This window comes from Sinohyriopsis cumingii, chromosome 6 (genome assembly GCF_028554795.1).
Source record: "Sinohyriopsis cumingii isolate HCF-2022 chromosome 6, ASM2855479v2, whole genome shotgun sequence".
Taxonomy (NCBI): domain Eukaryota; kingdom Metazoa; phylum Mollusca; class Bivalvia; order Unionida; family Unionidae; genus Sinohyriopsis; species Sinohyriopsis cumingii.
The window spans coordinates 52,372,419-52,660,776 of record NC_142966.1 but is presented as its reverse complement, the minus strand read 5'-3'; the positions used below and the strand labels follow the sequence as shown (position 1 = coordinate 52,660,776).

The following is a 288,358-nucleotide window of genomic DNA, read 5'->3' as shown; positions in this document are numbered from 1 at the left end:
GATACCAATTTAATGGAACATGCTAGGATGAAGGGACCTGACCGACGCTGCTAACTTTACGCCATTATGTAATTTTCGAACCTTGAGCACGCTCACACTCGACGTTGCATGGATATGAGAGTATTAATCGTTTTCAACTCCTTAGCAACAGTAAGGAATAAGGTTCACATTCCTTGCCGTTAATAGTTTTAACGATTCGTGTCTGGCATTGATCATTATTTTTAGATAGAATCTTTCCATCAGTTTCATGAGAGTTGTCAGTACGCGCTGGAAAAGGGCATTAATTGTAAGTGATATTTCTTTGCTGCAGGCTTCTCGTCACTATCATAGTTAGAACCGAACTGCCACATCCCTGCCACCTTTCATGGCTGAGGCATTGATGTGGATCCGACAAACGGATTGGCTGGTTATATCGCCCCTGTATAAATTTTGTTTACTGCCTTATATTGTCAGATTGTGTCATCTTAATACGTTCTATTGCAGACTTCACCTTTACTGGGTTTGCACTTCCACTAATCTTGGTATCATGCTATGGGTAAGGTGTGTGTGTGTGTGTGTGATAGCACCATCACTGCGTCCAGCACATGAATCTCTTTCATAGTCACATTTTGCACATAGAAACAAATAACCACGATAACATTTCTCCCCAATATTTGCTCTACGATCTTCACACCAAATTTTCACCAGTATTGCTAAGATGAAAATACTAAATAAAACCATGAAACCACTCAGAGCACAGAACGACATGTAGGCCTGCCGGCCATCTTGTATCAAAAAGTTTGTAAGTACTTATGTAGCGGTAGTATGTTGTTATTTGGATTGAATTATGCGCAAACATGTTAATGGATACATACCTATAAGGTATATTTGCGTTGCCTAATGAGAAGTAAAGACACGTGCCTGTATGAAAACGATTGAAACTCATTGGTAATTGCTACTTCCCAAATAAAGTTAAAAAAGAATATTTTTGCTTTCACATTTGCAAACAAAGTTATCAGATAAACTAAATAGAGATTAATTCAAAACAAAAACATGTAGTATACTATATGAATATTAAGATTGAGAGTGACTATTGATGGAATATTAATTGTGAAAGTGACTATTGATGGAATATTAAGTGTGAAAGTGACTATTGATAGAATATTAAGTGTGAGAGTGACTAGTGATGGAATATTATGTGTGAGAGTGAATTTTTATAGAACATTGTGTGAGAGTGACTATTGATGGAATATTAAGTGTGATAACGACTATTGATGGAATATTAAGTGTAAGAGTGACTATTGATGGAACATTAAGTGTGTGTGCGTGTGTGTGTGTGTGCTTAGGGTTTTTAACGTAGCTTTAACAATTGTTCAGTCATATTGCGATGATGTATGCAGTGTGACAGTTTATAGTGATGTCTAGCACTGGGACATCATGCCGCAGACATGTAGCATGATGTCTCACCCATTCACAGTATCCTGACACCAGGACGACCAGTCCTAACACTAACCTCTTAATGCTGAGAGCCAGGCGAGGCAGCTGTTAGTACCATTTTGGAAAGTCGTTGGTGTGACTCGGCCGGGGATCGCACCAACGACCTCCCGCATCCGAGGCGGAAGCTCTAACCACTAGGCAAACGGAGCGATTCATTAAGTTTGAGAGTAAAAATTGACGGAACATTAAGTGTGAGAGTGACTATTGATGAAATATTGATGAAATATTAAGTGTGAGAGCGACCAAATAATGGAATATTAAGTGTAAGAGTGATTATTTATAAAATATTAAGTGTGAGAGAGACTACTTATAGAGTGATAAGATAACCTGAAGGAACTGACATTTTACGTACGATTTCCGGCCAATTTAGCTTCTACTTATCACTTCATAAACTATTTACAGAGGCTGGAAAAATTTAGAAATGAATGGAAAATGTTCTTAAAGAAAGTACTATGCGTTTTGGAATTGAATAGTGACCGGTATCTTGTATTCTTTATGCCGGCATGAAAAAACATACCAAGCAAGATTCATGGAAATTTGTTTGGAGAATGTAGAATACTTTAATATGACGACAATGTTTATAAAAATCTATTCAAACTGATAATTCAGACAGTTCAGTTAAATCATATTTACATAGTTTTTTAAAATGCAGCACAAAATGTATTTCCGTAGAATACCAAGAGAACATTTAGAAAGAACTTACATTATTGTGAATTAAATTACAAATGGTTCTATGATTCAATCAAAAGTCCAAGTCAAGTTGCATTCCAGTGTTATTCCAAATCAATTCCTGTATTGAATGTGGTGATAAAGATGTAGTCTGGAATGTGCTCATGTGCCAAGGACCAGGCGTGTGCTAATTTGCTAACATTGTTTTCCTGAATCTCAATAATATAATCTAAAATGTGCTTGTCCGAATTCACTACAATTCTGAATTAATATTCCAGTCCACAAATATGACATAGACTTTGTAATTCCAGTGCAAGGGAATACTGGCTATGCATTATGTTGTTTACAAAATTACTGTTACTTGTCAGGTACACTATGACATTGATTTTGGACAAAATCATGTACAGATTACATAACATAATGCCATTAAGAAAAGGCAACAAATAATACAAATGAAATACGCATAATAATATATTACAGAGTTTCCGAAGTCATGAAGCTTGGAAATTTATTACACCACTACACGAACGGTATAAAGAAGAGAAGGTCGTTATTTATACCATGATTTGGGTCTTCAAGCTCCATAACAACAAAGCAAGCAAACGCAAACGCATAACAAAGCAAAACACAACAAAACTAACACCAAAAGAAACTGTACCGTTTATATACATTTTTGTTTGCTGTTTGAGTTCCATATTTGAATATATATTTTTGTTAGTCTTTTGATGTAACACATTTCTGTCAACCATAATAAAATGCTATGACACCGTTGCGCAGTTTTAGCTGGCGAGCGATAGGCAGGTCATGATTTTGCATACGGTTTTTCTAGCAAGAAAACGCTTTCTTTAAATATGATTCCGTTTGAGTGATATATTTTAGAAATCTTCCGCGTTTAATTAGAAAAATCTAAATTTAATTATATTAAAAAACATTTTCTAGCATGGAATCTTTAGATGTGAATTAAACGTTTCTTACAACCTTTACCAAACGTTAATACTTCTGGTTTGCTCACATTCACCATTAATTCAATCAACACACCATTACCAGCAATCAACAGCTTTAACAACCATTAAGTTTTAGACCATAAATCAGTGATCCTCTAGAGGAACGTCGGAAGAAAGAACCAAAAATGAAGGTTGTCTAATCGTTTTGACTCATGATCTATGAATATTCCAGTTTCATACTAATGTATGTGCTTTTTCACTGAAATAGTTCTCAGGATGGTCTTATATGCCAATTTCTTAAAGTAAATTCATTTGGTTTCACTCCACGCCATACTTGTACAGACTATCTGATATGGCCATTATTAATTTTTCATACCTGTTACTTGGTACAAATCTATATAATTACAAGACTTCATGCTTATTTAATGCGTCTGTCGGACGAAGGTGTAAGTCGAAAAAGACTGACGTGTTTTCGTGTTATTCTCAGCAGTGAATTGCAGCCTTGTAACAAGAGGCTCGCTGGAATGGGTAACATAATGCTGAAATGGCTACAAGGATGCTGAATGCTGGAACGAATAACAAAGAGTGTGATTTCAGTAGTTTCAACTCCTGATAAGATCAGACTTCAAAGTATGAACAGCAGTATGACACGCGTGTTAGAAAGATGCAAATCATAACCTTTCCTTGATTTCTCCCTTACAAGTCATTTTATGTCTTTTCTATGAGAACCCGGCAGAACAGTTTGGAATCTGGTTGTGGTTTAACCAACACAGCTCGCATCGTGCTCTGATTTAAAAAATAAGCCCAATGTCGATACCATGAACCTACACGTGAAACCATACGTTCCCGGTCTTTCATCGACTGGGTTTGAAGTGTTCCACATAATTTATTGGTCCAAAATGTGCTGAAGAAATAATATTCGCGTCTAATTAGGATTCTATTTTGTACTGTTCAAGCTACTTGCTATGTTGCCTATGAGAAGACAAACAGAGAAGATAAAGTAGTAATTTACATTCTTATCGGTAGAGCGAAAGACTTTATTCTTTAGTGACCATGGTGGTTTTCTGCCCGTCATGTTTTCAAAAGGAAACTTTAAAACTATAATTCTCTCTTTGCAAACATACATATATTCCGTCGCTTTCTCCTTTTTCACTATAAACTGAAGTTGTAGACTCTTGCCTACGTCCCTGTGGATCTGAATAATCTAAAAGGCAAATACCAACTGCACATGCAAAAATCTCTATTTCTCAATATATATATATATATATATATATATATATATATATATATATATATATATATATATATATATATATATATATATATATATATATATTGGTATTTGTTTCTGTGGCTGTTCATACCCATAGGGATGTACCCAGTCGTCACAGAGTCTTATATAATGGTGCTGAGAATTAAACAGAACACATCGAAGAAGTATCGATACATTGACAATGTCCGATTCGTATAAAGCGTGGTCAAATTTCCTATCTCTATCATATATTTTTGCAAATTTTCTTTGATCCGTTTTTAAAAAAAGTAAATAAAACTAACTACAACTGCAATTATATTCATAAAAACAACATAATGAACTGGCGGTAATATCCCAATGAGTTTACAACGTATTTGCCAAACGCCTCTTTCCTATAATTGCTTTACTACGGTGCGTTTAATGAACTTCGTATATGCTTAAACACTTGATATACCGCTGTAGGCTCACAGCCACTACGCCTTAATGGATTACGTGACAGAAACAATGAATAACAATAACAAAAATAATATTGGTATTTTAGAAAAAATGGTATAGGATGCATACAAGACTGCGAGAAAGAGGATTTTTACTGAATTCCTCATCTATGAACCAATCCCAAATTTAACATTTTCTCTTCTTTGTCGATTCTATCAATAAAGTTGAAGGTATCTGCCAGAGGAATCACCAAAAATTTAGTATAGCTTGCAAGAACAGTGGGTTATTGCAACCATTAATTGCATTTGAAGTAGGTGAGAAAGGTATCTTTACACGCCAGTTCCATTGTCATATATACATCAGTGACTTGGAAATGAAACAACTCAATGGTTCGTGATAATCACCAGTTTTCACTGACATTTCTCGCCCGATTTGAGATATTGCGTTTTTTATGTTGGTGTTGGAGGTCACAGCGTATTATATCGAAATTTGCACTTAACCGAAGTGAACAAGAGCAAAACGTATGCTAGCAAACGAAAAGTGCCATAACAGTGTATCTACATTTATTCAGTTTATTTCTTGGTGAATGAGAATATATATTCAAAATGCAAATGTAAAAAAATCCGATTGAAAACTTTTCAGCAATAACTGCATGAGAGCCTACCTAACATCGCGTTTGCACCAGTTTACGATAATAACCGAACGCAACCGCCAACCACTTCCGGTATATAGTGGAAAAAATCGTGACGTCACATTTGGAACACTTGTTGTAAACAAAGGCCGAGTTGGTATCGTCATATTATGGAAAAGTCTTCAGAAACTCAGCATGAGCACTTGTATTTAATCTTACCTGCCTGATATCTATAAGTAGATTATCTTCTCATTCAACAGACATAAACTAGTATTTTTTTCTCTTTAAAAACCAGCTTAAGAGCCAAATATGATTACCATCGAAATCATCTAACATAACTGAGTGGCAATGGTCATCGGATGTATTAAACTTGTACTTACGTGTGATTTATCCCTCTTTTGACTTGGAATATAAACACACCCATCCCATGTCTTGACTGTATATGCACAAGTATTTGCATTTGATCACTATGATCTACTGTGACCGATAGTTGGTAATACTATACAAGGACAATATACCATTTAGCGATAACTCGATAGGATTCCTTGGCATGCAAAAGTATACAGATGCAGTCCGATGTATCTGCGCACGTACGAGCTCCTGGTGTACTTCGCTCAAATAATTATAATCATTAGATAACATGTATTGCATATGTATATATCTGATAAATTTGAAAATACTAACTTCCAGATATAACTTTTTGACAGGACTCGGGACCCCTTTGTCCACTCAGACTTATAATGTGTCGAATGAATGTGCACATATACTAGAACATACATATCTACCATGAAACGGCTAAGGAATATAAAAAAGGAATGATTTTTAAGAAAATTTTTGTTCTTTTCTTTTCAACGTATGCTATTTGTATTGAATGGGGGCGTGCTATCAACAATAAGAGATTCATGTTGGATATACTCTATTTGGGGTGTACGTATTCTTACTATGGTCAACCTTTCTTCAAGCGTCTACCATTGACGTTTCCAATAGTGTCAGGAACCTTGTTCTATTTATACTAGTTAAGCTCGGTATGCTATTTTTCTGCTGAATAAGCATTTCTTGTATGAAGCTGAGAATGCATTCCAATCAGAAAACGCAGTTAGTCTTCAAGAGATGAGAGCCACACATACAATCTCGTATATGATGTTTGATAAAGAGTATATCTGAACATCCGTCAATACATTTCACAGTACAAATACATCATAATGGTCCTAGAAATTTTCTCGTCCGATTCACTAGTTTTGTGGTTCGCGAGTAAAAGATAATTTGGCCAAATTAGTCATCGCTAATTCGTATTAGTTTTGTCCCTTTTTAATGAATAAATATAATTTTCGGGCATGTGAATGACCCTAGTAAATGACCCTAGTATAACTGGCGTTATGCCTACGAACGTAGGTTTATTTGAGCAGAAGTAAAGTGTGTTTTGGATTTTAGTTTTTCAATTCTCTTGAAATGGTCGCTTTAAGCCGGCTCAAAACAAAGCAATACGTATCGTTCTAAATTGTATATTAGAAATGGTTTGTCTTTATCCACTTTATGTCTTAATAATGGTGATAATAAAGTTAAATGATTTTCTAATGTTAAACAAAACAAGTAAAGAGGGAAACCACCTTGCACAAAAAAGTACGAACCATATTTAAAATATCTTATATAATTGTATTCAGACATGATTATAATAAAATTATAATAAATAAACTGTACAGAAGTGCGATCTACATCTATACATCCTGGTCAATATATTACTTTACTATAGAAAATGTTGCTTCATAAAAGAAATAGTTTTAATGTTTCTAAAATACGATCCTATTTTTTCTAGTCTAAAACTTTTTAAAATACTTTAAATCGTCTGAATTTGTATTGAACATATACAAAAACTTGATACAACTGTATTGTGTATACTAACTCTCTTTAAATATTTGTATGTATGTGTACCGAAGTATCTTTTTCAAAACCAGAACAAAACTATTCTTTCAATAAAGCTAAGGACAAAATCATTGCAAAGGTTCTATAGGAGTATGAGTCATACAGAATACCACAAAACAGCAAAATAATAAAGTAGTATTAATTATTTAATTAAGTTTATTAATTCAAAGGATTGAAATGTCCTGCCAGCGAATTAAACTGCTAATATTGATTTCTCAGCTTATATATACTAGGGAATTAATTTGATGCAATCATTCACATGAAAAGATTGATTGAAGTTGTTCTCTGAGCAGCAATACCTAATTTAACATACTTTAATGAACGTCAATCCTGTTATTACATGGTAATATCGTGGTTCTATGTAAGGACGTCATAGAAAATCATTGACAAGCTTAATGTCAAGAAAGGAATCAATACCAAGCCTAGCTATTTGTATTTTGGGATCGAATCTAATATAAAGGTCACGCTTCTGCATATACACTCTTCATGCCTACCATTAATACGATATAACATTTAGTGTTTAAAAGGAGATGAGTTTTGTGAAAGCCTATCAGAAAGTTTACAATCATGCAAGGGACACTGAATAATAGGCATTGTACGATATATGCCATACAGTCGCAATGCTTTCTCTATGGAAGAATATATATGCATTTTTACACGACGTTAATGTTTTTTTTAAAATAAAAACGTTCACTAAATAAAAAATATATTGTGACGCTCTGCAAATTAAAATATTTTAATGCTGCCAATTTTTGTAGCAAGAAGGGGTTTGTTTAGAGAGAGTCAAAACTAGCAAAGGCATTATTTCTTAGGAAATAGCTAAACCGATGTCTTAATTTACATGCATCTTACTTTTTAGATTAACCTAGTCTGAAAAGGATTAATTGATCCTTGTCACCAATACGATGTTTTAAAAGACGGTAGTATTGAATACTAGAAATATAGTAATGAAAAATAACTTAATTTTGATGCCAATCTAAAAGTAATAAAAATAATCTAAAATTGTCTTCAAATAAATTACATAAAGAGCGAAAACCAACAAGGTTTTTAAAACTGAAAATATAATTTGTTCCCTAAAATACTAAGTAAAAGAAGTAAAACTAACTTACATTATGGTAAATTAAATCCTAAATAGTCCTAACTTATACATCAAGTTCAAAAGTACCGAGTAATCCAAATGACTTCCATTGGTATTCCGAATGATGTTCAGTAATGTAGTGATAAACCAGTAGTAATTAATTAATCATACTACATATTCTCAGAGAGTCTTTAAATGAATAATTTCTTAATAACTATAATAACTATAATTCCAAATGTTGTTAATCCATGGAATAATTGAATTAAATAACTGATTCTTCTCGATTAATTATTTCAGACATGTGGCACTACTAATTCTTCAGTAAACATCTAATATATACATATATAAGACGTAATACCGAACCTTTAAACCGTTGGATGGATTTACGTACTATACAACAATGACTCACCTCACAAAACCTCACAGTACAACTCATTAAAAAGAAAATGAGTATTTAAAATATTACTACCTATATAACCCATGCTAACTATAATCATGAAAGATAATACATGTCTTACAGATATACATACCACTATATAGAGCCCGTGTCTGAAATGATGTGTTCCTTTAATAAGTATAGTCCCAACGCTATGTCACAAAAAGCATCTTCAGTCTTCTTTAATGTCTCAGTCTATTGAATTTGGCTACACTTTATTTGGTGAAACCTTATTACAATTGTGGCTACCCTAGGCGAAACCGTGCACTATTTTGACTACACTTCTGCATGATTGCTGTGGTCTGCAATATGTCTAATAATTAGTGTTAGCTAATTGAATATTAAAGCAAAATACAACATAAGGTTGAGAAAATACAGATTCTTTACTGATGCAGAATGAAATATAATAATCATATATTGGTAGTGTACAATCTTGTTTTTTAATTCTTCCAAAATCTTATAGACCAATAGTATCGATTGCTATTTCACTTCGTCCTCCTATTCTTTAAGCTTATTAATGTTGATTGTACATCTAATGAACATTATGTAACTTCCCTTTTAGTTGTTCCTAATGCTACACAAATGTTGTCGTTCGGGATATTCTATAACGACAAGCAAAATGATACAATATATATAAACACAGTTTCTATATTTGTTCCAATTAATAGCTACATACATGTCACAAAACATTTTTTAAAAAAACAACACAAAACCTAGCACAAAAAACAAAAACAAACAACAACAACAAAGCAAATCGTGTGAAGTCTCAGTCAGCTGGTACACATCCACAATGGTAGATTGAATCAAAATATGCTTTAAAGGAGACTAGAAATCAAAATTTTCCTTTTGCGTATGTCATTCTCTACAGATTTTAATTCGATTGCAATGTTTATAAATTAAATATCGTAAGCGGGTAGTGATTATATTGCGTGGAAGATACCACGATTCCGTAAATTGCCGAGTTTTTCCGAGTTTTGATGAGACGACAGATCACGTGGTACCGTGACGCTATACTAGCCAGTCCTCGAATACAAACATAAACATTGGCGAGCGAGGCAGGCAGGAGACCACATTTGGGTTGCACATTCAAAAGTTGAATCTGCAGTCTGATATAATAGTTTATGTACTGTACTGGTAAGTGCTAAAAGAAATTTGTTAGGCACAGGCCCGGGCTGGTGACTTAAATAAACTAAAGTCCTGAATGAAATTCCACAAGCCCGGACAGTTCATACCTGTCAACTCTCAAGCCGGGAGAAAAACCTCCCGATTTTGGGGGTATTTCCTCATTTACATCCCGATCTCGTAATATCTCTCAATTTTGCGCAGCGAAGTCCCGATTATTACATTATGTCTGTCAATTTTCATTTGTCAGAAGAAAAAACCCCAACCCCAAACCATTTTTAAATATAACGTATGCAATCCACAGTCTAAACTGCCACACTGCTGACATCGTAGCGATATGACTGAAAAATTGTTAAAGCTACGTTAAAATTCAAATCACACGCACACACGTCTAAACCCGGCACTGGACGAAATAATTAATATCATACAACAGTTTTTTTTCTTCTTTTTTTCTTCTTCAGTAAATAGAACGTGAAGATTAAACATTATTCAAGTAAATTTCAGATTTTTTAAACAACTACAACAGTACTATATTAAAAAAATAATTAAAAGAATAAAATTGTCACCAATTAGCTTAAATGAATGATCACGTTGAAATTTTCTCTGCAAACAAAATCGCATCTCCATTTCCGACAAAGAAACTCGGCCAGTTAACACCTGACATTCCTCTACCGTATATGAAAAGTTTAATTACCATGATTAAATTACAAGGAATAAAACAAAATATACCATGCAGTATATGTGGCCCTAAAGAACTAATTCTGATTAAATATTTTATTCATCAAACAGTGTTACATGCATTAAGACTGAAACCTAAGGAAAAAAGGTGGGGCATAAAACTGAGAAAAACAGTTGCCACATGTACGGTAACTTGTGACTGCAAATTTGAACTGTTAAAATGAAGTCCATGTCATCGTAAGTAACAACAAAATAGGCATCGTTTATTTGGTATTGCTGATTGCTGATGCTTACACATACACACACTGTCGAACATGGTTTCTTTGAAGTATGTCCGATCACAAGATCAATGCAAGGATAAGGAGTATGTTCATTAGTCACACCGGCTGTATTGTTTGCGTACTTAAATCAAAACTTTAGCTATTTTGCAATTTAGCCAGAACTGACCAGAATATGCAAAAGGGGCTTGTCATGGGGGAATAATAAGGCGTATCACAGCGAGAAAAGGCACGTCAAATGGGCGGTCGCACATTGGGGCAAGGGGGGGGGGGTCAATAGCTCCCCCCCCCCCCGTTCTATTGTCAGACAGTTAATGTGAAACTTTGACCTTTTTTTTTTAATCGCTGCTTTTTAAACTGCCCAAGGAATAGTTTTATATCAGTTCCAATTAATACAGATTACCGTTTATGCAAACTACATGTATACAATGCATTTTTTAAAAAATTATTTTTTATAAGATTACTGAAAATTGTGTTTTCTCGAAACACGACAGGTTTAGAATCTTATTTTTAGCAAAGCTTCCATTTGATTAAAATCAAATCTAAATTTCTCCTAGGACAGTGGTGATTTGATTTAGATTGTGCCGTGTTAAGGCATGTATGTCAACATCTTGAAAATACATTTACTCATTTCACCAGCGCGATCAAAGTTTCCTCAGGCAAACAATTTTTGTTTCGACAAGCCTGACGGGCACCTCACTTTGAATACAGGATGGGCCGGAACTAAAACCAGAAGGGGCCCAGGGTGTCGGGCTATCAGATTTGTTTTTAGCACTGCTGTTTTAGATAAAAGATATGTGGATTGATTGTTGCATTTTGTGGTCACTTACTCGTCCTTCTACCTATTTTCGTAACTCACACGTTTAACTCTTTTCCCAGGATTTAAAGTGTCCAAAGGTATGTCTGGAACAGCGCCAACTTTTAGTCTAGGCCTAGCATTTACGTATCTTTGAGCTGCTATTTTTTCATGATCCCTCTCGTAACATTCCTTTGAGAAATGTAACGAGCACATAGTGCTGTATGGTGTTGCTTTGAAATCGACTCGTTTGTAATAATGCACCTATTCTTTCATGATGCCTTTATCTTTCGGAAAAGAAAAAAAAAATATGTCCACAGGCTTTTCTTAATGTTCCATTACACCCGTAAGCAACGCAAAACGGTATTGTCTTTTACTCGGGCAACTCCCACTTGGGCTGCTGGAGTCGCTACTATGACGTCACATCCCGAAAGTAACCGAACCGGCGCGGAAATTTTGCATACGAGGTCACGGAAATTCAGCTCCTAGAAGATAGGCCAATATTTAAATATTGGCATTACGGTCGCAGATGATACTTCAGAATAAGGTTTTCTGCTATAGTACTTTTATTATTATTCTATATTTCCATTGGTTTCTGGTCTCCTTTAAGAAATGTACAGAAAGACTAGAACACTAATGTCCATCAGTTGTGAAAAATGACAGATATGACAATTCATGTCGAGTTTATAAAAATTAGAGCATGTCATTGAGGGTACCTGGATATGACTCCATCATAGAAAGGACTGTGGATGGCAGAGTAAGATCAAACACTTAAGGTCAACATGGTAATGTGAATGTACACACGCAGGATTGCTCACTGTTATAGAGAATGCACAAGAGAAAAGACGAGGAGGTTAATCATTTAATCAGTTAGTGCAGTAATGTAACCCAGTGTCAGTGCCAAAACCGTAATTACAGTCTAGTCCAGTATGAATGCCATGACCGCCATAACAATCTAGCCCAGTGTGAACGCAAAACCTGGCATGACACTCTAACCTTCATGGTACACGGGCAACCTTTGGGGAACAAAGTGATACATATATAACAAACTTAAAGACCTAATAATGTTTCCTACCTTAAATATTCTCGGCATGTTTCTTGTGTTTTCTAATTTCATGGTGTTTGCTTTTGTAATCATATCATTATATATGTTTTGTATCTTATAGATGTTGTCTAATGTTGTAAAGCGCTTAGAGCTTCTAAAGATTAGGTGGTATACAAAGTCCTCATTATTATTATTATTATTATTATTATTATTATTATCATTATTATTATATGTGGTATGGTTATAAGCAGAGACATTAGTTAAAAGAGCATGACTCAAATTTTCTGGAATTCGACATTCAGACGAACATAAAACAGAAAATACATTGATAGAGACAGACAGACAGACAGACAGACAGAGAAGACATAAACGATCAATTTAAATTGCATAGAAGAGCATTCTTAAATCGGATGACAATAAAATATAGCTTAGCAAGTGCTCTGGCATGAGAACTTAGTAAGGTGAGGAATATATCATAATGATACACTTCCAACAAATCACAACTCAGAGACAGCCTGAGATTACTAGAATACAATAGAAGCAAGCCTCGCTACGCACGCAGCATTTGTATCTTATGAGCAGGATATGGTCGTAAGTGATCCTGCGCTGTCATAAACAGTTTGGTGTACTTAGCTACGATGTCGTAGCCTCAACTTGATTTGTTGTGGTTGAGGCTACGAACTGATCCCATATCATGTAATGGAGCAAACAAAATCATCACTTAAGTCAGAAAAAACAAACAGTGTATAAATCTACTACATAAGCATTGTCATGCTGCGAAAAAAGTTTGGCTTATTTTGAATTTATTAAGCCCTTACACGATAAAATAAATTGGCATGGTTACACTAACCTCATCCTGTCCGACATGACAGATAACGCGAGACTCTTGCCGTGACCCCTTTTTCTACGTAAGGCTTGCCAAGCCATATTTGTATAGTCTACGGGTATATTATTATCAATCAAGTGGCGAATAATCGCTTCCTGGTGAGGTTTCACAGTTGCCGATGAACCGTACTTACTTTTAATGCGTATAATTTCTGACTCAAATGGCGCCAAATTTTTACTACGATTTATTTACGTTTCTAAATGAGGCGTCAATTTCCTTATATGGCACACAAACAAACGAGGCTGAGAACGGAAGTAATCATTATTTGAACTAATATGGCGGACGATCTAAACGAAAATATCGGCTAAAAAAGGTAAACGAGATTTCTACAATGATTTTCGATAATTCTGGTATTAAATAAGAGGACTACTCAATTTATTGAATTATATGCAAGGAATGTATTTAAAGTGTTATTATTAGGCTATAAGAGCGCCGGGTGTGAATCACGCCTGGCTTGCTCCATTGACACGTATATGCTCATGTTAGTACCCTGTCCACGAGGTAGGAGTAAACGATTTTAATCGCGAAATGAAGGTAAAAATATATCATACATAAAAGGATAAAAAAAACCTTTTGCACAAGCTTTAAAAGACCAATCTGGGACTCATGACTAAAATTTTCCATCAGGCATGCTTAAAATAATTTTCAAATCTTTAAGATTTAGAAATTATGTGTTGCCATAGATTCAAAATCATTTAAAGCATTGCTGTCATTCTTGAAATGGAAAATCGATAAACATTTATCCCATCATTTCCATACAGTATCACCCTCTGTCTGCCTTCTTAGTAAAATACAGATGAAGACTATTGATTTTGGCTTTTAGTTATTTTCTGTTTGCTTTTTCTTCTGTGAAATGCATTTGAATCAGTAGCGCTTTAAGCAATTGTTGTAATCGGACTTGCAACTGAGCAGCGCCTTTTTCATATTTATGAAACCCCACCTTCTTACCAACCCCAATCAATGCGAAGGTCACTATATATATATATATATATATATATATATATATATATATATATATATATATATATATATATACGACATTTTTAATATTTTATTTTCAGTTTGAGAGAGAAATCACGCACTAAATAAAGACCTTAAATTATATGATGATATATTTTATTAGGTTTGAAGCATGTTTATATGTTGAAACCTCAGAATCGATACATTTATACAGTACATCTGTACACTGATCACTATCGTTAGCATCACGCAGGCAACCAGACCATGTATAACATTTCAGGAATTTCTTTTACTTCTGGAATCTTGCTGAAACCAGTGAGAAGTAATTTATTGAAATTCCCCATACACAGAAACATTAGAACAAATTTCATTTCAGATAGAGAAATAACATTTATCTCCTCGACATTATAAATCTCGTACGCTGGTTAGTTTTGGCGCAACATTTCTTCACGACAGGTTATTAGTTACTTAAGACATGAGTATTCTCATCGCATGAAGGTCTGTACAGTTATATTATTGTGCCTTGCACCGGTCGGGCAGTTAAATATGTCTGTATTTGCGTAAAGCACACAAGAGTTGACATTTGCATATATGGCTTTTGGTATCGTTAGCATTTTACTGCTAATGTTTTCATAAACTATTTTATGATAAGGTAAGGCCCTATCAATGCGGTTAAACGCTTCAAACAAAACGAGCATAATATCTACCTCTTTATTTACGTATCAGTACACTTAAGATATATATAGCATTTCAATGGGAGGTACACTTCTAAAGCTAACTTGTCCTTTGTTTAGAATTCCATTCTCTTTATTCGTTCTTTTAAAACTGAATTAAATATCTTTCTGAAGCTAAATGGATAATCATTCCATAATTGTCAGTCACACTTATGATCTTTTTCTGTCACACTGGGAAGTATTCGATATGAAGTAACTTCTAAAAATTAAAACTAAAATAGTATTTTTTTTCTATTTTCAGATGCTTTAAAAATTATGTACATGTACAATTTACAGCCAGGATAAAGATTGCAAAAATGAGATCAAATCATGTACTAGGAGTTAAAATATATAGATATACTTTACAATGCAATAGCTTTGTAAGTGGCGGGATATTAGAACAACCACAATGCATATATACTTTGGATTCAATTGATCATTTTGGCGCTTTTTATTGAGATGTTCAATAAAATTGCTGTCGAGATGTACCCACAATTTAATACGACATCCCACCTCATCCCGTGTGGTTCTCTTAAGGTTTGAGTTTGTTACAGTGTGTTGATGTATAATGAACGTATCGTGACATCATGTTAATGAAGCTATTCACATTGACCTTCAACACAGATGTTAGGGAAGAGATGGAATCACATCTAACCGTTAATAATGGGGAGCCTGAACATGGCCGTTATTTATTCAGCCGTTCCACTTCCACCAATAGAATTCATGTTTCGGTGTTCAGTTATTCCATAGAACAAAGATATCGAATGGGGACAAGCGGAAATGAAAATAATGCTACAGAATATGTTGGGGTATTTTTTTAAGTGTTTTCCTGTTTGAGTGCACCTAATACATGTGTCATCTCGGTGATTTCCGTAAACACAAACTATATTTAAAAATATTATGGATGAATCAGGTAGAAAAGGAGTTGTATTGAATCCGTTTACAACAGAGAATGTTTTATCAGTATACAAATTTACACGCAAACAAATCATGAAGTATTACAATATACCATGTGTGTGTGTGTGTGTGTGTGAACAAGTCCATGTGTCCGTATTGAAAGACAACCTCACACGACAAACAAAATTTATTCTAGCTTTGAAAGAACATAAATAATATATTTTTGATGTTTTCTCGGCTTTTAAGAGAAAATGGCAACCTAAATCTAACAGAACCGTAATAGTTTGAATTTAAACAGACAACACTATCCAGAAATATAATTAATTTGGTACTTTTTGTAAGAAAGAAACAGAGACGAGTTTGCCTCTGATAATCGCTTTGTTTTTTCACAATGGATTTTACTGGCGTACTTTTTATGATCTAAATCTTCATTTAGGACATGTACTGTGCGAACGGGGAGTTTATGCATTTTATTAACAACGGCGAAAGCTATACAGCTTGAATTATAACTTAACAAACTTAGCTTATTCTTTAAATATGTCTTGAATTAAAAGATCATGAACTGGGTAAATCTTTCGTATGATTCCATTCATATCGCTGGCAGCTTGTATGAAATCAGTTAAATTTATCTCAACAAACCAATAAAGCAAACAATGTTTAAATGTTTTTAGACGATTCGAGCTGATGTGAAGAGTGCAATTTTATTAAATCTGCTGAACTAAAAATTCAGAAAGCAAGTTTAGAATGAATATTAACAACAAAAGAAAAACCAGAAAAGCATTCATAAATAATTTGATTACTTTTGGATTAATAATGTACTCAACATCACGATGGTATACTGTTGCACTAAGTTGCACTGTTTGTCTCAGTATTTGGACAACATTTAGAAGCCCGGGGATTAAACGCTTCATTTTGTGAACGTGTCCAGTTGTGTATGATTCCTATACAATTACAAAGTTTTAGCAAACCTTCATAAAATGCATTTAGACTAGTCAAAATTGCAACATGTGCTCCCTCTTTAAAGCTAGCAAATAACATCACTGCCTGCACCGAGAATCTGACGCCTGGATCAGCTTCAACTTTAGTTTTAAATGAAGTCATTTAAGCGCTGAACTTTGACCAAAAGAAACTGATAACTTCAGTATTGCAGTACTAGTGATAAATGTTTTGCTTCCAGCGAGGCAGTGTCTGTAGAGTGCGCAATTTTCAGCAAATTTCGTCGCAAAATAGATACACACAACAGGTGTTCCTGCAAGTTTCTTGCAGACACCAGTTTGTGTGGTCACCAGCGATTCATCTGAGGGGAGAGTGCCACCTGTAAATTAAATTCATCAAGGATATTCGACAGAAAACGAACTTAGCAATACGTGTACCATAATTACAACATTGTTATACATTGATCGTGGTTATAGTTTGTTACTCAATACGATTTATGCCTATGTTTCCGAATGTGTCTTGCAATATTCGTGGATTCTTGTTATTAATTTCATGACTTCGTGCTCACTTTAAGATCCGTATTGTCTGGTTGTCTAATCCGGATTGACGTTGTACTTTGGAAACTTACGCTGTCTCCCAAGCTTCCTTTAATATTGTATTTGTGAAAGGAAAGTTTAATTACGAGCGAAGAAACGTGTCCACGACAAATAAGTAAACTTTGATTAAACAGAATTGTTCAGGCTGTTTCTTTCCACGCTACTCCCAGAGGATTTAAAATGTCGCATAAAATAAGTACGTTTTGGAGGTAACGTTGAGCTTCTTAAAAACAAAAAGTTTAAGCCGTGTGACTGAAGGACAAAATACAAGTACTGGATTATTTATTCTTCTTTGCTTTGTTAAATTCTTTTAGAGCTTCTCAGTCCATTTAGCGAATTGATTAATCTTGAAAACCAATTGTCTGTTAATAATTAATCAGACAATATCGAAATCATGCCAGAAAAGTATAATCAGATTTCACTGATCTGGAGTAACAGAGCAATTAATGGTACTAAGAAGTGGTAAGATACGTCGGATGAGTAGAGATAAGGAAATAATGAATGAGCATTGTTGTAGTATTTGTATTGATACTCACGGCTTTGATGCTTCTGACAGTACAAATATTTCCCCTTTTATCCTTATTTTCTGAATACAATTCGTAGTATTTGACCAACAAATATTTCTTTTTAAGCAGCTATTATTTTTTCTTCCTTTAGCATCCTCACACCACACCTAGCATACCTTACCCACTGTCACTACCCAAGGGTCATCGACTCTTATCAAGTATTATACGGCAGAACGTCAGAGCAGACCAAAGCATGTGATCTGAGAAACTCGGTGTGACTTTTTTAAAATAATTTTAACTCGCCTGTAGCTTTCTTCCAACAGTAAGTGTGCATCTGGCACCTGTTGTGCCAGATGGTCTTACTGGTTTGCTTTAATTACATACAGATGAAAGACGAACCGGGCTGTTTAACCTGCTACTTAAGGGTTCCGCGTTCCTCGGAGATCACACTCTTTTAGCAAATGCATAATGGGAACATGTATGGCGCTTTCCGCTTTGCCCCTTTGCATGGGCCCCATGCTTTCAGTATATAAGCTGCCAGAGCTATGTTTGCACAAATATGTCGCCTAACCTGTAAATTATTGCACTAGACAGTCACGTATTCTGGCTGCCCATTTTGTTCTTCATGCTTGCATTCGTATTCCCTCGCCATTGATGAGTAAAGGAACCAGACTCAGTGTGGCGGCTTTGACGCATTGTGAAGTCTGTTAGCACCAAAGGTACATGGGAGTAGAGGTCAGAGAAAAAACAGTCTAAAGTAACTGTCATACAGTTATCAAAGGGTATAGTTTTCTCCAGGAAGCATTTGACCTGGAAGTTACAACATTGGGACCCTGGAATTGTCCTGCTATGGAGAGGTATACTTGTTTAAGGCGTATGAAGGTATTTGTGTCTGTATATTCAGCTTTCGGAACAATAAACTTTGCTTGTTGCTCTCTTGATATGCAATTACCTTCCCAAAATGCCCTGGTCTCATCCCCTTCAGTAACTATTCTAAACAACCATTTAAACCCACCCAACGCACTTGCTGGTCGCTTCATGGTGTGAATGAGATTTCTAGAGTGATCCAGTGTTTACAAAAGACTTTATTTATTAAGCATCACATCGCCAAAAACGTTCAGAGTAAACAAAATATACCCGTAAGGAGGAATATGCAGTTTGCATGCAACTTGAAATCAAAGGATACTTAAGTTAGGGCAGCGCTATTAATATATAGCGGACATATTTTTTCTAACGTTAATACCGGACATATTTTTTTATCAAGTGATATTTTAACGAGTGGCGAAATATAACGTAGAAAAATAAAAATTTATTTGTATTATATGCCAAATCAGATCCAGAATCAAAGTTTAAAACATGAAATTCACTATTTGTTACAACACACTATTCCGCAAACCCACCCACCCACCCCCTTCGTAAATTAACCTCACTTTTATAGGTTGATCAAATAAATGTAAGTAACATATGAAAGTAGGATAGTAGGATTGGGTTGGCTTAATCTGTCGCAGTAAATTATATTCTTGTCATTTTGTAAACGATTTGACCCTCTCTGAGAAACATGCTCATCCGAATCAGCAACGCATTGCAGCGGGTCTATCGTTGTAGTCAAAGAAGGAAGAGCAGATAACTTCAGAGAGATGCTAACGGCGTATTGTCAATTTTTTTAAATCAAAGATTAATTTCCATGTATGTAATATAGGTCAGTTTCTATTTATTTGTTCTTGCTCATAAATTACTCTTTTTGTTGCTGCAGGTACAACTTTTGTGGGAACACACAATCAAGCGTTCATGGCATGATGGGAAATTTTATATTTTCACAAAAATAGGAATGAAAAGATATGAAAACTATTTCGTCAATAAATATCGATGCTTCACACAAGAGGGAGACAGACAGACGGATAGAGGGAGATCAATAGGCTAGCTATAAATAGTTATACTTTCATTTCTAATGGATATCACCACTGAATAGGTAAAAATATCATGTCACAATGCAAAAAAATCACAGCCTCTTTTTCGTGGCTTTTTCCTGGAATTAGTATTATTCTAATGAACTAGCAAATCTTTTCACGAAAGTGGGCTACCCGAAACCTGCAAAATCACGCACTTCAGTAATTTGTAACCTGTGAACACCGAGTGTCTATTATTGTCTCATTAAGCGTTGATGCTGCTCCCGTCAAGAACATAATTAACAATATGCGCTAATTAGCAGTCATGGATGGAGACAAGAAAAAAAACAAAGAAAATGAAAATCTTAGCAAAATGAATGTCGCTCAGTAAAGGTACAACTGTGTTATTGCTAGCTATAGGCCTAATACAGGATTTGTTTGATTCGCATCGAAAACGGCGTATTAGACTCGGCGTAATCACTTCATCCAATGTCAAACCAAAATAATTACTTTTCGCATCACTTACTAATGGAAATACATAACTTTATTCTTTTGCCTTAGTAAGTGCAATTACTGTCAAGGGTAAAGAGAGCAATTATGGGGAAGCTGAATTTACGTTTAATGCCATATATTTTCGCTGGGTTGAAAGAACACTTAATGGAAAAAATCTTCAGGTTTTGATGAAAGAAAAATTATTGCTAATTTAATGATTTCTTTAGTGATTCCATCATTTTCACTCTAGTCAAACCTCTTATACTAGCCATCTCAGTAAAATAGTTTAAAGTTTGGTTCCTTAAGTGTCCGGATTTGTGACGTATTGATGCAATTACCTTTCAGTATTTTCAAGATATTTTCTATCATCATTTGTTATGACTTGTAGACTTTTTGATAAACTAATTAAATTAGTTATTTGCTTTACTTTCATCCTGGAAGACAAGAAACCAACGACTCTTAAAGTTATTATTTTTCTTTTGTCTTGTTTAGATAAGGCATCATTCATTGTTAGAGTGTGTTTCGTTTTGAAGAGTCATTATAGAAAGGAATTCTCTCCCTTTTCTAAAGTGAAATTCCTCCTTCACAATTGAGGAAAATTTTACCGGTCGCTGGTTGCGTAACAGTTCTTACTCTGTAACTATCACGGTGCACTATTATTACCACGAATATCTGTTTTCGGAGAGAATCGAATATGTTTTTAATGGTCTCGACGTAAACCTCATTTGCAACTTTGATCTTTGAGATCATAACTGAAATATATGCCGCTAGCTGCCATTTGGACCACCTCGATTATCTAGGAATATAGATTGACCGAGAAGATACGAATGCATCAAAATACTTTTTTTTATCATTTTTTATTTCTCAGTTAATCCGATGATAGTAATAACCAAAGAGGTCAGACTAGACTGAGGTTTCATTTTTGCAGAGAAATGTCAGGCGAACAAAATGTATATCTAAAAAGTACTTAGCGGGCATCGAGTCGAGTCATAATTGTATAAAAAAATATCAGAAATATCAGAGATAGTCCAATTACGTATTTCAATATGAAACTTGTTCTTCCCACCGACCTGGAACTCAGCACGCAACTGCATCTTATGTTCCTATTATTTTCCACTGTCAAACAGAAAAGTTGATGTTGTTCGTAACGTATATAAAAATATAGTGAAATCTTTTCTTTTTAAAAACAAAATAGAAAATGTTGTAATTTGCGTAAAAATAACAAATCGGTAATTTTATGGATTGTGAAAGAGGTTGTATTGTTTCCACGTTAGAATCACTGCTCGTTCGGTGTTTTACTCGTGGTGTTGGCAGGTGGTGATGATGTGAGATTCCTCCTGGTGTTTTGGTTATCGTTATCTAGGAGATGATCGACTACGGTATTATTGCCCGGATCAGGTAAACAATCAAATAAATTACGAAATTAAGGGATGGAATAAGAGATATAACACAGAACAACACGAGCCCAGCATGTAAAATATAACAACTAAATCAATTACATAAACAAAGGAACTGAACATGGCACTTGAATGTTTCACGTGTGTCTCCTTTATCTCTTCGTGGAGCAAGCCTGGCCAGATGTGATATTTTTAACGTCTGAAAGACAATATTTTTTTCACATCAAAATTAAAACAGTACGCTTTTAAGAGGTCAGTTTGTTTCGGACGAGTAGTGCATTTTAGACTAAAATTAACTTTAATTTCGTTGATTGCATAACATAATTAAACGTGGTCATAATTCTTAAACGTTAATTGGCTCCGTTAATCCAGAAATCCATGTTCCGATCCGGAAATAAAAATCGGGAACCAAAGTGCAAAATTACTACAAATCTTTCCTCGAAAATAATCTGTCCGAAACTAAGAAAATTCGAAATTGGATGCAATATTTAGGATGTTTTAGGATTTAATTGACAATATAGTAAATGTTTCTTACATTTTCACTTTTTAACTGAGAAATAAATTATCTGTTATTTTATTAAACCTGGCTTCGCTACTTTCAGTAACATTGTTCAGGATCCTGAGTCGTTGCAATTAATATTTGATTGGCATGATGTGTTTGGCATGCTCTTATTTCTTTTAATCTGTGGATAACCGACCTCTTTTCCACTTCCAAGCCCCAAGATTAGCATTCATTCTATAAGAAACCATTAGAATGTGAGAAATCTGTGTTTCAGTATTTAGTATAGTTTAAGTTGATGATCTCGCTTTAGATCATATTGAGATGGTTAAATGTCATTATATTCTTTAAATTTAGTTAAGATACGAAGGGTGCAAAAGTTTTTCATATTCTTACACTAAACAGCAACTTTCTGTCTAGCAAATAATACATCTGTGCATCACTCCTAATACTCCCCATGTACCTCTTTATATTTTCTAATGCTGATTATCTAAATAGTGAACGCCATTTTGTATAAACTTTTTTGGTATCTTGTTCATGCACTGTAAAACTGATCCTCCAACCGGATGTCGTCTGCCCAGCAGAATTTATGACACCGATATTCGGCCACAAAAGCAATGGTAGCAAATCAAGGCTAATCAAGACTATGGGAATTCAGCCAAATATCACTTAGAGCTAATCAAAGACTATTTGGAAATCAGCCAAATAACACTTGGAGCTAATCAAGGTCATATGAAACGCAGCTAAATATCACTTGGAGTTAATCAGGATTATATGAAATGCAGCCATATATCACTTGGAGCTGATCGAAACTCTATGGAATTCAGACAAATATCACTTTGAGCTAATCGAGACTATATAGAGGAAGAGGGACTGGTCGCATGTTATAGTCCTTGAGGAAGTCTATCATGACGACGGAATCATACATCAGTGCCTTTTCACTGAGTTGATGTGTACCTCGTGTACGGTGGTTGGTTTGTTAGTGTTCCACAGCGTTTTGCAAAGTCTATTTGGTGAAAGTGATGGTTTCTGTGACGGTGGGAAGTACTTTATAAAATAATTTGCAGTTATATCTTCCATTTCATTACCTGCGTTTATGTTATTCTTGTTTGTAACTACTGGAGGGATGCTTCAATTCGACGGACTCAATACATACACTCCTAACACTCCGAATTGATTGGTTTTCACCTCAAACAATACGGTTAATGTTACTAAGCTATTATTAAAATGCAGTCTCGGTAATGTATGCCAAAAAGGCAGAAAGAAGCATAGTGCAGAAAGACTTCTAGAGAAATGAAATCAATTATATTTGCTCCTAATAATTAATACAATTATACAAATATATGCGTCCTGAAGGTATTTGAGTCTGGGTACTAAATATCCTTATGCTTAGTTTGTTTATTGATTATATGATATGGATAATGGTATTTGTTTACTTCACCTTGTCCAAATCAAGCATATTCAGTACCTGACATGAATCATTGATTTTGGTTTTGCAGACAAGATGATCATCTCAATCTGATTCCAGAAGATTGGAAAGTCCCTATGAAATGCCGGACCTTCCTGTTGTTTACCACATTTTATATTATAATTTTAGTAACTTAAGTTATAATTATAAGTAAGATTTTATCTTGTAAACATTTGAAACCTTCAAAAATAAAATTTTCAATTATGTAATATGCTCTTTTTAGAAACGCTGATGGTGACCTGAGGTCAAGTAGAGGACTATATAAAGAGATTTAGAGAGTATTCATTCATGCTGTAAGATCTGAGCAGAATCAGTTTTATTGATGTTGTGTCCAGTATTTCACTGGACTGGAATTTATTTATTCAAATTATTTACTTTAATTATTCTTTTCTCGTAATACAGAGTGCTCAAATATACTATTCTTGGAAATAGAGACTTAGATTTACAGTGCAATTCGTATACGGATATATGTTTGGATTGTATGTTTGTGATTCAGCAATAGACTGTTGGAACATCACTTAGACACAGACCTTCACAGGCACATCAACACAGCCAGATTTGGATTTATTTTGGCATACCACTAATGCCTATTCAGAACTTTAATCATTAGGACTTGTGGTAGAAATTCTAGGATTATTTGGAATTTAATTCGCAATAGGATAGGTTCTTTCTACATTTTTCACTTTGTATTATAGGGAAATAAATTATTTGTTCTCTTTTACAAAACTTGCTGGTTTGCGCTCTTTTCTGTTACTTTGTTTAAGACAAACGAGTCGTAGCAAAGATATGTTATACATCACATTAGCGAATAAAATAGTAACACAATGGATGTTGGTTGTTATTTTTCTCAAAATCAGACTTAAAATATAATTTAAATTATATATATATATATATATATATATATATATATATATATATATATATATATATATATATATCTGTGTGTGTGTGTGTGTGTGTACTTTTACGAAGGCTTTATAAAGAGATTGTAGTGGACATAATAGCAACATCACCATACATCATGGATACACCGTCTTAATAGACAGACATGCGCCATTATAGGTTTCTCCAATATGTCCTTAGTGACATCTTTCCGAAAGAAATCGTCAATTATTCGAGGCTGATATTTCAGTTATAAAGGGTTGAAGACGATACTTTTATAAAAACAGAAAACAAATGTTCCCAGCCTCTAGAGTGGAAGCATTGTTGTGTTCCAATAACGTTACATGAAGAGGTCTGCATTCTTTCATGACCAGGCCAATAAAGCAATGATATTTTGACGAAACAGGAGTATAATTGTAGGATATTTCCAGTAGCTAGTTTATTTTCTAAATTGTAACATCAGATTTTGTGCAGACCATATTAGTAATATGACAATAAAGTTTCTAATCCAGACCGTGCACATGAAAGAGCATATTTTCCATATTACTACAAAAATTGTTCGACATGAGTTACGGCCAATGTTTTGTTTTTGTTTGTTTTGTTTGTGGGGGTGCATAAGTTTAACGTTAATTAGTAAGAAAAATCTTTGAGCGTACTTGGTAGATATAAGTGCAGTTGAAAATACACTTAAACAGAAAATGATCTTATTAGAAACTTCATAGAAGAACTGGTTAAAGTTGATGTTATCAAGGCGAATTTCTATACTTCTGCCAATTTCATTTCATTGCACTATTGTGCACCTGCGTGACACTGAAATTCTTGACAGAATGCCTCGTCAATTTTTTGTTAATCATGTTAGGCCATCGTTCTCATCGCAGTGGGTCTCATGAGGATCAGAGATGCAGGATGCTGACCTTTTCATATAATTTAATCTTGGATTCTAACCTAGGCCACGATTTGATTACTTTTATTCAGTCTACTTTCAAATGCTTTTTTCCTGAAAGTTGTTACACGAAAGCATTATAGTACCATGTAATCAATACGCTGATTTACATAATAATATTCGAAATTTGTGTTCTTTGAAGAGAACTACTTCAAACGATTTTTTTTTATGTTATGGAGAACGGAGTCATACTATCTCTCTAATAGTGGGATGCAATAAAACTTGATATTTTCATCGGACTGCGTGACATAACTTTTATTAAAGATAATGAGTGTAACACATATACCATATTAAATAAAGTTCTGTTCCAATTAATAATCACCAACATCGTTGGTTTCTTTAATAGATTTTACTGATTAGTTTATCTCTCCATACTCCTTTCAAATCAGGCCCACTCATGAATGATTTTCAGTTTGGCTATAAATTTTAATAATTCACATAAAAGAAAACCCACTCAAACACACAAATCTCAAAACGCACGTTATATAAATGCAGAATTTATAACTTCAAGGATTCGGGGATCCGGAATAGTGTACAAGCAGTTCCATAAATGTTCCTGAAATTATATGCTTTTGCATATTGATGAACTTCGATTTAAATTACGATGTGTGAACTCGCTCCAAAACGCCCGCTTTACGTTTTCAAACAGCTCTCTTTCAATACTTACCGGATGCAGAAGGTCGCGGGTTCTTACCCCAGACGAGTAATACAAAAGGCGTATAAAAATTGTACTAGCAGCTACCTCGCTTGGCACTCAGCATTAAGAGGTTAGCGATAGGACTGGTCGGCCTGGTGTCAGGATGATGTGACTGGGTGGGACATCATACTACATGTATGCACCATAATGCCCCAATGCAGACATCACTGAAAACTGCCACACTGCAGGCATCGTAGCAATATGACTGAAACTTTTTAAGGCCACGTTACACATCCAAATGACACACACACAACACAACACTCTCAGCACACACACGCACGCAAACACATGACTTGCCATGACCTGCTTCTGCTGAGATCGTTTCTGCGACATCACATACATTCTTGAACGAAACAAATGGATTTTACAGAGTCATAGTTCTCCATACAATATATTTGGTTGCATTCGTAGAGATTTATTTGATGCTTTGTATATCGGACGCATTATGCTGGTGAAATAGTCGAATTTCAGCCATAATGAGGCTGTAATCCTAGGTCCGGCCTGTATATAAGGAAGCACGATCACTTTTTCAGCAATGCCAACTGTCAGAAGCAGGTCTGTTTTCTCTTCCAATGTGTTCTACAGATCGTAAGATAATTTGTTACAGAAATGTTTATATATTTATTTAATGGTTTTTATTAATAATTTGTCGCATACAATATAACCTGAATTAAATAAAGTATTTATGTTGTATCTTTGGACAACCAGGCAAGGTATCCATGACTGAGGACTAGTTTGAAAGATCTAAACAACGGTGTGTGCTGTTGGTGTAAATAAAATGTAAGGCAAATACATATTTCCAATAATTCAGTTATACTAAAGGACACGAGAACTATCAGAAAGTCTTAGCCAAATTGGATAGGATGGTTCACCGTCCTTTGCATTATTTTTCCAAACCAGTACATCATCAAATCTGAACTGATGCAAAGATTGCAGCAAATTTTCTTCAACGTGTCACTGGTTGTGATATTGATCTAAAACACAAAAATAAAGGTAGATGCAGTTTGTTCTACCGGCTGTTTCTAACTGAGAACGCAAAATACGATTTATGTTGAGTGACAGGGAGTCAAATTAGGTCCCATATCATTTGTATGCATTAATATCATATCTGACTTCAACCTGACAAATTAAAAATTTTACGGTGGATCATACAGAATATAGAAACTCTGTAGTATTATTGTGACATGTATCTTTCTCTTAGGATCTCATGCTTGATTTAATTGCATTTCTAGGACTGTGCATTTTCTACACGTATATCGGAATCTCTCTGTAACTTTAATTATAATCAATATCTGACTTTGTTTCTTAGAGCTAAAGGTGGAATTACTTTTTTTTTTCGTTTTTTTTTTTTTTTTTTTTTTGCTTTTTGTTTTCAAATCACTGTATTGTAATTCCCTTTAGATATATGTTTTAATTCTTACATTAATCAATGTCGTGGTCACTATTTTAATGCCTGAACCGTTGAACCTTGCAAATTTCTTCCAATCTTGCGGACTTTCTGTAATGCTGACTTTACAAGAAAGTAAAGGAGAAATCGATGTATATATATATATATATATATATATATATATATATATATATATATATATATATATATATATATATATATAGAGAGAGAGAGAGAGAGAGAGAGATAAATAGGTAGAATGAAATCAACTTAAAATCTTTCCGCCAGAGAAACTTTCTTAAGAGAAGGATTTAATTCAGCAGTCTTAAGCCTTTGTTCTTGTCCTCGTACAATGGGAGTCGGATAATCGACAAGGAGGATATCACGTCCAGGTTAGCTGTTAGTAATTACTGGACATGAGTAAACGCCTGCATGTCCCGGCTAGCTGTTAACAATAAATGGATACGAATGAAAGAAAAAGCAAAATGAAAGTGATATTTTAGAAGATGCCTATTTCAGGGTATTACAACTACCCACTGAATTTCAATTTTAACTTTTATGATATGAATCAAGAATTTAATAAGGTGGAGACAGTGGCCGGTTTTTTAATTTTTATTTTTATCGTATGTCAACATGATCACCACTTGCTTTGATATCATTAATTTGGTTGGCAGATTTCGTGTGAAGATTTGATAACTCGGTCTTGATTTTTTTATATATTTAAATGCATTTTGTTACAACACTGTCTCAAATGACTAACCCATGAATATCATAATATCAAAACAAACGTTTTGATATTGGCAATGAAAAATATTTTATATTATCTTTCCATGCTATCTACTTGCCAATCGTAAACATTTATGTTGTAATTAGTCAATGAATGACCCAAGAATTATACAGATATATGATGATGGAAGGTTAAAATAGAAATACATTTGTCTGGAGTAAATACCTATTCTGAATATTTTCAGGTTAAAATATCAGTGAAATAAAACTGTATGTTTATGCTATTTTAAAGAACAGAAGCGTATCATTTCGAAACCAAAAGTTTCTTTGTCTTTTTTCCAGGTCCCATTCCCATACGTTTCGTTACTACCTTTGTAAAATCTGCTCTAATTATGAAACGATTCTAGTACTATCTGCATCTTGATTCATATGTTTAGTCGAGTAGAAAATACTCATGAAAATTATCAACGAATGAATGAAGCCATGAGTTAAAGCCGACGTATGTTTCCAAATAAATCACGATCTAAATGTGCTTCATATAAAATATAGTAGCATTTCTGATAAGAACACATGTAATGTGTCTTTTTGTGTTGGTATGCACAAAACGTTCGCAATGTAAGCATGAACACTTATTTAAAAATATGCTGGATAGGTACCAATTGAAAAAGTAAAGTAATAAGACAAAATTCATGAGCAATTGGTAACGAAAACGATCTCTAATTTCAGACAGCAGAACGACTCTGCATTTGTCCAATTGTATATGGGATATATGGCTGAATATCAAGCAAACAAGGTACAAACAAAGTTAATAATTTAGTAATGGTGAGAATATTTTCATATATTTGATTTAGTGGATAATACAATCTAATATTAAAAAAGAATTTGGTTTGATAATGTGTTGGTTTAAAGAAATTACTGACAAAAGTATATTGGTACGAGGTATATAAAAAAGAATTTGGTTTGTTAATGTGTTGGTTAAAAGCAATTACTGATATAATGTATATAGGTACGATGTATATAATAATGAACTTGGTTTGACAATGTGTTGGTTTAAAACAATTATTGATATAATGTATATAGGTAAGAGGTATATAAAGAAGAATTTGCTTTCACAATGTGTTCGTTGAAAGCAATTACTGATATAAGGTACATAGGTATTTGGTATATAATAATGAACTTGTTTTATAGCAATTATTGATATAATGTATATAGGTACGAGGTATATAAAGAAGAATTTGGGTTGACAATGTGTTGGTTTAAAGCAATTATTGATATAAGGTATATAGGTACGAGGTATATAAAGAAGAATTTGGTTTGACAATGTGTTGGTTTAAAGCAACTACTGATATAAGGTATATAGGTACGAGGTATATAAAGAAGAATTTGGTTTGACAATGTGTTGGTTTAAAGCAACTACTGATATAAGGTATATAGGTACAAAGGTATATAAAGAAGAATTTGGTTTGACAATGTGTTGGTTTAAAGCAACTACTGATATAATGTATATAGGTACGAGGTATATAAAGAAGAATTTGGTTTGACAATGTGTTGGTTTAAAGCAACTACTGATATAATTTATATAGGTACGATGTATATAATAATCCAAGATTTGATACAAACAATATTATTATTAAAATTCAACGTCCTTTTTCATAATTGTATGGCCGAAAAGCATTTAAACTGGTAAAACTAACGACCATCAGCTTACTTAAACTTAAATAAAATGTGTACTACAGTAATAGAACCTGCAATCTAAATGGGGATTGATGCAAGTATGTTCTTTGAGTCTCTGCCTAAGTTCTACGCCAACCGTTCATTAACAAACCACTGCAATCATGCTTGGAGTAGAAACCATTTTGCAAGTGTTAGCCGGGAGCCAAACCGTCTAAAGCTTTTTGATGATTCCTAAATTGCTTGGAGTTAGTCCAAAAACGTAGACTTTTTCTGATTATTCTTTTAGTAACCTCTTCGCCAAATGTTCACTCTTTAGATATCTGAAACACGAACAATGTTGTAACTAAAGAATTTTCTTATCACCAAATATATATATATATATATATATATATATATATATATATATATATATATATATATATATATATATATATATATATATATATATATATATGTGTGTGTGTGTGTGTGTGTGTGTGTGTGTGTGTGTGTGTTAGGTCGCGTCCACTTGTTATTTGGCACCTTATTTGGTTATCGTTAACTAGGAGATAATCGACCAAGGTGTTATTGCCCGGATCGAGTAATTAATAAAATAAAATGTGAAATTACTAGATTGAATAACGGAGATCTGAACAGAAATATAGAATAGAAAAACACGACCCCCGTACGTAAAATATAACAAATTAAATCGAATATGAAGAATACACTTTCTCTGAGAAATAGAGTTACAAAATTTCAAAGTCAACGTTGATGACAGGTTAAAGTCGCCATATTATTTTGCCTCGTCTCTCTATCTCTTCAGCCTCTTCCGGCTCATCAAAAGTAATCCGGTTGTCATTTCTCCATTCTATTGCTTGGTGCACATATGGAATAATTTTCCCCTTTAAATAAATATCAGCTCAACCTAAATATTTGTCAGTGTTTTTTACTACTGGAATCGAACAATAATTCCTATTCTTATTGCAATATATATATATCGTCTTATCGTAATATAACCAACTAACGCTAATATGGGTGAGTTCGTAACCTGACACAATACACAATCCAATTAACTTGAAATGAATGTCTTCCCTAGCAGATAGCCGCATACCTAAATAGAAACATATCATAACAAGACATCTTAGTAAATAGTACTGCGTCCCTTGGGTTACAAAGGTCTAACTGGACAATCTCAGTCGCTATGCGCCGATTTCTCGCTGCAGAAGAATTCAAAGTTTAATTACGCGAATGAATTAATGAGCATCACTCCTTGTGAACTAAATCCTTGCTAACTAGCAATTCCTTGTCAGAACATTTCCAGATTAAGTAAAATCAATTCCTAGCATACATAATAAACATCATTTAAGACAGATAAATTCACATATTCAAACAATTTGTATCAGATGCAATGCATGAACTCCTTAGAATACACGAGTCATATAACATTTGAGACAAATGCATACAAACCATTAACCCCCAAACTCACGGAAAATTGATGCCTGAATTTAAAACATAAACTCAGCAAATAATTGCAAACTTATATCAATGATCATTTTGTAGCTGGTGGAGACCAAACCCTGTACTTTTCTAAGACTCACTACCTTTCTATCAAGCCGAATCTCTCTTTTAAGAGTCCTCAACTTTCCTGTTACCCCTATAGTGCACAATTTAACGAATAAACTAATTTTTACTGATGTCGGAGTTAGGCTTCCCCTTCCACAAAAAAAAAAAAACTTATACTGCGAACACTTTCGGGGAAAATTACTTAAAACATTGATTTTCGACCGGGAAGCCTACTCACCTTCTATTTTTCGTGTAACTTAGATAACTCAAGATTAACTTTATCTAACCACCAAAGATTTAACACGGCCATCGAAGCTAAAATAATTCTCTATAGTTCGCCTTTATTAATAATTATTTATGGGAAATTTTATTTTATGACACTTATTTTAAATGGCTCGTATTGTCTCTGGGTTATCTCTACAATGACACTTTCATATTCTTAAACCAAAGTTAGCGCATACATCAAACCGCTAACTTAGTATGCCTGAATTAAAAATTAATCGTGACCCCAAAGAAGTAAGGTTAACCATCACAGGCCGGCGAATCATTACGTCACTAGCCCATACAACAAAGCCAATTGTTACATTATATATATATATATATATATATATATATATATATATATATATATATATATATATATATATATATATATATATATATATATATATATATATATATATATATATATATATATATATATATATATATATGTGTGTGTGTGTGTGTATGTGTGTGTGTGTGTGTGTGTGTGTGTGTGTGTTTGTCTGTCTCTGTCGCTCTCTCTCTCTCTCTCTCTCTCTCTCTCTCTCTCTCTATATATATATATATATATATATATATATATATATATATATATATATATACAGAAAGTCAGACAGAGACAGAGACAGACAGATAAACAGACAGACAGAGCTCATCTCATGGTGTTCCAGTGGAAGAAAAATAATTTATTAAAGGGTTCTTACATAAAGGCATCAAGAAATATGCAATCTAGGAATCAACTGGCAAAAAATGTAAAATCTGATTCTGCTTGGCAAAGATCCAATTTCATTCAATCCATTTTTTAGGGACGACAGCATCAAACTTCTTTAATTATTTAAAGTGTTATCGTAAAATTTCGACATTGGAATAGGATTGCAGGGCAAGTCAAAGCAATAAATTCACCGTGTGATATAACATGCAGACGTTAGATCTGCAAGAATGCACGTTGAACGCCGATTATTTTTAGCATCATAATGGCCAAATAAATTGATCGATCCAAGCAGAATTTTTGCGTAGAACCAACCAGTTACAGAATCTCGCAATAAAGAAGTAGTAAATTCATGCTGTCAAAAATATTTGCAAATGATTCATTAAATCACTTATTGGGTATGTATGTATGTATGTATGTATGTATGTATGTATGTATGTATGTATGTATGTATGTGTGTATAAATGTATGTATGTATGTATCTATGTATGTATTTATGTATGTATATATGTATGTATGCATGCATTGTCTGTCTATATGCATGTACGTACGTATGTATGTATGTACGTGAGTAAGTACGTTCGTATGTTTGTATTATTATGTTACGTGTTTAGGCTCGAATAAACAGCAACATAAGAAAGAGTGAAAGCAAAAAGCTTTAAAAAATTTAACAAATTATTTATTTCCTTGGAAAAATACTGCAAAATGAAGGGAGAAAAACAATTTACGGTTTTAATAATTAAATTCAAAACTAATCCAGGAATATTCCACGAATGCAATTTAAGAAGTCCTAATATTGAAATATTCTAATGAATTCAAGTTCGAGTCCCGACGAAGAATCCAAGATGGAAGGCGATGACGTATGTGTATCCTGTACTGTGTTGAAGTCTATAGTTCCTTGTAGAAACAAGAAATATCACTCCGGTTTTGGACAAAATTTTAAGAAATGTCTTTGTTCAAGAATTCTGTAAGAGCAATCAAATTTTTTTCCAAAGAAACAAATTAATCCTTTTGAATCCAAATAATTTGAATAAATATTAAAATGTAATTCCCAAAATGACACAACAAAAGAAACGCTTTTATGTCTCAGTGTTTAGAAGCCCAACTGTGATTATTTGTCTAAACAATCGTTTAAAACTTGAATTTTGCGCAAAACATATGCCTGGATTAGTGTCACGTGATCATGTTTATATATAAAATATCACATAGCCCCTGTATGTCCTTGATAAGAACCAATAATTTTACTCCGAGAATAAAACTTGTTTACTTCACTAAAAACTTTTTACAAGTCAAGGGTCACGTATCCAACACAGCCTCGATCTCAACATTATTATGTTCACAATATATAAAAAAATAACTTTTTCACGTGGCAGTTACTAATCTTGAATAAAGGTCGGGAACCAGGTCAGCTTTATGTGTTTAAATTATTTTTTCCCTTAATGTGCCCGATGTCAAGATCATATTCATGTAACAACAAACTTTACCTTAGTATTCTTTTATTTTATTTTTCATCTTGCTATTCATTAATAGGGCAGGTTACGAATTGGGTGGATGTTACGTCATTTGTAATGACATCATGCCTAAAAATATTTGTACTTGGGCAGTGTCTTGATGACTCACGGTACTAATTTAGATCCCATACTAAGCCTGTATAAACACTATGATATTATAAATTTCAAAACTTTCAACTTATGAATGATCCTGATCAAACCTATATTTATCAGTATTGACACATCCTTGATGACAAGTTCTCTTTAGAGAAAACAATACGAAAATCTTAAGCATTTTCTGCATCTGCATGTGCTAGAAACATTTCCCTTACGCACCAAGGAGTTAAGTGATAATGTCTTTAACATGTTTTCCAAGTTCATGTCTGTAAAGGACCGAAATTCCATCAATAAAACAATGTCTTTTTTGGGGCGGGGGGGGGGGGGCAGTTAAAACTAGGATAAGCATTCAAAAGATTCTTTTTACTAAATTCTGACTTTCATTATCAACCAGTCTTGATCAGCCAACCTTTATGTACTCTGTTTTATGTTTACTCATTTCTCGACTGTCCCCATTCATCCATATCATTTGTACTTTGTGGCATTAAACTTTACGAATAACTTTGTAACATTGCCGCTAGGTTTCAATACGTACACTGAATAATATATTCCAGGTGCGAATTTACTTTACAGCCTAATCGAAAGTCACTCAGTTATATTATTGAAAGGGTGGTTATGATGTTATCTCCTTACATGTGGAAATTCAAGTAAATTTATATTCTTTATTTCAGCAATTTGGACTACCGTCTTTTAATACATGCAAGAAAGGTCGGTTTACTGGAGCGAAATGCACTTCAGATAGTATGAATGTCAGACGTTAAGTTCAGGGCTTTCTATAGGTAATACATTTTATTGTAACTATAGACTTTGAGTCAAAAGCAAGGTATGACTTTTATTAAGATGGAATGTCACACCTATGTTTGCTTAAAGAATTTTGTTCTCAAATATCTCGGTAAATTGTTTTAGAAATATATGCTATTCGTCAGGAATACATTATTTCCAGAACAAAAGTTTCCACAATACTCTGAAGCAATGTAATTTTCATATCTGCCTGTCTCAGTAGTGTGTTTGTGACTAAAACATCTCAATATAGAATAGGGCACCCTCTCACCAGCCACCTCCTCTAGACAAAATTAGAGCAATTTACCTGTGGGAGACAAAATAAAATACAGGCAATGTTCTATTTACATAAAAATGAGGAGTCTATACCGGCTTCATAGAAGGAACATTGGCATTTGAGAAATTTGCATGTGGAAAAGAATCATACGTTGAAAGATTCAAATGTCTGCGCAATTGTTACTAAGTTCAATGAAATTATCTCTGCAACGATGCATTATTAAGTACCATATTATTGGGCATTATATACAATAGGATGACTCATTGTCTGTATAATGCAAATGACATACAGTTATGTCCGTCTATGGCTGCATGTATATAAAATGTGGACGTTTCGTGATAGTCACGCAAGCAAGAATTTAATTTTAATCTGTACTAATATTAACAGTCAGATCAACTGTGTTCAGGCAAATACAACATTTGACATAATAATCTATGCATGTAAATCCCGTGTAACGTTTACAGGACCTAACGACTTACAAGCTACTGCACCAACATATATATATATATATATATATATATATATATATATATATATATATATATATATATATATATATATATATATATATATAACGAACTCCAATAGTGACTTGGACGAAACCTTAAAATTGCACTCCGATGAAAAGAGGATACAGAATATATTGGGGCATCTGTCTCAGTTACCCAGAAACTAACACGTCAAAAGCATTCCGTTTATTTAAATTACTCGAGAAAGAAGGTTTTTTGTTGCTCTTAAAAGCTTTTACTAGAATATTCGCAGATATCAGTGATCAGAACGGCGTCGGTTGAAATTTTTTTTAAAAGCACTGTGCCGCTGTAGATTGAATTATTGCATTTGCCCCAAGACACATTTGTCCATACTTTTGAGACGTAGCTACATTTCCAGAATCTCGCTACTTATTAAATGATTCTACACAAGAATCCATTTCAGCTATAATCGATATATAAAGCGCTGTTCAATTGTATTATGACATAGAAATTTGCGCAGAGATATGCCTAACTTTGACCATCATGTAAATTGCAGACGATTTAGTGTCCAAGCTAATCCTTCTACAAATGGACTTGATTGAATTACAGGCACATACGTCGATTTTATCGAGCGATGGAATAGCAAGGATGCACCATTATCATTACGCTACTAATCTTCTAGTCGCCAAAATAGATCGTGAATTTTAACAAAGTAGGTTTTTATTTTTCTATGGACTTCAAAGAATAGTGTTTACCTTTGATGTAACAGGGTAAAGTAATGATATAGATCTATTTAAAGTGAGCTCGTTCGCAAACGGTAATATCTAAAGGTGCCCACCGAGCTCAAAACATTATTTTGGCGTGCGGCGGTTTGATAGTGAGTGCTTAATGTTTTCAAAACCTAGTCCTTTGGGAACGAAAAGTATTGTTGTCCAAAATATGTGTGCATTAAAGTTGAACTATCTTTTTGTGTTTATTTTCTTTTTACGTTTTTTCTTTCCTGACAAGATTGCATATAGCTCTTTTATGCACAATTATATTATTTTGAAGCAAACTATATAGCTCATAAGTTTTAGTTGCCACTTAGAGACCCTGATAAGCAACGATTAAGCAGCTTTCTAGATGGTGTCTCTGCCGATAATTATGTATTTTTAATTTTAAACTGCAATATAATAGTGTGGAGAAATCGTGTAGGCAGTGGCCACTAACATGCTATTTGGTACGCCGAAACAATAACATTTCCATGCACAGAAAAGTAAAGGTTATTTTGAATGTGATACATTCTCAGTTTTTTTACCTAATCTGAACGTATCTGTTCTATTTTAATCTCGAAATCAAAAATAAATAAATACGTCTGGAGCAATTAGACTGTGATGCATTAAGAGTGTGCATAATATGATGTAACTCAACATTATTTCGAAATAAAAATAGTTGTCCTACTGTGTTATAATAGAACTATGTTTAATATCAGCCTTAGTTACGTAGCACATTTTCCTGGCCCTCTCCACTTTTCTGCCTTGTGTAATACGAGTGTACTTTTATATCTCATTATATGTCACGCAATGAATCCTTCTGGTTTTACTTATATGATGTCAACGTTTAGACCATACGATTTATCCTCATCTAGCTGCTGCATATTTCTCGTGAGATAAGTTTGATGTACGATATATGTCCATCAAGGAACCTGTTAGCAGCTAGGTTGAAAGATTATGCAATGCATGTAATATATACAAGTTTAATCAGATGGAAGAAGAACTGCGTTTTTATAAAGATCTCAAGCATAATATTATATCATTAGTCATTTTAAACTAATTAATTAGATAATTATTTTTAGGAATTTTTTGTTTCCTAATGTCAGAGGAAAAATACAAAATGGGTTTTACATCACCAAAATGTAAGATTAAAAATGTACTTTATTAGGTTTATATAGTAAACAATTTTAAGTTAGCTTATTTCATAAAAGAAGATGTTGCCTATATTCAACATGCTAAACGACATGAACATTGTTGACAGGTACTGCAATTATTTGGGAGGTTCTCTATCTCATACTTTTAATTTAAATGTGCAATTGTACAACTATAGTAAGAAAATCGGAGTAAATGAACAACCCATTTAAATCCCACCACAGGTAGTTTTCAAGTTCCACGACGTCCTGAAATGCAGTGTTATCAGTCATTGAAACATAAACGGCGGCAGCTTACACTCCACTATAATGTTAGTGTGAATGGAGATAAGCAATAATTACTGCGTTTTGTAAAGAAATGACAATGGTTTGGGCGATTTTTATGAAGTGTCAGCAATTCATTTGATAAGACTTCTTTTGTATCATTGTATAGGCTTCATTTTCATTAACATACCCTTCATTGTGACCTTTTAATTTTACTATATATATATATATATATATATATATATATATATATATATATATATATATATATATATATATATATATATATATATTGTTGTTGTTGTTCTAGGGTTTCACGCCATTTTTCAGCACATGATATGCTATACATGGCGGCCAGTATAACTGGTGGAGGAAAAACCCTGGAAAACCCAGGGAAGAACCACCGACCCATGGGAATATATATATATATATATATATATATATATATATATATATATATATATATATATATATATATATATATATATATATATGAGCGCTGTAACTTTGATGCAACAAGTGTTGTATTTCGTTATCACGAATTGGTCGCTTTAATGATTTATTGATACCGTGCATCAAGTTTGGTGTCCCTTTATACAAATCCATTCATATAGTATAAATTAATTGTACTTGTCATCGTAAAAAAGTATTTTAAACGGTGAAAGTCTCATATTGTCTGCTTATGTAAAAGCTTTTAGGCCACTGAAAGCTAACGTTAGGGTAAGAAAAACAGTAAATTTGAATTAAATTTTCTCTTCTCCTGATAGTATGTAGGATATATTTCTTGAAGAGGAGTTAGACTGGAGAACATTAGTGTGATGCCAGTGACGTTTGCCAGATGAGTTTACAATGGATTCACCATCAATCCTACAGGCGATCTATTATGTTGACAGCATTTTCTGTTAGAAACTTCTCTTAATAATTCCCATCCTCAAATTAAATCAATAATTAATATAAAGAAGACACTTTTCAATGACTGCATTGGGATATGAAAAACCCGTTGGTTTGAACATCTATCAAAGTACAACTGGCATCCATATTGAATGCCTTGGGTAGTTATCATCAAATTTCATCCAACTGGCCTGAAAAAAATTATGTATAATTATCTTGCTGTGGTCCCTCAACCGCTTAAACATGAAGCTGCAAACGACTGATTTAAAATATGAGAATATGAAAACCAATAATTTTGCTGTGGAAGAAATCATTCTTTCCTCCTAGTTTCCAAATCAGTGTATCAGCCTCAACTGAGTGACAGCCAGACTAAGAGATATGCAATATACAACAGTAGTATCGGTTGTTGTTTGTTTTGTTTGTTTGTTTGTTGTTTGTTTGTTTTTTGGGGGTTTTTTTGGGGGGGGGGTTCTGGGGTGTTGATCTTCAAATATCCTCCCGAACTTTCTAAAATAAAGATTCTATCTATCAGACTTTAAATATATCTAAATAGTAGCACGTTTAAGACCTCAATAATAATCGATGTTTACCTCCTTGTACTGAGAACATGCATGTAAATATTACAAAACCGTAAGATTGGTCAGGTAAGTATAACATAAAATTCTGCCCAGCCTTTTACGTTGCCCATATTATCCTCTTTCTATATAATTAAATATTCCTTAGTGAAATACCTGCTATTAGAAATATTAATAACTTACCTACAAAACCTCTTTAAGGAAATTTTTATTCATTGATGTGAGAAAAGACCTCATAAATCGTTCATGTGCCTCTTTTAGTTAAATAAAAGTTATTTAAGGAAGGCGGTTGATTTCTTTAATATATATATATATATATATATATATATATATATATATATATATATATATATATATATATATATATATATATATATATATATATATACATGTATAATTAGATTTTGCCTAATATTCTACTAGAGTATCATAGTGTAATGAATTCATCTTTTTATTTATTCAAACGTTCTGACAGAGTAATTGACTTGTCACACCAGCATGATCGTTCGACCGGTGCCTAACGACTCTGCAATTTATTTATCAACACTTTATACTGCGCAATAGTTGCTAAAATGCACCAAACAGGAAATGTTGAGCTGATGTATATTTCAAAGCAATTGTGAATACTCGATGAATGATAATAATTTTAAAAGCTTTATTTTTTTTAAAAATGATACAATACACTTAATCTTTCACAACATTTAACAAATTATACAACGTTTCAAATCCGTCATCCATGTATCTCCAATGTAACATATATGCATATATTTTTTCTGCGGGATTCGCCATATTTTAAGAGACTCCTTCGTACAATTATAAACTATATTGTAATACTTTTATAAACAATAAATTTGCTGCATGTGTGAGACCAAATAGGAATTAATGTGCTAAAAGAATGATAAAGTAAATTATCGCCACGATTACGGTTTGAAAGTGGATTAATATTAATTTATTACAAATTGTTTCACTCCTAGAGTTTACATTCCTCTTCATTACAACTGTTACTCCTTAGTTCGAAAGCAATGACATGTCTTTTGTATTGCAGAAATGAATTTAAAGATGTATACCTTTATTCTTAACGCATCCACCAACGTTTTGGATTTCTTTCGAACTAACATTTCCAGCCGATACGTTACCATATTAAGCGCTTTTCATTTCTATGTTGCTGTTTGTTTTTCGGGGTGGGGAATGTTTTGTATTTGTTTTCTTTTATATTTGCCTTCTTTGTTTAGTTCTATGTTGTTTGTTTTTCAGGGTTTACTTTGTTTTGGTTTTGTTTTCTATTTGTCTTTTTTTGTTCATCTGTTTTTCTCTGGTATTCTTTTCCAAGAAAACAACCGACAGTTCGGCATCCTTTGGAATGTTATTGTCAGCTTTATTTACATAGAATGTAAGTTTTACCACCCTACGTTTGCACATTTTCAATCAAATCAAAAGAAAACACATGCGAACGAAAATTTATGAAAATGTTTGAAGCAATTCTTCTGTGCAACTGGACCTCTCAGCGAAGTCATAAATAAATGTGCTAAGCAAACTTAGCAATTGGCACTTTTCTATCAATAATAAACATTTTGGACCCATAAAGTGTACAGATTTATTGGATAGAGTCTTGTACTAGATCATCCAAAAGTGCCAATTCATTTATACAGAGTGTTCACATCCTGGTATAATTTGGGTGGCGCTTGAATCTTATTGAGAATTTAGAGAAATATGATTATTATCAGATATATTTATAATTTTACTTGTTATTGTTTATGTCATTGAAACAGTTTCGGTTTCACGATAGCGTCCATTTTCCCTCAATCATTGGAAACGAGAGTTTATAAATTGACATTATCCAGTATCAAATGTGATCAATCAACGTGCTGAAATGTACTTAACTCGATTGCTTGACAGCAACTTAACAGCTGTTCGAATGCAATGCGTAGGCAGCTATTGTTTCGATAACGATACATAAATAATCCAGGCAATAAACCCTCTAGCGAAACTTCCGAGATATTACGAACAATGCATCTATTCATCATGTGATGCCGTTCTGTACTTTGGTGTATTTGTTTAAATAATGGTAACCATTAAGACAATATGTCTCCACCGATATAACCTAAACATGCCGGAAATCATTTCATATCATTAATACGACTTTCTAAATCGTATCCACTCGAGATAATGAGACTTTGGCCGTTGGGGAGCTGTTGGCAGAACAAAAAAAAAAAAACATTTAAAATAAGCAATTATTAGAGATAACAGGTTTACATGTTCTCACGGGTATAACTAATGTAGAAACTCTTGTTATTGATTAATATCACATGTAATTAAAATGGAATTATATTATTAATTCTGTCAAACTATGTAAATATAATGTCGTTAGACATGCCAGCAGCTATTGTTTTGAATATTTTATTTCCTTTCAATATTTATTTTTCCAGATGGTAAAATTCAGGTCTGGGGTCCGTTGACTTGTCAGATGAAGAAAATGATATTCTGATGCTGTTTTGTTATATTTATCCGAACATATGGATACTTTTTACTTCACATGTGTACTTTAGTTTTGATGAATTTTACATGTATGCGTGTATACAAACTTTCCCTTTTGACCTAAACATTGCAATAGTAAGAGTTATTTCCCTTACAAGCCGTGATGTTACACAAGGACGGAGCTGAACATGCACGAGTGAGCTAATGCAATAAAACCTTACATATATTGCCTTTACCAAAAGTATTTTCTCTTCATCAGTTGTTTAATATTTTTCAAATGTTTAGTCACTCTATTTTCATATAAAATATCATCTTTATATAGCAAAGCTAGGTAAGCGTATACTTGTTTGAAGCAAAGTATTAGTATTCGATTCAGTTAAGCCATTTTAAAATGATAAACATTTTTGTGGAACATAGATTTACGTCGCTGATTATTAACCCAATGATAAAAAGGAAAAAAGCATACACTGTAATATAGCGTATTTTCTACAATATATGGATATAATTTCTGCTGTTTTTAATGTGCGTACAGTTTTAGACTCCTCTGTTAAAGACGACTTTTTTAAAAAAACTGGAAAAATTCGATAACTACTTTCCATATTTTATAAAAGTAATGTGTTTTTTTAATTCATCATTTTATGCTTTGAAGATTTGTTCAGTCTTCTTGATTTCTTTTACATCAATTGCTTCATTTTATTTTAAATTTTGGTCGTAAAAGGGTCAGATAAAGGAACGATTTTGCCTCCTGCAATAGTTCAAATAACATAATCATTGGAAATTATGTACTGATGTCATATATTCTCCATACTTATACTACCTATTTTACTTTTCAATTTAACCATTTACTTTTATCAGCTTGGATAAGTATGATTGGTTTTGTTTTAATTTATCTAATAAAGAAATGAAATTTAACATAGGTACATTTTTTATTATTTGAAATTAATCCGGATTTTTAAGGTTACAGGAATTACTATTATCTCTTTATTTTTCTGAACAGTATTCTAATTTCAGACCACTTTGGTTTCTAACATCGAACTTTGGTATTGACCTAATAAAGGCAAAGGCGTTGGATACTTATATTTCTTAATAAAGTTCAGTTATTTTTTTAAAAGAAACCATTTTATATCTATGATATTAACCTGGATTTGTGACACAAATTCTCAAACAAAAAAAAAACGCCATTGTGGCTAGTTTATTAGTCAACCAAACTCGTTACAAAAATTATGACGCCTTGACACCTCGGATGAAATTGAGTCGGCTGTAAATTTGTATCCCTTGAAAAGGCGCAGTATTCCTAGTCACTAAAAATAACCTTCATGTTTTGTTATGCAGTAAAACATAACAATATGTACATACAATAATTCTTGCTATGTACAGAACATTCATCAGCGGACTTAGTGTTTTTTTTTTTTTTTAAATAGCAAGTTACACTTTCACAGAATGCAAAAATCATGTGCAAAAGGTTTTTTATTTCAAATATAATCTATTAAAAGGCAGGTTAAATATCTATCAATTTATCTCCGTTTTGAAAATCTCATAGTTTGGACTTACGGTTTACCTTGTCAAGACTGCATATGGCATGTTTAATTAATTGTAAACAACTAAAAGTATTATCTCACAAATGCGAAGAAATGTGTTATTTTGGACCCTTTTATTGATTACTAGTTGATCAGAACATTTTGGCTCCTTTCTGTAAATTTACGTCTCAACGTCACAGACTGCATACAACTGTAATGAAATGGAGATTTTAAAAAAAAGCTTTGTCTTCCACACTTTCTCAACGAAGCTGCTTTATGAAATGATTGGCATGACGTAATGTTTTTTTCATCCTGTCGTTGCTAGAGGTACAAAATGTCGATCTTGTTACGCTGGAGACTATGACTAGATGTAACTCCTTAACGAAGCAAATGCAAATATTCAAAGTTAGTCATACACAATCAAAGCAAGCCAATAAAAGCTGCAAAACTCTGCAGTTTCATAAAATAAAGATAACTGGAAATGAGGAGACAAGTATGTCTGCATGGGACTTAGCACAGTCATATATACGTATGGGGATTATTATCATAAGTGTGTATCTTTGTGTAAATCAAAATCGTTCATTTTAACAGTTCAACGTATTAGATCAGAGGAAGGAGAACCATACCTAGCTCAATATGTTTACATTCGATTTATAATATATAACTTGGAATTAAAGTACAACCTCGTGAAAGGAAGTTATAATTTTCGAAAGATATTAGAAATTTCAAATATCATCGTGCAGAATTTGTGAATATCTATCCACCGATCCCTCTCCAACCACCACCACCAGGAAATTGTATAGATTTATATTGCTGGTTTTGGTGCAGTATCATGATTTGTGTATCCAGGGCATACCCAGATGGAAATTTAATGACGTTATGACATCGTTTCGAAATGCGGCTACAGGTCAACGTATTCAATGGGTCAAACAGATACACCTAGCTCTATGTGACAGTCCTCTACGATAAAAAGAAAGGACTTGAATATTGAATTTATTTTCCGATCTCATGCAAACAGTGCACTTTGAATTATTTGAATATCTATTATCTAATTCGAATGTTTTGTTTTGAAGTAAATTAGCATTTAGTCAAAATATAAAGGGCCAGAACAGGGGTCCTGGGTTTCGTGATCCCCGGCAAAAGAAAACCACACACATACACATAGACACACACACACGAGCACGCACGCACGCACGCACACACACAACAATACAACGTGTGATTTTAAATTTGACTATAGTTTTATTCTTACTGACAAGTTTTGGGTACTATGCACACTTTGAGTAAATAGACACATAGGCTTTTGCTTTTGGTGCCCTCTCAATGAAAGTCAATACCCTTTTCAAATTTTGCACCCCCACCCAACACTTGTCCTGATCCAACCTGATATGAGACCCCAAATATCGAGTCAAAGTATATAGCGTGATAGTCAATGTCTACTTCTACTACTAGTACTACAACTACTAATAATGTTGATGCTACTATAATTTTGATGAGACTCTAATATATTACTGACTCCGTTTTGTATGCATTTCACCTTATTTACCGAATGTTATTTTGTTCTGTATGATGCATTTTTTTTTTATCAAAACCACAAAATAAATAGATTTTGTCTGGTGACGCTTTAATGGAAGAGGAAGTCATCTATTCTTGGTAGACTGGTCTCAAATTCTTCCATGGAAGACATCTTCAGAGATAAAATAAAACATCGATAAACCAGTCTGTCATTTTGGCGACATACTTCTAGATTTAACCGCAAGTTATATTAGGTAGATCAGTAATCTTCATTTTCTCTTTCATCAATTTGGCAGAGTAATCGGGCAGAAATCAGCTGAATTGCGTCTTGAGCGCCTGTCTGCCCCGCTTGGCAGTATACATGAATCATGTGCAGATTAACAGGATTGTATGATAAAGAAGTAAACGAGTATTTACTTTATTTTTCGGAGATCTGGCTACCAACACTACATTTGATCAAGCACAACGTGGCTGGATAGCAACCTATGATCAGTCGTTACATTCAGATGCTCAGGTTCAGTCAGCCTCAAATATTATTAAAATCCAAGTTCTTCCATCAACTGTGTTTGGATCTTGTTTCCTTGTGAATATTTGTTTAATTACGTTGTACGATCTTTTGAATATCAAATGTTCTTAAGTTTTTGGGAGGGTTAGGTGGTTTTTTTTTTTTTTTGAAAGGGGTAATGGGTTTGGGTGGTGTTTCGCTTTATCACTATAATAAAATTTGTCTTTGTAACACTTAAAGTAATATTTACTCTTCATTGATTCATAGTTAACTTTCATGATTTTACGAAGTTTTTAAAGTTATTTGGAGCGTATTTTGACCTTGTTTGTAAACTTATCTGCACGCCCCTTTTGATCAAAACTACAAAAGTGTGCTCTTAAAGTGTTCGTATAGCACATCAACTCGATCTCCATGATTTCGAAGATACGTAGATCTCGTGTGATTGAATGTTCATAAATCCCAGACAATGACGGAAATCAAAATGGTACAGTACAGTGTTACAAAAAGCACAATCACCTTTATTCACATTGTCACACATACTTGATCTACGGTAAAGAGGGATGGGATTTGGCCTCTGACATTTGTTTATAATATTCTGAATCGATGATGCTTTCAGAGTACAAATCAATTGTCTCGAACTCTGGGCTTTATTGGTATTCGGAGTTTGAACATGTTTTACTGTAAGGCCTATATTTTATAACTGGAGAGATGAAACATGAAACTGACATCTGCTTCGTCTCGCACCAAAAAACTACATTATTTGCTCACGTTTGATTGCCTAGCGCGGACGTTCACCTCACGTACTTTCCTTTGTGTATCTGAGATGTAGGTGGAGTGTGGCCAGTTGACCCCATCTTTTAATATACTATGTTATCTCTGTATCGGCTATCGCTTTTTATTCAATCGATAAAATTTACGAATTTTGTATTTCTTACCCTGGATTATATATTTTAAAATATTTGTCTCTCGCTGTCGTGTTCATAAATAAAAGGCTCTAAAAATAATATTATTAATAACCACGCTTGTTTAACGGAACGTGTAACAATATATTCGGTCAGTGGTACTACCAGCATGAATCTGATATAATGCACATGAGCCTGAGGTTTTGATTTTAGCATTTCACAACGTCATATATCACAAGCACGCAGCTGATATTTCTAAAGCCGATTATTTATTGTTGTAGGTTATTTTATTTTATATCGTTAATGTATAGTTGTAACAAGCTCATAAAAAAAAATTAAGTGAGGTGGACTTTTTAACATTTAGACAGTCTACATGAACCTATTCCTATTTTTTTCTTCAATAATTGGATTGAAGGTTTTAATTAATTAAGCTTGAGTAGACCGAACACCAACTGGAACATCAAATCAGCTATCGTGTATATTGATTTATGTTATTGCATTGCCTTCGTTTTATGTTTCTTAAGCATGTAAAGCAATTCCCATATGATCTATTTACCATTCCTGGCAAGATTGGTAAAAGTTCTAGTAGTCGTATGGGTTGGTCGTCGTTGGTGATTAATTTAGCACCGTTTGGGCAGATTTATCCAACAGTCTACGGAAAGGTGTAGACTTATTGTCCTTGGGCAGATTTATCCAACAGTCTACGGAAATTTGTAGACTTATTGTGTAGCTGTCCATGTCTTGCGCATGCTGCAGTCTGATAAAATTGCTAATTAGTTTCTGCAGGACTCTTTCAAATAAATCCTTCGTGTGATATGTAATAATTTCACCTTCACCAATATGATCTTGGTATAATCAATTTACAATGAACGGCAATTTTTATACCTATAATAACAAAATGTCTAAACCAATATCCCTAATGTCACCGTGTCTTATATATTCAAAGACTGGATGAGAATGCTAACTGGCAAATCAAATAGTCTACTCAGGTTATCAATCCTGGAGGCAGGGCTCCGTCCATCACACGTTGCAGGAAATAAACTTCGCCATTCATGATAGTAAAATAATCTATAATCAGTCTGTTTCAGAAGCATTCCATCTTTTCCCAAAGAATTATGATTCGAGACCCAGATCTTCTGCAATAGGCAGACATTTATGTTACGAATTTAAACGATGGGACCTTTCTTCCAATAGAGGTCTTTTTATTGTATAATTTCGCATTACCCTTTTCTGCTGCTATTTAATTTGTTAGGAACTTTCTGATCAGGAAATATGTTCTGTAGCATTAAGGACGCATTGTTAAGAACAAGATAAACCTTCTTATGTAGAATCATAACGTAAATTAAGTCCAGAGCCAAGGCAAATAATACTTACTGAAAGATACACACTTCTCATATAATTGCTAATTATATCTGCTTGGAACACCGTTATAAAACCTGATTCGAATTCAAATATCACTCGAAATTTTTCTGACTAATCACAAGGATACATTTCTACATTGCGAGTGTGTTTTGTATGCCTAAAGTACAACTGGTTACTCAAAATGCTAGGTAAATTTGTATGACAAGGGACCCAGCTATTTCCATACTAATATTAACGGAGAAGTTGGAAATTACCCCGGGATCACAACGAAAAACATTACCTACACTCCAACAAAGACTCAACTCAAATTTCTGAATTCTGAATTATACTGGAGTTTAAGATGTAAATCAGTTTGGACATTTTGGGCAATTTTCCCTCTGTTTGTCTACATGTCTCTCAAACTGAATGTTAGATCGTCCGTCAGTTTGTTAGAATGTGTCGCAGTGTGTTTGCATGTTTGTATGTATGTATGCATGTATGCATGTATGAATTTATGTGTGTGTATGTATGTATGTATGTATGTATGTATGTATGTATGTATATGTGTGTGTGTGTGTGTGTGCGTGCGTGCCTGCGAGCGTATGTATGTATGTATGTATGTATGTTTGGACAGATGGATGGATGGATGCATGGATAGATGGATGGATGGATGGATATAGTCGTGCTTGGATACATGGTTTGATGGACAGACGGACGGACGTACGGAGGTATCTATGTATGTCTTATCACCTTTTTATCAGACTAAAAAATTTGCCAGTGTGTCATACAATGAGTTTAACTGACGCAGTACATAGCACTATGTAAGTTAGAGTCTCATTGTCCGATTAAAGAATTGCAAAAACACTAATGAGATTAAGATTTTCAAAAAAGGAATTTCTCGCTAAGTATGCTTTTGGAATTATCAATTCTTTCTCATTTCATCTTTGAATATGTAAGATTGGTTTGAAATTCGTGCCAATTTAGTTACTGAAGAATTCGATACCAACATTCAATCTTTCCAGTCGGAAATTGAACCGCTGATGAAAACACCAATCATTTCTGGGTGAAATGGAATGTTTCAGATTAACGATTCGAACATTACTCTTAAAATGGATCCTAAATTTAATTTCCTGACAACGTAATTTGAACTGTTTTCTTTTATTGATCTTCTCTTATGGCGAAGGATTGAACTGCTTATAATTACAAGTAGTTGAATATTAGAATGGGCTTTTATAACTTATTGTCACTTTTTTCCCTTATTCCTTACAAGTATTTCCTGACAGATATAATTAAAACAATATCTGACACAAACCTAATAATTTATCATCACTAATGTTATGCACACACACACACACACACACACACACACACACACACACACATATATATATATATATATATATATATATATATATATATATATATATATATATATATATATATATATATATATATATATATATATATATATGAATGATTACATGTTATGTATATTTCAATTGTGTGATTGACTTTGGTCAGTAATTGAGTTTAGGACCTACCTGACTACACAAATCTTTTTATGTTGTAAACAACATATTACTTAGCTAATCGATCTCTATGGTTTTTGATTATATAATGAGATCAGTATTAATTGTAGGTAAACATGTTTATTTAGTAATTATTAATCTTCTAGAAGCATGTAATTTGATGGAAAAATGACCCTTATCATGTGTCTCTTACTGTGTCATAGCTTTATATAACAATGTTGTTTATTTCAGAATTATTCATTCCTACCTTAACGTCTGAAGTGGAATCGGTTTTATTGTTGTGTTCAGTTTTTATTTGAGAGGATTTATTTATTTAAATTATTCACTTGAATTGCTAAGTGCTCATTATTGCTTCTTGGACTGTATGATTAGTTTGGGATTACTGTGAATTCATTTAAGGACATTTTGGATTATAATTATGTTACTTCAAGACTGGAAAACACAGGGAGTTATTCCAGGCTATTGGTACATTAGCACATTTAGAACTGGAATTCATTCGTAACACAGCTGGAATTCATTCGGAATACTTTTACTTTCGGACTTGTGATGGAACTTTTAGGACTTGTGATGGAACTTTTAGGACTGTCTGGGATTTTGCTCACAATATTCTAAGTTCTTCTTAACTTTTCAGTTTGTAATGAAGGGAGCAAATCTATCTGTTGAATGAATTTTACAAAACTTGGTTGTTTTTTTGCTCCTTTCTGCAACTTATTTTAAGACCATAGCGAATAATGTATGTATGTATGTATGTATGTATGTATGTATGTATGTATGTATGTATGTATGTATGTATGTAGACGTGTTTGCGTAAAAAGTATCCATTGCCTATTCAGTGAAAGGAATCAGATTTGTTCCCCATAATTCTAAACATTTCACCATTTCCATGTCACTTTAGTATGATTACCGCCGTATGTGGTTCAGAATGTGTTTTGGGGACATGACATTAGATTCTTGCACCAAGGTATCTTGCTACCTTTCTTTATAGCAAGTTGTCATTATATAATCAATACTATTACATAAACCATATATAAAATGCGTACTGTCACATATGCCTATGAAAAATGTGTACTATCACATATACTATATATAAAAGGGTACTATAACATATACCATATATAAAAAGGGTACTGTGACATATACGGTATGTAAAATGGGTACTATCACATATACGGTATGTAAAATGGGTACTGTCACATATACCGAATGTAAAATGGGCACTGTCACATACCGTATATAAAATAGGTGCTGTAACATATACCGTCTATAAAATTGGTACTGTCACATAAATGCTGTTTATAAAATGGGTACTGTAACATATACTGTATGTAAAATGGGTACTGTCATATATACCGTACGTAAAATGCATAGACCATTAAGAGATCAATCCTACAGTTTTCATCAATTGATCTGAATGGTCAGTCGTGTGCCAATATTACACTATTCCGTAGATAATTAATGGTATTCTCAATATCAAGCTGTTACAAAATTTGTACAAAACTTTTCACTTTGTACAAAACATTGTACACAGACTCAAAACTTAAAATAATTAGGAATGATTCATTTAGACTTTTGACATGTGTGAATTGGTTATAGGCTGCACGTAAAATTTGATTGATGTCTAATATTTGCGGGTCCGAAACGATGATATTCTCTCTTTACTGTTTTTACGTCAACTATGATGATAATGCCAACCACGCAGTATGAATCATTTCGTTTTGCTGTCCAAATAACCCTAATATTAACAATAATTGTAAACAAGATGATTGACGGATTCAGTTCCTCCGAGAGATATGTGCAGAAACTAAAATGTTATTAAATGGCAAATCAGTTTTGATGCCAATCTCTACGTTATTAATGATATCGTGCGTCATTCTGATGAAACCGTAACAACTGCCTGAGCTTTATGAGATTCGAAATTATAAGACTGGAATGGAGCTTCAATGTGTATTGTGGTAATGTGATTAATTACAATCGCCTGCGTCAGACATTGGTTTACTAATGTTTGTCGTCGTCTTCATATACAGTACAGATCACTACCATGTTTATTTTCATACTGTACTCTGGCTAGTGTAGGAACAAATGGACGATTAAAAAAATATACATTTAAAGTCCCATTAAACATTGTGCCATAAAGATGCACCGTGAATAGCTCACTGCAAGTTTTGTGAATTCAACAAATAATTTAATTATCTAATTTATAAAATGAAAAAGCAAGAGATGCTTAAAATATTATGAATCGAATTCATATCATACGTCCAAAGTATTGCAAGTTGCTAATGAACTCCATGTGTTAAATGACCTGACGTACAGTCTTGAATGATCCGGTGTGCTAACTGTCTTGATGATTCACAATTATATTATCCAGATTGTTTTTGAATGAATTTACAATATTCCCCTAGTAATATTTAGTCCAAAGGCAATGAGTACTTTGGAATTGCAATAATTTAAATAAATAAATAAATAAATAAAATCTTCACCAATTATAACTGAAGACATATAAAAGACGAATGTTTAGAAATAAACAAGAATCAGAATTAGAAACTATGCCTTTGCCTATGTATATACATCATCATGATTCAATTTAGCAACACGTCTATACCTGACTTTATATCGCCACCTGAGATATTTCGCAATACTTCAACCATCCAATCAGAAAATTCATCCAAACTTACACAGGTTAATTTTCTAGAACCTTCTAAGGTCATAATCAATCCCGGGTACAAAACTCAAATTCAAGTTTCCTTATGGATAATACTTTATCATGATTCAACCATTTTGAAATTTTGTTTTAAAGGTATTTTAGATAAACCGAATATTTACAACGGTTTGATGCATTCTGATTAATCAATTGATTCGAAATGTGTGTACCCCATTTCTTTCTTTTTTTGTTGTTGAGATTTTATTACCGATGTGCCACGAAATTCGTTTTACATGCAGATGCTAGCCTATGAAACATGGAAACTATAAATTATGATCAGACTTGTGAATCTAATGTCATTTCCTTTCAACGCAATCAAGGTAAATATATTTTTAAAAAAAAGAAGCTGTCGTTACTTTCAAGACCTTGATTAATTTAGCGCCAGAGTATCTTAGTAATTTTTGAAAGTTTTTAAAGAACATTAGCACAAGGAGTGCACGGTCTAGTACAAACAATGATTTATATATAATAAAGGTTCTGATCGAGTATTTTAAGAAATCGTTTGCTTAGACTGATACATTTAATGCAATATTTTCAGCTTTCAAAATCCCCATGTATACATTCTAATGAGTAATCCAGATTTTATGTTTGCATAACAGTTCTAAATAGTAGCTGCAATATATCTCTGATGACAATATGTTAACCTTGTCCTCTGTTATAGTTGTTTTCTTTTGTGCATGAGATGTTAACTTCTTGACAAAGGTTTAAATTTTTCAAATATGTCCGATACGTTTTGCAGTGTGCCTGAGAGGTATTAAAGGGCAGAAAAATAAGTGGTAAAAGAGTACATATTGAAAGAATGATCTCCCTTCACTACGACGAAGTCCACATTGCCATCATAAATAACTTTCATTTACTTTATGTTGTGTAACTTTAGAACTGGAATGTTTCAAAACACGCATAAATGCTGTTTATTGAATATATATGTGTGTTATATTATTTGTTCGCAATCATGCTTTTAGAAAGAATGTGCCGGAAATAGTTATGATCAGCACATTGAGTCTTTTGCGGGTTTTTTTAAATTTTTTTATTCGAGTTCAAAATATATTGAGTATGCAATAATGATCGTTCATTTTAAATACTGCTCACAAAACTATTTATAAAGAAACTCCTATTTGAAATGCGACTCAAAATGAAAAAACTTGTCAACCAGCCAGAAACGAAAATGTTTTAAAAACTACAGGTCCACATGGATGTACTGAGTTCCCAAAGTCATCCCTGTACCTTTGTACAGCGACCGCCTCGTGTTTGCGCCTGTGTTTAATAGGTGTGGACTTTACATTTGTGACAACAGTAAATGATTTTGCCAACTGGCCTCTAACTATTCTGTCCGTTGCCTTGCTTATTTGTCTGTCAGCTTCTAAGACCGAATCGTGAGGTTAAACATTTTGATGTATGCCTAGTACGTGTTATAGTGTGCTTGGAGAAACTTAAATGACAGAAAAATAAGTAGTAAAAGGGTACATATTGAAATAATGATCTCCCTTCAGTACTACGGAGTCCAAATTGCCTTCATAAATAACATTCATTTACTTTAAATTGTGTAAGTTTAGAACTGGAATGTTTCAAAACACGCATAAATTATGTTTATTGAATATTTGTGTATATTATATTATTTATTTGCAATCGTTGTTTTAGAAAGGATGTGTCGGAAATAAATATGATTAGCACATTGAGTTTTTGTTTTTTAAATTTTATATTCGAGTTCAAAATACTGCAATAATGATCGTTTACTTTAAATACGGCTTATAAAATTATTTTCTAAAGAAGCTCCTATTTGTAATGCCACTCAAAATGATAAAGCTCGTCACCCAGCCAGAAACGGATTTTATTTCAAACTACAGGTTCGCAGGGATGTACTGAGTTCCCAAAGTCATCTATGTACCTCTGTACAGCGACTGCCTCTTCTTTGCGCCTGTGTTCAATAGGAGCGGTCTAGACAATTATGAAAACAGCAAACGATTTTGCTAACTTGGCGCCATCTGTTCTGTTCGTTGCCTTTCATATTCGTCGTTACGCTTCCAATAATGAATTGTGAGGTTAAACATTTTTTTATGCATGCCTAGTACGTGTTATCATGTGCCTGGGGAGACTTAAATGACAGAAAAATAAGTAGTAAAAGAGTACATATTAAAAGAATGACACATTTAGCCAACACACACACACACACCCACACCCACACCCACACACACACACACACACACACACACATATATATATATATATATATATATATATATATATATATATATATATATAGAGAGAGAGAGAGAGAGAGAGAGAGAGAGAGAGAGAGAGAATTATAAATATACACAGACAGAACGGAAAGTGCTATCCTTGGATAGGACTTTCCGTTCTGTCTGGTGTATATTTATAATTCTCTATAATTCATTCTATGTACCTTGATTTCTTTCATAGGAATCCTGAATGACTGTGAAGATACATGAGAATTAATTACTATGTCGTCATGCGAGTGTGAATGCTACACACGAGTGCATATAACACCGACTGAGTAACATTATATTTTGGTGATATGTACTTAGTCGTGAGGGAATATGGGCTCGTGTGTGCAGGCAAGGCAATTGATGCCGTTTACCCGCGGACCTGGATTCGAATCTCCGTAGAGTACGAATTAAAATATTTTTAACCTGTATGATAGTATTATTTGTATTTTATTATATATGCCTCATAATTCACACTAATAATATGAAAAAAATGAAACTTATTTCCATTGTACCCAGGGGCCTAATTTTTCAGTTCCTTCAAATGGTTCGAAGGCAATATTTAATATTCAATAACAATTGTGAGCATCAACAAAAAGAAACAAGAAAACAGAAATATGTCCACCGTGGATTACGATGTATCCGGTCATTTTGTTTAACTTACGCTATTCACAAAGACTGATAGAGTTCCGTTTTCCTACTAGAATAATCCATCTATTTATTATAGATTTCTTTGGAAAGAACCATCAAATATTGTCTCTGGAAAGAACTATCAAATATTGTTTTTTATTTCACGTCTATTCTCTAAGCAATTACTTTTACTCAGCAATTTATATTTGCTCTTTTCAAAATATTACATCTTTTATGAATGCAAATGTCCTTCGTTTTATGTATTTCTACATGTCAGAAATGTGGCTAATTGGTTAAAAAGTTTCATTAAATGAATTAGATCAAATACTAAATTAGAATGAACAAGGATCATTGGTGATGATTATAGAGTGTCGTGACCATTTCAATTTCTTGCGACCTAATTGCACAGCGACTCATTAAGTTGTTTGTCAGAAAATAGATATTTGAACTACATTCTCTTTGAGTCTGGTCGTTGTTCGAGATCAATTTGGCCAAAATGAACCAACTTTTTTCACACAGTACACATATGTAGTTATGTATTGTATGCATAAAGCTGTTCCTTTCTTCACATATTTCATTAAATAAAGAATAGTGGATTATGTATCATTATACATGTTCACATTTTAGCTAAACCTGTACAAGTATCTTCCAGTCATTGTTATTGTTATTGTTTAGTTTGGAACAAATTTATTTTCACAGAACCTGTATTGCGCTTGAGTCACAAAATAATTAATATTCCTCAACAAATGTACTGCTTTTTCTCTGAGACCATATGAATGATTTCCTCAAATTTTGAGTGATTTATTAGCTCTATTATTAACAACGAATTTAAAAATTCAAATGTGCTTTCGCATTGTTTCAGATACCCCTACATCTAGGCTCTCACAAAAATATATATAATGTTTGATTATCACATGTAAGCAAATGTGCAAACCTCTGTTTACGAAGACGTTATGGGATATTTAGTAAAACCAGTTTTGGATGACTGTAAACAAATGTAGATGTCTAACTGTACTACAGATCATAATTATTTCAAATGCAAATGCATAATGTAATCAGGCCAACTTTGCCCTTTCAGACTAGCCTACGCATCCAACGTACTAACAAAGACATGATAGTTCAATTTGTTTAAATAAACGCATTAGGTTTATGTAGACCATTGTGTTTCATTCAAAGTTTATGTCTTCAATGCATTTCTGACTTACACAGTTACGCAGTTACTGTCATGGAACAGGTAACTGTATAAAGGTTTGTGATTAGGAAAATTTGATGTAAAATGAGCTTAAAGTCAGTCTCCTTTTAAATATCGGATAAGACCGACAATGTTTCCCCATTTTATGTTCAGCAGGAATTGCCCATCACAAGGCGGTGATTAATTCAGTATATTTAATTTATATTAGTATTATAGAATCATTCATCCTCTCCCACAAACCAACCACCGTAATTGAAAGACATCACTCCACAACACTCTTTAGTAGAGTCAAGATATCATCTTTAATTTAACTCGTTTCAGTGGCACATCATAGAGTTTCCTCTTTCAAATTGTCATTCTCAACAGTGTTATTAATTTTTCACAGTGTAAATAATTCATCGTCTTCCTAGTCTTGATTTAAGACAATTGAAAAGCCCAGATTCAATCCAAAAACAAATTATTAAAGTAAGCCGTTATTTTTTTTTATAGAAAACTCCGTTAAGAACGCTTTGGTACATCAATTCGTAAACTGTCTCACCTACTGAAAGTAATTTATTTAGGTTTTAAACTCATACTGTACTGCTATTTTCCTTCTAGGTTCAGCCATGATGCTGCTTGGTTTTAAATGTGACACTTTGTTCTCAGTGGAAATTAGCATTCAGATGGCACTCTGTGCCTCCAACAGGAATGAAGCACTGAGGTGATAATTTTTGGTCTCATATATGGTACTTTTTCCTCGAATATGAATTTAATATGGAAATGATATTTTCGCCTCAATATGCCTCTAACAGGCGTGTTATTTTTCAAACATCCATAGGATTAATAAGATGAACTGTCTGTCTGCTTATGGGAAAGGTAATCTTACCATTATTGTCTTGTATGACAAGAAGTAAAAACCTAGTATTAAAACTACACTGACAACCCAAAATGCCATTGGGGTTACCAACACACCGTCATGTACTATTCAACGCACCATATTTATTATCCAGAACCCTACGCTTATCATCAAATACCGCCAAACTTACTATCCAACACTCCACACTTACTGCCCTTCACACCACACATGATAACCAACACGCTGTTTTGAGTGCCCAACAACCATTGTACTGCCATCATAAATCAGTCACTTACTCTTCAATAGGTTGTTGGGGTGATCAATTGCCAGTGATCTACTATCCCACTTCACACATTTACTATCCAAAACACCATTTTGACTCAGTCGTCTACTATAGAACACTCAACATTTATTATCGACCACCTCACAAGTAAGATCCAACACGCCGTTTGTGTGGCCAACACTCACCCATTCACAGATCACAGGGAAGGCTCTAAAACATGATGTATAAAATAGAAATTAAATCCCTCATCAACAAAGCTAACTTCATAACCCCATATCACTTCCCAATTAACCCCTTTTAAACAAAGTGAACCCTCTGTCGCCTTATAACTTCCTACCATCCTCATTTAAACAAATGTATCACCTTGTTCTTGATAGTCTTGACGACAAGGTTAGTGTAAATTACAGGACTCATCACACTTACGACATAAAAGAAACATACAGTTTCCATGACAATGATGAGGCAAAATATGATGGCATGCATTCTTTGGTTGAACAATTTGACACTTGGTACAGCCAAATAATAATTCACAAAGGCGAATATGTACCGTGTCGATGTGTTCTGTCTAACTTTCAGAATAACTGGTGGAGAATCGAACGCACCCTAGGATATAAGGAAATTACATGGATGTTTTAATTTGTTTTTTTATAGATTCGTCAACTCCGTAAAACAAGCATATAGCACTTGTTCGTGCTGCAAACAATATGTCGCTTGGATTCAAATACTTGATGCATTCCACATTGTACTCTTCTTCCACGATTGGTTCAGATTCTGTATTTGTTTTTACACCCGGATCTTAGTCGTGATCCCCTTTTATTGCCATTTGAGATCACTGACGTTTCAAACCTTCTCCCCCTTGGTATGTTTAGTCGTAAATCTCTTTCACTGTCAGCACAGAGGAAGACATTGAGAGGGTCCATTGAGCATAACAAGTCCATGAAATGAACATTCATACAATTCATATACGATATACAGGTTGTTTGTCACCGTTTCCAGCATCTTATTATTAATGTGATCTTATTATTAATGTATTCTGAGTCAGAGTCAAGTAACTATCCAACATCGACGAGTAACTAATTGATATGATTTGGGTGATATCATGGTGAATTTGGTCTAGGGCATGACGATTTGTTTCATACACTAATCCGCACCTTTTGACAAGGGTAGAATCTTCCTTTAAGGGATCGATACCTGCGTGATCCAGAAATAACTGTCGACAACTTCCCAATAACGTCATAAAATACCCACAACAGATCTAGAACATGTCAATATATTCTTATTGAAACTCAAAACGATCTGAAAAAGTAGGTTGGGTACCATGCATCAAAAGCTTCTCCTTGTCCTGTTCGCTTACGGTCCGGATTGTAGCCGTGAAAATTCAGGCAAATCCATGAGTACGATGTGCTGATCTGCTTCAGTAAAAACTATGGAAACTAGTCTTTAGCCATATTTTTTATTACAAACCTTTTAGTCATTCTACCCATAGGCATTGCCGAATAATTCATGCAATCTTTATAATGTAAATTATTTTGGTTCCCATTAAGGTAACTTTCTGAAATGTGTTTCCTTGCTTTTAATAATGTTTCAAAAGAAATCGCCTGTCACATCCCGAGAGATTATGAGAAATGACTAGAGTGATTATAACTGTTCCTATAAAAAGTCACTTCTCTTTTCTCCGAGTGTCATCGGTTGGGTGTAAAACCAACTCAGCAAAGTCAGAACGAGTATGAGAGTCATAGCCATACAATATCCTTTCATGTTAATTTCCGACAGTTATGAAACAAAGGTTTTTGACTGCAATGGCGACGCACTGCATAGAATATATATATATGTGAAATAAGGCTATTTGGAACATTCAAAGTAAAATAAAAGATCTGGAACACACCAACGACAATTTATATGCACGTTTTTGTTGTTGGAATTATTTCATATGATATTACATATAATAGGAAGAGCTCACCAAAGTTCGCTAGCAAGTAGAGCATCGCAGTCATTGTTGTCGTTCTGTAATGCACGACTTGGCGGCTAAACAGCCACAACTCTCTCCATTATGTGCCTGCTACTTCTTTGCTAAATACTTGGTCACATCTATCACTGTAGTAATTGAAATAAGAAAGAATGTGCTGTTGGTCATAGCGTGGAAGTGATTCTGTTGATAATAAAGATCAATGCAATTTCATTCTGGAAAATTAGTTCCGCCAAACAATAGATCTCACATGCCACTTAAAGGTACAATTTCAATGTCCAAGCAAGTCTAGGGTTAAGCGTATCTGGTCATGATGATTGTCAATCTGGAAATTACTTGTTTGGGTACTAAAATGTGGATGCAAATTTGCATCTTTTCATTCGAGGTTTGGATGACTTGAATTTAGTACAGAATTTTGGGAGAGGTAATGCTGCATTTGTACTGAATTTGATTCACTAACTAGATTTCAAGCTGCCTAAGTGATGGATTGTCACTAGTGATCTTTCGCTAGGCACTCCCACTTCAAAACCCCTGACACTAACTCCAAAGATCTGCAATGAAGACAACTACTTTCTACGCTTGGACTTGAGACTTGAACTCCTTAAGCGTTAGAAGTCATTCTAAACTTTCATATGGCATCGTTTCAGAAGCTGTAATGTGAAAGTAATTTGTACGGACTACCGAATCACTTTCATTCTTCGCCGCCTTTGACTCTTTCGGTATTTTGGAGGAGGTAAATGGAGTCTGATCGAGATCAAACACGCACTCCTCACAATAGCTAGATTGACTGTCTGACACTGATTTCAGGCTAAGCGCTGACAATAAACCTCATCGTCGCTTGGCTTCAGGTTTCTACTTAAATTTGTTGTATTTTTTCCTCTCCCCTCTCCCTCCATCTCTCTCTCTCTCTCTATCTATCTATCTATCTATCTATCTATCTATCTATCTATCTCTCACTCTCTCTCTTTCTCTCACGCGCGCGATCTCTCAGCTTTCAAAAAGACTTTTGACAACTCCTTTCGAGATACAGACCAAGATACTTTTTATGTCAACCAAGAGACAACGACATTGTGCCCCAGAATCACAGAATATCCACATCGCCAAAGAAATTGACAAAACAGGAGAATAAAGAGACAATGAAACAATACGCGCTATCAATGTTATGAAAAAACGCATTGGTCCTTAGAGACTCTCAAGAGAAGAGAGAGAAAGGACGAGTGTTCAGAAGAAGAAGATAAAAGGAGAAAAAAAAGAAGAAGAAGAAACAGCAAATACAACCGATGGATCCCCTGCTGTGAAGAAATTCAAAAAGAAAACAAAGTAAAAGGAAAACAAGAATTTTGTGATGTGCTTTGCAATTTCACTGAAATTCTCTATCGCGAGAAAAACAAAATAAATAACATTAGTATATCTATATGTGTACTTCAGTTAGTATGGATAAGATAACACAGCTCATTTTATACTGCATGGATTCGATTTTGCAAGGGTTGCTAGTACCTCTTTTCTAAGATATCTAGGTTGGCTGTTAAATGGACCTTTATATCTTGAAATGGAAGCTTCAATGACATGACAATATAATCCTCAACCGCCTAAAACCCTTTAAAGTCCCACTATGTATTGGTAGTGTTCTTTTCTACCCCTGCTGACATTGAGAGAGATATAACAGGCTTGACATTACGTGTCTATCCAATGTTGATATAAATGGAAAGCCTCATTTCTTGGGGACAGAAAGGTAGGCAATTTGTTGTAAAGAATGATTCAGCAAGAAAATATTTCAACAATATATTCCCAAGAAAGAAAAGAAATCTTTTAACTTTTTAATTTAAAGTATTGCAAAGGTAAGAAAATCTACAACCACTGCCGTACAAAAATAAATTGTTGCATGATAAGTGTGTGGTGTTGGATAGGGTATGCCTGGATGTTACTCACTGCAAATTCGTTTTCACTAGTTAGAAGAGATTTGGCATTATATTTCTCTTGAACCTACAGAGAATCATCATATTCTACCTATGGACATTGTCGAATTACATTAACTGTTAGAAACCAGATTAACATTTTTGAGGTGAGGGTGTCGTCTCCATGATAAATTCCCAACAAGTACAAAGGACCATCGGGGAGTTAAATTCCTACTGAGGCCAGATTGTCACCTCCGTGTTCAACTCCTATTCAGGCCAGAATACTATATTAAAACTAAACATTATAGCCCTAATTTTAACATCCCTTTTGAAACTAACGCGTCATCTTCATGATAAATTCACAATGAGGTCGGAGTGCCGTATTCTAAACCAAACGTAAAATTAATAATAAATTCCCGTTTGTGGCTAGATTTTCATTTCCTTGCTCAATTCTTGTAAGAGGCAGTGTGTCGCATTTGGGGCTGGAGTGACACATAGTACTACTAATTTTACTGAATACATTATTAGATACATTGGGCAGTTATGATAATGCATTGGGTAGTTATGATAATATCAAATTACAACAACTATTATTGTTTGTTATTCTTGCAGAATCGTTTTACTATCTGGTCAAAAGCAAATTGGATATTGTCAGGCTTTTTTCGTGGTTTATGTGATTAGTATTGACAATGTGATGGATAAATCTGCTCAACCAACAGAGCTTCATTTGAAATGTGCTTTCTTTAAAGTCTTCACGGTGTTCTGTGACTTCTCAACTTTGGTTGTTGCTGATTAGTTTTTGCTGGATACTATACATTTTCATAGTCTTGACATCACTCTAATTGATTTTACTGTGATTAGGCTGGTTATTTCTTGTAATAACGTTCAGATCAGTACAATCTAGATAAATCTGATTTATTTTGTGTGTCCATGATGAATAAGGCTTCGTAGCCATGGAGATGATTTTGTGAAACAGCTCTGCGAAGCAAAATCAAGACATATCACAACCGGTTAAAAATGTAGTTTTAAAAAAAATCCCCGTTGTGATAAAGAAAAGACAATTAATATTATCCAAAGTTACAATCAAATCTGAACATTGTAAGGACAAAATAAATAATGCAATATTTAATGAATATACTTGATCATATGTCCATTTCCAAAAAAGAAAAGAAAAAACCAGTAATTAAAATCAAAATTGATCTAAAATAGTGTGTTTGCTAGCAATGTTTTTAAAAAATTTTATTTTACAGACCTTTTTCGATTTTTCTAATTTCATTTCATGAAATATTGAAAAAAGAATATCTTTTCGACCGTTATTTTTGTACAACTCCTTGCTCAAAAACACAAGAGAACATGAAAAATCTTTGTACATTTCAAACTATATAGACATTTACAAGTGCAAATAATATCTATATATATAGAAACGTACATATGGCAGTTTCTTGACAGAATGAGTTTACCCTCTGCACTTTTTGTAACAAAAAATGTGTTACTTTTAATAATATCTTTATTACATAATTATTAGTTTTAAAATATCAGCGAAAGCGCAATGCACTGACCAAATCACACATGTGGACTCGTTTGTGATGGTCATTTTATCTTTCTATAAGTGTGATTCTCTACTGTCTTTTGGAAATCTCCGAACCCCAAAAGGCAGTTGAGAGCAGAGAAAGATGGAGAAAATTGGTTGTAAAGTCAATTGTGGTGCCTCAACGACCTCTTCCTTTACAGGATTGATGATGATGATGATGATGACGATGATATGTGAGATGGTGTCTTTATTTCTAGCAAGAAAAGACGCTTCATTATTTGCAGCCTTAATCAGCAGCAATCTTAAATTGTGCTTTAAAGGTCACTGTGACAAGAACTGAAGAATGATATGGCTAGTTCACGAATCTGTTCATCAGAACGATAACTTTAGCAACAAATATATTGTCCTCTATGAATGCGTAAATACAATGGATTACTGTAAATTACAAACAACAACCAGTAAGGAGGAAATTACACAACGGTTTCCAAAAGTTACGTTTCGGGCTAAGCAAGCTCTTCGTTAGAGGATAAAAACAAAATAACTTACTTAACATTATACGTTGGGTTCACTAGAAACAATTAACAACAACGATTGGGTTCTTGTGTCTATCACATAACGAACCAGTATGGTTTGACCTAATTCTGTCCCTGTAGAGTTATACAAGGAGATTCTCAAGAAAGATGTTAAAATAACCATGTCGAGTGTCACGGAATTTGTATAAATCCTTTTATTTATTAAATATATGTACTCGAGTGATTAATGTATATTGTACAAAGATTAAAAAATAGTGAGTTCGGTTCATCCGATCCGTACGTGCAAAGTGCTTTCGATGGGAATAATCAAATACTTCCACCGCACAGACATGTATTGCGGCATCATCTGTGTATAAATGCCTCAAAGTGAGCGGTCTACTTTAAAGACTTGCACATCTTCAGCTGTAGAGTTATGTGAGTTACATATTAATTTATAAATATTGTACTGCCACGTTTATTTTAGTTTCTTTTGTATGTAGCTTCGGCTTACAAAATTTTATGCAAATATGATATATTCTTGTTTGTGACTTAGCAAGAGATTTAAATTAACAATATAAATTGCATTTCTAAGACACGTTTACTACCGTAGGATTCTTGGTTCACTTCTGAACTTATAGATTGTTTTGTTATTGTTGTAGGGTTTAACGCTATTTTTCAGCACAAGATAGGATATACATGGCGTCCAGCATTAATGGTGGAGGAAGAATTTGGTAAAACCCGGGAAAGAACGACTGGCCCACGAGAAGCTACTGGAAAGCGTTCTCACATACCCACATTGGCTGAATCCGAGACTCGAACCTACGCTGATAGAGGTGAGATGGCAGTGATCCGTAACGGTGAGTGCACTCGGGACCCTATTGTTTTGTAATTATTATGACGATAATGTAATCTGTATAGCTTATCATATATAACGTCTTTGGGGTTTGTAATATCCAGTGTGTTTTTTGGGACTGTAAATATATTTTGTACATCTGTCACAATCTGAGTGAATAAATTTTTATTATATGAGTGAAATGCCAGTTTTCACTATCTGAGTAAAACACATCATTCTTTCGTTGCGAAATCACCGTGAATCTATTCAGCCCTTGTGTTTGTACTCTGTAAAGTCATTTATTTGTATTTTTATTATTTAGTTCATGCGGATTATGTTAATTGATCCAATATTTGGATATTATACGCACGTTTTAATCATAATTATTTGCTCATTCAAGTCATTTATCATTAAACATTGAATTTGTGTCACCATCAAAAGTGTTCTGCTGTAAATAGGAAATCCCACCCAGTTATCTTGTAACATCTAGATAGTGGACAAAAATATTAATAATAATAATCGGATCAGCCTCAATAAAATTGTATCCAAATAAAACCTATTTAAAAGATTCAAAACAGAGTCGACAAAATATCATTTGAAATCGTGTTATGTCCTCAGTCTCCTGGCATTCACGTACACATACGTTGCTGTCAAGGTTCAGTATATAATCAGCGGTTAAGAGTGGCAGTTCTATGCTTGAAAACATTTGAGTGAGTGATAGAATGCAGTTCGATTAAACATTTGATGCTACGATGGACTCTTTGGTCCCTATATTTATATATCCACCCATGCATCAAATATTCTAAACAAACGAAACTTTTTAATTTATTAAATAATGGTTTATTTTCTACTCTTTGTTATACATACCTTCTAATCAAAACTGAAGAAAAAAATAATTTATCTCAAATTTTCAGGAGCACAGTTGGTATTCAACTGAACCACTAATGAGCAAGTAGGCCGACGTTATCCACTTTGCTTGCAATCACATGATACTGAAACTGTCAGATCACCAGGAAAGAATCAATTCTGAAAAGATAGGATCAATATTCTACTCAATGTTGTTTACCAAAGTAGCTGAAACGATTCATGTTTACATACATCAACTTTGCTAAGAGTTTAGGAAATTCCAATAAATAAGTTTTGGCAATTAATTTAGAACACAATGATGTTAGTCCCATATAGCTTTTACAGGGTGTGGCAAGAAATACTAATCATAGACGGAACCTTTCGCAGATATCACTGTTATAATGAAATATTGTTATACTGAAAGAATACAGGAGAAACTAACAACGTTTCTTGAGGCCTTGGCCTTGTCCATAAATCTCTCTTCTGACAGGTAAGAAGACCAACATGCTAGACAGGAAAGAATACAGAAATGTACAGAAAAGAAAACTCGTCAGAATAAACACAAAGTTGCATTAAACCTAAGTGATACTCACATAGAGATCGGTGACACATACATGTAATGAAATGTTGTAATTGTATTTCAAGAACATTTTAACAAATCAAGATGTGAAAGCAGTTATAGACATTTATTTCATGGAAATTTAAGATAGTAGGAAATAATCTAAAAAGAGAGATAGGGTCGGTGTCTGTTTGTGACCTTTTGAACATTACAATGTTTAATGTGTGAAAATAGTTTAGTAACATGGAACCTTGCCACCATTGCGGTGTTTACTGCTTGAAACATATGTGTGCATGCATCATAATACGTACAAATTAATTAATATCTTCAATTGCATCCATTCAAGATTTGGGAATTTTGTGCTTTCATATGGACGCATCAAATATTGATGTCAATTTTTCCTCTTATGTTATTTAACAGAGTAATGCATTACCTGATAGAAATTATTTATTGGTTATTTGCAACTGATTTTACATATTTAAAAACAAACTTTAAAACCTTTATAATTTTTACGATAGCATAGTCTGTGCCAATAATTGTGTGAAATGTTGCTGTCAACTGCAACCCTTATTGAAGTTTTCAACAAAACACGATTTTATGTCCGTTAGTATTTTTTGAATATCTCGGACGTTAGCTCTGAAAGAGACTTTACTGCTGTAGTTGTTAAAACAGATTCAGGAATCAACTTCATTATTGAAATTATTGTCAGAAATGATGCGTTTCTGAAACAATGTCATCTTGACATCACCTTAATATGCTATGTTTGCACTATGATTAAAACATACACATGTTTGTAAAAGGTAACTTTTAAGAGGAAGCCGAAAGCATATATCCAAAATAATTTAAGATTCTTTGTAATGGACTGAATATAATTAGTTTCAGCAAAATATTTGGAACTGAGAGTTGTAATATGTGTTTCCATTTAGAGTTCCCCGACTTCATTAACCTTAACTATGTAAGCTTCAATCATATGTAACTTTACAAATATTAATCATTTTTATACTTCTCTGATACTGCCAATTTATTATAATTTTAAACTGACTGTAATTGCAATAAAATCGTCGGGTAAAAATAAACAGAATTTCCTCAGAGACGATACAATCAAATGATTACATTCAGCTGCGCATATTCTGTATAAACGGAGAGACAAAAACACATTTTCTAACATAATCAATTCCATAACTAAAATCAAGTGCACAACAAAATTTAAGTAATTAAAAATGAATTGTTACGATATTGAAACATTCACGTAAAATGTTTGACGAGCCCTTTGAAGTGCTTGAATATCAGAAGCCTTCAACAGTTGTAAATGAACAAGTTCATCAGCCAGGTGAACTGCAGGTTGCCCACGGCCCAAAACGATTTAAATGTCTTGAAAAGGAAATACTCTTGAATATCCCATATCCGCTGTGCTTTCACGTGTATATTTTTTCATTCATTAATTCATTCTTTCATTGAACACACAAATTAATTCAAAACCAAAGAAAAATTTCATTGGTTATTCATTAATCTTGCCTACAATAATATTGCTCTATATCTAATTGGCTCTTAACTGTAATTTTCATAAAGCATGACGCTTTATTATGAAGAAAGCCAATGTGCTGTTTATGGGTTGAATTCAAAGCAAGAAAGAAATTGTTTGCATTTTCACTCTTTAACACTGTTCATATAAATTTGAGACGTTTCTTGATTTCCAATTAATAGAGTTTATCGCACAAATAATGAAAAATTGATTGCTATGATTTTTTAAAATGCACTCCTTCTTTTCAAACCCTGCTTTATAAACAATGTTTAAAAATATTGAAAATGTCCATATTGAAAAGGAATATATTTCTCTCAATATACAAATAGATCACATTTTTATGATACACACATTTCGAGAAAGAAAATATTAACGAATAACGTTTTTACATAAATAAAAATATTTAACTCAAAGAACAAGATGAATAAAATACAGCGACTACTGAACTTACAACCATTTGAATTTCGTCATGGTACAAGGAGAAAAACCTAGAGGTAGATCTGAAGAACAACATCGATACTGCTGATTTCCCCTAGAAGCTTGCCACATTTTTTGCGGAAGCAGACGCATGGTCACCACGACTCATCTGACGCTAAAGCTGACGAATACTACAAAAACTCTTTAAAAAATGTCAGAGCTGCCATTCATTATTATATTCAAGTTCAACCAATATTGCTACTGAACCTGCGCCTAAAAAGCTACATGTGACATTAAAGCTTTATACCAAGAATAGTTTAGCAAATTAACTCAACACAAACCTATTATTCCTCAGACATGCGTGCAAACAGTCAGTACATGATGCAAGATTATCGTAACACACTCAATTACAGGGTCTGGTTAAGCCTTTCTATCCACTATGATACACGTAGATTAGAATTAGAGCCAACTAATACCTGCTAGCTTTGAATATTCAAGCTTGCTGAAATAGAGACTGAATATGTCATTTCAACTCATCAAACTATGCAGTAAAGATCATCAAAGGGACTTGAGAGAATGTTGTATGAATGTGATTGTCAAAACTATCAGGTCAATTCAGAAGAAACTTGAAAAAGAGTGTATTCAATTTATTAAGTACCGGTTCTGATGGATTTTGTAAATTTATTGAAAGGTTATAACTGTTTGAAACTGTAAGAGATTTTGTCACTGATATCTTTCCAATTGCCTAACGAACGTGCCTATTGCAAATATAAAGTTTTATTTGTCTACTTTTAGTCAGACAGGTACGAATCGAAATGTTCTCTAAGTTAGTTGAAAACTTAGCTCCCAAGAAAACAAATTTACTGCAGTCCCAATTAAGTTTATAGTTAGAGCAGAATTTCATTTCACTGCTTTATTCTGCTTAAAAGCCATATTACATTTTGGTGGTATTTCTCTATTAATTCTTAGAAATTAAAGTCCAAAGGGACAAATGCAACACAATAATCAAAGATGCTTAAAACGCGAATAAGTTCTACCATCTCGCCCAATACGGTAATGTTCAGTAGTCATATGAACTCGAGGAGCAAAATATATATATATATTTAAATATTGCATATTTATTCATATTCGAGTCGAAGAATTACCAAGCAAGCTTTTGGTTAGATAAACGAATAGACTTCATAACGTTTAATATATCAGATATTATCTTCAATTATTTTTTTATCTTTGTCTACTGGATGCTCATCATTTACTCAACGTACTATTAATCGTGCAATGAAAGAGAGCATCATTATTATAGTAAGTGGTTTCTGTGGTTTGTAATGGCCTTAAACTATGTAACAGAAAGAGATCTAAACCAAAATGTTTAGTAAAATCAACAAATAAGTTATTTCCCTAGAATACAAAGGGAAAGGTCAAAGACACTTGCAGTATTTGGAATTAAATTCCTTATAATAATAAATATGGTCTATTATAAGCCAAAATTATATAACGTTCTGAGTGAACGCCAGTAACCTTGAACGTGATGTTGTATCAAAGAAACGTTAATGTTTTATATACCAATGGTCATGATGTATCACAATTATATCTTTCAGAATCTCTCTGAATGAATTTATAATAATCCCAAAATAATGTTTCAGTCTGAAAAGTCAATCAGCACTTTTTAATTCCATTGGATAATTTAAATAACTTATTCTTCTCAAATTCTATCTGAACGCAAATAAAAGCTCTGATCATAGATTCAAACAATATCAAACATATAGTATGACTTTGTTTAACAAATATTTATATGTGTTGAATGGAAAACAAGTTTAAGTCCTGAACATAAATGTTAATCAAAATCTTGTTTACGATTTATCGATAATCATACCACAAATCAGGACAGCAAGACACGACACTAGTCAGATATGCCAAAACTCTAACGTCATATATGGACATAAGTAAAGCTCATAATATAAATGAAATATACATAACAGGTTAACTAAATCACATATTTACTTTTCATGTTAAAAGAGCAAAATCTTTAAACTCCCAAGGATTTTATCTCATTTATAGCGACCCTCCCCCTTTATATGCGCATTTGTTGGAAAGATGCTAGAGATATATTCAGACCATGCTAGTTTAATTGTCGGAATGAGATTAATTTGTGTAGAAAAATACAGAAATTTTCACAATTTGCTTAATTTAGCATCAACCGAACTCTGTACCCTTTTTGCTTCTTTTTCCAAGTACTATTTCCTTGACTGCATTTGTACTTCGCTTATCAGCTGGATGGCGACCATCTCCACAGGATCTCTCTCTGTCTCTCTGTTTCTTTCTCTCTCTCTCTCTCTCTCTCTCTCTCTCTCCATAAACATTCGTAGAGACTCGTTTTTGGGTTACAGACCCAAACGTGCCTAAGTCACCAATACGTTGAAGTTCTAAAATGCAGAGCCTACTGTTCAACTTGTTACTTTCAGTCTGAAAATCAAAGTGTTTACTTCTCAGGCTTTCAGCCTCAGCACAAATTTTCTGTAGCTTCTTCCAAATATCCTCTGTAGCCCACTTTGAGACTTTGTCAATATTACATTTAAGGGCAGCTTTGATGATGGGATTGTTTTTTCATTTGCTTGTCAATATAATCTCTTGATTTTTACCAGACAGTCAGCAAACGTATCTTGTTTTATGTATTGTCTGCATTTTATTTGCTCTGTGTCAAGCATTCCTCTCTCCAGGAGTAACCAGTAATTTACAAACTGAATCATATAACTTTGAACTGATGACAAGTGGCATAAGGGTACCATAATTTTTCCTTTAGACATCAGTGCTAACGTTTATTGCAATTAACATGCTTTCTATCATATTTCAGTGTGCGTGTCGCACAGCCATCAACACCAGTGTTCTATTATCAACTTGACAATTAAAGAAGAAGGTACTACCGAAACTAGACAGGGTAAAAGTTATCCAGTCACAACATATACATTAAGTGAGTGACGTATACAATTTTTTTAAATGATGAAAAATACAAAATATGAGGATTTATTTATTCCCATTATTCTTCGGCGGCATTACAAGGTACTCAATAATATTCTAGGACTAAAACATTAATTTGGACTTAGAGTGAATTCATACAAGGGCATTTTGGATAATATTATTGTGATACAACAAAACACTTTTCATACATCATCATCTTACAATCCTTTTGCCCATTAGCAGATTTAAAACTGCAAGCACGTCAGCACATTCAATATTGGAACTTATTTGGCACACGCCTAAAAATCAACTGGAACTTTATACATTTGTACTTGTGATAGAACGTTTAGGACTATTTGGGATTTAATTCACAAGTCACAATAGTGTACATTCTTTTAAATTTTCTTTTTGTGTTCAGGGAAAGAAGTTCTTTGTTGAATTTTACAGAACTTGTTGGTCTTCGCTCAACAATCAAGATTTCCTGCCAAAATCTAAAATTGCGTTTCGTTGTGACCTTTCAAGATATTTGAACAACTAAGTTTGTCAATTAGAGCAGAATGATGTTTAAATTGATAAACCTTTATATATGCATCAATCAGTTAATCAAAGCAGGAACTTATAGCACCATGAAACTTTTAAAGAATATATGTCTTGCCTTCCAACGCTTGATATAAAGTCGAATAGTATTTACATAAACTAAACTGAACATAATAAATACGATAGGCCTATCACAGGTAATACTTCTTATAACTTCAATACGGTATAGACTCCTGTCTATGGACTTTCAACATAACGACTGATACGTTTTGAAGGAAATAATCTTATCAAAGCTTCTTGACAGCATATGGGTGTATTATTTTGTCCGAAATTTTCATTTGAGGTTTTCTGTTTTTTTAGAAAAATTATTGTATCCTTTGATGACATGCTAGAGAGCCCACAACCACAGGTATATACCTTCCTTTTTTATTAAAAACTGCAAAGGGCAATGAGGCACATTAAAGAGTTTCATTATTTGTTTATATCATTATCAAAAGGTTAACACTTGTAGGGACCGAATAGATATGCAATATATCTTCATATCGTGTAAGATTGACACTTGCGCGAGGTAGATTGCTTCAATTGAAAACCTTTGGTTTTTATATGCATTGAACCTTTATGTAATATTTCTGATGCCAGTTGAAAGAACATGCATACTGGTTATGGTCTGTATGTATATAGCAAACTTGTATCACTTTCTCGACTTTTTGATAACCAAGACGAAATTAATGTGTTTTTTACAGTGTTAAGAGAGTATAGAGCTAATAAATGTTCTGGTAATAGCCAAAATATGACTTACTGTTAGTTTCGTCTGTTGGTACGTATTAGGTATTAGGATACGCATGCAAATATTTTCCAAATTGTCCAAGAAGATACGGGTTGTACCATCTAATATTCTTTAAGCCTCTAGAGACGTCTGTAAAATTTGGAAATTTGATGTTCTTGCGGGTGGATGGCAGAAAAACGTATTCTTATAGGTTTCATTGAAAATGTAAAACGTGTGTCAGTGGTTCTTGTAGGTTCATATATATTTGAATCATTTGTTTCTTGGAGGCATGTATACTTTTTCAACCGCAATCTATTCATAAAACACACACGCAAATAAGGAATAAATTTATTTGACATCTCAAGCTGTTGATAGCACATAACCTGGACAAAGATTTTGTCGTCGAATTAGTTCCATTTAACAGGGGAATATTTAACTGTGAAACCTTAAGAAAGAAGAATGGTGATGAACGAACATTTTATATCCCTGAACAATTAATTTAAAATACTCTCTTCTATTGTAACCAATACAATATTCCCTTGTGGCAGAAACATTTACTCCTCTCTCTGTCTTCCTGTTTTGTCTCACTCCCACCACTTCAAATTCTACGGTTCTTATATATTCTCAGATTTAGACCCTCTAGTGTTCATTTCTGCAGTCTATGAGATGCAATCAAGAAATGCCTAAAGAACGAACTCCAGAGATCAAAAGATAGACTTTGTAGGTATTATCTTTTTCCATTTAGCTTTCTGCAAACTGTCAGTGACTGCACTTACTTGACCTGATGCTATGAGTTGTTAATACATTGTAGTATTTTGTAATCCTCTACGACAAGCGGTACACATTTTTATGAAAAACGATAACACTGGACAACAAATTTTTACAAAAGTCATGTTACTGAAATAAAATTAGTCAATTCTTATCAATTTTTATGTGCTGAACACGAATATGACAGTCAAATTGCAAAATTGGCTCTAGTTTTTTTGTAATCTGCAAGAAATTAATGTTTACATAAAGAAATGCATTCCAATAGTAAAAGGTCAACTGTAATAGCCTACCTATAAAAAATCAAGTCATTGAGTACATCTTAGATTTCTTCGCCTGTCTCTTGTACAGCTGTTCGGGAGCATCTCTGAGGAGTGTCCAGCAGTAGTCAGCCAGCATTGTAGTGGACCATTTTCCCTGGTATCTTTGTTCCATTGTTGCGATATCTTGATGAAAACGTTCGCCGTGTTCATCACTAACAATACCACAGTTGCTAGGAAAGAAATCCAAATGGGAATGAAGGAAGTGAATCTTTAGAGACATATTGCAGCCAAGTTTCTTATACTTCATCAACATGTCTTCTACTAGTTCCTTATAGTTTTCTGCCCTAACATTTCCGAGGAAGTTTGTAGAAACTAGGCGAAAAGCATTCCATGCTTGTTTCGCGTCACCTTCCAGCAAGTTGTTGAACCGGTCATCTTTGAAAAGCTCTCGAATCTGAGGACCCACAAAAACTCCCTCTTTAATCTTTGCTTCGCTGAGTCGAGGGAATTTTTCATGCAGGTATCGGAATGCTGGCAAAGTCCGGTCAATGGCTTTCACGAAGTTCTTCATCAAACCTAGTTTGATGTGAAGGGGTGGTAGCAAGATTTTCTGAGCCTCAACCAGAGCTGGGTGTTGGATATTCTTCTCTCCAATGGCTACATTCTGCCTGTGAGTCCATTCCTTCCTCATGTAGTGCATTTCCCTTGCTCGGCTATCCCACTCGCATAAGAAACACATGTATTTTGTATATCCTTGCTGCAGTCCCATTAAAAGGGCAACTACCTTCAAATCACCACAGAGGTGCCAGCTGTACTTGTTATACTCAATGGAATTCAGTAGCTGCCTTAAGTTATCGTATGTCTCTTTCATGTGGACAGCATACGCTACTGGAATAGATGGAAGAATGTTTCCATTGTGCAAAAGCACAGCCTTGAGACTCAGTTTCGAAGAGTCCACAAATAGTCTCCATTCTTGTGGGTCATGAGTGATTTTTAAAGCATTCATGAGGCCCTCAATATCGGAACAGAATATCAGATTACTTTCCTTTCTGAAGAAAGGCTCCAATTGCTGGTGGCGCTTTCGATATGCAGTAATTGTGACATCTTCTTCTAGAAGATTCCATTGTTGGAGTCTTGATCCTAGCAATTCTGCCTTGTTCTTTGATAAGTCCAAATCACGAATCAGGTCATTTAGTTCTTCCTGTGTTATTCTGTGTGGGGTTGATGATGCACCACAGTGAAAATCGGGATCACTGCATGCTGATGGACCAGGAGAAGAATAGGTCGACTCACCTTTGTCTTCGTCAGATGAATCAAGAGAATATTCTGCTGGAGGTTCTGGAATAGGAAGTCCCTCACCATGTGGAACTGGTCTCAATGCAGACGGAATGTTTGGGTAGACTATTCTCGACTTCTTTTGCTTCGTTATTCTGCCGGAAAGAGGAGGAACCAAGCAGAAGTAACAGTCATTTAGGTGGTTGCTTGGCTCTCTCCACACCATTGGGACTGCAAACGGCATTGATGACCTTTTGCAATTCAACCACTGTGAAAGCTGTGTTGTACATGTAGCACAGCATATATGCGGAGCCCAAGGCTTGTCTTGGTCACCAACGTTGCATCCGAAGTAAAGATGATATGCCTTCTTCACTTGAGAATTGATACTTTTCTTCTGGTTGGCAAATGTCACTTCCCCACAAATATAGCAAAAATTGTCCGCGGTATTAACACACTTTCGAGGCATTACTGTTCTTTATTGTACGTAAATGGATAAAATAATAAGTTTTATGTAAAAGTAGCTTGAACTGTCTCGCACAACGTCTAAAATATTTTAAATGCTGAACCTATCTGATTGGGCTTTATATAGTACACTGCTTACGTCAGCTTCAGCAACCGCCTGGCATTAGTATAATAGGCCTACACATGTATAGTACACTGCTGACGTCAACTTACTTCAGCAGCCGCATGGCATTAGTATTGCATTGCATCAGAAAATGATGCAATCAACTGTGGATGATGTGAGCATGATGGTATTATGCAATGTTACATCATTATTCCGGATGTTGCTGCAGTCCTACTGGAGAAATTTACACAGTGAAACATAGAAAATGAGGTATATGAATATCTTCAAAACGAGAGCCAATACAAATTTTTCACGGTTATATTCGTGTTCGGCACACCAAAATACTACAGATTAGGGCCTTTTCAAGTCAGTAATGATTTCACTGTTGACCAGTGTAATCTACGTTTTTCGAATTGATAGAAGAAAATATTTCACTCATGCAGTTGAAACATCTTGTATTGTTACGAATAGCTTCGCTACTCGTGACATTAAAGTGTTTCAATTCACTCATGAAATATTTTCTTCCATGTACTCAAACGCGCAGGTATTCTCATCCAATTTATCATATATTGGCCATATCCACCTGTTCATTAAGAACTGAGAAAGAACGGAAACATTACAGACCTCTGACACCTCCATAGGGAAACGTCGAAGAAATCCCATTCTTCTTTTATAAATATGGCTAACATCACAATGCAGCGGTATTGCTGAGGTTGTTTGACATCATAATACAGTGGCGGTGTTTGAATTTGTCTGACATCATAATACAATGGTTTCTATATTTTTAAAGGTAACTATTGATGAAATTAGAATGCTGATTAAGGAGCATAATCCCCTAGCTAACTGCGTTCAGGAGACCTTTTAATCTAAACAACCAATGTAGTTAATGTAAACAATATTAAAAGACCTTTAAGAAATACGGATAAGGTCATTGGATAGGTGTCCCTCATCAGAAATAGCAAAGCCATATTCACCAACATTAATCCATGTACAATATTCAAGGCCGTAAACCTTTGCATATCCATGCAGAATATCGCGCATTTGCTTACATTTGGGGTCGGCCTACATATATTATGAACTTCTGAGAGAGAGAGACGGGTGTAAAGAGAAATTGTTCACATTTGCAACATGCACATGCAATTGAATTTTGATATATTTCATGTACTGTGGCTAACATTTCTTTGGATATTGTACTTGTGGAAATTGGACATGATCTAAGCACATACTAACCCAAATGACTATTCCCATGTCATCAAAAAGTGAGCTTGAATCAGTCTAATGTACAAACTCTTCAGCTGCTAATACGAAAACTAATTTTGCCACTAGACAATACCAGTAACTGAAATTGTTACGAATGAGACAACAAATATATCAAAATATAAAAACATTTTCGGCTCTTTTATTCAAAGTATCTCTGAAGTCCAGAGAGTGAAAATGGCCAGGAGGTTTTTTTGATAGGTGCACATCTGAAGTAAGAACAAACTTTAAGCTCTAAAATCCATATACTAATCAATTATGCACGAAAGTAAATGAAATTAAAATTTCTTTTAAAGTACGTAAGATACACATGTCTTGTATAAACAGCAAGTAAAACTGGGGAAATATTTTCACTGTACGCATCTAATCCTATGTAACATACTAAACTGTAGAGCGTCACCTTAAAACAAACATCAATCTTTGTACAATTGTTTTTTTCTTATTGTCATATCATCATTTATGATTTCCTCAGCACAACGGTACATTAACATTGACTTGTATGCCTGCAAATAAGTTAGGTATGCTTATTTTGTTCTTGCTTACATAATATACCTTGTGGCAATAATATGTGTGTAATGACTTTAATTGTGGAGAAGTTAAAAGTCTTAGTGCACAGAAGTGAAGTCAACTTAAATTTACAACTGTTCCATTATGTGAAAAATAAACGGTGAAAATAGTTTTCTTTTCGTTCATATATACTGAAATAAAGAAATAATGGATGACAAGCGAATTCGCTTTCTTCCATATTCTAGTTTTAGAATAATAACCAAACATTTTCAAATTTGACCTTTGTCCTCCATGACTCATCTGTTCCATCCCTTTCAAACTGTAAAATTTATTAGTGACATCTCGAAATAATTGTATGAAGTTTTATGTTCCAGTCATTCAGTATAAAGTATTTTGCTATGCTGAGAAAATGCAATGTGCAATTTTAAACAAGCTCATTTTGCATCATAAAAGGCAGGGATATATGGGCTGGCGTGGGACTTTGCTACTATTAGAAGCTTCTAATAAATGCACAAAATTAAATAATAAAATAATAATACATATGTGGTTCAAACGTTACTCAATCTTTGTGTCCGCTTGTGGACTTTAATAGCCATCATACACTTCAGATCTGCAAAACAGTCAATGGGAGAGGAAATAAATTAGAATACTTTGTTTCAAAACATAATCTCTGCGTTTTTAATGATAAGTCGAATATCTAGCCACGTACTGCCACAGCTTCCTGCTCTTTCTTAAATCGAACCATTTGCGTTCAATCATTTCTTCTTTATTGATATCGGGAAGTTAGTGACGACTACTGTGGCATTCATCTCTTTCCAATGTACTTAAGTAGTTTTAGGCAGGGATTTAAATCACTCTGACCAGATCGAGAAAGGTTTCTGTCATCTGCGAATCAAATTTGACAACTGAGCGTTTCTGAAAAGTAGTGGATCTAATACGCGTCTGTTTGCTAACATACGTTTGAGTGTTGCTATGGATACAATACTAGAAACAAAATCAAGAACCAACAAAGTTAAGTGGACATTTTAATATCAGTCATCCAAGAGCTGAAAATCTGAACAAATACCGCATATGCATTGTTTAAATTCCGCTTGCCTTGACGGACAGCAAGAAACTTCATCAACATAAAATTACCTCTAGACTGAACTCTTTTCAGTCAGCGTGGAATATGGTATGGAACGTCGATGGCAAAATATAAACAGCTGTTACAAAGACTTAAAGAAATCGGATGAATTGTTAGCGGTATTATAAAAACATCAAATTCATTCACAGAAACAAACACTCCTCACTAGAGAAATGTGCTAAAGACTTCCGCCATTTCGAAAATCTGAAAGCAAAGGTTCCTATAAATGTCATAGATGCTAATACTGAAGACTCCTTCAAACCATTAGCTTTCAAAAAACTACAAGACTTACTTGAACAGATACTTCATAAAGACCAGTGTCAACTTTAGGAATGCTTACCTGATATAGATTTCAATACAAAAATGAACATGTTCAGTATAATTTTGGAAACTGGTGAAATCTTGCCACAATAACGAAGCGCAGAACTGATAAGGGTACAAGAACCTTCAAATGACCATGAAGACCAATTCAGCTATCGACTCACATCACCAAATAACTGTATATGCAAAATCATGAAATTAATGACAAAAGAGATGGCCTTTTTGGTATCTTGACTATAGAAAACAGACTATAGATGTGTATCCAGACAGTTGAGAAACACAACTGGCTTTCTACACAGACTTGACACATTTTTAGAGAAGCTAAACAAATAAAATAAAGTAGCCATTAATTTTACCTGAACAAAGCTTTTGACAATACGTGCACGTACGAAAATATATGAATGACCTATTCAACTTGAATGGAAGAAACCTACATATCTTTTCATCAAATTGTTTGAAAGAAGGAAATATTGGAGTTATGCTAGACATTACCGTTACTGAATGCTATCCTTGTGATACGGATGTACCTCATGGCAGAATATTGCCACTCACTTTTTTCAACATGACAATTCATAGTATAGCGAAATGTCTTAATGAATTAATTGATATCTCATTATATTGTAACGTTTGTTTGATCCACTATCAACAAAAGGTTGTGGGTAATATTGAATGTCAACTTCCGATACGCTTAAATATAGTTCAGAAATGGTTACACAAAGGATTTCAAATTTTTATAATTTAAAAATGATTTCATTCATTTCTGTAGAAATAATGATGACTCTAAACTCCACATTATCGTTTTTCATATCCTTGTTATTAAGGATATAGCATATTTAGGACATATATCTGCATGGCACATACCTGAAAGGTAAAATGTCAAATGCTCTGTATTTAATAAGAGTCATGGAAATTATAGATTGGAGAGGATACAGGAAGGTGTTATTTTCATTATACAGAACCGAAGCTTGCAAATCTTACCTGAAGATTCCTGATCCGATGTCCATTTGGGAACTTCAACTTTCTCGGAGAGGATTTGGAACTTCCTCTTAAAAAGCATCCATGTTGAGATACAAAAAATAGCACAATATCTCAGCTGAGGGAACTCGGGTATCAAGCATAATGTCAAACTTTCATCCAACCCATCTAATAATATGTATAATGTCGTCTATTGTCCCAAATACCAAACCTTGTACGCCATAAACCTACTTTTCTATCCACCTTTTAGTGTACGTATTCTTCCTCATCTAGAAACATCAGTAATAAACCTTGACAATACTGCAAAATTCTATGTTACCGAATCAACGCCTTAGTAAACTTCAAATAGTATTACTTGATCTTTGCTAATTCAAACAATTGCTAAAGAACATCATGTTTTAGGATTCCCTTTCCACGCCGAAAGCTTCATAAACACCTGAAACTTAACTCGTCAACATTTCAGATCTTAGAGAAACACTGGCCAAAAAAATTATTGTTCTTAGCTGATAGCTACAACAATATTATGGATAATTAAATGACATATGATAGGTACAGATAAGACCGCTTATTGTTTCTAAATGGAATATTCTATAAACGGACTTCAAAAATAAATTATATAAATCTGTATAATCTGTATATACGTGTCAAAATATCTGGAATGACAACCCCACAATCTTCGAAACATTAAAGCATCAATTGACAGTAACATCATCTATATGGAAACAAACTGCTGAAATGAATTGAACTTGGGCTGAAAGGTGAACATCCTTCAGTGAATAACATGCCACTGTCCAAGTGTCCACTGATTGTGGTACACATTCATCATTTTTCACATCAGCTTCTACAGCGTGGGACAATGTTTGTATGTATGTCTATATGTATGCATGCATACATTGATGTCATTCTGTTTGTCTGTCGGTATGTATGATTGACTCACTGACTGACTTTATTTCCTCTTCAGAAGACATACATACATACATACATACATACCGACAGACAAACAGAAAGACACCAATGTACGCACGCATACATATATACAGGCAGACAGACAGACAACTCATGCATACCGATAGACAGACAGTAAGACATCAATGCAAGCATGCAAACATATTTACAGGCAGAGAGATAGCCTGGCAATGCATGCATACATACATACATACCTGCCTACCTACCTACCTACCTACATACATACATACACACATTCATACATAAATAAATATTTTCATATATGTTTAATTTAAAATGTTTGTTGGCTATGTAACATGATTATATGTTATAGATATATTTGGTCAGTGTGTTTGCACGATAGCCAAATCTCACCTTTTAAGTTATATGCTACCCGTTTAGTATTCTTCTGTGTCATTCATATGATCTTTATGAAAGTGTACATACATACATACATACATACATGTATATATGTATATATATGTGTGTATGTATTACTGAAATTAGCAAATTTACTGCAATAACAAATTCTTCATTTTTAAAGTCTTCGCTTATTTTAAAGGATTATAGCCGTTACTGTGAAACCAATCCATTATGAATAATGCGTTTCTTTTCTGTTAAAAGACATCAATGTAAATGCCATTGGAGCTGAATGAGAAATTAGTGCTTTTGAACTGAGCATGGGGATGATACATTAATCGGAAAACCAAGCTTTCGAACCAATTTTACAACGATAACCCTGTGCATCGAAGAAAAAGCACTTTCTAAGTTGCATGAAGCTTTTGATGTTGATTTATGAATTATTTTGAAAAAGGAAAACTAAATAGTCTAAAATTATGAAATACAAACGCTTAAGGTGCAATTATCTATAAAATGACAAATATTCGGGAAGGCTGTAATCAACCTTATCACTTGACTACCTATTCATTATAACGGCTGAAAATATACTATGACAGTATCCTTTAAGTCTGCCTGTCTGTACTTTTTGTGAGCTGCTATTTTCATGTCAATGTGTCCTAAAACGTTTCAGATGTTGCCACGGTAATTTCTTTTTATAATGTCAATTGATTCTTTTTTGTCATTTTGAAGATTCCACCATCTGCTCTTCAATCAATGCCATCTGATATTCTATCAACACCATATGATATTCGATCAACACCATATAATATTCGATCAATAGCAATAGTTAGAAGGTTGATACATCATGGCCAAATTTCTAGAATGAGACAAAGAGCAAATTGTTAATTTTTGGAAAGAAACAAAATGGGCATATCAAAGTAATACACGAAACAAGAAAGGAAGAGGTAATTGGTTTTAAATTGAATTATATTGGTTTAGTCTGAAATTGTTAAAACAAAATTAGGTCAAATAAAGCAATTTTTATATGGCTACAACAAATATGAAATGCTGGAATAAATAAGAAAACTTTTTTAAAACGCTGTAATGATTGCACATAAAACCACTAGCTTACACTGAGTCTCAATCGGATTATGTCAAGTTACAATGTTACTTTCAAATCGAAATGCTGGAAAACATTTACATTTACAACAGAATATTCACTTCCTGATTAAAAGATTTGCAACAATTACACCTTTTCCATGTTATTTTAACGCTCCAGTTACTGACAATATAGGACGAATATATCTTAGATCGAAATAAATCTTCTGCCTTAAAATAGTTCTTCTGCACACAAGAAATGGAACATTTCTTCATAAATACAAGTTACGATTTGACAGTAACGACTCTAAGAAACATAGCACGGTGTCATATTAAATTGTGACAAAATGAATTAGCTGGATAGTATAAACTGCAAAATCCCAAATAAAACAGGTAGTCTGTTTTAGTTGTTCAAAATATTGTTGTTAATGTCTATGAGAAATAAAATTTGGTAAAAACAAAGATGTGCCTCAAATGAACATATCCAAGAATTCAGATTTCAGATTCAAAAGTTAGACAAAGCTATGCTGTTCATACTAGAAGTAGATCCGCATTGCTGTTGAAAACAATATCTTGTAAAAGTCATCATATAATAGATGCGATCATATTTATGATATTGTGAGTGTAACAATATGTGATATTGCAAAAGACAAAATCACCATCAGCACAATTGATGAAATAAGGAAGAATTAAATCGTAGAGACGCATGCAGCAAACTGAAAATATATAATTGTCGCAACAAGGGAGTTAAAGAAGAAACATATGAGCTCGTCAAACGATACAAATTGAACCGATAAAAGCTCCTGACCACCTGAGACATATTTCAATTTTTCTAATTTTTGATACTATAAATGGCTCCCTATTAATTTTCTTCCAGAGAATAGATCGAAATTGGTTCTTACAATATTTCCAACTGGAAACCAAAATATTATATTATGCCAAAAACAGGTATGAAACAATTACTCACTTACTTCAAAGATGGAGGTCACAATCATGGAATGTACAAGAATAAAGTCAAAGAAAGTATGACTAGTAATAATGCCAATAACAATGTATTGATGTTGAGTGCATGAAACAAAATTCTAAAGGTCTCGTCACTCGGAGCAATAACTATATAGTGTACATAACCAGCTTCAATTATTAATTGTTTGGATTCAATAGCCAGAGATACATAGCGACATCAACTGAATCTGATACAGTGTTTAGATTTTTCAGCCCAAAAATCAATAGTACCCAAATTTACCCTAAAAGCTTTTAGTCTTGTTTACTAGAATCTATAAATAGTTGGGTTTTTTAATTTCCATGGTGACTTTGTCTCATACAAAGAGGTACCATGCAATCTTAAAGGTCATTACAAACAGTACTAAGAGGCACCATAGACAGATTTACACATCAGCATTAAAGGTGAAGAAGGAAGGTAATAGATTTTCACAGCATACCTGTAAAATAATTTTAAAGTTAAGTAAGTAGTATGATGAGAGAGATATTTTTATAGGTCCTAGAGTGATGGCTTTAAATGCTCCGAAGCAGGAAAACAAATACACGTTTCGTCATAGCAATCAATAAACAATATCTTAAACCACCGTATAGAACTTTACGTGTTGTGGTAAAATCACTTAGCGTATCTACCTGAAAGTTTGTTCATACTCCAATACATAAGGCTTTGAACGATGATAGTTTGAAACATATTAAAACACTCAGAGAACACGTATTCAACAAAATATCATCCACTAGCAGAATGGTGTCAAAATAGGTAACAAATACAGGATGTAAAAAAAATGTACAAACTGACTGATGACAATAGATCCTTAAGGTATGTTAAAACAAAAACTTAATACTAACACTTGAAACAAATTTCAAACCGTACGACAAAGTGTAGATAAAATACGAAACAGTGAGATTGGTGCTTTGGAGAGAGTGATATAGAAAAAGATATCTCAGGGACAATTACATTAGTTTTCAATTACTGTTATAACAATTAAATGAAACCTAATCAAGGAAACTCAACAAAACGATAAAGAAATGACAAATTGTTTAAATGTTTTTAAAAATTATGTCCTTCCATTCGACTGTGCATTGATCATTATCAATGATTGCCTCCGTTTGAAAGAATGATCAGGAAATATTTTTAAAAAATATATCACATATTCGAAGCAATTTATCTTTGCCATAGCTACTCACTGAATATTCGTTTGCTTTCTGTGCAAAGTAAGGCCTCTTTTGATTACATATATGTCTTTGCGCTTCCCTAATTGAGCTAGAAAGTGGCCAATTGGCTGGAATGATTCATTAGATAAATTGTGTTAGTTTTAATAATGGCTTCACATATCAGTATACTGGCACTATTGATTTTTGTGACCTTTATAGACTTCACATTATTATTCTGTTCGGTCTAAGTGAATTAGATTCTGTCCCGTTGCGATTTCTTATAAGTGCCAGTGCTCGCTTTTTTTTTGTCTTCCTTCCCTGTTACTTTTACCGATGCGTTCTCCACTCTGAGTTATTGTAAATAATCCCTGACAGGTCATCGATTTCATGGTAGCTACTTAAATTTTGTGTTTCCTCATTACCGTATGATAGTTGTTACACTCACTCATTTTTAAACAGCGTAGAGTCATATATACAGCGGCATATTACATCGGTCACTTTTTACTTATGATTTTCAAGCGAACATTGTAAACCCTGATCATATACTGTCTACGTTGAGCTGACGTTGTTCGCAGTTTGCTGCATGTTACCATCCGTGAAGGCACGAGTTTCGACATCAATTGCCGGTAATTAGTGCACTCGATATGTCGGAACGTCAGCTACTTAGTACTCATTAATAACGGTCAGCATTACAGCTACAATAATCAAAACCAATCAATGTCTCTTTGGTTTGAAACGTGATGGTATCGCTCCACCTCATTAGCGCCGACTTTGTCCTGGCGAAGTTTAATTAGAAAAATATATATAATTTGTTATAAGTATCTAACTGAAAATATTTTTAGAACTAATTTAACTCTGCTTGGTTTGAATTGTTATTATTTTGGTCAATATCTGTTCCATCAAGGAAAATTACACACAAGTCATGACAATCATTGTTTTGCTTTCTTCATCAAACTGACCATGGATACTCCGTTATGGCGTTTGCTGATTAGTTTGTCCAGGAAAGTTAGACAAGATTCCTGTAATAGTGCTATCTTTTTTAACTTGAAATATCTGATCGGAACGTTATAGTTCATTTTAACAAACGGTCAGTGTGTTGCATCCCTAATGAAAGCAGTCTAAATCCGTGTATACGTCACCTTATAACGAAACTGAGGACGATTAGAAAATGTTCGGCAAAAGAAGTACTTCAGCAAGACGTAGATAAATAAGAATACGATTAACAGCAGGGAATATTTTCGCCTTCAACTTCTGAAAAATAAGCAAATTAAAGAAATGATTTTAAATTTTTTGCTTAATTATTTGTTTCTGGGTGCATTCTTTTGTGTAATCTAAACATATTTTCCCAGCTGCAGAGTCTTTCTATCATATGTGTATTTGTGTTACTGCAGTTCAATCCGTTAAGTTGAATATTTCCGTAAGAAGAAAATGTATTATATAAACATCATTGTTAATAAATACAATTAAGAATAGCCCTTCCGGTAAATAATTTATTCGCTTAGGAGTTTCTTTTGCTTGGAAACGTTTTCAATAGTAACCTCTAACGAGAATATTCCAAAAGATACATCTTTCAATAATATGGCCTCTTGTGAATAATTATTTCTTTGTTTTTTAATTGGTTCTCTGCCTGGCAACGAAAATTCCAATTATGTGTATCTGTCTATGTATGTATGTATGTATGTATGTATGGATGGATGGATGGATGGATGGATGGGTGATTGGATGCATGTATGTATGTATGTATGTATGTTTGTAATTATGTATATGCGTGCGTACATACGTACGTGTGTGTATGTATGTATGTATGTATGTACGTATGTATGTATGTGTGTATGTATGTATGTATGATTGGATGCATGTATGTATGTATGTATGTATGTATGTATGTACGTATGCATGCGTTCATGCATGAATGAATGAATGAATGAATGTATGTATGTATGTAGGTAGGTAGGTAGGTAGGTAGGTATGGATGATTGGATGCATGCATGTATGTATGTATGTACGTACGTATGCATGCATTCATGCATGAATGAATGAATGAATGTATGTATGTATGTATGTAGGTAGGTAGGTAGGTAGGTATGGATGATTGGATGCATGCATGTATGTATGTACGTACGTATGCATGCATTCATGCATGAATGAATGAATGAATGTATGTATGTATGTATGTATGTACTTGCGTACGTACGTACGTGTATGGATGGATGGATGGACGGATGCATATATTTATGGATAAATGGGTGGGTGCATGGATAGTTGGATGGCTGTGTGTGTGTGTCTGTGTGTGTTGCTGGATGGGTGATTTAGACATTTGAATAGATTATTAATCTACCTCTATGATTCCACACATACACATATTAACAACAATGATATCTAATTAAAAATAAACTATGACTAAATTTGTGCAACGTATTTAAATCAATACAATACCTGATAGCCAAGACAGAGGGTGGTCAGCTTGCATACAGTCTACCACTGATAATATACACAGATTTTAGATATACGTGTATACAGAGATCAGAGGTGTAAAGTACTATATCAGGGATGGCCAACCTTTTTTTCTGACTGGGGCCAAAACAGATACAGTACTTAAGGTCGCGGGCTGCATTAGTAAGAACAGTTCATTATCACTAATTATGCATAATAATTAAAATCCATATTTTCAAAGGGACTGTCTACATGGTCACAGGCCCCACAGTGTGCAAGACTGGGTCACATGCGGCCCGCGAGCGGCGGGTTGATCACACCGGTACTACAGTTTGCAAGAATAACTCGCTAATCAGTTATGTTGTTCATGATTGAGATTTTATGTGAACATGTTGTCTATAATCCTAGCCTTCTGTTGATTTGAGTAACCCATGTTTGCAATAGCAACTCGTTAGCAATAGCAATAACAAATATACACACATTCATATACGTTGTCTATTTCTGACACAGGCAGGTTTACGTGTCATGTGTTTTTTCCAGTTGTGGGTATGAAGAAGTATTCCCCCACTGAAAAACTATAGTGCTAGATAATCAGAGATTTTCTTCAAAACTTGTTGGTTTCCGGTATGACCAACCCAGCGTGCGCTACTCGATAGCAAAGATGACTGCATCAATACACCTTCTCACCATAACCCAACTGGGAACTTCATTTTTTCGCTTCGAAAGGGTCTCTTTTCTTTATCCTTTAACCATCTACATTTATTTCGTGAGTTGAAAATATCATAATAGTTTAAATAAATACTAGGTCATAGCTGGAGATATTCGTGAAGGCAGGTTGACCACCTCTGTGGGTTTCTCTTGTATTGCAGTACTTACATTCGCGATGGACAATGATTTATTGTATGTTTTAGTGACTATGAGGCCACAACAACTAAAACTTGGCTTACATGTGCTAGAATCTACACTCGTATTTAATATTGCAGCTTGATATAAAACATTGGTTTTCAAACACATTGTATCTATAAATATTTAAAAGTTTGACTTAATTGATGCATTATGACACTGAAATACGCCTCTCTCTCTCTCTCTCTCTCTCTCTCTCAGTCACTTTGGACATTTGCGACTTAAAACAAATCTCTCTGTGCAAAAAGGCGAAAAGGACAAAATTGATTGAACACTAGGAATAGATTTGATGATATGGTTACAAGTTAATGGAACAGTTGAAACATATTTGATTTGGTTACAGGTCGATTCAACACTAGAAACAGGTTTGATTTGATTACAAACTGGTTTACACTGATTTGGTTACTAAAGCCATTGGAGTCCTGCCATTAAGCTCTTTCTTCTCAAACGATAGTAACTATGTTTCCTCTTTCAAGTGAAGGCAACGGTTCACACTGGAATTACATTTGTTACCTTCTGAATCCTTCTTTGTCATCGAGATAATATGACGAGCATGGTGGTGGCGAAGTTATTGAACTTTACAACTCGGAGACAGATGGTCTATAGATAGGTTAATACAATTGGAAAGACATACATTCGTACATGCCTACCCATCTACAAATATAAATACTTACGGTGATAAGGTTTTCGGGCCAAATAAAATACAGATATATTTGCATTCTCATTCTGCAAATGATAATGGGTAATTTACTTTGCTAACTATTATTCTCAAGATTTATACCGCTAGTTCAATAACCGTTTTACTCTGAGTAGACAAACATTACAATTATTAAAAGAATAGCATGTCGTATATGTAAAAATGAGAACTATTGTAAAATTCCCTGAATCAAAGAACAAAATACACGATTATACAGGTTGCATTTGCATTATATCGTTGTTATGTTACAATTATAAACTACAGTCCTTTCTAAATTCATTTAAAGTGAGTGGTTTTGAAAGTAAATGTTTAAATTTTATTTTGCCTGACCAAAGCAATAATGCATAATTTCCCGCTTAAACTGTTCCCACTACATAAGATGTTGAGATATTTAAGCTCACTTTTGAATCCCAAATATCCGTTGGTAACCTCTTGAAATCTAACCTTTTCCAATTAAAAAAAAGTGCCACGAGAGAGAAAGAAAAGAAGATAAAAGTAAGAGACATACAGAAATAGGCAGAATAGGACGGGTGGATTGTGTTAAATCAGAAATTAGTATTTCCATTTGAAACATACCTATGATCACTTTCACAGTGAAACAGTCTGTGGAATTGAAGATATGAGTAGTCCCCTAATCCAGAATGATCTTCGTGAAATCCAACTGGTATTAATTTATAATTTACCAGAGAGGAATGAGGTAGATTAATTTATAACATTGTACCCCATCTGTTTGAGAAACTTAAATTAGAGTTGATAAAAGAATTGGACAATTGTTTTTACAAATAAGCAGAGTTCGAATACAAAACTGAGTCAGTCAACCAGTTAAGAGAATAATTAGTCATTCTGGAGTTGGTTCATTAGTCATTCTGGAGTTGGTTTTCATCATTTTCGACTGCAAGTGGCAGTGTGTTGACGAGATAGGTGAATCCGTCCACTGCCATGAGGCTTTTGCCATTTACTGTGATGATAGGTTATACGTAAAAAAAATTAAAAAAAACTCCAGGTTGGACCATCCCATCCTACTCTTGATGATTATAAGACCAAATTTGTCACAAGAGCAATGGTCCATACCATGTTAAATGTCTGAATCAGATCTTGCATTCAGGCAACTCTCTCTCTCTCTCTCTCTCTCTCTCTCCGATAACATCAGCAGGGGATTATGAGGACGTTAAGAGAATAATAGCCTTTTCTGTAAAAGAAGGGTAGATAATATGTAGAGGAGATTTAGTTTATTATTATCAGAATTATTATAATTATGAGGGCGATACGGGAACCTGGTTAGTAAATAACTGTATGTTGCATATTAAATATCTGGGTGATGTGCTGTATCTGATTGGGTGTTGGATAATACGTATCCGGCTGGTGGATAGTACATAACTTGCTTGATGGATGGTAAATATATTGGGAACTGAACAAAATTTAACTGGGTAAAAAAACAGTAGATAAATATTTGTTGGATAGTAAATAACTGGATGCTTTCTAGGTATATTGCCTCCCAAGCATTTTATTAGAGATTTGCACTTTTTCGCGATCACCTAAATACATATTTCAAAATGTCTACAACTAACAGTTAAGTTAAGGGTGCTGCTTTCCTTTATACGGAATTAAATTACCACATTCAGAGTCCTGGTATTATCTGCATAAATGTCAACCAGTAACTCAAAAAACTAACCTATTTATCCACATGATATATCAAGTTCACGTGTTTATCTTTAATAACCCACACAAATCCTTGTACTCGGTCTTTATCAGATTCAGTACAAATATTTATTTACCACAATTAGTTACACCGCTCACTATTATTTTACGGAGTTCTTTCAAATACAAAAATTGATGCCTAAACGACTGTTATTTTGTATCTTATTGTTTTCAAAATGTGCTTAGGCATCAGACACGAAATAAATATGCATTGTGGGATCATTTACATTTTCTTATCTTTTGATTAGAAAGTGAATACCTGGTTGCATGATGGCGAAACCAATGTAATTTGATCTAGTGTGCACCTCAATGTAACTTATATGCAATGATTGTCAATGTAAAATTTTAATGCTTTCGTTACTAATTTGCGTGTTTTCTTGTTAGTGACTTCTGTAAACTCTTTTCTCGTCTCTGGTTACCATTATATACTTTGCATTCAATGTACCATGCGTCATGTAAATCTGCTATAACAATATGACGATATAGCATGCTTTTTAAAGAAGCTAATTATTAGGTCAATAGGTTCGCGATCAAACATGGACATTGATTAAGTTATAAAGCGAATTATTCTTCGATCATTTTGTTAGTTAAATACAGACTTACGGGTAGTATATGGACACTTACTTGATAGAATAGTCACAAATATGCAAACAAATGCAAAGTCACAAATACCTTGACAAATGTTACTTTAACTCTGCATTACCTTTGACTAACAATTTCAGATAAAACATAAGAATATGTTCAGGGAAATTAAACTCATTATCAACACAATTTAGCATGCACCTTTAGGTTAATTTAAAATATATTAATTTTGCTGCTTAGTTTCACTGTGCCATTTGGTATAAAAGTAAAAGGAAATGCTAACGATTAAATGGTAAACAATTGTGGTAATGTGCTTGTGAAACATAAAACCATGAACATAACAGAAATATTAAACATAAAATTAACATTATTATATAACATTATCCAACAGTATTAATAAAAAATATAATGCCTAACCATTACCAACGTGCAGAAAGACGTATGTCCATCTAGTGTATTAATCGTTAGCTGCCAAATAATTAATTGTACCAGTTGACAATATTCTCCAGTGTTTAGCAGTACCAGCTTCATAGTTATATTTATATTCGTAAGGGGCTAACCCAATAGCAGATGTAACCCAGTTTGGTCTACCATTTTATGTACTGCACTAACCAGTTATCTATACACAATTTGTTAATCCCTTAAGATATTTCCAGTAGTTATGTAATGGAATTTTTAAAGTGTTGCAAAATAAAATTGAATTCATTCATATCAATGCTACTGTCCATGATTTGAATGCAAAGTCGTCAGGTAAGTATATGTTACAGTTAGACAGCAGTTTACCTACATTTAATAACAACCAAAACATGGTATACTAAATTTGGCATGTTTTTATCTAATTTGTTGTTGCTGGTTTGCTTGAAGAAGGTTCTTTATTGTTTGTTGATGTTTTGTTTCCTTCATCTACTTACCATGCGGTTTTGGCTTTCTTACCTACAAATTAGCATGAAATTTGCCTTTTTGTGCAAATATATAAACTATCTTCTATCAAATCTTTAACAAGATATACATGCAATTTCACTTTGATATTTCTGTCCAATTTGTTTGTATATCCTTTTTCTATTTCAGTTATCACATTTCTCCGTTACATTTGCAACATTTTTTGCAATACATGCGGTTTTATCAGGAAAATCTCCAAACAAATGTACCTTTAGCTTCAGTAGTATAATTACAATTAATTTTTCCAGATGGTGTTGAAACGTTTCCCATAACAAATAACGCTGTTATAACTTTGTCGTAAACCTGTGTGTTTAAAAAATTTCTTATAGTTGCTTAAGCGTGATAATAGTAACACTTTGTCAAAGTAAAACATATAGGTTTTTGTTTATTTTCTTCAATCGCTGAAACACCTCCTTGAATGCAATTTGAACGAAGTTTAAAAGTTGCAATGATTGCGTGAAAATATATGATTTTAACTGTCGTTAATGTTGCTTAAATTTTTTGCATACCAGCTTATATTCGATAACACTATTTTTTCATAATATCAAATGTGTTAAATGCAGTTGTAATCATCAACTAAATATTCTATATAACATTTTATTTTATTTAAGCCATTGCCTACATTGTATTCTCCTTATCCCGTTTTCCAGGTGTATCATATTTTGTTAATTAACTGCTATTATCTGTATTTGCATTTGGTTTTGTGACCGATACAAATTACCATGACATACATGATTAAACTCCTTCATCTTTTACCATTAATGTTACGTTCTAGAAAAAGTTTTCATTTTCCTTGATATCACTATGTAAAGTGCTTCATTTATTTATTTTAACACAATATTGTTTTCTTCCGTTTCTCAATTATTTTCATTTCAGAGGTATATACTTTATAACCTTGTCTTATTATAGTTCTAAAAGCCTTGCCAGCCTTTTCTTCTTGATGTAAAACGTATTTGTAAAGTATTCTTTAAATATCCTCTATAGCCAGGCAATGCATGCATACATACATACATACATACATACATACATACATACATACATACATACATACATACATACATACATGCATGCATGCATGCATGCATCCATCCATCCATCCATCCATCCATCCATACATACATACACACATTCATACATACATACATACATACATACATAATTACATTTTTTCATATATGTTTAATTTACATTGTTTGTTGGCTATGTACCATGATTATATGTTATAGATATCTTTGGTCAGTGTATTTGCACGATAGTCAAATCTCATCTTTTAAGTTATATACTACCCAAGTTTAGTATTCTTCTGTTTCATTCATATCACCTTTATGTGAGTGTATGTACATACATACATACATCCATATATATATATATATATATATATATATATATATATATATATATATATATATATATATATATATATATATATATATATATATATATATATATATATATATATATATATATATGTATGTATGTATGTATGTATGTATGTATATGGGGGTGTAAACAATGGAATACTTTATCTTTCAAAGCTCTATTCTGAAAGCAATTACGTCTTTTACAAAACTTTTAGCGTGCGAAATTCGTCAAACCTCATGTCAACCTACATCTTGTTTAAAACAAGGCTGAGTAATATGTAACGCATAAAGTGACATTTTCCCATAAAGTTATATTCATTGTGGGTCATTTCTTCGATTAATTATTTGTGAATCACTCTTTTAGTATATAAATAGTTGGTGTTTGTTATATCAGGCTTAGTCATTTAGTAATTGTTTCATAATTTGAACGGTTTTGGGACGTTTATAATTAACCTGGCAGCAGCTGATTTACAGGTTATAAGCAGATGGCCAATTGATTTCAAAGCAGTAAGTTCTTATATCTAATATGTTTCTCTGTAAGAAACATTAGATTGTCAAAAAGGATACTGAACCTCAGTTCTCCTTTTTTGAATATGTTCTCTTAATTAAGATGCCCCTAGGTCAGTTTTCACAGAGCCAGTTTATAGTGAGCTGATCTCGTGTAGATGTGTATTTTAGTTTTGGTGTAACGCAGTTTATTTCTTCCATATTTAGCTAAAGCATTGCTTGATGTACTGGGCGAGAATTGATTGATTAATGAGCTTACCTTGGAACTCAATCATTTTGAAGAAATTCGAATAAACAATTAAGCAAATATGTTTTCTTCGTTGATAAAGTGGATCTCTTTAATGTGCATGCGATAAAGGCTGTCATTAATGTATGAGTGTGACAATGCAATCAAGTTTGTTTCTAGGCATTGACCTGAAAGCATTTCCCTTTTAATATGAGCAACATCTCTCCTCTTCAACAAGATTTATTTTCTCTCAGCTAACAAATCATTTCATACGGCATAAAGTCTTTCAGGGCGTAAATTTTCTTCCTTTCGATCTGTTTTAAAAGTGAAAGGATCATAAATGTAATTGCAGAAATGAGTTTGTACTTTGCTGGGAAGAAAAGACAATTCATCACATTACCATTAATATATTCCTTGCAAAACCGTCGATATTTATTTTCAACATTCTGATAGTTGACACGTTTAGTACTGTCATAAAGACTTCATATTGCGTGTAAGAATTCAAAGGGCAAAAGAGAGAATAAAGTAGTATTGGTATTCATATCTTTTTATGGGTAAGGTTTTCTTTGCATTTAATAAAAGGCAATACTGCCTGATACAAGAGTTTACAAACTGTATGGGTTTTCGTACGAAAATGCGTTTTTTCTACATGAAAAGTGCGGCTATGACTGTTGCAAAATAAATGATTCGTAATTACTTATGTCTGTGGCTAAAAATAGTTATTCAAATTTGCATTTTCCTTGTTGAAAATAAATTCTTTTTATGTATTTGTACTCTATGGTCTGAAATTAAGTAAATCAAAAGAGTGAGAAGCCACAAGTCTTGTAAAATTCAACAAATAATTTACTAAGTGAAAATGTTCAAAAAAAAATGAACTGACGGAATTGTGAAATTAAATCCTAAATTATCCTCGAATTACAGACACAAGTCCTAATGATCAATGTTCTGCATATACTTTAGTAAAAAAAACAAATTAAATTACGCGCTGAAAGTGTTGATGTGCCTGTGGTGGCGAGTGTAGTGGTGATGTACCAACAGTCTTTAGTGGATCACAATGATGCAATGCAAGAATTAAATCCTAATTTTAAATTTCAATATAAATTCAAGTTTCTATTTCCAAGAATGATATTTTCATTACTCACGCTGTATTTCTAGTGAATAAATGATTTAAATACATTCCAGCCCAAAGGAACTTCTGGACACAATGATACAACTGATTATGATAAGATCGTACAGTACGAATTAATAACTTCTAGAAAACAAGATTATATAGTCCTCTACTTGACACTTGGTCACAATTCGTATTTTGTAAATTACCTTCTAAACGTTTGTTAATGTTTGTTGTTACCTTCAATGCGTTTCTCAATGTTTCCTAAATGACATCTTAGTTATAGTTGGATGGTCTGTCACTAAAATTATAATATAAGATGTGGTATATATCAGGCAGGCCAGGTATGTTTATAGGGTAATTCAATAATCTACACCCAGGTCTAAATAAGTATGTTTACTTCTATCATTAACTAATATTAAACCTATACACACATAGAATATTTTAGTAACGTATTTGTTGTTTAAGGAATTTTAAAAACATCCATGATTCGTGTCTAATAGAACATGAACTTGATTTTGGACAAAATCAACGTGAACGTGAAGCAAAACTTTCCTAGTTGTAATACAAAATACAAGTCTGAAGGGCTGACGAGATCTTTAAAGAAACTACCCTTCCCTTTTACACCAGCCTATTATCTTTTACATTAAGAATTTATTTATACGCATTACACACATACCTTATTGGGCTTAATATATGATTGTTCATACATAAATGGACATAAATGCACTTAATGTAAAAGTGGTTTGCAAGTTTCGGTTTCTTGAAGAAGTTAAAGACATGCACAAACATGCAACATAAAATATAGTCGCAATGATTGAAGTACTTGATATGCTGTCCTAGACCCTTAAATATATCTGAGACGGCTATATCTAGGAAATGCAGCACATTCTGCTTATGTGGTAAAAGACAGTGACCTCATATATTTCCATCCTGCATTCCCCTTGACACAACACCATGCTGATGCTGTTTTGTTTTTTCTTTTTTCAGTTCGTCTCGTAGGAAATCTTCAAACAGATGTTGTGCCATTTTGATGAAAATTGGGGGTGGGGTTTCTTGTCCATTCTCCTCTCAATCAGGTGATGAACACATTTACAAGGTTGACAAAGTTAATTAGTCAGACTAGATTTCCAATGATCCAGCAGAGTGTCCTTTTGATATTAATACACAAACTATTCTCTGATAAACAAGATAGATAGTTATAATGCTCACAAAGCTACTTTTGTCTATATTGTCATAGTTTCTAGCGAAATCACTGCCACCAAAGTCATTTCATATCCTATTAGGATTCCAAGTCATCTGTGATAAATAAAATCTATACAATAATTTCCCAACACGCAATAAAATCTACGTACTGTAATCTCAAAGTTTTAAATTGAATTGATATAACATTTCTTCTCATAATATCTATGATATCGTCTTCCAGAGGAGGTAATCCATAAGAATTAAAATAATGTTTGGTCATTGAGAAAATAGACAGCTACACGATGGGTTCATGGGCGATGACTGTCGTCTGTGTTGATGATATAATATCGAATATCTTTACGTTTTCGATGGGGAACTTAACATTTAGCATGCACAACAAATGGATTTGGGGCCCCGAGTGGCCGAGTGGTCTAAAGCGCTCTCCGTTACGGATCACTGCCATCTCACCTCTGTCTGCGTGGGTTCGAGTCTCAGATTCGGACAATGTGGGCATGTGAGAAAGCCTGTCAGTAGCTTCTCGTGGGTCGATGGTTCTTTCCGGGCGTTTTCCCGGGTTCTTCCTCCACCATTAATACTGGCCGCCATGTATGGCCTATCGTGTGCTGAAAAATGGCGTTAAACCCTACAACAACAAATGGATTTAAAAAGCTGTATGCGAACTATGAGTCAAAGAGTAAAGGTGTTTCTATGTATTTATTCTTCACAGATAATGATAGGTGATAAGTTTACTCCTGACACTTTTCTTGAAATGTTCTGTCAAGTAAATCATCAATTCATCCTTCACAGAAACAATACTGGTCGAATCAATCGTTATTGACAATCTTTTTGGTAGGAACACGCTGTTACCATCCGAAATTGCAAACAAATTGAGAGTAAAGTAAGAAACAACATTTTGGCATCGGAAAAATTCATGTACGCGATACTGCATTATTTTACCCACTGCTTTACCAAACTCCAATTGAAAAAAGCTGCAATGATTTCGACGAGATGTCAGGCAAAAACCTAACACTATTTAGGAATTCTAATATATGCATTTGAGGGTTCACTTGTGGTGATGTGTTGAATCCGGAATGATCTGTACTTGCATGTGTCCAAATGTTCTTGAAATTGTTTGTTGAATATTTCCAGCACAAAACTGGTTGTATATCCAATCACATAACAAACGATGAGTACGATGAAGGATTGTTACTAATGCTGCTTTCAAATGAGATTCGTGATTCAATCGTATGCAATGAAGTAATTTGGCTTTGAAACAACATAATTTGTAGGGGGGTCTTTTCTGATTCGATGTCAAAGGAGAATAATTTTCCAAAATATACCAAACGATAGCTGTTGTTGTGATAGGAAGAGTTGGTCTTGTTGTGACTTGTCTTTTTGAAGCTATCGTTTCTAATTGAAACCTATCACTTGTTTTTTAAATGTCACTTCTTCTGGAGTGTGTGTTTGAGTGCCTTGATGTGTAATATATTTATACATACATTTTTTCTGAAGTCTTTGAAAGAGTTCCACAACTTTAGCTTTCGTTTCAGGAATTTCAGTAGTAAAACATTCGTGTCTTTTTCAGTTCTTACTGAAGAGATTAATTTATAAAATTTTTGTAACTTTGTATATTTGTCATCGCAAAGAATGTCGACTAATTGTTTCAAGAAAATTTCAAAGCTTGCAATAAGTCTGAACTTGTTTTAGTAGTCACATAAACAACAACACACCGAGTGCACCAAAACGATTATAACCTTGACTTACGACGCCAAATGAGACACATCAGCTAAATCTGTTTGGCATTGATGATTGATGAACATTTTCATTGAACGGATTCGTGTAACTTGTACGTCGATTGTTCCTGAAAATATTGTGCTACATCTTGCAGACGTAAACTTTTAAGTTCAGTTTTGGTTGCACGATAAAATCTATGAAATTCTGCCGTAGCTTGTGGCAAAAGTGACTTAATATAATCGATCATGCAGAAACATAAGTCATCCATGATGTATATTTATTTTTATTATTTTCGCCTTCCCTTCTTTGTGCTGTTTTTCTTCCTTAGATGAGAGGGTGTTTTGATGACTCTAGCTTTCATTTCTTCTTTCCGCTGAGTAGTAATAGGTATCAACAAAGAGGCTGTCACGTTATCTGTTTCAGCAGACGGGTTTTAAAGCACTTCCCTTGATTGTTCTTTTTGTTTTGTTTTTGTTTTTCTTAGGGCGTGTTCTTTTGGTTTGGTTTTTGGTGCGGCTGGGGTCTCCTGTACTGTCTATGTCACCCTTTTTGCTGCATTTTGTTTTTTGTTTCTCTTCATGATATTTTTCACTGCAGGTTTAGTTTTCTTGTCCAAAGCTTTCTTATTAAAAAATTTAATTCTTTAAAAGTCTTGCCCATTCCACGTTTCGACTTTTATGCTTCTGAATGTGATATCTCTTTAAAATTAGGATTAGAAGGTAAATGTAGTGTCCGTCGTTCATACAAATTGTGGCGTTCTACCACCGTGTGAACGGAATAGAAGTTAATTTTCGTCCTTCCATAAGAACCAATGGTACAAGTGAGAAGTCCTTCTGGAAAAGTGGGACATTTTTTATATCTTGTTTTTCATTCTCTTATTGCTTGTCCTAACGAAGGCTTCTACCTAACAGAATACACTCATTCATTTTCAAATTTTGATGATGAAATGGTCACATCTGATAAAACGTCTAGTCGGAGGTTTATATAGTCATTCGAAAATATAAGACCAACAAGATTTCGATCAAATCTCGAGATAAAAGTAGAGATATATTTTGTCATGTCTGTCAGTAGAACGGACACTAAGGTCCAAAATGTCGACAACGTCCAAGAAAAAACCCTCTACAACAGGAGTAAAGAGAAACAAAACTTTAAATATTTGCTATCAATGTCAAGGAAACGGATACTGGTCATCAAAGTGTCCCAAGAAAAAAGAACGGGGAAGTGGAGTGTTTGGAGGAAAAAGCAGACGAATAATCCATTTCAGAGAACAAATTTTAAAATAAGAGTAAAAAAAACTGAACATTTTTATGTGATTTGAAATTTAATTGTGATTTCTATTGTAGAGAATATGCCTACAAACGTGTCTTTTTGTCTTAAGTTTTTGTTGTTAGTATGGATAACAAATCACATGCATAAACACAGACATGTACAATAGAAGGATTTTAATTTTGATCGATTTGGCAATCATATAAATAGTATCTCTTTTGTAAATGAATTAGGTGGCATTGTAAATAGCCCTTGAGATTTTAGTAAAACAATATATGGAAGTGACATCATCATCTGTAACTGTTTTAAATCTTTATAAATCTCCAAATAATGTTCCTGCTGCAGCAGTGGTAATAGCAGTGACTGCTCTCGTTGCTGCCGTCTCAGTGGCTAACGTAGTCATGGAATGTTTATAAATCTTGGATGTTGACCGTTTCTTTCTCTTAGTTTTCAAGTGCCTAGGCTCATTCAAAAAGCTTCGCTACCCGTTGTTTTCACTCTCTTCATTCTGTTCCCTTTACAGAGATTTCATCTTAAACTCATTTTGCTTTATTTTATCTCTTCTTCTTCTAAAACTATTTTTCCTCTTCTTTCTGACGTTGTAAAGATGTCTAAAACTCTTCTTACGTTCCTTTCTAAAATCATGATTAGTAGGTAAGCATAGAGAAGGAGATCACGTTTTCACCACAGGCAGAAACGGAAGATAGAATGTCATAAACAGCCAAGCTGAAGTAATTCGTTTCTGGTATAATACTCGCTACAGCAACAGCATCATTAGTATTTCCATCATCCTAACCAGGTGCACTACAATAATACAACATACTTATTTTATCAACTATAAGTATTGTACTTCAGCAATAGAAAATCATATTGTTACGACTGTAAAAATAAAGGAAGAAGAACCAACAATGTAAGTATATTCAACAAACAATTTATTTCATTTCTCTAGTATATAAAATCAAAATGAAAATTCCAAATACACATACAACATTGAAAATTAAATCCAAACCAACCTTAAATGTCCTTTCCAATAGAATAGAATGTCCCAAATGAATGTCAATGGTATATATTGTCCTGATGTATCACAATGATGTACTCTAGAATATCTTTGAATGTGTTCACAATAATTCCAAAGTGGTAATCCTAAGTCAATGAGTACTTGATAATTCAAATGAAATATTAAAATATTCCTATTGAATTAAATCTTAACACCGCAATAAAATCCGATAACAAATAGATTCCAGTGACTGATTTTAAAACAGGAATACAAAGGTTGTTAACAAAGACCCCATTAGTACAAATTTCACTTGACCAAGAGCTCATAAGACTATTCTGGAAAACTAATCAAATCCAAAGGAAAATTGTGGACAAGTTTAGACCTTGAACTTAAACTTTAGTAGACTTACTTGTAACCCTGACAAAATCAGGGAGGTAAAAACTCTACAACCCTCAATCACAGACAAAATTTACGCTCCCGACTGAAGTATGCAAAATGTATTATATTTGTGTGAACTTACAGTAGTTTTGACCCTGTTATACATTATATACTGAAGTGGGTTGACCCACTTTGTAACCTATTCTCTAAACAAACTGACACAATGTGTAGAGTCATTGAGTGTTACTTCAAGTATACTGTTTAATCCAGAATATCCATTTTATGCCAAGACAACGCGGGCAATCACATGCATCACGGAGACTGCTTTTGGAAGAAAGGATTGTATGTAAAGAGACATTAATGCCTCAAAAGATAACTGACAGTGCCGAGACGCTTGCGGACAAGAATATATGTGTTAAGGATACATGGCTAACCCAACCCAACGGCAAAACCAATTCCCTAATAAACAGATTGATATTAAATTATTGACAATAAATTTATGCGTCTGCATGTTCTTTTATGTCTTTTTGTCTGTTCACAAGCAGCTTAAACCAAACACATTCCCTCTTATTATTGTGTCTATAATGTACAGAACCATCCTTGTATGTGTGTGATAATATGGATATATCTCGTATATCTTTGTAGATACCATACCTATATATATATGTATGTATGTGTGCGTATGTGTGTGTATGCATGCGAGTTTCGTTAATTTTTTGTGTGGTTTTCATAATTTCGTCACGGTATTGAGTCCGCGCTGAAATGCAGCATTTACGGAACCCATCGTAGTGGCACTGGCACCGTCTGGATTATGAAATTCCATTTAGCTGCAATGTGGAGCGCAGTAAATAAAATACGGATGGTAAATGAAACTAGTGAGATACGCATGTATTTAGATTACTAAACTGACGATCAGTACCTTAAAGAAAATTAATCGTCAACGCTGAATCATTTGCCTCGAAACATGATTAAATCCTGAATCAAGAGATTTTTGGTATCACAACCACAACACATTATTGCTGAGTACTGATTCCGAATTATTGCTGAATAATTATTCTAAATTATTAATAGGTACCTATTCCAAATTATTACTAAGTAACTATTCCATGTTATTATTAAATGCCTATTACAACGTATTACTAGGTACCTATTCTAAATTACTATAAATACCTATTACAAATTATTACTACGTGCCTATTCCAAATTATTACGGAGTACCTATTCCAAATTATCTGGTTTCGCTATAAAAGCTTAAGATCTTAGTTTGTTTTCCGTTGACAGTTGTCTTCATGTGTGACCTTTTAAAAAGTTGTGCATATTTATTTTTAATTAAAATTCATTGAAGGAAGCTCTTTAGAATATACGGGTTTCTTTTGCGATAATAGTGATGTTGATAAATATTTCGAAAGCATGAAGTCCTTCGTCTGCATGAATCAGATGTCCAGACATTATGGCACAATTCGTTTGAGATTGATGGTGGCAATAATATTGAATAAACTGTCCAAACAATGCACGCTTAGAGATTCGTTCTGTCTCTTTGTCTTAACTGCACCAGACATTTGTAATTTGTTTCTTCCAATGACATTATTTTCACTGACTTTTCTTATTACCGAAATGTATTCATTATCTAATGTGTGGCAATACATACCTAAACTGTCGCTTTTCATTTAAAACGCAGTAGTTTTGATGGCATTAACTGCATATCTGGAGACACTGTGTGAGCTTTCGATTCATAATGGTATACAGGAACCTTAAATAAGGTCTGCAACATGTTGACTCATAATTGGTTTCCGATTGCGATCAAAGGTTGGTGATAATTTGAATGTCTTTATATGCATGTCTGATCATAAACAATGTATTGTACACTTTATTTGTTACATCCAATGACATAACAAATGAAACTCCCTTGTTCGATCTTCCATAGCTTTATACCGTCGACATTGTGCATACTAAAGGGTGATAATCCTGTATCTCCCCTGGCATCTCTTTCCATTACATGTTTTAAATCTTCATGCAGGATTAACTGGCTTTTTGCTGTGGATTCTTGAAATATTAATTTGCGTTGACTTAAATCCATTAAGTACAGGTACACGATATATTTATTTGACGTCACTAAGAAAGAAAAAAAGAAAGAAAGAAAGAAAAGAAAGAAAGAAAGAAAGAAAACACTCTTGCAATGTTGATTTTACAAACGTAAACCATAGCATTATAGACATTATAGGTAAAGGTAAAGCCAGATTTTTTGAATGATTACTTCAAAGATTAAACGGATGTTAAATATTGATATTGTTGATTAAAACATCTATAGAATGTGCAATCTTCTGTTTAAAACAGGTTATCCATTATTAACTTTTTGGTCGAAAACAGATCATGTATTATTACTGTTGGAACATTTCTTTCAAATATGTCATCAAACGGTAACCATACTACTTGCTGTTTTATACAGCACGTGGAGGCACTGATAGTAGAGTGGTCTCAAGCGTTTGCCTTTACCGATCCCTACCATCTCACCAATGTCTGACTGGATACTAGTCTCCGGCTCGGCCAATGTGGGTGTAAAAGAAAGCCTGCCAGTAGCTGCCTCTAGGTCGATGGTTCTTACCCAGGTTTTCCAAAGTTCTTCCTCCACCTGTTATACTGGACACCAGCTTATCGTGTGCTGAATAATGGCGTTAAGCCCAGAAAAATAACAATAATATAACATTGGATTCACATTTATCCCGGACGATAGGTTCATATACTGAGAGTGTGTAAAACTAAACCACATTCTCATTATCATCAAACGCGAATCTTTAAATTAAATGAACATTAGCCGTAAAAAGGGATTTGTCGATATTCGAAACAAATGCTAAAAAGATTAGATTATGTACTTGCTAAGTAGACAATTGGAAGCACGTTTACTCCTAATTAAGCGACTCAGTTTCAAATTAGACACGTGCGTTGAATAATGACAATTATATACCACTTTTCCATCGCACTTAGTTTTCTGAAGAGCAACATTTTTGTTTCATGTGTGGGAGTATGTCAACTTCATTGTAGCTTCCCACTACCGATATAGTACCTACAAGGAAGCCAGCAAAGTACGTTAACATTCATGCATAATTAATACATAATTCTTCGCTACATGTTATCCGTCCTGACATATTTGTCTGTTATTGAGATACTTAACGTAAAACGCTTGAATTCCCCAATAGCAAAATTTAATCAAAGTCAGTTCGTACCGATACCCATGGACCGTTGTAAAATAATATCACAAGAAAAAGTATTATGTATTACGTTGTCACAGACACAACTTAAAGGAAATTCAGGAGTAATGTTCGCCCCTAGCTGATTGGCGCTATGAAACATATACAAATTCAAACGAGTATAACTTCATCGTATTTCAACCAATATTTATGACACTTTGTATATATATATATATATATATATAACGTTCATTCTAGTTTATACACGTGCACTTGTCAAAAATTTGACTTTGTATGATCAGAAATGCTAATGGGTATATATTATTATATCTGCTCTGCAGATATGTCAATTTTAATATTCTTGCCCCAATATAAAAAGAGGTTATTAAAAGTAATCTACAGGCCAGGTGATAAAGTTTGTGTTTAGGGTTAACAAGTTGACAAAGGTGATTCACTGGATTCAATTAATAAAGAAAACAAGGACATCACGTTGTCAGACACAAGGACCATACAGAGAAACTTGACTTTGTATGATCAGAAATGCTAATGGGTATATATTATTATATCTGCTCTGCAGATATGTCAATTTTAATATTCTTGCCCCAATATAAAAAGAGGTTATTAAAAGTAATCTACAGGCCAGGTGATAAAGTTTGTGTTTAGGGTTAACAAGTTGACAAAGGTGATTCACTGGATTCAATTAATAAAGAAAACAAGGACATCAAGTTGTCAGACACAAGGACCATACAGAGAAACTTTGGCGTGTCATATGTAAAACATTGTGAATAAATATGTACTGTTAAGTACGTGACCAATACTTTACGCCGAAGATAACAATGAAAATGTTTATTATTTCTAATAAGTGTTGGCTGTAACACTGTTTATGTCCAGGTAGTACTTTATTAATTGTCAAAAATGCAACAAATGTGTCTCTCAAATAACGACTACAAGTGAATATGTTCTTGGTGTTAAGCTAACCGCGTCTTTATTTAATACATCGGAGGATGTAATAGTTGGTGCTTTGTGTACCTTATGAACGTTCTGGATTTCCGGGCAGTGATTTGCTTCACGAAATCGAAATTTTAAGGCGAGTTTTATTGTTTGCTTTCTTTTATTTATTTATTCTTTTATTATATTTTGTTGTTGTTGTTGCTGCTGTTGTGCTTTTTTAACCCTAGATAGGTTTGATATTGCTTGTTATCGGGAAACCCAAAGATTCCAAGACAAACACAAATGAACATAGAGTAATTAAATTGGTAAGTCCCATGTTCTGTTTATCCTAATATATATGTAGGTAATGATATATGCGTGTCAGTACCAGTGTAAAAATGCAGCTATTGTTGGGTAAGTTGTCATCACCTGAAACCCTTCATTTATCTCCAATTGCAAAGTTTATAAAACTGAGCTGTATTTTTAGACAAAAGTTCTCAAATTAGTTTCTTTTTTTCTTTTATCTTTGTTGTTCTTTTTGCTTTTCGTTGTGAAATGTTAATGAAGAGAAAATTTAAACCATGTCAAAACTATTTACATGGTGGAAAACTTTCAACAATGTACACTATCACTTGCAAACACTAGTATTTTTTAAACATATGTACATTAAAGCTTCCAATGAGTGTCCAGTCTGATTAAGTCAGGTCTCCACAGTCCTAGACGGAGATTTGATGAATACCAATACAAGGTCATGTTATGCTGACCTTGATGGTTCAATAATAAAATCAAAACTTTCAAATTGTTTAAAGTGACACGCATCATTCGGAACATACCAATATCTCTATATAACACAAAAAGCAATCCTTTATCTGATAGGCAACTAAGAAAGCAGATGTGGAACTACAAAGGTCACCAAGCATTACTTGATTGTCTTTGACTCAGATCTTCACGAAGTTCTATGGAAATAGAGTTTAAATCAGTTTGAATGAATGTCACACTAAACTATGAGCTCTACAGTTTTAGAGCTGTTTCTCCTCTCTCATTTTGTTCAGTTTATGGTAGCAGACAAGTTTTATTTCTCGACTAATCAGATGTCTCGGTTTAATCTTTCTTATCGATAAAGAGACGCTTGTGCCGATGCGCTCAAAACGACCTCTTAACGCGCTATAAACACTTTTTCTTCTAGTGAGTGGTTGCCTTCTTCATCGTGAAGAGGAAAAAATGTTTAAACTTTCAAGAAACCCAGATTTACCTTAACAACAGGTTGAGGTTGGCTGTAACAGTATTTTATTTTATTTTCTACCTTTCTATTTTAATTAAGATATGTTTGCTAATATGAGCACCATAACAAAGATCAATTTCTCTCATCTATAATGATGTTTCTATTTTTAAAATTGCTGCTGAAAGATATCTACAACGATAATATCAGTGAAACGACCCATGCCTTTGCTATTTTCAACGTAAATTAAATTGTTCAACTCTGAAGTCTCAAAATATGTAAATGAAAAGAAAAAATGTTCGGATAAAATTAGTAGCAGTGCATTGTTTTATACGTACTAAAAGTATATAAATTAAAATTGATTCATCTATCCTTCATTCAAAATTTGCAAAGTTCTTAACACAAAGGTATAGAGCATAATTTTCTTTACAAATTAGACATTTATCTTTACATCTCATTTCTTCAAAAATTTTGATTAAATTACCTAATATTTTACAGAGTAAACGTGTACAATTTTTTGCCAATGAAAGGATATTTTTATGCCTGGTTATAATTTTGGATTATGGGAGTAGTGTTGTTTGTAACACGTACATTTGACTCAGATAGTACAGTCAATGTAACATTGGATCCTTTCTGCCCAGGGGTCCAGTATCAGCTGGGTCTTAGAAATAGAAATACATTTGCCTCAGTAGATTTACTTTACTCCAGTCTGGAATTCAGTTATATTTAATTGTTATTCGGCAACGGAAAAAAAGTTATTTGTATTGGTTATATCATAAGAGCAGTGGATTGCAAGTATAATAATTTTGCATAGCCGAGTACAAGTTAAACTTTTGTTTTCCTTTCATAAAATCTAAGAACGTTTTATATGTTTGTTCGATGATAAATGTTAATGTATAACATAAAAAACATTCTTATGATGTTCACGAGAAGAAAATTTGACTCTATCGGAAGGTAAAAGCTTTTACAACTGAACTTAAAAATATGTATCACATGAATATTAACACGTACCCGAGTAATTATCTCTTGCTAACAAAGCTGAACGGATCCCGGGTGGAAGAGGGGGCAAGGGTCGCATTTACAGATCACTGACATTTCAAATCAGTCCGCGTCAGTTCGAATCTCAGGCTCGGCAAAAGTGAGTATTCGATAAAGCATGAGAGTTGCTACACGTGGTTCAGTGGTTCTTCCTATTGTCTTTCTGCACCAAATATAATGGCCGTCATATAAGGCATATCATGTGCTGGAATATGGCGCTAAGCCCCACAAAACAAAACCCATATCAAACTATAAAGTGGACAGCAGAAGTGACTGAATGATCCGGTCAGCATGATATTATCCGATGGCTCTGGTGGTAAAGATGCTAGAAATAAAGTACGACACACATCTTATGCAGTGTTTTTGGTCGTTCCCGTTACCTGGCGACCATATATAAACTTTGCTTGCAAACAATGTTCCCTGTTTCAATATCCCATATAAGTGGAAGACCACTGTCAAGTTTAGGTAGCCTCCAGCTCTAACAAATGTTGTCAGCAGTGAAGGACACGTTTACCTCAGGATTGTGAACAAGGTTCCTTACAACATTTTAAAGCTGCTTAATATTTTTACCAAAAGGCATCACTTATTCAACGCCAGTTCCTTCTAACTCCTTTGATACTTGATACGTACGACCTGATACATACGGCCTTCGGTTACATAATCAGTTGATGTCGCTTTTGCGTCTCTATGCAGAAATTCTTTAGCCAATATCTGTCGCCTCTAGATCTGAAAATGGCTACTGATTCTTCAATATTGTATTATAATAATACATTCCTCACATTGCCAAAAATTACCACAGTTGAAATATTTCACCGATATGTGGAAGATATTAAACAATACAGCATTTACGTGCTTCTGCTTTCACAAAGGAATCTTCAAAGTTCTACACTGAATAAAGCACATAAAGTTTTCGTTGGTACAGAAGAAAAAGAATTGTGTAATTATCATGACCTATACTTTAATTGTGTTCATTACGCCGTCCCATACCAATTATATTCTCAGCCCTGATTCCTAGGATTGATTTACCTTCACGTAATGTCATTTAAACTCTCTCTTTCTCTCTCTCTCTCTCTCTCTCTCTCTCTCTCTTGATCGAAATATCATTATGATAAAGACAAGGATATTAAGGTTGTTTTGTTTTTACTTAATCTGGAGGCATCCTTTACAGCCCTAAACAATTTTAGATTGCTTAATCTGTTTTTATATATTCATCATATTTTTCATACAGTTTAAATAAACTCTTCCTGTATGTATTCTGGAACCCCATCGTTTCACGTTAGCTGCATATCAAATAACCAATTAAACTTTTTCAGGCTGCCTGGAAGGGAAAGATTACCGAGAGCATTAAATCCAGTCCTTAACAAGTGGTATAATAGCCATTCTTGCGAGAAAATTGGATGAAAATTGCCTTCAGATGGTTAATAATGAAACATGATTGCACTTGAAACCTTTCTAAATATTTCAATTTCCAAGGCCTTCCGCATGGTGGTAGGGTAATTATATAATTATAATCTCGCAGGTTATGAAAATAACTAAACAGACCCTATTTTACCCTTGGCGGCATAAAAACGTTGACGGCTGTATTTTTAAATTTTAACGCGTTTCAGACGAACTGAAATGATCTATAAATGATGATTATATTTAGTATCACACTGGTTTCATACATTTTAATCCATTAATGCAGCTAGATATTTGGAAGGTTGTTTCGTCCTCTGACGCCCTGCATTCATCTTTCCTGATTATCTACCCACCCCATAACCCCGCCAATCCCATTACAATGTGTCGAATTTAAGACTCAAATAAGACCCTGAAGAACACAATGTTTATTTCCGGGCAATAAATGTAAACTCTCCTTAGCATCAAAATATATTGTATGGATGGATATTTTGCTGCTTAAGTCTTTTGAGAATTTCCTGCAGGAATTCAATCCGCGCTGAATGGAGCATTAATAGAATCGATTCTAACACCACGGGCTCTGTCTTGAATATAGAACTGAAATTAGAGTTCCATTTAGCCTTAATGTCAAAAACACTGTCATCAAAATAGGAATGAAAATTGAAACTAGCTAGATAAGTGCATATGGATCAGAATGACAATCAATATGTAATCTAGATCAGTTTCAACAAGTTTCTTAGAGTCGTTTTGCGGCAGTAAGGTTTTACGTTTGCTTCGCAAAGGAATTGTCTGTGGGAATGTTTCTTTAGGACAAGTATCGGCTTCTCCAGTATGTCTTATCTTCATAGACGATATAATAAATGCAGAGTAAGGTGACCTTTAAAAGGTGTATACCAGTATCAGATATATTGAACTACCTTAATCTACGTATTCAATCAGTACTCCTGTTGCTGAATCCTCGTTGCAAAAGTATGTTAATGAAATACAATAAATTTAATGACATTTATTCTATATTTCCGTCAAAATGGAACTAATCTCCATTAAAATAATTTCTACAAATGTGAAAGTTATTATTTTAGGCCTACATCTACCTTTACCATGATTCGTTTATATGCATAGGTATAGATTACGCCTAAACGAATAAGCTATTTGAATTCCCACATTGGCTTAATAAAAGTGTCTACTTCTACCGTATATGATCTCATTCTGTATCATTTACTTAGAACACCTTGCAACCAATATTAATCAAACCAAAATGATGACTTATTTTGTATATTTCAAGGCAGGAACTATGCGATCTCTTGTAATACAGCAAATAAGAACAGTACAAAATCTCAGAATAAATGGTTATACGATTGTGAATATCCAAACATTGAAGATAAACTCTATCGACTTCATAAGTTTAGTTGAGAACAAAACAGGAAGAGAGAAGAATTCTTTATTTCAGACTACAAAGTCCACACCTCTAAATTAAAATATAATTATAAAGTAAAAACATTGTAAACATAAAAAACATATATATCATACATACACGTATACAGATAAATTTAAAACAATTAATTGTGCCATGCATTGTTAAGAATGAAATTAAATGGCACATTTAAAGAATAAATTGTTCCATCTACTAACAATATGAGAATTTAAATGAATGTCATAGTTTCAAAGAGATTTCAATATACAGTTCTTACTATTATATATTCTTGTCATCATTGAGAAAACATACTTTCTCATTACTTCATCAAAACTGAATACATTATGATTTACAAACATGTTGGAGGCACTGTTCCACCTAGGAAGACCTAACAGAAAACGAAGACTATTATTATCACCAATAACTAGTTTTATTTTCATACAGTCACTAAAGTTTGTCCACAGAAAAATATTCTGTACAAAATATAACCCAAATAGCTATAACTGTTGACATATGTAAGAGCATTGCCGTTAAGATGTACAGAGGGAGGAGATGGTAATTTGAAAGAAGTTGACTGAAAGACCATGCATACTGATTTTTTTTGTTGTATTATAGATGATATCATTCTCAAATGCGTATTGTTCACAATATCTTTAATAATTTATTTAAACCTGTGATGGAACGACTTATCAATGACATATCATCAGCAAAACTAAAATTGTTAAGAAACAACGCATCTGGTGGCACACGTAACCCCACGTAACACTGACCGAGCTTACGATTTATTAAATATTATTAAATAACAAAGGGGCAAGAATACCCCCTGCCTCACCCCACTGGTTACATGGAAAGCGCCGGCTATTACACGTCCCCATCGTACACAATACAACTGTTTGCCATAGCAGTTAAATAAAGTATGAACTATGTAGACATGTATTTTAATATCAATCAACGTTTTAAAGAGTGTCCAGTGATTGATTCTATCAAAGGCCTTGCTAGCGTCTAAAAAGCATGCAAACACTGGGCTGCCATGTTCCACATAATAGCTAAAAGTTTCCTTAAAGGCATATATGCATAAATCTGTTGAATGCTGCTTTTTAAAACCAAACTGATTATCGGAGATTGTGACTTCACATCTTTGCAGTATGATGCATTCAAATCTTTTTGAAACAATAGTCGTAAGAGCTATAGGTCTTTAGTTATTTATGTCCACCAGGTTACCAATTTTGCTCTTTAGTATCGGTATAACTGTAACTTTTGTGATATCATCTGGTACAAAGTGATGCACAAACATACAATTAAATAAAATCATCAATAGCACATGAAGTCACAACGATTATTTGCTTCATGATACAAAATACAAAATGTTGGACTTCATATGATTGTTAAATTGATTATTGCCAATCAAATTTGAGATTCATGCATGTCTTAAAACCATAAAGGCAACCTAATAACAATCAAATTTCTTTCATACTTTTCATTATTCACATAGACTTTTTTCAAGAAAAGTGAACAGTTAGAAAGAAAAACTTAAAGACAGCTCTTTTGTTTAAATAAACCGAAAAGAAGAAATAAAAATCAAGAACATAAACTGGTTAATGTGGTAATTTGATTCACTAATTAAATTGGCGCTACAATTGTTGAAATGATTTCATGATATCATTTGATACAAATATATAAAGTGTTTTGTTTTCGTTAGCAAAACTTTATCCATAAATACATTATGCGAAAAACAAACATGTAAGGAAATTATCTTCAGGGCTGTTTAATTTAACTAAACACAATAACAAGGTTATTTAGTTAACTCAAAATATAATGCGGTTCTTGATCTTATTCTCTCAACCATAATACAGATTAAAATATTACAACATAGCTGTCTGGTTTCAACTAAAAATCAATACCATCTACACTGCTTTGGATCCCCATGAAAATCAATAACACGTCTACCATTTAAAATTATTACAAACACTAACAATCTAAAACCTTTCGATTCAAGTCGATACTATTTAATCAGCTTTCGTCGACAGGTAATAATCAGGAAAGTTATGAATAAATGTATTAATTTCGTTTTAATTACAAATCGATGAAAGAAAATGTCTAAGAGAAACATTTAATTCATCAATGTTGGATTGACTGATGTCTTGATACTAATAAATATTTGGCAAGTATGAACTCCATGGTCTGCAAAATACTATAAATTATGTTGGTAGACCAGATAATATAGCACAGTCAAGTTGAGACTCATGACGACAATTATATTGAAACAATCGTTCAACAAAGGACGTCAAGAGCATCATTATGTGCTATCTGTTTACTGCAATTTGTTTCTTCCGAAGCATCATTATCACGGCCTTTTCCTATTTCCGAAAGGTAGTTATATTCTAATATATGTGAATACGTAACTTAACTATTGTTATCATTTAAGCTCACTTGACTTGGTTTTAACTCCATACCTGGAGCCACTATGTAATATTATGGTAACTGGCAATCAATAACTGTTGCAACATATTGAGAGACAATAGTTGTGCGATTGCAGTAGAATTTTAGAGACACTTTTGTGCTTATCTGTGACGCTTTGATACTTTAATTCATGTACATTTATTTCTTTTCTTTTTTGGGGCTACCTCACATGTAACAGAAAGATATTCCATTACTAAATTATCCATAGCACTTTACCATGGACAATTTATATTTCCCTTGCAAATCTTACCATCATTCCTTTTACATCACTTTAAGTTCTTTTTGTTGACCTAACTGCCTTATAGTATATACAGTTGCATAATCACACAAGTACCAATAAACAATACATACGATTTAACTTAAGGCAAACGACTAATGAAACTATAACAATATTGATTTCTCAACGTGTAAAGTGAAACCTAAATTCTGTATCGTAGGCAAAGACAGTGCCAGATTGTCTGGAGAAGTATTTCCAATATATAAAGAAATGTCATGAACTGATATTCCAAGGTTAATCTTTCTATATTTGCATAAATTGCGTGTCAATAATTGAAACCATTAGTCGCTTGGAAATCGGAGATCTCTTCCTTTGAAAGAAGTTTGTTCATAAAACTAGTAAAGAGGCGACACGCAAATGTGTAAATTTCTGACAATTTCTTGATTATTTAGCTTGAAAACTGGTGTAATTATCAAATGAAGAATATGTTTCATATTAAAAAGAAAGAACTGAAAGAAAATAACTGGCAGCAAAGCAGCAAGTCATCATACTATTTCATGTATTCATTGCGCATCTTAGAGATTAATATTCTCATACGTCTTGTATTTCTTAATCTTCCTTGGGCACTGTCCATAACTTCTAAAAGATTTCAGTTAAGCGTTAATTGCGTATTCCTGCCTTTGGTTAGAAAGCTAAATTCCTCGCTTATTTCAAAGTTGGACACAATTTAAATAACAACGCTTTTTTATGCTCAACTGCGACCTTGAAAAATGCGATTTGCAAAAAGCGGAAAATCAGTCGAGTTCCTTATCAACGGCCCAAATCTCCATGGATGAAAATAAATAAAATGCAAATCACTCACTAGTATCAAGTAAGTTGCCTTCAACATTGTGTATTCCAAAGCATAACTTTATAGAAATCAAAATGCCTAAGAGCCAGCCTTGTCATGGAGGATAACTATCAATACATAACCCTAAGTTCTCACGGAAAGGCAAACGCAAAGTTGTTATATTTTTCTGTGTAAAATTACCTCATACTTGGCATAGGCGATCAATTCATTAATTACTTAATGGCAACACGTTAGGTTCACTAAATTTTATACATTTCATGAGAGATATGTGGCAGATTTTGGGTGGATTTATGTCCTGGAGGTTCTTTTTGAAAGGTGCCGAGTCTCTGGTGATTATACACCCAACCCAGTTTGACATAACCTTTTAATGGGTCTGAATTTGCAACCGTTCATAATTCGAATGTATGATAATGAGTCCGAAATAGTACCCTCACCAAAACTTAAATAATAAAATAAAATAAAATAGAAATAATTAAATATAAAGGAGAATACTTGACGATATGGCCTTTCTTTTAATGTCCTCTTAACGGTATGGCCTTTGTTTGAAATGTCCCTTTGATTATATGGCCTTTGTTTAAAATCTCCTTTTGATGATATGGCCTTTGTTTGAAATATCCCTTTGGTTATATGTCCTTTGTTTGAAATCTCCTTCTTATGATATGGCCTTCGATTGGAATATGCCTTTGATAATATGGCCTTTGTTTTGGAATTTCCCTTTGATTATATGGCCTTTGTTTGAAATGTCCCTTTGATTATATGGCCTTTGTTTGAAATCTCCTTTTTATGATATGGCTTTGTTTGGAATATCCCTTTGATAATATGGTCTTTGTTTTGGAATGTCGCTTTGATTATATGGCCTTTGTTTGAAATCTCCTTCTGATGATATGACATTCGTTTGGAATATCCCTTTGATAATATGACCTTTATTTTGGAATGTCCCTTTGATTATATGGTTTTCGTTTGAAATGTCCCTTTGACGACATGTCCTTTGTTTGGAATGTCCATTTGATAATTTGACCTTTCTTTGGAATGTTCCTTGAATGATATGGCCTTTGAGTGGAATATCCATTTGACGATATGGCCTTTGTGTGGAATGCTCCTTTGATGATATGGCCTGTTTGGAAATGTCTATTTGATATGGCCTTAGTTTGCAATGTATCATTGATGATGTGGCCTTTATTTGGAATGCTCCTTTGATGATAAGGCTTTTGTGTGAAATGACCCTTTGATGGTATGCCCTTTGCTTTGAATGTTCCTTTGATGATATGGCCTTTGCTTGGAATTTTCCTTTGATGATATGGCCTTTGCTTGGAATTTTCCTTTGATGATATGGCCTTTGCTTGGAACTATCCTTTGATGATACGGACTTTCCCTTTGATGATATGGCCTTTATTTTCATGCAGACACTACATATTTCAAGTTTTTTTTATCGCTAACGCCCATCGTCACCTGTCATCGTCTAAATGTGCTGAAGCCTCTAGCTGTTACAAATTTATATGCAAGAAAACAGCTGAAGTATTGTCATGTAAAATTAATTGTATCCTTAATTTTCGATCATTTTGTCCATAATTTATTTCGAAAGTATTCCATTTTTTCTGCTAGGAATGGCGTGGTATTAATGACCTAGCAAATAAATAATAATTTGTTTCAAAGCTCGGAGACAATGTTTTATTTCTTTTATGTCGAGTGGCGAAAGCATGTTTTGCCATGGAGATTCTGTACTAAGTTCATACTACATTGTAACATGAAGAACTGAACTCGCTCGATAACATTTGTTCTTATATACACACTTTTGTACTTTACGCATTTCCTTCTCTGGCAGAAAGCAATATGATCCCCAACCAAATTATAAGCGGATACCATGAAGCATTACAGTTTTGCAGACAAAAAAAGCTTATCTTGACTTTACAACTGAAGCGCATATATGTCATAGAGTTTAACGTAATGTGACACTTTATTTTTATTTGCAATTCAAACCACCATGGTAACGGATGTCTGCCTTTGATATGATATTTTTAAAGTCAGAAAGGAAATTGCTGTAAATCCATATATTTTTATTACGTGCTATCAAACCTATTTCCTGCAATTTTGTATAGCTTCTTTTTTAAAACAACAGCTAAACTATTGCCACCATTCAAACGTGTATTGTACGGCCTTTCTCCTGTTAAGGATGACTTGATCTGGATTTTATTTCAATAAAATTAAGGAATCGATGAAACTAATCTCCAAAGCTTTTGAATTTAATTTAGAAAAACATTCAATCGTCCAGGCTGACATGCTGTATTATCATTTTTATCTGGATTACAACCGTCACGGAAACGGAGAAGTACATTTCTTAGAAAATTTAAAATAATTAATCATTCTAACTTCGTTTAACATAGTTGCAAAGTTGTCCAATTCACTGATACAAAAAGAATGGATAGAGAAATGAAATATGTTCCACGATTTGGCAAGTGACTAATAGATTCTTTAGACACTTCCACTGCCAATGACTAACAGAGTATGTATAAACTCGAACTGGAAAGTGACTAATAGCTTCTGTATACACTTGAACTGGCAAGAGGCTAATAACGTATGTATACAGTTGAGTTGGAAAGTGACTACTAGCGTCTGCATACAGCTGAATTTTGCACGTGACTAATAGTGTCTGTATACAGCTGAACTGGCAAGTGACTAATAGCGTCTGTATCAAGTGGAACTGGCAAGTGGCTAATAGCGTCTGTATACAGTTGCACTGGCAAATGACTAACAGGGCATGTATACAGTTGAACTGCCAAATGACTAACAGCGTCTGTATATAGTTGAACTGGCAAAAAACTAAAAGTGTCTGTATAGGCTTTGCAAACAAGATAATTACTCTTGTTGACTGATGTCAGTCCAATGTGTGCGGATGCAAGACAAAGCAGTAAATAAGGAAGATATGAACTAAATTGTTGGATATTATTATACAGGTACTTGAAATAGTATAGGAAAAACTCTAGCATTTAGGTAAAACGATGAAATAAGAGAGTATATATAATTTCAGTACTTGAATTCTTAATAAATAGTGCATCGTTCATTTTAAAAAGACATCCCTGGGTGGACTTAGTGCATTATTCAATACCTTATGATTCTTAAAAATTTGTGCAATATTTATACATTTATTCAACATCATTTAGAAATTTCGCAGCGACACAGCAACAACGTATTTAAAAAAATACCATTTCCCGGAACAAAAAAAATATTATCTTGGAATATAATTGGCTAAATTTGAGAGGTTTTCCATATGAATATCTCTAGTAAGTCAATGAAAATTATGTAAATGTTGTTGTAGGGTTTAACGCCATTTTTCAGCACACGATAGGCTATACATGGCGGCCAGTATTAATGGTGGAGGAAGAACCCGGAAAACCCCGGAAAGAACCACCGACCCACGAGAAGCTACTGGCAAGCTTTCTCACATATCCACATTAGCCGAATCCGAGACTCGAACCCACGCAGACAGAGGTGAGATGGCAGTGATCCGTAACGAAGAGCGCTTTAGACCACTCGGCCACTCGGGGCCCCACAATTATGTAAATAAAGCCGTGTATTACCATGAAACATTGTTAGCCTATCGTGCTGCATTCTCTACAATCTGCTTCTGTACAGTCTCACTCCTCTCGAAATCGATTACAGTCATATTATGTATATGTAAAATAAAAAAGCATAAGCCCTCTTTCCAATTACGTTTTACACTATTTTTTGTGGGTTTTTTGTGTTTTTTTGATTTATTTTTGTTTTGTCGACACTGAGTGCCTTTATTGTTTCGTAACCAAACAATATCTATGACAAAGAATACTCATCATCGCGGCATTAGGAAAAAGTCACTCCGGAATCAGATACAAGTATTTTATATTTTGCCAAGAAGGAACCGTTGGAAACATTGCAAATTGACATCGAGGGCAGGATTTGTCATAGAAAATTTATATAGCAAACAGACAAGTTGTCAGATGAGAAAAGCCTCAAACATATTAGGATTGAGCTTACTGACTGGTTCGTTCTTAATTAACATATATCAAATTTAGCTAGAATCAGTTATATTTCCACTTTCTCTGAACATGTTCGATCTAATCAACGTTAAATGGAGATCTTGTTTTTATTCAATACTTGAGACAAACTTTAACTTCTATTATTTGTTCTACCGTTGCTGCAATTTATCGAAAATTTCATACCTTGACAAATTTATATGACCGACAGGTAATAATGTATGACTGTCTATTGTACTATTCTCACAAACGTTGAAGATAAATATGCTGATACAGTTTTAGAATGTTTTTTATGACAGGGGATACATTGTCATTTTCATGTTGTTTTAGGGGGTTGGGGTATATTTGCGATCATTGCTGAAATATTTGCATTGTTGCTACGTTTTGAAAAATTCTTTACTGAAAACAGAAAAGGCAAAGACATTTAATATCTTTCAAAAATCACTTAGCAATGATATAAATATCGCATAAGCAATGTGACACATTGCCGTTTGCGTTGATAAAATTCATCTTGGAACACTTTTGTACTAGGTTCCATATTATTTATCACACGAGAAAGCTAACATATAATGTTATCAATGTTTCCACGACACCCAACACCATTTGTATGTTTTTAATTTCCATAATATGCATGGTTATGAAGAAGAGATTTGCTTCACGCGATAGTGATGGCCATCTGGCATATATTTTCTGAAATGTTTTCTGTACAGCTTTTCAGGATCGAGCGGCTGAGAGCAATTTACTGCGTAACTCCTTTGCATATATTTTCGTCGTAAGCATGGATATTTTGGCCGTTTCATGTCATCATGGCAATCTTCGATGTTACAAGGTCATTGAGGGAACCTTAAAATTCCCTTGGTCATTTGATCCTACTGATAACGTGAAATCGGCATGAATTTAATTAGAGTTGCAAGCTAAAGGCAAACATGTTTTTACAAATTTACATGAATTTATGCTTAGTATTATGTTAAGATCAGTCAAAGTATGGTCAAGGAGGATAACAGTGTCCTCCATTATATGTGTTCCAAAACAAAATACACGAAACTGCTATTTTACAATGGTTCGATACTGTGGACATCGACTTCATATTATGAAGCTATTTATTGTATTTATGCAAAAGCCGTTCCAATACGCTAAAATCTCTGCCTGTGTTAAGGGTAGTATTAGAAGCTGGAGCGCGGAATGAATGAATGAAAGCAGATTAGAAACTTGTTGTCTTCTGTGCAAATCAATCTCTTTACAATCCCGCGACACGATCTATAAATTTTCAGATATATGCCATCCATAAGGCAACTTACTTTACTAACTGCAAAAAGGGTAGTATAAATGTTATTTTTTACAATAAAGAACTAATTAATTTATATCACTTTTTGGTTCTTGTTATGCATATATATACAGTGTCTTTACTTTTGGCACATGACTATAGATTGCAATGAGCTATAAGCAGGTGTTGAAAAGTTTTAAAATCAGTTTTAATAATGTATCCGTTTGCAAGTTTGGAGTAATGTCCCATTGGAACTTTAAATCAGGTGGGTTATGTTAGGACATGCATTGTGAAATGTGTCACGTGGGAGGTATTGCGACATATATCGAATGGGAATAAATTGCGATGTAGAGCCGTAGGATGTATACAAGAGCAAAGAAGTGAACAACTTATTCATCCTATAATCTATGTTAAAATCAGTATGCAGATGTATTTAATGTTGTTTTTTAGATATAATTTCAGAGGACTCATTTGTTTGGATCATACATTGTAATTAGGATGTGCTCACTGACTTTATGCTAAAATATTAATCTTGGATTATTGTAAAGTTATTCAAAGGAGTTCTAGAAAATGCAGCTGCGCTAAATCAAGACTGGTGGTACATCAACACATTCAGGACCTGGAATTCATACGAAACTATTTTTTCGAATTGTGGCCAACCCTTTAGGATTGTGATTGGATTTAATGAACAATACTGTAAAATTCCTTTAATATTTTAATTTGAAAAACTAAAAAGATTCAATTATTTGTTAAGTGTTACAAAATTTGTTTCTTTTTTTTCTTTCTGTGTTTAGTTTAGGACCATAGTGTCGTAGCAGTTCTATGTTGCTTTATATGGATTATTTTAGGCTTTAATATTTTGAATTTAGAATCGATTTCAAATGCTTTAGAAATTTTAATACTCTAGACTGTAATCTTTTGCAAGTATAATAAACATTGGATTTTGTTTCAGCTTCAGATAACTGCCATAAAGGTCTGTAGTTAATCAGGAATTTCTCAGGAACAGTGGCATTAAACTGTCTCCAGCTGCAAGTCTGTTATTGTACAATCGATTCTCATTTCGATTCAATGTGTTAGCTGAGCTTATAATTGAATGTGATGTGCACATTTTCAGTATATCTTTTAAATGCACGCTTTTCCAAGGATTTGAATGAATACCAACTGTGGTTTTACTATCTTAGTACTATTATTAGGCGTCAGTCTATGAGAAGGGGTTCAGACTATTTGGTGGTATTCCCACTTTGAAAAGAAAAGAAAATACATAGCTGCACATGTAGCGATTAATGATCAAGTCTGTATTTTGACGTGCTTTTGAGTACGCCTAACGTTGTTTTATTGTAGCCATCCGACAGCATTATATCCAAGTAATCCTTATTTTTTGGTTGATACCCAAAGTCTGAATTTCCTAGTCCTATTCGCACCTCCCATATGAATTGTATTTATATTCATAACGGCAACGTGAAGGTCTCCAATACAAGTTTTCATCCTTCAGGGAAGTTTAGAATTGTTACTCTTGTTCCGCTCCCCCATTTAATATAGTCTCGAAATTTCGGCAAAATTGCGCATACATTACTATTTCTACCTTTTTCAGTAGAACTCTTGCAAGCAAGTTGTGTAAAAGTCAATTAGTTCATAAATTCACATAAAGACCGAACTATGTCAAATATACATCGTGTGATTGACGACTTGACTTCGTTGTTTCTCCTGCATTTCCGAATGACATTGGGACGGCTATCGCTGTCACTGAAGGATTAGAGAGATAATGTTTGTATTATCAATGTAAATCACGCACATTCATGAAACTAATTTTACATTTGTATATTTTTCATAAAACATTTAACATTTATGTGGCAAATTGGTTCCCAATTTTCTGCCGTATATTGGTATTTTATACCATGTACCATAAAATAGACCACAAATATATTATACGTAGGCGTTTTTCATATTTCTAATTACTAAACAGTGATAGGTGAATATATTACAAGATATTATTATCTTAAGAAATTAGGGGCCATTTACGAAATTAACTCCCATAAGTCCAGTGAATACAATTCAGTGTGCAAGCTGCACCCAGGGCCGGCGCTACCATATAGGCAAACTAGGCAGCCGCCTAGGGCACTGCTTTCAGGGTGCGCATTTCTCCAAATCAGCAACAGTTTTGAAAAATAAATAAATTTCAGTTTTATTGAGGGTCATTTTTATCCTGGTTTATTTCATACAGGGACAAATAATCGGGTAGATTCAGTCTGACCGATAAACTGAAATATTTTTCCTGGGGGGAGGGGGCGCCAGAATCTAACCTTGCCTAGGGCGCCAGATAGTCTGGCTTCGGCCCTGGCTGCACCTACTAACTGCTTATTAGCTCGAGTTGCGAAATATCCCAACGCCGATTCCATCCCAACGCCGATTCCCCGTAAACAAACAAGCATTACGTTGTAGAAAATTTACTAACGGAGAAATATATAATTTAAATAAATGATTCCTCTCAAGGTTAAATCTAAACACGCCACTAAATACGTCTGCAGACTGAACATAAAATAAGAACAGTAGCAAAACTAGGATTGTAATAATTGTTCACAACTCTCCTTACATATATCTCCACAACTCTATGTCGCAATTCATCGCCACCTGACATTTTTCACAGTTCATCCCAACATGATATATTTAGCAATACACTCCCACGTGACTTATGTATGAAACCTTCAAGCATCCAAACGTAAATTGCTTCGAACTGTACACGGGTTAATTTCCTAGAGCTCAGACCCAAACAAACAACTGTTTATACCTCATGATCTTAAGACATGATCTACACTCATGGACAAAGTTTAGCAACGTCATATATTGTTTATAATTAATCGCCAAAATGTACAGTCATGCACAAAAATTAAACACGTAGTGTAGTCATACCTAACACTAAAAAATTATTTTAAAAAATCGAGACATGGAAATTATATAAAATGATAACTTATTTGATACATTCATTAGCTAGTTAGCAAGATCCCATAAATTAGACAAAAGTATATAGGAGATTATATTCCGAATGTTCGTTAACTTATTTAAAGCAATCCGTTCCTTAAATTTTGTAAGTGTGTTCCATTAACAGAACATTTTCTGGATTTTGTTTCAACCATGATTTCACTAGTACATGTTGCTCTAGATTTGGAAATCATACAAATCGTCAAAATAGCCTTTTGATTTGTCAGTAAATATTCAGTAAGACTTGAGGGTCGAGTAATGTTTTGCGCCAGAGGAACTAAATTTTCCCTTTCTGGTTTCTTCATTGTACAACAACTGCCAGAATAGGTTTTCGAGCGTTCATATGTTTACGTCGTGGTCATCAACTTCAAGAACTCTACTTCAGAAGTATGCTTGGGGAAAGAGTTGATTAGTTAAGGGACATTGATGTTTACTTTTACCCACATACCTGCACTGTTGAAATAAATACAAAACTGTGATGCCGCAAACCAAAGAGAACAATGTCGATGGGTGTTTGTGTGCACGCGTGCGTGTAATTTACGCATTATTTCGCATTCACTCTTGTCTGAATTCTGCTTCATAGGCGAAGTAAATTTTTATCATTGCGAATATAGATTTTAGAGCAAGTACGGTGCTTCCCCATCATGGATAAAAGATAGTCTGAAGAAGGTTCATTGGGGCGAGTAATATGCTTGGCAGTCGTGCGAAAATGTTGTCAGTGAAAGGATATTTCGAGTGAGTAGCATGCTGGCACGTCGTGAAGAAGAAACCAATTACGGAAGAAAGGTTATGTCGAGTGAGTAACATTATCGCCCTTCGTGAAGAAAAAAAAAAACACTTACGGAAGAAAGGTTATGTCGAGTGACTAACACTTGTGACCGTCATGAAGAAATTATCAGAGAAGGGTGATTTCGAGTGAGTAACATGTGTGATTGTCTTAAAGAAAATGTTATTAGTGATAGGACATTTCGAGTAACATTCTTGGCAGTCAAGGAGAACCTGTCATCAAGAAAGGGATATGTCGAGTGAGTAACAAAACAAATTATGGAAGAAAGGTTATGTCGAGCGAGTAAGGTTATCAGCGAGGTTATCGGTGAGAGGCTAGTTCGAGTGAGCGAGATTCTTGCAGGTCGTGGAGAAAAGGTTTTCAGTGAAAGGTGGTGTCGAGTGAATAACATGCATGACCTTCATGGAAAAAAATTCATTAAGAAAGGGCTATTTCGAGTGAGTTGCATGTGTGACCGTTGTGGAGAAAATATAACAAGTAGAAGCACATGTCATATCAATAGCATCCCTGCCCATCGTGGATAAAAGTTATAAGTGAATAACTTGTTTGCTCGTCGTGAAGAAAAGAAATGTTATATCTAGCAAGCATGATGCATTCTGGTCAAGGATAAAATCTTATCAAACAAGAGCTATTTCTAGTAACATGCATTCAAGTCATGGAGAAAAGGTAATTATCGATATGTATTTCGAGTGTGTAACAGGCCTGTCCATCGTGTAAAAAATGTTATCGGTGAAATATCATGTCGAGTGAATAATTTCTTTCCCAATCATGGAGAAAAAAAAATAACAAAGGAAGGTTATGTCACGTGATTAAAATGCTTGCCCTTTGTGGAAAAAGCCTAACAGTGAACAATTACTTTTGCCTGTCTTGGAGAACAAAGTAATCAATGAAAAGTCATGTCGAGTGAGCAACTTTGTTGTCCGATTTGGAGAAACCGGTTACTTTGGTTGAGTAACATGCTTGCACATAGTAGAAAGAAAGGCTTGTCCGCGAAAGGTTATGTGGAAAGATTAGCATGCGTGCCAGTCGTGGCCTAAATGTTAGCAGTGAAAGGTCACGTCGAGTGGATAGAACGCTTGCCAGTCGCGGAAAATCGGTTATCAGTGAAAACTATTTCGAGCGAGTAACATGCTTGTCGTTCGTGGAGAAAAGGTAATTAGCGAAAGGCTATGGCAAACGAGTAACATGCCTGCCCATCGTATAGAAAAGTTTATCAGTAAAAGGTCATGTCGTGTGAGTAACTTCTTTGCCCATTGTGAATAAAAGGTTATCAAAGAAAGGTTATAATGAGTGAGTAGTTCCCTTGCCCTTCGTGTAAATATGCTTACCAGTGAACAATAATGTCCAGTGAGTAGCATACTTGTCCGTCGTGAAGAAAAGGTTATCAGTGAAAGGTTATTTTGAATGAGCATCCTGCTTGCTCCTCGTGGAAAAAGACTATCAGTCAAAGGTCATGTCGGGAGAGTAACATGCCTGTCCGTGATGGAGAAAAGGTTCTATGTGAAAGGCTTTTTCGATTAAGTAATGTCTTTGCCCGTCGTGGAGAAAAGGCAGTTAGTGAAAGTTATTGCAAGAAGAAAAAAAAAAAAAACATGCTAACCCATCATGGTGAAAAGATTATCAATGAAACATTATATCAAGTGAGTAACTTTCCTCCCTGTTGTGGAGAACAGGTTTTCGGTTAAAGGTTATTTTGAGTGAGTAACGCGCTTGTCCATACTGGAGAAGGCCATTTCGAGTGAGTAGCATACTTTTCCGTCCTGTAGAAAAGGTTAGCAGTGAAAGCAATTTCTCGTGCGTAACATGCTTGTCCGTCGTGGGGACAACTGTTACAAGTAAGTAACATGCTTACCCGTCGTGGAGAAAAATGTTGCAAGTGAGCAAAATGCTTGCCCATCGTGTAGAAAACATTATCAGTAAAAGCTGTTTCGAGTGAGTAACATGCTTTCCATCGTGGAGAAAGCTATTACGAGTGAATAACATACTTATCCTTGGTGGAGAAACGGTAATCAGCGAAAGCTATTTAGAGTAACATGCTTACCAGTCGTGGAGAAGCTATTTCGATTGAGTTGCATGCTTGTCCGTCGTGGAGATAGGTTGTTAGTGAAAGACTATGTCGGGTGAGTAACAGGCTTGCTCGTCGTGGAGAATAGGTTATCAGTAAAAAGACTGCGCTCATATTACTTAGTATTTGATTTCTATTTTTCCTATCACCATTGTAGTGACTTGAAAATATAATAGGAAAATGCTGCATGGTACTGTAATTTTCTATCGATTTCTGAAATATCTTTTGAACTGTACGATACTGCAATCTATTTGCTTTCCATCAGCGATACTAACAAAATTCTTCTTTTATTACCATCGTTCAATCTTAAAATGCATTTTCTATTAAAAAATTGACTAATCTTCAAATGTTTTCATTTATGTTGAATGAATAGTTAAAACAAATGCAATGCGCATGAATTTAATTAAGAAAAGAACTGGTTATTCCCAACAGAGATGCGTTACTATTACTGTCATCTAAATTACAAAATTTGACAAAGATTGAGGAGGTATCATTTTTAAAAAAATTAACATAATTAATCATTCTAGGCTTGATTCATTGCGGGTTGCAACCACTGCCTCCAATTGAAACACCGTATGTTTAGTCTCAAGATGGCATACAATTGTCAAACTTAAACAATGATAAGACTCAGAATCCTAACGCCAGATTAATTTGTGGCTTGACATTAGGCAAACATTGGAACTGAATCTGAGTTTCGTTGCAAGTATTATCTGCAAATCTTTAAAATGCATTACTAGCAGACATTGGTATAAGTCAGTTCAGCAAGTCACGGAGTAATGTTTCCAAATAGAAAACGGCAGTCGTATTTTATTTTAAACAAGATGTCAACATAAATCATTCTTATGTGAAATAGCCGGCACAGTGTTAAATTAAAAGTAATAAAGCTTAAATGTTTTTTTCTCTGATGATGTAGATGTTTTAATATTTTAATATCCAGAGATATAATTACAAGATTTGCTAACCGCAATATTCGTGGCCTTTCAGCATTTGGTATGCATGAATCATCAACGGTTGACACTGCAATTATGTTTCAAGATTGAATATATGAAGGCAATTTTCAACAAATATGTCATTTGCATTTCTTTTTTTTATTGTGAGAAATGTAATTGGTCCGTTTTTCTTTTTTTGGAAGAGTGGGGATTGCAATTTTTCACGAATCCGATTTGCTGCTCAAGGTAATCACCGCTGGGGAACCGGAAATAAAATACATTGATTACTTGATACATGGCCTGATTGAAATTGGCAAGGATCTGATGGAGTGGTGCACACCAGCATACCATTTTATTCATAAACCAACATACCATTTCCTGTGCGCAGTGACAAGTTATTCCCTCTACACAGTGACATAATATTTCTTGTGCAAATCAGTATACTATTTTCTTTACACACCGACATGCCATGCACACACACACACACACACACACCATTCTCTGCATACACAAATCTACCATTATCTGACCATACCGACATGTTATTTTCTGTATACTCCTTTACACCATTACACATCGACACACCATTCTCAGCTCACACACATTTACCATTATCCTAACAGGTGTTTTTATCAGAAGTGTGCGAATTTGCATTTGTATCAGTCAATTTTTCAAGGATAGATTCTGACATGCTTTTTTGTTAGAACGGATTACGATATTTAATGGTCGTATTCCGACGGCATGAAAGTCTTGTATATTTTAGAATTTTGCTGTCTTGATTCGATGGTCTGGTACCCTGACTTTTATTTCGTTAGCACCTCTCTCATGTGAGCAAGGTACAGTAAAATAAAGTCTGGGTACCAAACTATTGGTACAAATTTCATGTTTAAACCTCTTTTTAAATATATTACACTGGTATTCGTGGAGGACAAATTTCACTGAACCCCATGTCTTCGCATCTGGTTCTCATACTTGGTTCTTAGTCTAACAGTGTGTAAGATAAGCCCGATATTTAATTGTATTTAGGTTATTTCATATTGAAATCTGAAATTTTAATTTCGAGCACAAGTCATCAGATACGGTCAAATGACATCAGTAAGTGTCCAAATAGAGTGCCAAACAAGATTTTTTTAACAGTCAGTACGCACTGTATGATTAATATCCGATTGTTTCTAAGCGTGCATGTGGAATATGCAAAATGAGACTATGAAGGTCATCATCTGAACCATGCCAAAGTATCACAACATTAATTGAAAAAATCATAGAATGGGAGAATGAAGGCCACAAGCACGTTCCATAAGAAGTAACATTACAATGTTTGGGGTTTTCTTTTCTATGTGGAAACAACTTTCGTGAATGAATGAGTGCCAACACGTGCGCGAATCAAAGCAATCGTATACGCTAATTCACTGGCAATGCAACACAGTAGAGTTCTTTCTCAAGACATTACTGGCGTATCAAACGTAAAAACAATACTCAGTATTCCTGATCTATTATTGTTTTCATAAGAACACAATTATATGCTTGTTAACTTTAAAATAATAGCCTCGTGTTAGAAATGAGTAGTTATTTGCGTTGACTATATTCATTACCATTTCGCAACAATCTCCCGACAACAAATGGTAAAGAGAATTGGCATTTACATATAATACTTGGCAATTAAACTCTTGGCTCTCGTCACATCTTGCAGCCACGTAGGCATATAGTCATAAAGTCGTCTTGTGTAAGATTGGTTGATTGACCCAAGTGTCAAGATTAACAAATATGGCATCAGACCTAGATTTAATTTCATGAAGTATTTTCTCAAGCTTGCAGATAATTGTTAGCCATGTAGTTTCAATCAATGTTGAGGTATTGGGTCTGTGATCCCCTGGTTAATAAATTAGTGTGTCAATTTCCCACTGATTTTGTCCTCCCAGCAACATAGACCAGGCAATGACCGCAAATATAATTCTCTTTTTGAAATTCGTTGGCAATAATGGCGAAAACTTTTCGGCAAAAATGCTGATATACTTGTCCGGATCAATGCTGCCATCGACTGAAGACAGATTTCCAACATTATGTGGATAAAACACATCGAATACATTCACTACACTCTGAATAGCGAGTGTTGACTATACAAAATGAAATATCTCTGGTTGTCTTTCTTCATCGATTTTCTCTAAACATGAACTTTAGAACTTTATTCGAAATAACATTAGTTTCACAGAAAAAATAAGTTCTCTTTTCGTTGCGTTTCTTGAAACATAAAATATTTAATCTTCTTTTGGTGGTGATTTTAGAAATATCAACGAGAAAATAATTAAAATCTACACTCAAGTCCTGAAAAGATTGTATACTATTATTATAGATGGTAATGAGCGCGAAAGTACGTCATCACCATCCTGCTCGTGATTTTCTGTCACCCCACTTTATTCTCGTCCTCTTAAGGCCCCCTTTTGTGAAATCTTTTCAAATATTTCTAAACTGTATGAGGCACGTTTCCAATAATTTAATTATTTCTCTTCCACTACAGTTTTCTTGACTAATTTTAGTTCTGTCTTCGTCTGATCGTCTGTAAAAATATCTAGCCTATTTAGTGATTTTTGTAATTGACGAGTGAATTTTCACGAATAAAATCTTTCACAACTAAAAGGTGTTTTTGGGGTTTTTTTTGCAAACAAAATTTCTTATTGTTTCATGCCAATGCTGTTGAAATTTTCAAGGAAACAAATTACTTTTTATTTGGAGAACAAATATGCATGCTTCATGAAGAATACAACTTTTCTCACAAAAAGATACCTTTACACGCACATATTAACTTAAAAAATGTTAATTTTCATTAAAAATGTACAATTTTCATGAAACTGTTAATTTTAACGTACAGCATTCATGAAAATTGGTGATATTTTTCGTATCGAAATGACAGGTCAAAACAAGTTTGGCTTTTTGTATAAAAAATCGCTTTATGGTTTGGCCAGGTTATACAAACTCGTCGTGGAGAAAGTGGTCATTTTCTGATGAATACAGCATTGGCTAGACAATCTTCTTGAAAATAAAAGAGCTTCTTGACCAAATTGTGATGGTATTCTTTAATATTTGCAAACACATTCTTCAAAAAGCACCATGTTAGTGACATGGGCGTCTGTTGATAGAGATCTCCACGGTATAATTTTCATGAATCAATGCAGTTTTATTCTAGTACTGATGCTGAACAAAATATAGACCCAAAACGCACGCTCTTACCAATGTAAAAGAAATTCTCTACCTAGACAAAACATTATGGTATAACCCATGTGACAGAATATTAGTCATTGTATAGAACGTTGCTTGCCGACAAGACCACACACACCATGCATTTGTCAATCTTTCGTCACTTCTTTTGCCATTCATAAAAATCCTCGCCTTGTCATGTTTGCTTTTATATCTTTCCTGTTCACCTTCCTTGAGCATGTTCGCATAATTGCTATTGTACTGTGTTGGGTTAGTGATCAACCTTTACTGTAAATGATAGAAAGCATATTCATTACTATTGAAACAATATTTCTATTTAGAACTTACTGAATATATAATTTTAATATTTTGCTTTCGTCTAGTTTCACTCAAAAAGTTTCTTGTAAACTGCGCTGGCAATCTAATTTTTTCCTTAAGGCGTCGTATACATAAATTCTATCCCCTTTTCTATTTTGTCTGATTTTCAAAAAGTGAGAAACAAAGGACCAAATATATAATAAGTTGTACTTAAGTTTAAATTAGACTAGTTCAGCACCCATCGTAGCAAGCCATGGGCAATAATCCGCTACGCTTCTTTGTCACCATGGCAGATGTGTTGAGATTTTCCCATTTTTAACGAGTACACATAAACAAAAATATGTCATCAACAACACAGCGCGATGTTCCATCGATTGATAAATGACTGTGCTTGGAACACAAACTTCATCTGGTTTATTCAAACAACGTTAAAGGTCGTTTAGGGTCACCACGATGAACATTAACTGGCGCATGTAACGACTGGTTAATAAGGTTAATGCATATTCTGAGAAACGATGCAGTCTAGGGCAAGTAGAATATCTAAATAAAACGGCTTGGATGACAATTTTTTTCAGTTACATGAGCCTGTTTAGTACAGTGTTTTACAGAATTATCACCTAGTTAAAGAGCTTATGTTTGCACAATGAGCATCACATGGTGTCAAAAATGACCTTTGGACGTGCAAGTAGCAGGTATAAATTTGGGATTAGGGTGCGTACACTTCTTTTGCTATAAACTGCCATTGACTTCTCTGGTCAAGTGAATAATATTCTTATGCTTTGTTTTATTATGCCTAGCCAAAAATATGGACCTTTTTGACCTCACTTGTGTATTTTATTTGTTATATTTTCAATACTAGGCCAGTGAATGCGGCATTAAATGTGTGCATAAAAACTGTCCCTTGCCCCATTTAGAATAACTGATATTTTTATTGGTGCAGTCAGACACATCTATTATACTTTTCTGTTTCTTTGTATATATTTCAGTACTGTTTATGCATTAACTTCTTTATATTTCCTTCCTTTTTCCATGCATCACTTAGTGTTGTATGTAATGCTCACTAGAGGGGGAGGTAACTGTGTTTTGTACTTCAATGTTAGAACTATTTACATCATGACAAAGTCGCATATTTTGGACTTACTATATATGGGAATGTAATGGGGACTATAATGTATTTTCTTGGTCTTTCTGTAGGTGTCAAGGTTTGCACCCCTATTTTAATGTATATTATTCATATTTCACCACAGAAACACAGAAACAATTGCATAACATATCAACATGCATTAGTAAATGTAATCTAACACCACAGGAGCAGATACGCTTAAGAGAAATTATATTTTAAAAGACTGACTTGTGAATGGTGAATGTCACCAATGGAATGGTCTTGGAAATAATGATGTATATGGTATATTGCAGGCTATATTTTGGGCGAGAAGAATGACATTTTAGCAACCAATTTAGTTTATACCTTCATAACCCCACTGTGAAGTTGACATCAAGGATTCATATCTCACACTTGGGTAATTATAGGAAATGTATCAATGTTATGCATATATCTTGAAATTTCTAGGTTCAGTTAACAGAGGGAAAAACGCTTAAAAATTAAGAGGCAATTTATACATTTGACAATACACATACAATTTCTCCCGACATTCTTGTTTTCATTTAATATTAAAAGTATGTCAGTATGACTTGTTTTTCCTTTTGCAGGTCTCAGTTTGCATGGTAAAATATTAGGATTAATTGGTTAGTCATGCTGAAAGAAAGAGTAACTTGAATCTCATCCAGATACTCATTCTGGTGCATGAGAAAGTGACTTTCCTGGAAAGATTTAGCTTTTGCAAGAGTTGTTTTGTGGTACGTGCTTATTATAAATCAAGCAGATTTTGTAAACTCCAGAAATTATTAAAGTCAGCTGTAAGTGAATTGGTGAAATGTCTTTGTTAAATTGTATTGAGCAATTATATATGTATGGTCACTTCAAGTGGCTATGTATCAATGGATATAATTGATATATAACTTTGTAAGCTTACCAGGGTCTCAAACATCAGTATATCAATTTTCCAACATGACCTAATGTTAGCTGAATGAACTTTGATCTCTCCGATTACCTGGACTATTGTTATGATTACGTCTCCACCCCCACCCCAACACTGATACTACTACTAGCATCCCCAGAATAATAATGAAAGGTTAGGAACTGTGTCTAAAATTACTTCTAAAACACATTATTTACTTGAATGTGTGGTTTCTTTCTGTTAAGTTTACTAGAATAGTTTACACAATCTTTTCGGTTCTGTCATTGACAGATAACATGACATTTCTGTCATTCACCCCTAAAATTTTAAACTCCCAAAATCTCTTCTTGGCATTCAGGAAGCATTGTAAATAAACAAAGCCAGAAAAGCATATGGGGTTGCACACAATTTGAAATCTTTTAAGAAATGGAGTCAGTCATAGCTCACAATGCTTTTTGCTGCAAAGTAGTCACTTTTCTAAAAGCACAATATCATTTTTAGTTTTGCAACAATTTTTATTTATTTATACCATTTTACTAGATAATGTCTAAATATGTGAAATGTACACAATTTCTGACAAACTATTTTGAGCCAAATCTTGAAGTGGCAGGGGATAGTTTAGTAAATTGGACCCTGTCAAATTTCTTAACTTAAGGGTATGGTGAGACTTTTTCAGTTATATTTGTTTACTAATTAAAGATATAGTATCTTTGTGAACCAGGTGATTGGGGCTTGTGTTGTTCTTCAAACTTATGTGAGGTATGTACACATCCCATGGTTACTCTGCAGTATGTAGATAGTGAAATACCAATAGTCAGCAGGAAGAAGAGCTAGTCCCCCATTGCAGTAAACACGATGGTTCAGGGCAAGTAGAATATCTCAATAACAGCTTGGATGACAATCATTTTCAACTGAATCAGCCTGTTTAATACACAATGTTTTACAGAATTATCAATAATTAAATGGCTTGTGTTTGCACTGTGAGCATCACATGGTGTCAAAAATGACATTCGGACATGAATAATGCAGGTATATGGGGTTTGGGTGCATAAACTTCTTTTGCTATGAACTGCCACTGACTTCTTTGGCAAAATGAATAATATTATTATGCTCTGTTTTATTATAGCTATCCCAAAATATGGACCTTTCTGACATCACTTGTATATTTTACGTTTTATGATTTTTTATACTAGGTCGGTGAATGCGGCATTAAATTTGTGCATAAAATTTGTTCCTTGCCCCCTCACAGGCGACCAAGGGTGATAAAGGAGCGTACATGACTACCGCCTGTGGCAAGCGACAATATTCAACAACAGCACTCTCACTTTTGATAACCTATATCATACTGCTGCTGTTGTTAGATTTTCTGAGAATGCTGATATAGGATACTGATAACCTTTTTGATACACTATACACAAGTCTCTTCATTGGTATTTACCTTGCTTATCCAGACTAGGATGCTGGACAACATCAACATTTATAGAGTTTAGAAGTTGCTTATTAATATGTAAGTAGGATATCTGGATACATGGATGGACAGATGGATGAAAGGATTGATGGAAGGATAAAAAACATCCATTGATGGTCATGTCATGACTGAGTTATGAAGTCTTAAAAGTCTAGTTGAGATATCCAGTACTAATTCCAAACAATGCATGATCTAGCTGTTCATATTGCTGATGTCTGCTGTTTCCAGTGGAAAGATAAAAAATTAAGAAAAATGTTTCATATAGAGACTATATATTTTAAATCAAGACAGTACATCAGAGCTTTCATTCTGAATTAAGTCATGAAAGAGCCTCATTTTGCAAGCAAAAACAAGCTTGTCTAACTTCTGGACTTTAATTTGAGGCAATGTGATTATCTAAATGATGAACATTTTGTTTACTAAAAGCAGAAAATTAGTTTCTGGGCTTTTTATTTGGCAAAGCAAGCCTGGAAAGTTATATATGTGTCTGTGTAATTTAAAATATACCTACAATGATTACAGTGCATGCACTCGCATACTTACTGCATTCAGTACCCAAAATTATATATATATATATATATATATATATATATATATATATATATATATATATATATATATATATATATATATATATATATATATATATTGAGAGAGACAGAGAGGTCACTAATAAATTAAACAGATTAGAAATATTTTTTTTTCTAAGCTAGAATTGAGCTTGTGCCAAATAAAGGCACTAATTACCTACCTCTCTAATATATTAATTGATATGTGTGTCTGTGTAATGTAAAATACACCTATAATGATTACAGTGCATGTACTCACAAATTTACTGTACACAGTACCCAATATATATATATATATATATATATATATATATATATATATATATATATATATATATATATATATATATATATATATATATATATATATATATATATATATATATATGAGAGAGAGAGGTCACTAATAAAATTAAAGAGATTAGAAATTATAATTTTTTTGTTGTGTGATTATATATGGTACTGTTGTGTGATTTCAGGATAGTTTTTCAAAATATATTAGAGACATTTCTGGTCTTGAATAAAATCTGGAATGCCCAAATTTTCTCCAAGGACCAAATTCTGCCTTTCTAGACAATTACTATATATATATATATATATATATATATATATATATATATATATATATATATATATATATATATATATATATATATATATATATATATATTCACTTTTAAATTGAGTCCAACTGCAAACAACATAGACTCTGATTTGTCATTGCATAAAGTGCTGGCAGATCAGGCCTATCTTGTTTGTTTTACTGATTACTCCTAACAAATTGCAGAGACCCATATCTGCCAGCACATTATGCATGGGTAGATATGGGTTTGGGTAGTTTGCAGTTGGATTTGACTTTTAAGTGAGTATATATGGTACTATAAATACACAAACGCAATTTAAAGAAACAAAACACAAAACTCAAGACAGTCCCTTTTCATCAAGCCTGCCTTTTTATTTAGCAAGAAAGTTAAAAAAATTAAGACTGAACTTAATATGAAAAACTCTAACAAGGACCAACAAACAAAGCATTTCATCCAATATTTGGAGGTATGCTGCATGAGAAAAATGGCTGAATTTTGTATATTACCCAATTCATGCTTACTGAGGTGGTGAATTTGATCTCAGTGAAACTTAAAGGAAGATTCTGACAAATACTGCTAGTAATGAAATTATAAAATAATTTCAAAAGCTGCACATTTTAAAAAACCCAAAGAAAATATTTTAAATAGTATTCCCAAGAAACTCTTTCCCATCTGACAAGTTTTATACATGAAGAACTTAAATGTCCTGATTTATATTATTTTTTATACAAGGGGAACAAATAATAACATGAGGTAATTCATTTCTCAGCAGTTCTTGTAGTTGGTTTGAAACAAGACTGGAAATATGTCCTTACAAGGCAGATGCCAAATATACTTGTGTCATTATTTAAAGTATGACTTGGCAATGATATGTAATTATTTCATAATGCATAATAATGCATAAGAACAACCATCAGTTAATGTATAAAGGGTCAAATACATATATATGTATTTATGAATGCCATGTTGTGAATCTTTTCTTACTCAAATGGGCTACAAATGTGGTATGGATTTGTGCTAGAATGACAAGGGCAACAACTCTGTTTAAACATTCATTAATGAGCTATGCATAATAAACGTGAATAATGCCTAAAAAAAGTAAAATAGATGCTTAACCAACCAAATGTAATACATACAAATATTCTGTCTTAAATAATGATTATATGTACCTGTATAATCCATTTATGACAGCGTGTGTAATGAACTGTAAAAACCTGCTTTACAACAGCATGGTGACAACTGTTTTCAAAGTATTGCCAAAGCAATACACCTTTTGATTTAATTAAATACATTAACACACACAAAACAATGATGTTGAACTGTAACATAATACGAAGTTGAATGTTTTTGTTAAGGGTTTTGTTACAAAGGCTGTGTTGGCCCACGTCTGCTTGTATAGGCCCCTGGTGTTATCTCACACAGATGAAGATAGATTTCGAGCAATACAACTAACCTTGATCATATAACAAATAGGAACATATTAATATTGCAACATAATAATGATATTGTCAAATAAGGATGTAAAATTTGGGATAGAAACTTACACAATAATTATAATGTACTATTAGACAGGTTGGAATATGAAGAAACCTACTTTTGCTAATACTCTATCTATGGCAGTGTCAAACAGGCTGATATAATATGAAAATTAAAACTGCTAAATCCCTATCTAATATAGCATTACTGAAATAGTACAACAGTTTTTAACTGAAAAAGATATAATTTAAGCACTTCAATTTGTGCAAGTCAATATTTTGCTGAGGGACACTGAAATGCAAACAAGTGGGACATGTGTCTCACATGCAACCCATGCAAAATCTGCAAGGGTTCAGTGGGACATGTGTCTCACATGCAACCCATGCAAAATCTGCAAGGGTTAAGTGGAACGTATGTCTCATGTGCAACCCATGCAAAATCAGCAAGGGTTCAGTTGAACATATGTCTCATAGGCAACCCATGCAGAATTTGAAAGAGTTCAGTGGAACATATGTTTCTCAGGCAACACATGAAGAATCTGCAAGGGTTCAGTGGAACATATGTTCCACAAGCAACCCATGAAGAATCTGCAAGGGTTCAATGGGACATGTGTTTCACAGGCAACCCATGAAGAATCTGCAAGGATTCAGTGGAACATATATCTCACAGACAATCCATGCAGAATCTGCAAGGGTTCAGAGGAACATCTCACAGGCAACCCATGAAGAATATGCAAGGGTTAAGTGGAACATATGTCTCACAAGCAACCCATGAAGAATCTGCATGGGTTAAGTGAACATATATCTCACATGCAATCCATGCAGAATCTGCAAGGGTTCAGATGAACATATATCTCACAAGGGCAACCCATGCATTAAGGTGTCACACTGAATCTGGTTTGGAAAAAACTTTAACACAAATCTTCACCATGTATACTTGCTTATAAAATGAGTCAACTGCAAACTGCACAGACCTAGGTCTGCCATTTTCTAATGCAGATCTGGGTCTGTGCAGTTTGTTAAGAACAATCAGTGGAACAAAATGCATAGACACAAATCTGCATGCACATTATGCTATGGCAGACCAGGATCTTTGTTGTTTGTAGTTAGACTCAACTTATAAGTTTGTATATAAAATAAATAATATTTTTATGCTGACACTGTCCATAGCTAACAATTAGAAAAGTAATACTGATGTTTCACCAATCTTGAACAGATGAGACAATCATACAGTGTAGATTTGTGGAGATATATCAATTGTCTACACACAGTCATATCACAGGATCCAAGCTGAATACAAACCAGTCTTCTACACTTATCATATACATGTATTTCAAAGTAAAATATCATCACATAATAGATGTATAAAAGTCTGCAACAATTTAATTTACTGCTTACAGATATTGGTATTCACATCCAGCATGCATATATATATACACAAACATCAATAAATAATGCAAAAGAAGATTATAATCAATAAACTGTACAAAAGGACAATACAAATGGAAAATTAAATTGTGCAACTTTTTCTTTTTTATTCTTAAACAGTCATGAATACGCTTTGAAATTTTCTGAACCTGACAAAATAAATTTACAACAAGAAAGAGACATGGCTTTTTTATTGTTTTCAATACCTCAAGTACAAACCAGTTGCTACTGTTCTTTAAAAGAATAAAACTAATGTATTTTCTGTGTAATTAAACAATTAACCATAAATTTGTCAAATTCCTTTTCTCATTAGTTAGGCATCGATACTGTCATCATCTGACAGCTCAGGTGTGAAATTTTAAGAAGAACATGGAAAATACTGAAGCCAGACTTTTTTTGTCCTATCTTTCTGTTGACATTCTTGAACAAACTGACCCATAAAAATGAGACGTAGTATATTTTAAGACCTGTGTATAAAAGTACATAGTTTTACAATTAGAAGTTACTGCATATACTTGCTTATAAGTTTGATCCAACTACAGACTAAAGAGGTCTGAATCTGCCTTAACATAATGCGCCAGCAGATCTGGGTCTATGTCATTTGCAGTTGTACCTGACTTATAACTGAGTAAATATGGTAACTCTTGCAATGTTTTGGTGGATAATGTAAAGTTCCATCACTTTTCAGTTTTTTTTTCCACTCTTTTCATATGCAGAGTTGTGTCATTAAAATATCTTGTGAAAACAAGCTATGAAAATTGTAAACACCCTATCCACATGACTATATAGTAACATGGAGAAAATTTAAAATGGGACACAAGCCTGAACCTAGGTCATCTTTAACTTTAGAGAGGTGCTGTAGTACCTTAGCAATACAAGTGGACACTTCCAGTCTGCCCCTCCTCTGACCATTCTAGATTCAAATTCAATGTTTATACCACCAAGGGTAACATAACTCTAAGGTTTGCTTGAGATACATTCTGTACAATGCTAGATATTACAATGAAACCATTTCCTCCCTCATGTCAAAGTGAGCTTGACTCTTACCATATGAACCCAAAATCAAGTCTTTTCTTTTGTATCCTTCCACCTGTAAAGTTTGGAAAGGGTACGAGTAACAGAAATTTAATTCAAAGAAACCATTTTGGTCAGTCATAGTATCCTGGACTTTTAACTTTCAAACTCCCAAACCAAAAGGTATTTATTTATACTCCACAAGTCAGTGTAAATTAATTTCTCTGCATTTTTTAAAAATAGAAATGATACATTGGAATGTGGGGATATATATTTTAAGAACAAAAACAAGATTTTATACCAAACTATAAAAAAATTATGTTTGTATGTCTGTCCAATTATCTAACTTAATTGTTATATTATTGTTTATAGTCATTAAAATGGCTCCAAATAAGCTAATGATTCTTATTACAAAAACGTAATTCAAACTGGAAATCAAATTGGCCTATATCTATGTCTAACTCATCTGCAACATTAGATGAAAGTTTGTATGTAAATTAGAAAATAAGACTCCAAGTGGAAACCAAAATGCTAATGGGCAGATGAGAAGTACATAAAAAGTGCACAGCAAAATCAAAATATGATCTCTCTCACGATTCTCCAAAATTGGAGATACACTGTATCTGAGCCAAAGTACCTGGGTTTTCTGTGACAAATATTTCAAATCATTTTGCAAGACATACCCATCTGTCTTTATCCAATCTTAACACAAATTCCTGACACATACTCCCGTTTTGGTGCATGAAAAAGGAACCCAAACAAAATTATTTGCACAGGCAGAACAAAGAAAGAAAAAATAATTCATCTCACCCCCTGCTAAAAATTGTTGATAATGTTTATCAACAACAATTCATATTCAGTGTTTATCATGACAAACATTGCACTTTTAATGACTGACAGAGAGAAATTCTTCAACAAATTAAAGTACTTCTATCAAAAAAAGAATTTTTTTTGATAAAAAAGGGAATTTTTAAAATAACCATACACTTAATAAGGAAATCTATTACTGACCTTGGGCTCATGTTGTAGAACATTCAAATGGACTGTGCAGTCATAGCTTTCATTATCATCAATGTTTAAATCATAAACTTGTGACTAAAATAAAATACAAGGCCAAACAAGAACTTGTCCAGTTCTATAATCAATACATATCAACAAAAGCTACAGACATATAAATTATACTTATGGAGACACCAGTGTATTGCAGGAGAAAAATGGTTAAATCATAATGTAGAAAGTTGAAAGTAAATAGATATAAGTTAAAATTATTGAGACTAAGGAGAAAAAAGTTAAATCATGTAAAAAGTTAAAACAAAATAGAAATTTATTCAATAAATACAACTGCCACTCTAATTTCATTTCTAAATGTGCTTTAATCACAAAGACACAACTGCATGCAAAGTTGTATGACTCTGCAGTGAAACTAGCCTAAGAAACTTAACACAGTGACCTAGTTTAGGTGATCTGGTGTTGTACCCACCATGTTGTATCCACACACAAAATTGCATGACTTACAGCCAATAATGCCCAAGAAAATGAGCCACAAGAAAAAAGTGACAGAAGAAAAGATGGACAATAGTATCAGAGCCATATATACATGCTTATTAAGTCGAGTCCAACTGGAAACTGCATATTCCCAGATCTGTCATCACACAATCTTCCAGCAGATTTGGGTCTATATTATTTGCTTGAAGTAATCAGCAAAACAAATATTTTAAACCCTGATCAGCCATCATATTGTATCTGGTTCTACATTGCGTGCAGGACTTATCCCATCCACTGACTTATAAGTGTGTATATATGGCATGTGCCCCATCCACATTTGTGGTAGGGCATACAAAATAACTTTCATTTACCATCATTTTTAATTAAAATGTCAGTTTGTCTACACATCAATCACACACTTAAGCTTTAAAGATTTCTTAAAACCTGTCACTAGCAGCCATTCACGGGAAAAGGAACATGGCTGTTGCATGCAGGTAACCACAAATACCATGCACAGAATATTGGTATTATTATTATTATTATTATTACATTATCAAGATTGTACAACAAAATCATAATTACAGGGATATGATGTTCTCTCCCAAATTTATGTTCCATGCAAGATTTCATGCTCAGTTTAATCCATCCTATAAATGAAATCACCAACTTAAAAATATACAACAATCTTATTTATTCATGCTATAAAAACAATATCTGGTTTAGAACTCACCAAGATCAAATGACAGCTCACTTATGTGAGAAGCCTGTGATAAACAGAAAATCGAAAGAAGCCATACCTGGCAATTTGTTGTGACCCATGAACCGAAACATCACATGCCTTTACAGATACATTTTGAAAACTGAATGACCCCTGACCCTAACTGAATGACCCGTGACCCTAATGAAAAGGAATGTAACTCATATATCTTCTCAATGACAAATTTTTTCTTCAAAGATAGTTTTAATTCACAGGCAAATAGATGAAAATATCTAACTATACCTGTCACACTGGCATATAAGGTGGCCTCCATTTCTGCCGAAATAACACAACTACTTTTACCAACATCTGGAAACAAATTGATTTGACCAACCCTCTACCCTAATGCCACAAACTGCCCTCATTTTAGAATTTGACACCCGAGTTATACTGTTAACATGACTAGCATTATGAGCACATACATGATAAGAAATGTCTGCATATGGAGTCACATGATATTCCTTTATCTAAACTATGCCTTTCTCATAAAGCAAAATTGTAGTTTGCACAGACTGAATATTCAGTGTAGATGTGCTCTAGTGACTGCTTAAGGCTCGGAGAAACCATTGTTTGGTTAGGTTGGAAACATCTGACGTGGAAGTCAGGTTACCATTACATACGGGGCCCCCGAGTGGCCGAGTGGTCTAAAGCGCTCTTCGTTACGGATCACTGCCATCTCACCTCTGTCTGCGGCGGTTCGAGTCTAAGATTCAGCCAATGTGGGTATGTGAGAAAGCTTGCCAGTAGCTTCTCAAGGGTCAGTGGTTCTTTCCGGGGTTTTCCCAGGTTCTTCCTCCACCATTAATACTGGCCGCCATGTATAGCCTATCGTGTGCTGAAAAATGGCGTTAAACCCCACAACAACAACAACAACAACCATTACATACATGAAAGAGAAGAAATCTGCTTCATGGAAATTAAAATTTCTAGAATCTTCCATAGATATATATATATATTAGATTCTAGAAATTCTTGGGTACATTGTGTCAGAAGGTATTTGGGACTTATACACAGTAATACCACAGTAACTGAAAAATGTTTTGAAACTGAATTATTTTCCTTGTCCCAAAATGTTTCTTATTTAAAGTAGTCTGCTTTTGTACAATGATTACTTTGTACAATCAGTGACATAATAGTTACATTATGACATAGTCAATATGTCACTTTGTATCTAGGCAGTTTTTCAGCCAGGTTTTACCAAAAAAAGAGCCCGATTGCTGCTCTTCATTTGATAAAGTTGGCCAATTCTGTCATCATAATGGGCCAATTCTGTCATCATAATGGGCCTATTCTGTCATCATAATGGGCCAATTCTGTCATCATAATGGGCCTATTCTGTCATCATAATGGGCCTATTCTGTCATCATAATGGGCCTATTCTGTCATCATATTGGGCCATTCTGTCATCATAATGGGCCTATTCTGTCATCATATTGGGTCATTCTGTCATCATAATGAGCCCATTCTGTCATCATAATGGGGCAATTCTGTCATCATAATGCGGCAATTCTGTCATCATAATATGCCATTCTGCCATCATAATGGGCAAATTCTGCCATTATAATGGGCCAACCCAAACTAAAATGAGATATCGTCTATTTTACTGACGTTTGCATACTTCATTTATTCATCAAAGTGTCACTTTCTGTTTGACTTTTGTCTTGATTTTTCTGGGTTTACAAGCTTGTTCACTACTATCGAATCTGGTTTCACAATCTGAGAACAATAGTGCAGTAAAGAAATCTATCCATCATTCCATGTATGCCATTCAGTGCAAGTCTGCTGAGTACACAAATGATAAATTGTGGTATATATTAATCACATGACTGGAAGCACATGCTTACGAGAACTGCAGAGACTACCAATTTTTCTTCGAGTTACAAATATTAAGAAAAAACAGAAGTGGAAGTTACCTCAGTATGTTACATGATATTGCTTCATATTTTTTCAATGAGATTATTCCAATATGGTCATGTGCCAATCTTATTCTAAACATCTTAACTAAGACATTTTATGGGATATACTGAGTATAGGACTATTTATAGATGATCCTGAGCACTGGCATATAAGGGATTAGGAGAAAACGGGAAAACTGACTGAGTTTAGTGACCAGCACAAGATTGCCTAATGGATTTTCTTCATTTAATAAAAACAATAATTGAGCAATTTGGACATCTGATTAATGGCTGGCACATCTATGTCAGATCTGAGACCAAAAATGCTGTGAGAATTGGTGTCTATTTTACAAATCTATCAAGGGTACGTCCTGGCTAAAACAAAGTACCATAGCGCTATGAATTTTGTAAAAGTCAGGATGTAAAATGGTGGAGTTGAAACTTCTGTATGTTTTAAATAAGGAAAAAGAAAAATTCTTATATAATTTTAATAACTGTAATAACAGGCCTGTGAAAGAAAGTTATAAAGTCTATGAAAAGTAAATCTTTATCGATTCATAACTTGTCGTAAATTGACCATGCTGCCTTTCTTTTATGAAAAACCAATATGATCCCAATAATTGCAACATAATTTAAAAAAACTCATTAACATACATTTTTCATTATGCATAGATTTAGTGTTGAGTTTGGTTTGACTGAATCTTTAGCAATGTAAAACTGTAAATTTTTTAAGAAAATTATTTACTCCAACATTTCACAAGTGGATATCCTTAATGCCAATAAACTTCAAGAAAGTAAAATGAAAGTCCAATTACTCTGAAAACCCAAACAAATGTTAGGTTCCAAATGTCAAAATTCACGCAAAAATGAACATCATAAAGCCAAAATGTGATCAAAGAATGTGGTCAGCTAATGGTCTTTCAACAGCCTGAAAAAATACAGAGTGAAACAAAATCCAACACAGAAACACATAGATGTACAATAAAATCCAATTCATTACAATCTATTTCAGAAATTGATTGTCTATTGATTCATTATAATTTATTTCAAAAACTGACTGTCTAATGATTCATTTACTTGTATGCAAAAGGACAGCTGATCGTATTTCATTCTTATAATATATACTGGCATTAAAATCGGATCTAATTGCAAACTGCATAGATCCAGATCTGCTGCCCCATAAAGTGCAAGCAGATCTGGATCTAATCAGTTTATCAGGAGTAATAAATAGAACAAAGAACATAGACACTATCTGCCAGTGGTGACTAGACCACCCCAGCAGATGGTAAGGAATGCCTCCACATTCCTTCAAGCAAGTTCATATGGTAGGTAAAAACAGTTAACCTCTATCAACCATAAGCATCTCAAAACCAATTGAATTTGGATTCGAGTGATTTTGGTCTTGTATATGATTCCTGATGATTACTCCAAAACGTTATGGTAACCTTCTACTAAGATTCTGTTCTTCTTGTGTATTACAAAATGGCAAATCTGGGCATATGTTTTCATTATTTGGGTATATATAATACTGTAATCATATGGTAGTAAAAGTAGTAGTGATGTATACAAATGGATTGAAAACTTTACTTTTAAGGACTGGGGCCAACTGCAAGGAGAGCAGAACTGCCAAACTGTAATTCACTTTACTGTATTCTGAAAATAAAGCATATGGCTGAAAACTATACAAGCTGCAATTTAATGGTGGATTATCTAGCATGCAAGGCTTAAATCTAACACAATCAACTGACCTTTTGTATCCAATTCAGAAGCCTATTCCTTTTTATCTATCAATGCACAGACTGAATTTTTCAGCAGACTTTTTTTCAAAAGAAATTCCGCTGAGGATTAGTTGTCAACTGTTTAACTCCTATCCAGACTTCTGACACATGCATGTAGACTTTCCACCAATGAATTTCAGCTTGTGCATCTGTTCTATGCTATAGCCAGTAATGTCATAAAACAATAAAAGGGATTTACAAATCTGCAGTTCTGCTTTCCCCTAGAATGGCCCCAGGCCTTGAAAGTAAAATTTATAACCATTTATATGCATCAATTATTGTATTGATTACTATAGTATACATACCAAACTAATATAAGCATACAAAACGTGGGAGAGCACAACTTTTTAAGATAAAAGCAAACAATAACCCATGGTCTGTGATCAGATATGATTTTGTCATCAATATTTTTATTATATGTGGAACACAAATTTTTCAAAATATGACTACTGCCAACACCTAGCTAGATCTGCTAATATATCCATTAATATAAAAGCTATATGTACAGTTTGACATTGCACCAATATGATTATAATGACACTGATACAACAATCCATATTAATAATGAGTACTGTGAAAGGTACATTACACAGTGACCCTGTATTTAATAGTCCTCCATGTCAGCGCTTAACATTAAATTTAATATGCAGAAAATATTTTTCTCTTATTTTACTAAACATGGTAGTTACCTCTGACCATTATACCAAAGAATCTAAAGGTTTCTTAACTACACTATGTGCTAGCCCTCCACTAGGTTTAGTCCAAGAACTTTAGAACAAATTTTATTGAACAAAACCTATTTTAATTTGTGGCGAAGTGACCTTGATTTTTAAATCTTTTAACCTCCAAATCAATAGGTTTCCTTCACACTTTAAAACAAAAACCTAACAAACATTGATTACGGAAAATGTTTTATAACTAAAGTTATTATGGAAAAAACATTTTTCTTCCTTGTCACAGTGACCTTGACATTTAACCTTTTGATCCCCAAATCAACAGATTTCTTTCTTACCCAATGTACAAGTCATCCAATAACTTTGCTGAAAGTATACAACAGATAATTAAGTTAAGACTTCTGACCATTTGATCCCAAAACTGATAGACTTCTTTCCATCCAAGTGCAAGCCACTGACAAACAATTTGGTGATTGAAAATAGTCACATGAGTATCTGTACAGAAACCCTTTTATCAATCAGTGACCTTGATCTTGGACCTTTTCAAACCCAAATCAATAGGCTTCTTCCTTTAACTACATGCAAGCCATCCACAAAGTCTGGTAACTGTAGATGGTGGAAAACTCAGTTAGTGCAGAAACCAATTTTCTTCTGTCGGTAATAGTGATTTTGACCTTTGACCTACATAATGATAGGGTTCTTTCTTACCCAGAGTGCAAGCCATCTACAAATGTTTGTTAACTGCAGATGGTGGACAATTTATGTTACTGAGCATGACATAAAACTGGAAGGAGACAGACAGACTGACAGATATCATAACATTATATGCTTGTCTTATGGCAGGCATATCGAAACCTGAATTCAATTCTACACTGCCTTCTTAACAAAAAGGATAACATAGTTTTTAGATGAAAGCAGAACACAATGCAACAAACAGGAATATTCCTAAATTGTTGAAAAGAATCAAACAAAAGGAATTAAAATTACTATTCATGTTCATGTTATGAAGAAAATTATTGTGAAACAAAGTGACTGTTCCAATGAAAGTTTCATTACAATTTATTTCTCATTAAAAGAACTTTGTCATAAGTAACTTTTACACATTTATATTGTTCAAAAAAAGCATTATGATTGAGAAATGCTTGCTTTCTTTCATGCAATTATTATATATGGATGATCTCTTGGCTTGCACAGATGGCAAGTTTTGTCACATGTGTATGTATCTGGTGTGTCTATACCAGTTTGTATGTATCTAGTGTGTCTATACCAGTCTGTATGTATCTGGTGTGTCTATACCAGTCTGTATGTATCTGGTGTGTCTAAACTAATCTGTATGTATCTGGTGTTTCTATACCAGTCTGTGATCTGCATGAATAGTGAGACAGCATCAACTGCTGGTTGTTGATTTTAGGAATGGCTGAAATTCCATGGATGTAGAATGTCGAATCTCTTTGTAACATGGTTTGCAAACAGGAACAGGTCTACGGGAATAGTGTCCTGGCAAAGGAATGTTCCGTGCAATACAGCGTGTGCAGAATACTTCACCACATTTCCAACAATGGAACTGTAAGAAAGAAAAGAACTCATGACCAGGGGTTTCAGTAAGAAATAAAATAGTACAAGTTGGAATACTTGCAGGAGAGGGGCTGAACCACCTTCTGGTTTTCCAAGGAGCAACTTCACTCTTGGAGTGTATCCACCACCCCCACACACCAGTGGCTAAAATGGTGCACCAACTCAATGTAGAATCATCAGGATCATTGATATTGATACTGATCAAATGCAACAAGTTCATAGATCTTTTAATGAAACAAGTATCTCTAAATTGCTTAGGTTATAGCCAACTTGGCTATGTAAGAAACCCTCTCACTAACTTTCCATCAGTCGGTGGTTCTTCCCAGGTTTCATTTCCACATGATATACTGGCTGCCATGTATAGCTTATGATGTGCTGAAATATGCTGTAAAACCTACAATGACAACAACTTTGATTATAACATTTTTAAAAAGTGTTAAAAAAAAGAACCATTGATAAATACAAGTTGCCAGGTGATGGAATAATAATGAAAATATGTAAACCTGGGGTTTTATAATAATATACAAACTAAAATCAACAATAACAACTGTCAACATAAGATGATGTATTGTTTTTGGGGCAGAACTCTGGGAAGAAGATACAATAGGCCCAATTTATAATACTGTATATTTCTTCAAAATGTAAGAAATTATACAAAAATTACAGATTGGCTTATAAAAGAATTGAAGGAAGTAGACTCAGTTTCAATAAATTTTTCATAAATAAATTACTATGTGTGTTGTGCCTCATGATGTATAAATATATATAATGGGCTTTTATCTGTTGTTACTGAGGTCAAACTGTGAGCAAATGGCATGTCAAACTCACTGGCATCATTCATGTACTGCACCAATAAGCATACACTAGCCTAACATGTCACATCTCTGTTTCATACTGTCTGATCCATACTGTATAATCTATATAACTCTGTTATAATTTGTTACAGACCATTTTTTGAAATCAAGTGCATCCCTTCCTTGCTTAATACAAGAGATACAAGTAGCTTCAAAGATACAAATGTCTCTGCTTCCAACTGTAATGGAGTTTTAGGGGCATGGACTGCAGTGAAATGAAAGTTTGGTTTTTTTTTTTAAGGTGCTATTTGAAATGTGACCATTATTCCCATATGCTAAGGGTTAAAATTCCTCATAATTTATATTCCATGCTATGCACAGTACATCCATCTTTAAAACACTGGACTGATTTGCATGTTTTATAAGCCTCAGAGCAGTCTAAGTATTTCATTATAAGGCAGTCTCAGTATAAGGTGGTATACTCTATGATTCCCATGAACAGTGTTATAATAAGGGAATGTTGCATCATGTAATTCATTATAAGGTGGTTTTGCTATAAGGTGCTAAGATCAGGAAGTATTGTATGTGTTATATACTTTTGTTTTAAGGTGGTATCATTATACAGTGCTATACTCTATTGTCCATGGGGCAGCATTAAAAGTGTTTCATCTTGTACTTTATTATAAGGCAGTCTCACTACAAGTTAGCATACTGTATTGTCAATGGGGCAGCATTAAAAGTGTTTCATCTTGTACTTCATTATAAGGCAGTCTCACTACAAGTTAGTATACTCTATTGTCCATGGGGCAGCATTAAAAGTGTTTCATCTTGTACTTCATTATAAGGCAGTCTCACTACAAGTTAGTATACTCTATTGTCCATGGGGCAGCATTAAAAGTGTTTCATCTTGTACTTCATTATAAGGCAGTCTCACTACAAGTCAGTATGCTCTATGGCTCCATTGGGCAGCTTTATATCGAGTGCTGTATTCCAAAGAATGCAGTGTTTTGCCTGTGATTGGCATTATGACAGCAGCTCTCTGCTAATGCATTACAGAAACTGGCATCGCACTAATTCTCACTTATAAAACAAACATTATTTAGTTCACCTCTCAAAACTGGCTCTCCATATATTTTTAATAGTTCCACGTCAAAATATTAAAGCTCTTTATCTAAAAGAAATAGAAACAACTGCCTAGGTTGTTTTATCATGACAAGCTTTCCATCTAGGCCATTTTTCAAAAACGACAAACTAATGAGGAAATCCTTGCCCTGATGAACCAGTTCTTGTCTTCCACTTTTGTGGCACTCTAATATATTACAGTGATTTATTTTATTTCAGAAAATACCTTTCATTTTACTATTTTATACCTAATATCTTAGTATTCACTCATTTAATTCTTAAATGCAAATATTAATAAAATGTCAATGTTATATACAAATAAAATAATGCTGTGTGATTATTTATTCATATTGGAGTCCTACTTGATACACCCTAACTCAGTAATTACCTCCCCCTGAAATCCAATATAAAAATGCATTCACAAGTTAATGTTGATTCTTGCTCTTTAAACTTATTTGGAATGTGACACAAAATAAAAGAACATGGAAGAAATTTAAATTTTAAGTTTTATTCTGTTTGAGAATAATGAAAAAAACTGGTTGCTGACAACAACTACTGTAGTATGACACCAGAATTCTGAGTACATCTGGTTACAAACTTTAGATAGATAATCACATTTTAACCAAATTTCAATTTCAAAAACCTTGATACCATTTTGACATTATTGATGATAATGCTGTCAGCAACGGCAGCCAAAAAGTGATATATATGCCTCATCATTTAGCCCTGAGACCTGTCCCTGCATAAAATGAGTGTTTCCTTTATACTGAATACTTTTGTGTCTCAATAAATATTTAGTGCAGATCAAAATGACCTTATATTATGGTAGTGAGGTGGCACTAAAATTAATTTAAAATTTAATGGTATTTCAAAGTTACAGACCAACTGTAAAAATTCTGAACAAAATTTCAATCCCTTTTCTATCGGATCTGGCAACTACATTCTTGCATCCAAATGGAAATGTTAAAGAAAGTAAAATAACACAATTCTATTGAAGATTTACCGGTCTCCTTGAAATCTACAAAACATAATTCCAGCTTGTTCATTGCTCAGCATTATTCTTTACAAAGTTGTCAAAGAAAGATTTTTTCTCATATGTGTCACTAAAACTGAGAAGACAATACAACTAATTTGTATTTTATATGTGTATCAAGTGTTCATTTAAACAATTGTCTTTTCTTCATATGGAAACCTTTTCTTGACGCATACCTGTAAGACATAAAAAAGACATCATAGACACCTTGTCATCACATTGGTTCATATCTAAAGTGATGAAAAAATCCCCCAAAACATGTATTTGCAGAAACTGGCAGACTTACTTCGAAGAAGGCTTATATTTTTAAAGATGGATTAATTTTACAATTCAAGGTTACCATATAAGTCATTCCTTTTCCTATATGAGAATGATTCCCTTTAGAATCATATAGGTTACTTCCCATTTTAGGTATCTTGATAATAATGCATAGCAGAAACATGAATTCTTTAGTCATTTTTAACTGACAATAATTATGATATACAATTTTTAGAAAACCACGACATGTTTCTATTTTTAAAAAAACCCAGATAGATACATAATTTTACATGAATTCATTGAAAACTTTTTCTTTATAATCAGTTTAAACTTATAAAAATGCTAATTCACCTCCATATGGTAAAGGTGGCACTCTACATTTTTTTTTTGCTTAGGGTGCACCAACAGTTTTGTATTCTGCTTAGGGTTGAAAAAAATTAGCGAAAGAATTTCCCAGGTTTTCCTTACAGCTTATACTTGCTATTTAAAAAGACCTTGTATATCTTAGATATTGTTAGAAGAAATTTAAATTCCCTTTATTTTGGTTTATCACTGATGGTTGTAATTTGGGTTGTAGAATATACAGCTTGGATTTATTTAAGATGTGCACCTGTCAAAAGACTGTTAGCTCCACTTGGTGATTTTCACTTCCTGGACTTTAAAGGTATATTAAAAAAAGGGGCTGATAGCTTTTAAATTTTTTACTTTTATCTATTTTACAACTCATTCATTGCACACTCAAAAACTAGTATTGACTAGACTGGCAAAATTCATTTTCCCTATTTTCATAACTGCTAAAGATATTGTAATTTAGACTAATTCAGTCTGATTGTTTGGGCACATGGGAGCAGCATTTTTGTTATTTGTGTGCTTCAATCATGTACTATTTCCATAAGTACAATATCCAAAGACATTTCAGTCAAAGCACATTAAAGTAACATAGAGGTATACCAACATTCTTTCCACTGAGCATGTTGCAAATGCAAACAACTTCACTTTACACCTGTCACTTTCTAAGTGCAAAATATCTGCTTCCTAATTCTTTTCTGGAATGCAGTCTGTTGTTACTTTTTTTCCTGGTGTGTATTCCTAAAATAGGTAAAATAAGACCTGGGGGTTAAATTAACAAATTTTGTAAAAAGATATGGCTTGTAATCAAATGAAGATATCCAGAGTAAATATTTGATAAAACTTTGAAAACTGGGAGTGGGCTCATCTTGAATCATAGGATAATATTACGATGAACTTCAGAACTGTCTTATCTCTGCCATTTATTAGTTTGAATGTCATTCACATATTTTAAACGGCTGATCAAGTTGGTAAAAATTGATCACAGTAAGTGATTCATCGAGTCATTGAAAATTAAAATGTATGAATGGAACTAGAACTTCCAGAAGAAAAAAAAACATCATGAAAAAGTTGTTGTTGTTGTAGGGTTTAATGCCATTTTTCAGCATAAGATAGGCTATACATAGCGGCCAGTATAACTGATGGAGGAAGAAGCCTGGAAAAGCCTGGAAAGAACCACTGACCCATGAAAAACTAGCAAGTTTTCTCACGTACCCATGTTAGCCGAGCTTGAGACTCGAACCCACGCAGACAGAGGTGAGATGGCAGTGATCTGGAAAGGTGAGCACTTTAGACCACTCTGCCACTTGGGGCCCCCATGAAAAAGTAAAGACTTGCTACATTTATTGAATGGAATGATACTTGTTTTCTTTTGTCTTCTGGAAAATTGAATATACTTTGCAATGATGTATATCATTAGCATTAAACAACTTACAACAATTAGTTACCTTGAACATGATAATTACAACCATTTTGCCTCTGTATGGTTAAGTAGATACACTGCTGCTTTAGACAGACAGATGGATGCAATGATAAACTAACAGACTCTAGCCCTATGATGCGGTCAGCAACAAGACAAAGATTATCCCAGACACAGTGTTATATTATTTTTCTGTAATGATTTGCCCATAACAATACAATGCATCTCTAAGACATCTTTGTGTCAGTACCAATCCCCTCAAATACATCTGTAACACTTCTTTGTGTCTCTGCTAATTCCCTCAATACATCTCTAAGACTTCATTCTGTCTGTGCCAATCCCCTCAACAACGCATCTCTAAGACTTCTTTGTGTCTGTGCCAAACCCTTCAATGCATCTCAGATATGTCTTTGTGTCTGTACTAATCCCCTCAATGCATCTCTAAGACCTTTTTGTGCCTGTACTAATCCCCTCAATACATCTCTAAGATTTCATTGTGACTGTGCCAAACCCCTCAATGCATCTCAGAGATGTCTCTGTGTCTGTACTAATCCATTCAATGCATCTCTAAGACTTCTTTGTGCCTGTACTAATCCCTTCAATACATCGCTAAGACTTCTTTGTGACTGTGTCAAACCCCTCAATGCATCTCAGAGATGTCTTTGTGTCTGTACTAATCCATTCAATGCATCTCGAAGACTTCTCTGTATCTGTGCCAACCCCCTTAACTGATCACTTTTCTTACCCATTGTTCTTCACTGAGAAAAGAAATAATATTCCATCTGTGCATCATTACATAGATTACTTGTTTCAACTGCAACAGAAGCTGTATTGAACATTATGACATAATTCATGCATGTCCTAAAATATAATATAATCAAAGCAACCCCCAACATATTAGCCCACCCTTGACCACCAGACCAAGGCAAGAGAAAAAAGAGTCTTAAAAATGTGCGATTTCTGTGTCACATGAGTGAGAAAAATGGATATCAGAGTAGAAACAATGTGGAAGAATGCAAGACTAAAGCCAGGAATAAACACACAACTAAACTGATTAAACAATGCATAATCCAAAATTTGTTAGTCACAGCCTACTTAGCTCATTTGAAACAACACACCATAGGTCTATTTTACTTACATCATGTGCAATAGAACAGCAAACTTATTTTATGATTAAAAGATTTAATGGGAGGAAAGTAAATTGCCTTAAACACAGAATATAGGATGACATTAAACAGTCATGTCTTGCATAATTTTGGGGACATGTACTGGCTGGTTACCAGATAAAGTGAATATCCATAAATGTCCACTATGCTTGTTAATTTGTTTCACATGAGCATCTGCTGGAAGAAAATGGTCACTTGTTGTATCTTTATGGTCTGTATTCCTTAAATATGGGATGCACAACTCAAACATTGCCAAATTTCTGTGTCTATAATAAAACCAAAAAATGTATGTGCATCAAGGATACAGGATGTGGACAACAAAAAATGTGTCAGTGGACCATGTGTTGTGCAACCCCAATGTAAGTGTATGCAATTATAATATAAAATCTTTAAAATCCACCTTAAAAATGTTATTTTACAGGTGGGTTATGCATAGGACTGGGGTGACTATACTTAAGAAAACGTTGCATTTGTACCTGTAAAGTCATAGTCTACTGTATGTAAACATCGTTACTAGCAACAGACATAATGTAATTTCTAGCCTCAATGAGAAATTCCAATCAAGGAAACTAAATTCAAAGAGCAGACACTGTACTAAGCTAAACCATTTTGTCTCCCTTGCATTAAGTAAGGTCCTCATTTTCAGCTATGAACATACTAATGGAACTTATAATTTACGTATGCTCATGTCTGGTAAAATGTATAAAGTAATTACCACATACACTTGCATATAAATTTAATCCAATTGCAAATTCGATAGACCCAGACTTGCTGGTGCATAATGTTCATGCAGATCTGGCTCAATGCTATTTGTTGTTGTTGTTGTTGTTGTAGGGTTTAATACCATTTTTTAGCACAAGATAGGCTAAACATGGTGGCCAGTATTAATGGTGGAGGAAGAACCCGGGAAAACCCTGAAAGAACCACTGACCCACAAGAAGCTACTGGCAAGCTTTCTCACATACTCACATTGGCTGAATCCAAGACTCGAACCCACGCAGAGGTGAGATGGCAGTGATCCGTAACAGAGAGCACTTTAGACCACTCGGCTATTTGGGGCCCCCCAATGTAATTTGTTTGGAGTAATCAGTAAAACCTGGCCAGATCTGTCAGCACTTTATATGGTGGCAGATCAGAGTCTATGTTGTCTGCGGTCGGACCCAACTTGTAAGTGAGTATATATGGTATGTAATTTATCTGTATCATTCCATCATTTTCATGCTGCTGATCTAGCTAAATGGAAACAATTACAAAATGTGAAGATCATAAGTACATTCAAGAAAATATCAAAGTTGATATGAATCATGGAAAATGGCACAGTGACTACAATTCCAGTATAGAGAAGTAGGCAAGTCTTCTGGAAAATGTACTGCCAAATTTCAATGCAAGCAGATCCGTCAAGACTCTAAAACAATATAATAAAACTAAGTTTTTCTCCTGGTCTTTAAGAGACCACTTTACATATACATATTCTGTGATTTGTGATTTATCTTTCAATAAAATCACCATAACTGGTAGCAGTCCAATACATGAGACAATGATGCAACATCAATTATTTGCAACCACAGCATTGGGTATGTACACATCCGGCAACCATAGCATTGGGTATGTACACATCCGGTAACCACAGCATTGGGTATGTACACATCTGGCAACTATAGCATTGGGTATGTACACATCTGGCAACCATAGCATTGTGCATGTACACATCTGGCAACTATAGCATTGGGTATGTACACATCTGGCAACCATAGCACTGGGTATGTACAAATCCAGCAACCATAGCATTGGGTATGTACACATCCGGTAACCATAGCACTGGGTATGTAACTGGTAGCAGTCCAATACATGAGACAATGATGCAACATCAATTATTTGCAACCATAGCATTGGGTATGTACACATCCAGCAACCATAGCATTAGGTATGTACACATCCAGCAACCATAGCATTGGGTATGTACAAATCCAGCAACCATAGCATTGGGTATGTACACATCCGGCAACCACAGCATTGGGTATGTACACATCCGGCAACCATAGCATTGGGTATGTACACATCCAGCAACCATAGCACTGGGTATGTACACATCCGGTAACCACAGCATTGGGTATGTACACATCCGGCAACTATAGCATTGGGTATATACACATCCGGCAACCATAGCTTTCGGTATGTACACATCCGGCAACCATAGCATTGGGTGTGTACACATCCAGCAATCACAGCATTGGGTACATACACATCCGGCAACCATAGCTTTGGGTAGGTACACATCCGGCAACTATAACACTGGGTATGTACACATCCAGCAACCATAGCATCGGCTATGTACACATCTGGCAACTATAGCATTGGGTATGTACACATATCCGGCAACCATATGTACACATCTGGCAACCATAGCATTATGTATGTACATATCCGGCAACCATAGCATTGGGTAAGTACACATCTGGCAACTATAGCATTGGGTCTGTACACATACAGCAACCATAGCATCAGCTATGTACACATCCGGCAACTACAGCATTGGGTATGTACACATCAGGCAACCATATGTACACATCCGGCAACCATATCACTGGGTATGTACACATCCGGCAACTATAGCATTGAATATGTACACATCCGGCAACTAGAGCATTGGGTATGTACGCATCCGGCAACCACAGCATTGGGTATGTACACATCTGGCAACCATAGCACTGGGTATGTACACATCTGGCAACCATATCATTGGGTATGTACACATCCAGCAACCATAGCATTGGATATGTACACATCCGGTAACCATAGCACTGGGTATGTACACATCCGGCAACCATAGCACTGGATATGTACACATCCAGCAACCATAGCATTGGGTATGTACACATCCGGTAACCATAGCATTGGATATGTACACATCCAGCAACCATAGCATTGGGTATGTACACATCCAGCAACCATAGCACTGGGTATGTACACATCCGGCAACCATAGCCTTGGGTATGTACACATCCGACAACTATAGCATTGGGTATGTACACATCCGGCAACCATAGCATTGGGTATGTACACATCCAGCAACCATAGCACTGGGTATGTACACATCCAGCAACCATAGCCTTGGGTATGTACACATCCGGCAACTATAGCATTGGGTCTGTACAAATCCGGCAACCATAGCATAGATATATACAAATATTCATGCACTTAGAATAGGAAGCTTCATATTGTCTCATCAAGCACTGGGGTAATGATGATGGTATGATGTCTAAAGCAATATTAACTTTGATGCCCTTTAGACAAATATAACTAACAGAATAAGATCTGAATGGTGAATATGAATGGGACACAGTGAACTCAGTTTTTACAACAGAAACTGCTAACTTGTACTTGGACATTTTCCATTCAAATTGACTAAAGGTATAGATATTAGAGACACTAAAAGGTAAAATCTGAAGGTAAGATACACAGCTCTTCCTGATTAATACCCCTCAGAGATATAGTTAAGGCTGCAATGTTCACATGTACAAATAGCTTAGTTCAATTAACTGCCTGAAATTTATTTTACAAAAATCATTAAGTATGTGAGCAAACATTCATGTGGCTGACACCAATGCAGAATCACCCATTCCAACTAAATTATATATTTCCAATTTTCTGCTTAAAAAGATTGTTTAGTAGGAATTTTCTGTTTATTCTTTTCTTAAAGGATCTGTTTTTCATACAAAATGTGGCATCACTTGGGAAAATGAGAAGTTGATGAGAACTCGTATTAGTGCACATTACATAACAATACACATCAGGCTGATTAATGACAATGCTGATAAAAAATTTCTTTAACCAGGAATATTTACCTATAAACTAACTTGTCAGTTAACAGAACCTTTGATTTTAGAAACAATTTATTCAAAATAAACACTGTTTCAAGTCTGTAAGCCACACCAAGCTGTTTCAGTTATTGTAGATTCTACAAAAGCATCTATGTGCAATTCTAGTAGTATGTCCAGTTTCATTATCAAATGTTAGTAAGCCTACTGGAAAAAGGATTAGTATATAATTGTTTCAATTAAATGACACTGTTTGATTATTGTAAACCATGTACACATTTAGAAACTTTGGTAAACATTGCAGCCTTAGTTATAATGCATAAAGAGTATAAGTAAAACTTTAATAATTACTACTGATTTGGACTGAGCATAGAGCTTGTCCCTGCCATACCATACTATAGATATGAATCATATTAAGTCACTGGAAACACTTTTGAAACAAAAAATATTGGTTTCATAGAAACAGATATGCAAATGAGTACATGGGTTATTCCCCATATTTCTGAAAGGTTAATTGTGCTCTCTGAAATATGCTGTACTCAAACGGTGTGTAGCAAGGGTTGCCTGGAATTGTCAATTTCACATCTGACAATGGTGGTCACTACAGTGCTCAATCCAATCTGATAGCATGCAGCTGTAAACAGTCCAATTTAGTTAACAGATACACCACATTTCAAACTAGAGCTATTGGTGATGGATGCATTGCTAATGCCCTACTTTAATTATCTTAGTTTGTGCCTTAAACACTGGAACTTGTGTGGGAATCAAAGTTCAAAGAATGAGGATTCAGGAACCATAACTGCTCTGAATGATGACATGAAGTCAAGTCATATTCGGTTGGTTGAAATCAATAATTGGTAAATGATGCAGAATTTGAGTCAGAGAACAGAAAATCAGGTCCATAACTCTTCTAAATGGTAATGTGGAATGCTGGTAATTAAAGTAATTTCAGAGTCTCATTAAAATGGAATTTTTCTTATGCAAGTAGGAATGGAGTCTTGGCCCATCATTATCATTTTGATAAAGAATTAGGCCAACTGGGAAGAAAATGTTCAGGATTAAAATACTAAACATTTGGAAAATCCTTCTCATTGGGGCAGGAGCCTATTTTTAGGCCTTGGGACAGAGGCCTATTTTCAGGCCTTGGGATAGTGGCTTTTATTCAGGTTATGAAGACTTCTGTGTGTGTGATATTTGATTTGGATTTTTTATATAGCTTTCGTAACTTTTCAGTCATATTGCTATGATGTCCACAGTGTGGCAGTTTATAGTGATGTCTAGCACTTCGACATCATGCCGCAGACATGTAGCATGATGTCCCACCCAGTCAGTCACATTATTCTGACACCAGGCCGACCAGTCCTAACAGTAACCTCTTAATGCTGAGTTCTTAGCAAGGCAGATATAGTAACAATTTTATAAGTCTTTCGTATGACTTGACCAGGGTTTGAACACGCAACCTCCTGCATCCAAGGTAGATGCTGTAACCACTAGATGATAGGAACGGTGTGTTGACTTCTAGAAAATCACTGAAATATGAAGCTGCATTCTCAATTTCATTGAAATGCAACAATCCCTGGTAAAGTAATGCTATGGACCCAGTGTCAGAAGGGCAGGCAACTGGGGAGCTATAACTAATGTATATGATGTGGATTATTAAAAATAAACTAAATCTAATTTTCTCAATACAAAGGTGCATAGTAACTTGGTTTAAATTTTAAAAATCCATCATTAAGTTAGGCTGCAGAATCCAAAGTAAGGACAATGGAAAACCAATGTTGTGAAATGCTGAATATCAAACTCAATCACAAAGGTAAAAATACCAAATTCACTTGAATTGCAGCAAACTTTGAATATAAATGCTGCAGAAACCAAAGTCTGGTAATGGAGAATCAGGGGGCATTAACTCTTGTAAATAATATAATAGAATGTTATGAATCATATTCATTTAAAGTCTCATCAATGTAATGCTTCATCAAAATTTGGTTGAAATCCAACAACACTGGTAACGTTTTGCTGCAGAAATCAAAAGTTAGAATGAAAAGCCATCAGGAGGCATGACTCCTGTAAATGATATCCTGGTTAAGCAGAGGGAACAGCTCTTGGAAATAAAGTCATAAAATTTTGTAAACCAAACTCGTCGAAGGTCTCATTAATATAACACTCTGAAAGAAACATTGTTAATATCCAATAATCCTTGGTACAGTTAACCTGCAGAAAAAAGGTACGAAGAGGGCCAATCAGGGGCCAGAACTCCAATAAATGATGAAAGAGGCTGGAAATCACCCTTGCATGAGGTTTCATAAATAGAAAGCTGCATGTCAAATTTAGTTAAATTCCAATGATTCCATGTCAAGTTATCTTGGGCAAACACAATTCTTGATGGATAAACAGCCAGACAGATGGACAACATGATTACTAAAGGGCCCTTCTTAAGACTTGCTGAAAGTTGCCCCTGTTACATTCAAACCACCAAGTGCATACAAGACATACATTAGGTTTCAAAAAATCACCTGACATCCCACTAGTTTTAAGATCAGATAGAGCTGTATTGTTAACGTCACAAGGATGAAACAAGGACTGTTTTAATGCAGCAAGCTTTCAATAAGTGACCAAATATTTTCTGAAAAAGAAGGAACTTTGTGGTAATCAGAAATGTGACAAATGTTTGAGTTTTTGGGAAAAATCTCTTATCCAAATGAGGTCAGCTAGATGTATAAGAATTTTCTATAAATGGGATTTAGTGAAGCATAAATTCACATTTTTACTGGCCAAAATATTCCATATTTGCTGCATCTGAATAGCTGTGATATTTGCCACTGCATATGAATAAAAAAATGCTTTATAATCCCTTGCTTTGTTTGCTAGGTTATGCCCTAAAATGAGTTCCCATTTAAATAAATGTTTTACTGATATGTAGCTTTACACCAAGTAATCAAACATTCTGAAATTTCAATTTTGTTCCAAATGTGACAGAGTGACACAGTATGTATTTTTCATACAACTAAATGGAGTGGCATATATCACAGTCTTTTAATTCTTTCTCTATTCTTTGTTTCATCCCTACCACTCCAACTTCTTCAGTGTTTCTATTTTTAATTTGGATGAGAGGTGATGGGAGAATACAGAGGTAAAGAGATACATAGGCTTGCCTTGGTAGTAAAGTGGTCAAAGGGCATGGCACAGCTGCAGTTATGTACGTTACGAAAACTACGCCAGTCCATCGCTATGGATTTAAGCTCAAGCACCAACTGGTCCACGCTCAGTTTCTCAAAACTGGTTGAGCGAGACAACATGCTGGAATCAAGTGTAGATATACCATCCTCGATACCTGATCGGGAGAGTTGAGAGCTCGATTCATCAAACCCAGACTCAGAATCACTTTTGAACTGGTTTACATTATTCTCATGAGATTTAGTCCTGGAAATAGCCTCATCTATCTGATTTTTGCTTGCTTTGTCCGTTACATTGTCATCTGAGTGTTTGTTCACACAGTCATGGATTTTGTGGATTTCACCATCTTCAGAGAGACACCCATCCAGAGAGTCCATGGAGAGAAAACCTTGGAGTTTTTTATGTATCACATCTTCTGGTTTGTTCAGTTGCTTGCATATCTGAGTAATTCTCTGAAATGGACATGTTAAAGTCACCATATTAATACTGCAATTAAAAATTCCAAATCAGACAATCTCTGAAAGACAGACATAATTTAATATTTACCTGCAGTCAATTATTTGTCTGATTTAGGATTAAAAATTAGAAGTTAAAAATTAGAAATGTCAAAGGATGGACATAAATCAATTACATAAAAATGAAACAGATGAGAGTTGCAAGAAATATTTCTTTACTGCAAGGAAAGACTTATGACAAAAATGGCCGACAACTGACTGATATCAGATGAAAATGAAAAGATCTGATTAAGCTGCTCTAGGCAATGACCTGAATATTGCAAGACCAGAAAAAAAAGAACATTTGGTGAGACAATAAATGAGAAGAACTGTACATATTTGCTTACTGATCAAGGTTTATGTTGTTTGCAGTTGGACTCTACTTATATGCAAGTATTTAAAATATTTATAAAAACATTAAAACCACAGGATCACTTTGTGATGCAGTTTTGTTCTGATACTTTCAAAGACTTTACAGGATTCTGGCAAATTTGAGGAACTAGTCAACTAATATTGGAAAGGCATCTTTTCCATCATGTAGTGCAATGTTGATTCAAACTTTAACTCCAAATGCTTTAGCATCAACTATTTTAAACTGCTAAAAAAATCCTAACTGATCAATCTATACACTGTATCAAAATTATGCCATCTCACAAGATTTGATAAGATTATCAGTCATTAAGTTGGAAACTTTACTATTTTTCTGTCTTTTATTGTGGATGACCATTTCATGTTTCATCAGTTAATAGAGCACATGTAAGAAATGTAAAATATTAAAGTTTTTTAGGCAAATATTGAGAAACATCACAGTCAGCATAATAAAAATAATACTCCTAACACTAAATCATGCCATGGTTTAAATTTACAAGCTGTTATCATTTTAATTCCAAAATAACTGCAGAACATTTTCAAGCTAATAATCTGCTGCAAAGGAACACTTGATTTTCATGATTTCACTATTTATACATAACGGAACACTGATAATTGTCATATTTCATTATTTATACATGAAGGAATACTGTTAATTTTCATGGTTTAATTATTTATACATAATGGAACACTGTTAACTGTCATGATTTCATTATTTATACATAAAGGAACACTGTTAATTGTCATGATTTAATTATTTATACATCAATCCCATTAAAAATGAACTTCTAACAGCCTAAGCACGTCTGCAAATCATTGCTTACCATATCTCTATCTTAAGACTTTATGTTTAATAATCCATGTAAAGAGACGGAACATGAGCAACATTACGTAAAGACTGCCTCAATAACACATTATTAACCTTTTCCAGTAATCGGATATGGTCCTCCAGTGAGGCTGAGTGGTCTTTGGCAGCAGCCAGAATGTCACTTATTTGGTCTCGTGGATGAATCCCATTCTCAAATCTATTATACATTCCCTTCCAAAACCTGCAAAACATGGAAAGTCAATGGGACCTCATTCATTATTATGTCATTATGAGAATTAGGAATATTTTATCTCCCAAATTCACCACACAATGATTTATTCCCCCAGTTGTCACTAAAACACTTAAATTTAAGATCTTAATATGCATGAAGGCCAGGATTTGCACGTCAAGCCCATGACTGAAGCAGTGCTGTGACACATGTTACTCTGATCCCAAAGGTCAAAAGGTTGAGTGAGCAGGTCACAGAATAAAATGTTTTTGCTTCATAATGACTCATCAGTATGAACAAAATCCATCAAGGGGTTTAAAAAATATATGCAAAACATGAACTTTAAAACAAAAAAGATTAATAAAAATTTACTAAGACTGAAAACATTATCCCAATATCGTAAACAAGGGTGTAACAGATTGGACTATCTTTGCTTCATAATCATCCCATGTAGGAACAAAACTATTTCAGAGCTTTAGTAAATATAAGGAAATAAAAAAATAACCAAAGCCTAGGCAAAACAAATTCTGTGACTTAGACCCCAAAGTCAATGAGAGAAGAAAACATGCTGCAATTGTCTTCACATTATAATGATTAATGACTAGTATTATGACTTAATAGTCTTAAAGTATGTAAAATAATAAGTAAGTGAAACCAACAATTTATTAAGTAAAATTCAACAAATAATTCCTTTTCTTAGAATATAAAGTGGAAATCCAAGGCCCCTGACTGTATTGTGAACTAAATCCCAAATAAAACAATAGGTTCTATCACAAGTCCAGAAGAATAGAATGTTCCAAATGAATTCCAATAATCTTGAAAGTCCTGATGTACCAATGACATAATCCATGTCTGTGAATGAGTTTCCTATAATCGCAATGTAGTGTTTTAGTACAAAAATTCATTGAGTTCTTTGTAATTCCAATTCCATAGAATAATTTAAATAAATGATTTATCTCAAATTACATCTAAATACAACTATAAATTCTGATCATATATTCCCAATGATTAATGCTGAAAAGGAATGAATAATTGTTTACCAAATTTCTTTATTTAAAAATATCCACCAGACCTATGAAACAATATATTGTTCTGTAACACCCAAATTTCCAATAGAAAATTCCACCAAATTATAAATAAGTTCACTGCCAGAACCTACATAGCTTGCAAACAAGGTTAGGTCTTGAACTAAAATTTTAGTAAATATTTTAGGCAAATCCTCTATTCACAATCATCGATTATGAACACGATAAAAGACAGGTGAACAATAAAAATTAAATATACATAACAACAGGTACACAATATAAATTAAATATACATAATACAAGAATGATGATAATTCATCAAGATGCTTGGGAAATATATGCAAAATGGAAAATGAACTAAAACCTTAACAATCTGTTAATGCCATTGTTGTCACCAGTAGAGGCAGGCTTGTATTATCAGTGCTCTCCCAAGGGCCGTTTACTAGTGGTAGGTCTGTATTATCAGTGCTCTCCCCCTGGCCATTTACTGGTGGTAGGCCTGTATTATCAGTGCTCTCCCCTAGGCCGTTTACTAGTGGTAGGTCTGTATTATCAGTGCTCTCCCCCTGGCCATTTACTGGTGGTAGGCCTGTATTATCAGTGCTCTCCCCATGGCCATTTACTGGTGGTAGGCCTGTATTATCAGTGCTCTCCCCTAGGCAGTTTACTAGTAGTAGGTCTAAATTTTCAGTGCTCTCCCCTTGGCCATTTACTGGTGGTAGGCCTGTATTATCAGTGCTCTCCCCTAGGCAGTTTACTAGTAGTAGGTCTGTATTATCAGTGCTCTCCCCTTGGCTATTTTCTGGTGGTAGGCCTGTATTATCAGTGCTCTCCCTTAGGCCATTATTGGTAGGCCTGTATTATCAGTGCTCTCCCCTAGACCATTTACCAGCACAGTTCTGATACGCAGTTCTTATCGTTGCTCAAGTTTTTGTTCTGAATGTTGTTCATTTTTGGAACATATAAGTCATGAGTATAATTTCATGAAGGAAAATGGCATGAGTTGCTCTGATATTTAATAGTAAATATTGTGAAAGAAAACAAATAGTTAAGTCAATAAAAGAAAAGGCACAATTTTTATCCTCAAACATTACTTGTTTTGAAAACTTAAAGAAAATGTTCTGGATTATTCCTTAATGTATATTTGAAATATCTGGCAACAATAAGCATCATATGCTTACTGTATCTCCAGCTGGTCGATGAAAATGCTTACTGTGTCTCCAGCTGGTAAATGAAAATGCTTACTGTGTTTCCAGCTGGTAAATGAAAATGCTTAGTGTGTCTCCAGCTGGTAAATGAAAATGCTTACTGTGTTTCCAGCTGGTAAATGAAAATGCTTAGTGTGTCTACAGCTGGTAAATGAAAATGCTTACTGTGTCTACAGCTGGTAAATGAAACACTTTAAACTTCTGATCATTATCTCAGATACTGAAGGAATAATACATTAACAAGCCTACTGATATACTGGTTCTAAATGGAAAGGAACACGTGTCATATTAGTTCGGCTGTGTTTATTATTTACTAACATGCAGTTGTCTTGACCCTTGAAGACTTGTCCTCAGTAATCCACTTATGAATTGGACAGTTTTTCTTATAGCCATGAGTAAATGGTAACATCTTTTTCATAGTGTGAAACGTCCATTTAAACCATAAAGAGGATCAAGAGTGTGTGAAAGGTCCCTTTAAACCATGAACAATTTCAAGAGTGTGTGAAATGTCCCTTTAAACCATGAACAGTTTCAAGAGTGTGTGAAAGATCCTTTTCAACCATGAACTGGATCAAGAGTGTGTGAAAGGTCTATTTAAACCATGAACTGGATCAAGAGTGTGAAAGATCCTTTCAAACCATGAACTGGATCAAGAGTGTGAAAGATCCTTTCAAATGGATCAAGAGTGTGTGAAAGGTCTATTTAAACCATGAACTGGATCAAGAGTGTGTGAAAGGTCTATTTTAACCAAGAACAAGATCAACAGTGTGAAAGATCCTTTCAAACCATAAACTGGATCAAGAGTGTGAAAGATCCTTTCAAACCATGAACTGGATAAAGAGTGTGTTGAATACAAAGCTGTCACATAGGGTGCTAAATCAACATGTAATCATCAACACATCAAGGCTTTCCATTATAGACTTTGACTTTAAAAGTAGACCTAAGACCTCCATATCACTTACATTTAAATTATTCAGTATGATGATTTATGCAATGCCTTAATTTCTGACTCAATGAGATTAGCAGTTAGCGAGATATTTACATTTAAATGCATATGTCAAACTATTCTGGGGGCCCCGAGTGACCAAGTGGTCTAAAGTGTTGTCTGTTACGGATCACTGCCATCTCACCTCTGTCTACGTGGGTTCGAGTCTCGGATTCAGCCAATGTGGGTATGTGAGAAAGATTGCCAGTAGCTTCTCGTGGGTCGGTGGTTCTTTCTGGGGTTTTCCCAGATTCTTCCTCCATCATTAATACTGGCTGCCATGTATAGCATATCATGTGCTGAAAAATGGTGTTAAACCTTACAACAACAACAACAACAACAAACTATTCCCCCCATGTACCATTTTGGCGGTTCCATGACTCAAGACCATGTGACATCAATATAAGTATATTCTTCTTGGCTGTAGCAGTATCAACCCAGAATACACTCTTATGCATGGGGGGGCCCTGAGTGGCCGAGTGGTCTAAAGCGCTCTCCATTAGGGATCACTGCCATGTCACCTGTCTGCGCCGGTTCAAGTCTCAGATTCAGCCAATGTGGCTATGTGAGAAAAATTGCCAGTAGCTTCTCATGGGTCGGTGGTCCTTTCCTGGGTTTTTCCTGGGTTCTTCCTCCAAAATTAATACTGGCCGCCATGTATAGCCTATGTGTGCTGAAAAATGGCGTTAAACCCTACAACAACAACAACAACAACAACCACTCTTATGTGGGGATCAGCCTAGCATAGATTTAGTTAAGACAGGATCAACCCAGAATACACTAGTATGCTGGAATCAGCCAAGCAGAGATTGTACTTGAGCTGTGATCAGCCTAGCACAGTTAGGACCAGCCCATAATACACTTTATTTCTGTAATCAGCCAAGCACAATTATAAGACTATAATGCTAAGATCAGTCTAGCATAGATTCACTGGAAGATGGGATCAGCCCACCATAATATACTATAATGCTGGGATCAGCTTTGTGCAAAGTGAACCTTATGCTGGGATCAGCCCAGAATACACCTGAACAATGGGATCAGCCTAGCACAGATTTTACTTGAGCTTGGATCAGCCTAACACCAATTCTATTTGAGCTGGGATCAGCCCAGAATACAATTTAATGCTGGAGTCAGCATAGCACCGATTGGGAATCATAGTCTTGTACATTCAGATTCTAGCCCATGAGCAGTCCCCATATGGAGAGCCAAAACATATTTTTAAATATTTTTTATAAGCATTATTGTTATTTTAGTTATGATTTTGTTGTTGTAGAATATATGCAAAAATGAATATTGACTTGTTTGAGAGAAAGTGAGAGAATGAGTGAGGGAGAGAATGATGCATATACTCATGTATCCTGTATTTTCTTACAACGAATGTAATAAATCTTTCCTTGTACAATTCAGTATTTATAGTTCTGCATAAACATTGATGTAAAGACTATGTTCGAAACTTCTCAAGTCAGGTAAATTCATTCTCATTTTCAAGTACATGCAATCCACCCTCCCAATTCTAGATTAAACAATACTGTATATTAGTTAAGGAAGTTAAATATGCAGCAACTATTTTATAAAAATGCATGATTAAATTCTCTAATAAAATGTGGTTCTCTTCATAAGCATGTCTTAGTCAAATGTAGAGTTACAGTTAAAAGTGCATAAAAGAGCTGAAGGTGAGAAATAAAAGTATTAAAGTAGGGGTAAATGAGTGTGTTCAAAGCCTAAACAAGATAGCTGAAGCAAGCTGATTATACAATTGACCTAATCCTTTCATTCCTGAGAGAGACAGAGAGAGAGAGAGAGAGAAAGAACTATAGCAGAATTGCTAAAGACAGCAAACTACAGCTGAGATAGATTCAATACAGGGTTGGACTGGCAGTCTAGACCTAGCCCTAACCATTGAAATTGCTGAAAATGTCTGATCTTGGGGCACCAAGCCCTGGACCAAGTGAAAGACAGACACAAGGACAAACAGACAGAAACAGAGATTAGTCTAGGAATCATGACAAATTATTATTCATTTCAAAATTAAATTATGGACAATTATCAATCAATAATCAAACTTTTCATGTTAACTGCTTTGCTGCAAATTGGGGCTGTTAAATACATCACTCCAAGTGAAAGAGCTTCACATAATATCAATGATTGTCAAGTGGAATCTAAGTTATCATATGTTAAGTTATCAAACTTCTGCCATTAATTAAAGCTGGATGACAAATGGGTCAGTAAAATACCATGTTTAGAAGGTTTTGTGGAATATAAACAACACTTAAACACATGTACCAAATATACTAGACTCTTTCTCAAATGACGTATTTATTGTCCAGAGAGAGGGGGAGAAAGAGTGGTAGTGAGAGAGAGAAAGAAAGTGACCATACTTTTATGCAAATATACGTATCATTTAACCAACGCTGAAATTAAAACACAAGTTTTAATGGTACTATCAATAACTGTTGTGCATTATGCAACTAGTGCAGTTATCTCACTGATTTCTCAAGCCTTCGTCTGCACTCTGAGATGTTTACAAAAAGTCTAACATTTGCTTCCATAGAGGTTGCATTTTGGTAGCAATTCAAAAGCCACATCTCCTGATCCAGTGAATAAATGTGTGACAAATCTTCGCAGTGCATGTAAAATGTCTAACAAAATAAAATTCCTGATTGTTGGTCTACCTTTCAGGTGAAAAAAAAGAGATGTTGAGTTGTGAATAAAATAAATAGGTTTATTATTTAAGACTGAAATTAGTTTTTGGCATGAAAATATTATGTACATTTGGAAAATAAAGAATACAATGTAAATGTATGTACCTTTATTTACATTTAATTGACTTATTTCACTTTTATGATGATACTGTTGAAAACATTTTGTCATGCTACTCCATCCTTAATCCAATGCTACAATACATTTCTGGGGAGATAAATGATTATGACATGGTCAGATATCACAGGTCATCTGTTAAGAAAGTCAATAACTGATGGATGTACTGACATGATTGCCCTTGGAGATGTAGCAAGAAATAGGACTGGCTTCATGAGGATGTACTGACCTGATTGCCTGTGGCGATGTATCAGGAATTAGGACTGGCTTCATGAGGATGTACTGACCTGATTGCCTGTGGCGATGTATCAGGAATTAGGATGGGCTGCATGATCTCATACTCCTTTCTATATACTGGATTTAGGTATTCTGTCATGTGTTTTGTCAGGAAGCCCCACAAGGAATATGCTCTCTCCGTCAACCTATTAGTCAGAAAGTTTAGCTGTAAAAAATTACAAACTATACCTCATGTACATTTCTTTCTATTCTGTGTCAACATTAACTGACTATGTTTACAGGTTTTTACAGCATTCAGTAACAGATGAAGATTATATCATGCCAAGGTAAGTTAAGTGCCATGCTCTATAGTATGCCACTGCAGCCAACCTTTCAGAGCTGATACAACATAATGCATTTCACCTCTATAGCATGCCACTACAGCCAACCTGTCAGAGCTGACACGTCATGCATTTCACCTCTACAGCATGCCATTGCAGCCAACCTGAGCTGATACGTCATGCATTTCATAAAATGTTTTCTTTTAAATTTGATATGCATACAAGTCCATATTCTGGTTTTCATTCATGAAATGTAACTAACTGCAATTCAGTAAGGTTCACACAGAATGCTTCATTGTTTATCATCCCGAATATAGCTCTATGTTTACCTAATACAATTAAATAAAATATATATCAACCCAAAGATAATCAATAACAGAGAACTACTTAAATGCCAGTAATTTGGTAATACTGACTTATCCAGTGTATATCTGGAAATAATGAACCAGAGATGTAATTGATTATGTAGACAAAAATGTCACTATCCAAAGACACATTTTTAATACTTATATTTGAAAAAAAAAATACTTTTCCGCCCTTTTCCCTGTTTGGTTGCTACATTATGAAAATATATATATATATAAGTTTCACTGACAGTTTTGGTTTTGGATATGTATGTGTATATATGCATCAATTGTACCATTTCACTCCAATATGAATCTAAAAATACGCATTTTTAAGCAGGTACAAGGATTTGGCTCCATAACTCCATTGTTCTAAAACAACTAAGTAAACACGGATAGGGCAGTTGGAAACAAATAAGCAAAGGTAAAAGTGTTTCTTTTAAGACACAAATCAATAATAGCTATCATTTTGTGTGAAGACACTGAAAGGTTTAATCCTTAGGCATTATACATATGCAAATACAAAAAAAAAAAAATCACAGACTCAAACATTACAAAAACGTAACAAAGTTTTACAAAAACAATGCAGCATTACCAAAGTTACCTTTTCTATCCTCTGAATCAAACATATTATCAAATTTGTCACAAGCACTACAACTTAAGAATAAGTTCATAATCTAGAAAAGGGTCATCTGAACAGGAAACAAATTATTGCAGCTTTGATTGTTCTGTTCCTGTATACCCTCTTTAGAAAAAAGGAAAAAGGCCTAAAACAACAGGTGGCTCTACAACTTTAATTCAATTCTGCTGCAAGGGATTTAAGGAAAACAGAAATCTGAGGCAATGATTATTTGACCTCAGCAAACTCTCTGACAAGGTATTGAGACTACTGTCATATTTTATGGCAGATAGTTTATAAGGACATAAAGTATTGTGATTATGATAAAAATAACAGGAGATTTATTTTTCTCTAGAAATATTTCAATGAATGTGGATCGAAAGATGTAATGACATTTAAGGTTGTCAATTCATTCAATTTTTTTCCTTCAAAATCTTACTCTAAGACTACAAAATTACTAAAATTCCTCCACCATAAAATATTCCTATTAAATGGTATTTACCTAAGGTCCAATCTGTCCTTTTCACAGTTACCAATAAATGTGGCAAACTGACATGAGTAGACGTGGTCATGAACTGTGAGGAGGAAACGCTCATTGAACTGGAATGCACATGGGAATTGTTGCATCATCTGCCATACTCCATCCAAAAACTGTGTGAACACTGGGGAGATCTCTTTGGGGTCAACAGAATCCAAATGTCCACAGCGGTCCATGAATTTATGGCCAAATGATAACCATTCCTTTTCTATCAGCGCCTGCAGTGAAGAATTATACAGGGAGATTTAGATGGATACAAAAATAATCCTATTTCAATTAGATTTGTCAGTAAACATACCAAGTAACCCCTGCAAGAAATAAATAGTGAAGTAAATTTTCAAATAGTAGGGGAAATAACAATAAAACTACTAATCTAAAAAAAGCCTAAGGTAACACTAAAACAGTTTCATATCACTGCCCAGTGGGTATATTTTGAATATCAGAGATATGAATTTAGTTATCCCACAGTATTTCTACCAATATTAACAAAAAAGTTTCTTGAATGTATCCATATGTGCTCAGCCTGTGAAAGATCAGTTTTGTGCAAAAATAATACATCAAAACAATACAGTAAAACCTGTCTTCACCAACCTCTTCTATTAGTGACCACCTGTCATTTATGGCCACACTCGTCATGCATGTATCAAGTTTATTATATAAATGCACCGTCACAAGCAACAACCTGCAGAATGTGACCAGCATGCATAATTTTTTCCCAAAACTGCTAAAAATAAATGCAATGCAAACACTGAGATAAACACAAGAGACGTTTACTGAATCCTATGTAAATGATCCTTAAGTGGGTTTGTACTAAGTGAAGAAAAAAATCCAAAACAAATTCAGTCTGACTACTGGTCCTTCAGGTAATGTCATATGCTGCAGACCATACACCAGAATAAACTACATGTCACTAACTGTCACTGTAGTGCTTAAGTCATGTAAATCCCCATTATGATTCCCCATTTCTACTTCAAAAGCAATATCCAAGGAAGTACGTAGTCAATTCAGAGGTTCATGTTAATTCTTTATCTTTTGTAGAAAAACTGAACACAATGATAATATTCTAATGAGAAATCTTAACGGGTTTCAATGTAGTGGCTGAGTACATCATTCATCTTTGGAATGAAAATGTAATGCCTGGGATGAACGAGGTCTTTGTCTTTGTCTTTAATTAGTGATTACTGTATTCCAGCTTCGACTATTATTGTAAAATATCATTTTGCTTCTTGAGATTTTGATGCCACAGTTATTAAACCCAAATACCAAGCCATCATCTAAGCACCATGGTGATGTCAGTTACACCCACTGTTTATTGACTTGCTGTCTTTAATGAATTATGTGTTTTGCTTTTGTCTCTAAATAAACTTATTTTGTTTCTGGATGAGTTAATTCTGTCTTTTGATTTAATTCATTGGTACATATATATATTCCATCTTTACCCAAAGCTCAATCAAAACTGCAACACTGAAATTTATACATAGAAATGTAAAAGTGTTATCATAGGTAACCATGCAATTCTTAAGCTAAATTTCAGTACCTCTGAATCTGATGAACATGCAAAGTTAACAAATGAACAAGATACATGACACTTTGTCCATTTTGCTATTCATATGCTTAAACATGTACATGTGATCTAAAAATATATCGTAAATTTTAACATTTTTGAGAGATGTATTGCTATATTGCTATATAAAATTGCTATATAAAATAATACAATATTTAACAAGAACTACGAATAAAGAATAATATTGCAGGTATATTTCCTTCATAAACAATTCTGAAGATTGTGACTTGAAAACTGGTCATCCTGCACAGCCTGTTATTAGAGACCACCTGTCTTTACAGACCACCTTTTTGTTTGCTGAAGGGGTGGTCTTACAGGACAGGTATTTGTGTACCTGGTAAGAGTGGTGAGAGTAAAAAATTTCTGAGAGATCCAATTAATTTCAAAAGGCATACCAATATGGTATTATCTATACTAAGCAAAACCATACGCTGAAGAACATCTGGTATATCGGAATCAAACTCTGCGGTGACAAAGGAAGATTATTTTAGTATCTTGACATAATTATTTCCCATAGGTACTATTTTAGCATCTATATGGGGTATACAGACGTGAAAGACAAAATTGTTTTGTTTTTAAAAGGGATTGATTCAGGAGGTTAATGAAGTTAATTCCTAACCTTTGTGTGATTAGGAAATGCACTTAAAATAGAAGTAGGGTAAAAGATACTGTAGATGTAAAGAACTAATAAATGAAAATACATGACATACTCCAGTGACACAGTTGAGTCACAATGACCTAGTTTTAATATGGTTGATTCATTCTCCTTAAGATGCATCCATATGCCAAGTTTCATGAGTGCAGGTGCAAAAAATCAAAATATTGATGGTATAATCAGCACACAAGTGAACATAAAAAAGTCACCAAAGCCTGAAATTAGGTCAAAGATTGGGGTAGAGTGTGGGTGATTTCTAAACATTGAATTGTAACTTTTCTTACCTGGAATCCCTGTATGGATCTATAGTAAGGGTCCAACATGAGACTAGCCAAAGAGCATGTCTGAGCTGTCCTGTCCCAGCCATCTGAACAGTGGACAAGAACACTGATTCCATCTAACACAGCCTGTGTACAGATAAAGAACATGGAGCATCGATTGCAAGTTGTTTACACAGGAGCTGTCCATAAGAATATGAAAAGTATGTAGGCTTTGCTTTTTTTTCCCTCGCGGTAGAGTTTTATTGGTAACCAAGATATTGCAGTAATGTAGAAATATCATGTGAAAATGTTTTTATGTTTTTATTATGGATATTTGTTAGTTGGATAAAAATGTCAATAAACTTCATGTAATTGACCCACCTGATGTGGTGGACTGTGCAATAAATAATGGCAAATTAGGTGAAATGTTATAAACAGTAATGCACTTGTAATATTCCAAAATAATCCAAGCAAAAATAAAAATTTAAAAAACACCTTCCATACGCTGTCTCATTTAATGGTCTTATGCTCATCCTTGTATTACATTTTATAAAACTGGAGAGTGAGAAAGAGAGAAGCATTGAAAAAAGACAAATTCATTTATTAATAAAAATTATATCAGATCATTCCATTTAATCCCAAATTATGAAACAAGAGGCCCATACGGGCCTGATATTGCTCACCTGGTAAATGAACCATATAAGCTTGTGAAAGTAAATTCATGGATGTAATGAAACTGGAGTGGGAAGATTAGTTTGGAGCACCTAGTTCCACAGCATAAATTTGACATGACCACGATTAGTGAATAGCATGGTGCTGTAGCCATTACTGAATCGTGCTCTCTAGTCTATGTCCAGTAACTGCTAAAAATACTGTGACAAATATTAAGTATCTTCACAGAGCAAGATGTCTAATACTGTTAACTGTGGACAAAACGAACTGTGGTATGGTCACAACATTCTGATATCTTGAAGTTATTTCTTTATTGTTGCTGGGGTTTTTTAACTTTATGGTCAGAAAATATCAAGGGTAAGCAACCAAAAAACTGGAGTGTCTGGATATTTGGGTTAATGACACTAGTCAAATCTGAAAGTGTTTATGTCTTTAGCATCTTTTTATTTTATTTAAAGCTAGAACTACAAAATATAAGTTTGAATAATGTGTGATTCATGGCATTTAACATGCATAAAATGACATAAAACAATGCATATATAACATAAAAACAAATATTTCAGACCTTTTAGTATATTTAATAGAGTTGGTAAATTTTAAAATGCCATGAAAAAGTATTACTGGTGTTACTGTCTTCCAGGTCAATCTTACTCATAATTTTTTAACTACTTGCATTATTACTTGAATATTTTTTATTTCATGTTTGTTCTACATCATTTGGTTATAGATTATTCCATTTAATCCCAAAGATGTATTATTTTGCTAATTTATATAACTTTTAGTGAAATTTATGATTTATTCTTTCTTAAAGTATTTTGTTAATGTTAAAAATTACGACTACATGATGGAAGAATGCTGCATAAACCAGTGATTCTCAATCTCCCTCATCACAGGTTACATACCCTGCTTGTATATGCAAACTTGCAAGTTCATTCTATCTTGATTAGTCAAATTAAATCTGCCAGTTTTGGAGAAGAGCCATCTAAAGGTGTTTCTACTATGTGTAATGGTAGCCACATCCGATGTCGGATAAGCATTATTTGTAAAACTTACAAGGTCTTATTGCCAGGATAAAATCCAATTTTATTGAGAAATTTTGGAGGCCTCTGAAAGAATTTTCTACTTTAATAATGACAGCCATATTTGACTGCAGATCAGCATCATTTATATAAAACTCTCAATGACAGGATACTTCCTGTCAAATGAAGTTAAATTCTATTCAGTGCTTTTTGAAAAGTCATTTAAATGACATCTCTAGAACCACTGGCTAGAATCTGATCAAGCTGGAAAGGGTACATCCTGGTGTGAAGACCTTCAGGCTTAAATAAATGATGCTGTTGATCCCTTTATCTAATAACTGACACTATTACTAAGAATAGAAAAACTTAAAAGATTTTTGTATTTTTAGTAACAGTGGTCATACTTGACATCAAATCAGCAACTTTAAATATCTTCATGCCAGGATGATTTCTGTCCAGTTTGGTAAATTTCTATGTAACAGATTTTTATGAAGCAATTTTGCATATTTCTTGATTATTTTGTGACACTGTCTTTTCTATTTTAGTAACTGTGACCATATTTTTAAGCAGTTGTAAATATTTGAAAGGTCTTCATGCCCATGTGCCTCCATCAAAATTAACTTAATTATGTTAAGCATTTTTTTAGCACTTTGATTTTTAGAGTTAAACAATTATTAGCCTTGATGGCCATATTTGAAAGTGGATTAATGTCCTTTGTAGTAATCTGTTAGTCTTCATATCAAGATGCTTCCTGCCAAATTTGATCAAAACTGGTGCAGTTGGTTTTGAGAATTAGTTTCAAATTCCAAATGTAGATGGACACACAACAGATGAAGCATGATCCAATAATAATAATAATAATGATAATAACAACAACAACAACAACAACAATAATAATAATAATAATAATAATACTGTGGACTTGGTATAAAGCCTAATCTTTAGAAGTTCTAATCACTAAATATACAATGAAAAGATTACAAAAGCACCATGAAATTACAAAACAAAAACATGCTGACAATGATTAAGGAAGTAAATTTTAAGTCTACACAGGGCTATGCTAGAATCTCACTCAACCAGAGGCTAGGTGGCTAATAAAATAGGTGGCTAATAAAATATATCAGTTTAAAATTTTTGAGGCATGTCATGTTCTCAGTGCATACTCTGTTGTAACCCCCAATCAAAAGAACATTCATACAGCACACAAATATCCCTTCTGTATTAATGACAACCAACATTTTGTCTCAGGTCTTCAATGGACAAGTAAGTTTTGACCTACTTTTGAACATTTAGGGGACTCATGACACTATGTCATAACTGTGTCCACAAACAGATGATAAAAAGGAAGAGTCAAATTGGCTACATCATAATGATTTTGATAGTACAAAGGAGTTAGCAAAGTTGTGAACTGCTTATCTAAAGTTTCTTTCTGGGGGACACGAATTAACCCAGAAAAGTAAGCAGTATTGCTATTAAATTATACACCTATATACCAGCTAGCAAGCCAGCACATAGAACTCAATTCAGTTCTTGAAGAATATCGTGTACAGTATGCATTACAAAGTGTTATCTATTGCTCTAAGGGCTGTTCCAGTAAAATATACTTGGGACCCAGGGAAGGCACTTTTAATGTGGAGTAGTCACCCATAGATACAACAATTTAGAACTTTTTATCATTTTCATATGAACCCTCTGAGTAACCTGAATACCCTGGCATGTATTTTTTTAAAGTGCCTTCTCTGGGTATTTAAATGGAACAGCCCTAATGATCTGGATCTGATAATCCAGGCTTCAGGATATTATCATTTTTACTTTCTTAATTAATGCCAGCACGTTTTTGTTTTATAATTTCTTTGGGTTTGTTTTTGTAATCTTGTTTTTGTATTTGTTTTATGTGTTATCTAATACTGTAAAGTGCTTAGAGCTTCAAAGGACTAAGTGCTATATTAAGTCTTCATTATTATTATCATTTTTAGTAGTAGTACTATCTAGCTTTGATTTTTTGTAACTGTACCTTGGCAATAAATACAGATGTATCCACTATTGCACGTATGTGTTTAAGCCACCCACTGTTTTCAAGTCCTGCCAGAAATGCATTCATGGATGGATTCCTAAGCTCACAGACTGGAAAATAATGAGAACATGTATAATTACAACTAGAACTTTGTGTTTGTAACACACATATATCCCATACCTGCCAACTCCCAGAGAGGTCAAAGCCAAACCTATGTGGCGAAAAAGTGTAGTCTGTATAGTACATGCCATAATTACAACAAACTGTATGAATTTAGTTTTTCTATTAACCTGGACCTGCAGCTGGTTAAAGTTCTTAGTACCAAATACAAACACAAAACACACACTGACAAATTTTATATTTACCACACTTACTTTAACTAGTCCATATGATTGTCTAACTTTTGCTGAGTTTTCATGAATTATGCAATGCTCAACCTAGGTCCTGTACTATGTCACTCTCATATTCTTCTTTTTCAAAATGTAAATCATACTGACTTATCCCTTTTCTGATTTGACATGCTTTAAAGTTTAAAAGATCCCTCTCCTCAAACACTCTTTAGTCACATAACATCAACAGGTCGTATCAAAGAAGTCTGTTTTGCTTAACATCTGGCACAATTTCTTTTTAAAACTAGACTGGTGTACTACCAAATTTTATTCCTTAATATAATTAATCTATGTGATAAATTTTCAAATTGAAGAAACCCATCTTATTCTTATATTTGTACAATATGTGGAGATGAAAATAAAAACCAAAAACACAAATTTTATTGCTTCATCTTTATTTTTGTTCAATCTACCAAAAAAAAAACCTTAAACCATATTTATCTGAGTGCAAGACACAACTAGGAAAAAAACCACCAAAAGCAAGGAATATGCCAAATGTGTAATGACTATACCAAAAGCATACCGGATGACAGGTATGATACAGTACCTGTATATACAAGTCCTGAGAGACAGGAATGGACTCAACGGCCCATGTCAATAACTTGTATAAATTCATCTTTTCATCCCCAGTGTGTGTATATATAGTGACAGGGTTACGATCTTGACAGTTTCTTTGTTATGACCCGGGGGTAAGTTGTTAGAAGTAGGAAGAGACCCTGAGGTATCACCCAGGGTTAAGTTGTTGGAAGTAGGAAGAGACCCTGGGGCATGACCCAGGGGGTAAGTTGTTAGAAGTAGGATGAGACCCTGGGGCATGACCCAGGGGTCTCAGTTTTACATGTGTTTATACTTAGGTCAAATATCACATACGACAATTCTCAGAAAACATGCAACATCTAACTCAGTAGTTATTTCAAATTTATTAAAATCAGCCCTATCCCCACCCCATAGGGGCGTAATCAAAACTGCTATGGCATAATCTATATCCATCACTGACCCAAGTTTTATCTAGCTTTAACAACATAGGAAGATTTCAAGAACATTATAAGTTATATGTTTTCATATGAATTGACTCTATCACAATATTTCTGTTCTTATTTGAAGCACAGGAATATCCACAATTGCCATGAAAATATGTTTGCAGCAGATATGTCCAAATTTTTTCACAGTTAAATACACAATAATGAACTTCATTATTGTCTGGTTTGTGATTAAATGTTGAAATAAGTCAAACGATTATACTTTCTCTATTACTGGAATGCAGTTGATCAGTGATTTAAAAACTTCAGGTTGATTATTTGCATTATATGACTATTGGAAAGTTCAAACTTGAATATATCCATACTTCATTTGCGAATAAATATTGATGCAATAGCAAAATGTTGTTTTTATTCTTGATGGAATAAATTATCAACCTATTGTGCGTAATATAAGAAATAAAATTATATGTTTTTGTTTGATAGAATAATTTTTCACCTATTAGGCCTAATACAAGGTAAAAGCAATAATGCCTGCTGTAAGTCAAACCAGTGACTTTCTGGAAGAACTGAGCAATTTCGACAACTTCCCCAAAAGGCTATAACGATATGGAATAAAGACAACAATGCAAGACAACAAGCTCACTATGCCCATGAAGTGTCAACACAAATAAAAAGTTGGTCATGGTTCCCACAATTTCTAAATATAAATTTCCAGGTCTTTCCCAGGTTTTTTCCAGGTTAACATATGACCATTACTGTATGGAAATAAAGAACAGTTTGGATTATAAAACAAGCATTTTCCAAATCTGAAGATGTTTCTCTTTCTAAGTCTCACTTGAATTACATCCTCAGGAGTTTTAAACAACAGCATCCCTTTAAATATAACCAGAAAATTGCATATATTTAAATTGAAAGCAATGACAATTCATTTACCATCAACCAGCTTTTGTAGACTGGTCCTCATGATGTGGATGTTCTCTATGCCCAGGAACTGGAATTTTATATCAGAGTAGAAGCTCTCATTCTCATAGCCCTTCCCAGCAGCCTTATTGGCCATAGCATTAATCTGAATAGAACAAAATAATATATATATATATATATATATATATATATATATATATATATATATATATATATATATATATATATATATACTGGGACTACATGAAAGGAAATTAGATTTGCAAATTGAAAATCACCAAGACTTATTCAAAGTTTTAATGGAACATTTTGTATGGCTTCCAAGGAGTTGGAAAAAAAACGTTTTATTATATATATATAATAATAATAATAATAATAATGAGGACTTTTGTATGCGCCTAATCTTTAGAAGCTCTAATCGCTTTACAACATTAGACAACACCTATAAGATAAAAAACATATAATGATATGATTACATAAACAAACACCATGAAATTAGAAAACATAAAAAACATGCTGAGAATATTTAAGGTAGGAAACATTATTAGGTCTTTAAGTTTGTTCTTGCATATAAAGGGTATTGATCTCAGTAGATTCCAGTTATAACCTGGACCTACACCACTGGAGGGTTGGGATGGACTCTGGGACCAGTGTCAGCTACATGGATCAATTTGACTTTCCATGCAAAATAAGGGTCAGTGAAGGGTAGGGATGGACTCTGGGACCAGTGTCAGCTACATGGATCAATTTGACTTTCCATGCAAAATAAGGGTCAGTGAAGGGTAGGGATGGACTCTGGGACCAGTGTCAGCTACATGGATCAATCTGACTTTCCATGCAAAATAAGGGTCAGTGAAGGGTAGGGATGGACTCTGGGACCAGTGTCAGCTACATGGATCAATTTGACTTCCCATGCAAAATAAGGGTCAGTGAAGGGTAGGGATGGACTCTGGGACCAGTGTCAGCTACATGGATCAATTTGACTTTCCATGCAAAATAAGGGTCAGTGAAGGGTAGGGATGGACTCTGGGACCAGTGTCAGCTACATGGATCAATTTGACTTTCCATGCAAAATAAGGGTCAGTGAAGGGTAGGGATGGACTCTGGGACCAGTGTCAGCTACATGGATCAATTTGACTTTTCATGCAAAAGAAGGGTCAGTGAAGGGTAGGGATGGACTCTGGGACCAGTGTCAGCTACATGGATCAATTTGACTTCCCATGCAAAATAAGGGTCAGTGAAGGGTAGGGATGGACTCTGGGACCAGTGTCAGCTACATGGATCAATTTGACTTTCCATGCAAAATAAGGGTCAGTGAAGGGTAGGGATGGACTCTGGGACCAGTGTCAGCTACATGGATCAATTTGACTTCCCATGCAAAATAAGAGTCAGTGAAGTACCATACAATCTCAATAGTTTCCAATTTATTTGCCAATTTATGACCAATGGGTTAAGTCTTTGAGGTAAGTATGGAACCTAGAGTCAGCATCAGATGTGCATATAAATGTATCTCTTTATGCCCAGTAAGTATTTATATGTTGATATGGTGTGGATATTAATACATTCAATGTCATGAGCCTGAGACCACGTTCCTAGAGGGAAAGGTGTGGGAATTCAAGTGGAATACTCGTTGATGTTAGGGTCAAAGATCACACATGCAAGTTCCTAGAGTGGCATTAGAATTTCCCAAGTAGTTGCCAAATGAAAAGTACTGACAATCTTGATAATCTAGTGTACGATAAAATTATTGCACTCTGCATCTTTCCATTCCTGTTTTTGAGTCAGTACCAATTAGTATTTTCTTCTTCATCTCCATCTTTCAATTAAATTTTTATTGTCAAAGTAAGAGAAATCTTATTTATTGATAAACTGTCATTTATTGTGCTTGCTATGTTACGATATTAAGACCCTAACATTATTTAATTTAAAAATATATTACGCTAGCCAACATCAGCAACTTCAAGTCAAAATTCTACACACAACAGCAAAAGCACTCAATTTTTAATCACTAAATATGTTGTTTTTATTATAAGTAATCCTTATGTGAAAATTTTGATTGACAAGCAGAAACATAGATTTTCTCAGATCTGTGAAGCAAACAGCTCAGGAATTTGACATTTATGAAAAATCACTCCCTACCACATACCAATGCTGGAGCCACAGTAAAATTTCTAAATCTACTCCCATACAACCATCAGTGACAAGAGTTTCATGTGTCTTGTTTTAACAGTGATTTAGGAGTTCAAGGCTGTACATACAACTGTACATACTGTACATACATAGGATTGTACATGCTGTACATACGACTGTATATACATAGGATAGACTGTCATAGTATTTCTGCGCGTGTCGAAAATTACATGAAATAAAACTGTTTCAAACATCTCTCTCTCTCTCTCTCTGTCTCTCTCTCTCTCTCTCTCTCTCTATATATATATATATATATATATATATATATAAAAACACACAAACAGGCAGCTTGCATTATATATTTTTATTTCAACTCACGGTCAAATTAGCAACTAAATTTTTTATCCTTAAAAATCTCATTTGAGATCCTCTATATAATTCCTCTGTCAGCCATAACTTTCAAGTGGGATTATGAATGTAAAGAACTGAATTATTGTTATGAATGATTGTAGAGCTCAATTTTGTATGGTAAGGAGATTACTAGTTGCATGTACTCAACATTAATTATATGCTATCAATACTACTAACTTTGACAAACAGAAGCCTATCAGTAATGAGACGCTGATTGGCGAGCCTTGGCATGACATTCAGTTTATATCCAATTATCTCTTTCAGGCCTGAAGGTGGAATCCTGTAATTACCTCAATCATGCAAGGCATGCCACTCATCTGCCTACATATTAGATTCTGTGTCTTGTCAACTCTGACAAACAAAAGTTCTGCACTCAACAGCCCACAATTTGAAATTTGATTTACATTATCTCCAAATGAAGCAGAATGTGTGACTCATTAATACTAGGGTCCCATGCAAAGCACACTGCTCTTCTGCCTTTACAAGTCCAGTATAACACAAAATATTGATCAGATATTGATCATTCTCTCTTTTGCACATCTCCAATTCGGACAGTCTGATAGGTTGATTTCACTGGTAATCTGTTTGCACCCTTGATATTTATTTTCACAAAAAAATGCAATTTATGTATTCATTAGTAATTCTCTCAATTTGCATTTTGGTTCTCTCAATTTGCATTTTGTTTGCTTGTGTCGATTTGTGGTCTAGAGTTGTGGATTTCTATAATTTGATACCGGATACAATTGAAAAAGTAATCCACTAGATTGACATGTTTGGATATCAATGTCTGTGTGCTTACTTATCCAGATTTAAAACAAGGTCTTTGCTTTACCCATTCATTTTTATATATGAGTGAGTGAGTGAGTGAGAGAGCAAAATCTTGTAATCAGGGCTAAATGGGATATAAGATAGAAAGAGAGCAAATTCTCATAATCGGAGATAAATGGGAAAAAAGGATAGCAAAATCTTGTGACCAGGGCTAAATGGTATATATGAAATACCAAAATCTAAACTTAAATGTAATACTTACATCTTGTGACAGTTTTCCTATTAATGATCTTGACCTTTCACCAGGGAGAAACGACCACACTATGATACAGTGTGGACCCTGGTAAAGTTTCATTAAAATATGTCAGGAATAGATATATATATATATATATATATATATATATATATATATATATATATAGGATCAAAGTTTCATAGGAGCTTGGACAAACTGACTTAATTTCCAATTAATATGTCAATTCAGTCTTTAAACACTATCATATTTAATCACCATCCACTCATCCCCAATCTTACATCAAACTCCATATATATTCCTTGGAACAAAATGTTCACAACTGAATTTTAGTGAAGGTATTTTTTTGAACGGTAACTAATTTTGAACCCTGGAAGTTATTGGCTGTACCTTTGGCCTTGTGTCCACAACATACATGAAATTGGACTTAGGGTTGGCCTTTAATATGGAATGTAACATCTGTTCATCTTCTACACATCGAGCACTGAATCCTGACAATGGCTGGCTGCACCGGCAGACTGCAGCCTAAAACAAGAGAATAAGAGAAGGTATATCATCACAGGTTCTAGTTTGCAAACATGAACACTAGTTTACACTTACATTTTTGTTTTGGACCAATTTAAACACATGTAGAGGAAAAACAGTTTTCTGAGTGACAGAAAATGGGAAAGTTGTTGGCCTGGAACATGCTCAATGGACAGAATGTTGGCATACCGCTATGTTACTTTCATGTACTGTGGCTGAAATTTCTTTGGATATTGCACTGTTGGAAATTGTATCTGCTCTGATCACACATCTAATCCAAATGATTTCTCCCATGTGCTCAAAAAATCAGCCTGAATTAGTCTAAAGTACACTTTCTTTAGCAGTTATTCAAATAGGAAAAGTGTAATGAATGAATGAACGAATGAATGAATGACCAAATTGATAAAAGTAAAAACGGTTATCAGGTTTTTTTCTCGCACAATTGACCTCAAGCAGAACTGGAAGCTTTACCCAATTTATGCCCACCAATCATACGCCAAAATAAAGGGAATTAAAAATTCTTTTAACAATACCTAATACATACAAGTTCTTTTTTAAATCACTAATATAACCAGGGAGGAAAACATAGAAAATTCTTTTTCTTAAAAAAAATTAAACCCCTATGCAAAGTATAGAGCACCACTTAAACATATATGGACTAAATTACCCAGATACTTGATTTAGTGATAGCAATGTATACAGACTAAATTACCCAACTGCTTGATTCAATGATATTAACATATACAGACTAAATTACCAGATGCTTGATTTACTGATATAAAGATATACAGACTAAGTTACCCAGATGCTTCATTTATTGATATAAGGTGGCGCTCTACAGGTTCATATTTTGCATAGGGTTAGAATTTTAAAGAAAAATAATTTCCCCAGGTGTCCTCACTTGTTATACTGGCTATTTAAACAAGACCTTGTATATCTTAGATATTGTTCAAAGAACCTTTAATTCCCTTTATTTTGGCATATGATTGACGAGTGTAATATGGGTTATAGCATATACTGCTTGGCCTTACTTCATATGTGCACCGTTCAAAAAAATGCTAGCTCCACTTGGTCATTTTTCACTTCCTCAAATTCAGAGGCATATTGTAAAAACAAAAGCTGATAACCTTTTTCTTTACATTTTATATATTTAGTAATTCATCCATTGCCCTTTCAGAAGCTGGTATTGTCTAGTTGGGCAAAATTCATTTTCCCTATTTTAATAGGTGCTAAAAATAGTGTACTTTAGACTCATTCAGGCTGATATTTTTTTAGCACAAGGTAGCAGTTATTTTAGTTAGCAGTGTGCTTAGATCATGTACAATATCCACAAGTACAATATCCAAAGAAATAACAGTCACATTACATCAAAGTAGCATAGATGTATGCTAACATTCTCTCCAATGTGCATGTTTCAAATGCAAACAACTTCACCTTACATACGTCACTTTCTCAAAAGTACATAATAACTGGTGAGCAAGTACTGACTAAATTACCCAAATGCTTGATTTAATGATATAATCATATACAAAGTTACCCAGATGCTTGATTTAATGATAGAAACATATATGGACTAAATTACCAAGCTGTTTGATTTAATAATATAAACATATACAGACTAAGTTACCAGGATGCTTGATTTAATGATAGAAACATAAATGGACTAAATTACCAAGCTGCTTGATTTAATAATATAAACATATACAGACTAAATTACCAGGATGCTCGATTTAATGATAGAAACATATATGGACTACTGCTCCGGTGACCTAGTGATTACAGCATCTGCCTCGGAAGCAGGAGGTCATGGGTTCGAACCCCGGCCAAGTCATACCAAAGACTTACAAAAATGGTAATAACAGCTGCCTCGCTTGGTGCTCAGCATTAAGAGGTTAGTGCTAGGACTGGTCGACCTGGTGGCAGGATAATGTGACTGGGTGGGACATCATGCTACGTGTCTGCGGCATGATGCCCCAGTACTAGACATCACTATAAACTGCCACACTGCAGACATTGTAGCGATATTACTGAAATTTTTTTAAAGCTACATTAAAATCCTAATCCCATCCCATCCCATATACAGACTAAATTACCAAGATGCTTGATTTAATGATAGAAACATATATGGACTAAATAACCCAGATGCTTTATTTAATATAAAAACAAGTATTGACTAATTACCCAGATGCAAGATTTCATTGCATGTGCATATACAGACTAAATAACCCAAATGTTTGATTAATGATGGCACTCCACAGTTAGTGTTTAGTGGGACCAGTATAAGATAAAATTGGCTGCATTGGCAACACGCACAGTGGAGACAATGTTAACATACTTCTATGCTACTTTCATATGACTGAAATTCTCATTACAGTTGATTATTATGGAAACTATACACTATCTAAAGCAGACAGCTAACAAAATGTCTGCTCCCATGAACTCCACAAATAAGGCTAACTAGTCAAAAGTACACTAAATTTAGCAGTACAAGGAAAATAAACTTTCACAGATTAGATAATACCTGTGCTAGCTTCTGAAAGTGCAATAAATGAATCATAAAATATATAAAAAGTAGCAAAAGTCATCAGCTCAATTGTTTTTGTACTTTTGTGGTCAAGGAAATGAAAATGAAAAATCAGAGCTAGTAGTTTTGTTTTATACATGCACACCTTAAGTAAAGCCAAGCTGTATAACCATTATACACCTATCAATCATGCACCAAAATAAAGGAAATTAAAAGTTCTTTTTAATAAAACCTAAGATAAATATGGCTTTTTTAAATAACTACAATAAACAGAGAGGAAAACCAGTGAATTTCTTTTTCTTTAAAAACTAAACCCTATGCAAATTATGAAACTGCTGAGCACAACCATAAACATATACAAACTAATTTAGCAAAATGCTTGGTTTGTTGATATAAACATATACAGACTAAATTACCCAAATGCTTGATTTGATGATATAAACATATACAGACTAAATTACCCAAATGCTTGATTTGATGATATAAATATATACAGACTAAATTAGCAAAATGCTTGATTTGATGATATAAACATATACAGACTAAATTAGCAAAATGCTTGATTTGATGATATAAACATATACAGACTAAATTACCCAAATGCTTGATTTGATGATATAAACATATACAGACTAAATTACCCAAAAGCTTGATTTTTTTTAATCATGTTCATGTATCTTGATGAATCCGAGTAACCACAGTAATCTTTTTACCTGATTTCCTCTGTGCAGATAGGAAAGGACAGGCAGCCTTCCTCTACTACGGAATTTAGAACTACCCACCAGAATAGGTGTAGTGGCACAGGCTGGTACATAGATATGCCTTGGATATGTATCACAGATCTATTCAAATTATATAAGAAAATAAATCATCATCTGAAAGTACTGTATACTGTTTACTATATATAAATTAAAGGTATAAAAAGTTACCAGAAGAAAAAATCCAAATGAAACTTTTACATATAAGTACATTAGCTATGAAATATATAATGACACAAACAACACAAGATTTTTTTATGTTGTTTGTTGTTGGTTTTGTTGAGTTTTACAAATGTCAAATAATTAAGTCCAAAATTCTGCTCCTAACTATTCCATTAATGTTGCACTATGTTGTGTCAGTGGAGATTTTATATGTCTTTCTTTTCTATTGTGCTAAGTTATATTTACACTGATATGTAAACTTCTACAACAAAATATTATGTAGAAAAAAATGCAACATTATTAAATCATAAGCATCAAAGATGAGTAAAAATATGACAACTTATTACATGTTATGATGATTCTAACCTTGAGAAAGAAATATAAATCAAACTTTTAGCCAGGTAAGCAACCAACACTGATGTAAAAAAACAAAAACATATTTCCCAGTCTGCCATCTATATTCAACATAGGATCTGAATAATTAAGAGGCAAGCAACCTGACACCTGACATCATGCAATAATTATTTGATATGGCATTGATATCATAAAAGCAATGATTGAATATCACCTGGTTATTACTGTAGCCATTCGAAGCCCTAGTCATTATAAGCTATATGCACCACATTTCCTTTCTTCTTAACTAAATATAAACCATGAACGAAAAAGAAACAGAATTCTGTCTTTATAAAATATATACCTGTACTTCCCTGTTCAGGCCCCAACCCACTAGTTTAAAGCATGTAGACCCTTGTCCTTTCATGTGCAGTAGGTGTATATATGGTTATGTTTCTCACTAGCTTCCAAGTTAAGGTACAGGAGGTAAGTTAGCAGGGTTTAAGGATAGGTATCAGTTTGTTAGTGGGGGTTTAAGGATAGGTATCAGTTTCACACCCGAATTTGTACTTTCACAAAACTTATGTTTATAACTGATGGACAATTTACTACTGCTGCACTCTTGCCCCACTGATAACAAAAATTTTCAGCCCCCATTGTTTTCGGCAGCATAAAAATGTTTTATAAAAACAAATATGAACAAACATCATTAGTTTTACATTAAAGTCCAATAGGATTTTAATTTCTTCACTTTCAGCAAAGCATAAGCGCATGCATGGGTACCATACATACTTGCTTATAGGTCGACCTTTTTGTACTGAAAATTTTATTTATGCAGAACAGAGGATGTTTTATAACCATGAAATACAAAATAAAATTGATAATCTTTGAGTAATGTTGGAAACTCAAGATGTTTGCAGTACACAAAAATACTGATAAGTCAAATATTTTAATCTTTCTATGCCACTATTCCCATTCAGAAATGTGTGCATGACATGTACTATGTTTATATGTTTCGTGATGGTATTCATTACACATTACTTGTATCTAGAGTTATCTGGATGTTAAAATATTATGGCTAAAGTAAATACTACTGACAGAAAAATTAAAGTGTCTGTTGATGTTGTTTACTGTGGGTATTTGCTAACATGTAGTTCTGTGCAAGTCCTAATAACCTGTATTTGTATTAATATTTGTGTTTTGCTCTATAAACACTGTTTGATGCAATAACAATTTTATTTAAGTTGTAGTTTCCTTTTCCATAAGTTTGACTTATATTTGCCATGTGATATTTCCCATGTTTTCTGCCCATGCAACATGACCTGATAAGCCTTTGATTTATAAAGGCAGCACTCACTTGTTTTCTAGTTTACACTCCTTTTCATGGAGCCGTGAACTTAGCCCAGGCATGGCATGTACTTGTTCACTGCCAAGTAGAGTTCTACATCTTCTAATGACTCTTTGACCTTTTAACTTCTAAAGGCAGCACTATCTTTATTTTCCCACATGACAACCCCTTTGATCGAATCATGGGTTTGATACTTAAGTAGTTCCAAGTAACAAAGGGTGGTCATTTGAACTCTATGATCTCAGTGCACGACTAACACATGTTCAGTTGCAACCTTTAATACATTTCACCATATAATCAAAGTGTTACTTACAACAAACCCCAAGCTCAGTCTGTACATAAGCACCAACACAGTGAAGCCATGGGAAAGGAGTCAAACAATATTTATGGTGACTGGACCATGACAATTTACTAGATGATGATGGAGGATTTCAGAAGTTAATCAGATAACGAGGCTGAATTCTTGGGCTTTTTATCGGATGACATGAGATAGTGACATTTAGAGAGTACTGTGAATTTTTAAAAATGTGGACTTAACTTTTGTTTTTCATCTCATTTTTTATTTGTAACATTTTTTATTTCATTTTTTATTTGGAAGACACAAGGAATTAAAATATTATGGGATACTGTGAATCGGGTCATTCTGAACATTGTTTATACCAGCATGTTGTTATTGTTGTTGTTGTATGGTTTAACGCCATTTTTCAGCACATGATAGGCTATACATGGCGGCCAGTATTAATGGTGGAGGAAGAACCCAGAAAAGCCCGGAAAGAACCACCGACCCACGAGAAGCTACTGGCAAGCTTTCTCACATATCCACATTAGCCGAATCTGAGACTCGAACCCATGCAGACAGAGGTGAGATGGCAGTGATCCGTAATGGAGAGTGCTTTAGACCACTCGGCCACTCGGGGCCCCCTATACCAGCATGTGACCTATAACTGAAGTAATGGATTTATCATTTAAATGGATATAAAATGTCAATATCAATCTTAATGGATTTAATCAGGACCAATTGTAAGTTGTCAATTTATTTGTGATATGTTCCACTCAATAATATAACTGTAACTGACATTAGTTAATCGTTGTTTATTTTTTTCTTTCATGTCTATCTATACTTGGTTATTTTTACAAAGTGCAACTCTGACTCCCTGGCAAGAAGTCAATATTCAGGCTAATCATGCAAATTATATCTCGACTTATAGGAAGGTAAAAAATAAATTGGTTTTTGTAGCCCTAAAATGGGGGACGGCGACTTAAATTCGTATCAATTTATAAGCGAGTATATACAATACATCACATCCAGTCATCTTTGAAACAACTCAAATCTTTTGGCAGATGGTGGTTTATCTTTTGATCATCTTCAGCCCGACACCAGAGATGTTGAAATTTAAAACTAGCTTCCAAGAAATAAAATAATGACAATAATCTACATGGTGAACTGGACACTTATTTAAAAATTCATGGCTGACAAAATATATTCCCATCAATTGAAATTCTTGGTAGGGCTACTGGAAAGTTTGCTTAAGGGTGTTACTGAAGACAAGTTTTTATCAATAAGAAGAACTACACATTTTGACAAATAAACAACTAGCAAGTAAAATAATCTCTCTTGAATATATCTCTGTTTTCACAAGGTAATTAATTTAATAATTGTGGGTACTTTCCAAATAAATTTTCTGCAAACCACCAGCACTCAAAAGAACATCTGCCACAATACAAGCTAAAGTGTGACTGCTGTCACTCTTGTGCATTCCTCAGCTTCACTTGGCCCTCAAGATCAAAGGTGTCATATAGCTACTTGTATTCTCCAGAGAGTTCGGTACCTTCCAGATAAAGTGCGCCACTCGTTATGTCAAGAGAACAGTCCAATGGATGAGGTTGTTTACTACAGCTGCATAATTACCATATATTCAACAGTAAATGATGAAAAATCATAAACTGCAGCGAATCCAAATAGACCTGGTGGTAGTGATGGGAATCAATCAGTCAGAATTTCCAAATCAATAATCAGTTCCACTTAACCAAATGATAATCTATTATAATTGGTTACTAAGTGCAAATTTTAATTCTTGCTTGTAATACAGTTATAAATTTGCTCAAGGTTTCAAAATGTTAATAAATGTACAGAAGTAACCTCTTTTAATGACATGTATACTTTAACCTGATAAAAATAATACATTTTTTTTAATTCTGCTGTTATTTTTGTTCTACAACTCTGTTAAATGAAACTTTTATGGCTGATCAGTTTTATTTAGTTGAGATATTGATGCAATCCCTCAAAACCATTTCATTCATATGTGATGTGTCTATAATTTAAAGTAGAGAAGGACATAGTTTTCTTGTTTGTCATTATTTACAAATACTACAAATGATCTTACATTTAAACTGAAACAAGTCATCAAAATTTGTTTAAATTTATAAACTAAACAATTAACAGCTTAATCATGTAATCATGACTATATATTCCTAATTATGAGAGTGTGCACCTACGGAATATGGTATGGTTTTATATTCGTAAGTTGTGAAGGGAATAAATAAAGCAGATCAACTTTAGTGGATTGGAAGCCCTATTCAGCTTACCATTCCACACAGGAGTTTTACTAACCTTTGTGTTTTGCATGCAACTAAAAGGAAATAGTCTCCCTTTACACACATTCGATTTTGGAATTTAACAATTGGTTCGCTCAACTTAGTGTTGATCAATTATAATAAAAAATGTTAACAACACTACAGGCTAGTGGGAATTCAAAATGAATATACACACAATCACATATACTAATTCTCAGGTATTAAGACTAGAACCTTTGGAGATACATAAATGCTGTATGCAACTATTGACATTTCTCTAGCCCCCTCCCCCTTGGGATATATCAAATTCTAAAACCACTGTGCACAGCTATAAAATATGCCCAGTCATATCCCAGCATCTTAAGTCTTGAATCATGTGGGAGTTGTGTGACATTTATTTTGCCAATAAGAATGTCCACATGGGCAGGAAAACATTATCCCTGCTTTTTCTTCCAAATGTGTGGATGACATTGTCGAAACTTACCTCATAATCTTTGTTGATTTGTGAAAGTGACCAGAGTTCATTGGGGACTCCCATACGGAGGTACTCTGTCTGCGTATCATACATATTCCAGCCATAACTTTTGGGCATGTCATTGGATTCTGATGTGTGGAATGCATGGAGAGACTCTATGCTTGCTGGAAACAAACACAAACCAGAATGTGCCAGAAAAATATATCAAACATACAAAGTACAAACAACAAAGTAACAAAGTAAATTGTGGTCCAGCACATATCTCAAGTTTCCCAGTTATTTACAATTACTTTAAGTTTTGACTTACTGCTAATTGTTGGCTGTGTTGATATGGAATCATCATGCAGCTTTATCATACAATACAGCACTCCAGGTATTTTCAATGGGAAGCTGGGATGTAAAATAATCTTAATGTACTGAGCATTGATTAGGCTCAAATTCTGGCAACATATTTGCTTGTATTATGTTAGAATTGGATAATATCATTTTTCTCTTTGATATTTATGAAATGAAAAGTGTTATCACCCAACAGAGAGACTATATGAAAAAAGGATAAAAAAATATACAATTTTTAAGTTGAAACAAGACTTGTCCATGAACTATGAATTGGTTGATTTTCATGGGTACCAATATTTGTACATGTATTTTCTTTAAATGCTGATGACATTTGTGCACAAAATCAAACAAATATAAGTGAATTCATAGTAGTACAATTATTTTTCGCAATATATGACTTAATGTTTAAAAAAATTGTTCCTATGTCTTGAACAGCTTTCTACAAGTTGATGCCAGATTTAAACTTAAAAACATCTAATCCTCCAATGACCAAAAGACCACAAACTTGATGTTCCAAAGACATGACCCAGGAACCTCATTCTAATCCTAATATGACATATGTTGACACTCTATAATCACATGTACCAATTCTCACACGGCTTGGTCTCGTAACTGGAAACTATCTCAAATAAATGCAAAACAACCTCAACCCACTAACTCCACTGCAAAGGACGAATCCGAAATTCTAAAATTATTGTGCACAAAATCCACAGACTGCAAAGAGTCAAATCTAAAGGTGTGAGGTCACCATCTTCAGCCTTGAAGGAAGATTTGTGCGACATTACATTGCATGCATGGGCAGCATTACATAATCATCCCTTTTGTGTTCTATAATTAAATAAGCCATGCTATGTATTATTAATCATTTTCTTTCTGACATGATCCCCAAAATAAACGTGATACAATGATCACTTGTCAGCATTAGGGCTGCTATCAGTGGTAGCATCAACATTAACTTTTGCACTGAATCTAAGACTTTTCTTGCTACGCGAGGCCTATTTTCCACAGGTAATATACTGTATTTAGCATAAAACATTCCATGGCAAGACACTGTTTAACGTAAGACGATCACTGGCCAGATACATGTTTTTAGAAGAAAACTTTCAAAAGGAAAGATACTTTGTTTAGTGTCAGTCATTCACAGATTTTAGTGTTTAGCATAAGACAGTCACAGGTAAAGATACTATACTTAGCATAAGACAGTCATAGACAAAGATGCTGTGCTTTGCATAAGACTGTCACATGCGAAGATCCTGTGCTTAGCACAAGACAGTCACAGGCCAGACACTGTGCTTAGCAAAAGACAGTCACAGGCCAGATACTGTGCTTAGCAAAATACATTTTCTGGCCAGATACTGTGCTTAGCATAAGACAGTCACAGGCCAGATACTGTGCTTAGCATAAGACAGTCACAGGCAAAGATACTGTGCTTAGCATAAGACAGTCATAAGCAAAGATACTGTGCTTAGCAAAAGACAGTCACAGGCCAGATATTGTGCTTAGCATAAGACAATCACAGGCAAAGATACTGTGCTTAGCATAAGACTGTCACATGCGAAGATACTGTGCTTAGGACAAGACAGTCACAGGTCAGACACTGTGCTTAGCAAAAGACAGTCACAGGCCAGATACTGTGCTTAGCAAAATACATTTTCAGGCCAGATACTGTGCTTAGCATAAGACAGTCACAGGCAAAGACAATGTGCTTAGCATAAGACTGTTACAGCTGAAGATACTGTGCTTAGCATAACACAGTCACAGGCAAAGATACTGTGCTTAGCATAAGACAGTCACAGGCCAGATACTGTGCTTAGCATAAGATTGTCACAGGCAAAAATACTGTGCTTAGCAAAAGACAGTCACAGGCAAAGATAATGTGCTTAGCATAAGACTGTCACAGGCAAAAATACTGCGCTTAGCAAAAGACAGTCACAGGCAAAGATACTGTGCTTAGCATAAGACTGTCACAGACCAGATACTGTGCTTAGCATAAGACTGTCACAGGCCATATACTTTGTTTAAAAGAAAGCTCACATAGGCATGAAACTTTGTTTAGTTAGAGGAGAATGCTGTGTTTAGCAACTTACACAGGCAAGATGCTGTGTTTAGCAGAACACTTTCACAAGCAAGATACTGTGTGTATCAGAACACATTCACAGGCAAGACACTGTATTTATCAGAACACTTTCACATGAAGACAGTGCTTTGTAAAATGCTTTCTTGGGGAAGATCACATTTTTCTGATAAACTTTACTCCCACTACATTTTCTGAAATTTACAGTTAAAATCAATGAAGTGTTATTCTGTCCAAAATTACTGGCTGCATTGCCTTGAAAGAGAATGGATTACTGGTATTGTGACATCTCTGTAAAACAAGCCTACTGGCTGCTTACTTACAAATGCATAGATTACATGGTCATTAAAAGTAAAAAATTTAGTACTTGAGCAGTATGAGGTCACAAGTAGTGTTGAAAAACAAAAAGTACTTTCTTTTCTTCTTCCATTATTACTGAAATGAAGAAGGAAATTAACTGGGAATCTCCAATTAGAATCTGTCAAACCCAAAACTATTATGAAAAAAAGCTTTCCAAACACCAAAGGCATTGGTCTTTTTTGCTTTGTATAATGCAATCACATCATAAGTCCTTCACTGACGTATGGATCTGACATATTGTTTAGGCAATCTTTAAGGGGAAATATAATGAAAGAGAGAGAAAAATGCTAAAAAATGTGTTATCACCTTTAATAGGGTAAGAAACCTGAATTACATACGCATCATTATTAAACCCTGCTCACTATATTTTATGATAGTGAAATAAGAACAACAAATATCAAAACATGCCAAAAATATTACGTTATAGGATAACCATTGAACCAGGTGGTATTGCTCAAGTACACTTTTAATTTTGAAGTTTTATTGTTAACCATTATTTTCTCAGGGTGGCTTATCTAAAAAATACATATTAGAAAATATGCCATGAGCATGCCTCTGCATTATAATTTGTAGTATTGTTATAATTTTTTGGTTTTATTTTTCTAGATTTCCCAATAGGCATGTACATGCAGCATTAGTTTTATTTCAATTTCTGAATTTTTTTATTCAATGTCCGTGTCATAACCTATTATAAATTCACTATGAAATGTTCTCTGTTTGCAAGTTCGTCGCTAAAGTTGTACATCATTCCTGCATATATATCAGGTACAGGTGAAATCTGACAACTTTTGTATCAGTCATACTTCTCAACACAATTATTTGAAAATGATACAACATGAATTATGATGACAATAAATAGGGGTTTTCAGGTATGGAGGTTTCAAATGTCAGACACCTCCACATCAAACCTTAATAGAGAATTCTACAGGCAAAACCATTTGTTAAGCAGAATAATTTCAGTAATAAGATACTGTGTTTAGCAGAACAATTTAGCAGGGAAGATACTGTGTTTAGCAGAACACTTTAACAGGGAAGATACTGTGTTTAGCAGAACAATTTAACAGGGAAGATACTGTGTTTAGCAGAACACTTTAACAGGGAAGATACTGTGTTTAGCAGAACAATTTAACAGGGAAGATACTGTGTTTAGCAGAACACTTTAACAGGGAAGATAATGTGTTTAGCAGAACAATTTAACAGGGAAGATACTGTGTTTAGCAGAACAATTTAACAGGGAAGATACTGTGTTTAGCAGAACACTTTCACTGAGAAGATCCTCAGTTTACCAAACTACTGTCACAAGTAAAATACCCAGCTCTGCTGAACATTCTTTGCCAAGAAATTGTGTTGAGCTAAACAAAATATGTCATTTATTTGATAACCTGTAAAAAATGTAGCATGGAATATGCTGGACAAACACTTCATCAAGTTTCTAAGAGAATGAATAATCATCACTTTCATATAAAAAATTATAGAGATCCTCAGTTTTCCTCTAATATTTCAACACACTTTAACACCAATAATCACTCTCTACTCGATTTTCCTTTCATGCCAATAGATATTGTGCATGGTGACATGAATAGACTCATAAAAGAAATTTATTGGATTCATAAGTTAGATAATTTGTATCCTAATGGTCTTAATGCCAATGCACTATATACAACTTTTGAATTTTTTTCTTCTTTTACATGGATATACTGTATATCCTTTATAACAATATAATTATATGTATGACTGTCTCTATTTTATTTTATTATTCTACTGATTCGGGTTTTTTATATAAAATTGTTATGACGCATATCATTTATGACGTTATGTAATGACGTAATTGTTATTTTAAAGTAAAAGATGTCATCCATTTTCTTTCAAAACATTTTGTGCCTGAAGAAGCATAAATGCGAAACTAATTGCACAGAATTTTCAGCATTTGTGTTGTTTTTATCACAATTCTAATGTTTTTCAGAGTAAAACACTGGTGGAGGACATCTCTATCTTTCATCACATGACTGGTGACACACAGAAACTCCCCTGATTTCCAGCATCAATCAAGAATTCTTTCACAAAAATTTCAGATACACATAAATTGAAACACACTCATATCCTAAAACACAAACAGCAAGTGAAGTTAGTGTACCTCAAACAGGACATTTTGCACTGACTGGCCTAGCAATAGGTACAAATTATAAAGACAGGTTGGGGGGGAACTTAACTGGAATTTGTTTTCTTTTTTCTAAGATGCACACGCTCGTTATTATTTATCAACAGAAAATAAATTGAAGATCTAAGCTGAATCAATGTCAGTTTTACTGCCTTGTTTATTCACAGTATCAAGAGTCGTTTTTAATTTTTGACCTGTTCACATTCTGTAATATTGTACAAGCTATCATCACTACACAATCTGGATGCTGCATACTGTGATTACTTCAATGGTTTCAACCACAATTATCTGAAAGCTTTAAGTTTACACTGAATTTTTCAGCATTAACTTACTTTTTACATTCAATCTTAGGATATACAAAAATTTAATGGGTGTTTTGCCATTTCAAAGTTGCACATTCATAGTACACCATGTAAATTTTTAATTTTTCATTTAGGAATTTGAGAAATATAATCCTGAATCATGCATTGTGTTAAATAGAAAAATTCCACTCAAGGGAATACAATGGTCTTATCCCACACTAATGGATATAAAGGTTTCTATTACCACTTTGCTTTATTTATGACCTTTCAAGGTAAATGTTTACATACTTGGTCTGGAAAGTTCCTGGAGGGATAGGTAAATGTCATGGCAGTCTCTCTCCCTTGGGATGACAAATGTGATGCACATGAAGTTCTTACAGTGGATCTGAAGTGGACAGCCTCCTGTTGTGATTGGCAGCTTCTCAATAGTGCCCATATGCATGTGGAGAATCTGCACAGAAACAAGAAGTATTGATCAAGATCTGGGCTCTAGGTCACAAAACCGTCTGAAAACAAATACTGTCTAAGACTAAAACCTCAACCATAAAAATCAAATATGTGTACTTGGCTTCCCTCAAAATCATCACAGTTCAGGATGTACATTGGTGGTGCATGCAATATGAAACATTCCAAGACCAAAACATCCTTCAGAGTGAAGAAATGAAGATCGAGAACTTGGACATTTTTCAACATTAAAGTTAAAACATATAATTAAAATAATGAACATTACATTAATGCAGTTTAATAAATCACATTTGATCCAAAGGAACAATACCTGGGTTTGAGTTTACACTCAAGTTTAGGAGTTTTTTAGTAGAGTCAGTGCCTGTCTTCTTTACACATTTATAAGTTTCAATGTGTATACCGAGTGGTCTAAAGCGCTTATCATTAAGGATCATTGCCATCTCACTTCTGTCTGTGTGGGTTTGCATCTCAGGTTCAGCCAATGTGGGTATGTGAGAAAGCCCGCCAGTAGTTTCTTGTGGGTCAGTGGTTCTTTCCGGGGTTTTCCCGGGTACTTCCTCCTCCATTTATACTGGCCACAATGTATAGTCTATCCTGTGCTGAAAATGGCATTAAACCCTACAACAACAACAATAACAACAAACTTTGCATAAATTCCAACTAGTGTGCAGGAAAGCAGATATCCCTATGCTCCATGTTTTGTTCCAAACACCCACCGCACCCAAAATGTGAGACCCTGGGGCAAATTCCAATATGCATATCTGAATATTTAAAAACAAATACCCTTGGAAGAAAAACTATTCATGGCTTGACATATGCAAAAAGCACAGCCATTCCTATGCTACTACAATAATTTAATACATTTCAATGACATTTCCAGGAACAGAAAGGTCACATTTTTATTTCCTCCCGTGTTTTCTTTTCAAGGACTATGAAAGCCCTATTTATTTATCAATTTATTAATTTTCTGGTTGCCATCAATCCACAAATTCTGATGATTCCAATGGATGCTGCAAATAACCAATCATTTTACAAGTCACAAGTGGATAGTTGCAATTTCACCTATGTCAAGTTTGTTTACGAGACCACGTGAAAAGAAGAATTGATAAGTAATTTATAAGATACAATATACAACAAATTTATGCTTGAATTAGAATGTTTTTAATTGTTTTTCAAAGAAGCTGATAAAGCAATAAGTAACAGCTGTTTTACTTTATAGTAGATCAGCATCATGGGTGTAGACATGAAAAGGCTTTATATCAGGCTGTTTTAAATTCTGTCAAATTCTGAATAGCAGTTTTTAAAGAGACAGGTGTAGAAAGATGGTAATTCAAGCCCACCATCCCTGTTAAGTGCTGGCCTTCCGTGTTCTATTCATATTTCAATTTCCTCCTTCATCTTCTTTTGTCACGTACTGTCCTCTGATGTGATGACCTTTGTCAGATTGGGAAATATGACAGTGAAGTCTCCTCATATAACAATCACATGACTATTGTAAGGCAGTGTGATATTACCGAAAGTTGTGAATTCTAAGATATTTATGCTCTGAGCAAGGAAAAATTCTAATATTCGTGAATTATGAGTAAGGAAAAATTATAATATTCATGAATTATGAGAAAAGAAAAATTCTAATATTCATGAATCATGAGTAAGGAAAAATTCTAATCATGAATTATGAGTAAGGAAAAATTCTAATATTCATGAATTATGAGTAAGGAAAAATTCTAATAGTCATGAATTTTGAGTAAGGAAAAATTCTAATATTCTTGAATAATGAGTAAGGAAAAATTATAATCATGAATCATGAGTAAGGAAAAATTCTAATATTCATGAATCATGAGTAAATAATTCTTTTACAGTTTTCTGCAGGCACTTAAATGTTTTTTTTTCTTTCTTCTATTTTATACGCAATGCAACCACACTGATAGTGGACTGGCATCATTTGTTAAAAATGGGAAGACCTAAATGCCTAAATGCTTTCTGCCAGGATTAGTTGAAACCTGTGGACTGTTTTTGTGTGGAATTGTTGATAGATTAATCAGACATCATAAGAAGTCTTTTATTGAAAACCCCATGTTGATACAACCATGCATTTAGGATGAGTAGCAATAACAAGATGTTCAAGATGGCCACTGTGATAGCCATACTGATTTCTAAGCAGCATCATTTTCCTTTAGGACCAATTGCCATCATAATCAGATTTGCTGAAAGCTCAGGTTGATATGACTTTCCATTCAGAAGGAGTAGCAATAACAGACTTTCTAGATGGCTGCCATAATGGGCAACACATCAGTGCAATTTTCATTTATGACCAGCTAGACATCATAAGAAGTCTTTAATGAATACCCAATGTTGTTATTACCATCCATTCTGAAGGAGTAACAATAAAATGATTTTGAAGATGGCTGCTGTGGTAGCCATACTGGACATCCAAGAAGCACTATTTTTATTTAGGGATAAATGTGTAAGGAAAGTTTCATTGCAATCCTTCAAGAAGCTTAGAATGGGTGGTGATAACAAAACTTGTGCTAATGGACAGTGAATAACGGCCATCTTATAATGGCCGGTCTATGAGCAGTAGAACTAGAACAATGACCTGAAAAGAGTTACCTATTTCAACAGACAAATATATGTTTTTAATGTTGCAATCTGAAATATTGCAACTACTGAGTACATCAGTGCATGAGGATTATGTAAAATAATACAGCATTTAATAAAGGTGGTTATCTTTTAAAATAGACCGCTTTAGAACTAATAATGCTAATTCCAACACAAAAAGTAAACAAAATTCTATTACTCTCCACTAGTGCTCTCAGTTCATCTAGCACCTCAGCTCATAACCATCACAATCAACCACTAACTGTGCTATCCTGTAATGATGTCACAATTATTGTCAAAATGAACATGACTGTTGGTGACATGACTCCAAAAGAGGTACCTATTTAAAAAAAATATGAACACCTCAGTTTTTTTCAACACTGTAAACACTAGACAAAATGGATTCACATTAGTATTAAATGTCAAATAATTGTTGTAAGAATAAGTTATCCGCACATGGAGTGGATTAATTCCATGACTGTCTATTGTAGAAATTACAATGTTCTGGAAATTCCCCCTCCTGTATATTTTAAAAAAAGTAGGGGGAATTTATAAATATTGGAGGGATCTTATGAAAACAAAAGGGTTGAGATTGAAACAATCATATTTGATTCTTAGGTATTTGCATAATTTCTCATCCATATTTTTTTATAGAAATTAGAATGAAAAACAAGCGTGCATCCTAGAATAGACCTTATTCCAAGATGTCTACTAATTGCATATCCTAGAATAGATTCGGTTCCAAGACATCTACTAATTTCATATCCTAGAATAGATTCGGTTCCTAGGCATGAATTTGCACCCATGGGCTCCTTCTAGACAAGATTTTCCTTGCATGAGTTAATTGCACCATCAAGTTGGTATTCGTATCAATAATGTAATGTATCACAGGCTCAGTATCATGAATCGTATTGATTTGTGGCACAGGTGTATTATTTCACTCTTACTTGATAGTAGGTGTATTATTTCACTCTTACTTGATAGTAAGATGAAAATATGATTCTCATGCCAAAGATCTCACAGTATAAAATTTGCCATGCTTGTATGAAAAATAAAATTAGGCCACACGGTTGTAAGATTTTAAATTTTTATTAACAGTTGTCTTATCACTGTAATGGTGATCTGACTTTTGAATTCCTTCATTCTGGGATGTTTTCTGTATGGCAAGCTATACAACTATTTTCCCCAAAACCAGATATCGCATGAACTAAATAACTTGATCATAAAATTTTTATATCTTTCAAAACTTGTACAAAATATTTATAAATTTAAGTTATCTTATCTAAAATTGTATAAAAGATATCTTAAAGAAGATCTATAATTATAAAGTATATGATATAAAGTATATAAGGGGCCCCAAGTGGCCGGATGGTCTAAAGCGCTCTCAGTTACGGATCATTGCCATCTCACCTCTGTCTGTGTGGGTTCGAGTCTCAGATTCGACCAATGTGGGTTATGTGAGAAAGCTTGCCAGTAGCTTCCCGTGGGGCATTGGTTCTTTCTGAGGTTTTTCCCGGGTTCTTCCTCCACCATTTGTCACAGAATAAGGCAAAAAATAACTTGGTTTTGCCGTAGAACAATCTGACTATCTTTCCATTGTACATGCGTACAATGTTACCTAGGGTGATTAATTGTTTTTCCAGGTAAGCAACTGTCGTAGCATGTATCTCGTCGAAAATTACTTGCGACGAGAGACATTAAAACCACGCTATGCCTGGGTATTTTACCCTGACTATTACTCACTCTCCTATGGATTTAAGGTAGATTCCATTTCTAACCGACACTGGTCATTTTGGATCTTGTCAAGGAGTGAATGTTCTCAACTGTGTTCTCCAGCCATAGGGGTAAGTGTTAAATTTATATTTTATTTAATATGTGAAGCTTATTCAGGTTTTAATGTCATATCATGTAATGATGCATTTACTACTACACAGATCTGAAATGTTGTGAACTTTGAATTACAAGTTGCTATTAGAGTTTAATTTATTAGCATATATCTAAAGAGTTTTCAGAACCCATTATTATGACCAGTTTGGTTTTATTGTAGCTGTTCAGGGCTGCTTAGGGATGTCTGAAGCTGTTCTGGGCTGTTCAGGGCTGTGTAGAGCTGTCTGAAGTTGTTCAGGGCAGTTTAGAGCTGACGGTAGCTGTGTAGGGCTGACTGTAGCTGTTTAGTGCTGCGTGCTGTCTATATGTATGTATATGCGTGTGTTTGTACACGTGGTGGAGCCACGAACATAGATGTAGCCAATACAAGGGTGCTGTATGCTGTCTGTACGTATGTGTGTACGTATGTCTGTACATGTGGTGAATCCGTGAAGGGTGTGAGCAGCCAATAAAAGTGTGGGCCATCCAAAGGACTCGGTGAAACTGTGTAATTCATCAGTTTATGAATCATATGACTGTACAAGTGTCAAGAGGCATATGTTTGTTCCTAGTGATGTTTCAATTGAGTACATTTTCAATTGCATGAGATTATTTTGAATCTTATTTGTAATATAGAAGATTATGTGAAATCTCACTTACATTGCATAATACAGGAGATTATGTGAATCTCACTTACAGTGCACAATATTATTTGAAACATATTTGAATTCCCTAAGATTATTTGAATCTTAATCGTATTCCATAAGTGATATTATGTGACTCTCTCTTACATTGCATAATATTATTTGAAACATATTTGAATTCCTTGAGATTATATTAATCTCACTTTCCATACATACGATTACATGAATCATATTTTCGTTTTTCAACTTGTGAATGTTTGTGTAGAGTGACTGGACCAATCATATGTTGAGAGCGTGAGAGAATCATTGTATTTATAATATATATACATTTTTATTAATTCATTTTATACATTTCCATCGTCAATCACATTGTGTTTGCATTATTCATTTAGTCCAAAACCCACTCGGTTACAATTCTGTTACACCATTAATACTGGCCACCATGTATAGCCTATCGTGTGCTGAAAAATGGTGTTAACAGCAACAACAACATATAAAGTATATAAGATCTGTTATGAAACATACAAGATATCTTGTATAATGAAACATTTTTTAATACAGTATATTACAAAACTTGAGTCATAAGATATTTTAGATGGTTTATGAGCTGTCTAAATATCGAATAAATATCAATTTGATTTGCAGTATTTATGTCAAATTTCGAGAAATTCTTCTGAGCTGTTTTCGTTAAGATTTTCTTTAAAGGTTAAAACTCTGCTGAAATCAAAATCTTTAAAAGCTATTGCATCTGGCTGTATAAGCCATAATCTGTTGATTGTTTCTGAGCTTGATCTGTTCCCTCTTAGTGCATGAATATTATTCTGTGCTGAGTATTCCCTTTCACAGTATGCTGTCTGAATAGGAACATACATCACTAGCCTAACAAAGTCAAACAAGTTTGGAAACTGTTCTTTATTGTTGTTATGTACAATTTTTCACAATTCACAGGTATTATCATTTGGATAATTCTACTCCAAAGTAAGATTTTTCACTAATATATGCTCTGCCATCAAGTTCCAATTTCTTGAATCACTGCTTTAATGACTACTACCATACCATATTTCTCATCTATTCCATACTGCTGTATTTAGAGTTTATGCCCATCAATGCCATAGTCTGCTTGTTCAAAGAGAGTCATTTTGATCAAATAAATATCTGTACTTCTTAATTTCATTTTTAGATTCTTATTTATTCAAATTATCTAAAAACTTAGAATGCTATGTAGTTTTGTAGCACAAGAACCTGTAGGGATATACTCTTTAAGAAAAGAAATGGAAACTCCACCCTACTTTTAAATTGTCTGTATTGGTATTCTCCCTTTTCTACATTTTGAAACACCTCTGAAAGGAGGTTTGACCAGCATCCATTTTTGTCCATCAAGCATGTACATCATACACATATTTTACACCTTTCTGAGCTCAATAACCTTCACTTACATATCCATTAACCCTTTCTCATCTCCAAGATTCTGATATACTCCATAACTCTAAAGATCATTGTCATCATCACTATCAATAGCCTGTATTGGCTGAACAAAATTGTCATCTGAAAATGAACCGCACTGGGAATCAGAAATTTTACATTTTCTAGGTAGCCCTTATTTAGCATATACCTTTATAAAACTGCCTTGATAAAAGGTTCAAATATTCACAGAATACTTGTTCCAGGGCCCAATGTAGTAATCAGATTAACAACCAGTCATGTGAAGCTGAAGAACCCGAGTAAATGGATGTGTCATGACAAGCACTACGAGACCTTTACTAACATGATTTATATCATGACCAGCAGTTTATGGGTGAACAGTTAAATAAAAATAAAATAAAGTACACCGAGTACATTTTCATATGAATGACTTTAAACTAATTTGTGGAATTATCATGCATCGCTTCTCTCCAAGTATGCCAATTTGTAAAAATTCTCTGTAATTCACACAACTGTGCACACTGGCAGCACATCTGAAAATGAATGTCAGACTGGCACCAACTTAATTTGGGACCAACTAAACATTATAAGAATTATTTTGGTGACAATACAAAGTTGATTACAATCATTCTTCTTGGAGGAGTAACAATAACAAGATTTTCAAAATGGTCACCACAGAAGCCATACATAAGATCAGTACAGCACAATTTTAATTAAAACCATCTAGATATCACATAGTCTTCAATGTCACTGTGAATTTCTGCTGATGATGGCAACTACAGTGGCCATATTGGATGTCAGGTGAGTACCATTTTCAACTAGGTCCAACTAAATGCCGCAAAATGTCTTATGTTGAAAACTCAATATGACCTTCCATGTTAGAGGAAGAAAAAAAAACAAGATTTTCAAAACAGCTATACAAGAAGTGCAATCAGCACCATTTTCACTTGGAACCAACTAGGCATGATAAGACGGCTTCCAGAGAAAAGATGTTGATAGGGCTATCGATACAGCAGTAGCTATAACATTATTTTGAAAATGGCTGCCATGGTGGCCATACTGGATGTCAGATCAGCACCGCATTTATTAGGACCAACAAGCCATTTATAGGAGGTGGACCCAGGTGGCCAAGTGACTTTCTGGAGCAGCCATAACATGGTTACCGAGATGGCTGCCATGGTAGCCATACTGAGCATCGGATCAGCCCCATGTTCATTTATAACCAACTACAGGGTTCAGGCGATAAATCTGAAAAAGATTCCAGACAAAAACAGTGAATACTTCCAGAACTCCCAAACCGCTCTGCATCCATAAACTAGAACTTCACCAAACACAAAAGAGCAGTCACATTACCAGTTTCCAACTAAGAAGGTTGTAATAATGAAAATTTTTAAACCTTTGGCTTTTTAGTTATTTTTCAATTTTTCCAGATATTTTAAGACCTAGAATAGCAATTTTCAAAATTTTTGTCCTTTTCCAGAATTTCAGATCTGTATAGTAAAGCTGCAAGTAGATATCACAGGCAGTCTTTCAGTAAACCTCATAGTCAAATGACCATCCATTGAGCAGTGAAACAAAATTTTCAAGATGATGTGGTGACAGTATCTGCCGTTTCATTTAGAACCAACTTCACCATAAGAAAACTGCCTAGTTTCACGATAATGATCCAAGTAGTGCAGAAGAAGTAGCAATAACAAATCCATAGATTATGCATGATGGACAACAGGTCATCCCATTAGCTCTTCTGGTCTATGATCAATACTGCTAAAAATGTACAAAGCATCATCAGCTATGTTAAGGCAATGTATCTTGATTCAAGTTCTCTCACTCTCTGTCTCTGTCTCTCTCTGTCTCTCTGTATCTCTCTCTCTCGAAAATCAATATTGATAAGTAAACACATCTACACGGTCAATAATAAAATACACTGGAAAAAGAGGATTTAACTACATACATATATTAATTTTTCATCCCTTTAATAACTGTGTTTTCAAATGACCAGAAGCAAAACTTTCAAGCATACATAGCAGTTATGATCACTTCCGCTTAGATATCCTACTAGGTTATTCTGCAAAATAGAGAATGACTGAGAGACATTACCAATAGCAAAATATATGTACAACAGAGTATGACTGAGAGACATAACCCAATAACAAAATATCAGCAAAATAGAGTATGACCGGTACACATCACCAATAACAATAAATGTAAAAAGTGTATGACAGACATCACCAATTATCACTATAATGTACAAAATAGAGTATGATTGACATATCTGACCTACGAATATAACATGTATCTGCAACACACAGTATGACTTAACAGACATGACCAACTGACCAGCAACACCATTTCATTAAAACCTTATGACTAGCAGACATGACCATTAACATAGATTTGGTAAAAACATGTACTGTCTATACCTGCTTACAAGTGAAGTCCAATGGCAAACAATAAAAGACCCTACTCTGCCATCACATAATACACCAGGGACTCTAAGTCTGTACTGTTCATTCAACTGATTGCTCCTAATAAACTAAAGAGATTCTGATCCAATGCCACATTATGCCATGACATCTGGGTCTATGAAGCTAAATCTGCAATCAGACCTGACTCATAAATTAGTATAAATGGTATTAAATTTTGGGAGAAAGAAAAAAATAAAGATAAACTATATCTTCAATTTTATGCCATTTTTTAAAAAGTGGACATATATAAAACTCTTGAAACTTACCCATATTTCCTTCTTGCCAGCACTGTCCACAAATATCAGGTGGGTAGTGGTGAGGTATAATGTGCCACAGGCCATATTTCGGGCATTAAACCTGTCCATCAACTTTACCCCCTCCACCTGTAATGAAAAGATATTACTGTATATCTACTGCTGCCAAACATATTGTTCTCCACATATTCATTATATATTTTATATCTATTTCCATAAGGGTTCTCTTAGTTCGTCAACTTATTATTTCTAATTAGCAGCTAGAAAAGACATAAAAATTGACAAAACCCAAGCAATTTTAGTCTTTACAATATTCCCTAAACTTAAGCTGATTCCCATTGTGTATGTGTGTGTTTTAGATTATTAACATAACTTTTAACAATATTTCAGTCATATATCTATGATGTATGCAGTGTGGCAGTTTATAGTGATGTCTAGCATTGGGGCATCATGCCGCAAACATGTAGCATGATGTCTCACCCTAGTCACATTATCACGACACCAGGCCAACCAGTCCTAACACTAACCTCTTGATGCTGGGCACCTAGCAAGGCAACTGTAAGTACCATTTTTATAAGTCCAATATGACTTGGCCAGGATTCAAACCCACAACCTCCCGCATATGAGACAGATGCTCTAACCACTAGGCCACCGGACCAGTTGATTCCCTTTGTAAATCTATATACATTACATTGAATGACTTCCTAAAGATGGCATTACATTTGTCTTCTATTACCAGGCCTACCTCAAAATTAATCTCGCTACTTGTTATTCATGATATGCTGGGGTTTCTTAATACCTATATGGCATCTGATTAATACAAATTCCTTACACAAACTAACTTACATCTCCAGTGTTATAGATCAATAATTCTACTAAGACAGAAAACTACCTCCTACCATCAGTATATATTCCACAATTGGAGCAGGTGCATTACCTCTATGATCTTAGGTTCAAATTTCAAGACTTCAGCCAAAATAATGGCACATGAATAATCAGTGGAGTACTTTAGAATAAAATACTTTATTCATAAACAAACTTAAAAATGCAGTAATTCATTTTTTTTCTTTATCATGTTGATCTTGAAATATTCAATTTATTTGATATATGTTAACTCAATTTAACACAAAGTCAGTGGTATAAAATGAATGGTTATGGTACCCAACAGATAGCCTGGTTGACATCACATATGAAATTTCTGCTTATTTAAGAAGTGTTTATCTCTTATTACCACTGCTTATTTAAGAAGTGTTTATCTCTTATATTACCACTGCGTATTTACCAAGTGTTTATCTCTTATTACCACTGCTTATTTAAGAAGTGTTTTTCTCTTATTACAACTGCTTATTTAGCAAGTGTTTATCTCTTATCACCAGTGCCTATTTACCAAGTGTTTATCTCTTCTTACCACTGCTTATTGACAAAATGTTCATCTCTTATTAGCACTGCTTATTAACCAAGTGTTTATCTCTTATTAGAACTGCTTATAGCAAGTGTTTATCTCTTTTTACCAATGCTTCCTGACCAAGTGTTTATCTCTTACTACCTTTGCTTATTTAAGAATTGTTTATTTCTTATTACCACTTCTTATTTAGCAAGTGTTTATCTCTTATTACCACTGCATATTTACCAAGTGTTTATCTCTTACTACCTTTGCTTATTTACGAATTGTTTATCTCTTATTACCACTTCTTATTTAGCAAGTGTTTATCTCTTATTACCACTTCTTATTTACCAAGTGTTTATCTCTTATTACCACTGCTTATTTAGCAAGTGTTTACCTCTTAGAACCACTACTTATTTAAGTGTTTTTCTATTATTACCACTGCTTATTTAGCAAGTGTTATCTCTTATTACCACTGCGTATTTACCAAGTATTTATCTCTTATTACCACTGCTTATTTAGCAAGTGTTTATCTCTTATTAGCACTGCTTATTTACCAAGTGTTTATCTCTTATTACCACTGCTTATTGACAAAGTGTTCATCTATTACCACTGATTATTTGCCAAGTGTTTATCTCTTTTTACCACTGCTTATTAACCAAGTGTTTATCTCTTATTATTACTGCTTACTGACAAAGTGTTCATCTTGTATTACCACTGCTTATTAACCAAGTGTTCATCTCTTATTACCACTGCTTATTGATCAGGTGTATATCTCTTATTGCCACTGTTTATTTATGAAGTGTATATCTCTTATTACCACAGCTTATTTATGAAGTGTATATCTCTTATTACCACTGCTTATTTATGAAGTGCATATCTCTTATTACCACTGCTTATTTATGAAGTGTATATCTCTTATTACCACTGCTTATTAACCAAGTGTTTATCTCTTATTACTACTGCTTACTGACCAAGTGTTTATCTCTTATTACTACTGCTTACTGACCAAGTGTTCATCTTTTATTACCACTGCTTATTAACCAAGTGTTTATCTCTTAGTACCACTGCTTATTTATGAAGTGTTCATCTCTTCTTAGTACTGCTTATTGACGAAGTGTTTATCTATTATTACCACTGCTTATTGACAAAGTATTTATCTCTTATTACCACTGCTTATTGACCAAGTGTTTATCTCTTATTACCACTGATTGTCTACCAAATCAGTAACCAACATCATGAAGCTAAAGCACTATTGATTTGAAATAATAATTTAATAAGTGATATTGAAGGAAAAATGAAATAGCAGTGATACTGACAGTAAGCGTGACAACCTATGACGAACATTACAAGAGCTTTGTGGCCAGTAAAATGGCAGGCTACACAATCAGTAAGCGTTGTGCCCTTTGAATCATTACAGCTTTAAGCAAATTGTTTACAATTCCATCAAGATCTCAAAAATGATATAAAACTCATGTTCATGACTCTATTAATTTCATGTTTGATGAATACTTTAGCGATATGTAGAAAGTACAAAGTTGATCTCCCCACAAAACACAATTTAGAAAAAATAAAATACCCATAAAAAATGTTAAATTTTTTTAACAAGTTATTTGTACAGTACCCTAACTTCTACTGTCATTTCATTGCAATTTTCAACTTGGCGTCATATCTGCAATTTTGCTATCTGTACCATAATGCCAGACATTGAATATTTGAGCAACAATGTTCATTAAAATAAAATAAAAATGTTTATTGTACTGGATAGGCATTAGCTTTTGCTTTCATTTCATTGTTCAAAAAACACTTATATGAATGTTTCTTCTATATAAAAAAATTAAGAAAACTTTAAAAAAGGCTTTTCTTGTACTAACACACTCTTCATTACTATAAAAAAAATATTCAAAGGGCAGCAACTGTTTGAAATATGCACTGAACAAATTTTAAGACCCTTAAAAGCTATAGTATGACTCCAGTAGGCTGATGTCTCTGATTAAATTCATGGACATCATTTAAAGATAAATGGACTGGCCGTTCAAGAATTACCATAAATTAATTTAAATAAATGGAGACTCAAATTTGCCACTGAAAAACCAAACTGATTTGGGAGGACATAAATGAAGATTTTGAATGAATACTGATTATTCAGACCCCAACTATGCAGACATGGCCTTAATTTTGGGTCAAGACTTATTCTACTTCCCAAATAAGCTTTTGTCTGTTGTAACCCCAATACAAAGATTTGTACTGGGTGTACATAACATTTTCATCAGGGTCTCTGCACCCTCTGTGCCCAATATACTAAATATTCTGAGCAGGCAGTGTAAATCGTTATCCACGGGCACAATATTCAGTAGGCAGATCTTAGTCTGCCCTTGATCTCAACAGGCCCAAACTATATCTGTTTTATTTTACTTATAGAAATTGGGAGATAATAGATAATACAGATAAACAAAAATGCATCCCCTTGCAAATGCTTTACATCTAGTGGATACATTTTCATCTCATCCATTGTGTCTGTGTTATCAAAAGCACAATTCTACCATTACATTGTACTTGTCGTAAAAACTGTTGCTAGTCTAACATAAAAAGAAGCTGATCTTACAACAATCTTCCTGACTGATATAAATCTAACTTTTGTTTCCCCTGAAGGTGCCTATTGTCATGCTTTGTTTCGTTGTTAAAATTAAGTGCTTCTGCCAATGCTCAAAGCGTCAGAAAGTTTCCCCAGAGTTGTGGTGCCTTATTCCACTTCATTTTTGTCCCCTATGCCTTTTTTGACTTTCCTTTGCACAGCTATAAGAGCCAAAGCATGAGGCCAAAAAAAGTGTAGTCATTGCACTGGTTTTAAAATTAGGGTAGGTAGGTTGAGATTTGTTTAAATATCTTTTTTAAACATTATGACAAGATCATGATTAGTGTATATATTGTACTAGGTGTATCAAGTACTGGGCTAATCTGGTTCAGTTAGATGCACAAATCAATTCTGGGGTCTATTTTTTTTAATAATTTTTTTAATGGGGGGGGGATAAGATTGGCAATGTAAAATAGGGATGGTCAGCCAATTGGAAGCATTTCTTTTTGGCCTGATGGGTAACCCAGATTTAGTCAGTTTCATGTTTTATAAATGGAAACGCGACAAGCCAAACTTTAAAATTTTATTCAATTCTTCACTTAAGTTTATGTCCACACATGCAGGTCAAGCTCTAAGTCACAGAAGTCACTGAGAGAGGCAATAGGGATTGTTAAGTGACATACTATTGGTTAGGATAAACAAGTTAAAAACTCAAAAGCTACATTCTATGACAATATAATGACTTCAAAACCTTGAGCACAAAGAAAAATAACATAGTGACTGAATAAAAATCTAGCTGGACTTGTGCACAACCTGTACCATGAAGTAATGATCTAAAGGCGTTGTTGTTGTTATTGTTGCTATGGGGTTTAACGCCATTTTTCAGCACAAGATAGGCTATACATGGCGGCCAGTATTAATGGTGGAGGAAGAACCGAGAAAACCCCGGAAAGAACCACCGACCCATGAGAGGCTACCGGCAAGCGATCTAAAGGTGTATTATTATTATAATAATAATAATAATAATAATAGTAATAATAATAATGAGGACTTTGTATAGTGCCTAATCTTTAGAAGCTCTAAGCGCTTTACAACAGTAGACAACACCTATAACATAAAAAATAAACATATAAAATGATATGATTTACAAAAAAAACCATGAAATTAGAAAACATAAAAACTTGCTGAAAATATTTAAGGTAGGAAACATTATTAGGTCTTGCAGTCGAAATAGGTGAGTTTTAAGAGCACTCTTGAATTGAATCACTGTGTCTTTGTGTCTAAGTTCAGTGGGCAATTCATTCTATGTTGCTGGACCCTGGTATGCAAAAGAAAGTTGTCCATATGGCTTATCTCTAATGGTTTGTATTCTGTCACAGAAGAAATCTGCAAACAGGTCCAGAAGGTCGACTGGAGAGAAGGTAGTTGGAAGTGCGTACATTTGTTCCTTGACATTAGCACTGTAAATGCAATGACAACTTAAGTTCTAATATAGAATTACTAACAGCTGCCATATCATCATGACTGCAGTATGATCATGAAAGCTTTCAAGTGTGGAATGCCAAATCTATGTGAATCAAAACCCTGCCGTTGTGTAATGTGCTGTCAGATCTGGATCTATATAGTTTGTCTGGGGTAATCAGCAGCACAAACAAACCCTGATCTGCCACTGCAGTATGCATAGGTAGATCTGGATCAATGCAGTTTGGAGTAATCAGCAGCACAAACAAACAAACCCTGATCTGCCACTGCAATATGCATAGGTAGATCTGGATCAATGCAGTTTGTCTGGGGTAATCATCAGGACAAACAAACAAACCCTGATCTTCCACTGCAGTATGCATAAGTAGATCTGGATCAATGCAGTTTGGAGTAATCAGCAGCACAAACAAACAAACCCTGATCTGCCACTGCAGTATGCATAGGTAGATCTGGATCAATGCAGTTTGGGGGCAATCAGCAGGACAAGCAAACAAACCCTGATCTGCCACTGCAGTATGTATAGGTATATCTGGATCAATGCAGTTTGTCTGGGGTAATCAGCAGGACAAACAACAAACCTTGATCTGCCACTGCAATATGCATAGGTAGATCTGGATCAATACAGTTTGTCTGGGGTAATCAGCAGGACAAACAACAAACCTTGATCTGCCACTGCAATATGCATAGGTAGATCTGGATCAATGCAGTTTGCTTAGGGTAATCAGCAGGACAAACAAACAAACCCTGATCTGCCACTGCAGTATGCATAGGTAGATCTAGGTCAATGCAGTTTACAATTGGATCCAACTTTTAAGCTGGTACATACAGCATATCAACGTTTTGGTGATTTCATACAAACTGCAAATCCTCAGATTTTTATCTGCTTTAGTCCACTAGGGAATGATCATTTAATATAAATGAATATCTGCTGTTGGGACTTGAACACTGTAGGACTAACTGTGTATTAATGGATTTCATCCGAGCCTTACAGAATATTTAAAATTTGATGAAAAACATAATGATTAATTATGTAATTAATAATGATTAGATTTTGTATTCCATGTAATGAAGCATTTAAAGACTGGTGTACTGCAAGTTGCCTGCAGTTAGGTGTGTCAAATTCACTCATCCACTGACATTAACATGTAGTAAATGGCTCGTGCATATATATTTTCAATATAAATGTAACAAAATTACAGGTCACATTACAGCTTCTTGTAAATGAGGACAAGTAGCAATGCAAAGATTTTAAGTCCATGATGGATTCAAGAATTAAATTATTTTCATACACATCTTAATGTCAATACAATAAAAGCAAAAATTAATGTTGGTTCTAAATTTAAGCACTGATCAAATGTACACCAAACAAATTTATAATTACATGTGACATGAATTATTTTGAACGATACAATGAGCTAAGTACATAGTAGATACCAATGCAAATACTGTGCTTATGTGGAATGATAAATATAAAGGACATGTACCAGAGACCTCCCTAGGATGAAAGCATAGGGACACACATCCCAACAAAAAATGAAGGTTTAATTTATATAAGAAAATGAAAGCCAAACTATGAAAATTAAGAGTCCTTGACCAGGACCTAAAAGTCCTGAAGCAAGGACTTACACCATAAAGAGCTTGGACTGCTCATAAATGACATCAATCTGAAGACATCTTGATTTTTCTACAAAATTTCATCTCACAAATCCTTCAATGGAATGATAAAGTATAAAAAGTGGAAATCACTGGAAAATGGTGAAGTACTCAGACAGTACTCAGTCAAACCATAAAGTAAGCAGGGCAAAACAGAACCATGTCACAAGCATTATGATATCTGGACGTATTTATCTTAAAAAATTCACTTCAATAAGTTCTCTAGTAAATTTATGTTTCAATAAAAGAAACTTGAAACTGTTTCAACCAAGAATAATATATCTTTTTCGGGTCTCCCATTATGAACAATATAATGGTGTGATGTGCACATAACCTCATTCAGTAAACACATTATATGTAAATACAATGAAAGCTAAGTTAGCTATTTCCTAATAATGGGCAGAAAGGTCTAAGTGCCATGTTCTAAGAAATGACCACTTTCAAATATTTAATCTACACATAAAGTACATATATACTAATGACGCTTTTTTTGTGGTCCAATAAATGTTGGTTATTTCGACTGGTTTTAATGTCCGATTTACGATAAAGTATATGTACTGTAAATAGATACAAAATCAAACTTTTTTGTACACTATTAACAACAAATAATTTTAATGTAAATTATAACATAAATAAGGAATGTTCAACCTATTAAATAAATAATCTTAATTAATAATTATTTCTGTTGAGAAGTCCAACTCATCTGGATGCCTTGTTTCAAATAAAATAATAAAACTTAATCATTAGATGTTCACAGACTGCAGCATCCATTTGCAATGAATAAACATTATGTGCAGCATATGTGAAAAACTATATAAATCATCAATTGATTACACTGAAATAGTCTTAATGATTATACCTGATTAGTTGCTTTTGTCGTGTTCTACTTCAAAAAGTGGGTTTCGTTTGGAATCCATATTGTTTACCAGATTCTAACCCCTGCTCCCAGCCCAAGTTAAAATTCTACACTTTTCAGTTACAAGTAAAATAAGGACTCAAAGAAAGGTCCCAGTTGTTTGAAAACACTTTTGTGAAGAATCAGAATTTTGTAAATTGTCAAATTTTGTAAATTTTGATTGACTAATTGGAAAATAACACATAAAGTATACCTACTAGATACATAAAAATTTTTTTTTAGCAATACTGTACAACCTTAGAACCATCTACTATTCAAACCCTGACATGTCATAAACATGCCTATGAATTCTGTCACATTGTGATAATTTGATTCCATTACAGAAAATGAGGTGTAACAAAAAATGTATACTAAAACAATCTATCCTAGCACTAGATGAATCAGATGAAAATACCTGCTTAACATCCGCATTTTGGGACAGAATCAGCCTCAGGTCAAGTAAATTCCCCATTTCCCGCACTATCTGAATTCCAGAATCTAACTTTTCTTGAGTCCATTCCCAAAAATTCATTGGGTCAATACAAGTGTAACCCTGTACTACTGACCATTCAACTGAGTATACTGATGCAACTAATAGTCAAGTACTTCAAACCCAGGAGAATCTGATTTTGTGGTGAGCCTGCATTAATTACAATCACCCTGAAGCCAAATGGAAATTCATTGATTTTTCTGACACAGCACAATTCAGATAAATCAATTTTATTTATGTGAAAGTGCTAACTTCACCATAACAGAGCAGAAAAAGAACTATTTGTAGTCTATTCTCCTCTTTTCCATCCACTTTTTACTGGTTTAAAGAACTGCAGAATACAAAAACAGTACACACTGTATCCAAAATTCAATCAATATGCCATTCTGTGTTTGAATCAAGGAAGCAGAAAAATCAATTGTGTCAAGATTCATGATTGTTACATGATAAATGATCTATCTGCAATGCTGTAGAAGAAAAAGAACTTCTGGTAGGGAACAATTGTTTTCTTGGCTTCTCACAAATTATTACACAAAGAAACCAACGCTATACTAGGAAGCTGGCAAAGAGGAGAATGCCAGTGCTTCATTTATAACAAAATCTAAATGTACCTAGTGAGACTCTTGACTGTTAACTACTAACTGGATGCTATAGTAAATGCAAAAGTTAATGGATTTTCAGGGTCTGTATGTAACTTTGAAGATGCTAATATATATGAACATTTATATATGGGAATAGGATGTTGGAATGATAAAAGTAGTATGGAGACAATCTCAGTGAGTACCCCATTGCATGATGACATACATAATTGATATGGAACTAAATACAAAAGGTTTTAACATAGGTCACTTAAATGTACAAGGTATGGTAATATTGTCTTCCAAGGAAAATAATATACACGTTTTAGGACTCAATGAAACCAAATTAAATGCTAACCACAATGACTAATCCATTTCACTTTCAAGGCTACAATAAACCATTGTGCAGAGACAGACAGACAGCAGGGGGAGGTCTTGTTGTATACATTAGAGAAGATGTAAGTGCAGAAAGGTGACTTGACGTGGAGTCGCATGAAATTGAGAGTATCTGGGTTGAAATTTCTCAAAATAATGCAAAATCATTCCAAGTTGTTTCATTTATAGGCCACCTTCCTCCAAAGCAATTTGGAATAACTTTTTGAAACAAATGGAAAACATTCTTGCACAGGTGAAAGAAACATCTATACTCAGTGATATAAAAAAAGGACCTTCTCAATACTCCAATAAGGAACAACTGGATGGAATTTATTGAATCATTAGGCCTAGTCCAGCTGGTAAATGAGCCCACAAGGGTAAATGAAAAATCAATCACTCTTATTAATCATTTACACCAACCTATCAGACAAAGTGGCTTGTGTTAATGTACCGAATGTTGGTCTAAGTGACCACTATCCAACCTTTTTGACAAGAAAGGTTAAATGCACGAGAAATAAGAAAAATACACAAAAAACAATCACTTACCAATCATTCAAAAATTGTAATGAAAAACAATTTCTCAATGACCTATATAAAGTTCCATGGAATATGATCCAAAATTTGGATGACATAGATGAAGCTCTGAGGGTGTGGACTCATTTATGGATGTAGTCTCTAAGCATGCACCACTGAAAGTACATCAAGTAAAGAATGAAATACAACCTAACTGGCTTACTACTGAAACCATAGATGCTGTGAAAACATGAGACCATTTCAAGGTTATGGGAAACCATGCACAATATAAAGTATGGAGAAATAAAATAACAAGTATGATTAAAAAAGATTATAGAAAACTTCTTATCAATCATTGCTTGAAAACAGAAAAAGCAGCACAAACTCCATTTGGTACTAATAAATTAATTGGAGGAACACACATAGATCAGACAAATAAAATTCACTCACGTCTGGTAAATGACACCATAGTCACTGATGACACTGACACTGCAAATGTTTTCAATGATTTTTTCACTAACATTACCTCAAAATTAAAAGAACCAGTGATAGAAAACAACTGTAATGAACTGAAAAAGTTCTGCAGCAGCAAAATCTCTAAGGAGGTATGTTTCTCTATTTCAGGAGTATCAAAAACTTTGTTAAAAATGTCTCAGTGAACTTGATACCAAGAAAGCTAAAGGACTGGATCAGATTGGTCCACGACTCATTAAATCTTCTGCTTCTGCTATTTTACACAGCATATATGTCATAACTGATTAACGTATTACAACCTCATCTGACCCCAAAATAAGGAAAACTGCAAAAGTAACTCCTATTCACAAATCTGGTTCTAAGGATGATGCTGATAAATGCCAGCCAATCTCAATACTACCAAACTTGTCAAAATTGATTGAAAAACATGTCCATGACTCATTCATGTCATATTTAACCAAACATTTCCTGTTACACCCTAATCAATCAGGATTTAGAAAGAAACATTCATGTGAGACAGCCTTGATCTCCCTAACTGACAAATGGCTTCAAGCACTTGACCAAGGTAGAATAATAGGATCTGTATTTGTAGATTTCAGGAAAGCTAAGTTTGCCAGGTGGATCCTGAAATCCTTTTGAAGAAACTGAAAATCTACCAATGTGATGAAAGCACAGTTAGATGGTTTACTTCATACTTAAATGAGAGAACACAACATGTTTATATAAATAATGTTCTCTCTGAACCATGGAACAATTAGATATGGAGTACCACAAGGCTCAATTCTAGGTCCATTACTATTTATTTATTTTATTTATTAATGACCTACCGCTTTTACTAAGGGACTCAAATATCATCTATATATCTCTATGCAGATGACACAACATTGTCAGACATACAAAAGACAAAGCAACGACTCAAAATATCTTTACAGAATGCCCTAAACTAACTGGACAACTGGCACACATGCAATGGCATGGTGGTAAATATTGGTAAAACTAAAATATTATTTATCTCAACATGGCAAAAAAGGCCACATCTTGATAGTGATGAACTATGTCTGACATGGAAGGATAAAAAATTTGCAAATGGTCTGTCATGATAGACTACTTGGTGTTTTGGTAGATAATAATCTATCATGGACTGAACATATCAAACATATCAGTAAAAAAAGACAATACAAGTTTATGGCTTCTCAGTAGGATAAGACATTTTCTCCCTGAAAAGCACAGAAAACTATTTTATAAGTTACATACAACCCTATTTAGAGTACTGTAATACAGTATGGGGTAATTCAAGTGATAAAAACAAAGCAAAGCTGGCACTTGGGCTAATATCAATCCAGAAAGAAAGGAAGGAAAATTTAGCTGATAAGTTACAAATATTACCTATTAAAGACTGAATCCATTTGAGAAAAGCCAAATTAATGTACAGGATAACTAATAATAGTGCTCCTGAATATTTACAATCACTATTCCAGTATAGGCTACCTGGCAATACTCCCCACCTGCGATCCATGTCTACCCAACAGTATAAAATTCCCAAACCAAATAAGGAATTATTTCTTAAAAATTTCCAAGGCTCTAGAACATTGCTCTTGAATAGTATTCCAGTTGAGATTATAAATCCCCATTCTATTTCCTTCTTCCAAACCCAATATATCCAGTGGCTTCAGAGATGCAGCTAAAATAAATAAATTCCTTTGTATGAGTGCCTCAAGGTAGATTAGTTCTTACCTAATTGTGTTACCTAAAGTTATTACTAACTTACACCCTAGATCAACTTCTCACAGATCTCTGACATCTGTACAGATACTAACACAGAAAATTAACTTACAATCTAAATCATGTCCACACTGATCTCTGACTTGATAACAGCTTCTAACATAGCAATAACTAGCACTGTATCTCAAGTTCTCACAGATCTCTGACTTGGTAACAGTTACTAACACAAAAAATCACCTTACACTATAAATCAAGTTCTCACATTTCTCTGATTTGTCTACAGCTACTAACACAAAGCAAACAACTAGCACCTTAAATTAAGTTCTCACAAATCTCCGACTTGTGTACAAACACTAACACATAGCAGTCAACTTGCACATTAAATCAAGTTATCTCTGACTTATGTACAGATACTAACACAAGCAACCACACCTTAAATCAAGTTAAAAGGAGATCTGCAGTAAGTAGATGTGTTTGTCTAAATGCAGATACCCAGATCTGCTGTCACACAATGTGTCAGCAATCTGAGTATCAGCAGATTGCATTTGGATTTGACTAATAAGCAAGAATACATAGTAATTACTTCATTACTTTTCATGGAAACGGGTTTTCTTTGCATCCAAAGACACATAATGAAGTTATGATTTATGCTTTATAGGAAATCACTTTGTTTACTTTATATCTGAGGCATATTTAGTTCCAAGGCAAATTCAGTTGTCCTGGGACACACACAACATGACCTGATGGCTGTATTTGAACCCACACCCCTCCTGTTGCAAGTCCAGTATGTTAGCCTCTAAGCCATCATGACTCCATCTGAACCCACACCCCTTCTGTTGCAATTCCGGCATGTTAGCCTCTAAGCCATCATGACTCCATTTGAACCCACACTCCTTCTGTTGCAAGTCCGGTATGTTAGCCTCTAAGCCATCATGACTCCATTTGAACCCACACCCCTTCTGTTGCAAGCCCGGTATGTTAGCCTCTAAGCCATCATGAACCCGTTTTAACCCACATCCCTTCTGGTGGTGCTCTACAGTTTCATATTTTGCATATGCATAGGGTTAGGATTTTAAATAAAAAGAATTTTAACAGCTCTCCTCACTGGTTATACTGGCTATTTAAAAAAGACCTTTTATATCTTAGGTTTAATTCAAAGAACCTTTAAGTCCCTTTATGTTGATGTATGATTGACGGGTATAATATGGGTTATAGAGTATACAGCTTGGTATTACTCCAGATATGCACCTTTCAAAAAAGTGTTAGCTCTACTTAGTAATTTTCACTTCCTGAACTTCAGAGGTAAATTGTATAAAAAAACAGCCAATAACTTTTTTTACATTTGATATATTTGGTAATTCATTCATTGCCCTTTCAGAAGCTGGTATTGTCTAGTCTGGCAAAATTCATTTTTCCTATTTTAACAACTGCTATGGATAGTGTACTTTAGACAAATTCAGGTTGATTTTTTTAGCACAAGGGAGCATTCATTTTAGTTAGCAGTGTGTTTAAATCATGTACAATTTCCAAAAGTACAATATCCATAGAAATATCATCCACATTATATTAATGTAGCAGAGGTATGCCACCATTCTCTCCATTGTGCATGTTTTAAATGCAAACAGCTTCACCTGACATACATCACTCTCTCAAAAGTACATCATAACTGGTGAGCACCCCCTCTGTTGCAAGTCCGGCATGTTAGCCTCTAAGCCATCATGACCATATTTGAACCCACACCCCTTCTGCTGCAAGTCTGGAATGTCAGCCTCTAAGCCAACATGACTCCATTTGAACCCACACCCCTTCTGTTGCAAGTCTGGAATGTTAGCCTCTAAGCCATCATGACTCCATTTGAACCCACACTCCTTCTCTTGCAAGTCCGGTATGTTAGCTTCTAAGCCATCATGACTCCATTTGTACACACACTCCTTCTCTTGCAAGTCCGGTATGTTAGCCTCTAAGCCATCATGACTCCATTTGAACCCACACCCCTTCTCTTGCAAGTCCGGTATGTTAGCTTCTAAGCCATCATGACTCCATTTGCATACACACTCCTTCTCTTGCAAGTCCGGTATGTTAGCCTCTAAGCCATCATGACTCCATTTGTATACACACTCCTTCTCTTGCAAGTTCAGTATGTTAGCCTCTAAGCCATCATGACTCCATTTGTATACACACTCCTTCTCTTGCAAGTTCAGTATGTTAGCCTCTAAGCCATCATGACTCCATTTGTACACACACTCCTTCTGTTGCAAGTCCGGTATGTTAGCTTCTAAGCCATGATGACTCCATTTGAACCCACACTCTTTCTGTTGCAAGTCCGGTATGTTAGCCTCTAAGCCATCATGACTCCATAAATAGATTGTGAGATGAAGTGGTCAAACTTGATAAATTTCAGTATACAGTGCTCACTATTTAATGAAAACCCTGAAAATAACCCATGTTGTACAATATATACTTGCTTATAAAAATATCAAGTCAAAACCAATTGCAAACAACTCTGGCCCTGATCTGATATGGTATAATGCACCAGCAGATCAAGGTCTGAGCATTTTTGGTTGGACTTACAAGGAAGCACATTCCATTGATCACTTTTTTGAGATGTTCATATGTTCATACATTTTTAATAATAGCATAGTTTATGGCCTATTAGCATCTCTTCTGTACATCTGACAGGTCTTCAGGCCAGAATGCTTTCTATCAAGTTCTAGTCAGCAGAATTTAGAAAAAGCTGTTTAAATATTGTTTAATTTTAGTAACTGTGGCCATATTTGGTGACAGATCAGCATCAGTTTTACAAATGAACAAACATGAAAGGTCTTCATCATGTCGGGATATCATCTAGCTGTCAGACTGGATCACATTCTGGTCAGTTGTTTTGGAGGTCATTTAAATTCTGTGTCAATTGTTCATAATCTTTGTCATATTTGATAGCAGATCAGCATCAGCTGTACAAATCTGAAAGCACTCAGTGCCATAATGCTTTCTTGAACAAACTTGAAAACTTGTTTTAAGTTTAAATTTTTTTATTAACAGCAGTTAAATTCAATGCTATATCAACATCATTTATCTACAGTTAAAAGGTCATTATGCCTGGATACTTTCCATCAAGTTTTGTCATATTCTATTCTGTTGAAAAATCATTCAAAGGTTTTTCTATTTTTTTAAGTAACCCTGACCATATCCAACGGCAGATCTGCATCATTTGTATGACCCTGAAAGGTCTTCAAGCCACTATGCTTGACTATGCTTGGTTAACTTCCATTCTAGCAGTTTTGGAGAAGTTGTTCAAGATTCTCTATTTTGTTTTCTACTTTCAGAAACAGAGGCCATATCTGAAAACAGAAGAATCATTTATATCAATCTGAAAGATCTTGCACTCAGGATGCTGAATTTGATCAAATTCTTGTCAGTGGTTTCTGAGAATTAAAATGTTTCGAGTTTTTACTATTTTAGCAGTAGTGTCTACATTTCATGGCAGATTGGCATTTTTTTGTTGTTGTACAAATGGAAACAATTATGCCAGGACACTGCTACAATAGGTCAATATTGATCCAGTAGTTTTGAGAAATTTAAAGTAGAAATTGCTGATGGATACACAACATATGGAGACAAAACTGACACAGAGTCAAACCATAAGTTCTCTTAGCATTGTGGATAGTGAGCTAAAAATGGATTATATATGCTTTAGTACGTATGTGAAACTCCTTAGTACAATAGAAATCAATCTAAATTAATGTCACACCGTGTCTTCAAGCCAAGCACTACAGCTACATGGAAACTATCTTTATTTTATAACAATGTGAGACAGTGTAGTATGTGAAAACTTGATTGCCTCCCATAATACCTTGATCAATATCAATTCACCAATACAATAATTAGCTGACAAAAATGGCAGTTATATGAACATACTAGGCTGATTAGCAAAAATGAACTCTACATTCATTGATCTGCCATCAAATTGTCCCCACTGCATGATTTAAACAAGTATTCCAAAAACTCCCCGTCTTGTCAACTATACTTGATTGCACTGATACAACAACAGGAACCAATCTGGCTAATCATTAACATGTGATGCTAGAAACGAGTTTTAACAGAGATAATTCATAACATGTCTTCTGCATTAAACATCTCTGTGATACTGCTGTACATACTGTATGCAGAGATCTATGCTATTTAGAAGTAGATGAAAGATACAATGCTTTATCAAGCCACAGGGAATGAATGTAGTCCAAATTTATGCTCTGTGAGCTCAAAAACAGCATTTTCCATGATAATGCACCAGCAGATCCAGGTCCATGTTCTCTGCAACTGGACCAGACCTATTTGTAAATATATAAGGAACACAAATCGAAACTTCACACACCACGATTTTTGTTATATAATGATATACTTTTCATGTACTCACCAATCACCAAATGGCTGCACAATATAAATATATTCTGCACTTAACACACACATGAATAGGACAATATACATGTACTGATGACTCAAAACAAATCACCAAAGTTAATTTACCTGACCAGATCATATGACATTTTAAATTATCACAGATTATACAAAATAACTTCAACAAATTTATTTGACAGGTTCATATGACCTTTCATATGATCACAAAGTTTTATATAAAAGAACTTGAACAAATTTATCCGACAGGTTAATATGACCTTTCAAATAACCAATTTTCATATTACATATGCCGTGAAATCAAAAAAATAAAATAGATTGATATTTGTAACCAGTTCTTGTTGCCAATGCCTGAATGAATGGATACTGTCACTTCTTGTATAAAGGAATTGTTATTGATTTAATGATTCTCCAAAATGGCAAATTCAAAACACAATAGGGTTTTCCTGCAAAATTTAAATTTAGTGCACACTGCAATATTTTAAATTGACAGTTTCCCAGAATTAAACTAAAATATAGATGGAGGATTTTTTTCCCCCAAATTAATAAAGGATGTACTGGTATTTCTTTGTGTGGTACAGACAAATCACATTTTAATAAATGGCTTCTCATTAAAATATATCTTTTTTTACTACATGATGAAACATATAAGTATTCATGCAGGAAAAGATTTTTTTTTATTATATACCAAAATTGTTCCAGATTTGAATCTTAGAAGATGAAACTCTCTCCTCAACACAACACTCCACTTTTCATAAATTCACCTCACTTTTATTAGGCTGGTTATGTAAATCTCAGTGATGGAAGACAGCAGTAATGATGGGATGACCATATCTGTCACAGTAATGTGTGCATGTGTTTTGGATTTTAACGTGGCTTTAACAATTTTTCAGTCTTATCACTACAATATCTGCAGTGTGGCAGTTTATAGAGATGTCAAGCACTGGGACATCATGCCACAGACATGCAGCATCATGTCCCACCCAGTCACATTATCCTGACACCAAGTCGACAAGTCCTAACACTAACCTCTTAATGCTAAATGACTAGCAAGGCATCTGTTAGTACCATTTTTATGTACCATTTTTATAAGTCTTTGGTATGCCTTGGTTGTGGGGTTCAAACCTGCAACCTCCACATCCGAGGCAGTTGCTCTAACCACGAAGGCACTAGAGTGGTTTTTCACAATAAATTAAAATATTTTCCTATCTGATGATACCTGACCACAATGCAAATATGATTCAGCAATAAATCAGTGGGTTGACCAATGTTGCCTAGCATTGGAGTAAATAACATCATACACAGAGAGTGTTAAGTCAAAATTATTTAGCAGAAATAAATCTCCATATCTGAAATCAAAAGCAATTCCTATTTGTTATAGCTCACAAAAAATGCTCATTTTTGTTGCTGCAGGTATAAATTCTGTAGACACACATGATCAAGCATTACAAGACAAGTGTGGATATATTTTGCACTTGTGAAAATATAGGAACAAAACAATTTGATAATTGCTTTGAACATAAGTTAATATTTCACAATTAAATACATGTATATACTAATAAGTTCTATTTTTGTTAGGGGATTGGGAGGAAGAAAACTTGTTATATGCACCAGGAAAACAAGTAAATATTTGCACTGACAACTAACACACACATACACACCAGGAAAACAAGTAAATATTTGCACTGACAACACACACACACACACACACTTATTATGTATGACCAGGATTTTCAGACATTGACCAACTGTCTTGTATATTGCAATGACCTCAGATGGAAAGACAACCTATCCTAAGAGACCCCTCAATTAGCCAGCCAAATGCAAAAGGGTTAGAAGTTAAAATGAATTTTTAAATTTTTGGTTATTTTTAGGTCTTTTTTCAAGGTTTTAAAATATTTCTGTGGTTTAAGATATATGACAGTTACAAGATTATCTTCATGTTGAGCATGACAATTATTACAAATCTGATAAAGCATGCTCTGAGTTCCTTCCTAAATATAATGAAAATAAAGCTATGGTGAAAATTAATAAATAATTAAAATGATTGGATTTCTTTAATTTGCATAGTTCATGCAGTTTCTAAGACTGCTATGCTAACTTAACGGAAAGCCATGTGCAAAAGAGGCACATTTTGTGGGGTCAGGAAAAAGCCATTCACCATTTTTTTTTTAGGCTTTCACTATTTATCAAGGTTAATTTAGTTTTTTACGCCTTTTTTTAGGTCTTTATGGTTAAAATTAAATTTTATGTTTTTCAAGGTTTCTGAAGTCCACTTCTAACCCTGAGAATGGGTAGACTCTCATGACTGACTTCACAGCAATGCATACTTTTTGGCACAAAAATGTTATATTTCAATTGTACATCAAAGCAGTATTTTACTTTTGTACTTCTGGCAGACATTCTTTATCCACTGGCCTAGAACAATTCTCCAAATACATTAAGGTCATGATTTATTGTAAGGTCACAGTTTCCTCTGAATGAATGAGCTTCAGTTCAATCATTGCTGCTAAATTTATTGTTTTGGCTTGTGATTTTGGGCTGTTGTATGTAATAAAGCCCCTTTTTTCATATCGTTTAATCTTAAATGCTGTTCAGTCTGTATTTTTCTGTATCACACACCAAATTCGAACTAGTTCCTTCTTTGACATCTGCAGATATTTTTAGATTCAACGAATAGAACAATCATTAATTCCAGTTTGTATTGAATTTCATTCATACAGACTAAAGTGAAAAATATTTAGAAAAAGTAAAAAAAATAGCATGTATTAAATACAAAACTGCATTCGCATTTTGTACTGAGTCTGGGGAAAGAACCTGTGTGATATATGGCCTCACTGCATTCCTATCATATCAAACTCATTCTTTCTGCCAACACAAAACAAAGCATTTAACTATGCAGTTTTTTTGTATTTAAGGTACAGTACACTTTAATGGCTCCAATAACCAAATTATAAGATGGGACCAATAATTTATCACTTTTCTAAAATTATTATTGCAAACTGTAGGAAAGCATTGCAAAAAAAAGACAGTAACATGATTTCATTAAAAGTAGTGAATTAATATGTGTTCAACCCCTACAACCTACGTAAACCAAATTGATGAATTCTAGGAATTTTAAGATGCCATGATGGATTTTTGCTTCAACTGAAGGAATGCTTTGCTTAAAATTCTGAATTAATCAATCCTTTCAGGTTGTTGTTGTATGGTTTAATGCCATTTTTCAGCACAAGATAGGCTATACATGGCGGCCAGTATAATTGGTGGAGGAAGAACCCTGGAAAACCCCGGGAAAAACCACCGACCCACAAGAAGCTACTGGCAGGCTTTCTCACGTACCCACGTTAGCCGAGCCTTAGACTCGAACTCACGCAGACAGAGGTGAGATGGCAGTGATCCGTAACGGTGAGTGCTTTAGACCACTCGGCCACTCGGGGCCCCCCAATCCTTTCAGGTAAATGATGGTGTGTACCAAAGACAACAGATTATCATCTGACCAGTAATCTTTGTCTAGATATTGTATGATGTGTACTATCTTCAAACACCTCAACCAACGAGGTATTTTAAGTTATCTGCAGCACTTTGGATCATTACTTAACAGCGACAATACTCCAAGAACCTGCTGACTAAACTGGTGCACTTGATATTTTTGTATGAAAATTCGTCCAAATTTGCATAAATTAAATCAATTACCTCGGACTGACAGTTCAGTCCAATATGGCTGCTCAAATTTCCTGTGTCATTGGTTGCTGAACTTATTGTTTAGACAGGTACATTCAAAAGTATATGGTTCACATTACGATGGTTTTCATACAATTAGATCAAGATTCACAACAGCTGATGCTTACTTGTAAGTATTGGTAAATCATGATCTCCAAAGATTAGATAACCAGCAGGATGCTGTGATGAGCCAAATGGCACAATGTTCAATATAAAGTAATACAAATTTGATAATAGCAATTGGCCAGCTAAAAAAGTGGCTTCCAAGAAAATATGATCAGCCATGCGACTCATGTACTGTTCTTGGTTGTTGTTGTTGTTGTATAGGGTTTAATTCCATTTTTCAGCACAAGATAGGCTATACATAGCAGCCAGTGTTAATGGTGGAGGAAGAACCCGGGAAAACCCCGGAAAGAACCACCGACCCACGAGAAGCTACTGGCAAGCTTTCTCACTCATCCACATTAGCCGAGCCCAAGACTCGAACCTACGAAGACAGAGGTAAGATGGCAGTGATCCATGATGGAGAGCCCTTTAGACCACTCGGCCACTCGGGGCCCCTGTACTGTACTGTTCTTGGTGCAATATAAATATGTTAACTGATCTTCATGCATACCCATTCAAAAATGAATTCAGTTTGGATGTATGTTATACTTTTCTCGGAAACTGATGCCAGCCCATCTCAGGGAGATCCCTGATGTCATAAGTAAAATATTTACATACACCAAGTCTTTGTACCTGCAGCCATGAAAAACAAGATTGTTAATATCATTCTTGTGGCTATTGTTACTGACCCTAAAACTAACATTTTCAAATGGATAGAACACACAAAAGACAAAAACACAAAATGGCAGAACACACATCAAATCAACACAGATTCAAACCATGACCTTCACATTTAGAGATGTACTGGTTTAAATGCAACATGGATTCAACCCCATGACCTACACATTCAGAGATGTACTGGTTTCAATACAACATGGATTCAACCCCATGACCTTAACATTCAGAGATGTACTGGTTTCAATACAACATGGATTCAACACCATGATCTTCACATTCAGAGATGTACTGGTTTCAATACAACATGGATTCAACCCCATGACCTTAACATTCAGAGATGTACTGGTTTCAATACAAAATGGATTCAACCCCATGACCTACACATTCAGAGATGTACTGGTTTCAATACAACATGGATTCAACACCATGACCTTCACATTCAGAGATGTACTGGTTTCAATACAACATGGATTCAACCCCATAACCTTAACATTCAGAGATGTACTGGATTCAATGCAACATGGATTCAACCCCATAACCTTAACATTCAGAGATGTACTGGTTTAAATGAAACATGTATTAAACACCATGACCTTCACATTCAGAGATGTACTGGTTTCAATACAACCTGGATTCAACCCCATGACCTTAACATTCAGAGAAGTACTGGTTTAAATGAAACATGGATTCAACACCATGACCTTCACATTCAGAGATGTACTGGTTTAAATGAAACATGGATTCAACACCATGACCTTCACATTCAGAGATGTACTGGTTTCAATACAAAATGGATTCAACCCCATGACCTTAACATTCAGATATGTACTGGTTTCAATACAAAATGGATTCAACCCCATGACCTACACATTCAGAGATGTACTGGTTTCAATACAACATGGATTCAACACCATGACCTTCACATTCAGAGATGTACTGGTTTCAATACAACATGGATTCAACACCATGACCTTCTCATTCAGAGATGTACTGGTTTCAATACAACCTGGATTCAACCCCATGACCTTAACATTCAGAGATGTACTGGTTTAAATGAAACATGGATTCAACACCATGACCTTCACATTCAGAGATGTACTGGTTTCAATACAACATGGAATCAACCCCATGACCTTAACATTCTGAGATGTATTGGTCTAAATGAAACATGGATTCAACACCATGACCTTCACATTCAGAGATGTACTGGTTTCAATGCAACATGGATTCAACACCATGACCTTCACATTCAGAGATGTACTGGTTTAAATGAAACATGGATTCAACACCATGACCTTCACATTCAGAGATGTAATGGTTTCAATACAAAATGGATTCAACCCCATGACCTTAACATTCAGAGATGTACTGGTTTCAGTGAAACATGTATTAAACACCATGACATTCACATTCATAGATGTACTGGTACCTGCCAAACCAAACACCTAAAAACTAATCTGATGATACATTTAAAGTAAATCTCTAAATCATATACTGCTGAGATAAACATAATCAAAATTATATAGTTTCACTAATGCCATCCTTGGGTTTAACTGAATTCAGAATTAAAAAACTGTCTGTCATTATAAATCCATGAAAAATGAATGCCTGATCATTCTTGATCCAAACAAATGTCAACTCCTAATATTTCTATTTCAACCTTATGTATTCTTCTCTAAACAATCATAATTAAACATTGATGTTATACAAGCCTATAATGATCTGCCCTCAATAAAATGCATATTATTTATCAAGGATTCAACATATTTGCTGGTTAATGTGGAATTTTTATATGCTACAGGCTTTAATTACAAATGATAAAATTTCAGTTATTTATATGATGATACAATCACAATTTCTGATCTCATCATCATTAGAGTCTAACATTCCACCACATTGCTATCAACAGCTTGTTGCTATTTCTCAAGTCTGATTGATGCTCCATTGATTGCTCACTCAACAGAAAGCTTCCCAACAATCAAAGATTTATTGATTTTTTCCAGTGCCTTCTAAACACCGACAATTTATGGATCCCAATTGCAAAGTAACATTTTCAGATTCCAAATTGGGACCAGCTAGTCTTATGATGCATAAAACGAACATGACAATTAAATCATGATTGTGATTACTGTACAATATGGACATATCCTGTATCTTATTCTCAAACATAAATGTCAAGATGAACCTAACAGCATGTTAAATTTATCACTCTATTATTTGTATCACAGCACAGTTTGTATTATCACCATGATTACATTCAGGACAAAATCGAACTTCTACAGTGATATAACTTGTTAATTACAGCACAAAAACCTTTACGATTATATTCTTGCTTGTACGTCGAGTCAAATCGCAAACAAAAAAGCTCTGATCTGCTATAGCAGAATGTGCCTGCAGATCAGGGAATATGTTTATTCTACTGATTACTCCTAACAAACTGCACAGAACAAGATCTGCTGGCAAATTATGTGATGGCAGATCTGGGTCTGTTCAGTTTGCAGCTGAACTCATCTTATAAGCGACAGAATAGCTTGTATCTTGGTCTAAGCAACCCAACGATCAGGTGCTATATTTCTTATCTCAGATCTATATTGGCAACTGTACCAAAGATATATAATCAATATCCAGACACAAAATCCAAAATCATGAAAACCGACTTTGTCTATATGACCTTCAGTGTTATGGAATGCAATTTTCTTTTTTCTTGTGTCTCTACAATGAAGGGCATGTCAATGTACCAATAAATTGGCCTCAATAACATTTTTAATCAAAAATGGTTCCATTGCTTCATTATATACAAGGACTTTAAAGTCCATGTGAATTTGGTCAGCATGTGCAAAAGTCACAATGAATGAGTACAGATACAAGAAAAGAGGTGGGAACAAGAGTATTCTTGGTATGGTATACCCATCCTTTAAAATCAATTACTGATGATAAAGAATCATCAGCAACTGCAATAGCTTGCCATCACAGATAACCTTACAATTTATTGTGAATTCCAGCTCCCTTGATAATACCCCAAGTCCAAGATAATGCAAAATCTATCTATCATCTCTGGCTTTTGATACCCTCCAAGGGGGCCCCACTTTTGATAGATCCTTCAAGAAAATGTTAATTACAAATTTTTGCTAATTTCTACTCAGTGATTTCTTCAGAAATGCAATAACATACAAACAGAATGATAGACAAATGATGAGGCAGACCAAGGCTGCCACAACACTCTGTTAAGTATAGGATATGCTGTACATCCGCCTCATATTTTTACCTATGAAGTAATGTGTTTGTTTGTATGTGTGTGGACATGTAGTTCTGTATCCATGGGTGTGAACATTTTTCTCCAAATTATTATCTTCTAAATATTTACATCAGAGAGGTTGCATATTTTAGTTATTTATGTTTAACTGTACTGTTAGAGCACTTGAGCATGCAAGGCAAACTGAAATAAAAGAAATGATCGGGCCTTTTTAAGTTCTTGATGACAAGTTGTAACTGTATGCAGCACAAAAAAAAAAGATTTTTAATTGAAATGACCATTCACTCTATACCATTCTAAGAAATGAATAATCTGCTTGTTCTGGCATGATGGCTCACATAACTGTAAATAAATCAATCACAAGCCAAGGAAAGTTGTTGTTCTTGTTCTTGTTGGGTTTAACGCCATTTTTCAGCACACAATAGACTATACATGGCGGCCGGTATTAATGGTGGAGGAAGAACCTGGGAAAACCCAGGTAAGAACCACCAACCCATGAGAAGCTACTGGCAAGCTTTCTGACATACCCACATAGGCTGAATCCAAGACTCGAACCCACGCAGACAGAGGTGAGATGGCAGTGATCTGTAACAGAAAGCACTTTGGACCACTCGGCCACTCGGGGCCCCTGCCAAGGAAAGTAACAGAGCTGCTAATTTTAGACAAATTTGTCTTTTTATGGTGTGAAATTTTGGAAATTTCAAATAGACTATAAGAGAAATGGACTTTTCATTTCCACATAATGTTCAACAAAAAGCAAATAAAATAAACTGACAGAAGATCTTCTCTATATCTGACAAGTAAGATCCTGACAAAAAAACTACTGACCACTGGGAAAGAGGCTGGATATAATATTGCAAATTATTTCTAAGTGTTTAAAGAAAAAGAATTAAAAGCTGGAGTTGTGATTTTAAAAATGCAGTACTCAGCAGGAGACTGAATTTTGAAGAATTCATAAACGGAACCTATGTTATTTCAGTATGAACAATTCCTATATCTTTCCATAGAAGAAACTCATTTTTTTAAACGCAGATTCATTTTGAACGTTTTATTCCAAGGTAAACCTAACGATAACTTTGAAGAGTTTGTTTATAAGTAATCCAATGGATTTTTTTATAAATTTAAAGGTATATTGACAAGGCATCTAACTCCATGATTTAATATTATGGTGGAAGGGGACAAAACTTTCTGACCAAAAAATACTGAAAACCTTTACCAATGATAGTTACTTCTCTTTGTATAATTTTCTTATTCATTTCTCAATGATTTAAATATGATAACAAATTAAAATTCTAACTGATAGCAGGATATTTTACTAAACATCCATCTACTCATTTCCCAATTTATAATAAACTAATTTATTATTCATTTATTATAACTAATATAATTTATATTTAGCTAAGTAATTACACCTCAAAAAATCTAATTCTCAAAACGGGTCTTGATCAACAGTATGTGTTACATGAAATTACCTTGGTCTCAATTCTGAACAAGTCAAATGAAGTTATCATGCACCAAATTTACGTAGAAACAGAAAATATCTTTTAAAAGCTATGTACAACTAAAAGTCTCAAAATCGGTGTTTTTAAAAGTTACATGCACTTGCTGGAAATATTTCCCAATTTTCAATGAGAACTTTTCATTAAAAGATGTTCCAATTTGTAAGCTATGAGACAATGAAATCACCAGATGAGATATTTCTTTTGATGCATAATAGTAAATAAACATAATTTTTTAAAATTTCTTTCTTTGCATTCTATTTTCCATTTATTTACTAATTTCAAATTCTGACATGGTCAAGATCGGACAGCAGGCCCAACAGTATGTTAAAATGTTGTCAAGATATTTACAATTTTTGTTAATGTGGAACCTTGATTGTTGTATTTAGTCTAGTGCAATATGCACCTAACCTAGATTTTCTGTCATACAATGTGATGGCAGATTAAGGTCTACATGATAATGGCCAACAGTGTCAACCCTGGTGCACTGTATTGTCCACAATTGGAACCAAATCTCTTAACAACTAATATACTTCGATCCAACTGTGATTGAAAAGTTTCAATGTCTATGGTTTTGATTTCTGCCTGGATCATATCTGTGGAGATTAGTAGACAATACAAGAAATTTAAATTTAAAAGTACAATGAAAAGATGCAACTGAATTTAAAAACAGCCAATGCAATGACATGTCTTTAGAAGTCCTCTAATGAAAACCCTAAACTAATATGGCTTTCATGTCAGGAGGAGTAGCAATGGTAAAGATTTTCAACATGGCTGCTGTGGTGGCTCTACTGTATGTTCGATTGGTATCATTTTCATTTAGGACCAACAAGGCAACATGAGTAGTCTTCCGGTGAAAACCCCATGCTGTTATGACTATTCATTCCCATAAAGTGATAATAACAAGATTTTCAAGATGGCCAATGGCGTTGCCATAATGGATGTCTAGGTGGCACCATTTTCATTAGAACCAGCCAAACATAATAAGTCTTCTGGTGAAAACCCCATGCCAATATCACACTCCATTTTAAATGAGCAGCACTAATAAGATTTTCAAGATGGCATCAGATCAGCTCCATTTTCATTTAGGACATAATAAAATGTCTTTTAGTGATAACTCCATGTTGATAATAATCAACTCAGGAAGAGCACCTATTACAAGATGTTTTGAGTGGAACCTTTTTCATTTAGAGCCAACATCATAAGAAATATAACTGTGATTTTTTGTTCAGGATTTTCAAGATGGTTCACATGGCAGCCACAATGGATGTTAGATTGACACCATTTTCATTTAGGGCCAACAAGATATTATAAGAAGTCTTTTAGTGAAAGCCTCATGCTGATACAACCATCCATTCTGGAAGAGTAGTGATACAAATATTTTAAAGATAGCCATGGAGGTGGTCATCTTGGACACCAAAATCTGCACCATTTTCATAGAGGACACACTAGACATCATAAGAAGTCTTTTGATAAAAAACCCATCTCAATATAATTTTCCATCCAGGAGGAGAAGTGATAACAAGCTTTTCAATGTCTGCTATGATGACCATATTGGATGTATGCCCAACAATATTTTCATTCAAAATCAACCACTTTGGGATAAATATATGTGTGTAAAGTTTCGTGGCAATCCTCAAAGTAGTTTAGGTGGAGTAGCTTTGTAAACTTTACATATTAATTGATCAAACATATTTATTCCTTTTTCTAACATTTATCAGAATGGGTCCACTAAGTAGACTAGGATATAAAAAAATCTAGCATAGATGAATCAAGGTGATCATAAACAAAACTGTATAACCCATGCTAGTATAGTATACAATGTAGGTCAAGGTGACCTTTGGTTTTAAAGGTGTAATAATAAGTGACCTCTTGGAAAAAACTCAATAAGTTTCAAGATTCTAACTATGATTGTTGTTGTTGTTGTTGTGGGGTTTAACGCCATTTTTCAGCACGATAGGCTATACATGGCGGCCAGTATTAATGGTGGAGGAAGAACCCGGAAAACCCCGGAAAGAACCACCGACCCACGAGAAGCTACTGGCAAGCTTTCTCACATGCCCACATTGGCTGAATCTTAGACTCGAACCGCCGCAGACAGAGGTGAGATGGCAGTGATCCGTAACGAAGAGCGCTTTAGACCACTCGGCCACTCGGGGCCCCTCTAACTATGATAATATGCATAAAACATACCAAAAACTCATGCAGTCTTAACCAGAGCCAGTAAATGATGAAATATAGGTCGCAATGAGTCTCTTTTGTTGGATAGGTGTGGAGGTAATACAGATGCATATCATCATCAATTTCACCATTCTTGCATGAACATTGTGTCAGAAATGAACATCACACATAAAATTCAACTCCAGTTTGTGAAGAATAAAATATAGCTAATCTTGACAACATTATGGAGTAGTGCTCACTAAGATGCATTCCCAAATTTCATGATTATATACAGGATATTATGCACAGTACATGTCAAAAATCTATTAGGTCATGACCTATATACAACAAATTAACTTGAGCTATTAAAATGTGAAATATACATCACACTGACCTTTCTTAGTATGGTGTAGCATGAACAAAGATGTATACTATCATATAGTTTAGTGATAAAAACATTTTTTTTAAAAAACTTAAACTGAACTAGAGTCAGTGAAATGTGAAATATAGGTCACAGTGATCTTTTCAAATGAGGGTGTAGTACTCATCAAGACACATCCTCTCACAAAATTTCATGATTTCAGGTACAGCACTATTATATCATAGATTAAACACCAACCTGGTCATGAACTAAATGCAAAAACTTTATATAAGCAAACCAGATTGTGGTACTATATGTATGCATCAATCACCTAGTTTCATGGTTCTGGCATAAACAGTGCTCGGCACAGGACAGAGGGAAGTGATGTCAGAAATATGGGTCACAGAGATCTACATTTAGGTTATAATACTACTCATTAAGATCCATTCACAAACCAAATTTCATGAATATAGGCATATGGGATACATATAAAGAGTGCAAAAGCCTACTGGTCATAAACTAAATACAAAAACTTCATCTAAGTCAGTAAAATTTGAAATTTAAGTCACATGACATGTTTTTTTTTTTCAGAATGAGGTGCATACAATCATCTAGTTTGATAATTCTAACAGGAATAGAGCTTCAGAAATAAACCTAAAACATAAAATTAAACGAGACAGCTAAGTACAACATTTGCCACAGTGACCTTCTTTTGTAACGAGTGAAGTATTCATCAAAATGCTTTCTCTCAACGTGTCCATCTCTCTCTCTCTCTCCATATATATATATATATATATATATATATATATATATATATATATATATATATATATATGTATATATATAAGTATATAAAACCAACTTAGTACTGAGCTAAACTCAGAAGCTTAATCAAATCCAGTGACATTTTCTTTGGTAAGGTTATGGCACTAACAATGATGCATACAATCATCTAGTTGGACGATGTTGGCATAAAGAAAGCCTGATAAATAATCTTGAAACACAAAATTTAACTAATGTCAATGAAACATAAATCACAGGTCACATTCATCTACTTTTATGATAAGGATGCAAAATAATGTATAACAGGTGAACATGAGCTAAATGCAAAAACATAGCCTCAGCCATTTTAACCTCAGCCATTTAAGTGTTAAATGTGATCTTCTTTGTGATGGTGTGGCACCAACTGAGAAATATACAATCATGTAGATGTAGTTCATTGATTCTGAACTTGAAATACAAACATATACCAAAATATTTAACCATTGTCAGTGAAGCATGAAATACAGGTCACAGTGACCTATATTTGTTATCATGGTGTAGTACTCATCAATATGCATCCCATTAACCAAGAATGCACAAGTAATGTGCAAGCATTTACAAATTTATCCCCCTCAAGACCAATGTCTTCCTCCTATATTGGCCCCCATGTATAGCCTATCATATGCTGAGAAATGGCATTAAATCGAACAAAACAAAACCTAACGATCTCAGCTTCTCGGGGGGGGGGGGGGGAGGGGGGGGGCAAGTACTATGAAACATAGTCCAAACTGCTGCCTAAGACCTATAAAGAAAAAGTATATGCATTTACCAATGTGAATGCAGACATCAATGCTGATGCTGTGGACAGTACAAAATCATTCCTCTACTTCATAAAGGTGAACTAAAAAGGATAACAGCTTTATCATAAATCACAGGAACACACTGATCTGTCAATATGTTAATCTTCAGGTCCCAAGTTTCATGACATCCACTGAAATCTGTATGACTTGTTGCATTCAGAAATTCTGTCATACATTGCATCCAGCTGCCATCAAATTGCATTCATCAAAAAGCCGATGTCAATACTGATGTTATCATTTGCTACGTTTGGGTCCCATGGTTGTCACGTATCAGAAGCCTCTCTGCTAGAACAACTGCAATGGCCCACCAATGCAAATCGCTGGTTTTTCATAGCATAGCCAAGACCCCAACCAACCCAGCACACACCGCAACTATTAGATCATAACCCAGGGGTCATCATTTAAAACTGTCACATCTGATGTGTCCCCTCGCCATTACATATAAAATATTTGAAAATGTCACTGTAGCTGAAATATGTCTCATCTGACCTTTGACCCCCTTTCCTAACACACACAATGAGGGACCCTATATTTGGGAGCCAAGGATTACCTCCTTTTGCAGATGGCTACCCCAAGGGCAGCATAACAACAAAGTTTTATGAGTTTCACAGCAGAGATTTAGGAAGATACAGTATGAGGTAATGGACAGACAGAAGATATCACTATATTCGCCTACCCCGCCCCCATTAAACCATGGGGATAAAGTTACTTTTATCTATAAGCTCTTTTAATGCAAAGATAATGAAACACATCGCAATATGTTGCTGTCTACACACCCACATGTTGTAGTCAGGTGTTAAATTGCTCTGAAGAGAGACTGCTGGAGGAAATAACTTCTGTAAAAATCATTCATTTATACAATATTTGATGTAATTGGTCTTGCAATAATTATACAGCAATTCTATAAGCTATGTCCGGAGACATAAGAAGGTAGGGTGAGAAATCTATATGGAAAATTGGATTAAAATCACATTATACCTAAAGTGAAAGGAATGGTTAAAAGTGGTAGCAGATCCAAAAAATGGCCATGCATCCCAGAAAATGGGCAGGGAACCATTCTATTTGCACAGAAAGGATCTGGGCTCAAAACTATGCTTCATGCTAGCAGGAACAGTCACTTTAAATAAAATAAATAATAGACCCCGATTTGTTCGTTCAAGATACAACTGTGATTCGGAGTCAACACTGATTGTTACTGGGTGAAAAAACACTTTATGCACTAAAGAACTACTAAACTCTTCTAGAGGCTAACAACCCCTGAAAACACTGTTTGACATGTTTTCGCAATTTTTTCATGTACAAAAGTGAAAAGTCTATTTCTCTATTCAGTTCATTTATAATGAAGTATAAGCTGACTCAAAGTACACCGAAGTAAAGAGGGACAACATATTTTATCAGCATTTCAAATTTCAAACAAAATGAAATTCACTGACGACAGATAACGTCTTGGGATTTTGATGACAAATTCATTACTTTTTCATCTGTCCCCAGAAAAACAGATATAAATGAACAAAGACGGCCACCAATATTTACATATAAAATGTCAATCATTATGTAACATATTTTGAGTCGGGATTATGACAAGGATGATAGTCAATCCAGGTGCTGAAATACAGTACTCACTGTAATGCTGTCCATGGGAGTCATGGAGTACACAAGCGTAGAGTGAAACTCATTGTATAACAGTTTACTACTATCTGTACATTACAAAATGGGATCCAAGACCATCCATGGCTTATAACAGGAACTGCGTCATAATGAAGAGCCCTATAGTGACTGCTGTACAGATGCTATAGAGGATCAGGATCTTTGTTGTTTGTGGTTTGATTCAACTTATAAGCGAGAATATACGGTACCTGTCAAGTCTTTGAGAGGATATGCAGACTGAGTAATCAGTAAGTAGACTAGCAATCAACTGGACTTCTTTGATGAAGGAGACCTGCTCAGCTGCTACGGCATCCTATCTCTTGCAGATTTCTCTTTCATGGCTGAGTATACGGGACAAGAGACAGAGCTAGACTGCTGTCAACACCTTTACATGTGTCAGCAGCTGTGTATCCAGAATCTCCTAAAACTTAATATTTGGGTCATCCAATGCAATCTGGTAGTTACAGTTAAGGCACACCATTAATATTACAACTACATGTAATAAAATCATACTTTAAGATAATTGATTAAAAATATTACTTTATTCTCCTTCTGGCTTGATATATGCACTGCTGAATTCAGATAGAATGCTACATTACCTTAATAAACTTTTAGAGAGGGAATGTCACTGGTAGTCCGACTTTATGCCCGAGTCAGGCAATGCGCAATATAATGTATGCTGATTACTGAATGTTCTACTGTTTTTAATAATGGTAGAAAGATTTATGTCAGATTCACATTCTTTGTACAATCCAGAAGATCATGCCAGGATGCTTTCCGGTTTATTGATAAATTTTTGGGTGATTATGTAAAAGTTATTAAAATATTGTTTCTATTTCTAGTAATGGTGGCCATATTTGATGGCAATCTAGCATCATTTTAACAAATCTGAAAGCTATTCATGCCTCAATGGCAAATATAATTTAACAACAATTGCTGTCAGAAGCACGACTGACATATTGCAATACCATAAATTCACTTGACCTTTTGGCCAGGTGAGCCAACAACAGCTACTAGTACTAATACAGCAATATCACAAGAGTCCTTTGAAGGTACTGACACTCTGGTGCCAAAATGAATTTCCAGGAATCCAAGATAAGGCTGTTTCTTCTCTTTTAACAGATTTGTGTTGAAACCATCTGTGATATTCCTGAACTACAATAAGATTTTCTAGATGTCTGCCATGGCCACCATGCTGATTAAAAGAGTGGCATCATTTTCATTTGGGACCAACTAGACATCGTAAGAAGTAATTTGGTGAAAAACCCATGTCATGATAGCAATCCATTGTGGAGGAGTGAATGTCCATCCATTCTGGAGTAGTACATTCTGGACGGCCTTGGTTGTGGCTATATTGTATGTAAGATTGGCACCAATTTCATGTAAGACCAAATAGATACCATAAAAGGTCATTTTGATGAAAACCCTATGTCTATATAACCGTCCATTCTGGAGGAGTGAATGTCCATCCATTCTGGAGTAGTACATTCTGGATGGCCTTGGTTGTGACTATACTGTATGTAAGATTGACACCAATTTCATTTAAGACCAAATAGATATCATAAAAAGTCATTTGTTGAAATCCCTATGCCAATATAACTGTCCATTCTGGGGGAATGAATGACCACCCATTCTGGAGTAGCACAGCAAGATTTTCAAGATGCTCACCAATGTGGTCACTATAAATGTCAGATTGGCATCAGTTTGACTTAGGACCAATTAGATACCATTGGAAATCGTCTTGCAAAAACCCCAAGTTGATGTGACTTTCTATTCAGGAGAAGTAGCAAAGACTTTCAAGAACATAATGGCTACGACAATGGTCATAACAGATGTCAGATTGACACAATTTTCATTTAAGACAAAGTATAGTGTACAAGAAGTCTTTTGTCGAATATGTGTGCTGATAAGACCATCCATCCAGAAATATAAACAACAAGTGGTCTACCATGGCAGCTAAACTGTACGTTAAATCTGTACCATTTTCATCATGACCAACTGGGCATTGTATGAAGTCTTCTGGTGACATCCACCATGCTGATATGACCTTCAGTTCAGATGATGTTAAAGATGACCACTATGGCAGCTGTATTGGATCTCAAAGCAATACAACTCTCAGATCAACTAGACAATGGGATGTATTCATGTGTAAAGTCTCATGACAATCTTCCAAGTAGTTTAGGAGTAGCAATAACAATCTGGTACTAATGGACAGTTGTTGTTGTTGTTGTTGTTCCAGGGTTTAACGCCATTTTTCAGCATAATATAGGCTATGCATGGCGGCCAGTATAACTGCTGGAGGAAGAACCCTGGAAAACCCAGGGAAGAACCACCGACCCACGCTAAGCTACTGGCAGGCTTTCCCATGCACCCATGCTAGCCGAACCTTGGACTCGAACACACGCACACAGAGGTGAGATGGCAGTGATCCGGAATGGTGAGCGCTTTAGACCACTCGGCCACTCGGAGCCCCACTAATGGACAGAATGATGACGGACAATGGAGACATCCCATAAGCTCTTATGGTTTATTACCAGCAGACCAAAACATAAGAGTAGATTATATAAGTGCCCTAGACATTTTTTTTACTATCTCCCATTCCACCCTACTCATTTCTAAGTAGATCTAAACCAAAAGTTAGCAAAATGGAGGACTCACCATCGAATTCATAGATTTCCACATAACGAAATAAAATTTTCCATTCTATGGTAACAACAAACTTTCACTACTTGGGATATTTCTTTTCCTTCGGGGTTAAAATACCATTCCATGAATCTGAATCTGCAACCTTGGCAACCGATTTTAAAGGCTAGTAAACAAATAAACATGGGGCTATACCCTTACATAACAAAACTCTGTACATATATACATTTTAGCAAAATGTGTACATGCACAAATTTTTACTACCTTGAGTTGTAGATTGTCATGACACGTTTTAGTCAAATGTGTACATGTACCATTTTCTGCTAATTTGTAGTGTCATCCATCAGCCACTATTTGCCATCCTAGTTACACAGGTATAAGGTACAAAGATAGGGCTAGGTGAGTTGGTAATTACAATAAATTATTTAAATTGCATATCCAAGAAATGAGAATAAAATGTTTTATTCAAATCGTAAGGCTTGGAATAAGGTCACAGAATGCATGCTGCATGTGAAAGGATACTTTTTAAAGGATAGTGGGAAACACAGAAGCATACAGGCACTGATGCACTGTATACTTGCAGATTCCAAATGCAGTGGCCTGAAAGGATATCATATAGGGAGAGATGGTAAATGCTCATTGGCTGAACACTACAATGTGTTTGGTCTCCAAGGTGTTTACAATGTAATTCTCTGTCATTTTAAAGGAACACAGGACATGTCTTGGTGATCATGACAAGCTTCACCTAATGCATGCTGGGATGCTGGATGAGGCTATTTTCAAGCAGGTATAAACCATATCAGAAAGACCTAATTTGTAAATTGGTCAGTAAGTGACAGCAAAAAAATGGCTTACTCCTCAGATCCCCTCATTCAAAAACTATAATGAAAGTTATGCAGGTCATGGAGGCACATCTATTCATTTTAAAATATATTTCAACTGTTGTTCTAAATTTTAATACTAAAATAGTTTAACCAAAGCCTATTCAAGCCTGAATGTTGAATGCTCTGCACCATGTATGCCATCAAAAAACTTCTAGAAGAAACTTACTGATTGCTATGGATTGTTTCAATGATGACCGGCACTAAACTGGGTCAAGAAAAGAGAACATCATATTAATCATAACAAATAATAGGGTACAATGTCTGTGTTTTCTGTGCACGCTGCTTTCACTGTTACATCGCACCATGTGACATTCAATCTGGTTTATACTGGATCATACTTTTAGGTTTATCTCATCCCCAAATGTCCATGTTATTTAGCATTGATTATGCCACAAGTATTTCTCGGGTCTGTAAATAATGACCTTCCAAAGGAATATGGATGTATGATGATCCAAATAGTGAGAATAATTGCTACTTAAAGGTATGTGCAATCAAATTCTCTCAAATGACACCCATACTTAAAAGCCTGTTCTAAAAGCCTCCATGACCTATATGGCTTTTACTACAGAAGTGTACAATGGATCTTCAATCAACACCTTATCTGACAAGGATTTAGGCAGCATATGATTAACTTATTAAACACTAATTGTCTCAAGTGAAAAGAGATATGACAATTTTGGCACTGAGACACAGAAAGTTAGTTTCAAAATTTAAAATATAAAAAAAAACTGCACCATTTTAATCCAAATTTGAGCAAGATTGTACTTTTATTTAGTCAGATCTAGACCAGAATGTGAGCTGCAGAGGGTCCCGTAGAAAACTAAAACTTGAAATACACCCCAGAGACAAAATAATGGATCAGAATCTTCAGTAACTGGTTTCATGCTACAACTTGTGCAGACTTCTCAATAAAGAACTCATCAAGATACCTTGCTGAGGAACACAAAAGTATTAATAACTCCTCAAATTATTAAGGTCTCTGGATTCAGGGAATATGTAAAGCTAGCCTCTGCGATACAGGAGATAACAGTATCATTTACACACCAAAAAAACAAATATTAGAAGTTTTAAAGTACTATACAATATATATTTGGATTTGGTTTGTATTTACATAAAAAGAAACATTAGCTCACATAAGATGTCTCACTGAAGCAACATAAGACTTTAAAAATCAGAAAAATACACAGGCATGTATGCATGATTTCATATATGAAACCTTGCTGTAATTCGCTGTTATAACATGAGTTCAGATGCAACACAACTGTGGCATGGCATGGCTCCTGAAATTTTACAATAATTTCCACAGCTGAACAAAAATATTGTCATCCACTTGTCAAGAACATATTTCAGAAAATCCCACATACATTTTCACTTCTCCCAAACTTTCAATCTCTGAAACTTTCAATTTCTTGTTTAGATTCAAGCAGATGAATGCACTTTAATCCATACTAACAGCAAAAGAAAAAATATGCATTAATTCTTCAAACAGTTTATTTCTTAGCTCTTTATTTTGTCAAAGTATCTTATTTATAATATCTTGTTCTCAGATGCAGTACTTCCATCAAACAATGAGAAATTTACTGAATTCAGACGTTCCATAACTTCTCTCATGGCCTGATCAAGTGACAGAAGAAAAGTCTCTTGGCCAGAATCTTATCTTATAATTAGCACTAAGATTAGCATGGTTCTTCTCAGTGCAAACAGCATTTACATATCAGGTTTTCCATAATGGTCTAGGGTATAGACCTTTTTAATGACAGCAAAAAAAAAATTCATTGCATTTTTATTTATTTTTAAAATGGTCTTTCCAATTTTTGATTATTATCAACTCTAACTTCAATGAATTCTATGCACATGCTGGGTAATGTCATTCTTATACTGTGCGGTACAGGTTTCATGGAGTCCAAAAATGTCTGGGAACTTGCTTAAATCCTGAATCTGTCAGTTCCATTGGCAAACATATTGGATGAATTTTCAAACCATGCCCATGTGGGATACATTGATTACAATAACTGCAAGACTTCTTTCCTTCAGAGTCAATTAATTAAAAGCCATGGATAATTATTAGCCACAAGTGGCTGAAACTTTCTTTGTCTCTTAATTGTGTCATGTGACATTTTTTGCTTCTACAGAGTCTGGCTTATGTCTCTTTGAAAGAAAAAATAATTAACTCTGACTCAGTGGAAGCTTTACATTCCCTCTCTCCCTTGTCATGTGAATTTTCCTTCTGGAAATCATCCTTATGACTTTCCTTCTTAAATTAGTAAACTCATTTTTTCCAAATAGAAAAGATCACTCCATTAAAAATAGTCATAACCTAAATTTTGTTTTATAATTGCAAACACAGATACCTTAAACTGTAATTGTTTTAATTCAAATGCAGTGTAACATGTTAAAATTAAACCTCTGTATAATCAGTTAATACAAAGCAAAGACTCATTACTATCACATAATCAATTCATAAAGGAAACTGATACTTATGTATTTGTAAACTTAAAGGCCTTTCACAAACTTCATTGAATAAACTATGGGTACTGAAATCTGATTGCAATCTGCAAATAAGTATCTAGGTTTAGTTCATTTATATACATGTAGTTTTAAAGTGTTGGACTGCCTGATAATTTGGCTGCTTAGCCCAATGTTCAGACAAGCAGTAATAGAACTCAACCATATGTGACAGGTTTCAATGACCACTTAATGCAGTATCATGGGAAGCAAAGGAACTAATGGAAGTAGATTCAAGCCATCATTATTCCTAGGAGGCAAGATTGGCCAGATAAAGGAAAATAAAGAATGAAAATTAGTGCTTGCCCAACTTGTTTCATAGCAGATCAAAAGCACCTTGGAAAAAGTTACTTGTCGGACTTCAAAATTGAATAATCCCTTGGCTGCCAGGCTATTGGATCTGATAAGCCTTGATTTCACTACTTTATTTAAATAATTCAAAGTTGTAGTGTCAAATTAAAGAAGAGTTTGATTTAATAATCTGGTTAACTTTGTTTTATTCTTGTAGAGAAAAAGTCTTATCTCTGTGTTTTACTTTATAAGAATAAAGATGTTAAAAGTTTCTTTTGTGAATGCTCATTTTAATTGTGTCAATAGTCAATAACTACACGTTCATTCTTAAAAAGCTGATTATTGTTAATCTAATTATTACTGAACCATTACCAATAAGACCATTAAGTCATCTCTGTGTTGTATGCAATTGCTGTGTTATGTCTAGGGACACGAGCGTAGAATATCACTCATGTCCTTGAATGTTTCATGTAATTCAACTGAATTACTGAAATGTTCAAGTCCTTGAATAACTTCACATAATCCAACAGGTACTGTTTGTTTTAGAATAAATGTTTTCCATTCTGCTAGTCCAACAAACAAATTACAAATAAACCACGATTTCCTCTATCTCTTACAAAGATGGCTATTAACTGAAGAATCCTAATGTGGTGCTTTAACTCTAATCCAGTCCAAATCAACACAACTTTTAAATCATTATACTGTGAAATACTTAGCAGTCATGTTCTGACCGTCTCTAATTAATGAGTCCATAAATAAGGGCATGAATGATATCTGTTCTGAATAAATGTACTCCTTGTATCACAGCATGCTTTCATAACCTCCATTCAAACAAATCTGTGGCGTAATTTGACCGAAACAGTTGTTGACATGACCCTAGCAATCAGCCTTGATTTATGAATAAAATTTTACATGTATCGTACACGTACTTTTACTACTACACAAGCCTGCCACTAGTTTAAAAGAATTACAATATAAAAGTCATAAACCCAAAAAAATTAAAAAAACTATATAATAAATTAATTTTTATATAGATATCCTTAACAATTACTTAGTAAGGGTAAACAATGACCAACATATACTTAGCTGAATTAGTTAATTTATCCACTTAAGTAAATGTAATTGCTAATCATCACTGTTAATCCTGCAGCTTAAAGTTAGTGAAACTATCAGGCAGTGCTTCATAAAAACATCAGAAAATTAAGCTGTTCTTATGTACATGTGGTTACTCCGTTTGTTCATGAACATGTATTCATGCTGTAATTGAAAACATTATGTTGATTATTCAGATTCGTATATAAACCTAACAGAGAAATTTATAGCAATTTGAAATAGACAGACACTGCTTAATGACCTTGACACATACACAAACTGAAACTTAAACATTCTTTGCCTTTCGTCACATTATTTTGGACTATTGTCTTCTCCATTTAATTTTAATACATCATGTTCTACGATGAAATAACTAAAATGTAAGCTTTTGGTGCATATTTTGATGGAATCATTATGGATTCACTTTTATGGATGTAATGACATCAGACAACAGGTTAATATATCAATACTTCAACTACAATAATGATATTGGGCTAAATGTTCTCAGACAAATTTGATTCATTAAAGAAAAGTAACTATATGTTAACTGACTTTGGCATTCCTTGTCTAACTCCAATCTTCAATCAAATGATATGGCACCCAACAGAGTTTTAAAACTTCGACCACTTGATTAAGCCTGGATGGTAAGGAAAAAAGGCATTCCAACAACTATTGACTTTATTGTGTGCAACTGTGTCAATAAGGACTATCAACTATGTGAAAGATTCTTGACAATGTGACCTCTAGTTCTGGGTTTGACTTAATGTGGATTATCAATGCTTATTCTGGCAATAAAACTTTGACTGGTCAATATAATAAATATTAGGGTCAATGTCTTGCAAAGTAGAACTACTAACACCAGTACATGCAGTGTATAGCTCTCCCCTGTCATACTGCAGTAGTCAGGGTCCATAACTGCCCACTACATTATGTACCAAACAGCAGCATGGCAAAAATGATCAAAAATTATATGAGTATACTTGGTGGGGGGGTAAACAAAACACCAGTCAAATGTATAATAATACTGTTAGTTGATTAAAACTATTGTTTTCCGACTGCATGGTATTAATACATTCAATTGTGTCAAATAATAATGTTTTAAAAAGCAAATAAAGATATAATACCAAGCTTCAGGTTGATTTCTTTCAACCCGTACTCTGAAACATGATAGATCAAATCCCGAGTGACATTAAAACAATGATGTAAAACTCTTATATTAATAAATATACTGTAAATTATTATAATTTCTCTGTACAACTGTATCAACTTCAAAGTAATTTAACCGATGAAAAATACCATCACTTGCCAAAAAGAAATGTTTGAATCAGGGTTGTTGGGTTAAAACTTCTACACACAATTTTCAATTAAACAAAGAAATATTTACTGTAATAAGTACACTGAGTAAAATCAAACTATTTTAATTTTTGTCAATAAAATATCTTGTCTTCAGTCCAGAATATCAGTCATATCACTAGCGACTGGGTGATGTCACATTATGTGCAGCACACCTATTGCAATTCCAAAATTCTGAATAACAGAAGAAAAATAATATAACAAACTTGCATACATGTCTGTAATCCATTTAAAGTCTAATGATGTCCAAATATATAAATACATTCACAAAAAGTACTAATCCAAATAGAATAAGCACTATTCACTGACATGATGTGTATTATCTAGTTTAAGTATTTCATGACTTTTGCTGAATAAGACCTCATCAATCTTGTTTTTCAAAGCAAAGTGTAGGATATTTTTCAGCTGCTATATTTTGAAAAGGTTACATCAGTTCTTTCTTAAATGCAAATATGGCATCAGAAACGGCATGAAGGTAATTGCAGCAGATCCTCATGGTCACTGTCAATTGTAGATCCTACTTACTCTTGATTGGGATCCAAGTTTTCTCTTTTGGCAGCTAGTAAGAACTGGGCAATGTCAGCATTAGTCTTAAACTCAACAGTCTTCATCAACTCTGACCCAATATGGAACATCATCAATTGAGACAAAATGTCCCCATAGCCCAGCTTAAACCGCTTCAACATTGTCCTCCTTCAAACCCCTCAAAATCACAATTGTATTCAAAGAATAAGCTTTGTTTTTCCTCGACATTCCCGTTAGAGAAATGAAATGCCTTAATTTACTTGTAAATCCTAATAATACTGAACTCACTTTTAAATCTAACTGATTACACAAGAAAGTGACAATTAGTTATTTGAAAGGACCTTATTTGTAGCTACATTATGCAAATGAGCATCTTTTTATTCTCGTCTGCAACTGAAAAGACATGCCATTGCTAATCCTGTCTGTGATCTGCTGCCCAAGTGTCAATAAACAATGATCAACAAGAAGCTTGTCTTTTATATAATCAGCTAGCTGTGTTTACAGGGGATTTAGCCACTGATCTGGGGTGGCTTAAGTGCTAAAGACAAATTTGACAGTCATGTGTACTTTAGCCAAATACAATAATGCTTATGACAATTGTGGCTTATTTCAGAAATGACTAATTTCAGGTGTGCAATATTCTGTTAGGTATACAATATGTGACACTGCCTGAATACAACAGTGGCTAATTAGAGTAAAACAGTGTTAAAGCACATTATGGTGATGTCGGATCAAGTACTGTGATTCTGATGTAACGTTTTCAGCAGACAGATGTTGATGATTAGTTTTTAAATTTTTTATTTAATTATAATTTTTATGATTTTGATTATGGGGTACATATTATTACCATGTTATATCCAGTATCGAGCTATAGGGAAGTGCATTATAAAGGAGTATAGCTGTACTATCCTGAAGTCTTCTGCATTGACTCATTTAAGCATTTACTTTCACCCCAGTATTCTCCATTCATCGTGATATCCCACTTAATTTGGAACATTAGTTATTTTATAAAAGCACACATATCAAATAACATTTATATATTCCCACATATTCTTCCAGTCATGTTTTCACTCAGAAATATCCTCTTGTAGAAATGTCTGTGTACTATAGCAGAGATCGGCGACATGTCATGTAAATGTGTTATGCATATCACGTGATACATAAAAGTGAAAATGCAGGACAAACAATGACAGCGGCTGACAATATAACATGTGTAAGGAAATACAAAACTATGGTATGGAACTTCATTTTTATTGCTTCTTTTATCTTACAGTCTTCATCAATGGAAAATTTATATCCATAGGGTACAAATATATATATAAAAAGTTATAAACATAATGAAGTAATTGACATGATTCTGTTTTGATTTAGTCTATACTGAAGACAGTTTTAATTCATGTTTTCAGGACATTTTGAAGAGTTAACCTACATGTATCATTTCAAAATAATAAAGTTGTATATTCTTTTAGTGATAATACACTTGTACACAAAAGAAGTATTTAAAACTGATGACAATTTAGAAATGTTTATCATTTAGTAAATAACATGCCATCCTTAAATATTCATGAATCATTTTACATTTAGATAGAATATCAAAATAAAATCTATTGGTGATGCAACTTTTCTCTTTTTTTAAGGTAGTTTCCACCGTTTTGGAATCAGTTTCTTTTATAATTTTATTGGCAATCACATCACTGCCATATTAGGTAGTTTGTGTCCCAGCATCACAAACAGGCGTTGCTCTTAACATAATGGCCTCTTCTGGTATCTACAAAACGAATCAGAAGACATAAGTAAATATGTTACATATCACAGTTGAATTTTGAATGTGTGAGATTTATAAGTTTGTTTACTTGTGTTTTTATTGTTACACTTAAAAAGAAATGTCTGAATAAAGGTTCCTACATATTAAGCAAACTGCCATTTGAACATTAACATTGTCTTACTATGTAATATATAAACTGCAAATTTTGGTAATACATAAATTATGCCCCATGGGTCCCACTACTAGTTTATGTTTTTTGTATATAAACATCTTTGTACAGTTCTGTATATCAAGCCTGTAGTAATATACCATTATTTAGACACCTGCAAGGATAACATTTGAAAATTTATTGTTAAAATATTTGTTTCTTCTAATAGCTGAGTTAATGGCAGGACCCTAAGTATCCCCCCTTGCATTGAGCAGGCCTGTATATAATTCTGAAGTATACAAATGAGTGAGGAGGCAGGACTCCATCTATATATATATATATATATATATATATATATATAACTGGCCTATTCTAAACTATTCAACAAAGTTACTCAGTTCAATAAATCTTAAGTGTTTTCTTATTTCTGTTGTATATTCATCTCTGTGTGTGTGTGTATATATATATATTCTCTTTAAAGTTTGAGCTCTTGTGTACTTTTTTAAAATTTATTATTTATCTAGACCCCCTCTGTTTCATTCTTGGATCCGCCCCTGTATCACGGAACTGAGTACATCTGCTGATTAAAAACATCCCCCACCCCAGATGTTAATCGAAAATGTTCTAGTTTCTAAATAGATGTAAATGACGAACCTGATTTGGTGTAAGTGTTGCTGGGATAGGGTCGGGATGATCCGTCATCGGTCTATTCCCACCTACGAACTGTTTATTGCAGATATATGTCCATCTTGTGATTTTGTCAATAGTATAAGTTCCCCTTCCACAAGCACACACCTAACACCCACACTTCTCGATATTTTTTGGGGTTTTGGAAACGGAATCCAAAATATACACATCATATCTTCATGATCTGAATATCTACTATCGCTGTTACAAAGTCCAAAACAACAATGTCTTGAAGCACCGTGATTTTTTCGCTTTTCAGGGATATATGCAATCTCTTCAGTGTGTTCCGCCATTTATATTGTAGTACAAAAGCCGGTTTATTTATTCTGCGGCCAAGTCTGCAAGCTATAAACAGGTGTGCTATTTTTTGCAATTAACAGTGTCGGTCGATCTCTGCTATATCACTTCCTTTGACTCATGTAACAGGAGTTTATGTCTGCCTACAACACCATTGTACACAGGCTCCAATAAACAAAAAACATTAAGTTACTGCAAAGCATCAATAGCACATAGAAAACTAAAGTTTATACAAAAAATTACATGAAGAAACTTAACTTAGTATTCATAAAGCTTTCTATATATTTTTATCATAAACTACTGTTTTGGGAAAAAATTTGTCTTGAAAGCTGAAAGATCCAAATTTGGTAAAATCATCATGTTTATTTGTATTTAAAAAAACATTAGGTTTAGCCTATGACCTATTTTTTTTAAACTTAATTTGCAATGTGAAGATGCTGAACCTCAACCTTTGAATGTCTTGTTTTTGTAACTTTCAAGACTCTTTTTCATCCTCATAACTTATTTTTCAGAAAGTGCAAATAATTAGAGACAGAAGACAAAGTTACAGAAGGTTTTATTTTCAATTTTCATTTCACCAATATGATTTTTTTTTTAAATTGGTCAAAATAAGTTGAATATCAAGATTCTCTTAATACTGATCATCTACTGCTAAAATAAAATGACATATCTGACATAACATCATAATACTTTGATTTAAATAATAATAATAATAATAATAATAATGAGGACTTTGTATAGAGCCTAATCTTTAGAAGCTCTAAGTGCTTTACAACATTAGACAACACCTATAAGATAAAAAACATATAATAATATTATTACAAAAACAAACACCATGAAATTAGAAAAACATTAAAAAATATTAAAAAAACATGCTGAGAATATTTCTGGTAGGAAACATTATTAGGTCTTTAAGTTTGTTCTTGCAATCGAAATAAGTGAGTTTTGAGAGCCCTCTTGAATGTGATCACTGTGTTTTTGTGTCTAAGTTCAGTGGGCAATTCATTCCATGTTGCTGGGCCCTGGTATGCAAAAGAACGCTGTCCATATGACTTTGTTTTCATAGTGGGAATAATGAATATATGATTGTCAGAAGAGGAGCGTAAGTATCTTGCTGGTGTGTACACATGGGTGAGGTCGGTTAGGTATGTTGGACTAGAGTATAAAGGATGCTGATTTAAGTATGATATATATCATAAAAGTATGTGGTTCTTATAAATTGACACAAATTGTAATAACAAAGCACCACCTCTGAACATCAGTAACAAACGAGCCACTTAAAATTTTATAACAAACACTATTTTGGTTCGTGTAATGGATGAAGTTATCAGCTGTGAGTCACACTGTGATTATATCCGACTAGCATACTGGATGCTAATCTGATGAATCAACCCCACCTCCCAAATCTGTGATGATACTGATGGACAAAATGTGATTCTGGTGTCACCTGTTCACTAAAATGTGCATTTTGCCCCAGGCAAATCTTTCCAGAACACACCTGCATACACTTTAGTCACTTACAGGTATTTGGTAACTGCCATTTCTAGCGCAAAATTCAATATGGCCACAAGGCAGAGGGTTGAGCAATTCCATGTGGATTTACAAGTCACCAAACATAGCATTTGCTCCAAAAATATAATGTACATGTCGCCAAATGAACCCTTCAGTCAACGGTAGCTCAACAGCTGCTAGAAATACTGGTAAGTGTACAAAATGTACACTGATGTGTGCAGACAAAATAAGCTGCAGATTTTTGCAGGTTTTAAAGAATAGGCGATATCAGCTCTAATCTGTCAGTCAATATCATCATTGTTGTGGGGCTAACTGGATACCTGTTATGGAGGGATGTTCATCTGCCACATAAGAATATTTAATATGGATTTTTATGACTTACTAATGGGAAAATAGAGAATGAGTGATATCGTGGTTTTATCTTCTATTCAATTCATAACTGATGACAACATTTTATGTCTATATGACTCACTGTTCATCACTGTAAAAAAAATGTTGTGGTTGTGATGTTGCTGCGAGATGCATTCTTGCACAAATGGGGAGTTTATGGCACCGCATCAAAATGGGTGTATGCCAATAGTACTGTTGTTAGACAATATACAATACTAGATTATCCATTCTTTTTTTAAAATAATTTTGTTTAATTTTATGGATAACTAAATGGCTAATGTGCTCCAATATTTATCAAATATTGTCGATTCACACAATACTCGGACAATACCGTGACAATATAAGATATATTATAAATCTTAATGTCATGTCGGTTGGTTGGTTAACAACACTTTACGCATATGTAGCATACCAATATTGTCAACAACACTTGTATCTCGCAACCACAAATTTTAAACAATCCGTACATATGAGTTATAACCACCGGTATTTCCCTGTGCAAGACGGAGTCAAACATTCCCTTGTTGCCTTGTTGTCTGAAGGGGGGGGGGGGGGAAGAGGGAAGCAGACCGAGTGAAAAACAAACTTTGGTACCAAAACTTGGGGTCAAACGAAAAATGTGGGGGTCTCTGAAGCACAAATGAGGGTAAAGAGAAACACTAGACCACTTGGGATAAACAGCAAATCCTCCCTACGACGTGTCACATCCAAGCCAGAAATTCTACTGACGATATCGGTATACAAATCATGTGTATTTCTTTTAAACAAGGTTACATGTGCATAAACATTGACACAACTGAGGATTGTACCAACAATAATATCTTGTTAACCTTTGGTATTCTTATGTGTTCCATTGTAAATTTGCTGTAAATTTCTCTCTAAAAATGATAATTTATGCAGCTGTTAAACGCCATGATCCTCCCTCCCGGAAGTAATATCTTGGAAGTGCAATACCGGTGCGACGATACACTGAAGGTTGAACAAAATTGCACAATGGGGTCAGTTAGAAAATTGAGCGAAATGGAACATGTTTACTTGAAATGGATTAGAATATTTCCATTTTATAATATATGACTGAAATAAACATTTGTACCAAAATTATTGTTTTTCTCTAAACTTTGGGAAACTGTTTTCTGTCTGCGCTGTTATCAATTTGTGTATCACTAGACCTATCGGCCCATATGTGCCTGTGGTCCGTGCCGATTCATATATAGAAATCATTATCATATGTTATTCCATGAAGCAATTTCGCATCATCATTATAGATGCTCTTAAGGTACACAATAGATAATACACATTAGATAAATTTAATTTAGAGTCGGAAAGTGCATCACATAACAAGAAACATTTGTTCATTGGGGCTATTTTACCGACTCTAAACAATAATATAATAATTTGCTTCAACAATCCAACACACTTACTACTATAATTTGTTTTTGTTTTTAAATTACGTTTATTTTGCTACAGTTGCATACCTTCACCTATTTATGTTTTATATTTTATTAACCTATGCAGGAAAGTTATTATATATAGAGATAGATAGATAGATTCTACTCTTCATATACATGCAGTGTTCAAATACACACGGGTAATGACAGACCATTACACAAATTCGATAACCCCTTCCTCAATTTACAATTTTTATTTAAAAATACAATGCAGAGAAGTTAATTTACTCGAATATAATATACACTAAACATACGGGCAGTGTTAAAATGCACTGGTTAAAATAATGGCTGGCCATTAATTCCTTAAAATATAATTTATATGCATACTGATTTGCTGCAACAATCCAACTTACTTACAATTATAATTTTTGGGGTTATAAAATTACGCTTCTTTTCCCTCCCATATTTATCATTTATATTTTTATAAACCATGCAGGAAAATCAATATATATATATATATATATATATATATATATATATATATATATATATATATATATATATATATATATATATATAAGGAAAGATTCTACTCTTCATATACATGCAGTCCATACTCCCTTTCCTCAATTTATAATTTCTATTTAAAAATACTGCGCAGAGAAGTTCATTTATACGAATAGAATATATTCTACACTTACAGTCAGTGTTAAAATGCACTGGTGAAAATAATAGCTGCCAATTAACTCCTTAAAATATAACTGACATGCATACCGCTTTTAGATCTGCAAGAATAACGGCAAGGCCATGCAAAACGTACAAAAGCACACATGCATGATAAGTGGTATTAGATCGGATGCATGTAACTATTAAATGTATTATCCGAAGGGAAGAAAATGCTCCCAAAACCACGTGTAAGAGACACAAGAGTAGTATAAGGGGTGAGATTAGCGTCAATGGGAATTAGCATTAAAAACACCCCCTGGGCGAGATTAGCGTCAATGGAAATTTAACATTAACCACCCTGGGCGAGATTAGCGTCAATGGAAATTTAACATGGGCAAAAAACCCTGGGTAAGATTAGCGTCAATGGAATTTAACATTGGAGAAAGGGAAAAAAAAGGAAATATTGAGATTAGCGTCAAAGGCATTCGAACAATGGAAAAAAAAATATCGATTCTAGGGACAAAGGCAATTGAATATGGGGAATAGAGTTTGGGTCTGTCTAGGGACAAGGGGAATTGAACATGGGAATAAAGTGTGGGTTTGTCTAGGGACAAAGGGGAATTGAACATGTTAGAAAAAAAAACTACTTTAGGGACAAGGGGAATTGAACATGGAATTTTTAAAAAAAAAAAAAAAAATTATAAAGGGGTAGGCAATTGAAAAGTCATTCTCTTTTCGAGAAATATGGCTGGCCCTGAAAACGGCCTTTGGGTTTATGTTAATATTAACATAGACGGCATCTGTCACATCTTCTTCTTCTTAAACTCCTTCTAACTGCAGGTCCATACACAAGTACCCTCTTGAGGCATCCTTGTCTTTCTATGTAAACTCTTCTCATCCATAGACTAGTATCTGTCCTATCAACAACAGTCCACTTGGTCCGTCCTAAACATCATGGAAGACACAAGGGTGGATGATTCAACTGTGGTCCACATTGTGAGGCGACGAGAACAGGTGAATCAATGCAGTGAACTGCGCTTATTTATAGGTAGAGGAAGGATTGAAACGGATTGAGTTCATTCACCAATCCGAACACGCGTTACAAAATTCAGTCAGTCCGCATCCAATCCGAAGAGAGCAGTCTGTGACGTCATGTGGTCTATATAGATTCGCTAGCGCCTGTGTGCTGTGAATCTATGCGACAGTGATTCAACATGACGGAAACTCAGAAAACGATCCATTGGGGTGCACCAGCAGTGGAGACCGCCCAAGGGAACCCGGACTTACTTTCAGAAGAGGTACATTGGGATTTTGTGGATTTTCTTACCTCGCAAGAATTTGTTCCGGAACCTTCGTCTCATTCTTCATTACCGCAAGTGGAGAATTTTAGACAGAGACAGAAAGAAGAATTGGAGAAATTTATGCAACGACAAAAGGAAGCGGAACAAGCTTTTCTCCTACAGCAACAGCAACAGCAACAAAAAGAGGTAAGAAAAAAACAACAAGAAGAAGTAGCAGCAAAGAAACAAGAGGGTGAAAATCAAACGGCTACGGTACTGTTGGACATTTTAGCGGAGTTAAGAAGTCTGAAACAAATGTATCAGACTTCTTTATCACGACCGAAGAGAATACGACCTTCCCGAGCTAAACACGCCAACCCTGTGACTAAGCCTATCGTACCACCCTTAGTGATTTCAACCCAATCATCATCATCAGAAGTAGGCCTCGGCCGTGGCAAAGGCTTAAGGCAGTTAAAGTTGATTGCTTAAACTCACCCCTACACCAAAAAAAAGGCCCTTTTCAGGGCCACCCACTTCTCTCGAAAAGAGATAGCCTTTCAATTTGCCAATAACTCAAAAATCAACAACAAAAAAAAACATTTTACCCTTATAGTACATGTCTGTGTATGAGTGCGTGAGTGTAGCTTCTTATTTTAAAATCAAAACTCAAAGACACTTACCTTATATAATTAATGTATTCTTTTCTCCATAGTTACAATCCAATTCACAATTCACAACAGAACACTTTATAAATTACATTCACTTCTTCTGTTTCTTTTTTTACTCTCTCTTTTTTTTTCAATTTCTTCACCGTCACAGTCTTTTCCTCCTCTTCCTCCTCACTTTCTTCCCTTCTTCTTTTCTTCTCCTGTTTCTTTTTCTTCACCTGGCTGCTTTCTTCCTCTGAAGAATCTCTTTCTTCTTCTGAAGAATTCCTCTTTTCTTCCGACTCCTCTTGTTTCTTTTGTGGGCAATCTGGAGACCAATGTCCTTTTTCTTGACAATAATAACAGGTATCTTGACTTTTGTCTTTTCTAGCCCCGGTTTTTGTTCTTTTTTGACGGTCTGGACACTCTGAAGACCAATGCCCTTTCTTCTGACAGATATAGCAAGTATCTTGACTTTTATCTCGAAAGGAAGGAGAGTAGTCCGTCGGCTGGTCTGAAGAGAATTTTCTAATGACCCCTCGCAAAGCTCTGATGAAACGTTCCATCTGGGTAGTCTCTTCCATCGTTGTGCTCGGTTTGAGAGTGAAATGAATAGTGAAAGGACAAGACACACACCCTTTTTATATACGCTGGTTTGTCATGACTATAAATTAGTCTATGGTGTTTAAACTTGAGTCATTTGACGTTTTGCACTCAAGATGAAACGATCCTATTCATTCGAGAAGAAAGAAGAAGAAGAAAGTAAGAGGCAGAAACGTGATCTATCGCCTCGTACCAGAGCTGAAGTCTTGGCACAAATTCATGCCAGTGATTTTGAAGAGGACATGAGTGAACCAGAATCCGAACCCTCTAAACAAAGTTCACCACCCTTAGTTAACCCTGAAAAGTACTATTCCATTCGAGAGACGGAAAAGCGCTCCTCTAGAAAATTTAGAACCACGGCTTACACCTACACAGTGAAGTTTAAAGATTTCAAGTCCGACGTACCATTGGAGAAAGCAGAAGGGTTTATCACCGAGATGTGGGATTCTTTGCTCACCGCACTCAAGCGACAATGTCAACCCAAAGAAGACGATCGCTTGACACTATCCATACAACACGACAGCTTGAAATCCCCTGTTTGGATCGAGTTTAGCAGACCCGCAGAACTAACCCCTTCCAAAGTCATGGACAAGATTCAACACGTACAACAATCTAATGACCAGTTTGACATCACCGATGGTAAAGCCACACTGAAAATGGCCCACGTCTCTCCTCCTCAAGGGACCGGACAACGCAATAAGGTGTTATTGGTGAACGACCTTCGCAGCACCAAAAAGAGTCTCGTCCAAATTAACAACCCTCAAGACCAGATGCGCTTAGCCCGAGCCATCATGGTGGGACGAACCTATGCCAACAAGAACGACACGGCAGAATGGAAAAGAACCTGGAAAACTATTCAACAATCGGACCGAGCCAAACAACGAAACGAAGCAGAACTCCTGTTGAAACAAGCTGGCCTGTCCAAAGACACACCCTGTGGCATTCCTGAAATGCAAAAATTGCAAGATGCCCTAGCTCCACGCTACACCTTGAAAGTGCACCCTCAAGAAGTGCGTGGGCCTCTGTTGTTTCGAGGGAAAGACTTTAAGGACGGAAAATACATTCATGTCTATTATCACGATGACCATTTCGATACCATTACCACTATCACTGGATTCCTGGGATACAGTTATTACTGTGAGAAATGTGACTATGGCTATAACAATCGAGAGCAACACAAACATTGCGGATGGAAATGCCCAGGATGTTTGGCCTCTCCACCCTGTCTGAGCGAAGGACAAGAAAGAGTACATTGTCCTGCTTGTCTGCGCACGTTTGTCAGCCCTGCCTGTTACCAACAACATCTGAAGACGCAAGGTTCACAGCAGAAATGTGCTTGTCAACTGCTGAGACTGTGCCCTACGTGTCGACAAGGCCTACGTACCAATAATGCCAAGGCACACGTATGTTCAGGAAAGAAAAAATGTCACATTTGTCAAAACATCGTGGACTTGAAACACGAATGCTACGTGCAAAAATATCAACCCCCACCAGAGAAAGAGGACGGTCACAAGAAGAAAGGCAATTTCATCTTTTTCGATTTCGAATGCATGCAAGAGACTGGCATTCACATTCCTAATTTCTGCGTAGCTCATCGAGCGTGCGAGAAGTGCATTCAAGAACCTATCTTCAGTCATTACCCTCACTGCAGCAAGATTCCCGGAGGGCGTGAAAAAATCTTTCGAGGACCGAACACGTTAGCCGATTTTGCCCAATGGGTCTTAGATCCCATCGACAAGACGTGGAGCCAAGAGGACATCGAACGTTACGGAGATTGTCATCGTCATGCCACAGTGATGGCTCACAATTTCTCCGGATACGATGGACAGTTTCTTCTCAGATACTATACGGAACAAGGCACCGAACGTCCTAAAGTGACTTTGAACGGAGCCAAAATCATTTTCATGCAAGTGGGACAAGTACAGTTTAAAGATTCAATGAGCTATTTGGCCATGCCTTTGAGTCGAATGCCTAAAACGTTTGGAATGACAGAAATGGCTAAAGGGTACTTTTCACACTTTTTCAATACGGAAGTCAATCAACACGCCGTTCTACCCCATTTGCCTGAGGCTCACTATTACGACCCCGACAACATGCGTACCGAACAACGAGAAGCTTTCTACGCTTGGTACCAGACTCACGCCTCCGACCCTTTCGACTTTCAGGAAGAAATGCTAAAGTATTGTCGTTCCGACGTGGACATTTTACGGCGTTGCTGTGGAAAATTTCGAGAACTGTTCACGGAACACGGAGGGGTCGATCCTTTGAAAGAAGCTTGCACCATTGCCAAAGCGTGTTCCTTAGTGTATCGACAACGATTCATGCCTGAAAACACCGTGGCTGTCATCAGTCCTCAAACGACCAACTATGTCAAGCGTCAATACTCGGTCAAAGCCCTACGTTGGTTACATTACTTGTGCGACAAGGAAGACAAATGGATTCATCATGCCCGCAACGGAGGAGGGGAAAAGACCATCGGAACGTATTCGGTCGATGGCTGGGACTTAGAAAACCCCAAGATCGTGTACGAGTTTAACGGCTGCTTATTTCACGGATGTCCCGTCTGTTACCCTGATCGTAGCACTAAAAATCAGTTTTTACAATGAACCATGGAAGACTTGTACGAGGACACTTGTCAGCGACGCCTAAAGTTAGAACAGCAAGGATACCAAGTGGTGGAAATGTGGGAACACGAGTACGATCACCGTATGAAAACCGATCCCGAGTTTAAACGTGCCGTGGAAAGTTACAAGCTGATCGACCCCCTAAACCCGAGGGATAGTTTGTACGGAGGAAGGACCAATGCCACCTGTTTGCTCTACCAAGCCGACGAAGAGAAAGGAGAAGAAATCAGATACTTGGACGTGTGTTCGCTGTATCCATACGTGTGCAAATATTGTCCCTTTCCTGCAGGGCACCCACAATTGTTCACGGAACACATCGACCTGAAAAACATTCGACAATACGAAGGCTTGATCAAGTGTAAAGTTTTGCCTCCCACGAACCTATACCATCCCGTTTTACCTCACCATTGTCAAGGCACACTGATGTTTCCATTGTGCCGTACTTGTGCCGAAACGTGCAACCAAGACCAACCTTGTCAGCACACCCAGGAAGAACGGGCCTTGACGGGAACCTGGGTCAGCGTAGAATTGTTCAAAGCTCTGGACATGGGATACCAACTGTTAGAAGTGTACGAAATTTGCCACTTTCCCAAGACACAACAATACCACAAGGGTGACCCCAGTCAGAAAGGCGAAAGGCATTTTCGCCGACTACGTGGATGCCTTTTTGAAACTGAAGCAAGAAGCCAGCGGCTATCCTTCCTGGTGTCACACTTCCGAAGACGAAAAGACATTCAAAGAGAAATACTATGAACAGGAGGGCATCTCTTTAGACCACATCGAGAAAAACGAAGGCAGGCGGTCGTTTGCCAAAGTGATGTTAAATTGCTTGTGGGGTAAAATGGCGCAACGACCGTGTTTACCCAAGACGGAATATTTGACAGAACCTTCCCGCTACTTTCAGATGATTCACGACAAAACCAAATATATGAAACACGTGGACGTCCTTAGCGAGGATTTGATCTTGGTCAATTACGAAGAAGATCTGGACTTTGTACAAGATGACCCCTTTGGAAATGTCATCATTGCGGCTTACGTGACAGCCCATGCTCGCTTAAAATTGTACGAAGCTTTAGAACTGTTAGGGGAACGTGTCCTGTACTTTGACACGGACAGTTGCATTTACATCCATCACCCGAGTCAACAGCACCCTGACATCGAAGGAGACCGTTTAGGAGCCTGGACAGACGAACATCCCGACGACAAGATTCTAAGTTTCGTCAGTGGTGGTCCCAAAATTACGGCTACGAATACCGGGACCCACAAGGAGAATTGCACACGACGTGTAAAGTGAAAGGATTGACTCTGAATTATCGTACCAGTCGTGTGGTGAACTTTCGGGTATTGAAAGAAGCCTTGCAATCGGGAGAGGATGCAAACTTTAAAGTGACCACCTATCAACCGAACAAAATTGTACGTTTACCCACTCACCACATCGTCAGTCGACCCTTGGAAAAAGTCTATCAAATCGTGTACCAGAAGCGAGTGCGACTTCCCAATCATTTCACCTTACCGTATGGACACGTCGGTATTGGTCTGTATATAAAGAGGAACCCTAGGCAAGATCGATAGTTCATTGTGACTACCAAGACCGAGCGAACAAGATGAATACTTTCAGAGAAACATAAAACAAGTTTAGACAGGCACAATTCAAGTATGGGGCTTCTGAAGTGGAATGCGATTGTGAGCCTTGCGACTTTTCAACCTGTGTTAGTGACGGTGCCAGAAGAACCCGTCACCCAGGACGGGACTGTCGTGGACAGGCCTGAAAGACCCTTTCGGGAGGACACTTGTGTGACCTTACCCCCTACTATAGAACTGGTTAGAACATTACCCAAAACATGTTGTACAGACACTTGTGTTTATTCCACGTTAATGGTTATCATGTGCCTTTTATCCTTATACTTAAGCCTTTGGCTTTTATGTATTTTTGTCTTTCGTATTCATGTTTGAAACATTCAATAAACGTGTTCTGAAAAAAATTATATAAACTCTTGTCTTGTTTGTTTTCGTGTCACAAGTGACATTTCTCACACTATGGCTACCTCTGCTGTCTCTGCTCCCTCTTCCTCTACTGTCAAAGTCATCGACGAACACTTAGATCGTGCCAGTTGGGAGGCTTTGTATCTTCGCCATCCCTTTAACATGCTCATTGCTGGACCTAGCGGTTCAGGCAAAACCGAATTTGTCAAACGTTTGATCGAACATAAACATCATTTGATCGATCGGCCACCTCAACGGATCGTGTGGTGTTACAAAGAGTGGCAATCGGCATACAGCCTCTTGCGAAAAAGTCAAGGCGATTCCATCGTGTTTGTGGAAGGCATTCCTAAAGAAGACGACGGCATCGTCTCTGACTCCCGTCTAACCCATTTGGTCATTTTTGACGACATGTTAGGAGAAGACGAAGAAGAAATTAAACTGTGGTTCACGCGCAAAGGGCATCACCGTAATGCCAGTGTCGTTTACATCACCCAAAATTTGTTTCAACAAAGTAAAGCCCATCGCACCATCAGTCTCAATGCGCATTACGTGGTCTTGTTTAAAAGCCCTCGAGATAAATCGCAAGTGCTAGTCTTAGCCAAACAGTTAGGAACGCCTTGGCTGACTCAGGCGTACGACGATGCCACTCAAACTCCACACGCCTATTTACTCCTCGATTTGAAACCTACGACCCCTGAGGAGTTGCGATTTCGTACCCACTTGTTTCACCACTGGTGCCAAGACGGAGGGCCTGTCCTGTACACGTCTCCGTCCACGACTTAATTTCACTCCACAAAAAAAATCTATAAAAACCTCAGACCCTTTTCGTCTGTCTCACACACATTTTGAACATGACGTCCCTTCAGTCGCATCTTCCCGTCAAATTGATTCGTGCCTTGTATGGCATCAGTCGAGAAAAAAATCCACAAACACGAGCTCGTGTCTTAGAAGCTAGTCTCAAAGAAGTCTTACGATGGTTCACGGTGACGGCACGTCAATTACTCCAAGGAATCATTCAGATTCCTCATCAAACCAAACGCTTTTTCGATCGAAACAAAGTCGCTTTGACCCAACTGGCCGATCCCCGCATCGACACTCAAACCAAAAAACAAATCATTTTGAAACGGGGAGGAAGCGGTACTCTAGGAGGGGTCATCATTCGCTCTCTCTTAAGATGGGATCCTAATGCCCCCAAACTTCTCCCTAAGAAAAAAGTCAAACGAAGCTCCAAGAAGAAGAAAAAGACCAGGTCCCCAAGGAGAACTTCTCCAGTGGCGGGACCCTCCTCTTACCAGACGCCACCTCGGAAAAAGAAAAGAAGACCCCAGAAAAAGAAAAGTCCACAGAAGAAAACTAGTCGCAAGAGAGGCACTTCGGCCAGGACGCAACTTTACACTCGCAAACCACGACCTGCCACGGCGGCGACTGTGTCTTAGGCATCCTCAAGTTCATCCACTTCTCCGTTGATGACACCAAGAACTGAAGAGTACTTGGAGACGTTGATCACACCAAGAACATCTCCGTTGATGACCCCAAGAAGAACTTCCCCAGTGGCAGGACCCTCCAATTTAGTGGCAGTGGCTGCTGCTCACAAAGTACCTTCTCCCAAAATCAAAGTCCAAGAAAGATCGGGCATGTTACAAAGTTTACTGGATTTGTCCAAGCAAGAACTGGCTCGATTTAGTCCGTTACGTACCCCTGCACGACGTCTCATGCCTGTCCTCAAACTGATACGACGTAAAGACAATCAGTGGCGACGCGTTCCAGTATAAAAAAGGTCTGTGACCAAGTAGGGGTATCAGTGTTTTTGGTGCTGAAGACTCAAAGATGTCACGCTCCAGAAAACATCCCTCTGCTAAACAGCCCCAAGGAAAGAAAAGAAAAGGTCTGCCTCCTCGTTTAGTTAAACATGGGGACATGTTATCTGTCCTGTCCAAAGCTTCTCCACCCCTACGAAGAAAACTCATTCAATCAGCTTCCAAAGAGGTCATCGATACCGTGTGCGAATGCTGTTTGAACGTCTTGAAAGGCACGATCCCTTTGTCCAAACACCAGAAACAATGCTTAGGTAAACATCGTCACGTTCTTCGCCAAATGGTTCAAAAGAAAATTCCCATTCGTGAAAAGAAGAAGATGTTAGTCCAACGTGGAGGCATTTTACCCCTCTTGTTAGGTCCCTTCCTGAAAGGAGTCTTGGGAACCATGTTGGGAGGACTGGTGGGAGCAAGATAAAAAGGCCCTCTGAAGTCCCAAGATCTCAGAATTGACCCCTGACAACCCCATGGAAGGACGAAAACTAGCTTTAGTGCCTTACAAACGATGGATGGAATACCATCGTTGGCAAGAACAACGCACCCCGCATTTACCTCCCAATCCCCATTTGAGCGAGATGTCCCAGTTGCAACACGAATTGCAGTCCTTGATGGATCGCCAAGATTTGTCCGAAACAGAAAAATCGCAAAAGTACGGTCAACTCTTGCAACGACTGCAACTCTTTCACCAGAAAGCTTTAGACGAAACAGCTCTACCCACTCTGAAAGATTTTAAGACCTTGATGAAAAGTCCAGCACCATCACCAGTACCAGTACCAGTACCACCACTACCAGTGACCAAGACAGAAAAAGGAGAAGAAGAACAGGAAGGGTTTCAAACTCCACCAGAAAAAGTACGCAAGTTAACAACACCACCTACCTCCAGAATTGGATGGATTAAAAAGATGATGGCCACCCCTTCTTCATCACAGGAGAAAAAGAAAGTGAAGACAGAAGTGAAACAAGAACCGATATCCCCCGCTCAGACATCCTCCTCTTCAACACCTATTGCCGGTCGCACACGCAAAGCCTTGCAATCCAAGAAAGTACCCCAAGAGAAAAAGAGTAGCATCCTCCAAGAGTGGGTGTCTTATTAACACACAAACACAAAAACATGGAAAAAGTCTTAGCTAGCATTTACTACGATCCCTCTCATCCTGCAGGTTACGCAGGAGTTCAAAAATTGTATCGTGCTGCCAAAACTCGATTGAAAAGTCTCCGTTTACCTCAAGTGCGACGATGGTTACAAGAACAAGTTACCTACACTTTACACAAACCCATTCGACGCAAGTTTGCCAGAAGTCGCACCCGAGTGGAAGGCATCAATCATCAATGGCAAGCCGATTTAGCCGATGTCTCTCATTTGGCCAGCTACAATCGTGGCTACAAATATTTGTTTTGTGTCATCGACGTCTTTTCCAAATTTGCCTGGGTCGTGCCCTTGACTTCCAAATCGAGCAGCGAGTTAGTGCGAGCCCTGCAACGAGTGTTGAAACAAAGTGGTCGTCACCCTCTTCGATGGCAAACGGACAAAGGCACCGAATTTCTGAACCAAGCTTTCCAAAAAGAATTAAAGAAACGTGACATTCATTTTTTTTACCACCGAGAATCCCGAAACCAAAGCCAGCATCGTGGAACGTTTTCAACGCACTTTGAAAGAACGCATGTGGAAATATTTTACGCATCACCACACTCTGAAGTACATCGACATCTTACCGCACCTGGTGCAAGCGTACAACCAATCTTACCATCGAAGCATCGGACGTGCCCCGCAAGAAGTGACTCCCGACAACGAAGTGCTGGTGTTTGAGAGCCTGTTTGGTACGTCCCCGACGAGGGCTGTCCCCAAGAAAAGTGGAGAGTTGACCGTAGGAGATTGGGTGCGCATTGGCAAAACCAAACGCACTTTCGACAAAGGTTACTTACCTAACTGGACGACCGAATTGTTTCGTGTCACTGGACGAGTGCATGACCGTCATCCTGCCGTCTATAAATTGGAAGACATGAAAGGAGAGGTGCTCAAAGGAACGTTTTATTTGCCCGAGTTACAACGTGTCACCAAAAAAGAAGACGACGTGTACGACATCGAACGCATTCTCGAACGCAGAACCCGTAAAGTGGGCAAACGACGTGTCAAAGAAGTCAAAGTACGTTGGAAAGGATATCCACCCAGTTTTGATTCTTGGATCGACGCTTCGCAAGTCATCGACTATAAAAAGAAGTGACCATCATGCCCTTTCACACAGACGCAGCTACGTCGACCACTCCTTCACCCAGTTCTTCTCTGCAAGATTTACAAAAACAACCCTTGTGGGTGTGGTGCGGAGAACGAGTGCCTAAAACGCAAATCGTCTTTTTCTGCCAAATCTTCGTGGTGTATTGTGTCATCGGGGCAGCCATTGCCAATTTGAGTTTGCAACAAGGAGACAAACAATTGTGGACCATTTTATTGAGCAGTTGCATTGGTTACCTGCTTCCTAATCCCTCACTGAAATTCTCTTCGAACGGGAACCACGGGAACCTTGTGTCCAGTGCCAGTGCCAGTCACCACCCAAACAACAACCACAACCAGAACCCCATTTTGGGCGGAGACACGCCTCTGACGTCCAGTAACCCCTCGGACAGCCACAGAACTCTGGAATTATGAGTCACCAAAACCAATTTTACTTAACCTTACCCAGTGACAGTTCCATGAAGGTGTTTCCCAAGAACAAGTTGTGCTGTTACACGGCCAAATTACCTCAGACCATCCCATTAGATCACGAAGCCCATTGGGAAGTGGCTTTAGTAGAAATCATTCACCCGACCCAAGTCCTCAATGTCCTTCCCAATCAAAATTTTTTGATGTAGAAGTTCATGACGAACAATTGCAACAGTACTTGGATACCTATGGCAAATATGACAAGAAAACCCCTGGCACAAAAAATCAAAAGTACACCACCTATCACTTGTTCATTCCTCCAGGCTATTATTTTAGTGGTCAACATTTGGTGAGCACCATAACCTCCAGATTTAATGTCGTGTTTCTGAAAGCTTTGGAGAGTGTTAAAAAAAGTGTCACCATGGAATACCACAAAGCAGCTCGTCGCTTCTTGATGAAATTTGACGGGAGTAAAATCCTGTCCATTTTATTTTGTCCTGAATTGTTTGACATGTTGGGCGGAGACATGGACATGAGAATGGCATGCTCAAGAAAAACGAATTACCAATCGTTTACGACAACGAGTCTTTTAGCAAGTTATTTCGTGCCCCGGTAGAACTGAACCAAGGACTGAATTTGATGTTTGTGTACTCCGATGTGGTGGAGTACAACGTGGTGGGACACACCTCCGCACCGTTACTGCGTGTCATTCCTTTCAAAGTGGATTCTGCCACGGTCACTGACGAGGAAGGTGGAAACACTTATCACGTTCACCGCGAATTTATCCATCCTCACTATTTGCCTGTCAGCAAGTCGTATTTGAACACGGTCAACATTGCTATAAAAGGAGATTTGGGACAAAATATTCCATTCAACAAAGGAAAAGTCACGGTGAAACTCCATTTTCGAAAACGGTTCTCTCACGACTCTTAAGTCATGTATCCAGTGTACCGAGTTGTTGCTCGACAGAGAGGACACGGTTTAGGAGATATGTTAAAATTGGCCTTTCGTTCGGTGGCCCAGGTGTTGAAACCGATGGTGACACGCGGATTGCACGCCTTGAAAGATGCGGCACTGACTCAAGGCAAAGAATTTCTCCAAAATGTCATCATCGACAAACAAAACCCTAAAGAAGCCTTCATGAGGGCAGGCAAAAATGTCTTGCTGCAAACGGGCAAAGACATTTTGGGCCGACGAGAGACACCTATAAATGCCCTGCACGCTACCGAGTCAAGCATTCAGCAAGGACAAGGCAGAAAGAGACGACGAAGAAAACACCCTTTCACCAGACTTCACACGTCTAAAGCGAGGAAGACAAAGAAAAGAAGAACCGTTCGAGAGTTAGACGTTTTCGATTATTGAGACACAGAACAAAATGATGCACCGAGAGTCTTGTGCTTGTTCCAAGTCGGAACTGGATCTCTTTGCCATGCCCCCTACCATGATGACGATGCAAGAATCCCAATGGGTGGAATTTCATCCCGTCTCCTCTTTGACGGATTCCGCTCCCATCGAGTTTGAAATCAAAGGACAACCCGAAGATTACATCGATCTGAATATCAGTTACCTGTATTTGAAAGTGAAAGTGATCAAAACGGACAACACCAATCCAGGAGGCGATGCTAGAGTAGCTCCTGTCAACAATTTCATGCATTTCTTGTTCAGCGAAGTGGACTTGTACTTGAATAACAAACTGGTCAGCAGCAGCATGGATACATACCCATATCGTGCCTACTTGGAAAATCTCTTGACGTACGGAAAAGAAGCCAAGAATACTCATCTGGATGCTTGCGTGGTATGGAAACCTGACACGGCAGGTGTAGGCACGTTTAGCGACACAGTCCTGACAGAAGATGACAATCCTCACAATGTGGGGTTTAACGACCGTCGTAAGAAAATTCTGCAAGGGCGAAGTTTAGAACTGATGGATCGTTTGCATTTGGACACAAGAAAAGTATTTGCTGAACGGGGTGGATATCAGTCTGAGACTGAATCGTAGCAGTGCCGCTTTCCATTTGATGGCCCATGCCAACGAATACAAAACTATCATTCAAGAAGCCCGACTTTACGTGCGTCGTGTGGAAGTGTTACCTAAAGTGGGAAACGACGTCAGTCAGACGTTGAGCAGAACGACCGCCAAGTATCCGATACGACGCGTAGAAGTGAAAACGTTCACCATTCCCGCTGGACAGCGATCTATGATCGAAGATCATCTGTTCCAAGGACAGTTACCCAAGCGTTTGATGATTGGTATCGTCAGGAATTCAGCCTTCAACGGAACCCACGATCAAAATCCTTTTGAGTTTCAACATTACAATGTGTCCAAGATCGAAGTCAGTCGCGACGGCAAGACCTTGTGTACCCGACCCTTTGAGCCCAACTTTGGTGTCGCAAAGAATTATTTGAGATCGTACTTGTCCCTGTACGAAGCCACGGGACAATTAGGAACCAACACCAGTCACGGTATTTCGTACGACGATTATTCAGGAGGCTATGCTTTGTAGGGTTTTGATTTCACTCCAGACCAAGGCAGCGACGAGGGACATTTCCACCCTATAAAATCGGGCCAGATTCGTGTGGAACTTCAGTTTGCAAATCCACCTCCAGATCACACAGTGAACGTCCTCCTGTATGCAGAATTCGACAATACCATAGAAATCAACAGTTTGAGAGAAGTCATTCTAGACTATTAGAAGCCATGGAAGACTGTTATCCCTCTTTGCCTAGTGGAGAAACTTTAGACATGAAATGTGAGGAGACCGTGGAAGGAGAATCCCAAGACAAAGACGAAAAGGACATCATGATCAAGTCGAGATGTCCACAACAAGAACAGCAATTGGTCTGCGACTGTGCTACATACCTGGCAGACACAGTTACGATATGGATGAAGCATGATTACTATGAATGTCAAAACATCAGTCAAGAAGAAAAATTCAAAGAATATCTGGACGAAGCTTGGAGTCTGTTTAAAAAAGACGTGTTACGTTGGTGGTATAAAGACTTGCGTGAACATTTCTGTCCTCCATTAACGACTCAAGAAATCCATTACATCAAAGCCCTCTTTGACAAATTCAAAGAGAAAGTCGAGATCGAAATTGATCACTTATTATCAGCAAAAGAACATTTAGTGACTTATTTTGATCATGGTTTTTCTAGAAACAATGAGAAAGTAAATCGTTGATTTTGTGACTAGTATGCTTATTTTGTTGTCTTCAGCTAGGAAACGTAGTGTCCATCCATAACTCAATGACTTGCAACAGTGGAAATCACAATTTCATTCACAACGTTGCCAACCCTGTTTAAAGTACAGTGTAAATTGAAAAAAAATGTTTGTCATTTGAAAAAATGTTTGATGTTATATTGTTGGATTATTGTTAAAAAATGTTAGAGTTGTTGGTTAATGTTAAGTGATTTTGAATAAAAAATGTTGTGTTTTGAAAAAAAAATGCCTTTGTGGTTTGTTTGGCTATAAGAATGTTGATTTATGCTCTTTGACTTCTTACTATCCCTCTCATGACACTCATTGAACGTTGCGGCTCGAAAAACCGTGGAGGGATGTTTTCTTTCACGTCCGCGCCTTGACTTTAAGAACCGGGTTGTTTCCAGTCTAACCATCCATTGTCGACTCATCCTCCTACGAAGATGTGCTCCAAAGTAGCTAAGCTCAACGAAGCCTACGTGAATTTGCATAGGGTCAGACACAGTCTGATACCGAAGCCAGAAGAGATAGAGAATGTGAGAATGCTAAAAGTCACTGAAGACTTGATAGAAGAACTCTTCAGAGAAGAAGTGAACAGGGAGAAAGAAGAATGGACAGAGAAGTACAGACTTCAGAGACAGCAGCAACAGCAGCAACAGCAGCAACAACAACAGCAGCAGCAACCTGAAGCTGACAGAGGCTTTGTCGATTGTCGTATCGACACCAAAGAGTTCTTCTTCTCTTTCCGAAGAAGCAGACCTATCGCCAGAAAGTCTATCCTCAGAGGACATTGCATTCTTAGAAACTAAAAAAAGATTGCCATAGCAAACAAAAAAGACAGCTCTTTTCAGGGCTACCCAATACTCTAGAAAAGAAATAACCATCAATTTGCCAATGTGTGTAGGTAGAGTAGTGTGAATATAAACACTAACTCTTTTTTATAGTGTTTGTGTGTTTGTGTTTGTAACACCTCACGTACATTGGTGTGGATAGTAGATTAAGATCATGTTGTTTTTGGCTGTTTGAGGTGTGGGGAGAGTAGATTGGGGGGGGGGGTTGATTGGATTGCTTTGCGTATGTGAATAGTATATTGGAGTGATTAATGAAAAAAAAATTTTTAGAATAGGAATGGGTAGTATAAAAAAGTGAGTGAGTGTTTCTTTTAGGTCCGCGCGTTGTTTTTTGGTCATGATCTAGGTAAGATCAATTTTGTTTTTTAGGGGGATGTTTTCCTTCACGTCCGCAGTTTTAGTATAAATTGAAACTCGTTCGGCAGTCCAGCTACCCTTGTTGATTGATCAACACCAGAATGAACACGAGACTGGCGAAACTGTTGGAACTTCATGTGCATCTGGAATATGCCAGGCGCCTGTTGAACGAACTGGCCGCGGAGGCCATTGTGGAAGAAGGAAGGATGAGAGAGAAGGAGGAAAGAAGAAATAAAGAAGAGGAGGAGAGAAGATACAAAGAAGAGGAGGAAAGAAGATACAAAGAAGAGGAGAGAAGATACAAAGAAGAGGAGGAGAGAAGATACAAAGAAGAGGAGGAGGAAAAGGAGAAAAGAAGAAGAAATTTCAGAATCCCAGAAACCGAAAATTGGGATTTTGAAGCCACATATCCTGCCTCTGCTCTCTCCCCCAAAAAAGTAAAAAGCAACTGGGGAACAAGATGTGTATGTGGCGCCAGGCCTGGAAGGTGCCACCATTAACCAGGTGTCCATGAAGTTCCAAAAAAAACAGCCCTTTTCAGGGCTACCCAATACTCTAGAAAAGAAATAACCATCCATTTGCCAATATGTGTGTGTGTGTGTGTGTGTGTGTGTGTGTGTGTGTGTGTGTGTAGGTAGAGTAGTGTGAATATAAATACTAACTCTTTTTTCATAGTGCGAGTGTATGTGTTTGTGTGTTTGTGTTTGTAACTGCTCACGTAAGTTTGTGTGAATGGTAGATTATGGGTTTCTTTATTGTTTCTTAGCGTATGTGGAGAGTATAGTTTGGGTTTTGTAACCGCTCACGTACGATTGTGTGGATAGTAGATTATGGATTTTGTTTATTGTTTCTTAGCGTATGTGGAAAGTATAGTTTGGGTTTTGTAACCGCTCACGTAGGATTGTGTGGATAGTAGATTATGGATTTTGTTTATTGTTTCTTAGCGTATGTGGAGAGTATAGTTTGGGTTTTGTAACAGCTCACGTACGATTATGTGGATAGTAGATTTGGGTTTGTTTTAATGATTTGCGTGTGTAAATAGTAGATTTGGGGTTAGTTTATTGTTGCTTCACTTATGTGGATAGTATATTACATGAAATGAGAAAAGTAGGGGATGTTTTCTTTCACGTCCGCAAGATGTTAGGTCATGATCTAGGTAATATCAATTTTATGTTTTAGGGGGATGTTTTCCTTCACGTCCACGCTTTTCGTATAAGAACCCACAGTATTCGTCGTTCAAACCATTCTACAGAGAAGATGGCTTCGAACCACCTCGATAAATTTCAAACATTGCAAAACGTCCTTGACAATTTGGGCATGATAGAACAAATGCTAGTACGACTCAATGAAGACCACTATTCTTATAGTCCGCATAGAGTAAAAATGGAGATTAACAACTTAAGAAAAGCAAAGGACATGATAAGTGGTGTGATGAAGGAAATAAAGGAGGAGAAGGAGGATGAAGAGGAAAGGATAAGAATAAGAAAATGGAATGAAAAAATTGAAAAAGAAGAAGAAAATGAGAAGAGGAAGAAAGAAGGGGCGGAGGAAGAGAAGAAAGAAGAGGAGGGGAAAAAAATAAGAAAATGAGTGTAGATGAGAAAATGATAAGTTGGTGGAGAAAAAGAAGAAATTAGAAGCTGAAGAAGAAGAACAAACCAAAGGCCCTTTTCAGGGCCAGCCATATTTCTCGAAAAGAGAATGACTTTTCAATTGCCTACCCCTTTATAAAAATTTTTTTTTTAAAACAAAAATCCCATGTTCATTTCCCCTTGTCCCTAAAGTAGTTTTTTTTCTTCTAACTTGTTCAATTCCCCTTTGTCTCTAGACAAACCCACACTTTATTCCCATGTTCAATTCCCCTTGTCCCTAGACAGACCCAAACTCTATTCCCCATGTTCAATTGCCTTTGTCCCTAGAATCGATATTTTTTTTTCCATTGTTCGAATGCCTTTGACGCTAATCTCAATATTTCCTTTTTTTTCCTTTCTCCAATGTTAAATTCCATTGACGCTAATCTTACCCAGGGTTTTTTGCCCATGTTAAATTTCCATTGACGCTAATCTCGCCCAGGGTGGTTAATGTTAAATTTCCTTTGACGCTAATCTCGCCCAGGGGGTGTTTTTAATGCTAATTCCCATTGACGCTAATCTCACCCCTTATACTACTCACAAGCCAACATTTTAGGGCAACCAAATGCTACAAACATATATGCAAGACTAGAAACTCTAAATATGCAACCGATTAAGGTAGCAGCTGCAACACATTTACTAGTTGTTTACATAAGGAGCATTTAAACAATAAGCTCACAGACTATGTTTATTAACGAGGACTTTAAAATTGTTCAAAGCTGAGGGAGTTTGTATAATATTAGGGAGGGTATTCCATAGATGCGCTGCTGCATTCCTAAAAGATTATAGCCCATGCCCAGAGGTTTTAACTTTGGTGATCTCCTCATTGTTTACATACTGTTACAAGATTGTTTTAAAACTACCAGATCATTTAAGAATGTTGAACAGTTTTTAGTTATCCTTCTGATGTGAAGAGTTTAAACGTTTGCCACTGATTACCCGAAGAGCATTCATGGCTATCATGCAAAAAATATACAATAATATAAAATACTATAATTTTCTGGTGAATTAACTGCATATGAAGCAACTTTGAATGTCCATTTGTTGCACAGAATATTTGTTGATAAAACCAAAACAGTAGTTTAGGGACAATCCATTTAGTACGTACACAAAATCTGGCAAAGCTTGACCCCTCCCCCACCCGTACACATGCTCCACCTGCTTAAATACGCTTGACGCCACCCCCACCCCCAATTATATAGAACGGCCTATATTTCATCCTGGCAGAAATGATCAAGGATTAATAATATTAACGTGTTTAATAAAACAGATAGTTAATCGACGTTGACAGTCTTGCTGCATCAAAGAAATAAGCTGCGTAACTTTAAAAAGTCTGTCTATTGTCCGCTAAAAATCAAACGCCGACTGAACCAGTCGAACAGGTTACATATTAGATAAATTATTATCGAGCCCCACCCCCACCCCCACCCCCGCTGTTTCCTATGCGTACGTATATTATCAGTAGACACACACACCATGCGCAAGCGTATGCATTTTTTTTTGGGTTACCCCCTCCCCCTCTATGCGTACGTACTAAATGGACGGCCCCTAATTTATATTTGCAAAATAACTTCCATGAGCGAGTTATTGACAGCCCAGAGTTTTGGTTCCAGTTTAATTATATTATATTATTTTATTTTATTTTTAGGTATTTAAATTTAAGAAAGGAAAAGAAGACCAAAAAAAAAAAAAAAAAATACAATCCAAGCAAAAGGACCGGGGGTGGGGAGGGAGTTGTTAAGAAATGATAAGTATCTTAAACATTCTTCTTCTTCAACAGCAGTGGTAATAATAGTATTACAATGTTGCAATTTTGGCACATATGGGGTATTCTGGGTTCAATAGTTATGTGGATTCATCCCTCAAGATCAGAGCATATAACCTGTTTGGACGGGAATTTTAATATTGACGAGTGTGTTTGGCAAGGATATGCAATAATGGAACATGATGGGTCCGTTTGGTCTTTAAAGGAAATCGTGTGTTTAAGTGTCAATACGTTAAATATGTTTGGAACTGTATGGGGCATACGGGAAATTTGAAATGGGAGCGGAACTTTGCATAACTGATCAGCTCGGTAAGTATCACTATCACAACAGCAACTTGTATGTGGAAAAAGGTTTAAGACAGTTACAGCTAAGTCGTGGCAATCGGATGCCTGACGTGTGTCTGTGAGAGAGAAAAAAGTCCATAATTTTAGTTTCAAAAACCAGAAGCCCTTTTCAGAGCCCACCCAGATCTCTTGGAAAACAAATACTACTCACCAATGCAGAATTAAACAATAATCAAATCCCGTTTTTAAAAAAAGGTATGTGTCCATAAGATATTTAAAAAATCAAGACATAAAGATAGATACGTTGGTGTATATTCTCTTGAAAAATAATTACAATAAATTTTCAAAAGCACATCCGATAACCCATTTTCTTGTCCTTTACTGTCTTTTTCGTTTTTTACTTTTTACATTCTTTACGGGCATGGGTTCGATGACTGCATCAGCACAAGTTAAAATAGGATTTGAAGACTGCCTTGATGAAGAATATACACATAGTATTCTCCATACATTATTGTAATCTTATCTTCCTTGTAATTTCACAGGATTGAATTCAGTGAATATAACTGGAATATTGTATTTCTTCTATTTTCCAGTCGTTAAAGTTATTCTCTCCCTAAAAGGCTACTTACTATGAACAAGATTTATTAATAAAATATTAAGTGTAAAACAGGCATAGTTTTGTTTACCATTTTGTGAGAAAAAAAAAAAAAACATAAAATGTGCCAACCCCTATCACTGATCTGATTTGAACTTGTAATTTACTCCATGCGCGACGTTCTTAAAAATTATTAGGCAAAATTTAACGTTTGCCAGCTTTTTGGGTTCTTAAATTTTTGTTCCAAATGTTTTACAGTTGTGCTAGCCCTACAGGTTGGTTTACCAAGTGTTACAAATAGTGAGGGGGATCGCAGAGATTTAAGACTTTACATAGTAACCATGAACTGTGTTTTTGAGACCTGAGTTTTTTTGCTACATTTTCCAACTAGGGACTTTGGCCTCTATGAAGTTAAATTGTTGCATACGGTTGCAACATTTTGTATTCGTGTGTTTGAAAACAGTAAAAGTAACACTACATTTCACGTGACGAATGAAATGTACCCTAAGAAGAGTTAAGATGGACAGAAAATGAAACAAAACGATTTACGTTTTTACACTGACATTTTAACAGTTTTGAATTTTGATGACCGGAAGTCATTATGATATAGACCTACACTAACTTAAAACAGACTCACTGGTAATTATTGAGTATTATCTTTATTTCTTTTCTTTTAGAAAATTTAGTGGACCCGAGAAGGACTTTTCGACTCTCTCTCTCTCTCTCTCTCTCAGAGAGAGGTTGGAGAAGAGAACAAAAAGTATTCAACATTGTGGTCTTCTATTTTTGGCGGGGAGGGTTGTTGTTGCCAAATCAACATTTTCTTTCTAAAAAACTTCCGGTAACTTAAACACCATACTGTCACAGATTTTAAGTGTCACTCTACATTTTCGTATTTTGCATAGGATTACATTTTGTAAGAAAAATAATTTCCCAATTTTCCTCTCTGGTTATACTGGCTATTTAAAAAAAGACCGAACTTGTATATATTACGTATTGTTAAAAGATATTTGTTGTTGTAGTGTTTGACGCCATTTTTCAGCACACGATAGGCTATACATGGCGGCCAGTATTAATGGTGGAGGAAGAACCCTGAAAAACCCAGGGAAGAACCACCGACCCACGAGAAGCTACTGGCAGGCTTTCCCAGTTAAATGATATAAATTCAACACTAAAAGGCTACACATTGATAACAGTACTGTCAATGCTGCTTGAGGCAAGTTTATTTCCTTCTTTGTTACAAATTTACGGTTTTCATTTTGTCACCTGATACGTTCACTGCTCTATTGTCGCTTGATAAACACTGTCAGAACGTGTTTTGTAAATATTCATTCAGTGCCAGTATGGCTCACTTTGTTTCCTATCGTTTTCTCATCCCGTATTTAATAAGCTGAGGGAATTTTTACCTATCCGCTGTTGGTGAGAGAGTTAAAATTGCCATATTGTCAAACTCGAGGGTCAGAAATAGTTTTTATACATATATTGGATTAAATAGTTCAATGCAGCGCTCTCTTATTATTTACAGAGCTCTCAAAATAAATTACATAGCAGCTGTACAATTGAATTAGAGAGCTGTATATATCCGTTAGTGACCTTTGTATATCAATTATTGCCCTCAACATTTTTTTTTCTGATTTGTAGACCACTGTAATAAAACCATAGACTGTGATTTTGTTCTCTCTCTCTCTCTCTCTCTCTCTCTCTCTCTCTCTCTCTCTCTCTCTCTTAATTGGACAATCCGTAATGCTGTAAACGTATTGCATATTCTCCATCAACATCATCCGCTAGAAAGAACAGTTCAAGAACATCAGAGTGGAACTCCAAACTACGTCTAGCAGTGAAGGACACCTTGATCCCGTCAAAGATGCAGTTATTTAAATTACTTGTTGATCACTGGAAACCATGTTTGGCTGCTTACCAAATAGACAAACCAATGGTTTGCTTTTTAACTAGTGATCTGTAAGTCACGTTGCGAGGTCTCTTGAGGAAGTATTTATTTTATAAAGTCTGTTGTGCTTGCAGTTTATGCAACATCCGATAAGCTTGTGAGGTTAGATGTGAAAAACAAAGACAAGTACGTAGTTTACAACAATTTTGAAGTGGAACTGTTAAGGGTAAAGACACTGTAAGAAGCACAAAGTATAGGCGATAGAAATGGTTGGCGTTTCAAATGTGGAATTCGTGTATTTTAAAAGAAACGCATGGTCCAGTGACAAACAACTGACGAAGTTTCAAAATGGAAAGCATGCATTTTTAAAGCAACACATTCTGTCAGTGATAAATAATTGATGGAGTTTGAATGGAATGCAGACATTTTCTTGCTAATTTGATTTAGAAACCAATGCAATAGTACCTCCCCCCAATCATATTCATTGCTAGAATATTTATCAACATGAAATCCTAGAGAAGTGTTTTAAAGCAAGAAGAGTGTATATTTAGACTTAAGAACGTTCTGTCCAGTTCAGCAGGACTAAGCAAGATAGAAGATGATTATGACTTGGTCTTTGATCCAGCATGGTCAGTTTGTGGACAGCACTATTAGCCTGTCAGGCTCTGCTAAGTTTACAATATTCTCACAAGATACAGACGGACGAAATGAATTATATTCAGAGTATATGTTCTGGGAAAGATATACAAAAATTTAGCGAAACCAAGATAGTGTGGAGCGAGGAGTTTCTGTCAACAAAAAATAAATAACAGTTCAAAATATAGAACAGATATCGTTGGCTGAGCATATATATATATATATATATATATATATATATATATATATATATATATATATATATATATATATATATATATATATATATTTGTGACCGTTTTAGAAACTTTGTTGGGGTTCTAAACGTACGAAAAGGCGTTGTTGCATCCTCAACAGTCAACTTCAAGCAATGCGTATGAAAATTATACATTGACATGGAAAGAAAAATAATGACAACACAGCAAGAGTTAGGAAAAATAAAACCATACTAAATATTGTCACTCTAAAGCTTTCTAAGAAGAGGTTGAATATATATGATATGGTAGTATTCCTGTATAAGTAAAATATAGAGATTGGACATAGTTTGGAAGATAAAATACAATGATTTGACAAATTACACATGCAAGTGGAAAATTAGTAATGACGGTAACTTCTGTTAATTGTGCCATTATTTCTAGGCTTCTCACACTTTATTTATAATTTGAAAGATGGACTCTTCACAAATACAGTAAAAGATGTTTTTGTTAAAAAAAAAAAAGACTTTAAAAATGATTAAGTTAAATTACGCGAACCCTTGAAAAGTCCTTAAATTTAGCATTGAGATATTTGTATGAACCGTGTGCTAAAATTTCAGTTGAATTATTTTTAGTTTTTAAAGAAATTAATGCAAATATTGAACACTGTACACCATAATGTAACAACATTTTGCTTAAGGTGGCGCTCTACAGTTTCGTATTTTGCATTAGAATTGTAAAGAAAAAAATTCCCCGGCTTTCTTCACTGGTTTTACTGGTTATTTAAATAGATCTTGTATATCTTAGATATAGTTTGAAGAACCTTTAATTCCCTTTATTTTGGTGTATGATTGATGGGTGTAATTTGGATTATAGAGAATACAGCTTGGCCTTACTCAAGATGTGCACCTTTCAAAAAATGGCTAGCTCCACTTGGTCATTTTCACTTTCTGAACTTCAAAGGTAAATTGTATAAAAAAAAGTCGATAACTTTTTTTACATTGATATATTTGGTAATTCATTCATTGCACTTTCAGAAGCTGGTATTGTCTAATCTGGCAAAATTCAATTTCCATATTTTAATAGCTGCTATGGATAGTGTACTTCAGACTAATTCAGGCCGCATTTTTAGCACAAGGGAACAGTCATTTTAGTTAGCATTGTGCTTAGATCATGTACAATTTCCAAAAGTACAATATCCAAAGAAATATCATCCACATTACATCAATGTAGCATACAGGTATGCCAACATTCTCTCCATTGTGCATGTTTTAAATGCAAACAAATTAACCTTACATACGTCACTCTCTCAAAAGTACATAACTGAGCTGGAGAGAAAAAGCAAGACAGGAACTTATAGCGTATTAAATTATAAACTTTACGAACGATAGTAATAATTATCTTAAATTTTCAGTTGAATGCAGCCACTGGTGTAGAAGATATTTAAAAAAAAATTAAAGCAAAACTTGAATATTGTTTAGGATCATGCAACAAGCTCTCGGTTTCAGGCTTAAACTGTAGATCTAGGGTGATATGCAAAAGATTCAGTTGAATGCATCCGCTGGTGTGGAAAATATGTTCTTTGATAAACGTTAATGGAAGAATGTTTCCTTGTTCACAGTGATGCAAAAAACTCGTAGCATATAACAACATAAACTTCAGATACAGGCGAATATTATCCCAAAGTTTCACTTAAATGCAGCCACGATGTAGATGATATATGACTTTCACTAACTTTGACACAAAATTTCCACATGTCGATGCTGCCTGGAATTTGACCATTACATCATACATTGATTATGCAGGTGAGACAAAAAAAGCTACTTCTTAAACTGTATAATCATGTGTTGTTTCTAGTTTATTTTCCCCTAAAATATATCTCTTTTATGTTCTGCTGGTTGTGACGATGTATATGGTTGGGGTGGGCTGCTCCCAACATTTTATTTAAACTATTATAGAAATCCCACCAAGGCTGTATTTTGTTGGAAGTTAGATTTAGTGAAAGATATCAAACACCGAGCCCCCAGACAGCAATACCGACGGTTAGATGGTTAAATATAAAAAACGGTTGAAATTCAATGAATAACAATTCAATAATCAAATGATTCAAATTTCCAAATACAATCCTTCGACCCTTTAATAAGCCTATTGCATCACTTGATTAGCAGTGTGAGATTGATTTCCACCCGTCCTTCTATTTTTACTCATCTTTTGTATCCTTTCTTTCTTCTATTTCTCCCAATTTCTTCTTCTCTTCCTCGTTTACCTTTCTCCAAATTCCTTCTCCTCCTCGACTTTCTCTAGACTCATTGTCCTCCTTCTTCAATTTCTGCTCCACGACTAGACTTCTGTCGACTTCGAATGTCTCGGCTATAGTCTCAATTCCGTTTCTAACTCTTGAAGACTTGGGACCCAATGGAACCGGAAGTTCTCTGTCCCCTAAAAAGCTTCCTGTTAAAACACAAGGAGGTACAATATTTTCCCTTCGCCGTCTCATCTCACACTACACACAGCCTGTCATGACATAACGGCTATTAAATTTATTTGGTCACGCATTCGTTCACATCGAAATACCCATACGTACCTGTATGGTAAACAAACATGTACGGTCGCATCTGTACATATTCAAACTCCCGTTATACTACACAATATCACAACAATCAGACGCATTTATTTACCTTACAACTCATGCATGGTACGCTAATATTCAAATATCCATTACTCTGATACATGCATACGTCCATAGTAATTATCTTACATACTTCAACCATTTTCCAAATTCACAATTCAAGCATGTGTAAATTCTAGCATAACGCATTAATAACAAATTACTAAATTAATTCTGACCACAAGTTAACAATCTACTAAGTCTCTATGTAAAGCGTAAGCCCATTTCTTAAATACGCATGTAATGAAACATTACAAAGGTAATTCTACATACTAAATGATCCTAGTAATTAAGTGTACATACTGCAAATAATTACAATTATGATGCCGTAATATTCTGCAAAAACTCGAACAAATAACTTACTGACCTTTTCAAAGATTTGTCTTTCCTTAGAATCTATCTCTAAATTCTGCCGCCCAATTACGAATATATTCTTTTCTCAGAGTAAAGCCTATTTGCTCTGCCATCCTTTCAGGCGAATACTGAATTACTCGTTACGATTCAGAAGGTATCATTCGGGTTTGAATTGTAATCATGCCCTCTCTCTCAATTTTTGATTGGATATCGCTGTGGACCGATCCAATCAAACTTAACGGACAATGTCCTTCTCGCTGTCTGTCAACATGGGGACAGAGGAGAACACGCTCTGTTCCTCGTGGACTTTACGCTTGCCCCTTGAACTAATCTTTAAGATATAGGTGTGATAATGACAAGCCTTTGTTAAGTGATGCGACCAGTCGCCTTCGCCAACTCAAGTTTCCGGTCTCTGGTTGATCATAGTACCTTTTCGTACGAGTCCAACACTAACCCCGCGGCAATGTTTAGAGATCAAACACAAGGCCGCGGTAATATTCCTAAGACAGGTAGATTGTAGCTTATGCATAACTTTATAGCTGGGGCTTAGCACAGGTAACACCGGTGTAAATTTATCTATTTATTTATTAAAGTGCATGAAATTTTGAAGTTTAATTCTAATTTAGCTAAACATATAGCTATATATTTACTCACATCGAATACGTAATGTATTCCTTCCTCTTACCGCACCATTATAATTCCTCTTGCCATCAGGGTTGTTGCTGCTTAACTGTATTAATCACTTAAATTAATTTGTAACTCGGAAACGTTTCTAAAGCATTTACATATATTTCTGTTTAAAATCCACAATCAGCGTTTGAATTCACGTCTTATTACAAGTTATGACCACAAAGTTATGCTGTCGAAATAAATAAAGAAAAAATATCTCTTGCTACCGAAATTGCTGCAACGGAACAGGTCCATGGTTCGATCTCCTTCTCGACTTGTAATGAAAGGTGGCTGAAATAGTAAGCATAAACAAACAGTAGACAAGGTTCCACAAAAGCATAAAAAGCGTTAACTTAAAGTTTTAAAAGTGGGAAGATGAGAAATTTGTGACTGCCTTCCACAACGTCCTTCCTGAAACTCGTTCAAACCATTTGGAAGCCCTAACGTGACAGGCGACAACCTCAGAGGCCTACTTTGTACATTGCACACTGGGTTACCTCCCTTGTAACACAAATTTGGTCAATACCATGTCAGCCAACAAGTGCAATCCAAAACACGCAACACTATCTAGTCCATGCTGCATTATACCCAATTATTATTAATTTAATAATTGTTGATACAGCACATGTTTTTATATTCATCCGAAAAATATTCTTGAAATTGTTTCAGCAATCTGACCCTACACTTATTGAAAATGCATGTTCTTTTTATGTTGTTGTGATTAGCACAGATAATTAACTTTTTGTTGCCAGGATATGCTACTTAACAATATATACTTCAATAACTTTAGTCACACCCTACAATGATGATCATTGTTTTATAAAATTCATCACACGAACATTTACCGATATATCTTAATTCGTTGACCCCAAACGTTTGTAAAACACTTTTGATTCAAAAGTTGTTGATGGTGACAGCTGATCTTACGTGAGATGATAGATTGCTCCGCCTACCAAATCACGTGATATGACGACCGGTTAACCTCGACAAACGCTTAGTATTTGGCCAAGAAATATGTTTCAGTTTAAGTGATATGTTTATTAAAAGTGATTTGTATTGTTCTTAAAAATGTAAAATTACAAAGTTACATAAATTATATTGTATTGGACAATATTTATATATGTAGTTCAAGTTAGTATAGTAATAACATAAGTGTTTTATTTCAGTAAATAATAAAAATCAATTTCAAAGCTGCTTTGAGTACTTAATCATGTGAAAGGAAATTCGCTGAAAAAGAAACTAATATATTTATTATATAATTTTATCCGTATTAATTTATCTGGCTTATGTTTATGCTGCCTTGGAAGTAAATGAATTACAAATTCATATCAAAATCATAAATAATTATTGTTTAGACGTATGCTGCTGCACATCATAATTTTAAATTTCTACCACGAGGGAATTTTGTTCAGTGATGTCTGTTGATGTAAAAATGAAATGCATGCTTAATATCTCGGAAGTTAATTACCTCAAACCATTGCTTTTGCATTTCTTTATTGTTTAATATATTTTTGCATCCCTTCTCTTCTTCAGCTCAATGAGAAAGCAAAGAGTTACTCAAGTGTCTGAAAGATCGAGACGAGAAATCATTATTTTTGGGACAAGCCAACATTAAAGTGGAATTTTTCAAACTTTTAAAAATAATGCAGCATGGGGTTCAATACTTCCTATACAAGAACAAAACAATATACACTAAAGCCCGAAAGTAAGGGGTTCTCCATCCGTATTTTAGAAGCATCTATTATTTACATATATACTTCAATTTCAGTTTCGTTTTTTTTCTTCAAGTTATCGACGGGACGACGGGACATATTTTTCTACATGCTTTTATACAAACAAACACGTTGCAATTGCCATCATTTGTGTCTATATTCAGCTGATCGTACACGCGACCATAAGTCTTTATCCATCGACATTTCGTCTATATTTCGGGAAAGGAATAAATCTAATTCATCCAATTAGATGATCTGGATATCGACGTTCAGCATTACAAGGCTCTCGTTGGCTCCTTTTCACCGTTATCGATCGAGAAATCAACAAATCATTGCAAAATTTGTAAATACTTATCATAATTCATTATTGCCACAAGAAGATTGTCGGAGGAAAACGGCGGAAGTAAGGAATGCATGAAGTGTTAAGTTTACGCTCGCTGATTGGTTAATTGATCAGATTAACAAGTGGCGATAGGTCAGCTGTGTACATGATACCAAACACTTACAACCCATGTGTATGGAACGCCAGAGACAGCTCTGGCGTTCCATACATGTGCGTTTATCACGTGTGTTAATTTAGTACAACCCCTCCCACAGCGAATCCAGTATCTTTCATAGTCCTGTAGAGATCTACTGGCTTTGGGATTTAAATGATGGATTATTGCAACCCATCAATTGTTTACAAATTGTCACTAAAAATAACCCACTGACCACTCGTGTCAGTTGACATAATGGGCTTTGTAGTCACAGCAGACTGAATGTTTGTCACCTAGTTTGACTGAAATACTCTGACACCTTGATGACTGTAGAATGTTAGATTCTCATATATTTTCTTGAGATTTTCTCTATATGAGAATACTTGTTTCTTTAAAGGTAGCCGTGTCACTTAATGGCTTTGATATTTGCATAAATCGCTATGCTAATAGGTTGAAAGAGCTATACATGTTCTACTCATCCATTAATTTGTGGTAATTAGCGGTATGTATGGAGTGTGGAAAAGTAGCTACTGACAAAATGAACGTGCCATAAGACTGTGCAACGGATTTTTGTTGAGTATTATATGGGCTTTCCGTTGTGACTCTGACAACTGTGCCAGTTCAGGTTGAAAATAATTTAAATAACACCACAGTCAAAACATGGAGAGGAAACAATACATTTTCTTTAGAAGGGAGGACTAAATGTTTATCAGAGACTGGTATTTTCCAATCCATGATAATTATTTTCTCTTATAATTAGTATTGGAGGGGCAGAATTTAAAAGAATACAATTCCAGTCTGACTCCTTAGTCAAAGCAAACCTATTGAATACCTTCACCCTTTGACTTGGACCGAGAATACAGCACACCGGTCTAGATGGGATTATGGAATCTTTGCAAAAGTAGCAGGTTTGTATTACTACTGAAGATTAGTTTCCCCCACCCCCAAACCAATACATTTTAATAGTAGTAGAACATAACCTTCTTTTATTTCATTTCTAAATTTACCATTTAGGAGGGAGGCTGATCTGGTATAGAATACAATTGTACTTATTCTTACAGCAGGAGGGGTTCACTACTGAGGGCTGGAATAAAGTAGGGTCATATGTTGTGCTGTGATTGAAGGGCCCAATGCTACAAGTTTTCGCTCTGATGCGCTCAGGTCTCACTGGATAGTTTCGTATTTTGACAACTCCCTAATTTTTAAGGTAGAAGTCATGAACCTAATTATCACAAGCTTAGCTTCTATAAATTCACACAGAAACTAAATCTATAATGTGGTTTAGATATTTTTTAGTTAGGCTGGCAAATAGTTTGGCTTGTTGGTGACTGCCTGTCACAGTTAGACGAGCATTGAAGATCCAATGCGTAACATGGGCTGCAAATGAGCAGCCTACTTTGCTTACGTATTTAAGTGTGTCCGCTGCAGAGGTAAATATCTAAAAATCTAGATGGTTTAGGGGTGATGAAAAGTATGCTAATTTGTTAAAGTACTGGTAAACTTGATTCATTCCCAAGGTACATAATGGTTCATTCTTGCTGCGTTGTCACAGGAAAATATTCAAAACAGCTATCTGCTGTCAAAAATGAATGTAAAATGTATTAAGGGTTGGTGGCAGTGTTCGTTCAGTATAAAAGCCACCAGTTGCGTCTGGAATTAACCTGACTGCCGCAGTCAAAATCTCACATGTATGCTTTCTATAAAAATCATTAGTTTGTTTTTATTTGTATCATCCGTGTAAAATTATTCTCATTTTTCTGCAATAGGTCATTGTCAGATGAAAATTCACCAGATAAACTGTCCAGTGAGACCTAAAGATCGATGGCAAAAGGAGAAGTGTGCATAGGACCGCCAGATGGCGGTTCATATGACATCGTCAATAGAGGCATGATTTAAATAGGCCCAAGATGCAGTAATAAGACTAACGTCAAGAGCTTTTATTCACAAGAAAGAAAGGTCGGCCTCGTTGGGGGATTGATAAATTATCTTGACAGTGAGGACAATTTACACGGAAATGGTGCCTTTGGAAACATCAAAGGAACCCTTTGGAGGTAGAAAGAGACGATTCCGATCCTTCCTTCCCCCTTTAGAGGAACCCAAATAATACCTATAAACCCTAACTAGGCAAAGAAGCCTACCCTGGTCATCCCCAGAATAGATACGACTAAAAATGGGGATCTCAGTATGAAGTGGATCTGCTGAAAGTAGCTGATGTTTTTTTGTTGTTGCCAGAAACCCGGGATGACAAAGAAGAGAAATCGAAACATAATTACTGTTGAACCGAAAACAACCCATTAGTACTGAGTGTACATGTAGCTCGCTCCTTCTCCTCACAGGTACCAAGGACAATAAGAAACTAGTCTTAAGAGTAAGTTTCACTCAAAAGGTTCTTTAGGGAGTTTTGACAAAGCCAAAATAAAACACGAAAGATTATATCTAGACATTAGTGAGTGAGATATCCGTCTCTGAATCTAATAATCCCTGCTCAGTTAAAAAACCATATAACATCCTGAACTGTGCGCGTTTAGAACGTTTGTATTGATGGCTGATTTGATTAATTACGAGGCCTAGGGGCATCTGAGATCTCTAGTTCAACGAAAATATTGGTGTTCGTCTTCTTCTTCCTGGAATGAAAGATGTTTTTGCAATAGGTTTCTTTAATTTCGTAGCAACACGTACACACGCACACACATAGACACAGACACGTGCGCATGCACACTAACATAATACCTAAGGCTTTGAACAACTCAAAACCGGGTTGTCATGTGGACTTATTTTGTCTTCCTTGCCCAAAAGTTATCTATACCTGTCTGGTTTTAAAACGGATATCGTGAAAATACCTATCTATCAATTTCGTAATTCGTGCTTCCTTCTTCACTAAGCAATGCTATCTTATGCTGAAGATCGTTGTGCACCGCAAATCGTTTATACCCTTATAATGGTGCTCGCACAAGAAAACAAGAAAAGTATCAAACATTGGCGTTACCTTAAATATTGTTCATATATACAATTTTGAATATGTTAGTAGTGAATGGGGATACCCTAGCGTCAATGGGAATTAGCATTACAAAACCCCCTGGGACACTCTAGCGTCAATGGAAAATTAACATGGAGAAAAATCGTGGGACAATCTAGCGTCAAGGGAAATTAACATGGAGAAAAATCGTGGGACGGTTTAGCGTCAAAGGAATTTAAACAGGGTGGGACTTTATAGCATCAAGGGAAATTGAACATGGGATTTTTTTGTTTTTAAATTTTTTTTAAAAAAGGGGTAGGCAATTGAAAGGCTATCTCTTTTCGAGAAATATGGCTGGCCCTGAAAAGGGCCTTTGGGTTTTCTTCTTCTTCTGCTTCTAGTTTCTTCTTTTTCTCCACCAAGTTCTTATTTTATCTCCAACACTCTTTCTCTTCTTTTCTTTCTTTTTTTTTCTCCTCCTCTTCTTTCTTCTTCTCTTCCTCCTCTTCTTTCTTCCTCTTTTCATTTTCTTCTTCTTTTTCAATTTTTTCATTCCATGCTCTCATCCTTATCCTTTCCTCTTCATCCTCCTTCTCCTCCTTTATTTCTTTCAACAGATCACTGATGATTACCTTCATTTTTCGTAAAATGTTTATCTCCATCTTCACTCGATGGGGACTATAAGAATAGTGATCCTCGTTTAGGTTAACCAACATTTGCTCTATCATTCCTAAATTGTCGAGGACGCTTTGCAATTTTTCCATTTTGTCCATTTGGTTAGAAGCCATCTTCTTTTTTTATTCTTTGCAGAATGGTTTGAACGACGAATACTGTGGGTTCTTATACGAAAAGCGCGGACGTGAAGGAAAACATCCCCCCTACTTTTTCATTTCATATAATAAAACCCAAACTATACTCTCCACATACGCTAAGAAACAATAAACAAAATCCATAATCTACTATCCACACAATCGTACGTGAGCGCTTACAAAACCCTAACTATACTCTCCACATACGCTAAGAAACAATAAACAAAATCCATAATCTACTATCCACACAATCGTACGTGAGCGCTTACAGAACCCTAACCATACTCTTCACCTACTCTAAGAAACAATAAAGAAACCCATAATCTACTATTCACACAAACATACCTTAGCTCTTACAAGCACCAACACACAAACACATACCCTCACACTATCTTAAAAAAGAGTTAGTGTTTATATTCACACTACTCTACCTACACATTGGCAAATTGATGGTTATTTCTTTTCTAGAGTATTGGGTAGCCCTGAAAAGGGCTGTTTTTTTGTTTGGAACTTCATGGACACCTGGTTAATGGTGGCACCTTCCAGGCCTGGCGCCGCATACACATCTTATCCCCCAGTTACTTTTTACCTTTTGGGGGGAGAGAGCAGAGGCAGGATATGTCGCTTCAGAATCCCAATTTTCGCTCTCTGGGATTCTGAAATTTCTTCTTCTTCTCTCCTTTTCCTCCTCCTCCTCCTGATCTTTGTATCTTCTCTCCTCCTCTTTGTATCTTCTTTCCTCCTCTTCTTTGTATCTTCTCTCCTCCTCTTTGTATCTTCTTTCCTCTTCTTCTTTATATCTTCTCTCCTCCTCTTCTTTGTTTCTTCTTTCCTCCTCCTCTATTATCCTTCCCTCCTCCACAATGGCTTCCGCGGCCAGTTCATTTAATATGCGACTGGCATATTCCAGATGCACATGAAGTTCCAACAGTTTCTCCAGTCTCGTGTTCATTTTTGGTGTTGATCAATCAACAAGGGTAGCTGGACTGCCGAACGAGTTTCAATTTATAGTGAAAGCGCGGACGTGAACGAAAACATCCCCTAAAAACATAAAATTGATCTTACCTAGATCATGACCATAAAACAACGCGGCGACCTAAAAGAAACACTCACTCACTTTTTTATGCTACCCATCACTATTTTAAAATTTTTTATAAATCACTTCAATAGACTATCCACATACGCAAAGCAATCCAATCTAACTCCAAATATACACCTCAAACACCAAAAAAAGACATCATTTTAATCTACTATCCATACCAACTTACTTAACCACTTACAAACACAAACACACAAACACATACCCTCACATTTTTTTAAAAAAGAGTTAGTGTTTATTTTCACACTACTCTACCTACACACATTGGCAAATCGATTGTTATTTCTTTTCTAGAGTATTGGGTAGCCCTGAAAAGGGCTGTTTTTTTTTTGTTTGCTATGGCATTCTTTTTAGTTTCTAAGAATGCGATGTCCTCTGAGGATAGACTTTCTGGCGATAGGTCTGCTTCTTCGGAAAGAGAAGAAGAACTCTTTGGTGTCGATACGACAATCGACAAAGCCTCTGTCAGCTTCAGGTTGCTGCTGCTGCTCTTGTTGTTGTTGTTGCTGCTGTCTCTGAAGTCTGTACTTCTCTGTCCATTCTTCTTTTTCCCTGTTCATTTCTTCTCTGAAGAGCTCTTCTATCAGGTCTTCAGTGATTTTTAACATTCTCACATTCTCTATTTCTTCTGGCTTCGGTATCAGACTGTGTCTGACCCTATGCAAATTCACGTAGGCTTCGTTGAGTTTAGCTAGTTTGGAGCACATCTTCTTAGGAGGATGAGTCGACAATGGATGGTTAGACTGGAAACAACCCGGTTCTTAAAGTCAAAGCGCGGACGTGAAGGAAAACATCCCCCACACGGTTTTTGAGTCGCAACGTTTAGTGAGTGTCATGAGAGGGATAGTAAGAAATGAAAGAGCATCAATCCAACATTCTTATAGCTAAACAAAAGACAAAGGCATTTTTTTCAAAACACAACATTTTTTATTCAAAAATCACTTAACACTAAACAACAACTATAACATTTTTAACAATAATCCAACAATATAACATCAAACAATTTTTTCAAAACACAACATTTTTTATTCAAAAATCACTTAACACTAAACAACAACAACTCTAACATTTTTTAACAATAATCCAACACTAAAAGTTTCTCCACTAGGTAAAGAGGGATAACAGTCTTCCATGGTTTCTAGTAATCTAGGATGACTTCTCTCAAACTGTTGATTTCTATGGTATTATCGAATTCTGCATACAGGATGACGTTCACCGTTTCATCAGGGTCTCGGTCTTTAAACTGAATTTCCACACGAATCTGGCCGGATTTTATAGGGTGGAAATGTCCCTCGTCGCTGTCTTGGTCTGGAGTGAAATCGAAAGCCCACAAAGCGTAGCCTCCTGCATAATCCTCGTACGTAATACCGTGACTGGTATTGGTTCCTAACTGTCCGGTGGCTTCGTACAGGGACAAGTACGATCTCAAGTAATTCTTCTTGGTAAAGTCAGGTTCGAAAGGTCGGGTACACAAGGTCTTGCCATCGCGACTGACTTCGATCTTGGACACGCCAAAGTGTTGAAAGTAGAAAGGATTTTTTTCGGCAGCTCCGTTGAAGGCTGTATTCTCGACGATACCAACGATCAAACGTTTGGGTAACTGTCCTTGGAACAGATGATCTTCGATCATGGATCGCTGTCCCTTGGGAATGGTGAAGGTTTTCACTTCCACGCGTCGTATGGGATACTTGGCAGTCGTTCTGCTCAACGTCTGACTGATGTCGTTTCCCACTTTAGGTAACACTTCCACACGGCGTACGTAGAGTCTGGCTTCTAGGATTTTGGTTTTGTAACCGTCACTATCAGCCATCAAATGGAAAGCGGCACTGCTACGATTCAGTCTCAGGCGGACATCCACCCCGTTCAGCAAATACTTTTCTTGCAACCACATGTCCAAATGCAAACGATCCATCAGTTCTAAACTTGTGTCGGCTCCCGTGATTCTCTTTCTTCGTTCTACAAATCCATCATTGTTGTCTTTCTTTTCATCAGTTTCCAATATTTCAAACTTGGTAGGTTCGTCAGCTTCCCATACCACACAGGCATTGAGATGAGTGTTCTTGGCATCTATTCCGTACGTCAAGAGATTTTCCAGTTAGGCACGATAAGGGTAAGTATCCATGCTGCTACTGACCAGTTTGTTATTCAAGTACAAGTCCACTCCACTGAACAAGGAATGCATGAAATTGTTGACGGGAGCTACTGCTTCATCGTCTATAGCACCTCCAGTCTTATCTAGAATTTTGACTTTCAGGTACAAGTAACTGCTATTCAGATCGATATAATCTTCGGGCTGTCCTTTGATTTCAAACTCGATGGGAGCGGAATCGGTCAGTGAGGAGACGGGGTGAAATTCCACCCACTGGGATTCTTGCATCGTCATCATCGTGGGGGGCATGGCAAACAGGTCCAGTTCCGTCTTGGAACAAGCGCAAGATTCTCGGTGCATCATTTTTTTTGTCTCTTTTCTCAATAATCGAAAACGTCTAAGTCTCGAACGGTTCTTCTTTTCTTGGCCTTTCTCGCTTGAAGTCTGGTGAAAGGGTGTTTTCTTCGTCGTCTCTTTCTGCCTTGTCCTTGCTGAATGCTTGACTCGGTAGCGTGCAGGGCATTTATAGGTGTCTCTCGGTGACCCAAAATGTCTTTGCCCGTTTGCAGAAAGACATTTTTGCCTGTCCTCATGAAGGCTTCTTTAGGGTTTTCTTTGTCGATGATGACATTTTGGAGAAATTCTTTGCCTTGCGTCAGTGCCGCATCTTTCAAGGCGTGCAATCCGCGTGTCACCATCGGTTTCAACACCGGGGCCACCGAACGAAAGGCCGATTTTAACATATCTCCTAAGCCGTGTCCTCGCTGTCGAGCAACCCCTCGGTACACTGGATACATGACTTAAGAGTCGTGAGAGAACCGTTTTCGAAAATGGAGTTTCACCGTGACTTTTCCTTTGTTGAATGGAATATTTTGTCCCAAATCTCCTTTTATAGCAATGTTGACCGTGTCCAAATACGACTTGCTGACCGGCAAATAGTGAGGATGGACAAATTCGCGGTGGACGTGGTAAGTGTTTCCACCTTCCTCGTCAGCGTTCGTGGCAGAATCTACTTTGAAAGGAATGACACGCAGTAACGGTACGGAGGTGTGTCCCACCACGTTGTACTCCACCACATCGGAATACACGAACATCAAATTCAGTCCTTGGTTCAGTTCTACCTGGGCACGAAATAACTTGCTAAAAGACTCGTTGTCGTAAACGATGGGTAATTCGTTTTTCTTGATCATGGTCTTTCTCATGTCCATGTCTCCGCCCAACATGTCAAACAATTCAGGACAAAATAAAATGGACATGATTTTACTCCGTTTAAATTTCATCAAGAAGCGACGAGCTGTTTTGTGGTACTCCATGGTGACACTTTTGTTGACATGCTCCAAAGCTTTCAGAAACACGACATTAAACCTGGAGGTTATGGTGCTGACCAAATGTTGACCACTAAAATAATAGCCTGGAGGAATGAACAAGTGATAGGTGGTGTACTTTTGTGTACGGGTTTTCTTGTCATATTTGACATTGCTATCCATCCACTGTTGCATTTGCTCGTCATGAACTTCCACATCAAAAACATTTTGATTGGGAAGGACATTGAGGACTTGGGTCGGGTGAATCATTTCTACTAAAGCCACTTCCCAATGGGCTTCGTGATCTAACTGGATGGCCTGAGGTAATTTGGCCGTGTAACAGCACAACGTGTTCTTGGGAAACACCTCCATGGAACTGTCACTGGGTAAAGTTAAGTAAAATTGGTTTTGGTGACTCATAATTCCAGAGTTCTGTGGCTGTCCGAGGGGTTACTGGACGTCAGAGGCGTGTCTCCGTCTAAAATGGGGTTCTGGTTGTGATTGATGTGGTGACTGGCACTGGCACTGGACACAAGGTTCCCGGGGTTCCCGTTCGAGGTG

At 35.0% G+C, this 288,358-nt stretch overlaps 1 protein-coding gene across 2 annotated transcripts; it reads right to left on the bottom strand.

Annotated features, from left to right (window-relative positions):
• Positions 1-132,389: 132,389 nt before the first annotated feature.
• Positions 132,390-249,544, bottom strand: LOC149796937 (phosphatidylinositol-3,5-bisphosphate 3-phosphatase MTMR6-like). 2 transcript variants are annotated; one of them, XM_089961616.1, is made up of 14 exons: positions 249,448-249,544; positions 202,942-203,058; positions 193,504-193,666; positions 187,995-188,149; positions 183,049-183,177; positions 179,677-179,811; positions 175,737-175,869; positions 173,435-173,544; positions 169,754-169,876; positions 167,215-167,468; positions 165,480-165,614; positions 159,043-159,169; positions 157,236-157,709; positions 132,390-144,113 (listed from the first exon to the last, which is right to left on the bottom strand). In XM_089961616.1, exons 1-14 carry the CDS (start codon positions 249,469-249,471, stop codon positions 143,937-143,939), a joined length of 2,256 nt encoding a protein of 751 aa, XP_089817742.1. In that variant the 5' UTR covers positions 249,472-249,544; the 3' UTR covers positions 132,390-143,936. The 2 variants fall into 2 exon arrangements, with proteins under 2 accessions (XP_089817742.1, XP_089817743.1); XM_089961617.1 differs by having other exon boundaries at positions 143,956-144,113; positions 157,415-157,709.
• Between the last annotated feature and the right edge of the window lie 38,814 nt (positions 249,545-288,358).

Excerpts from the sequence above, each read along its gene's own strand:
- LOC149796937 (XM_089961616.1), bottom strand. The coding sequence starts at position 249,471 with ATGGAACACATAAGAATACCAAAG. Across the intron at positions 167,469-169,753 it reads GATCCATACAGGGATTCCAG|GCGCTGATAGAAAAGGAATG; the intron begins GTAAGAAAAGTT and ends TCTTCACTGCAG. Across the intron at positions 165,615-167,214 it reads AAGGACAGATTGGACCTTAG|GTTGACGGAGAGAGCATATT; the intron begins GTAAATACCATT and ends TCTGACTAATAG.